The 225,495-nt window shown below is 41.8% G+C and overlaps 8 protein-coding genes, 2 long non-coding RNA genes and 1 pseudogene across 23 annotated transcripts; 8 read left to right on the top strand and 3 right to left on the bottom strand.

Annotated features, from left to right (window-relative positions):
• The first annotated feature begins 2,291 nt into the window (after nt 1-2,291).
• On the top strand, nt 2,292-10,073 carry LOC118360880 (eukaryotic translation initiation factor 4E type 3-like). The gene is made up of 7 exons (XM_035740401.2): nt 2,292-2,592; nt 4,287-4,359; nt 4,539-4,633; nt 4,727-4,787; nt 4,908-4,974; nt 8,411-8,566; nt 8,712-10,073. Exons 1-7 carry the CDS (start codon nt 2,429-2,431, stop codon nt 8,756-8,758), a joined length of 663 nt encoding a protein of 220 aa, XP_035596294.1. The 5' UTR covers nt 2,292-2,428; the 3' UTR covers nt 8,759-10,073.
• Nucleotides 10,074-10,132: 59 nt separating this feature from the next.
• Nucleotides 10,133-27,941, top strand: LOC118360879 (forkhead box protein P1-B-like). 6 transcript variants are annotated; one of them, XM_035740397.2, is made up of 16 exons: nt 10,133-10,189; nt 16,340-16,500; nt 20,412-20,537; nt 20,760-20,849; nt 20,987-21,113; nt 21,280-21,421; nt 21,519-21,626; nt 21,763-21,850; nt 21,964-22,047; nt 22,220-22,439; nt 22,572-22,630; nt 22,743-22,844; nt 22,997-23,124; nt 23,499-23,556; nt 26,869-26,951; nt 27,051-27,941. In XM_035740397.2, the coding sequence occupies exons 2-16, from the start codon at nt 16,354-16,356 to the stop codon at nt 27,205-27,207; spliced, it is 1,719 nt and encodes a 572-aa protein (XP_035596290.1). In that variant the 5' UTR covers nt 10,133-10,189; nt 16,340-16,353; the 3' UTR covers nt 27,208-27,941. The 6 variants fall into 6 exon arrangements, with proteins under 6 accessions (XP_035596290.1, XP_035596291.1, XP_035596292.1 ...); XM_035740398.2 differs by having other exon boundaries at nt 10,144-10,276; nt 20,990-21,113; XM_035740399.2 differs by having other exon boundaries at nt 10,144-10,276; nt 26,872-26,951.
• A 3,442-nt stretch (nt 27,942-31,383) lies between these two features.
• On the top strand, nt 31,384-33,503 carry LOC118360560 (2-epi-5-epi-valiolone synthase-like; annotated as a pseudogene).
• Nucleotides 33,504-41,313: 7,810 nt separating this feature from the next.
• LOC118360878 (microphthalmia-associated transcription factor-like) lies at nt 41,314-78,850 on the bottom strand. 6 transcript variants are annotated; one of them, XM_035740389.2, is made up of 10 exons: nt 78,623-78,850; nt 59,866-60,130; nt 48,439-48,642; nt 48,068-48,163; nt 47,581-47,695; nt 47,287-47,379; nt 46,755-46,811; nt 46,536-46,611; nt 44,730-44,877; nt 41,314-44,515 (listed from the first exon to the last, which is right to left on the bottom strand). In XM_035740389.2, exons 1-10 carry the CDS (start codon nt 78,727-78,729, stop codon nt 44,093-44,095), a joined length of 1,584 nt encoding a protein of 527 aa, XP_035596282.1. In that variant the 5' UTR covers nt 78,730-78,850; the 3' UTR covers nt 41,314-44,092. The 6 variants fall into 6 exon arrangements, with proteins under 6 accessions (XP_035596282.1, XP_035596283.1, XP_052341129.1 ...); XM_035740390.2 differs by having other exon boundaries at nt 46,755-46,808; XM_052485169.1 differs by having other exon boundaries at nt 46,755-46,805.
• A 5,496-nt stretch (nt 78,851-84,346) lies between these two features.
• Nucleotides 84,347-114,329, top strand: LOC118360877 (FERM domain-containing protein 4B-like). 2 transcript variants are annotated; one of them, XM_035740386.2, is made up of 23 exons: nt 84,347-84,580; nt 99,441-99,506; nt 99,649-99,743; nt 101,651-101,746; nt 101,948-102,032; nt 102,316-102,372; nt 102,466-102,488; nt 103,560-103,643; nt 103,846-103,911; nt 104,351-104,408; nt 104,551-104,637; nt 106,547-106,623; nt 106,722-106,860; nt 106,961-107,102; nt 107,281-107,414; nt 107,694-107,810; nt 108,838-109,066; nt 109,177-109,233; nt 109,336-109,606; nt 110,275-111,044; nt 111,290-111,428; nt 112,431-112,555; nt 113,582-114,329. In XM_035740386.2, exons 2-22 carry the CDS (start codon nt 99,441-99,443, stop codon nt 112,531-112,533), a joined length of 2,895 nt encoding a protein of 964 aa, XP_035596279.1. In that variant the 5' UTR covers nt 84,347-84,580; the 3' UTR covers nt 112,534-112,555; nt 113,582-114,329. The 2 variants fall into 2 exon arrangements, with proteins under 2 accessions (XP_035596279.1, XP_035596281.1); XM_035740388.2 differs by lacking the exon at nt 112,431-112,555 and having other exon boundaries at nt 84,349-84,580.
• Nucleotides 114,330-114,855: 526 nt separating this feature from the next.
• On the top strand, nt 114,856-118,877 carry LOC118360875 (leiomodin-3-like). The gene is given in 3 exon segments (XM_035740384.2): nt 114,856-115,353; nt 115,731-116,501; nt 116,503-118,877. Coding segments are annotated over 2 exon segments (798 nt in total). The 5' UTR covers nt 114,856-115,353; nt 115,731-116,118; the 3' UTR covers nt 116,918-118,877.
• Nucleotides 118,878-122,862: 3,985 nt separating this feature from the next.
• LOC118360876 (PRA1 family protein 3-like) lies at nt 122,863-127,184 on the bottom strand. The gene is made up of 3 exons (XM_035740385.2): nt 126,967-127,184; nt 125,847-126,064; nt 122,863-123,999 (listed from the first exon to the last, which is right to left on the bottom strand). Exons 1-3 carry the CDS (start codon nt 127,143-127,145, stop codon nt 123,821-123,823), a joined length of 576 nt encoding a protein of 191 aa, XP_035596278.1. The 5' UTR covers nt 127,146-127,184; the 3' UTR covers nt 122,863-123,820.
• A 111-nt stretch (nt 127,185-127,295) lies between these two features.
• On the top strand, nt 127,296-129,157 carry LOC118360403 (uncharacterized). The gene is made up of 3 exons (XR_004820850.2): nt 127,296-127,398; nt 128,693-128,850; nt 129,040-129,157. It is a non-coding gene; the product is annotated as an uncharacterized LOC118360403 (long non-coding RNA).
• Nucleotides 129,158-130,632: 1,475 nt separating this feature from the next.
• Nucleotides 130,633-135,802, top strand: LOC118360401 (NEDD8-activating enzyme E1 catalytic subunit-like). 2 transcript variants are annotated; one of them, XM_035739664.2, is made up of 8 exons: nt 130,633-132,247; nt 132,373-132,486; nt 132,725-132,778; nt 132,870-132,906; nt 133,009-133,090; nt 133,264-133,364; nt 133,467-133,585; nt 133,671-135,802. In XM_035739664.2, the coding sequence occupies exons 1-8, from the start codon at nt 132,136-132,138 to the stop codon at nt 133,757-133,759; spliced, it is 708 nt and encodes a 235-aa protein (XP_035595557.1). In that variant the 5' UTR covers nt 130,633-132,135; the 3' UTR covers nt 133,760-135,802. The 2 variants fall into 2 exon arrangements, with proteins under 2 accessions (XP_035595557.1, XP_035595558.1); XM_035739665.2 differs by having other exon boundaries at nt 132,142-132,486.
• Nucleotides 135,803-139,647: 3,845 nt separating this feature from the next.
• LOC118360400 (uncharacterized) lies at nt 139,648-146,694 on the top strand. Its single transcript, XR_004820849.2, has 4 exons — nt 139,648-140,194; nt 143,475-143,604; nt 144,277-144,421; nt 144,629-146,694. It is a non-coding gene; the product is annotated as an uncharacterized LOC118360400 (long non-coding RNA).
• Nucleotides 146,695-152,081: 5,387 nt separating this feature from the next.
• Nucleotides 152,082-195,818, bottom strand: LOC118360399 (chemokine-like protein TAFA-1). Of its 2 annotated transcripts, none has more exons than XM_052485167.1 (5): nt 195,374-195,818; nt 193,315-193,465; nt 156,703-156,843; nt 153,106-153,455; nt 152,082-152,961 (listed from the first exon to the last, which is right to left on the bottom strand). In XM_052485167.1, the coding sequence occupies exons 2-4, from the start codon at nt 193,460-193,462 to the stop codon at nt 153,328-153,330; spliced, it is 417 nt and encodes a 138-aa protein (XP_052341127.1). In that variant the 5' UTR covers nt 193,463-193,465; nt 195,374-195,818; the 3' UTR covers nt 152,082-152,961; nt 153,106-153,327. The 2 variants fall into 2 exon arrangements, with proteins under 2 accessions (XP_052341127.1, XP_052341126.1); XM_052485166.1 differs by having other exon boundaries at nt 193,315-193,462.
• Between the last annotated feature and the right edge of the window lie 29,677 nt (nt 195,819-225,495).

Raw genomic sequence — 225,495 nt, 5'->3', positions numbered from 1 at the left:
CTGCAGTTATACTGCACGCTGACTGCACATTTTTTGTAAGGGATTGCCTCCCCGTACTACTAGCATCCCACTCCCTTTTTGCTAAAGATCGAGGCATTTTGCCCGGATCAAGAACTTGTCTTCCCTGCGGACCAGTGGGACCTGAATATCTAGCCCCTCTCTCCTCACTACCACCACTCCCATCCTCTCCAATGAAATAAAATACCATTTCAGAAAATTGTCAAATGCACCGAATACAACAGGTGTATACTTTACAGTGAAATGCTTACTTACAAACCCTTAACCAACTATGCAGTTTTAAGAAAATACCACAAAAAAGTAAGAGACAAGAATAACAAATCATTAAAGAGCAACAGCAAATAACAAAAGCGGGGCTATATACCGGTGTCGAGGTAATTATGTACATGTAGGTAGAGTTATTAAAGTGACTATATGCATAGATAATAACAGAGGCTGTTCAGGAGTCTTATGGCTTGGGGGTAGAAGCTGTTTAGAGGCCTCTTGTACCTCAACTTGATGCTCCGGTACCATTTACCGTGCTGTAACAGAATGAACAGTCTGTGGCTGGAGTTTTTGACCATTTTTAGGGCCTTCCTCTGACACCGCCTGGTATAGAGGTCCTGGATGGCAGCAAGCTTGGCCCCAGTGATGTACTGGGCCGTACGCACTACTTCTGTAGTGCCTTGCGGTCGAAGGCCGAGCAATGACCATACCAGGCAGTGATGCAACCCAGCAGGATTCTCTCGAAGGTGCAGCTGTAAAACCTTTGAGGATCTGAGGACCCATACCAAGTATTTTCAGCCTCCTGGCGGGGAATAGGTTTTGTAATTTCCTCTTCACGACTTGGTCCAAGCATGAACTGTGCTTGGACCATGTTAGTTTGTTGGTGATGTGGATGCCAAGGAACTTGAAGCTCTCAACCTACTCCACTACAGCTCTGTTGATGAGAATGGGGACGTGCACGGTCCTCCTTTTCCTGTAGTCCACAACCATCTCCTTTGTCTTGATCATGTTGAGTAAGAGGTTGTTGTCCTTGCACCTCACAGTTAGGTCTCTGACCTCCTCCCTATAGGCTTTCTGGTCGTTGTCGATGATCAGGCCTACCACTGTTGTGTCATCAGCAAATGATAGTGTTGGAGAAGTGCCTGGCCATGCAGTCATGAGTGAACATGGAGTACAGGAGGGGACTGAGCACGCACCCTTGCATTCTTATAGGTGTTCCTTTTGTCCAGGAGGGAAAGGGCAGTGAGGAGTGCAATAGAGATGACATGACTGTTTCGGTCACGTTGTCGTTTTTGCTTCAGTGGTCGGTTCAATAAGAAGGCATGAACACCTACCACACTGCGCTTTGGTCCGATTCCTCTTCTTCAGACGACGACTCACATGACAAACATGCTGATAGAAATGAGGTAAAACTGATTTAAGTTTCCCTGCATTAAAGTCCCCAGCCACTAGTTTTTTGCTTATGGCGGAATACAGCTCATTGAGCGCGGTCTTTGATCCAGCAACAGAGGTAAGTAGACGACTATGAAAAATATAGATGACAACTCTCTCGGTAGATAGTGTGGTCTACAGCGGATCTTGAGGTACTCTACCTCATGGGAGCAATATCTTGCGACATGATGGGTATTGTGTAGATTGAGGAGGGGGGGACACAATTTGCACTATATATGTACATATCAACTTCCATTTCCTCGTACCCCTACACATCGACTTGGTACTGGTAGCTATCATTGCTCATTGTGTATTTATTCCTTGTGTTAGTTTTTATTGTGTTTTTTTGTTGTATTTTTTTTTGTATTCTGCATTGTTGGGAAAGGACAGTAAGTAAGCATTGTAACTGTTTGTCACATGCTTCCTAAACAAAAGGTGTAGACTATGGAAATGTATTTGATTATAAAGGGCATTTATAATGTTCATTTACACATTCAATTCATCAATCTATTTTATATTGGCAGATGCAATTGTCAGTGAAAATATCACTGTCATGCTTAGATGTTTTAGTCTGAGTACCAGTTTGTTTAGTTTATTCTACTCTTTGCCACTCCTGTCATGATAAACTTTGAGTTCAAGGTGTGGAATGTTAGATTAACAGACTGGTACCCATGCTGGCCATAGATGTTTAAGGTCATGATACTGATTGAATATTATGATCATTCTGGACGATTTAGACATATTTACTTTATTGATGTTTGTGTAATGGACTGTGAAAAGCAGAGAACAAATATATTATATTCTACAGCATCGCGCCTGCCGCTTTTGGCAAGAACGTTTGGTCTGCAGACAGCAATACGTCATTTTACTGTTGTGGCGGCAGAACAGTGAAGCGACGAATGAGTCAGCAGAGTAGGCACTTCCGATACAATCAAAGGGGAAAACGAGATATTTAAAAAAACAATCAAATCGATCATTTTTTACAAGCAAGGAAATGGCAGTTCCTGCTGTCCCGAATCTGCAATTGAACAAAACAGTAAGTCAAAACTCCCCCGAACGTAACATCCATATCGACGAAAGAGAATTGGAGAACATCACGAACAACGATGGAAACGGCACTCTCCCATTACATTCTCCGTGGACTTTTTGGCTTGATAGGTAAGCTCACCATTTTATCATTACGTGGACTTAATGGCGATTCATTCTATGCTTTCATGGGATGAGTTTGTCAACAAAATTGCATTTGCGATAGCTAGAAAGCCTTCTTGCCAAAACAAAGGAGTAGGCCTTGCAATCAGTTATGCGTATAACGCCGCAGAAAGGCAAGATGACTACCATATTCATTATATGATTATTACACTTGACTATAAGTCTGTTTTCGCAATCACGATACATTGTTTCTTATTTCTCTGGTGATTTGATACCTTGCGCACCATTAGAACATGTTCTCAAACTCAGTCTTTGATTTATTTTAAAACTTCAGATCACTGCTTCACTGTATTTGTAAATAGTATTGTATTATGGGAGGTGTACACATGACCTGCAGAAATTGGACTTTGTCTATTTTCATGAACACTGAGTGCTTGTATTGGGGCATAGTCTGTTAAGACCTTGGGTTGGAGAAAGCACTTGGCCCTCTGATTTGTTGTAAACATATATATTTTTAAACATCGGCCTAGTGGTGAAAGTGTTTATTTCCAATCTCAAGACTAAAAGTCAAATCATAGGCTGGTCTGTTTTTGTTTAGGCTATTGCCATCCATTGACACTTTAATGTGGGCAATTTTTCTCTGTCTTGGTTTCAATTTAGATTTTTTTTCTAATAAAAACATGTGCATTGTGATGGATTTCACAATGGCCATAGATTATCATTTTGCATATACAGATATTTCCTTGTTTTTTTATTGAAATTGTATATCCATCAATGTACGTCTCTGAGAGAACGCAGACAATTTAAAGGGGGTCATTCTTGTTTACTGCTGGGCTAGAGTCCAGTGGAAAGGGGATTGACACCTGATCTCCGACCTGGCTGTTTTGAACACAACCTCTTTTGGCTGAGTTATCTAGTAAGGCCTGTTTACAGAGTGGGAGGAAGGCTTGCTATAGGTACAAAACTAAACAGGTTATTTTAGGTCTGATTGCTAGATACATTCGTTTAAATATTGATATTTTTTAGTGCTGAGCGATTCCGAGTTCGGTTTCGTTTTTGGATATTTTTAGGACTGCTAGATAGATCATGCCAGATGCGGAGTTATAAATGTGTTTAAATGTTGATGTTGTGCTGAGTGATTACTAGGTCGTTTTGGAAAAATAGTCCGTTTTCGGTTTCGATAAATTAAAAAAATGCATTATGTGGGTTAAATGCTGTAACAACACAGAATAAACAAAGTGATGGTAATGACTGTCCATTTTACTTTGGCTTATTGGGCTCCTGAGTGGCGCAGCCGTCTAAGGCACTGCATCTAACTTGTTAGATTCATCCAATGTCTGTCATGTTTTTGGAATACGTGATCGCGTCGTCGCTGCTCGCACTGCTTCTTGTGCGCACGGAGTGCTAGTGCGCAGGTGATGGTCTGTACAAATCGGATGCAACCCGGATATAGACGGTTCATGAATCGACGTAGTATAACATGAGTCTCCAGTTTTTATTATTCCACGGTGCTTGGGCCCCACAGGCTTGCTTGGCAAGAACCAACGACAACAAGCAGCTGCATGCGCAATGTATTCTGATCATGTTATGATCATTGTAGATCATAACATGTCTCAGAGATCTCTCTAGAGAAACGCCATCGGTCATCGAAAAACATTTCAGTTAATCGCTCAGCACTAATGTTTTGTTTATCTTTCCTCCAGATCTTTACCAGGAACAACTGCAGCAGAATGTGAATCAGGTCTGAAAAAAATCTACACTGTGCAAACAGTTCAGGTAAGGTTTGCGTGATAGTTTAGTTGGGTGTTTTAAGGTCTGCCATCACATTATTATTATACATACACATGTACTGTACTCTATGTTATGGCTTTGTGTTTTTCAACAATAATGCAGCAATAATATGAATTTGATAATCATGGTAAAGAACCTATTTTCCCTTGCATCTTTTTGAATAGAGCTTTTGGAGTGTGTACAACAATATACCTGGAGTGTCCAGCCTACCACTGAGATGTAGCTATCACCTAATGAGAGGGGAGAGAAGACCACTCTGGTGAGCCTAACTCACCTAATTCGTACATAAACACAAGTCTATGCATAATTATATTATATGACCTTTCATTTACTATTATCTTTTTTTATCCAGGGAAGAAGAGAGTAATGCAAAGGGGGGAGTTTGGAAAATGAAAGTACCCAAAGAAAGCACTGTAAGTACGATACAAGTAATCTGTTATTTTTTAATAATTCATACAAATGTCATTTATCATGTTTGTTGAGTAAATGTGTGTAGTGTTGATTACATACTCAATGTGTCTTCATTTCCCCAGCCTGCTGTATGGAAGGAGTTACTGCTGGCCACTATTGGGGAGCAATTTACTGATTACTGTGCTTCAGGTAAGAGTGTGAAGGGAGAGAGTACATCGTGTGCAGTGTTTTTCAGACTCCAACTGTGGGTTTTGGTTTACATGGTCTGTTGTCAACTTGTACAGTCATGTCTAATGAGTCCGTCAACCATACAGAATAACTCTGTGAAATGCCATGCTCATCCAATGGTTGCTGGGCCTTCGGATGCCATCCTGTTCTACATTCCTCAGATTGTTCAGGTCCCGCGCTATGACAAGATGGGCTATGAGAGAGTACATCCAGTGGGTGGCCCAGAAGTCTCAGCTCTTGGCCTGCTAGTTCATCTGGAACATGAAGACTAACATCTACCTGAATGAGGAGGCACACCACAAAGACCCTGACATCAGGGATAATTTGGGGGAGGTGATTGAGGAGATAATAGGCTCTGTCTGGTGCAGTTAAATACTACCAGAGAGTTTGACTTGTACAAAATCACCAACGTATCTGCCATCAAGCTCACCCCAAAGGGAGATGAGAGGAAGAGGGCATGTCTCAAAGCTGTTTGACAAGGTCTAGCAATGCTGCTACCTGCCCAGTAACCCAGAGGTCATTGTACTGGACATTGACTATGAGTCTAGAACACCCATACAGAGTGCTGCCAAGGCCCTGTACCTGGCTAAGTTTAAAGTGAAGTGTTGTGGGGTCAGTGAGCTGGAGAGGAAAGATCTGCGTTGTCAGACTGACTCCCAGGACATGGAGCTGGGCGAAGACGTAACTTGCAGGATCGTCTGGCAGGTCGCCATCTTTAAAGTAAGATGACTGCAGACAGGATGTGCTGGCTCTCCAGATCATTTGTCTAAGAACATCTTCCAACTGGTGGGACTGGACCTGTTTTTGTTTCCCTACAGAGTGGTGGCTACCGACCCTGGGTGTGGTGTGATCGAGTGTATCCCAGACTGTAAATCCCGTGACCAGATGGGCAGACAGACTTTGGGATGTATGAGTACTTCAGAAACCAGTATGAAGACGAGTCCACTCTAGCCTTCCAGAAGGCGAGGCATAACTTAATCCGTAATATGGCTGCTTACACCCCGCTGCTCTTTCTGCTACAAATCAAAGATGGACACAACAGGAACATCATGCAGGACAGCAAGGGACGGCTTATCCACATCAACTTTGGCTCATGTTTGAGAGTTCTCCTGGTGGTAACCTGGGCTGGGAGCCAGACATCAAGCTGACTGATGAGATGGTGGTGATCATGGGCGGCAAGATGGAGGTCATACCTTTTCAAATGGTTTATGGAGGTGTGTCAGGGTGTACCTGGCTGTCAGGTCCTACATGGATGCAGTGGTGTCTCTAGTCACTCTGATGCTGGACACTGGACTACCATGCTTCAGAGGACAGACCATCAAACTGCCCAAGCAGCAACTCAACCTCATGAGGTTGCTGCTTTCAAGGTCATCCAGATTTGCTTCCTCAGCAGCAGGAGCAAGACCTACGATATGCTTCATTCAGTATTACCAGATCCCATACTAATGACCTGCTGCAGTATTATCACATACTGAAGACCTGAGACCTGTCTGATAGGAGTCCTTATTCTCTATATATGCAGTAACCTCTGCATTAGACTGTCTGTAAAGTCAGAGGATGTCCTATATACAAAGTAATTATCCTCGGCTTGCTGACTATCCAGCAACTTGTGCACTTTATAGATCGTTGTATTTCACCCACCTAATTGGACCCTGATCAAGAGCTGTTATACTAGAGAAATCACACGGACCAATCACACAACCTCTATCTAACTGAACTCTAATACAATCAGAAAATCTCACGGTCATCAATGTATTGACGCAATCACATACTAAGTGTGTGTCCAGTAGTCAAAAGCGATGAGTAGATCTTCTCTCGGGGGACATTTCTAATGGTGGCGCTAGTGACATCTGTCTTGAGTCAATCACATACTGTGTGTGTAGCTGCTCCAATGTAGTTGGGTCCAATTCAGAATAAACCAGTGTTTTGTTTACCTACTAACCTTCTAACTCTGCATGTCTCACAACCAGACCTTCTAGTAGTAATGTCTTGTATGGATTTAGTAGTGGTTTTTAAAAAGATGTGTGATTCTGTTTGGAGACATTCTTTCTGCACAAAGAAATATTTAATTTGCCTTCAACCCTGTACTTCAATCTCCTGGATTTGCTTTTAGTATGAATGGTTGCATCACCGCCAGGTATGGCAACTGCTCGACATTTGACCATAAGGCGCTACAGAGGGTAGTCTGTACGGCCCAGTACATCACTGGGGCCAAGCTTCCTGCCATCCAGGACCTCTGTACTAGGCGGTGTCAGAGGAAGTCCCAAAGAATAGTCAGACTACAGTCACCCAAGTCATAGCCTGTTCTCTCTGCTACTGCACGGCAAGTGGTACCGGAGTGCTAAGTCTAGGACCAAAAGGCTCCTTAACAGCTTCTACCCCCCAAGACATAAGACTGCTGAACAATTAATCAAATGGTCACCCGGACTATTTGATTTAGTGTCTTTACACTGCTGATACTCGCTGTTTATTATCTATGCATAGTCACTTTACCCCTACCTACATGTAAAAATTACCATGACTAACCTGTACCCCCACACATTGATTCAGTACTGTTACGCCCTGGATATAGCCTAGTTATTGTTATTTTATTGTTACTTTTTATTCTTTTTACTTTAGTTTATTTGGTAAATACTTTCTTTAAATCTTTCTTGAACTGCATTGTTGTGGAAGGGCTTGTAAAGTAAGCATTTCACGGTAACACCTGTTGTATTCTGCGCATGTTACAAATAAAGTTTGGTTTGGTGGTAGTGGTGACAAAGACCCCAAAAGCAATTTCTCTAAACCTTGGCACAAACAGAAGGGTAGTATTAAATGACAACTACACTCCTCTGTTATGCTAGATGTTATCATCTTAATGTGTGACAACAACAAATGAGATTGCTGTGAGTTGCGCTTTAGAAACCCTGCTGTTATGCTGTATATCAACTTTCAGGCTTTATGAAGATGCTTTACTTGATTGTTTGTAAAGAGAAGTAATCTTACATCTGTCTATCATTTTATATTAGATGGTATGTATTTTTGTTCTGAATGAATATGTTATTAATAATTATTTTACTTGGATGTATAAGATGAAATACCCTGTATTTATTACAGTGTGTTTGTAATATAATGTAGTCGGCTATTGGTTAAGCGCATTGGGCCAGTAACTAAAAGGTTGCTGGTTCGAATGCCTGAGCTGACTAGGTGAAAAATCTACTGATGTGCCCTTGAGAAAGACATTTATTCTTATCCGGAGTGACTTACAGGAGAAATTAAGGTTCTGCTAAATGACTAAATGTAAAGTTGTAAAAGGTATTAGAGCTTTACAATATTCCATTGTAAAATTGTACTTCAAAATACTGAAGGGTATTGATGTGTTTATCTGAAGAAAAATACATCTCTGGTTATGTTTCAGAGGATGAGGTGGTTGGTGTTAGTGTCAGCGTTCGAGACAGAGAAGATGTTGTTCAAGTCTGGAATGGAAATGCCTTTTTTGCTAATGAAGCAAACATCCTAGGAAGGATCTATGAACTTCTTCCACAGATAACTTTTAAAGCAGTATTTTATAAGCGTGAGTACTTTCAATCTTGTATGACATGATAAAAACAAGAGTAGAGTACGTGCTAGTTCACTCCATCAAAACAACGTTACTCTTCCCTTACAATAAATGAGCCTATTGATAACTCATGAGATTAATGTGTTTGTTTCTATTTCAGCACATGAGGAGCACCATGCCTTCGAAGGAGGTCGCCCAAGACATTAGCAAGCTTTGCACATTTGACACTTTGTTGTTTTTGGTCTTGGAAATTGACTGAATCTTCTGAGCTCTACTGTATTTCATGAATGTGTTATACAATTACTTCAATTTGGGCAGACAAATGTCATAGCTGGGCTTCATTTTAGGATGAATGATACATGTTCCTTAGTGTGAGTTTTTTTTATACAAAGATATTTAGCTAAACCACACTTTATCTCAACAGTGCACTTTTACCAGAGCCTTTTAGTTTTCACAGTTTCCTGATCTTACATTGAATTTACATTGTTCCCTGATTCTAGAATGAATGGAGAGTATTTTCCTCAAGCCAGTATTATTCATACAGTTTTATGTGAAAATTGTTGCACATTCAAATGTTTTATTTATTTGTTTTTTGGGGTTTGTAGTTTATTTTTGGCGGGGGGGATCTTAACTGTTACTGGTTGTTAGTTTTGTTAAATAACACCAACTTTTTTTTACAAACACTAAATCACCACTCTGTGTGTTACCAGATAAATGCTATAGTTTAGTTTACCCTGAGTGTTTTGGTAATCACCAGTGGGTCATTGTACAAACACACTCAATTGTTGTTTCCGAAATGCACAACAGGCCTTTTTAATTTTTACTGTAATGAACAGGATTACTAAGCAAGGAATCTAGACTACGCCTAGATGGGTATCAGTTTTCTGAAGAATATCAATTGCACATGTCAATTGGTTCATTCTAATTTTTTTCTTCACTTTTGTGTTTATTACATTTCTATCATGAATATTGTTCTCATTTAAACTAAAAGAGCCATTTTGAAATTCAAAAAAAAACGATATGATGTATGAACTGTGCTTTGGGTTGAATGAATACTTATCTTTACCAAAGACCTTTCTAACTCTCTCTCTCTCTGTCATGTGTGTGCACAAGCATGCATGTGTGTGTGCATGCTCCTTGCCAAGCTTTTTAAGTTTTGTAACCTGTTGGTTGTAATTGTCATCAGATGCGGTCTCTGTAGTTGATTGATTGAGCTTCCCTGTGACTCAGGTCATCCATGTTCAAACACTAAGCACATTAATTAGGGACGTTTTTGTTGAAAGAAACAAATAATCGGACATAATGTAGCTGGACTTTCTGGCAGTTTTTACTATAGTGCCCAGTCAAGGTGAGATCTCAGCTGATTGTTCATCTTTGGAATGGTGCCTTGTGTTTTCCACGGGTTTCAGTCTTGAAAGTTGTTTATTTTTAACATTGAACCAGTCAAAATGTAAAATCAATATTTTTGCTGAAAGATTTTGAAATGTTGGAAAAATTAAATGCTAAACAATCATGCCTTGTTTATCTATGGTCTCTGGTGCTGTTTTTTGTTTGTCTTTTAATCAGGTGGCTGTGATGTCATCAAATGCACAGTCCAGTGTCAACTGTTTATCTGTGTTTGCTAACGGTGGTTGCTGAGTGAGTGTATTTCAATCGCTTCTTATCTTGCTCAACAAGACGTGCCAAATAGCTAGCTAGTAGCTCAGGCTACACATTGATGCCCCGGTAAGTAAATGGTAGATTGCTCTTATTGGATAGCTGATGCCATTTATTCATCTCGTTAGCTAGCCTAGCCAGCTACTAGCCAACAGGCGGTAAACAACCACACCAACCCGTTTAGCTAAATAACATTCACGTTATACAACGACGAAATGGCTTTTAACAGCGAGTTAACTAAACAATATGTTTGATCTCTTGGATAGCTAGCCAAGGTTAACGAATTCCAATGTTGTTCGGTAACTTGCCTATCTACGACTGCTAGCTGTTCGCTACATTTACTTGCTAGCTAACGTTAGCTTTAATACCAAATATGTATTTATGAATAAACCAAGATAGGCCACAGCCATACGTTAAAAATGGGAAGAAATGAGTCAAAGTGGACAGAACAATAAAGGAGTTGGGCAGAGTCAAGCAACTATTAGTAAGTTCCTATTGGCGCGTTCTAGCATATATTTGCATATATTTGCCTTAGGGAACGCCTACTCTGAAGTGCGCGTGTGCACTCCTCAGCAACGCATTTGTTTATTTTTTTACTTTCGCAAAGGGTAAAGTTTACATACTGTTTGTAACATTATAGTTTTGGCAACAGAAAACTATTGAGTTCAAAAGTTTCAATTAAAAAATGTGCAGAATTTCGGCCAAAATCCATCTTGTTCCCTCTTCTATCACTGCTGGCCACTAAGCTTCCTCTCACTACCAAATTTGGTAGTAAGTGCAACCGCCAAGCGGACGCTTCACATTAATACATCCGGTGTTTTATCCTGTTCGTTGTTCTGTGTTAATACTAGCTAGCTAACGTTAGCTAGAAAAGTACATTTCCATGGTCCGTAGTTATGTTGTAGATATTTTGCCGTCTTTAGCTAGATAACGTTAGCTAAAACAATGCATTTCCCAGTGGTGGAAAAAGTACTACAATTGTCATACTTGAGTAAAAGTGAAGATACCTTAATAGAAATTGACTCAAGTAAAAGTGAAATTTACCCAGTAAATTACAAATTGAGTAAAATTCTAAAAGTATTTGGTTTTACATATACTTAAGTATCAAAAGTAAAAGTATAAATTATTTCTAATTCCTTATATTAAGCAAACCAGACGGCACAATAATATTATTTTTACATTTACGGATAGCCAAGGGCACACTAACACTCAGACATAATTTAGAAACAGCATTTGTGTTTAGTGAGTCTACCAGATCATAGGCAGTAGGGATAACCAGGGATGTTCTCTTGATAAGTGTGTGAATTGGACCATTTTCCTATCCTACTATTCATTCAAAATGTTAAGAGTACTTTTGGGTGTCATGGAAAATGTATGGAGTAAAAAGTAGAATACAATTATTTACGAATGTAGTGAAGTTGCCTAGTTTAATAAAGGTACCAAAAGTAAAAGTTGTCAATATAAATAGTAAAGTACAGCTATCCCCAAAAACAACTTGAGTAGTACTTGAAATCATTTTTACTTAAGTACATTACACCACTGGCATTTCCTTTTTTCTCGCTGTGAAATGCCCCATTTCAACAACACCAGCTAAGAAATTGTAGCCTCTTAAGACCAATTGACTGTCCCTCTTCTGTTCCCATGTGTTTGGCAATCTGATTCATGGATGGATGTGGCCCCCATAAACTGGATGGATGTGGCCCCCATAAACTGGATGAATGTGGCCCCCACACATACTATACCCATAGCGTCTTGTGCCAAAACCGGAGTTTACTTATAATAACTGCAAAGAGTTTTCAGTTGGGCAGGTGTATGTCTGGCAGGTGTGCTGTCATTAAAGCATTCACATTAGATGTAATGCGCTGAAACGTTATCACCCCATGCTGTTTTGTATATTTTTGCAATTTAGTTATTTAGGCTAGAAGTTGCTACAGGATATGTGATTCTCCATACCCTTTACAGGTTTGCTAATGGAAAGCCTCGTACAAGGAATTTTAACTAACCTGTTATTGATGATATTTTCTTAATTCTCAATTCTATGGAGAAAAAAATATATCTTAGAAATGTTCATGTCCAGTTGCAGGTGGTTCTACAAAAAAAACAGCAAAAACTCAAAGATATTAAATCCACATTTTGCACCTAGTGAGGAGTTCCCTTGTCATTTTAATTCCAGACATCTTGCATTTCCCAACATCTTTACAGGAACTTGTTGTATTTTTCATTTTCATTGTTGGACATAAGACTAAAAAACATCAAGTGATTTTAATTTTAAAAATCTGTTCCCAAGTATTCCCACGGATGTAAGCAAGGTTTGAAATGATTATGTTTTAGTCAAACTTTTTCTTTTTCTTTTTTTTATCTGTTTGTGCTTCTTGCGGTCAATTTGCTGTCTACAAATGATTTGTAATTATGTTCCGTCCCCCCAACCATCCACTCAAGAAGAAATCGTCCCACGACTGAATCGAATTGATGATCCCTGGCATACAGCATATTATGATCATGTAGGGACCAGTCAACCTGGCTGACAGAACAGATGCTTAATGTTATACTGCTGCTCAAGCTGATCCATGATAGAGTTTGATGGCTTTGAGTGGATATTCTATTCAGAATCATTATCCTGTGGTGTCTCCCACAGCAACAAAGAAGATGATGATATAGGCCTAGTCTAGCATCATCCACCTTGTTTATGAAAATGGCAATAAAGCTAAACTTCCTGCGGGTCAGCTATGCAAATGTTCAATGAAAACATTTGATTGAATTTCACATTTGCTTATTTCAATTTGCATTATCCGGTAATTGTTCCCCAGAGTGGTAAACTTAGCATGCAAGTGATTGATTAACACATATTCACTTATAAAGGATAGCCTTACAGTATGTAGGGCCCTATAATATCCACGTTGCAGAGAATGCGGACAGAATCACGGAATCCAGACATTAAAATGAAATTCAACAATATTCAAATAGGTTTTGAACTTTGTAGGAAATCAACTAAATGTATTGAACTTATTTGACAATTCATTAATTTGCCCAAATTAATCATGTCATGAACAAAATGCGTCAGTGATTTTTATTTTACTGCAACTTTCTGAAACGTGTGTGGGGGAGTGTGCATGTCTACACTTTGTGTAACTTTTAGCAATTATGCTAATGATTACCTTCTGGTAAAGATGGAAAAGCTTTCCCGATAACCTTCTCAATTAGCCTGTTAGAATGATACCATGATTTTATGCATCAATCCACAGGCCATTTGCTTAACAAACTCTGCAATCACATGAGCACTACAGAAACATCACTAACCAAAGGTCTCTTGCTGGTGCACACTTGCATTAAAGGTTAACTACACCCCAAAATAAAAATGTCTTCTATTTTTCCCAGACTTCCAAAGTGGTCACCTGATGTGGTTTAAACATTGTTGTGGACTTAAAACATCCAATGTTGTTTTTCCCACGCCTATGATTTTATAGTGCCCTACTAATGCTTTGGTGCAGGCATACAATGCCTTTTGTTTGTGGCTCTGAATTATAGTTTTGACTAAAAAAGAGTGACAACTCCCAATGGAAACACAGGGGAAATGTTGATCCCCAAAAAGTAGCAAGGAGCTGAACATTAGACAATGCAATGTGCTTTCAATAAAATGAACAGAATGTAGGTATTCATTGTGTATGCCTGGACAGACAGGAATTGCAGTGGGCATATGGTTTGCCCTTGTTCTATTTGCAGAGTGTTCGTGTTTATGCAAACAGGCGTACTCCTGCATTTTAAACCACAGCACCTGTTCGTGTGTTCACAGTCCACATAGGCTACACACTTCTTACGCTACTGCTTTGAACTCAGTTGAACACCTACAGTGCTGTGCCTTTTCTGCCAAGGTAAGGATGGTGTACTATTGTAAAGATGTGCATAACAGTTGATTTGATATTTTGGCTAGAACCCCAAACTCTCGTTGATGATTGTTCTACTAATTTGACCTTTCTATAGTTTGCTTTGTTATAATTCTTAATGTGATTTTTCTTTCTCATTGATCTGTCTTACAGATCTATGGTAGGCTAGGCTTTATCTAAGTCAGGATTGAAATGCATTGTGGTATAGACTAGGCCTATATTTTCGGTCCTGACTGTTGAAGTAGGTATTCAGAAGATTCCCCTCTACCCTAAAAACCTAATGTTTGTGTTGCTTGTCTGGTTTGCTAGCAGCACTGGATCCGACATTGGAAATGTTGAAGGGCATTAGGATGAAACACTGTTTTGTGTGCAAATACACCCTTGGCTGCTGTAGCCTAAAATAAACAGGAATCAGTTTTTCTGTGGAATGAAAAGGCCAGTAGGTACTGAAGTCAGACTTGATAGGCAATGCAATATTGTATCTAACACTAGGTTAGCCTATGTTTCAGCTTTCTCCAGAAGTCGATAAGTCATAAATACATACATTTGATGAATCTACGTTTTCAGCTGAGGGGACATTTGCTGTTTATTTTAGCTGTGTTGCATTTGAGTCGAACGCTTCCCCAACTGTACACACGACCCTCCCTTTAATGCGGTATTGTGCTACCTGCCAGATCTGTTTATCGCACCACCTGGTTAATGTTAAATTGCTCCAGAAGGACGACATGTTTACTCATAAACACCGAACCAGGGTCCCTTTGTTTACCGTAGCCATGGCAGCAATCAGCTACTCAACAAATATCTCCGGTTTATGTTGACAAGAGGGAAACTGTTGCCTTGATTAGTTAAAGCAGAGTAACATCTTGTCTTTCTCTGATCTGCAACAATATCGAAGATGTTTCTAAGATTGTCTTCAGTAAGAAACCGCATGTGGGCATTTCCATGTAAAAGGAACCATGAGCACTAATGTTAAATGAAAGCCTTCTATAAATTATAGTTAGACATTATTTGCCTTCTTTAAATGTAAGAAACATTGCCTTGTGCCTTGTAATTCTGTTGCCAAAAATCCATATCTTTTAAGTTATTTTCTAATTTCTCTCCCTTATGAGAGAGGATAATGAACATTCACAGAAATAACAAGTAAAGGTAGACCTACCAATTAGTTTTTTTTATTTTTTTTATGAATTATTAAGTGATTAAAACACGTAATTCTGTAACCAAATCAGTCACGTAATTACTACAATTGAATAGGCTACAATTGGAAATCCTATTCACAAACCACAGCTGGGTCACCTGCTACTGTCCTTCCTTCCACTGGCATACTGGTCTTGTCTTGTCTTGTCTTTCAGTTAATGTCACTTCTTCTGACTCTTTCTACCAACTACCCACTTTCCATTTAGTGTAACAAGCATCCTCACCCACTGACCATCGACCGATACCAAAGATCAATGGAAGTTGAAATTTGGTCAGACCGCCCTGGCCGGACCAAATCTGAACCTTTCATAAGCTTCTATATTTCACAAGTTTGGACAAAACAGTACAGAAAAGTAGAGCACACTAGAGTGGAGTACAATATAATGTACTGAACATACCTACCGCACTCTACTGTGCTGTACTGTGACGTCTAAACTTGTAAAACGAAGACGTCTGATTGTTTCAGATGTGGTCTTGTTTGGGGGCGGCGCTCATTACAATAACAGCTAGTGTGAAGCATTATACCCAAATATGCAAAATAAGGATATTGCATATTTCTACTTTTACGTACCTATTCAGGATACATCACCATGAAGTACAGATCAGGATGTAATTCCATTACTGGATGTAAATCCACTTCCCCTACTGTAGTTCAGTAACCAAAATATATTTTCAAATTCAAGGTGTCATGTAGCTGACACCCCATTCTTTCTGCAGACCTCTTTGAATCTTATTTCAGAGCTGATATTTCAGCTTTTTTGGAGAATGTGGTTGAACAAAAAAAAAGGAGGGAGATTTTAACGTAATTCTGTTACCAAACTTTGCATCTACACAGTTTGTTCAGTAAATGTGTTTTTGAAATTTCTGTGTAAATTGTTCAAAGTAGTCCATGTGCATGTAGTTATATGGGCAATCTGAATTCAAGCTTAATTCCGTTATCGTGGAATTGTGCATATGTAATTGTTCCAACAAAAAAAATGTAGCCTAAAATCAGTATTGTGGAAAGTCACTGTGGATTTACATGAGGTTTACAGCAGCTCTCTTGTTCTGTTCTCAGGTCAGTGAGTCCAGATGCATGAGTCTGGGTCAGAACAGACAGCCTGCACCAGTCCAGCCAATCAGACGGAGAATGGGGACAGTGTTGAGAAGGATGATTATCTGAGTGCTAAGCCTCTAACTCCAGAGGGTTCTGGGGCTGACAGTCAGCAGCAAAACCAGGTTACCAAACGTATTTTATAAAGTGCCACATGCTTACTTTCCACAACTAAAGCATATGGGTTCTCAAATTGTCACATTTAGCATCTTTCTTTGTTTGTATGATAGGTAGGATATCTCTCACTGAACTTTGAGCCAACTGTAGTGCTGCAGACAGAGACTGCTGAGACACTTTGTGATTGGTGGAGAAGGATAGATCTGTGTTATTGGTTAGTTTTGTTTATGCACACAAGCACTTTGTCAGACTGCCAGACAGTGTAATGTTGTGCTCGGCTTACTGCTCTGTCTTTCTCCACCCTGCGTCTCTAACTGCCAAAGACGACCACTGTAAATGGAGTTGGTCAGGTTTGTCAGCTTTATTATTGTATTTTGGTCAACTAGCCTATTTCTACATGTAGATAGATAACGCTCTATGTTTACTGGTATATACATTAGTAGAATTTGCTGGATGAAAAGGACTACGTTAAAGTGAAACACTGGTCATCACATATCTGTGTAAACTAACAACCAAGATAGTAATTGTGACTGTGTTAGTTAAAGTGAATTTGCATGTGTCACTACTACCTAACATATTTATAATGTTATTGTACTGTATAATCAAAGGTGATTTACTTAAATCATATGAAAATGTCCTTAGCTCTTTATTGCCTCTTCCAAGCATTTTTCTTACTCTGGTATTGTAGATTATATTCCTTTGTGCATTGATGGTTTGTGTATGTCTCAGTTGAGTTTGGTTACATACGGTTTGTTAAATCTCAGTTCAGGGAGAGATTAAGTATAAGGGTCTGTTATATGAAAAGGGATTATATTTTCTGGGTTTCAGAAAAGGGATGTAACTTGTTTTTGGCAACATTAGTCATAGAGCACATACCTCTCTTTGAGGACTAGCCCAGTGTTTACATTGTCCTTCATGGGTATGTGGGTTTCTGTCACATCAACAATAATAATAACAAAAGATGTTTGGGCTGGTCTGCCCTGACGTCATGGAAACAAGGATTAGGTGCAGGATTAGGTTTTGCTGATATTGTGCATACAAAAGACGAGCCTTTCCCATACCATATACATTACATTTACATTTAAGTCATTTAGCAGACGCTCTTATCCAGAGCGACTTACAAATTGGTGCATTCACCTTATGACATCCAGTGGAACAGCCACTTTACAATAGTGCATCTAAATCTTTTAAGGGGGGGGGTGAGAAGGATTACTTTATCCTATCCTAGGTATTCCTTAAAGAGGTGGGGTTTCATATTTATAATTCATTCATATAATTTATATAGTGACTAACTGGCCCATACCATATACAGTGACTATCTGGCTCTCTGAAGTTTTTTTTCTTCTGTACTGCAGACTTTAAGTCCAGCTGATGCAATTATTTTACCTTCTGCTTTAAGTCATGTAAGCCATGAGTTTATCCTCAGTATCTGCTCCAGGGTATAGGTCTATAAGGATCTTGATGAGCATCAGAGCATGTTTAGTCCGTGTGGGAAAGGGCCATCTCCTTGGCAATCCACTGTTATTGTTAGCCTAGAGTGTATGCGACATCCTCCAGCAGTTTGTTTACTGGATCCCAAACAGAGCCAGCCTTAGTGGGAATTGTTTGTTTGTGGTTCAGACCTTAATTAAGGCCCTATTCCCACTAGGACATATGAAGAAGACTCTAAGGAGCGGGTGGCGAAAGAGAATTCAACTTTTCAATTCACATTACATCCTTGCCTTACCTTTTCGTTGTGGCTGGCCACATGACAATCTTGGTCCGTAGGTCAAATTGACCGTAAATATCACAGCCACTAGCCAGAAAGCACAAACTATTCAACATTGACAAAAGTTTATTCTAAAACATATTACACTGTTGAATAATGCACCCAAACCATATTACACTGCAACAATTCACAAGCATGTATGTGCAGTCAATTTAAATGGTTTATTTTCTCGTCTGTAGGCTACACTCAATACATTTTTAGCTTCAAGACAAAAGCACAAAAAATGTCTTCATCAAGTAACGTTAGCATATCAAAAATGAATGATTTAACCCTCTCATATTATTATAAAGTACAGTAAACTACATTACAACATCACAACAAACCAGGCCTCATTTTTAACAATATCATGAAAATAATTAAATGTGGTAAAAGCGAATTGTGACAGGAAACGTGAGTATAACTGAATTCACCACGACAAGCTGTTTTATATGGAAGTCTATACCCGCCACCAAATTTGTTTTAATAAAAAGACTGATGATTTGTCAACGTGCACAATTAGTCTGTGCTTCAGTCTGACCAACTACAGCCTACTGACGACAACCACAGCTGCAGGTAGCCAGAGAAGCCTATGCACTCTGATCCCATCTTGGTTTGGCCAGGGGAAATGTAATGTCATGTTTTTATAGCCTAAAGTAGGCCCATTTATTTGTGTTCTGAGAAAGTGATTTTATATTCACACTCCGGGTGGCAAGGCAACCTACACTATATATACAAAAGTATATGGACATCCCTTCAAAATAGTGGATTTGGCTATTTCAGCCACACCCGTTGCTGACAGGTGTATAAAATTGAGCACACAGCTATGCAATCTCCATAGTCCAACATTGACTGTAGAATGGCCTTACTGAAGAGCTCAGTGACTTTCAACTTTCATAGGATGTCACCTTTAAGTGCTGTTATTGTGAAGTGGAAACGTCTAGGAGCAACAACGGCTCAGTCGCAAAGTGGTAGGCCACACAAGCTCATAGAACAGGATCTCCGAGTGCCCATGATTTTGGAATGAGATGTTCGACGAGCAGGTGTCCACATACTTTTGGTTATGTAGTGTAGGTCTTTTTAATCCAAAATGATTGACTGGAATGAATGAATCAATACAATAGTGATGACATGCTATATGAGTATCTACACGATGCAACCAGCCATACAGAGAGCTCAGCCCTGATCGTTTTTGTCAAATTTTAAACCATATGACTTAATAAATCTGGTCCCATCATAGCCCATATAAAACAGTTTATGAATGTTTATTTATATTTTTTCTAGCTGATTTATGTCATACACTACAACTAGGGTCCAGAGTTGGTTATATTAGCCTACTATCAGATCAAGAATAACTCTGGACCCCATGAACCCCCAAGTTCCTGCAAGTACGCAAGTTTACATTTGAATATTATGTGTATCCGATGATATTTTTACAAAAAGTATTGTCAGTGTGAGGCTCTAAAATGCAATGTAGTTCTGTTTTTGCTAAACTTGCCATGCATCCCTGGCTTTGTATTCATTTTTTATCTATACTAAACAAAAATATAAACGAAACATGCAACAATTTCAAAGATTTTACTGAGTTACATTTCATATACAGAAATCAGTCAATTGAAATAAATAAATTGGGCCTTAATCTATGGATTTCACATGACTGGGCAGGGGTGCAGCCATGGGTGGGCCTGGGAGGGGATATGCCCACCCAATGTGTAATGATCATGCTGTTTTAATCAGCTTCTTGATATCCCTCACCTGTCAGGTGGATGGATTATCTTGGCAAAGGATAAATGCTCACTAACAGGGATGTAAACACATTTGTGCACCAAATTTGAGAGAAATAATATTTTTGTGTGAATGGAACATTTATGGGATTTTTTTTGTATTTCTGCTCATGACGCATTGGACCAACACTTTACACGTTGCATTTATATTTTTGTGCAGTGAATTTATTTGGCTTTAATTATTATATTTACTGTAAACATCCCCAGAGCTGTGGGTGTTAGGCAGAAAGGGAGGGGTAATTGCTGGATGCCTAGCAAAAGTTGTTCATTTGTTTTGGTTTTAAAATGTAAAAAAAAAACACTTCAATGGTGTTGTTGGCATTTCGTTTTTCTGTTATTTTCCGTCATGGCTATGGCTAATCTGTGCTCATCTGTATTTGTGTGGTGGCAGGTTACAGTTTCAGTGTCTATGATGACCCCTCCGGTGGAGACTCCTCAGCAGACACAGCAGCAGGTCCTCAACCCACAGCAGATCCAGGCCCTGCTCCAGCAGCAGAAAGCACTCATGTTACACCAGGTAACTACATCATATTCACCACACAAATCTACATGTAAATGCTTTATTGTGTTCTGTTGCACAATTGTAATATTAGCAGGAATTTTTGTTAATTTCTCTGTACGTCACCTATTTTTCATGTGGATCTTCCAGTGAGATGCTGATGGCTTGAACGTGACCACTGTATTTCCTCATGACCTTCCATTAACTCAAGGTGTTTTTTTTCTTCTTTTTTTTCTACAGCAACACATACAGGATCTCTGCCAGAAACAGCAGGACCAGTTCAACGCCCAGCTCCTACAGCAGAAGCATGCTGGGAAGTCAGACCAAGAGGTAGGCCGACATGCTTATTTTTTGTCATACATCTGTAGTTTACTGTCATCTAAATGTTCCAAAGCGCTATATAAAATCAATGTATTATTATAGTATTGCTGAGGCCTCATGTGTACCTCTTCCCCACTCCCCTACAGCAGCTAGCTGCTCAGCACTTGGCCATCCAGCAGCAGCTCCTGCAGGTACAACAGCAGCACCTCCTTAGCCTCCAGAGACAGGGTCTCCTGTCTGTCCTGCCCTCCATGAGCCCCTCTGCAGCTCAGGGTAAGTGTCTACCCCCTCAGCCCCAACCCTAATCTAACATACCTTCCCCCATCAAGTATCTGCCCCATGCTTTGTTTGTTGTTGCTGTCCTCCTCCATGGCTGCAAGGCAGCTACATTTGTTTTGGTTGTTGTTGGGCAAGAATATTACTTGTGTATTTCTCCTAGGTTTAATGAAAGGGTGTGAGAATGGCACCAGCCAGCTCTCTGGTGGTGAGAATCCAGCTACTCTTCAGAAGAACCTGCTCCACAGTCAGCATTCCACCACCAATGGGAATCATCCATCACAAATCCTAAAGAAGAAAGACAGGTGATTAGTCATTTCGGAACAGTGTTTATTCATTCTCATCTGTCCAACCACTTCCTGAAGTGTTACATTGATGATATATATGTATGTCTCTCTGCAGTGGGCCTGTGGATAATCACACACAAAACACTCACCCTCTCTATGGACACGGCATGTGCAAATGGTCTGGCTGTGAGGCTGTCTTTGGAGACTTTCAAGTTTTTCTCAAGTGAGTTTCTCCTCATCTATTCAATCTCTCAGAGAGACAAATTAAGGTCAATCTCTCTTACTATAATAGTAACACTGGGTTCTAGTGGCTTCTTCAGTGTTTTCTTGTTTTATAATAGAATGTGTTTTCCCCCCAGGCATCTGAACAGTGAACATACACTGGATGACAAGAGTACAGCACAGTGTCGAGTGCAGATGCAGGTTGTTCAGCAGCTAGAACTGCAGGTACACAGTAGACAAGACATTTGCTTAAATAAAGCCCACTCATTGTACAGTACCTTCTCACTGTAATCAACTTCACATGACATCTTTGTTGTTTTATCTTCTCCTCAATGAAGTTGAAAAAAGACAAAGAGCGTCTGCAAGCCATGATGTCTCACCTCAAATCCTCTGATCAAAAGTCCAAACCAGCAACCCCAACGGTAAGTCTCTGGAGTATTAAAGTGGGCATGTCTTAAATTCAGATCATGTTACTAACAGAGTAAGATGAGAATTAGCCACAATGGTAAAATAATCACCCTTCAAAGTTTGCATTTCCTACAGCTGTGTTCTCTGTGTTGCGTTTTAAATTAATCTTTACTTTTTATTTTCTAGGGGAATCTTGTGCCCAATGTCTCCTTCTCCCAGGTGACATTTCCCAAGGTGCTTCCTTCCATGAGCTTGTCTCAAAATGCCACTGCTCCTTCTACACCCCTGACACCACCCCCAACCTCCTCCTCTATCCTCCCTCCCCACACCCTGCTCACTGTGAGCCCTGGAAGGAGATGGTACTCAGACAGCAAGACCATGAAATACAGCAAGACCATGAATCAAAGTGAGTCAGCAGATTGATGCTGAACCTAATGAGGGTAGTAGGGTACATTTTTTTATGCCTGTGGTAGTTTATCTACTTGAATGGCTTCAATCATTGATTTTAATAAAACACATTTTGTTAATTCCTTAACAGATATTGTTCAGAATAAAGAAGCTAGACCGCCATTTACATATGCAGCCCTAATAAGACAGGTAAGGAGTCTTTTCTTTTATTTCACCCTGGTTTACCCTCCGATGACTAAATGTTAGCTATTCGTAAGGAGTGAGTCTATTGTTTGCTAATTGAATGTTTGCATTTTTCCAGGCAATATTTGAATCCCCCTATAAGCAGCTGACACTAAATGAAATCTACAATTGGTTCACGCGAACATTTGCCTATTTTAGACGCAACGCCGCAACATGGAAGGTATTTCGTTGTCTATTTAAAGGGTAATTTACATGTATATGAATACCCTTGTCCTATGTTTAGTTGCCATGCCATATTCATTACGTTTTTTAGGAATGTTACATGGTATTAGATCAACTTGTATGGAATAATGTTCTTCTTTCTGACTGCAGAATGCAGTGAGACACAACCTCAGCCTCCACAAGTGTTTTGTGCGAGTGGAGAATGTAAAAGGAGCTGTGTGGACAGTTGATGAGATGGAGTTCCAGAGGAGAAGACCCCAGAAGCCTGCTGGTGAAGGGTATGTTTAACATACTCGGTATCTCCAGTAAAGCTCCATGTTTGTCTCTGTTTCTCAACATGTTAAACCTGCATTTTTGTTGGTATTATACTAATACAAACTATGTAACTAAGTTTGGGCATGATCTGATTTTTCTCTAGAAAAACTGCAGAGCAATGTGCACATTGAGTTCACAGAAAAACCCAAACTAAATGGAATTCATATAATTGAATCGACATCGGTCACTCAGTTGTTTAAAAAATAGAAAATAACTGATATTTTGGTTATTCGCATAGCACTAGTAACTAAAATAAAAGTGTCTTGTGAGGATATGTTGTCCCTCTATTTCCCAGTGTGTGTTGAATAGATGAACATGTGTTTATTTGTGACTGCAGGTCTCTCAAGAGGGAGAACACTGAACATGGTCGCTGCTCAGCTTTCCTTACTCCTAAGGTAAATGCTCTTTTGACAACTTTGAGTGCTAAACCCAGGACCGGCGTTAGGGGGCCTGGCCACATACTGTACCTCCTTTCCCGTCCAAATAAAATATTGAAATCTTGATAAATTATTGGGCCGAGAAGCATGCCGACAGAAAGACTCATTCATCTCAGATAAGCATCCGAGTGAAACAGTTCCTCTCTGTCTCCGTATGTGTAAACTGTGTATCTGATGCTGTCTGGACAAAACCAATATGGCATGTCATACTATTTCTGTCCAGACAGCGTCAGATAGATGGTCTACATATAGTAAGACAGAGGAGTGCTGTTTCGCTTGCTCAGATGCTTTCTCCTGTGAGAGTTTCAGCAGAAAGGAAGAGGTGACACGAGGGCTCACTCTCGCCACAAACTCTGTCCAGAATAAGCCCAATGATATTCTGTGTCAGGCTTTCAAGAGCAGCTGTGATTACCTTTAATATTGATCAGCTTTAATATTGCAGATTGTAGCTTCCATCAATGTAATTGTCTGCATCATTTCCAATCGCCCATATATAGAGTTGAAGTCGGAAGTTTACATACACTTAGGAGTCATTAAAACTAGTTTTTTAACCACCACAAATTTCTTGTTAACAAACTATAGTTTTGGCAAGTCGGTTAAGACATCTACTTTGTGCATGAAACAAGTAATTTTTCCAACAATTGTTTACAGACAGAATATTTGACTTATAATTCACTGTATCACAATTCCAGTGGGTCAGAAGTTGACATACACTAAGTACCTTTAAACAGCTTGAAAAATCCAAAAATTATGTCATGGCTTCTGATAGGGTAATTGACATAATTTGAGTCAATTGGAGGTGTACCTGTGGATGTATTTCAAGGCCTACCTTCAAACTCCTTGACATCATGGGAAAATCCAAAGAAATCAGTCAAGATCTCAGAAAATAATGTGTAGTCCTTCACAAGTCTGGTTCATCCTTGGGAGCATTTTCCAAATGCCTGAAGGTACCACGTTCATCTGTACAAACAATATTACGTATGTTTAAACACCATGGGACCACGGAGCCACCATACCGCTCAGGAAGGAGACGCGTTCTGTCTCCTAGAGATGAACGTACTTTGATGCGAAAAGTGCAAATCAATCCTAGAACAACAGAAAAGGACCTTGTGAAGATGCTGGAGGAAACAGGTAGAAAAGTATCTATATCCACAGTAAAAACGAGTCCTATATCGACATAACCTGAAAGACCGCCATTAAAAAGCCACGGTTTGCAACTGCACATAGGGACAAAGATTGTACTTTTTGGAGAAATGTCCTCTGGTCTGATGAAACAAAAATAGAACTGTTTGGCCATAATGACCATCGTTATGTTTGGAGGAAAAAGGGGGAGGCTTGTAAGCTGAAGAACACCATCCCAACCGTGAATCATGGGGCTGGCAGCATCACGTTGTGGGGGTGCTTTGCTGCAGGAGCTTCTGGTGCACTTCACAAAATAGATGGCATCATGAGGCAGAAAAATTATGTGGATATATTGAAGCAACATCTCAAGACATCAGTCAGGAAGTTAAAGCTTGGTCTCAAAGGAGTCTTCCAAAATGCGAGCAAGGCCTACAAACCTGACTCCGTTTCATCAGCTCTGTCAGGAGGAATGGGCCAAAATTCACCCAACTTATTGTGGGAAGCTTGTAGAAGGCTACCCAAAACGTTTGACCCAAGTTCAACAATTTTAAAGGCAATGCTACCAAATACTAATTTAGTGTATGTAAACTTCTTACCCACTGGGAATGTGATGAAAGAAATAAAAGCTGAAATAAATCATTCTCTCGATTATTATTCTGACATTTCACATTCTTAAAATAAGTGGTGATCCTAACTGACCTAAAACAGGGAATTATTACTGGGATTAAATGTCAGGAATTGTGAAAAACTGAGTTTAATGAATTTGGCTAAGGTGTAACTTCTGACTTCAACTGTATGTCACCAGTAGGTCTAGTGAATATACCAGCAATCCCTGTCATTTGGTTACATACATTTCTGTTAATGCATGTAATAATTTGTTGTTTACTATTCTAATTCTGAGTGGAAACATGATTAGCAGGTTGTGAACTCTGCAACACAAGTTTAGGTTTATTTCATAACCATAATTTAAGATTTTTGTCAACTTTTTCATTGTCTTTTATTTGGAGTGCTTCATGTGAGCAATGAGCATGTCTGGTTTCTCTGTCCTGATAACGGTGAGGGAGCACGCGCCTGAGCACGCTAGTAGTAGGCCTGCTGTGTGCAAATGTAGGAAAGTGCCCATTTTGATTTCTGATTGTCTTAACTCACCACGTCCACTACTAATAATAAACTGAGCCTCTCAGTAAACCTTTTTTTTTCCCCTCACACAGTAAGGCAACGAAGCCTACAGCCATTGCAAATGATAGTAGTTCCTCACAGTATTTGAAAAATCTTTCCAACACTCCTGGCCTCGATAATCATCAAGCCTCGGTGTGAAAGAGCAAATATATCATGATCTGGTGACCCCATATATTCAGTGGAAACGTCATTAAAAAAACTGCTGTCTGTACGGTGCTCACTGGTACCAGAAACACTGAGGGCCCCGGAATAGGCAAATTAAATAGAAAGGGAGGCATACAGGTGGAGTAGAGATGAAAATTCAAGTTCTTTCAATCGCATTCATCAGGATGTTTTTAGTTGTCGGCTTTAGGTCTATCTATTTTACTTGGTCGACGATGGAAATTGTAGCCCTACTACTGCATTGGCCTATAGGCTAGTTCCATGCACTAATTTCTTTAGCCGCCAATGGGCCATGGTGTATATATGTGTCCATATGGCAGAGGCTGGTGTTCTTGCATTAGTTGAATTTTAACTTTTAGATTTTTATCATTTTAATTCAGATTTTTATGATTAACCACATAACAATGATTTTGAGAAACGAAAACGTTATCGAAATTAAACTGTTTCATGAACATGCGCATACCGTATATACAAATAATCATAACTAGCATGCAGATAGTTTAGAAATCGTATGATAAATTGTTAGCTTCCCCAAACTTGAAACTCACGAGCTGCCCATGGTCTTTAACACCCATGAAATCAATAATTTGCAAGCGTGTGCGTGCACACATGGGAGGTCCCCTAAATATATATATTTTTTTAAAGGTGCCCCGCCTATGGAGATCAAATGCCCATCCAACTTATTGGTTCTGGTACCGGCCCTTGATAAACCTATGGCGTGTCTTTTCAGGCTGAATGGCTAGAGAGTAGTAATACCTCCATTCAACCCAGCCTCTATAGGAGCTCCCTTTATGTTCTCTGTTCCAGCAGGAGGAGATGAATGCAGCTCTCTGGTATGGGAATGGATCCTACAGTGACAGCAGTGAAGAGCAGTACCCAATTCACCCTCTGTGAGTTCTATCACCATTCAAAACTAGATTTGATAGAGGAGAAATGTTTCATAATTCATTATAAGTACATTTCTTCCTTATCATTACTTTTCTTCTCAGCGTGAAAGAAGAGCTAATGGATGAGGAGGCATATGAGAATGTGCCCCATGACTGTTCAGAGACTGAGAGCTCTGATGAGCACAGCTCAGATGTGGACCAAGACAGCGGTAGCCCAGAGAGACCCAACCTGCAGCTGGCCCATGTGCCTTCACAGTGAAAGGAACTGTTTTCAAACCTGTCACTCTCTACTGCAAGACTCCCACATTGGACAACTATGAAATATACCAAATTAATATAGAACTGCTTCATATCAAGTGGAAAAACACACTATTTCTGTTGAGGAAATAAATTACTATTTTATTTATTGAGGATATTTTGTCCTCGCTGTTGTATTGGGTTTTATCCACCTAGAGCTCACGTTGAAGACAAGAGCTGATGGCGGAACCTTTAACACCCCTTGTCCTCAAATAATGCATCCCTATCGGCTTATTGTGAGGCTGTACAACCAATGACGAAGCCCTATGGGGAGCTGGCTCAGTGATGCAGACATATTTTTACATTTTCTTTCAAGAATGTGTATATCAATAACCAGAGCATTGGCAATATTTATGGACAGCACTTCATGAAGATGAATCTTTGTTTTCTCCCCCTAATTAATTTGTATATGAGAGTACCAGACAACCACCAGATTGTAACAAGTTGTTTTGTTTGACATGATATCCTTGAGAATTGGTTACTTTTAAAAGGGAGCTGTACACTGCCAAAAATATGATTTATGTGTAACCGATCTGTTGGGATATTATTATTTATGTAGCCTAATAATCGTATTTCCCCCCCCCACTATCCCAAACATGGGTTTTTGGACTTATTTAGTGTTGTATCATACATTGCCATAGTTGTGCACTAAATGCTGTCTCTAATACATTCCGTATAAAAAGTGTGTGGCGAATGTCTGGTTTGAAGCATTCATTATTGTGTTTATGTGCAGGTTTTGAGTTATGGCCGGAGTTTGTTTTAACAGTGTGGTAATGGCCATACTTCAGTGGTCAATATAATGTGGTTATCTAATGGATGGCAGGCAATGGGGTTGAAGATGTTGTTTGGCAGGAGAAGGTTCTACTGTAAATATACTCCCTTCATTCAGTTCACATCATCAACATCAACCAGCCTGGATGTGTGCACACTGCAGAGATGAGTAGGTAACCTATAGTGCCATCTATATAGGCTCATACCGTGATAGCCTATCTGACTGAGGTCGTCAGAGTGATAAAATATACTTACAATTGACCAAAACTCATCCTGCCCAAACTTTTTGCGCTGTCTGGTTGGCTATGGCTCGGATCCAGATGGGGGTGTGTCCTGTCCTGCCAGTTTACAGAGCACTGCGATCCAAGCTGCACTTCATCCACACGAGGATCCAGCAGCTTTACAAGGATTGGATGGTTCTGTCCCATTGTGGACAATAAATAATTTTTTCGTTAGCCTTTGTGAAGTTTTGTTTCAGAGAAAGTCAATTTGATTTATAATTAAGAATAAGTATCTTACCATAAATATGCATACGTGAAAGGAATGGAATATGATCTGCAAATATTATATAGGCGCATAGGTTATATTATTAGGTTGCATGGGCATGTGGTAATCTTATCAAACATTTTTAATAACTGAATCTTGAGAGAAAAAGCTTTGTTTTTAAAAATGGGTTATCTTCTATTTTTCTGGTTAGGGTCATCTTTGTATTTACTGGTTAATGGTCGAGCCAAGTATCATAGTGGGGAATTTATCTCCATTGCAAGAGTGCTTAAGCAAATGTGGTCCCATTCTACCTTGCTTGCTGCAGACTTGTATTCTGTAGGGGAGAGTGGGGTAAATTGAGCCAAAATGTTAGTTGAGCCACCCCCTGTTTCATCCATACATGAAATTAATCGTGTCACCAAATATTTAGGAAGAGTTCATCATTTCCTGGAGTCTGAAGGAAGAAACTACATGGAAAAAGTGGTAAGTAATTTGGGTTAAAAAATATATATTTTTCACAAAGGCAAATTCATTTGTGTTCTAGGTTTCATGATGCTTGTATAGTATCTAAACTAAAGTAGATCATTTTAAGATTGTTTTATACATCATTTGGGGTCTCTAAGCTACAATATAAGGTCCTAAAGCAAGCATGAAAGTGCATCCTTGTAGCGGTGTGGACTAATGTAGTCAAAATTGTATAAAACCCCCTTAGATATTAAGTGTCCTTTAAATTTAATTAGATCTACAATTACATTTTATTGATCTACCAGAATTTTTATTTAGAGATTCTGGTAAACTCTTTGTTTCCTTTCATGTGTTCTACCATTTATTATTGAATTATTCACCATGGCAACCACTTGTTAGTATAAAAACTAAATGTATTTCTCAGTTTGGTTGGCTTTCGTGGAGATCGGAACATTTCCATTTGCAGGGATATTTAGCACATGTACGCTTTGTTTCATCATTAAACTCCTAGACTGGGATTCTGTGTCTGTCATCACCCTTTTACCAGAGTGCAGTCCGCTATTTGTTTACTCCTAGTGGCCTATCCACACATTAGAGAGCACCAGACTCTGTTTTAAAAATGTTTACCTTGGGGTAAGTTGAGCCCAATGGCCACCATACCCCATACAAATGACACTGAACAAAAATATAAACGCAACATGTAAAGTGTTGGTCCCTTGTTTCATGAGCTGAAATAAAAGATCCCAGAATGTTCCATGTGCACAAAAAGCGTATTTATCTCAAATTGTGTGTACAAATGTATTTAGATCCCTGTTAGTGAGCGTTTCTCCTTTGCCAAGATAATCTATCCACCTGACAGGTGTGGCATATCAAGAAGCTGATTAAAAGGTTTGATCATTACACAGGTGCACCTTGTGCTGGGGACAATGACAGGCCACTCTAAAATATGCAGTTTTGTCACACAACACAATGCCACGGATGTCTCAAGTTTTGACGACGCATGCAATTGGCATGCTGACTGCAGGAATGTCCTCCAGAGCTGTTGCCACATAATTTAATGTTCATTTCTCTACCATAAGCCGTCGTTTTAGAGAATTTGGCAGTATGTCCAACCAGCCTTACGACCGCAGGGCGAGCGGTTTGCCGATGTCATTGTTATGAACTGAGTGCCACATTCTGGCGGTGGGGATACGGTATGGGCAGGCGTAAGCTACGGGCGACGAACACAATTGCATTTTATTGATGGCATTTTCAATGCACAGAGATACTGTGACGAGATCATGAGGCCCATTGTCGAACCATCAATCTGCCGCCATCACCTCACGTTTCCACATGACAATGCACGGCCCCATGTCACAAGGATCTTTATTTCTGGAAGCTGAAAGTGTCCCAGTTCTTCCATGACCTACATACTCACCAGACATGTCACCCATTGAGCATGTTTTAACTGTATGTAAATTGCTTTAGTATTGCTGGACCCCAACAAGAGTAGTAGTTGCCTTGGCAATAAAATACAAATACAGAAGGAGGTGTAACTGAGTGCACACTACAGGAGAAAAGTGGAGAATTGGGACGCAGTACATATCCTTCCAAAATGACAGAGCCAACTGTGTCCCATTCAGTAAATGAGGGCTTGCACTGACACGACGAGTCTGATAGTGGTACGAGCCAACAAACAGAGTTCAGTCTGTTACAAGTGAACTGGGCATGGAACAGACAGACTGGTGCACAGTCTCAGGAGGGATGGTTGTCAGCTGCTAAAATGTGAGTATCATTTACATGTTGTCTTTTTCTTGTGAAACAAATTGAAGGATTTATCACATCTAGTCATAAGCATGTCAAAATGATGATCTTGCTGAACAGCAGTGTAAAAAAGGGCAGTATACCTCTGTTTCCAAATCTTAGGAAACAATACATTATTTATTACATTTGATTAGTGTTCATTTAAACTACATTTGTTATTTTAGAACAGGGCCTATTTTAATCTTATGAGATGCATCATCTTCTGTTGACTAAATGTGGGTCAGCAGTGTTTTTTGTAGAGCGGTGACTTATTTACTGGAAGACAGAATCTCTTTCTATTTTGGGTGCAGCAGCCATTTCAGCTTGTGGTTCTGTAGGTGTACAGTAGACCAGGATACTGGAAACGCTGTTTAACACTTTCAATTTTGTCTGTACACTTTGCATCCCAACTACTGTTCTTGTTGACGGTGTAATTTTCATAATATTGTTTTCATTATTAAAGATTTGAGATGTTAAGTATTTATAGACAAGCCTGGCAAAAATAGTAAAGCTTTATAAATAAATGGGTTGTAACTGATGGCAATTCTGTTACCATTCAGACGTGCCACTCTCTGACTGTTGTTGTGATCACTTACCATTTCTGCTGGCTCCTCAGCATCCAGAGCATCTCAATATGTCCTGGACAGTGGTCAGCTCCAATGTGTTCACCTACAGAGTGATCCAATGCCACAACCTGCTGGATGATGGGAACGACCCACTGCTGTGTGGTCATATAGAGGAACAGGAGGAGCTCAAAGCCATCAGAAAAAACACCAAGCGCATCAACGACTTCATTGTCATTGATGAGGCAGTCAATCAGCTCTATGGCTCCCAGGTCACCAGGTACTTTGATGCCAGAAATGTTCTCCATAGTATCCTCCCACTGCCCACTACAGAGGAGAACAGGTCCATTAAATGTTCTCTATAGGATCCTCCCGCTGCCCACTACAGAGGAGAACAGGTCCATTAAATGTTCTCTATAGGATCCTCCCACTGCCCACTACAGAGGAGAACAGGTCCATTAAATGTTCTCTATAGGATCCTCCCACTGCCCACTACAGACGAGAACAGGTCCATTAAATGTTCTCTATAGGATCCTCCCACTGCCCACTACAGAGGAGAACAGGTCCATTAAATGTTCTCTATAGGATCCTCCCACTGCCCACTACAGAGGAGAACAAGTCCATGGAGCACGTGACCAGGATTCTGGAGGAGGTCCACAAGTTTGGCATAGACAGGCGCTCTGAGCCCCTCATTGCTATTGGAGCAGGGGTGTGCCTGGATGTGGTGGGCCTGGCTGTTTCTTTCTACCGGAGAACAACCCCCTATATCCGTGTCCCGACCACCCTGCTCTTCTACATTGATGCCAGTGTGGGGGCTAAAACTGGAGTCAACTTTGTCAATGGAATGAACAAACTGGAGAGTTACATCCCCGGTCGATATGTTTTTAGACTGTTCCTCGCAGGCAGGTTTCTATTGGGATGGCAGAAATGTTAAAGGTACTCCTCACAATATGTATGTGGGTTGAATATGTGTCAGCATTACAAACTGAGCATATCATCTTTCTAAAATGACTGAACACTGTTCTGTGCATTTCGAGACCTATCTGGACAACGGGACAAGCATCACTTAACAGCAAAATGTGGCTGTATTTGTCTGCTCTCTATTACATGTCTATTACACTCTTTACTAATCACCATTGCTAATGAACAAACACTTTTTACAAGCCTAAATTGGTAGTGTCTTACCTACATTGTGTTTCCAAACTCTGTATGGAGCTAATACATCAGCTATGTCCATCATCCTTTGTGTTCTAGGTGGCCCTGATGATACACAGGGGCCTGTTTGAACTCCTAGAGACTGAAGGTGGGGACTTGCTGGACTCCAGCTTCCAGTCCTGTGACCAGAAGACCAGTGGCTGCTGTGACATGGAGGATGCTGCCACGACATCCCCACAGATTGCCATAGAAACCATGCTAGAGGAGTTGGCTCCCAACCTGTGGGAAGATGACCTGGACAGACTGGTGGACTTTGGCCACCTAGTCAGCCCTGAGCTACGAATGGTAAAACGTTTATCACTGAGTTAATATGGAAGGGATATGAAAGGATGGAGAAAACGGCATCAGGGAAGGTATGAATGCTCAGATATATTTTTGACAAGTGAAGAGACAATTTGGCAAATATGCATGCAGTATAACTTGACCTTCTTTGCAGAATAGTGCTGACTGTGCTGCTCCACGGGGTGGCGTGAACATCGACATGTCCTTCATGGTGTACGTGGCCCAACAGAAAGGGCTCCAGATGGAAGAAGAGAAGGCCCGAATCAGCCGCTGCATGATGGAGCTGGAGCTGTCTGTGGCACTAGGACTGCACTCTGGCCCTGGTGCAGGAGTCTTTAAAAACTCTGCAAGGTCCCTGAGGATGCCTCTTCATACAGGACTGTGCTGTGCAGGTCTGGACAGCTTTCCTTTAAAGGGGAAAGATATGTACCCATTGATTATTGAAGAAGATAATTTATAAATGCCTCATGAGCTAAGTTTAACTGTCTTACCCCATCAGAACCCAAAATATAAGCTTGTTTTACTACTTTTGTAAACAAAATAAATGTAAACAAACAGCCTCAAAACATGGTTATATCAGTAATTGTAATGTCATCGATGGTCTGTCCTTGCAACAATAGCTTCCTCTTTGAATTTGAGAGTGGTTACATTTCTCCCACCCCATCCCTCAGGTTTTTACCAAAATAGGGGTGGGGAGCCCACTTTGTTATTGTCTCAACTGCTGATTGACGCTTTAAGAACACCATCAAACTGCCTATTTAAATCAGAACATTCCTAGACATTCCATACAGTATGAGTTTTGGAATTTCCAAAACAAGTAAATGTATCTGATGGGGATGTGTGAAACTCAATCCTCAGCCTGAAGTGTTCTGACTTTTGTCACAGAATAGCTAGCTTTTTGCGTGGCCGGACTGGTAAGACACTTCGGGAGTACAGTCCAGTGTGCTAGCAAGACAGGGGTCCTGGGTTCGAGCCTCTGTGTGAGCTGAATCAGTAGGAAGTGGTAATCGCTAAGCAAGCAAAGTGACATCCGTTCCAGATGGTGCCGTGACCTGGATCTGCAGTTGCGCTCAGCTCAACACTGGGGTATCTGTGGAGTAAGTTTGAGGGGTGAATTGTAGCACATGGGGATGTGTGAAACTCACTCTTCGGTCTGAAGTGTCCCCACTTGTGTCCCAGAATAGCTCGCTTTCCCTAGCTTTCCCTGTGGCGCGACTGGTATTACGCTTCAGTGGGGCAGTTAAAAGGCAGAGGTCCTGTGTTTGAGCGAATTAGGAGGAAGTGGTTCTCGCTAAGCAAGCAATGTTACAGTACGTCCGCTACACAAGCACATTTATTGTACAGTCTCATCTCTACAGAAATCTTCCATGACATCGGTGATGACATTCTGTGTCAGGCTTTCAAGAGCAGCTGTGATTACCTTTTGATATTGATCAGATGTAATATTGCAGATAGATTGTAGCTTCCATCAATGTAATTGTCTGCATCAATTCCAATCTCCCATATATTGTTTTGTAACTATATATATACAGTTGAAGTCGGAAGTTTACGTACACTTAGGTTGGAGTCATTAAAACTTGTTTTTCAACCACTCCACAAATTTCTTGTTAACAAACTATAGTTTTGGCAAGTTGGTTAGGACATCTACTTCATGCATGACACAAGTAATTTTTCCAACAATTGTTTACAGATGTCATGGCTTTAGAAGCTTCTGTTAGGCTAATTGACATCATTTGAGTGAATTGGAGGTGTACCTGTGGATGTATTTCAAGGCCTACCTTCAAACTCAGTGCCTCTTTGCTTGACATCATGGGAAAATCAAAAGAAATCTGCCAAGACCTCAGAAAATAAATGTAGACCTTCACAAGTCTGGTTCATCCTTGGGAGCAATTTCCAAATGCCTGAAGGTATCACGTTCATCTGTACAAACAATACTACGCAAGTTTAAACACCATGGGTCCACGCAGCCGACATACCGCTCAGGAAGGAGACGCGTTCTGTCTCCTAGATATGAACGTACTTTGGTGCAAAAAGGGCAAATCAATCCCAGAACAACAGCAAAGGACCTTGTGAAGATACTGGAGGAAATAGTTACAAAAGTATCTATATCCACAGTAAAAACGAGTCCGATATCGACATAACCTGAAAGTCCACTAAGCAAGGAAGAAGACACTGCTCCAAAACCGCCATAAAAAAAAATCCAGACTACAGTTTGCAACTGCACATGGGGACAAAGATCGTACTTTTTGGAGAAATTACCTCTGGTCTGATGAAACAAAAATAGAACTGTTTGACCATATTGACCATCATTAAGTTTGGAGGAAAAAGGCAGATGCTTGCAAGCCGGAGAACACCATCCCAACTGTGAAGCACGGGGCCAGCATCATGTTGTGGGGGTGCTTTGCTGTAGGAGGGACTGGTGAACTTCACAAAATAGATGGCATCATGAGGAAAGAAAATGACGTGGATATATTGAAGCAACATCTCAAGATCTCAAGACATCAGTCAGGAAGTTAAAGCTTGACCTCAATCCTATGAATAATTTGTGGGCAGAACTGAAAAAGCGTGTGCGAGCAAGGACTCCTACAAACCTGACTCAGTTACACCAGCTCTGTCAGGAGGAATGGGCCACAATTCACCCAACTTATTGTGGGAAGCTTGTGGAAGACTACCTGAAACGTTTGACCCAAGTTCAACATTTTAAAGGAAATGCTATCAAATACTAATTGAGTGTATGTAAACTTCTGCCCATTGGGAATGTAATGAAATAAATAAAAGCTGAAATAAAACATTCCCTCTACCATTATTCTGACATTTCACATTCTTAAAATAAAGTGGTGATCCTAACTGACCTAAAACAGGGAATGTTTACAAGTATTAAATGTCAGGAATTGTGAAAAGTTGAGTTTAAATGTATTTGGCTCAGGTGTATGTTAACTTCCGACTTCAACGTGTGTGTGTGTGTGTGTGTGTGTGTGTGTGTGTGTGTGTGTGTGTGTGTGTGTGTGTGTGTGTGTGTGTGTGTGTGTGTGTGTGTGTGTGTGTGTGTGTGTGTGTGTGTGTGTGTGTGTGTGTAATATATATATACAGTGAGGCAAAAAAGTATTTGATCAGCCACCAATTGTACAAGTTCTCCCACTTAAAAATATGAGAGAGGCCTGTAATTTTCATCATAGGTACACTTCAACTATGACAGACAAAATTAGAAAAAAAATCAGAAAATAACATTGTAGAATTTCTAATGAATTTATTTGCAAATGATGGTGGAAAATAAGTATTTGGTCAATAACAAAAGTTTATCTCAATACTTTGTTATATACCCTTTGTTGTCAATGGCAGAGGTCAAACGTTTTCTGTAAGTCTTCACAAGGTTTCACACACTGTTGCTGGTATTTTGGCCCATTCCTCCATGCAGATCTCCTCTAGAGCAATGATGTTTTGGGGCTGTTGCTGGGCAAGACGGACTTTCAACCTCCAAAGATTTTCCATGGGGTTGAGAGCTGGAGACTGGCTAGGCCACTCCAGGACCTTAAAATGCTTCTTACGAAGCCACTCCTTCGTTGCCCGGGCGGTGTGTTTGGGATCATTGTCATGCTGAAATACCCAGCCACGTTTCATCTTCAATGACCTTGCTGATGGAAGGAGGTTTTCACTTAAAATCTCACGATACATGGCCCCATTCATTCTTTCCTTTACACGGATCAGTCGTCCTGGTCCCTTGCAGAAAAACAGCCCCAAAGCATGATGTTTCCACCCCCATGCTTCACAGTAGGTATGGTGTTCTTTGGATGCAACTCAGCATTCTTTGTCCTCCAAACACGACGAGTTGAGTTTTTACCAAAAAGTTATATTTTGGTTTCATCTGACCATTCTCCCAATCTTCTTCTGGATCATCCAAATCCTCTCTAGCAAACTTCAGACGGGCCTGAACATGTACTGGCTCAAGTAGAGGGACATGTCTGGCACTGCAGGATTTGAGTCCCTGGCGGCGTAGTGTGTTACTGATGGTAGGCTTTGTTACTTTGGTCCCAGCTCTCTGCAGGTCATTCACTAGGTCCCCCCGTGTGGTTCTGGGATTTTTTTCTCACCGTTCTTGTGTTCATTTTGACCCCACGGGGTGAGATCTTGCGTGGAGCCCCAGATTGAGGGAGGTCTTGTATGTCTTCCATTTCCTAATAATTGCTCCCACAGTTGATTTCTTCAAACCAAGCTGCTTACCTATTGCAGATTCAGTCTTCCCAGCCTGGTGCAGGTCTACAATTTTGTTTCTGGTGTCCTTTGACAGCTCTTTGATCTTGGCCATAGTGGAGTTTGGAGTGTGACTGTTTGAGGTTGTGGACAGGTGTCTTTTATACTGATAACAAGTTCAAACAGGTGCCATTAATACAGGTAACAAGTGGAGGACAGAGGAGACTCTTAAAGAAGAAGTTACAGGTCTGTAAGAGCCAGAAATCTTGCTTGCTTGTAGGTGACCAAATACTTATTTTCCACCATAATTTGCAAATAAATTAATTCAAAATCCTACAATGTGATTTCCTGGATTTTTTTTCTCATTTTGTCTGTCATAGTTGAAGTGTACCTATGATGAAAATTACAGGCCTCTCTCATCTTTTTAAGTGGGAGAACTTGCATAATTGGTGGCTGACTAAATACTTTTTTGCCCCACTGTATATATTTACATATACAGTACCAATCAAAGGTTTGGACACACATACTCATTCAAGTTTCTTTATTTGTGCTATTTTCTACATTGTACAATAATAGTGAAGACATCAAAACTATGTTGTAACCAAGGAAGTGTTAAACAAATCCAAATATATTTTAGATTTTAGATTCTTGTGGAGGCCGGGTCATCTGGTGCATCACTCCATCCATCTCCGTCTTGGTCAAATAGCCCTTACACAGCCTTGAGGTGTGTTGGGTCATTGTCCTGTTGAAATACAAATGATAGTCCCACTAAGTGCAAACCAGATGGGATGGTGTATCGCTGCAGAATGCTGTGGTAGTCATGCTGTTGGTAGCCAAGTGTGCTTTTGAATTCTAAATAAATCACAGACAGAGTCACCAGCAACACACCCCCACACCATCACACCACCTCTTCCATGCTTCACGGTGGGAACCACACATGCGGCGATCATCCGTTCACCTGCTCTGTGTCTCACAAAGACACGCCGGTTGGAACCAAAAATCTCAAATTTGGACTCATCAGACCAAAGGACAGATCTCCACCGGTCTAATGTCCATTGCTCGTGTTTCTTTGCCCAAGCAAGTCTCTTCTTCTTATTGGTGTCTTTTAGTAATGGTTTCTTTGCAGCAATTTGACCATGAAGACCTGATTCGCGCATTCTCTTCTGAACATTTGATATCGAGATGTGTCTCTGTGAAGCATTTCTTTGGGCTGCATTTTCTGAGGCTGGTAACTCTAATTAACTTATTCTCTGCAGCAGAGGTAATTCTGGGTCTTCCTTTCCTGTGGTGGTCCTCATGACAGCCAGTTTCAGTGCTTGATTGTTTTTGTGGCTGCACTTGAAGAAATTCTTAAAATGTCTGACCTTCATGTCTTAATTGTCTGACCTTCATGTCTTAAAGTAATGATGGACTGTCATGTCTATGCTTATTTAAACTGTTCTTGCCATAATATGGACTTGGTCTTTTACCAAATAGGGCCATCTTCTGTATACCATCCCTACCTTGTCACAACACAACTGATTGGCTCAAACAAAAATAAATAACACAAATGAACTTTTAACAAAGAACACCTGTTAATTGAAATGCATTCCAGGTGAATACCTCATAAAGCTGGTTGAGTGAATGCCAGGCGTTTGCAAAGTTGAAGTATCTCAAATATATTTGGATTTGTTTAACACTTTTTTGGGTTTCTACATGATTCCATATGTGTTATTTCATAGTTTTGATGTCTTCACTATTATTCTACAATGTAGAAAATAGTACAAATAAAGCAAAACCCTTGAATGAGTAGGTGTGTCCAAACTTTTGACTGGTTCTGTATATACAGTGCATTCAAAAGTATTGTGAACCCTTGACTTTTTCCACAATTTGTTACGTTACAGTCTTATTCTGAAATTGATTAAAAAAAAGAATCCTCATCAATCTACACACAACACCCCATAATGACAAAGCGAAAACAGGTTTGTAGAATTGTTAGCAAATTTATTAGAAGTAAAAAACAGAAATACCTTATTTACATAAGCTTACAGACCCTTCACTATGAGACTCGAACTTGATTGGAGTCCACCTGTGGTAAATTAAATTGATTGGACATGATTTGGAAAGGCAGACGCCTGTCTATATAAGGTCCCACAGTTGACAGTGCATTTCAGAGCAAAAACCAAGACATGAGGTCAAAGGAATTGTCCGTAGAGCTCCGAGACAGGATTGTGTCGAGGCACAGATTTGGGGAAGGGTATCAAAAAATGTCTGCAGCATTGAAGGTCTCCAAGAACAAAGTGGCCTCCATAAATCTTAAATGGAAGAAGTTTGGAACCACCAAGACTCTTCCTAGAGCTGGCCTCCTGGCCAAACTGAGCAATCGGGGGAGAAGGGCCTTGGTCAGGGAGCTGACCAAAAACCTGATGGTCACTCTGACAGAGCTGCGGAGTTCCTCTGTGGAGATGGGAGAACCTTCCAGAAGGACAACCATCTCTGCAGCACTCCACCAATCAGGTATTTTTCGTAGAGTGGCCAGACGGAAGCCACTCCTCAGTAATGACAGCCTGCTCGGAGTTTGCCAAAAGGCATCTAAAGGACTCTCAGACCATGAGAAACAAGATTCTCTGGTCTGATGAAACCAAGATTAAACTCTTTGGCCTGAATGTCAAGCGTCACGTCTGGAGGAAACCTGGCACCATACCTATGGTAAAGCATGGTGGTGGCAGCATCATGCTGTGGGGATGTTTTTCAGTGGCAGGGACTGGGAGACTAGTCAGGATCGAGGGGAAAGATGAACGGAGCAAAGTACATCGAGATCCTTGATGAAAACCTGCTCCGGAGCGCTCAGGACCTCAGACTGGGGCGAAGGTTTACCTTCCAATAGGACAACGACCCTAAGCACACAGCCAAGACAACACAGGAGTGGCTTCAGAGCAAGTCTCTGAATGCCCTTGAGTGGTCCAGCCAGAGCCCGGACATGAATGCGGTCGAACATCTCTGTAGAGGCCTGAAAATAGTGGTGCAGCGACACTCCCCATCTAACCTGACAGAACTTGAGAAGAATGGGAGAAACTCCCCAAATACAAGTGTGCCAAGCTTGTAGCGTCATACCCAAAAAGACTTGCTTTAATCACTGCCAACGGTGCTTCAACAAAGTACTGAGTAAAGGGTTTGAATACTTATGCAAATGTGAGATTTCAGTTTTGGATTTTTTATAACAGTTTTTGCTTCGTCATTATGGGGTATTGTGTGTTGTTTGATGAAACAAAGCAATTGAATAAGGCTGTAACGTAACAAAAAATACCAAACATGTGGAAAAATGATTTTGTCAAGGGGTCTGAATACTTCCAAGAAATACGCGTTAATCACTTTTTTTCAGTTTTAATCCAAAATGCACTGCATATTAAAAAAAATCATTAATTTCCTGCGTATCTTAATTCCCATTATTAACAAATAATATGCGTAATAATGTAGGCTGTTCATGCAAATGATTATTACCTATAACCAGGATTGCCATTACAAAAATTATATTTTTGGTAAGCAATTATTATTTTACCACACATTTATTGTGATTCATCCTATATTGTCCCTAACATCATTACCCCCTAGCAACAGATGTGGAATACATACACACACACACATTCATACACACACACTCAACCCCTTTTCCCCATAAACTACCATAAGCTGAGACGCTCAACAGGTGTTCCATCCTTGAGCCCAACTCAAGAAAGGACTTGTTTTACGAATGCATATACAGTTGCAGCTGTTTGAGAAGGCATGAAACATTTAGCTAAAAAAATGAAAAATTAGGAGATTTCATGAACTATTGTTCAGTCCTAGGTGATGGAGATCAGATACACATGGAGATCAGATACACCCCCTTCCTCTGAAACACACACACACACTGGTCTCCCATTGTGACCAATTTCCAAGCAACTCTGTGCAGTCAGACCTTTTGATTATTTTGTGCTACCAGGGCCACAATAATATGCCCCCTCCCCATGGGTTAGTGCAGCTCTTCATGCCAGCGCTGCCACTACCTGGTTGGGGGCACCCCACCGGAATCCCCATCGGCTAGGTAAAAGTTCGTCAAGGTTCAAATTAGCAGCTTTGAGAATTTCCTTGCATATTATCCTCTCCCATCAGGGGGCTTTGACTTTGCAGGACCAACCCTGCCAGGCAGGCTCAGAATCTTGAGAGGCCGGTGCTGCTTTAGTAGGTGTCTGTGTGATGAACTTGGTTCTTGTTGAAGGCTGGTGATAATATCCATGCCCTGATGAGCAGGTGAAGAAGAAATGCTGTGTTTCATATTCAATATGTTTCAGTCAACGCACATTTACTTGGGGCTTTATTTAATATGTTAAACTGAAGTGTTACAGATTCTTGTGATACAAAGGTAAAGGTCATTTTTGATTGAGCCGACATATGCAACATTTACTGTGAATGCAGTCTCTGCTAATGCGGGAACATATCCTTTCAATTTCAACCACGCTGTACAGCTGAACTTCCCCAATGTGGATTGAATAGAGCCCTGGAAGTCTACCAATAAAATATTATCATTCATTATATTGGAGTGTCTGTTGAACATGATCTATTCTCATATTATTTACCCATTATTAGTGTTCAGAGACAATTAGCGAAATACTTTTATTTTTATCAATCATAGAACGAAACATACTCCTGCAATAACACAAGTAAAAATATTTAATTGACTTTAATGTTTGTCAAAAGCTATTTTCCACACTCAGTTCCAATGAATGGCCTTGACATCACTGATCCATCCCTAACCAGTGTATGACCATCACTACCTCCATCTCTCCTGGCAACAGAGTCATTATCACATTACTGTGGCAATCTCGGCAGAGGCGTCTATCTGAAACCATGTGTGAACAAACATGGCTCTTTGAAATGTTAGTGGTATACCCAAACTGTGCCATGGTAACAAGCGGATCGATTCATATGTTTATTTACAAATAATGGGCATCAATCAACTGTCACCATTGCTTTAAATGAAAATGTTAGTTCTATGCATTTTAGTTCTATGGTTGAAAACACCGATCTTGGTGCATAGTGGTTTCATCAACACAAGAGGGTGACATTGTCTAGGGAAATTATATGCTGATCTGGGTTCAGTCAAAGGACAGTGAGTGAATGACAGGCCTGTGTCTAGATATTACCAGACAGACCTGGGTGCAGTTTGACCATGAGGGCCATTCAGCAGTGGATTTGTACTGCAGAGAATTCGCCTTTAAGTACATGGACTACTTTGTGCTTAGCTTTACGTGCAGCCTGATAGCCATTATTCTTAAATTATTGCTCTAGAAATAAAGAAGAAACATCCTTACACAAGTACAACATCAAAAAATAACGTTAATTCCTTCTTTGCATATTTTAGACTTCACTTTGATTTTGGCAACACATTTTGGCAGTCAACACTGAGTTACATTACATTCAGAAAAATAATTGGTCTCAAAAAAGAAGCTGAGAATTCAGTAAAAAGCAATGTTTTGATTATTGCCCTCCGAGTGGAATTCTGACCTCAAAACAGAACTCTAGCATCAAAAACATCCCAAACAAAATGGATGGCCTAGAGAGACATTTGGAGGCCCATAACATGGTTTTCTACTCTCTGACAAAAGGCCCTTCCCTACTGCTTCCCGTAGGGACCTTGCAGCTCAACACTTCATACATGAAGCACCAAACACCAGAAACAACAACAACAAACCAGTATCTAGTAGTCCTCCTAGATCTGTGGAAAACAAAAAACTAACAGTAAGGCACTTCAATGTAAATCATTCTGCTAGGTGCTTCTTACTAATCATTACAACATATTATATGACCAGCCTAATGTGTCTAATGTCTTCTGGGTAAAACAGGCACAACTGTAATCATTGCATAGTTCCACAGACTTGAGGGTGCACTGTAACCATGTTCTCAATACAGTGGTGTAATGTACAGTAGATAGTTATTATCAAAGGCATATTTGAGTACTTTCCTACAGTTGTTAAACAGTATAAATATACATTAACAGTACAGCTTATAGTTTTAACGACAATCAATCATTTGAAAAACCTAAATATAATCGTTAGGAAATATATATTTAAATCAATTTATGGACGTCATTCCAGTGTTTAAATAATTTTCTACACGTACATCTCCTTATATTCCTAGCAATATAAACATTCACATCATTGACAAAAAATATCCTGAATATCTCTTAAACACGAAATGGATGGACAGGCAAATCCTAATAAGTGTACAAAAAAAAAAAAAAAAAAATAGAAAATAGAAAATGGACACATTAAAAACAGAATGTATTTTTCTTCCTTAGAGATCCACTTCTTAGTGAGTATTTGCTGCAATACATTACATACCAAATGTGCCTGTATGGAAATCAATGTTGCATTTCTACCAATATTGATAGACTGACATTATGTTCTGTGCTGTATGTGAAATGTTTACAAATCTCCTGACTAAGACGTTATCTCATTCAAGTTCAAAAGCACAAAATTAATGCACAAACAAAAGAAATCAAAATAATGTATTATCGCTTCTGTCATATTGCGCTGAATAGACATGCTATAAAGGAAGTAGTGTGACTGTGTAAAACCAACAATATATTAAACCACAATTTTTAGTTTTCACTTCGAGGGAATTGCATTTTTTAAAAATTTAAAGCAATAAGCTTATCAATCAGGATTCTATAACTATTATAAGCCTGCCCTATACCATGATGACTTTACACAGGTACAGTATGTGTGAGATGTCGCTCCCTGACTCATTGTCATAAAAGTATTGATAAAATCAGAGCATGATCTATTAAAACAAACTATTAAAAAGTAATTTATAATCAATACACAAGAGAAACTGAACTAAATTCAGTTTGACGGCTTTCAGAACCCAATGATACCATATAATAAACAAAACAAACAAAAAACAATGAAAAATGTCAAATGTGTAAACACCTGAAAACAAACTAACTAACCAGCAGTTGGCTGAAGTTAGCTACTGACGGGAGACGTCTGAGGAGGCCTCAACACAACACAACATAGAACAGGTTGAAGGGGTGGAGATAAAGATGCAGTTGAGTGGAGTGGGCAGCAGTGAGTGCTAACAGCTCTGGTCGTTCTCTTCCATGCTTTTGCTGCCTGAGCAGCTGCTGTCCTTAGAAGCTCCGGGTGAGACAGAGGAAAGCAAGGGGTCTCCCCCTCCCACAGGGGACAAGTTGTCATCCATCAGGATGTCCATCAAGGCCCCCTTAGGATGACTGCCGTAAGGCCCCATGTCACCTGAGACTCCCCTGTGGCCCTTGGTGTAGGGAGCTGCTCCATCGTTGAGCTCCAAGATGGTGTACTGAACCTGGTCTGGAGTGCAGGATGGGTGGTGTTGGTGCCGGGGGTGGACATGGTACAGATCCTGGTGGCAGTCTCCCAGGGCTGGCTCCTGCTTGATGCCTCGGGCTGAGAGCTCAGCTGAGCAGAGGGCAGATGTGTCTGTGGTCAGACCATGGGCACGAGCTTGCATCTCCAACTCCTGAACCCCATCAAGGGATGGAGAAAGAGAAAGGAAAGAGAGTGTTATCAACATTGTCTGTCTGCATGCTGCATATCTGATACCATCCAGAATATAGAAGAGCCTCATCTCAATTCAATCCTACTTTGATTGGCTAATACAGTATGTGACATTTTGAAGGTATGGCTAGTTGCTCCTTATCTCTCCCAGTGCCCCACGGCCTACCATGCTGTACCTGTATCCGCAGCATCAGGTGTCTATTGGCATGCTCCAGCTTCTTCTGTCTGTTCTCCAGCTCTTTGGCCCTCTGCTGCTCCCTCTGTAGCTTCCTGATGTAATCCACCGACGCCTTGAGAATGGTGCCTTTGTTCCATCGCATATCCCTGAGGACCAGAGAGGGGCGCGGCAGGCCAGCAAGGTTTTATCAGCCTGAACTGGTAGCATTCTAGAGTACACTGACAACGTTCTAACTCACACAATTCTCAAGGGTATGGATGCACTGAAAAAAAAAACTGAGGCATTGATCTATAATTATCGTAAACTCTAGCCTGGGGTCAATGTCTGACCCATGATATATACAGTGGGGTCCGGAATTATTGGAACCTTTGATAAAGATGAGCAAAAAAGACTGTATAAAATAAATAATACAAATACTGAGCTATGTTGTATGCTTAAAAAAATGAAAAATTATATTATTTTATGCTAATAGAATTGCTCAGAGAAAGATATATTATTTCATTAACAAGTAATAAAAAAAAAGCTAAAAGATAGAGGTCAGCATTATTGGATCCCCTGTTTTCAATACTCCAGTACCCTCCCTTTGGAAGGATAACAATACTGAGCATTTTTATAAAATGTTTTATGAGATTGGAGAACACTTTGGGAGAGATCTTGGACCATTTCACCATACAGAATCTTTCCAGATCCTCGAAGGTCAAACCCATGACCAAATACCTCTATTTTCATGTCATCTGACCATAGCATCGCCTGGAGTAGGCTAAACATAATTGGCACTTGGTTTGGAACCAGTGCTATGGTCATATGACACGAAAATAGAGGTCCACCCAGCGGTGGGTTTGGCCTTAGAAAGAACAATGCATATGTAGTAAAATACCTCATCACTACTGTTTAATATGGTGGTGGATTGATGATGTTATGGGGCTATTTTGCTTCCACTGGTCTTGGGGTCCGTGTTAAGGTCAATGGCATTATGAACTTTGTCAAGTACCAGGACATGTTAGCCAAAAACCTGGTTGCCTCTGCCAGGAGGCTGAAACTTGGCCGCAAGTGAATATTCCAGCAAAAACCACAAAGAAAAAAACAAAATCAACATTTTGCAATGGCCATCTCAGTGGCCATTGAAAACCTATGCTTTGAATTGAAGAGGGCAATCGATTAGCCCAGACAAAATATATCAAGGATCTGGAAAGATTCTGTATGGAGGAATGGTCTAAGATCCCTCCTAGTGTGTTCCCCAATCCCATACAACATTTTAGAAAAAGGCTCATTGTCAATATCCTTACAAGGGGAGGGGTCGGCAGGTAGCCTAGTGGTTAGAGCCAGTAACCGAAAGGTTGCTGGATTGAATCCCAGAGCTGACAAGGTAAAAATCTGTTGTTCTGCCCCTGAGCAAGGCAGTTAACCCACTGTTCTCCGGTCACTGAAGACGTGGATGTCGATTATGGCAGCTCTGATTCAGAATGGTTGGGTTAAATGCGGAAGACACATTTCAGTTGAATGTATTCAGGTGTATAACTGAATCCCTTTCCCTTACTGGAGCATTGAAAACAGGGTATCCAATCATTTTGACCCGTATCTTTTTGACATTTGTTTTAATTACTTGTTACACAAAATCTCGGTCTTTGAGCAATAGTATTATTATTAAATAATATAAATGTTCTAATTTTTGGAGTATAGAATATAGCTCAGTATTTGTATTACTGATTTTCTGTTATTTCTTTGCTCATCTTTATTAATAATTCCAGACTGCGCTGTATCTGGTAGAAAGACTTCAAATCCAAGTAAACATAACGCAACTTACGGATCATTTGATTTTGGAATCATGGTCCCCAATTCTTTGATCCGGTCGTTGATGTTAAACCTCCGTCTTCTCTCAACTACAGGGAATAGGATGAGAAGAGAACAATAAGAAACAATCAATCATGCAAAATGTAATAATGAAAAGGTAATATCACCGCATATCTAAACAACCCACATGATATTACTAGATAGCTGATAATTACCGTATAGCAAAACTCACTCAAATTATGGTTATCCTTCTTCTGTCGTTCCTTTGCCATTGCCCTGACCTCTGCTTCTGAAACAAAGCAGTTAGCATTAGGAATGGACAATGACTACAGATGTGGGATCTTCATTTGATAACGCTGTTGCAGGAGAACAATGCAGGAAATGTAAAACTTGTAGTGTATTTGAGTTTTAAAATGTGTAATTTCCACTTTGAAATTTCAGATTTTATTTTACCTTACGAAAAATGTATCAACCCCTACAAAAACATCCATTAATTACAATCCATATAATAATTCATATTTCTTGTTGCTGCAGGATTATTTTCAAACTGGATCAGTTTAAGATCCTTCATCTGTAGGACAATGGCAAAACATTGATGTTGACACACAACAAAACAGTTATGCCAGAAATGTTTAGTTAGTTTCGGGAAGAAAATAAATGAAACTGTGCTGAGCACATTATAGGCTAAGCAATATGCACCCGTGTAACCTAACTCAAACTCACAGTTAGCTAAAGTAAATATGAATATGACTATGCAGACATACCTACAGGAAACCCTTCAGGCCTGTGATAGTTCTCAAACTTGCTACACGACCCAGACTTGTCCAGCATGTGCATGATGGCCGGAGATTGGGAAACTATTTGGCACATAAAATGTTCAATGCATTTCACTTTATTTTGAATGACAAAATAACAAAGTTTACAATAATCAAAAACAATATCAATGCAAAGCACATGCATAACATTTCCCTGACCCTTTCAAACATATTGCTCAGTCACAAAGGTCTGGAGAGTATGTTTGAATCTGGATGTTTTCCATGTAATGGGGTCATGCTCACCTGAGTATTCCCTTTTGATGTTGGGCAGGTTGGCAGGGCAGGAGTTGATGGCCAGGCCTGGATGGGGCATGCTCTGGTTACCATAAATGTCCAAGAGGTTAGTGTTGACAGCGATCTGATGAGAAAAGATAACCACAGACAATAGTAATGTTAGCAGGGTCAAATATACCTGGCACATGTGGTGCTTGACACATGAGTAGTTAACCCTTTAAAAATGTGTTGACACTGATCTGGAAGCAAACATTTGCTGTATTCGTAGACACATCTACTATGAATTGTCACATAGGCCTCCACCGGATAGGTGTAGTGAGATGTGTTGCTCTACAGGGTCAGCCATAGTAGTACTGCGCCCCTGGAGCAAATTAGGGTTAAGTGCCTTGCTCAAGGGCACATAGACAGATTTCCCCTTATCAGCTCAGGTATTCAAACCAGCAGCCTTTCGGTTACTGGCCTCATGCAAGCAGACAGTAAATTAAGGCAATCATACCGTATTGGCCATCTGAAGCCCTGGGTCCATTAATCCAAGGATATCGTCGTTATAACTCGATTCCAGACTAATTATGTCATCAATGACATCATCCATCTATAATCAAAAAAACTAAAATTGAATTTGAGATAGAAAATATGTTAACAGACAGTGATTCAGTTGAGGGTTAATCAACAGAAGATCACATTTCCTTATCAATGAATATGTATTATCCAACTCCATGGTGTTACTACCATTCATTACTCAAATACACGTTGCTTTGAAGTATAAGTAATCGAAAATTGGCAGATATTATGGTGTGAAAAGCACACTGAATTTACACACACTGCATTGTAGCTCGGCATCTATGGCCATATTACGTTTTGCATTACCTCTTTCTCACAGTTGATGTTGAGGGTGAGTAAGGCCATGGGGCTGTTGGGGGCACTGTTTCCCGGCCCCAGAGCCATGCCCTTGTGGTCAGAGGACTGGTTGGGGCAGGGCAGGGAGCCAAGCTTGCCCAGGTAGCGCTTCACCTGCTGCTGCTGGGCCTGCTGGATGTGGTACTTGGTGGGGTTCTCCAGGTGAGTCTGCACCTGGAGGAGGTAGGGAGAGATGGAGTGAAAGAGGGAGAGACATAAGTGAGAGTCAGAATCCTCAAGCGCTGTTATGATGGGTTGATGATCATTGGTCATGTTGTAATTGTGCTGTGCACTCAAGAAACAGCTCACATATCTCACTGAATATTAATCTCACTAAAGAAGCAAGAAACAGCTCTCATATCTCACTGAGAAACAGCCTTGAAAATGTTTCCATACATTTATAATAATAAAGAGAACCTGATTACTAATTAATATGAAAATAAAATACCTGTCAGCTCAACTAGTGATAGAGTCCTTGACTTGACCAGAGAAAGTCAAGTATGAATTGAAATGTTAGAAAGTATCAATATTACTAGCAAATCCCAAAGCAGTGCGCCGTAAGCTTATCTTTTCATTTATATTTTTTTCTGTGCTATCTCTTGATAGCTAAATAATCCCGAGATATAAATACATGTATTCACAATTCATGTCACATGTTCCATCTGAATAAATGTTATGTTTATCTTACCATACCCCAAAAGAAAAAGGGGGGAAAATAAAATATATTTCAATCAGCATAATCCTGGACCTACTTGATAATGGTGGTATTCAAGCATCTCCAACATCTCCAGCACAATTTATATTCCAACTACAAATAAGAGATGCTTAAAACCTAATTATATTCCCTTTAAAAGTCTATGCAAGACCAGAGAGGCTGTCTTCCTCTCTTTCATCCGCTGCTTTCAACACTGATAATACAGAGAGGAACACCTCTAGTTCAGCTTATAAAAGGCAGAAAAAAGGCATTAGCTACATGTTAATAAGTCTAAGTGAGACACAATGAACCTTTTTAAAGATTGTGATGCTTTATGTAAAATATGAATTTATGCCTTTATGGTGCTAGTTTGACGTCAGAGTGGGAGTCTTACAAAGAGGCTCTTTCTACAACCAAGACCAGGTCACTCTGTCTACTGACACTTGCCCCAGGCCAGATAACTTCTCATCTCCTCTTTAACCACATGCATGGCTGTTGCACACTGGCTGGTTACTATTCTATTTTTGGATGATAGGCTCACTGAGCTAAAACTATTCTTGTAAACTACATGCTTCATAATATAGTAAAATATATACTGTATTGTTTTGTTTGTCTAAACATCTTAATTGAAACAAAAAATCCATAAAATGATTACGTTGCTAAAGGGTGGCTACTTTATTTATTCTTTACTCAAACCTGAGAGAAAGCAGATTGTAATAAGATGTTTCTAAACATGAGATTTCAGCTACCTGTAACATTATCTCTAATATGAAGTTATTCCTGAATCCTAACAGGACAGTACATCACTGCATTCAAGGGTTCCAACAAGAGCAAAGATAACCAACTGATAAATGACCAATTATAAACCAGTAATGGGAGAGAATTCCTTTTAGAATCGGTTGTACTGAAGCATGTGTTTATCCAACACGTGTGTAAATTGACTGTAGCCAAGCCTGGACAAACTCAGAATGACAGTTGATTTCACTGGTGAGGTGGTTAATGAGCTCAGGATAACCAAGTGTGGATGACAGAGTCTGGTTATTTGGAAAGGCTTGAGGCAGATGGAGCTCCTCACAACCCCATTCACCTCCTGAACTCTTGGCTCAACAACGCAGCAACAGAACCAGACGGTCCCTCCCCCGGGCCCTTATTGGCTGAGGTATTTAACCTTGCAAATAGTATCTACAGTAACAACTGACACCACACTAGCATCAATACAGAATATCATACACTGTTCTACTATAACATGGTAATAAGCATTTACTGGTAGGCCTATTTGTTTTATGCAACAAAAATTAAAAAGGTAATTCAATAGATGTGTATTGCTCAATGTAAATTGGCATTCCCTATTTCTAGTCATTCCATAAGGAATGTATCCTAACTGGCAGGTATATTAATAGCTCTCTGAGGTATTTTGGGAATTCCCCTGGGGAGAGTTGAAAGTTATTTCAGGCATGTTGACCATGTGATAACTGAAGGGGTCAAAGTTGGGAATGCATCCTGACCAATTAGGCAATAAAACCCTCTGGGCCAGCTTTAAATGCCCTTTAAATGCACTGTTCGTCAACAATGAGAGGTGGAGGAATTGTGTAGAATTAGAGGCATCCTAAACAAAGCGAACTGTTCGAATAATATTTTCTAAATGTCAGAGAGGTGTGAGCAATCCCTGATTTGTATCTATATAGTGTTCATGTGCTGTAAATGGGACACCAAATAATCATCCAACAATCCTAGACACGCAATTAGCCTGAGCTGTAATTGAGGAGTAAGTACAAGTTGCACTGTTTGTGTACATGGGTGTTTGATTGTTCATTTAAAAATATATAAATAATTAGCCTGTATGTTTTCTTAGAAAGTGCCACATGCTGAACAATCTGATAACAAGTCTCTTAACGTCTTAATATGCAATTAACGCTACTATTACTACTAATATGACGGTCCCATGCACGACCCCCGACAGTAATACTACATTTCATAATTGTACAGTACTGTGGAAAGGCAAATGTTGCTGCAAAGCTGAAAACACAAGTTAGAATCCATTGACACAATATGTGTTCTGTATATTTCAGAGTTGTACATCTTTCTACTTTCTCACACCAGTCCGACATCCATTTCCATCAGAGAATACCAAGGCATACTTCCTGCCAATTTGCCTCAGTATTTTCTTGACCTGGTCAAATTCCTTCTGCTAATATTGAACATGGAAGGTGTGTAAATACTGCTTTTGTTATGATGAATTGCTTTGAATCGATAGCGACATCTATGTACCAGGGTGTCATTGAGACAACGGAACAAAATCAGCAATTATTTGTTATTTTTTACATTGATTGATTGACATTTAAATTGAAATAATAACATGGATTATAACACTGGATTACCTCAATATAGTGAGCCAAGAAGCACACAAAAAATCTATACTACTTGTACATTGTATAAAATAAGCATTAGAATTGGCCAGAATACAGAATGCAGGCTTTGTCGAATTGATTTCACTCAATACAGATTGAACTTTATGCCTCTAGTAACTGAACTAGAAGTTCTTCCAAACCACACTACATGTTCTTTGCCTTACGGTTCTCATTTGGTGTTTATAACTTCCATGAGAGAAACGCTAGTAACTAGTGTGAAGTCAGAAGATACATGGCTTGAATTTAGTCTTAGCTGAAACTTGATTAATGGGATATTCCTAGGATAAAAGAAACTATAAATAATCTGACTTCCAAAATAAGACAGGCCAACACAGTCCTGAGGCAACAAGCAACTCCTCCTTGATAAAGTCAATTACTATTGTTTTAGCTAGGTTTTTTTAGCCCATTGATTTTGTTGTAATGTTTTAGTCACTCCAATATCACATGGATACACAATACACAATCTAATCCATGAGAGTAAACCTAATGCAATTTTTCCTGATCTATTTATTTCATTATATTATGAAATCTTACAATGTCTAATGTCTCAAAGGTTCAATAATTGTATTTGATGAATTTCTCAAGTTTAACTAAACTGTTTCTTTGTGGCTAAACCAAAGTGACCATCTGTAAACTAGTAAATAAGGAAATGACAGTATGTGACACCCATGGATAATTACAGTTGTAGGATCTTAAATTGATCACTCCTTTGTTTCTGATCATTTTCCTGAACAGCAGGAAATGCAAACTTGTTGTGTTTGAGGTTTAAAAATGCTTCTAAAGTTTGTAATTTCCACTTTAAAATGTCAGACTTGATTTGCCCTAACGAAAAATGTATCAATCCCTACAAAAAATGTCCATTAGAAGTATCAGAACACTAAACACTAATCCTCGACTTTGGCGATGTCATTTACAAAATAGCCTCCAACACTCTACACAACAAATTGGATGCAGTCTATCACAGTGCAATCCGTTTTGTCACCAAAGCCCCATATACTACCCACCATTGCGACCTGTACGCTCTCGTTGGCTGGCCCTTGCTTCATACTCGTCGCCAAACCCACTGGCTCCATGTCATCTACAAGACCCTGCTAGGTAAAGTCCCTCCTTATCTCAGCTCGCTGGTCACCATAGCATCTCCCACCTGTAGCACACGCTCCAGCAGGTATATCTCTCTAGTCACCCCCAAAACCAATTATTTCTTTGGCCGCCTCTCCTTCCAGTTCTCTGCTGCCAATGACAGGAACGAACTACAAAAATCTCTGAAACTGGAAACATGTATCTCCCTCACTAGTTTAAGCACCAACTGTCAGAGCAGCTCACATATTACTGTACCTGTACATAGCCCACCTATAATTTAGCCCAAACAACTACCCCTTTCCCTACTGTATTTAATTAATTTATTTATTTTGCTCCTTTGCACCCCATTATTTTTATTTCTACTTTCCACATTCTTCCATTGCAAATCTACCATTCCAGTGTTTTACTTGCTATATTGTATTTACTTTGCCACCATGGCCTTTTTTTGCCTTTACCTCTCTTATCTCACCTCATTTGCTCACATCGTATATAGACTTGTTTATACTGTATTATTGACTGTATGTTTGTTTTACTCCGTGTGTAACTCTGTGTCGTTGTATGTGTCAAACTGCTTTGCTTTATCTTGGCCAGATCGCAATTGTAAATGAGAACTTGTTCTCAACTTGCCTACCTGGTTAAATAAAGGTGAAATAAAATAAATAAATAAATAAAAGGTAGTTCTAACCTTAAATATGACTGGGAGAAGTGTCAAGAATAAGAAAGCTAAATATTCCATAGTACACTAGAACACAGCAAAACATGGACAACAACAGTCTAAACAAAGCTGAGGGTAAGAGAGCAAAATGTCCACTAGATGACAGCAAATGGACCCATCACGACCCTACAGGAAGAGTGAGAAATCCATATCTTTATTTAAACCAGGGTATTTAGTGGCCTGTAGTTTGTAAATCCAAACACTTTCCCTTTGGTTTAACTGTTTAAGACGGTCCCCTTTTCTAAAAGAGGCTGGAATATGATCAATACCCATAGCTTGTAGGGAGGCAGGGTTGCCATGGTGTAGGGACTTGTAGTGCCTTGCCATGGGGTAGTCTTCATTACCTACCCATATTGCGTACTTGTATTCCGCTATTATATGAAGAGTGCCTTGGTCCTCCTTTTTTTTTGATGACCATGCACAGTGCTTTATTCTTCTCATAATACTGTCACGACTTCCGCCGAAGTCGGTTCCTCTCCTTGTTCAGGCGGCGTTCGGCGGTCGACGTCGCCGGTCTTCTAGCCATCGCCGATCCACCTTTCATTTTCCATTTGTTTTGTCTTGTCTTCCAGCACACCTGGTTCACATCTCCTACTAATTAACATGTGTATTTAACCCTCTGTTCCCTCCATGTCTGTGTGGTGTATTGTTTATTGTCGGGGTTGGCACGCTTCCGGCTGGTTTGCGCCGGGTTTTGTTTTACCCGTGCTTTGTGGCAGCCGGTACTTTATACTTGGGTCTGTACTTTTGCTGCCTCACTTGTTCTGTGGGCATTTGTTTTGTGACGCGGTTGCGTTCTGTATTATTATTGCCTTAGTAAAGTACTTTGTCCATTCATCTCTCCTCTCCTACGCCTGACTTCCATGCACAAGCTACACCCACCGCTGACAAATACGCTAAATTCCTTTTCAATAAATCTAGAAATCATGTTGAACCCTTTTAGGAAATGATCCTAAATACATTTCAAAGCTAGTGTTTTCCCCTTATGCCATGGAATGAAAGCAGTGGGGCTAATTACGAGCATTCTTCGCTGAATTAGAGTTAGGGTGTGTGGTAAGACTGCTTGCCTTTGTCCTGATCCCCAAACTGATCCCGTACATATTCCTCCAAAGGTCAGTGGTCACTTGGTTAATTAAGGGCCGAATCTGTCTTTAGACAAACTCATCTGAGCTTAATGTTTTCACCTTTAAGGTCCAGCAGCCCTGCCTGGTACCCCTAAGCTAATTTTGTGTAGCTTTGCGTGTGGACTGTGCTAATCTAGTCACAGACAGGCTAGCAGGTAAACCCTGCTCTACAGTGCTTAGTGCTAGACAGGAACAGGCCTTTCATTTGGGGGAATTTCAGTCAATGATGAATGCTCGTAAGCTCCAAACCTGAATCACAGAAATGTCTTCCAGCTTGTAGTATTGTACTCTTTTATGGGGTTATCCTAAACCTTTCAAAGAGCTAACAATTTTACAGAGTATAGGATAAGTAATGTTTATGCTGTATGTGGAGGGCAATGGTTTCAATGGTTGGACCCATGCCACACATGTTCAGTATGATGACAAGAGGGGGGCACTATTTATACTACTATCCTACTACTTTATACCATGGAATGGAATTTTATATAATGTAATTAAGACTTTAACTTAAAACATTTCTTCCACATTTTGTTACGTTACAGCCTTATTCTAAAATTGATTAAATAAAACATGTTCCTCGTGAATCTACACACAATAACCAATAATGATTTTTTTTTTTGCACAGGTGCATCCTGTTTCCATTAATCATCCTTGAGATGGTTCTACAACTTGATTGAAGTCCACCTGTGATACATTTAATTGATTGGACATGATTTGGAAAGGCACACACCTGTCTATATGAGGTCCCACAGTTGACGGTGCATGTCAGAGCAAAAACCAAGACATGAGGTCGAAGGAATTGTCCACAGAGCTCCGAGACTGGATTGTGTCAAGGCACAGGTCTGGGGTAGGGTATCAAAAATGTTCTGCAGCATTGAAGGTCCCCAAGAACACAGTGGCCTCCATCATTCTTAAATGGAAGAAGTTTGGAATCACCAAGACTTTTCCTAGAGCTGGCCGCCTCACCAAACTGAGCAATCGGGGGAGAAGGGCCTTGGTCAGCAAGGTGACCATGAACCCGAAGGTCACTCTGACAGAGCTTCAGAGTTCCTCTGTGGAGATGGTTGTCCTTCTGGAAGTTTATCCCATCTCTGCAACACTCCACCAATCAGGCCTTTTTGGTAGAGTGGCCAGACGGAAGCCAATCCTCAGAAAAAGGCACATGACAGCCCGCTTGGAGTTTGCCAAAAGGCACCTAAAGACTCTCAGACCATGATAAACAAGATTCTCTGGTCTGATGAAACCAAGATTAGACTATTTGGTCTGAATGCCAAGCGTCACGTCTGGAGGAAACTTCATCATGCTGTGGAGATGTTTTTCAGCGCCAGGGACTGGGAGACTAGTCAGGATCAAGGGAAAGATGATGGAGCAAAGTACCGAGAGATCCTTGATGAAAACCTGCCCCAGAGCGCTCAGGACCTCAGACTGGGGCGAAGGTTCGCCTTCCAACAGGACAACGACCCTAAGCAGACAGCCGAGAGAATGCAGGAGTGGCTTCGGGACAAGTCTCTTAATGTCTTTGAGTGGGCCGGACTTGAATCCGATTGAACATCTCTGGAGAGACGTGAAAATAGCTGTGCAGCAATACTCCCTATCCACCTGACAGAGCTTGAGAGGATCTGCAGAGACAAATGGGAGAAACTCCCCAAATACAGGTGTGCCAAGCTTATAGCTTCATACCCAAAAATACTAGAGGTTGTCATCGCTGCCAACGGTGCTTCAATAAAGTACTGAGTAAAGGGTCTCTATACTTATGTAAATGTACATTTTCAGTGTATTATTTGTATTAAATTTGCAACAATTTCTAAAAAAGTGTTTTTGCTTTGTCATGGGGTATTGGGGTATTGGATAAGATTGATGAGGGGTTAAAAAAAAGTTTTTTTTAGAATAAGCCTGTAATGTACTGTATCAAAGTGTGGGAAAAGTAAAGGTGTCTGAATATTTCCCGAATGCACTGTAAATATATAATCTGTGTCATATTTCCACAAAAGCTATCAATCAATACAATATTAAACATATTTGCTATAATGAAATATTACATTGATATAGAACACTTGCACACATACAACCTACTTTGCCATCTGGACTACCCAGATGGCAAATTCCTACCAGCGTAAACTTCAATCACAACAATCACACGAATTGCAGTAAAACATGGACTAGGGCTTTTCTACTGCTAAATTACTACAATACTTCTAGTAAATCTGCAGTGAATCTATATGTCCAGAGGGTTCAGAAATAAACAAGTCCTAAAGCAGTCATAATCAGAATTATAAATGACTCAGTCTCGCCTGATCTCCTTAAAATTAGGTTGTGCCCCAGAAAAGTGTGAAAATGTAAAAAAAAGAATGCATACATTGTAAAACATACCTTCGCTGTTTTCTGAATGGGTGGCAGTATGCTCTTAAGAAATGCTTGTCAGGCAGTTCATGCTATGAAACTACCACGTTCTGTATCATTGTGTCATAAAACGGTATCATTGTGTTATTATCTTTATTGTTATGATTCATATTCTCATAATTTTCTTAAGAAATGAAAACATTCAATTTTTTCCAGTGATAACAATCAATTAGAACGTTGCAGTGACAATGTTGGAGACAACAGGAAAATTATCATATTCAAAGGAAAACGCAAAGGGGAAATATCTATCCAGTCATGCTTTAGATACAGTGAGGTGGAAAAAGTATTTGATCCCCTGTTGATTTTGTATGTTTGCCCACTGACAAAGAAATTATCAGTCTATAATTGTAATGGTAGGTTAATTTGAACAGTGAGAGACAGAATAACAACAAAAAAATCCAGAAAAACGCATGTCAAAAATGTTATCAATTGATTTGCATTTTAAAGAAGTATTTGACCCCCTCTCAATCAGAAAGATTTCTGGCTCCCAGGTGTCTTTTATACAGGTAATGAGCTGAGATTAAAAGCAATCAATCAATCAGATTCCAAACTCTCCACCATGGCCAAGACCAAAGAGCTCTCCAAGGATGTCAGGGACAAGATTGTAGACCTACACAAGGCTGGCATGGGCTACAAGACCATCGCCAAGCAGCTTGGCGAGAAGGTGACAACAGTTGGTGCGATTGTTCGCAAATGGAAGAAACACAAAAGAGCCGATCTCCCTCGGCCTGGGGCTCCATGCAAGATCTCACCACGTGGAGTTGGTAACTACACGGGAGGATCTTGTCAATGATCTCAAGGCAGCTGGGACCATAGTCACCAAGAAAACAATTGGTAACACACTACGCCGTGAAGCACTGAAATCCTGCAGCGCCCGCAAGGTCCCCCAGGTCAAGAAAGCACATATACATGCCCGTCTGAAGTTTGCCAATGAACATCTGAATGATTCATAGGACAACTGGGTGAAAGTGTTGTGGTCAGATGAGACCAAAATGGAGCTGTGTCACAAATCCCGTTTCCTGAGTCTGTTTTTTGCCTGTGTTCTGTCCTGGAGTGTTTTTTTCCGGCGTCCTGGAACGCACCCTGTCTGGTTGCCGGGCAATGTAGCCAGTTGGGAGTTCTGATTACCCGCACCTGTATCCCATCAGCTATCTGCACACCTGGTCCTGATCATCATCTCTCCTCTTCATAAGCCCGGACCTGACATCCATTCCCTGCCGGATCGTTAGCCATGAACAGTATGTTGTGCCATAGTATCAGCCTCAAGTTGGATAGAATTTGTTTTGTTGTTTTTTACGCATTGCTTGTCTTAAACTTACCTCCGTTTGTTCTGTCTTCAGTTACTCACCCGGATCATTTACCCCATTCCCGCCTGGTCGTCGGAGGATTCCGCTACCCCCTTGGATCCACCTATTTACTCCCATCAACTCACCACCGCTGCCCGCTACGCCACCTGGATATATCTACCCATTCACATTCACTTGTAAATAAATACTCACCTTCTTCCTACTCTCCTTGTCCTGTTCTGCTTCTGGGTTTGATTTTGAAAGAATGTGACAAGCTGTTTGGCATCAACTCAACTCGCCGTGTTTGGAGGAGGAGGAATGCTGCCTATGACCCCAAGAACACCCTCCCCACTGTCAAACATGGAGGTGGAAACATTATGCTTTGGGGGTGTTTTTCTGCTAAGGGGACAGGACAACTTCACAGCATCAAAGGGACGATGGACGGGGCCATGTACCGTCAAATCTTGGGCGAGAACCTCCTTCCCTCAGCCAGGGCATTGAAAATGGGTCATGGATAGTTATTCAAGCATGACAATGACCCAAAACACACGGCCAAGGCAACAAAGGGGTGGCTCAAGAAGAAGCACATTAAGGTCCTGGAGTGACCTAGCCAGTCTCCAGACCTTAATCCCATAGAAAATCTGTGGAGGGAGCTGAAGGTTCGAGTTGCCAAACATATCAGCCTCAAAACCTTAATGACTTGGAGAAGACCTGAAAAGAGGAATGGGACAAAATCCCTCCTAAGATGTGTGCAAATCTGGTGGCCAACTACAAGAAATGTCTGACCTCTGTGATTGCCAACAAGGGTTTTGCCACCAAGTACTAAGTCATGTTTTGCAGAGGGGTCAAATACTTATTTCCCTCATTAAAATGTAAATCAATTTCTAACATTTTTGACATGCGTTTCTCTGGATTTTGTTGTTGTTATTCTGTCTCTCACTGTTCAAATAAACCTACCATTAAAATTATAGACTGATCATTTTTTTGTCAGTGGGCAAACGTACAAAATCAGCAGGGGATCAAATACTTTTTTCCCTCACTGTATGAAGTTTTGGATACACTTCAACATTTAATCTTTACCTTTTTTTAAATATTATTTTTTATATTTAGTTATACTTTTTCTAAAGAAGGACAAACAAATGTAAAGGAGTTTTTTAAAACTTACCAAATGGTCTTTGTTTTTCTGGATGTACTATAGTATAGTAGTGTGTTGTGGTAGTTATCAATCTGTCTCCCCTAGCTTTCAGAAAATTTGCAACAGTCTCTAGTCACCCAGAGCAGATTAACAATGAATCAAAGCTATGAAAATATATGAATGTAGCTCAGTAAATAGGATTAAACATGGCTAAATCCAAATGGATGGAAGCACAGCATGCATTAAAGAGGAATTCTCAGGAAATTCTCTCATATGCGTTTTAAAACACTTCCCACCTCCACGTGTTTTACACCGTATCGTAAACCGTGCTTGCTCTACTGTCCAGAAGTTGCCAATATAGAGTCATCCAACCCACAGTAACTTCTTAAAACAACATCTGAGTGTGAATGCCTGCATCGAGAGGTGATAGTGAGACCTCTGGAATTGTGTGAGGAGTGGCATGTTTGGAAGACCACAGTGAAGCAGCCAGCCAGAGAGGGGGTGCGTCACCTATGTCATCAGGTGTGAGAACTGTGGACAATACTTATTGCCTACCTTCAGCACCTCCATTGGCAGCTGGGATGCGGGGGGGAGGCTGGGGGGCGCGCTGACGTTGATGGCCGGGGTCTGGGTGTGGATGTGGCCGTCGGTGGTCTGGTGGTGCAGCGAGGTGGAGGAGGCCTGACGTCTCTGCTGCTCCCGCCGCTCCTGCTCCTGGAGCTGCTCTCGCATCAACTGCTGCCGCAGCAGGATTCGTGATGTCATGGCGGAAGAGCCCAACGGGGGCTTGGAAGACGAGCATTGCTGGTCTAACGGATTACTGCAGAACGGAGAGACAAACACCAGGCAGGGCATCAGGAGAGAGGAGGAGGGTAGGGGGCGGGGTTAGGGAGGTGAGAGTGAGCGTTAAGGAGTGAACGAGAGGTCAGGGAAAAGAGAGAGGCATTAGAGCATTAGGATCTACAGTACTGGAATCAGGAAGACGCCACATCACAGTGAGAAAACCTAAAGATTTCTTCTAAATGTCTCCTGCTGGTCTGCTGCAGAATACTGAACACCATCACTGAGGAGGAATCTTAACCCTAACACATCTCCTTCTAGTCTTGTCTGTATAGTGTTTAAATGTAGCCAACATCCCATACTTGGATCAAAACAATGACTCAGAAAGGGGAACTTTTCTTCACTCAGTTTCAGTTCTCCCTATGGTCTCAAATGTAGAAACCTGCTGTTTTCCCAGACATAATCCTGCTGTAGGCCTAAAATATACAGGGTGTGCTGGAGCAGATGAAGCTTTCTGGATGAAGCCTTCCCTGAGTGAGTGATTTGATTAAAAAAAACTCAGCAAAACGTCTTACCAATCAAGCTGTGCAGTAATCGGACTAATTAGCCAGTCTGGTCAAACGCAACCTTGGTCTACAGCCATCCCTCCGCACTGAGCTTTCCCTTTATGTTATAGAAGCTCATGTCAACCCTCTCATAAAATAAAAAAGTGATCTTACGCATCACATTTCTGACAACTGAGATGCATTAAAGATAGGCCTTCCTACACACTTTATGTAACGTTTTTATTGTAATCATACGAACACAACATTTTAGGCCCAAAAATGTTCATAAACTTGAAGAAGCCTGACACCAAATGCCATTTTCCACACTTTAACCACAATGAGAGGGGTTAATATACATCTCTGAGGTCTAGATCATGGACGAAATTCAGTCGATGCCCTTTCCCCATTTTTGCAAACTGATTATGGCTTGTCTGGGGCAAGTGAATCATCTCTTTTGACACACATTGGTTGAGAGACCTGACTTACACAAGACCAAAATGCTTCCTGTGGTGGATCCAAAATCATTTTCATCTTCACTTTACATTTTGTAATCTCCAGATAATATCGATCTGTTGTGCTCCTGTGGCCCTTCATTAAGTTCATCTGTAGGACTTCCCTCAACATGCATTCAAGAGACACAAATGTTGATTCTCAACTCTTGCACTTATGGTATTTACAAAATGCATCTGAAAAAAGTTTCATAACCAGTATACCCTTGTGTATATGGTATACCTTTATCATCTTACATAGGAGAATAAGCAGAACTGTATTGAGGCAGACTCAAGATTACAACCATTGACCACTGTGTGTGTAGGTTCTGCCCTCACTAACACATTGACCGGCTGCCAGATGGCTTTTTGCCCAGTTGTTCCTAAGCAGAATACTGAAACCCATAAAAAGACCTTTTGTCTGGTTCAACTTTCCACTATTGTGTGTGCACACACCTCCTCTCTGTGCATATGTATCAGGAAACACAATGGCTGCACAGTCTCGCATGGCCACACCCCCTGGCCGAGAGGTTTTTAATGTAGAGAGAGAGCTCCTGGACTGAAGGTGGTTCAATGGCTTAGGAGAGGAGGCTGCAGCCCACCCTCACACACCTTAATGACCTGCTGGATAAAGAATGGCTTGGCCTAGTGGGAGAGCCATCAATCTGGCTTCACAATGAACAATGGCACAATAACAGCTCAATAACAATACTAATACCTATAAAAAACAAATAGTGATAATGACAACACAATAAACAATACATGTTATATCGAATCTATGTGCTTTGTATTCTGTCTACAAACATCATAACAATGCTTTTAGACAAAACATTTAAATAAGTATTTCTCTAGTCAACTTTTAATTGTCCTTCAATTTGGCTGAATCTCTTTCACATTTCAACATCTACATATCTGTATAATTACATATGAGTTCCAAACAAAAGGATAATGCACCAAATCTTTACATGCAGTCTGGCTATAGTACTTAGCCCAAATTACACATACATTTCTTGAAATCCAATGCAAAAGCTTCTGACCTATCTGTCCAAAATCAAAACACTGCATTGGCAAGTAAAACTCTGAGCAGTAAACAAACTGCAACCTAAAGTTACTGCCTAGAGAGAGTGCTATTAATAGCCATATAGATGTATTGTATTTATAGTCCAAATGCACGTTTCACTCTGCACACACATAAACCTTCTATCTCACTCTTTCTGACACACGCACATTCAACTCTCAAATATAAACACACATGCATGCACACATAGCAGCATGGAGGTGCAGCTACTCACAGGTGGTTAGTGTAAAAGGAGCAGGGTCTGTGCACTTGGGCTCCTAAGGCCTCCATGTTTGTTCGTTTTTCCTGAAGGTGCATCAGACAGCTGTCCTTGGAGAGCAGTGAAAGTCATGTTGCCAATGCAGCCCTGTAAGTGTGTCACAAGGGGGAGGCTCCAGGGCCAGACCTGGGAACTCCAATCCCTACATAGAGCTACCCAGGGAGGAACAGCCCCGTCCGGTCAACACCAATCCACACACAGTGACACAGAGAGAGAGAGAGAGAGAGAGAGAGAGAGAGAGAGAGAGAGAGAGAGAGAGAGAGAGAGAGAGAGAGAGAGTAAGCTAGAGCACGGGAGCAGTGCTGTGTTGTCTGGAGAGAGAGAGAGAGAGAGAGAGAGAGAGAGAGAGAGAGAGAGAGAGAGAGAGAGAGAGAGAGAGAGAGAGAGAGAGAGCACGGGAGAGCACGGGAGCAGTGCTGTGTTGTCTGTTCAAGACATGATCTATCAAACAGGAGGTGCTGTACACTAACTGAGCTACTTAGATTCCTTACTGCATCAACATCAAGATCCTCAGACCGGAAAGATTGACCCTGGTCAAACAATGAGTAGCCATGTGTGCAGAAGGACAGAAGTAAATACAAGGAGTTATCCTGGCCCTGCCCCTTTCCCCCACCATAAGGTACACTTCTTCCTCTGGGCTCACCTTCACAATCACCTTCTGAGACACACAGTGCCCAGTCCAGTGACTGCAGTTTGCAGGTGTCTTGGTTCCTGGTTGGATCAGGTGTTCCTGACAGCACTACACAGTCTCCCTGCTGGAGGTGGAGTTTGAGCAGCACAACTGCACACTGTTCTGCTCAGAACCTTGACCTACACAACCAACCCCCACTGCTCAGAACCTTGACCTACCCAATCAACCCCCTCTGCTCAGAACATTGCTGCCTGGTGCCGAGAGCATATACAGTTGAAGTCGGAAATTTACATAGGTTGGAGTCATTAAAACTTGTTTTTCAACCACTCCACAAATTTCTTGTTAAGAAACTACAGTTTTGGCAAGTCTAACTGACTTGCCAAAACTGTAGTTTCTTAACAAGAAATGTACTTTGCGCATGACACAATTAATTTTTCCAACAATTGTTTACAGACAGATTATTTCACTTATAATTCACTGTATCACAATTCCAGTGGAAGTTTACATACACTAAATTGACTGTGTCTCTAAAATTCTTGGAAAATTCCAGAAAATAATGTCATGGCTTTAGAAGCTTCTGATAGCCCAATTGACACCATTTGAGTCAATTGGAGGTGTACCTGTGGATGTATTTCAAGGCCTACCTTCAAACTCAGCGCCTCTTTGCTTGACAACATGGGAAAATCAAAATAAATCAGCCAAGACAGAAAAAAAATTGTAGACCTCCACAAGTCTGGTTCATCCTTGGGAGCAATTTCCAAACGCCTGAAGGTACCACATTCATCTGTACAAACAATAGTATGCAAGTTTAAACACTATGGGACCACACAGCCGTCATACCGCTCAGGAAGGAGACACGTTCGGTCTCCTAGAGATGAACGTACTTTGGTGCGAAAAGTGCAAATAAATCCCAGAACAACATCAAAGGACCTTGTGAACATGCTGGAGGAAACAGGTACAAAAGTATCTATATCCACAGTAAAATGATTCCTATATCGACATAACCTGAAAGTCCACTAAGCAAGGAAGAAGACACTGCTCCAAAACCACCATAGAAAAGCCAGACTACAGTTTGCAACTGCACATGGGGACAAAGATCGTACTTTTTGGAGAAATGACCTCTGGTCTGATGAAACAAAAATAGAACTGTTTGGCCATAATGACCATTGTTATGTTTGCAGGAAAAAGGGGGAGACTTGCAAGCCGAAGAACTCCATCCCAAACGTGAAGCACTGGGGTGGCAGCATCATGTTTTGGGGGTGCTTTGCTGTAGAAGGGACTGGTGAACTTCACAAAATAGATGGCATCATGACATCATACTGTATGCCTTGAGATGTTGCTTCAATATATCCACATAATTTTCCATCCTCATGATGCCATCTATTTTGTGAAGTTCACCTATATGGCTTGCAAGTCTCCCCCTTTTTCCTGCAAACATAACAATGGTCATTATGGCCAAGCAGTTCAAATGTATAAACTGGTTAAAAGGTCATGTAAACTAAAACATTGACTACAGTAAGGAAAGAGACACATTAACACAGATAAAACGGACCATGACATAACGGTGAAGAACACTCAAAGTGAGGAAAGGCTCTGTATACAGTGCTCTGGTTAAGTAAGACTGTCACGTTCTGTCCATCGTTCGTATGTGTTTTCCTTGTTTTAGTGTTGGTCAGGACGTGAGCTGGGTGGGCATTCTATGTTGTGTGTCTGGTTTGTCTATTTCTATGTTTGGCCTGATATGGTTCTCAATCAGAGGCAGGTGTTAGTCATTGTCTCTGATTGGGAACCATATTTAGGTAGCCTGTTTTGTGTTGGGTTTTGTGGGTGATTGTTCCTGTCTCTGTGTTTTGCACCAGATAGGGCTATTTTTGGTTTTCCGCGTTTATTGTTTTGTAGTGTTCATGTTTATCCGTTTTTATTAAACATGAGTCAATATAACCACGCTGCGTTTTGGTCCTCCTCTACTTCACCACAGGAAAACCCTGGCAGAATCACCCACCAACCAAGGACCAAGCGGCGTGGTAACGGGCAACGGCAAAAGCAGCAGCAGGAGAAGGAACAGAGGCAGCAGCAACAGGAGCAGCAGCAGTGGGAGATGCTGCACTATTTGGATAAATGGACTTGGAGGGAGATCCTTGACGGAAAAGGACCCTGGGCAGAGCCATGGATGGAATTGGAGCTGTCGGCGAAGCAGAGTGCTGAGTCTGAGAGTGTGGAGGATGTATTGGACAGAGTAGAAAGAAAGCTGTTGGTTTGGCATAGTATGCACGGCATACCAGTGCCAGCACCACGCATCAGGCCTACAGTGCGTCCCGCCTGTCCAGCTCTGTCAGAGCTACCGCCCCTCATGCCAGAGGCGCCAGAGGCCCTCATTCCAGAGGCACCAGTGCTCCTCTGTCCAGCGCTGCCAGAGCCTTTTTCTCCAGTCTGTCCAGCGCCGTCTGAGCTACCTGTCTGCCCAGTGCCGTCTGAGCTACCAGTCTGCCCAGCGCCGCCAGTGCCGCCAGTCTGCCCAGCGCCGCCAGTGCCGCCAGTCTGCCCAGCGCCGTCTGAGCTACCCGTCTGCCCAGCGCCGTCTGAGCTACCCGTCTGCCCAGCCCCGTCTGAGCTACCAGTCTGCCCAGCGCCGCCAGTGCCGCCAGTCTGCCCAGCGCCGTCAGTCTGCCCAGCGCCGCCAGTCTAACCCAGCGCCGCCAGTGCCGCCAGTCAGCCAGGATCTGCCAGAACTACCAGTCGGCCAGGATTTGCCAGTCAGCCAGGATCAGTTAGATCCGCCAGTCAGCCAGGATCCGCCAGTCAGCCAGGATCCGCCAGTCAGCCAGGATCCGCCAGTCAGCCAGGATCCGCCAGAACTGCCAGCCGGCCAGGATCTGCCAGTCAGCCAGGATCTGCCAGTCAGCCAGGATCTGCCAGTCAGCCAGGATCCGCCAGTCGGCCAGGATCTGCCAGTCTGCCAGGATCAGTTAGATCCGCCATTCAGCCAGGATCCGCCAGTGTGCCAGGATCCGCCAGTCTGCCAGGATCCTCCAGTCTGCCAGGATCCTCCAGTCTGCCAGTATCCTCCAGTCTGCCAGGATCCGCCAGAACTGCCAGTCAGCCAGGATCCGCCAGAACTGCCAGTCAGCCAGGATCCGCCAGTCTGCCAGGATCCGCCAGTCTGCCAGGATCCGCCAGAACTGCCAGTCGGCCAGGATCCGCCAGTCTGCCAGGATCCGCCAGTCTGCCAGGATCCGCCAGTCTGCCAGGATCCGCCAGTCTGCCAGCATCCGCCAGTCTGCCAGGATCCGCCAGTCTGCCAGGATCCGCCAGTCTGCCAGGATCCGCCAGTCAGCCAGGATCTGCCAGAACTACCAGTCAGCCAGGATCCGCCAGAACTGCCAGTCAGCCAGGATCCGCCAGTCTACCAGGATCCTCCAGTCAGCCAAGATCCGCCAGGATTTGCCAGTCAGCCAGGATTTGCCAGTCAGCCAGGATCCGCCAGTCGGCCAGGATCTGCCAGTCTGCCAGGATCAGTTAGATCCGCCATTCAGCCAGGATCCGCCAGTGTGCCAGGATCCGCCAGTCAGACAGGATCTGCCAGAACTGCCAGTCAGCCAGGATCCGCCAGAACTGCCAGTCAGCCAGGATCCGCCAGTCAGCCAGGATCCGCCAGAACTGCCAGTCGGCCAGGATCCGCCAGTCGGCCAGGATCCGCCAGTCGGCCGGGATCCGCCAGTCGGCCAGGATCCGCCAGTCGGCCAGGATCCGCCAGTCGGCCAGGATCCGCCAGTCGGCCAGGATCCGCCAGTCAGCCAGGATCCGCCAGAACTGCCAGCCGGCCAGGATCTGCCAGTCAGCCAGGATCTGCCAGTCAGCCAGGATCTGCCAGTCAGCCAGGATCTGCCAGTCAGCCAGGATATGCCAGTCTGCCAGGATCTGCCAGTCTGCCAGGATCTGCCAGTCAGCCAGGATCTGCCAGTCAGCCAGGATATGCCAGTCGGCCAGGATCCGCCATTCAGCCAGGATCCGCCAGTGTGCCAGGATCCGCCAGTCTGCCAGGATCCTCCAGTCTGCCAGGATCCTCCAGTCTGCCAGGATCCTCCAGTCTGCCAGGATCCGCCAGAACTGCCAGTCAGCCAGGATCCGCCAGAACTGCCAGTCAGCCAGGATCCGCCAGTCAGCCAGGATCCGCCAGTCAGCCAGGATCCGCCAGTCTGCCAGGATCCGCCAGAACTGCCAGTCGGCCAGGATCTGCCAGTCGGCCAGGATCTGCCAGTCGGCCAGGATCCGCCAGTCGGCCAGGATCCGCCAGTCGGCCAGGATCCGCCAGTCGGCCAGGATCCGCCAGTCGGCCAGGATCCGCCAGTCTGCCAGGATCCGCCAGTCAGCCAGGATCTGCCAGAACTACCAGTCAGCCAGGATCCGCCAGAACTGCCAGTCAGCCAGGATCCGCCAGTCTACCAGGATCCTCCAGTCAGCCAAGATCCGCCAGGATTTGCCAGTCAGCCAGGATTTGCCAGTCAGCCAGGATCCGCCAGTCGGCCAGGATCTGCCAGTCTGCCAGGATCAGTTAGATCCGCCATTCAGCCAGGATCCGCCAGTGTGCCAGGATCCGCCAGTCAGACAGGATCTGCCAGAACTGCCAGTCAGCCAGGATCCGCCAGAACTGCCAGTCAGCCAGGATCCGCCAGTCAGCCAGGATCCGCCAGTCAGCCAGGATCCGCCAGAACTGCCAGTCGGCCAGGATCCGCCAGTCGGCCAGGATCCGCCAGTCGGCCAGGATCCGCCAGTCGGCCAAGATCCGCCAGTCGGCCAGGATCCGCCAGAACTGCCAGTCGGCCAGGATATGCCAGTCGGCCAGGATCTGCCAGTCGGCCAGGATCTGCCAGTCAGCCAGGATCAGTTAGATCCGCCAGTCTGCCAGGATCCGCCAGTCTGCCAGGTCCGCCAGAACTGCCAGTCGGCCAGGATCTGCCAGTCAGCCAGGATCCGCCAGTCGGCCAGGATCTGCCAGTCTGCCAGGATCAGTTAGATCCGCCATTCAGCCAGGATCCGCCAGTGAGCCAGGATCCGCCAGTGAGCCAGGATCCGCCAGTGAGCCAGGATCCGCCAGTGAGCCAGGATCCGCCAGTCTGCCAGGATCCGCCAGTCAGCCAGGATCTGCCAGAACTACCAGTCAGCCAGGATCCGCCAGAACTGCCAGTCGGCCAGGATCCGCCAGTCGGCCAGGATCCGCCAGTCGGCCAGGATCCGCCAGTCGGCCAGGATCTCCCAGTCAGCCAGGATCAGTGGGCATTCTATGTTGTGTGTCTGGTTTGTCTATTTCTATGTTTGGCCTGATATGGTTCTCAATCAGAGGCAGGTGTTAGTCATTGTCTCTGATTGGGAACCATATTTAGGTAGCCTGTTTTGTGTTGGGTTTTGTGGGTGATTGTTCCTGTCTGTGTTTTGCACCAGATAGGGCTATTTTTGGTTTTCCGCGTTTATTGTTTTGTAGTGTTCATGTTTATCCGTTTTTATTAAACATGAGTCAATATAACCACGCTGCGTTTTGGTCCTCCTCTACTTCACCACAGGAAAACCCTGACAAAGACAAGTTAAGAGCGCTATGGTCACAAATAAATACAATTGATGTATACACTGAGTGCTCCAAACATTAAGAACACCTTTCTAATATTGAGTTGCACCCCTCCTTTTTCCCTCAGAACAGCCTCAATTCGTTGGGGCATGGACTCTACAAGTTATCGAAAGCATCCACAGGGATGCTGGCCCATGTTGACACCAATGCTTCCCACAATTATGTCAAGTTGGCTAGATGTCCTTTGGGTGGTGGACCATTCTTGATACACACAGGAAACTGTTGAGTGTGACACAAACCAGCGCACCTGGCACCTACTAACATACCCTGTTTAAAGGCACTTAAATATTTTGTCTTGCACATTCACCCACTGAATGACACACAGACACAATCCATGTCTCAATTGTCCCAAGGCTTCTTTAACCTGTCTCATCCCCTTAATCTACACTGATTGAAGTGGATTTAACAAGTGACGTCAATAAGGGATCATAGCTTTCACCTGGATTCAACTGGTCAGTCTATGTCATGAAAGAGCAGGTGTTCTTAATGTTTTGTATACTCCGTGTGTGTTATGCAAGGAAAACAAAACTGCAAGTTGCCAACTACCACAACAGATAATGGGGTTCTTTGTTGTTGTAGTTACGGGCAGAGAAGGTCCGGTTGGGATAATTTGAACTTGCCGGGTCCTATTTCTATAATTAGGTTTTATGACTTTCATGAGTCTCTTCACTTGTTTACAGTAGTATGGCCTACTCCAGTCCAGCTCGCCTTCCCCTCTCTGCATGCTATGACTAGGACAGCACTCTGAAGCACATCAAAAAACAACCACACAGATGATCAATGTATTGCAGTAATATTACTGCTGCTGCATACAGAATGGTGGGTGGCTATAATGTGTGATAAGTCGCGCCCTACTACAGGCATGCTCTTCAAATGATCATTGGCAGCATCAACGTGTTCTCTATTTGAAAATACAGTATATATACAAAAGTATGTTGACACCCGTTCAAATTAGTGGATTCTACTATTTCAGCCACAGCCGTTGCTGACTGGTGTATCAAATTGAGCACACAACACTCACTACCGAGATCCAAACCGCATCTGGAAGCAATCGTCAGTACAATAACTGTTTGTCGGGAACTTCATAAAATGGGTTTCCATGGCCGAGCAGCCGCACACAAGCCTAAGATCACCATACAAAATGCCAAGCATCGGCTGGAGTGGTGTAAAGCTTGGATGCCATTGGACTCTGAAGCAGTGGAAACGCGTTCTCTGGAGTGATGAATCACACTTTACCAACTGGCAGTCGAACGGATGAATCTGGGTTTGACGGATGCCAGGAGAACACCACCTGCCCCAATGCATAGGGACAACTGTGGAGTTAGATGGAAGAGGAATAATGGTCTGGATCTGTTTTTCATGGTTCGGGCTAGACCCCTTATTTCCAGTGAAGGGAAATCTTAACGCTACAGCATACAATGACATTCTAGACGATTCTGTGATCCAATTTGTGTGGCAACAGTTTTACTGAATGGAAGCAAGTCCCCACAGCAATGTTCCAACATCTAGAAGAAAGCCTTCCTAGATGAGTGGAGGCTGTTATAGCAGCAAATGGAGTTTCATATTAATACCCATGATTTTGGAATGAGATGTTCGACAAGCAGGTGTCCACATACTCTTGGTAATGTAGTGGCTACCATAATGTTGTTTCTTCCTAGGTTCTGAACTTTCTAGGGAGTTTTTCCTCGCCACCGTGCTTCTACACCTGCATTGTTTGCTGTTTGGGGTTTTAGGCTGGGTTTCTGTACAGCACTTTGTGACATCGGCTAAAGTAAAAACGGCTTTATAAATACATTTGATTGATTGATAAAGAAAATCCTTTGTCAGTCTCACACCGGTTTACTCAGACTGTCAGATCTAACTGGAATTATGGAGAAATGAAATTAACACCATCATGGCCACTGTCCAGTGAATGTGTTTCGAGCCAAAGTGGGAGTAAGGATGCCGTCAGAGTGATTACGTAACCATTGGGTTGTGTAGTGTCTCACTCAACTCTAGCACCTGTATGTGTCACTCAGACCCCATCGGATCCCCATCCTGGATCGGGAGAGGAACACCCTGGTCCTGACCTCCCTCTTTGGTATATGATATGGACTCCCAGAAACAGAACAGGACAGAGCGCTCCCTGAGACTTTTAGTGTCCTTTACAGAGGCCACATTGACACCGGCACTGGATACTGGATGCTCATGTAAAAACACATATCATAATGCAATGCAGTATGTACTTTCTGTGAATACATTTTTACCATATATCTACTTCAATGCCTAGGCCAAGATGTGGCTTGGGAAGAGCATTGAACACAATAAAGACAACCTCTGCTCTTTGATATTCTTTAACTTCTAGGTCAAATGGGGCTTGTAGGGAGTCGATAAAACCAGTTCGGGGGCATGGAGTGCATGGTCACTGGAGGACAACTGGGACATCTCTGCTCCTTAAAAGCGTCATATAGCCACATACTCTACGTAGTGTTTGACTGCATGAATAGTGTATCCTTAACCGCTCAATGAGTCATCATATTACATAAACGGGAAGATCCATAGTGGAAAAAGGAACAAACATTGACTTAGACATTTTCTTTGTTATTTTTTTAATTTAACCTTTATTTATCTAGGCAAAGTCAATTAAGAACAAATTCTTATTTACAATGACGGCCCTATGGGACTCACAAACACGGCCGGTTGTGATACAGCCTGGATTTGAACCAGGGTGTCTGTAGTGACGCCTCTAGCACTGAGATGCAGCGCCAGTCGGGAGCCCATGCCACATGCTTTGACAAGGTTCATGCTACATTGACACTGTGACAGATGAAAGATACAGTATGACAGGTATGTGACCATTGGGCAGTGACGTTACATCATTTTTTAATCATAATGTCATGACATGGAATATCTCTCTAAACTGTATCTACATTTTTGCTTTTAACTATGTCATCACTATTTTAATGTAAATTTCACCATTTAGTGCTGTAGCCCTACAAATGGTGCAGCACATATTTTGACCAATCCAGACTCTGGGCCTACCAGAAGTAAAATATATGAGCTGAGATGTGAAAAAATCCTGTCAAGAGACGTGCAGAATATTGACAGACTAATTAGAATGTGAAGCTGACTCCATGGATTACCTTGCTAAAAAATCCCAGCAACAAACAACGCCAGACTTGCTTTGCATTGGAGGTGACATATCCATTGCTAAATTTACAGAGCTAATTTACACCGCATAGAAGACAAGTTTCACCGTCTGTCTCACGTCTATATTAAGAACACACAGCTCAGGCTCTGACTCTGCAGGGGTTCGTTCGGCTGTCTGTGCCAAAAGCTTTCTGAGACAGCCAGAAAGCGAAGTAACCTCCGTCAGTAAAAACAAGATAATTCATGATGTTATCAACATCATGATTTCAAATGAAGAAAAACTGCATTTTAGACCTATCAGGCTAGTCAATCTATGTCTTATCTTTGGCCTTGCGTTACTGTAGTAGTCCAGGTGTGTAGCATTTGTTCGTTTTTTTTGCATTGTTTGTAACTTGATACCGTCTCTTATGACCGAAAAGAGCTTCTGGACATCAGAACAGCAATTACTCCGCTTGAGCTGGAAGAATAATTTTTCTTTAATGAGTCGGACGAGAAGGATTTACTCCAGACACCCGAACAGGCCCTCATCCTCGTCATTCGCAGGAGAAAGAGACAGGTTTTGCGGAAGGAGATTGGGGTGCCTTGTGAGGATCCGGCGACGAGTGACTAATCTGCCTTTGCCATCGGTACTATTGGCCAACGTACAATCACTTGATAATAAAGTGGACGAACTACAAGCATGTATATCCTACCAACGGGACATTAAAAACTGCAATATCTTATGTTTTATCGAGTCATGGCTGAACAACGACATGAATAACATACAGCTGCCGGGTTATACACTGTATCGGCAGGATAGAACAGCAGCTTCTAAGACAAGGGGTGATGATCTATGTATATTTGTAGAGAACGGCTGATAAGCTGTAGACCACAATATCTACCTACAGAGTTTTCATCTATATTCTTCGTAGCTGTCTATTTACAACCACAAATCGATGCTGGCCATAAGCAAACAGGAAAACGTTTATTCAGAGGCAGCGCTCCTAGTGGCCGGGGACTTTAATGAAGGAAAACTTACATCCATTTTACCTCATTTCTATCAGCATGTTAAATGTGCAACCAGAAGGATAAAACTCTAGACCGCCTTTACTCCACACACAGAGACACAGATGCTAAGCAGATGCTAAGCTACAGGACTGTTTTGCTAGCACAGACTGGAATATGTTCCGTGATTCTTCTGATGGCATTGAGGACTTCAGTCACTGGCTTCATCAATAAGTGCATCGATGACGTCGTCCCCACAGTGACTGTATGTACATACCCCAACCAGAAGCCATGGATTACAGGCAACATCCGCACTGAGCTAAAGGATAGAGCTGTCACATTCAACGAGCGGGACTCTAACCCGGAAGCTTATAAGAACCATCAAACAGGCAAAGCATCAATACAGGACTAAGATCGAATCGTTCTACACCTGTTCTGACGCTCGTCTTATATGGCAGGGTTTGCAAACTATTACAGAGTACAAAGGGAAACACATCAGAGAGCTGCCCAGTGACACAAGCCCACCAGACAAGCTAAATTACTTCTATGCTCACTTCTAGGTAAGCTATCCTGAAACATGCATGGGAGCATCAGCTGTTCTGGACGACTGTGTGATCACGCTCTCCCCAGCCGATGTGAGTAAGACCTTTAAACAGGTCAACATTCACAAGGCCGCAGGGCCAGACGGATGACCAGGACTTGTACTCCGAGCATGCGCTGACCAATTGGCAAGTATCTTCACTGACATTTTCAATCTCACCCCGTCTGAGTCTGTAATACCAACATGTTTCAAGCAGACCACCATAGTCTGTGTCCATGAAGACTAAGGTAACCTGCCTAAATAACTACCGACCCGTAACACTCAAGTCCGGAACCATGAAGTGCTTTGAAAGGCTGGTCATGGCTCACATCAACACCATTATCGCAGAAACCCTAGACCCACTCAATTTGCATACCGCCCCAACAGATCCACAGATGATGCAATCTCTATTGCACGCCACACTGCCCTTTCACACCTGGACAAAAGGAACACTTATGTGTGTCACGTTCTGACCTTAGTTATTTTGTTATGTCTTTGTTTTAGTATGGTCAGGACGTGAGTCGGGTGGGTTCTCTATGTTCGTTTTTCTATGATTTGGTATTTCTGTGTTTAGCCTGGTATGGTTCTCAATCAGAGGCAGCTGTCAATCGTTGTACCTGATTGAGAACCATACTTAGGCAGCCTGTTTTCACCCTTGAGTTGTGGATGATTATTTTCTGTTGAGTGTTTGTATTCTGTACCAGACAGAACTGTTTCGGTTTTGTTCGTTCACTTTGTTCTTTTTGCTCAGTGTTCAATTTTTTTATTAAAAATATGGACGCTTACCATGCTGCGCATTGGTCCTCACCTTCTTCCACCAACAACGGCCGTTACAATGTGAGAATGCTATTCATTGACTACATTTCAGCGTTCAACACCATATTGCCCTCAAAGCTCATCACTAAGCTAAGGACCCTGGGACTAAACACCTCCTTCTGCAACTGGATCCTGGACTTCCTGACGGGCCACCCCAGGTGGTAAGGGTAGGTAACAACACATCCGCCACGCTGATCCTCAGCCCGGGGGTGCGTGCACAGTCCCCTCCTGTACTCCCTGTTCACTCATGACTGCACGGCCAGGCACGACTCCAACACCATCATTAAGTTTGCAGATGACAAAACAGTGGTATGCCTGATCACTGACAATGACGAGACAGTCTATAGAGAAGAGGTCAGAAACCTGACCATGTGGTGCAGTGCAAGGCCAACAAGTGATCAAGACAAAGGAGATGATTGTGGACTACAGGAAAAGGAGGACCGAGCACGCCCCCATTCTCATCAACAGAGGTGTAGTGGAGGTTGAGGTTGAGAGCTTCAAGTTCCTTGGCGTCCACATCAACAACAAACTAACATGGTCCAAGCACACCAAGACAGTCGTGAAGAGGGCACGACAAAATCTATTCCCCTTTAGGAGACTGAAAAGATTTGTCATGAGTCCTCAGATCCTCAAAAGTTTTTACAGCTGCACCATCGAGAGCATCCTGACAGTTTGCATCACTGCCTGGTATGGCACCTGCTTGGCCTCCGACCGCAAGGCACTGGGGCCAAGCTTCCTGACATCCAAGACCTCTATGCCAGGCGGTGTCAGAGGAATGCCCTAAAAATTGTCAGAGACTCCAGCCACCCTAGTCATAGACTGTTCTCTCTGCTACCGCACGGCAAGAGGTACCGGAGCATCAAGTCTACGTCCAAGAGGCTTCTAAACAGCTTCTACCACCAAGCAATAAGACACCTGAACATTTATTCAAATGGCTAGCCAGACTATTTGTATTGACCCCCCCCCCTCTTTTACGCTGCTGCTACTCTCTGTTATTATCTATGCATAGTCACTTTAATAATGCTACCTACATGTACATATTACCTCAATTACCTTGACTAACCGGTGCCCCCGCACATTGACTCGGTACCGGTACCCCCTGTATATAGCTTCGCTATTGTTATTTTACTGCTGCTCTTGAATTATTTGTTACTTTTATTTTTTATTTATTTATTTTTTCTTTCTTAAAACTGCATTGTTGATTAAGCGCTTCTAAGTAAGCATTTCACTGTAAGGTCTACTCCACCTGTTGTATTCAGCGCATGTAAAAAATACAATTTTATTTTATTTTGATCAAACAAATCAACCACAGTGTCATAACCACAAGGGTATATAAGGATAAGCATGGTTAAAACGACTGCACTCAATGTGTGACTTTCTGTCGTGGTTGCAAAGCCATTAGGATGCACTGCTATTAGCGGGGCATTCTCAGGTTCAAGAGGAAAAGCAGAAAAGTGTATTAATTCATGCATGTCAGATAATTTTGGAGACACATAGAAGTCACAATAAAAAATGTAATTAAATCACAACTTCAAGCATCTGCTACAGCAAGCCCATATAGTGTTGATTTAGTATCAATGTAATGAAATGTACTAATGAAGAAAATCGTTTTAAATGATGAATTACGTTAAAGGGCTGCACAAGATGGTGATTGCTTTCTCGTTCTCTCTGACATTTCAATGAAATTTTGTGGAAAATAAAAGCAAGAAACTCCACAGCAATGTGTCATTGCAAAAAATATCAAACAAATTGCTGACAAAATCCCAAATTCCGGAAAGGAAATACATGGCATTGGATTAATGAACCTATACACAAAATAACAATTGATGAATCCATCCGTTCTTTTCCATTTAAACTATTATATAAAATGTTCGCTACAAAAAGAATGCTCAATATATAGGACAGATCCTCTGTCCAGTGTCTGTGTTCTTTTGCCCATCTTAATCTTTTATTTTTATTGGCCAGTCTGAGATATGGCTTTCTCTTTGCAACTCTGCCTAGAAGGCCAGCATCCCGGAGTCGCCGCTTCATTGTTGACGTTGAGACGAGTGTTTTGTGGGTACTATTTAATAAAGTACTATTTCTATTCTGGTTAGGGCCAGTTTGCGCTGTTCTGTAAAGGGAGTAGTACACAGCGTTGTACGAGATCTTCAGTTTCCCCTTTTGACCTCCTCCTTTTCCACAGCAACCAGTGATCCGGGTCACGGCACCAATGTAACAGTACAGCTTCCGTCACTCTCCTCGCCCCAACCTGGGCTCGAACCAGGGACCCTCTGCACACATCAACCACAGTCACTCATGAAGCATCATTACCCATCGCGCCACAAAAGCCGCAGCCCTTGCAGAGCAAGGGGGACAACTACTTCTAGGTCTCAGAGAGAGTGACGTCACCGACTGAAACACTATTAGCGCACCACCGCTAACTTGCTAGCCATTTCACATCGGCCACACTAACATAATTGCAAAAGGGTTTTCTAATCAATTATCCGTTTAAAATTATAAACTTGGATTAGCTAACACAACGTGCCATTGGAACACAGGTGTGATGGATGTTGATGATGGGCCTCTGTACGCCTATCTTCAGTTTAAAAATCTGCCATTTCCAGCTACTATAGTCATTTACAACATTAATAATGACTACACTGTATTTCTGATCAATTTGATGTAATTTTAATGGACAAAATATGTGCTTTTCTTTAAAAAACAAGGACATTTCTAAGTGCCCCCAAACTTTTGAACGGTAGTGTATATAAAATATATATACTAAAAAAGGGGATTAGAAATGATGCAGGTAATGTTATTTGATAGACTTAAATTCTATCTGATCATTTCATAGCTGATCTAGCCCCTAAAAAAAGAGAGGGAAAAAAAGATCCAGAAAGGAAAGACTGATTGGGTCCACCACAAGTATGCTATAGGAAATCTAGACACAGAAGAGCACTGTCATGTTTAGAAAGGTCACATGTCTCCACCACTAAGCACAATAATGAAGTCATACAGACAAAAAGAGACAATATTGCTTTGAACTACTTCCTGGCAATGGGCATGCAGCCAAGCACACAGTATTGACAGGCATTTTAGAGCATTACTCAATGTAACGCTTGTCCCAGTCAATCAAGCTTCACAGTCGGCATCCCCATGAAATACGCAATTACACAGAAGGCAATATTATGGTATAAGGACTTAAATGTATAACAGTGGAGGCTGCTGAGGGGAGGACGGCTCATAATAATGACTGGAATGATCAATGGAATGGTATCAAACACATGGAAAGCCCATCTTTGATGTTTTTGATACCACACCATTGACTCCATTCCAGACATTATTATGAGCCATCTTCCCCTCAGCAGCCCCCACTGATGCATTAGTCTTTAGAATAGAAAAGTCCCAATTATTTGTACATTCTAATCTTACACAGAGAGACATAACCAAAGTGACAATAATTCAGGGGAGGCCTGGACCCCAGGCGGCAGAGGGGTAAAAGGTCATGTCCAGCGAACAGACCTGACTCAGCTCCCTGCTCTTTATTCAGCACTAGGGACAGAGGACACAATATGGATGCAAATAGCTCTCTATTAAGTAATTTGTCAACTGTTTAGGAAAATATCTATACATTTTCCTTTATGTAGTTAAATAAGCTATTTTGGAAAGTAACATGGTTCCTACAATATTTATTTACTTAATTTTAGAATGTATAACGGGCCACCCCAGGTGGTCTCTATCTTACTAGGTCTCTATTGATATAAATAATATTAAGAATTCACTGAGCACTAGGTATATCCCTACAGCAGATGCACAAACTGATGCACCAGTGAAATGTGACACACATTTGATCACATTGAACACATACATTACGACACCATTTAACATGACATTTTTCTTGACATTGTAATGACATTTACAATGCATGAAATATATTTATTTCAAAAGAAAATGCATTTAGACTATACATGTGGAAAATAACTATGGCAACGGAATAAACTGAAGGACGTTCACCATGGAGTGGAGTTTAGCTCGCTATGGTAATCACAGTGAAGAAGACATCATAGTTTACTCCCTGGTATGGCTGATCAAAATCCACAAACAAACTATATTCTTCACAAGCTAATATTTGAGGTTGCATGTTAACAAGACAACACCCAAGTGTTGCATAACTAAATGTGCAATATAGAAGAGACATAAGGAATGGGAAGCAAACAAATCCCTCCTAGAAAGTCCTCAATAGGATAAGACATTTTGATATAGGATAACATCCCTGTGGAATCGCCTTCACTGGAAATAATATAATTATACCCACACAAAAAAAAACATTTCCACAATAATTAAAACTTTTGCAAACATCCCTCGAATATCAAATTCCTCTTTACCGCATTAAATAGCAGTGCACAGTCAAAACACCGACCTGTTTTTTTTCAAGGGCTGACTCTTCAATTCGTAATACGTTTTTGGTTCCTCTTGAAACTCTTCTCCAACCTCGAAGTCGGGAACTATACCCGATTCCGCTTGCATACTTGCGGCTGTCAACTTCTTGGCAATTTCAAATGATAAAGAAACGAACGATGTTATGGCCACCTCTCTAAAACACTCGCTGTAACAGCCACTAAAACGCAAACCCGTCTTGCTCCAAGACCCAGCGCGCAAACAACGCAAATACATATGAAGTTCTGTCGAACAGGGAATGACGCTCGTAGAAATGGGAGTTTGTGGTATGGAAAACTACAAGCACCATAAGCCACACGTTTTGGTGTATTGATCGGTCAATGTCAGCAGCTTTTTCATTGGTCGCAACATCCGATGGGATTTTACCACATTTTACCTTCAAATCTGCTGAGGTAAAATACCATAGCAGGATACATTGTTTCAATGTACAAATATCAGTATTCGTTCTTAAAAAGAATAGCCTTATTAACATCTCCTTCATTTTCACACATACCCTACTTTTCTTTCTATGAAAGGTAGGCAGGCTACAGTGTAACTACAACTATAAGCCTATTGTGCAACATTGTATACCTATAGTGTAATTACATTGGAACTACGATCCAACTACCATGTACAAGTCACATTGCAAACCATCAGATGAGTTGACTATTTCTAAATTTCGTAGACTACATAGCCGTGTTAATAGCATTGACCCAAATATTGATTATGTTTGAAAATATTTCAGGAAATCTCGTGTTTTATGTTTTTTTTTTATGATGGGAGAATAACATTGAGAAAATGTGATGTTAAAATGTGGGTAGGTTATGTATTATGTTTATTAATGTAGGTTATTATTATTATCTGAGCTTGTACCCTACTGCTCTCTAGCAATGGTACTGGAGTCTGAACATGAAGTTTCATTTACAACCAGTTAGGTATTGCGATAGCATAGTGTCACATTACATTACAGGCTGTACCGTGGAAAGGTTAAAAGCAAAAGCCAGATCACCACAGGCGACTCTCCTGTGCCTTGCAATCTGCACTGTCCCGGTTTAAAAGTCCCTTATTCTCCACCGGGCGGCAGTGTAAAGCTCGGACAATCATCATCACCTTTGAGTCTGCAGGTGACAAATAAAATAAAATATTATTTTATTTGTCACATGCTTTATAAACAACAGGTGTAGACGAACAGTGAAATGCTTACTGAGGGGCCCTTCCCAACAATGCATACAGAAAGAAAATATATAAATCATAGAAAAGTAAAACACATAATAATAAAAGTAATAATAAATACACAATGAGTAACAATAACTTGGTTATATACAGTACTGAGTTGATTTGCAGGGGTATGAAGTAAGGTAGATACTGTATGTACATATAACTAGGAATAGAGTGACCGATAATAAACAGTAGCAGCAGCTTATGTGTTGAGACAAAACAAGTTTGTGCAAAAAGGGCCAATGCAGATACTCCGGGTAGCTATTTGATTAACCTGCCTTGACAGAGCATGCAAGACATGCAAGTTCTAAATTTGCGTTTGTGTCATCCTGGTCAACTGGCTCACAGACCTACATTTCACCATGTGAAAAATCAACATACAAGCAAATGAATTCTAGGAATGCAAGAATCCACCGAGAACACCAGTCAAGGCAACAACATTCTTGAACTTGCAGTAGCTGCTCTCAATGACTGTGGTAGGCTACTATAAAAACATCATGCTCCAATGATTTCAGTGTACCCATCCTTTATTGATTCAACCTCTATTGATAGAATGGTTTAAGTAAATACAGTATGGTGTTGATTTTTCCTGTAGTCTTGCCTAGATTGTTACTGAAGAAGGGAATTATCTGGATAAACCCGTGCACAATGTTAACAGGGTGTTCATAGCAGATATGCCAAAAAGAACCTTAACTAAACTGCTTGTTAGCAATTTAACTTACACAATATTATGACAGCAATCCAGTTATATAGTTTATGCATCATAAATATCTAAACCACTCAGATGATTGGTGATGATGTTCTTGGCTGTGAGGAGGAGATATCCAGAGGACAGATGGTTTGGGGGAATCATAATGAGATCCTTATTCATTCATGTCTGATGAAACCCTAGAGCTGGGGGTTGGGGGGTTGGAATGGGGGGAATGAGGGGGTGGTACATTGTTTACAGTAGGCTGGAAGGCTTGACAAATTAATAGGCTACTGTCACGATCGTCGTATGGAGTAGACCAAAGCGCAGCGTGGTGTGAATGAAAAAAAAAACACGAAGTACACTAAACAAACAAACTAACGTGACTGCTATAGAAACACTGTGCTAACCTATAACATAGACAATAACCCACAAACCACAATACAAAACAGGCTACCTAAATATGGTTCCCAATCAGAGACAACGACAAACACCTGCCACTGATTGAGAACCATATCAGGCTAAAACACATAGAAACAGACTAACTAGACATGCAACATAGAATGCCCACTCATATCACACCCTGACCAAACAAAACATAGAAACAAACAACTCAAATAATGGTCAGAGTGTGACAGCTACAGAAAATGTACGTTTTAACCTTTTAAACCTTTTAAAATAAGACAACTGAAGAGTTTCAATCGAAAACGCTTTATGGGTGCTTCTACGGAAGTGGTGCAAATTGCACCCCAAAAAAACTATTTAAAAAAAAGTTTAAGTCTCCATCTTAGGACATTTATTTATATTATGATATTTTCTAATTCAATGGAATGGCTATAAACATATTGTTAAATTTATATAGTACATGGGCTGGGTGGGGTACAGGGGGGAGGAAACTGGAACGGAAAGGTGGAGAGTGATAAGTTTGGCTTGGGAGAGAGGGAAGGAAGGATTTATCTATGTTACAATGTACTTGTATTTATTTTTGTGACTTGCAAACCTGCTGTAAAATGAATTATTCCTTGTTTGCCGCCATTATAGGTAAGATCCCATGGTGGTTATTGGCGAGAGTGGAGAGGGGCTCTTTCCAAGGGATTGGGATGGGGTGGCTGATAGGGCATCAGACACTTCCTTGAAGTGCTGTATGTGTGGTGCCTTCACTCATCTCACTTCAGTCTTTTAACTCTTTTAACTCTTTAACACACATTAAAAGACTGTAGAATGAATGTACCTTAAGCCACACCCCTACAAATATCACCAGCATGGTAACTGGAAAGTATGGAAAGTACCTGGATGTGCATATGTTCCTTAGCCTTTGTACATGCACTCTCCAGCATGGCCAGATGGTGAGTAGTCGGTCTGCAAACATTTTGGAGAAAATGACTGAGCAAGTTGGTAAGTCATCATGTATTTTTGAGAAGTGTCACCACCAAACAATCTAATATATCCATAAATATGTAAAGTATGGTTGTGGGACTAAAATATATGTTTGCTGGGATGTACATCTGTCAAAATGAAAGATAGCTATGGGGATTCTTTAATGTCCAAAATATGTTCAAATTGACCAATAGTCACAACCAAAATAATTGACTACATAGAGTTATATAGAGGTCTCATCTTTGTATCTGTGTCATTATGGCGTTTGTGGCACCACTGGTAGCATGCGTGCCATGCTCTACCAACTGAGCTGCAGAGGACCACCATGTGGGTAGTGGACAAGTGCACACTTCGGGGAAAAAGTGTAGAGTATAGAGATGCATAGCCAGCTGGGGGGTTCCAACCCTCCAAGAGCCCAAACATTGACATCTATTTGGTCCAAACATAGATGTCTATAATGTGCTCTACAGTACTGTAATGTATTGTACTTTACTGTACTGTGCTCTACTGTATTGTGCTCTATTTAAAAAACAATATTTATGGGATTTAGTCATGTGAAAAAATATACATTTTATGAATATCGCTAGCTGCAACATAATACCACCATTTTTATGTCTCTGTGTCCAGTTTGAAAGAAGTTAGAGCTAGTGTCACAAGCCAATGATAACCAGTTCTAGCTGTTCCTGTTCAACCGGATCTGGGGAAGTAGAGAAAAGGCTTCATTGACTAAATCTCTTACTATTCCTTAAATATAGAGGAAATTACAGTCATTGCAACTAAATACAGGTTTTTTTCTGTTAAACACCTTAGTCTCAATGTCAACAGTGAGGTTACTCCAGGATGCTGGCCTTCGAGGCAGAGTTGCAAAGAAAAAGCCATATCTCAGACTGGTCAATAAAAAGAAAAGATTAAGATGGGCAAAAGAACACAGACACTGGACAGAGGAACTCTGCCTAGAAGGCCAGCATCCCGGAGTCGCCTCTTCACTGTTGACGTTGAGACTGGTGTTATGCGGGTGCTATTTAATGAAGCTGCCAGTTGAGGACTTGCATGGTGTCTGTTTCTCAAACTAGACACTCTAATGTACTTGTCCTCTTGCTCAGTTGTGCACCAGGGCCTCACACTCCTCTTTCTATTCTGGTTAGAGCCAGTTTGCGCTGTTCTGTGAAGGGAGTAGTACACGGCGTTGTACGAGATCTTCAGTTTCTTGGCAATTTTTGCATGGAATAGCCTTCATTTCTCAGAACAAGAATAGACTGACGAGTTTACGAAGAAAGTGCTATGTTTCTGGCCATTTTGAACCTGTAATCGAACCCACAAATGCTGATGCTCCAGATACTCAACTAGTCTAAAGAAGGCCAGTTTTATTGCTTCTTTAATCTGAACAAAAGTTTTCAGCTGTGCTAACATAATTGCAAAAGGGTTTTCTAAGGATCAGTTAGCCTTTTATAATGATAAACTTGGGTTAGCTAACACAACGTGCCAGTAGAACACAGGAGTGATGGTTGCTAATGATGGGCCTCTGTACACCTATGTAGATATTAATAGTCATTTACAACATTAACAATGTGCCATACTGTATTTCTGATCAATTTGATGTCTTTTAAAAACCAGAACATTTCTAAGTGACCCCAAACTTTTGAACGGTAGTGTATATATATTGAAACTGTCTAGCAAACGTATTAATTTTAAAATGTTGAAACCCTTTACCTCTCATTATCATTCACTAACATATAATGGAGGGTCCCTGGGTCCCTAATGGTCTTGGTCTTGAGACCACTCAAGACCATATTCATTTGGTTTTTAAATTATCATGGTCTCAACTCACTGTGTCTGGATCTTGGGACCAATGTCCTGGTAGAAATATTGGTCTTGGCTCCTGGATATTATCTTTAGTCTTTGGATACAAACCATAGGCAACCCAAAAAGATGGCAATGATCATTGGCTGATCACTCCCGACAATGAGATTATTTGATCTGGTTCTTCTTGGCAGCATGTTATAAACCACAAATTGCCTCAGGTTGCTTTCATGAGATTTACATTTGAGATGTTCTGAAATATAGAGCAGTTTATGTCACTTTAGTTCAATCCTATTAATTGTTGATGAATAGATTTTTTTTGAAGGCAATGGATGGGTAGGGTTTATGTCACAGCCAACACACAGTATTTTGGACCTGCATTAATTTATACAATGGCCACAATTGGCTACAATAATAATACTTATTTTAAAACCCTGATAGGCATGTAGATAGGTTTGCGATAATACATGGGTAGAAAACAATGGTATTCCGCATGGGTCTGCATCATGTCTAATTCTAAAACATTAACCTTTATTACCAGCAATGAGCATATTGTGACCCATTGTGTACAGTTCAGTACAGCCGCCGTAGCTGAGGACAGCGAGCGCTAAAATCTCCTTTCACGTAAATAACTGCGGGGTGAAGGCGTGGTGAGCGTGGAAGAAAGCAAGCGTGCGCGAGTAGCCCTAAGAGAGAAGGCTACTAATAGTTGACAGCGATACAGTTCACTGACTCTCTCCTCCTTTTGCTGAAAACGTAACAGGGATGCATTGAATGCGTTTCCAATATGCTGGGGGAGACCTATGTTAGATTCAAGAAACCAACCAGCTGAAATTAAAGGAAACGCCCAAAACGAAGGTAAGATTGTCCCATTACAACGTGACAATAAACGATAATGGTGAGAGTATTCTCTGAACTGTGCAGGGAACAAAGTATACCAGGTCATTCATGCATCGGAATGGGATCCCACTCGAAGGATCAATTAATTAACCGGCTTTATCATATCATTGTAGGCTTGGCTATCCTATTGTAATTGTATTATCAATATTGGCATCAGTGTTTTTTCTTTCAACAAAAGAATCATGCCAATTCATATACTTTTATTTAGCTTTTTCTGTAATCAGGGACTCATTTGACTGAAAATAACCATCAATGTACAGTACGTAGTAACCTAGTCATTGTTCCTACCCCATTGTGAAATACGTGTTCCTGTTAGCATACAACGTTTTAATGGGTCATTAGCCTACTGTATACAATTGGTAAATCATTTTCTGGAATAAACTAAAATATGTTTTTGATGATGAGATAAGACACATAATTCATTTGCATTCTGCCTGACACACCTTGCTATCCAGTCTAGTCTGCACTAAACAGCAGTGTATAGAAGGGATCGGTTAGGGACCGATGTGGACCGGGGTTTGGTCAGTGAGGAAGGATACAGTGCAGAAAGAAGGCTTCCTTACAGAAATTGGATTGGGTACATTAATATTAAGGCAATGATTATGTAGCTTTATTTACATAAAGTATATCTTTAGGATTAGGCAGTAAGCGGTAAGCGATTTCAATTCATATATAAGCATCAGAAACGAAGTCCAGTTGATTAATTAGCAACATAATTTTACTCTGCAAGTATACTGTCTATCCGTTTTACCGATCTGTTTTTGTTCATGCGGTGTATGTCCATGCTGTGTATGTCCATGCTGTGTATGTCCATGCTGTGTATGTCCATGCTGTGTATGCTACTTAGGCTACATGTGGATAGTCATAAAGAGTTGTGGATTATTTGCATCCTTTATTTTGCATTGTACGTTGTCAGTGACTGCTCTAAGGCAGCTAGCAGGCCCACTCCATAATTTTCATGAGAAACATGTCACCTGTGTACGAGCAGCCAAAGCAAACAGCAGCATACAGTATAATGTCCTGGTACAGGTGGCAGTGCCAGCTCTGGCCTGATGTTACCGATTGACTACGGAGTGAATTCGTTAAAACTATTTGAAAAAGTAAACTCAATTCTCAAAACTTTTTTTTTTACACTGTACAGATCTTGCAGTGAATAGAACAAAGAAAGAAGAGCAAAACCATCACTGATAGTGATGATAGTGTTGTCACTATTTGTCTACAAATTGTCACTATTTGTCATGTTCTCTGTGAGATTCAGGAAAATAAAGGCTTTTGACGTAGTTTTAGGCAGCCTGCATGGTAAACAGGAATTTCTAGTTTGATGGCTGTTTTTTTTAGAAATGGAAGTGGATGAACTTCACTATCCTGAGATTTATCCCGTTGTGATGGCCCCTGCCGTTGTTGGTCAGGATATCCTGTTGAAAACAGTATGGTGACTAATGCAAAACAGCACCACTGGAGATGGGGGGCATTGTTTAAAACCCATGACATAAAGCAATGACTGACCCCTTGAAACAAGCAACAGGGGTTATAACAAACAAGTGTTGTTTAAGTGGGTAACTAAATATACAGTAAACGGAAATAATACATTGTACCTTTAACAGTAAACATACACCATGTAGTCATATACTTCTGCTAGTTTACTGCCTCTACATATTTTCCTCTTGTGAGTGTACCTCAGTACATGAGAGATGGTTTGTGAGGCTGTTTGATGCTGGTGATGAGCAACACACCCCGACACTCAGTTGGAAGTTTTCCTTTCAGGAACCTTGACGTCTCCTGAGGATTTACATGAAACACTGTCTAAAGAGAGGATTCTTTTTGGAAAGGCTGGTTATCCTGCATTTATTCATAACCTGGAAGAGTTAAATATTGTTACGTTACATAAATACTGTTACAAGTCCATAGGTAGGGAAGTATACACATTCTATGAAACTGCATAAGTGTTATGTCAGTCTTCATCCTCAAGCAGTCATTGGTAATCACACACCTGTTCAACTCTATAACTCTACATACTCCAGATTATCGGCTCTTGCAAGTACATATTATAACTGATGATAGTAAATGCTCATTTTCAATCAAATTAATAGTGCTACATGTTACGATAATATTGTTTTGACAGCCAATGTTATCTTTTGATGATAGCATCTATAAATGCTTTGTGATTCGTAGTTCTGTTACCCACATCAAGCGTTGCAACATCATTAATATCCCAATCTCTACTCTGCTCTCAGTGACTGAGTGCCTCGCTCCTTCCCAAGGGCTCTGCAGAAAGTCACAACAGCTCCAGATAATACAACGTTGCAGTCCCTTTCAGTAGGCATGCAAACCTCTCACTACAGCACCTGCTTCTGACACCCTAAAGACAAACAGCTGTAGTGAAGGGATAGCAACAGTTACGGGTACTACTAATACTCTACTACTAATACTACACTACTACTATTACTCCAACAACCCCAACTAGTACCACAACTACTACTACTACTACTACTACCACTACTACTGCTGCTACTACTATTACTACCACTACTACTACTACTACTGCTACTAATACTACACTACTACTGTTACTCCAACAATTCCAACTAGTACTACAACTATTACTGCTACTACTATTACTACTACTACTACTTATACTACAACTACTACTACCACTACTACTACTACTACTACTACTGCTTATACTACAACTACTACTACCACTACCACTACTACTACTAATACCACTCCCACTCCTACTACTGCTACTACTGCTGCTACTACTGTTACTACCACTACTACTACTGCTACTACTACTACTACCACTACTACTTATAATACAACTACTCCTACCACTACCACCCCTACTACTACTACTACTACTACAACTGCTACTACTGCTGCTACTACTGCTACTACTACTACTATTACTACTACTACTACTACTGTTTATACTACAACTACTACTACCACTACAACTACTAATACCAATAGTATTACTTCTATTACTACTACCACTCCTACTACTACTGCTTCTACCGCTCCTACTACTACTACTACTACTACTACTACTACTACCACCACTACTACTACTACTACTACTACTACTGCTACTACTGCTGCTACTACTTTACTTCTACTCCTACTAGCCTACTATCTCTACTGCTACCTTAACCACTACTTAGTGCTAATACTTCCACTACTTCTGAAAATACTGCTACTACAGCTGTCATGATTAGACAACATAGACAGCATGGTTAGTGTGCAGTGCTGAGTGCTCTTTGATTGCAGTAGTTGCAAAACACCAGTTTCAACGTCAACAGTGAAGAGGCGACTCCGGGATGCTGGCATTCTAGGCAGAGTTGCAAAGAAAAAGCCAAATCTCAGACTGGCCAATAAAAATAAAATATTAAGATGTGCAAAAGAACACAGACACTAGACAGAGGAACACTGCCTAGAAGGCCAGCATCCCGGAGTCGCCTCTTCACTGTTGACGTTAAGACAGGTGTTTTGCGGGTACTATTTAATGAAGCTGCCAATTGAGGACTTGTCTGTTTCTCAAACTAGACACTCTAATGTTGGGCTGGGCTAGACAACCTGGACCCTCTCTTTCTAAAATGATCAGCCGAAATTGTTGCAACCTCTATTACTAGCCTGTTCAACCTCTCTTTTGTATCGTCCCACCGTACCTTTTCCGCCATGCAATCTAGTTTCCGAGCTGGTCATGGGTGCACCTCAGCCATGCTCAAGGTCCTAAACGATAACATAACCGCCATCGATAAAAGACAAATCTGTGCAGCCGTATTCATCGACCTGGCCAAGGCTTTCGACTCTGTCAATCACCACATTCTTATCGGCAGACTCAACAGCCTTCGTTTCTCAAATGACTGCCTCGCCTGGTTCACCAACTACTTCTCAGACAGAGATCAGTGTGTCAAATCGGAGGGCCTGTTGTCAGGACCTCTGGCAGTCTGTATGGGGGTACCACAGGGTTAAATTCTCAGGCCGACTCTTTTCTCTGTATACATCAATGATGTTGCTTTTGATGCTGGTGATTCTCTGATCCACCTCTACGCAGACGACACCATTCTGCATACTTATGGCCCTTCTTTGGACACTGTGTTAACTAACCTCCAGACAAGCTTCAATGTCATACAACTCTCCTTCAGTGGCCTCCAACTGCTCTTAAATACAAGTAAAACTAAATGCATGCTCTTCAACCGATCGCTGCCCACACCTGCCTGCCCGTCCAGCATCACTACTCTGGATGGTTCTGACATAATTTGTGGACAATTACAAATGCCTAGGTGTCTGGTTAGACTGTAAACTCTACTTCCAGACTCACATTAAGAATCTCCAATCCAAAATCAAATCTAGAATCGGCTTCCTATTTCGCAAAAAAAGCATCCTTCACTCATGCTGCCAAACATACCCTCGTAAAACTGACTATCCTACCGATCCTTGACATCGGCGATGTCATTTATAAAATAGCCTCCAACACTCTACTCAGCAAATTGGATGCAGTCTATCACAGTGCCATCCGTTTTGTCACCAAAGCCCCATATACTACCCACCACTGCGACCTGTATGCTCTCGTTGGCTGGCCCTCGCTTCATATTCGTTGCCAAACCCATTGGCTCCAGGTCATCTATAAGTCTTTGCTAAGTAAAGTGCCGCCTTATCTCAGCTCACTGGTCACTATAGCAGCACCCACTTGTAGCACGTGCTCCCACAGGTATACAGTGGGGCAAAAAAGTATTTAGTCAGCCACCAATTGTGCAAGTTCTCCCACTTAAAAAGATGAGAGAGGCCTGTAATTTTCATCATATGTACACTTCAACTATGACAGACAAAATGAGGGAAAAAAATCCAGAAAATCACATTGAAGGATTTTTAAAGAGTTTATTTGCAAATTATCGTGGAAAATAAGTATTTGGTCACCTACAAACATGCAAGATTTCTGTCTCTCACAGACCTGTAACTTCTTCTTTAAGAGGCTCCTCTGTCCTTCACTTGTTACCTGTATTAATGGCACCTGTTTGAACTTGTTATAAATATAAAAGACACCTGTCCACAACCTCAAACAGTCACACTCCAAACTCCACTATGGCCAAGACCAAAGAGCTGTCAAAGGACACCAGAAACCAAATTGTAGACCTGCACCAGGCTGGGAAGACTGAATCTGCAATAGGTAAGCAGCTTGGTTTGAAGAAATCAACTGTGGGAGCAATTATTAGGAAATGGAAGACATACAAGACCACTGATAATCTCCCTCGATCTGGGGCTCCATGCAAGATCTCACCCCGTGGGGTCAAAATGATCACAAGAACGGTGAGCAAAAATCCCAGAACCACACGGGGGGACCTAGTGAATGACCTGCAGAGAGCTACCATCAGTAACACACTACGCCGCCAGGGACTCAAATCCTGCAGTGCCAGACGTGTCCCCCTGCTTAAGCCAGTACATGTCCAGGCCCGTCTGAAGTTTGCTAGAGAGCATTTGGATGAAGAAGAAGAAGAAGATTGGGAGAATGTCATATAGTCAGATGAAACCAAAATATAACTTTTTGGTAAAAACTCAACTCGTCGTGTTTGGAGGACAAAGAATGCTGAGTTGCATCCAAAGAACACCATACCTACTGTTTTTCTGCAAAGGGACTGATAAAGGAAAGAATGAATGGGGCCATGTATCGTGAGATTTTGAGTGAAAACCTCCTTCCATCAGCAAGGGCATTGAAGATGAAACGTGGCTGGGTCTTTCAGCATGACAATGATCCCAAACACAATGAAGGAGTGGCTTCGTAAGAAGCATTTCAAGGTCCTGGAGTGGCCTAGCCAGTCTCCAGATCTCAACCCCATAGAAAATCTTTGGAGGGAGTTGAAAGTCCGTGTTTCCCAGCAACAGCCCCAAAACATCACTGCTCTAGAGGAGATTTGCATGGAGGAATGGGCCAAAATACCAGCAACAGTGTGTGAAAACCTTGTGAAGACTTACAGAAAACGTTTGACCTCTGTCATTGCCAACAAAGGGTATATAACAAAGTATTGAGATAAAAAAAAATGTTTTTGACCAAATACTTATTTTCCACCATAATTTGCAAATAAATTCACTAAAAATCATACAATGTGATTTTCTGGATTGTTTTTCTCATTTTGTCTGTCATAGTTGAAGTCTACCTATGATGAATATTACAGGCCTCTCTCATCTTTTTAAGTGGGAGAACTTGCACAATTGGTGGCTGACTACATACTTTTTTGCCCCACTGTATTTCACTGGTCATCCCCAAAGCCTATTCCTCCTTTGGCCGCCTTTCCTTCCAGGTCTCTACTGACAATGACTGGAACGAACTGCAAAAATCACTGAAGCTGGAGACTCATATCTCCCTCACTAACTTTAAGCATCAGCTGTCAGAGCAGCTCACAGACCACTGCATCTGTACATAGCCCATCTGTAAATAGCCCATCCAACTACCTCATCCCCATACTCCCTCACGACGCCAGGACAGCGGAGTCAATCACCACCTTCCGGAGACACCTGAAACCCCACCTCTTTAAGGAATACCTAGGATAGGATAAGTAATCCTTCTCACCCCCCTCCCCCCCCTAAAAGATTTAGATGCACTATTGTAAAGTGGCTGTTCCACTGGATGTCATAAGGTGAATGCACCAATTTGTAAGTCGCTCTGGATAAGAGCGTCTGCTAAATGACTTAAATGTAATGTAAATGTGAATATTGTTATTTATATTTTGCTCCTTTGCACCCCAGTATCTCTACTTTCACATGCATCTTCTGCACATCTATCACTCCAGTGTTTAATTGCTAAATTGTAATTACGCCTCCAACTCAATCATCAAGTTTGTGGACGACACAACAGTGGTAGGCTTGATTACCAACAACGACGAGACGACGAGACGGCCTACAGGGAGGAGGTGAGGGCCCTCGGAGTGTGGTGTCAGGAAAATAACCTCACACTCAACGTCAACAAAACTAAGGAGATGATTGTGGACTTCAGGAAACAGCAGAGGGAACACCCCCCCTATCCACATCGATGGAACAGTAGTGGAGAGGGTAGTAAGTTTTAAGTTCCTCGGCGTACACATCACAGACAAACTGAATTGGTCCACCCACACAGACAGCACCGTGAAGAAGGCGCAGCAGCGCCTCTTCAACCTCAGGAGGCTGAAGAAATTCGGCTTGTCACCAAAAGCACTCACAAACTTCTACAGATGCACAATCGAGAGCATCCTGTCGGGCTGTATCACCGCCTGGTACGGCAACTGCTCCGCCCACAACCGTAAGGCTCTCCAGAGGGTAGTGAGGTCTGCACAACGCATCACCGGGGGCAAACTACCTGCCCTCCAGGACACCTACACCACCCGATGTCACAGGAAGGCCATAAAGATCATCAAGGACAGCAACCACCCGAGCCACTGCCTGTTCACCTCGCTATCATCCAGAAGGCGAGGTCAGTACAGGTGCATCAAAGCTGGGACCGAGAGACTGAAAAACAGCTTCTATCTCAAGGCCATCAGACTGTTAAACAGCCACCACTAACATTGAGTGGCTGCTGCCAACACACTGACTCAACTCCAGCCACTTCAATAATGGGAATTGATGGGAAATGATGTAAAATATATCACTAGCCACTTTAAACAATGCTACCTAATATAATGTTTACATACCCTACATTATTCATCTCATACAGTATGTATACGTATATACTGTACTCTATATCATCTACTGCATCCTTATGTAATACATGTATCACTAGCCACTTTAACTATGCCACTTTGTTTACATACTCATCTCATATGTATATACTGCACTCAATACCATCTACTGTATCTTGCCTATGCCGCTCTGTACCATCACTCATTCATATATCTTTATGTACATATTCTTTATCCACTTACACTTGTGTCTATAAGGTAGTAGTTTTGGAATTGTTAGCTGGATTACTTGTTGGTTATTACTGCATTGTCGGAACTAGAAGCACAAGCATTTCGCTACACTCACACTAATATCTGCTAACCATGTGTATGTGACAAATAAAATTAGATTTGATTTGATTTCGCCACTATGGCCTATTTATTGCCTTACCTCCGTTATCTTACCTCATTTGCACACAATGTATATAGATTTTTCCCCTATTGTGTTATTGACTGTACGTTTGTTTATTCCATGTGTAACTCTGTGTTGTTGTTTGTGTCACACTGCTTTGCTTTATCTAGGCCAGGTCACAGTTGTAACTGAGAACTTGTTCTCAACTGGCCTTCGTTCAAATAGCCTTCATTTCACAGAACAAGAATAAACTGATGAGTTTCAGAAGAAAGTGCTATGTTTCTAGCCATTTTGAGCTTGTATGTCACATTCTGAGCATAGTTCTTTTGTGTTTTCCTTGTTTTAGTGTTGGTCAGGATGTGAGCTGGGTGGGCATTCTATGTTGGATGTCTAGTTTGTCTTTTCTGTGTTTGGCCTGATATGGTTCTCAATCAGAGGCAGGTGTTAGTCGTTGTCTCTGCCAGTCAGCCAGGATCCTCCAGAGCCGCCAGTCAGCCAGGATCCGCCAGAGCCGCCAGTCCGCTTCTTACGACGATCGTGACACTGTAATCGAACCCACAAATGCTGATGCTCCAGATACTCAACTAGACTAAAGAAGGCCAGTTTTATTGCTTCTTTAATCAGAACAACATTTTCAGCTGCGCTAACATAATTGCAAAAGGGTTTTCTAATGATCAATTAGCCTTTTAAAATCATTAACTTGGATTAGTTAACACAATGTGCCATTGGAACACAGGAGTGATGGTTGCTGATAATGGGCCTCTGAACTCCTATGTAGATATTTCATTTAAAAAATCAGCAGTTTCCAGCTAGATGAAGGCCATGGTCATTATATTTTACCAATGACTAAATTTGGAGAAATCAGATAGTAGAATGATGGTAGAATTCCAAACACCACTCCTATCAACTCACTGCCTCAGGATCCCAGAAGGCGCTAAGCCTGGGGGAACAGGTGTCCCAGCCTCCCCTCAAATACTGCTGCTCTGTGTAGCCTTACCTAGAGGTTAGCTATGGTGCTGGAGGTCATGACCAGTCATCAGCAGAAGTCAAAGATGCAAGTTACAAGTTGCTTTTGGGTCATTTCCTTCCCAAGCAACCAACAAGTGGTCTCGTGTCACAACACCGGAGAGGTTTTGTGGTGCCCTAGCTGAAAAGAGTGTTGTGACTGAATGGAAAACTACTTGATTACATTGAGGTCACCTTGGCTTGATAGAATTGGAGCTGCGTATCCTGTTTAGTAGGCTGTTTACAGACACCTGAAATCACAGGAAGACATTGTTTTGGCTGCTTAAGAGTATTTGGTTTTCTTTTGGAGTGGGAACCCTGATGTTAACCCGTTCAGTTTCTAATGAGTTTTTACTGAACTAAAGTTGTCAAATCCACCCTTGACACATCAAGGCAAATTACCACAAAAACATAGACTAAGACTTATAGATTGCTTTGCAGTATGACTCCAGGAAATGTCAACCTGATCATGGAAATGTGTATCAAGGAATCAAGAGATAATTTAGCCCTGCGTCACAGTACATGTCTAAACCATGTGCAGAGGACAAGTATATAAGTCTAAAGAGCAGACGTGGGCTGGCGTGCGAGACCAGGTTTCATCAATAATGCATGAAGCCAGGAAACCGAGATAAGAGGAGGTGCAGCCAGGCCATGATGACAAAACCAGCCGTTTCATGTGATTTACTGCCGTCACACCTGGTATGTACTTCTAAAACAGGTCTAAATCAAAATGTACAAGCAACCGGAAAAATATGAATGGATTGTTTTTGACCGGAAGACACACCTCTTCCGGTCAAAAACAATCCATACCTTTTTTGGGGGGTTGCTTGTACATTTTTATTTAGACCTTTCTTGGAAGTACATGCTGGTTGTGACAGCAGTAAATGAGGATAGTTGCAGGCATATTTGGTGTGTAAAGAACTTATTTTAACATTATAACGCTTGCAGAGCTGTCTAATGGGAAGATGAATGGAAGCTTTCTGGGCAGAGAGGAGATCTCGTCATAGTCATCGTCACTTTTGCCCAGATACTGGTTCATGCAACAATATGCCTGAATACTTAGCCTGTCATTAAACCTCATCATCATTGTCACGTAGTCTATAATCATTACAAACTGCCATGTGAAAGTGCCATCGTTGATAACGTTATGTGAAGCAAGACATTTATGATGACATATATGCAAGCCAAGCATTATAAGAGGGTAATGTTTAGATCCACTTAACACAGTTGGTATTAGTGCAGAGGGCCAGGGCCAATCCGTAACAGGCCATCCATGACAAGCTCTCCATATCACCCAGGCCCCTATGCCCTATTCCTTATAGTCCCATGCCCATTGCCTGTGGCCCACTTCTCAGACAGCAGTCAGGCTCCAAAAACACAGAAAGCCTTTACACTTCTTTTAACATGTCCCGCTACATCTCTGCCACGTGGGATTAATTGCATGTCTGAAGGCAAGTGGTGTTTTCTTGAGAGCTGTTGAATGTAATGTGTTTGGATGACTAAGCAGTGTCAGTGGTCTTGGATAAACACAACACTGGAAAACTGGAATCAGTATTCCAGTCAATAAATCAATATCATTATCATCTCATGCATTAGCATAAATTGACTTTATGTGGTTATACGTGCAAATATTATTGCTACAGTATGTACAGGCTGAATATCAACGGGACTTGATATGAGGATGGGTTGGCTATAAACATGCTTAAAGAAAAGTAAAAATAGAATTTAGAAGTGACATAGAAGTTAGCGTTTAGCTCCTAGATCTGTGCATCTGGAAAAGCTTGTGGAAAGCTCTGTCCAGAGTGATAAAAATAGATCATGTTGAGAGGATTTTACATTTCCCACTGTCCAAATGTTAAATGTGGGAAAACCAATCACAAAACGCTCATTCAATTAAATTGGCTGATACTCTAAGAACACATTGGAAATGAATCCTCACATCTTCATGCACATGAGGGCCTTAAGTAAGAAACATTTTCTTGACATTTTCTGCCCCACATAGAATACTCACTGTAGTGACAAATCACCATGACACATTTTCAGAATTAGATGGAATAGCTACAACTGTCCGGCTCCTGGCAGCTAGTTCTGCAATCTGCACACATTAAAGCATGATGGCATTGTCATCACAAATACTCTAGACATCCTGCTGCTATAATACTGGCATAACAATGTCAGTGCACTGTGACAAATACTGTAGGTCTCTGTGAGAGACATGCAGTCATGCAGAATTAATTGGATCCAATGAATGTGGATATTTAACATTATATCATATTTTTTTAAATTGATCACATTGTCAGTGTTACAGAGCCTTTAAATCAGACCCCTTAATTGAATGATTGTTAATTGACATAATTAACAGAGGGTGATTTGTTAATTATGACATTCCTATCCGAACTGCTTCAACTCCCAGCCTTTCGTCCAAAGCCAAATAGAGACATTCAATCTCCATCTCTACCATCTCAATTTAAATTAGTTGGTTGTTGGTTTAGCTTTTTAGGCTCTTTGAGATTATTTTATGTAATGAAAAGCGCTATACAAAATGTATTATTAGATTTGTCTGAGACAGAGGCGGTATTACTGTCTGGTATCCAACACCTCGGTTTCCATAATGCTCTATGTTTCATAGAGCATAAATGATTTGGCTACAATAGGAGTCACCTGCACCACGTCTCCTGGCTGACCCATTTTCCCTCAGGCTTAGCAGAAGCAGTGCTCTGAAAGAAAAGTCTGTAGTCTAGCATGTGACCCAGACGTGCCTTACCTCAATGGGTTAGCAGCACATATCAATGATATTGTTACGCAAACCAACCCAGCCAGACTTGGGTTTGGTAGGTATCAGGCGTTGCAGAGCAGGGACAGCCAAGCCAAAGCCCGGCTGGGTGTTAGCTAGCGTGCAGTATGGACCAGCTGTTGGTCAGAGGTGCTCGCTTTGTGCTGGTTGTCAGTGTGTGGATCTTGAGGAAGAAGGGCTACATGCTAGGGATGATGAGCTCTGGACAGGGATGTGTTCAGACGTGTGTCCTCCCAGGGGAACTCTACCAGGTACAGCAGCACTTTATAGATCAGTAGGACTTCATCTGTCATTTACAGTATAGGGCTGTTAAGAGGACAGGGCTGGTGGAGGTGTGTGTCTTTGCCTGCTTTAGTGTTACCTGTAATATGTGATCTTGAGAATGTTTTGCAGCCATTGCAGGTTGTATATTTGATATTTTAGCACTTCATGCCATAATTTGGTGGACACAGATTAGAGTCAGGTGTGGTGTTGATTGTTTTTGGAGTATGTGTATGTATTTTACGTTTTTAAGTGCTACAGAAGGCTTTTGGGGGAAGAGTGGGGTAAGGTGAGCCAAAGGGGTAAGTTGAGCCACCCTTATTTCTATGAAACCATACAAAAAATGTATAATTTGCTCAATATTTAGGTAGATGTCATCATTTCATGGAGTCTGTGAAGGAAGAAATCACATGAAAAAAGTGGTAGAAAGTTAGGTCCAAAAAAATTGATTTTCACCAAGTCAAATGAATTTATTGTGTTAGAGGGTTCATGATGCTTGTATCTAAACCAAAGTAGATAATTTTTAAATGGCTGTAAACCTCAGTTGGGGTTTCTATAAGCTTCAGTATGAAGTTCTAAACCTAGCATGAAAGTGCATCCTTGTAGCTGTGTGGGCTAATATAGTCAAAACGTTTAGGGATAAATTGAGACAATAGCCATGGGGTAAGTTAAGCCAACGAGCCCATGGCAAGTTGAGTGTGTTTTCTTCACAGGCGTAATGCAAGGCATTTTTTCGATTGGATATGAGGCAACAACAGGGCCTGGCCTATGTAAAAAAAAAGTACAGAGTGTTTGATAGTTGTTAAGCCTATGTTAAAAGATGCTTCAAAGGATTAAAAGACAAAAAAAGTGATGATTTAGTGATTTAGTTTAATTGTGTTTTGGAAATAAAGATAGACATGTTTTTTAAAAGGTAGTGCTAATATTTCATTCAGTACTGAAATCTGCTTAAGGATCCGTCCCTTTTTTTCAAATTTTCACCTAAAATGACATACCCAAATCTAACTGCCTATAGCTCAGGACCTGAAGCAAGGATATGGTATTCTTGATATCATTTGAATGGAAACACTTTGACATTTCTGGAAATGTTAAATTAATGTAGGAGAATATAACACATTAGATCTAGTAAAAGATAATACAAACATATTGTTTGTACCATCATCTTTGAAATGCAACAGAAAGGCCATAATGTATTATTTCAGCCCAGGCGCAATTTAGATTTTGACCACGAGAGCAGCAGTGTATGTGCAACGTTTTAGAATGATCCAATGAACCATTGTATTTCTGTTCAACATTTTATATCAAGACTGCCCAAATGTGCCTAATTGGTTTATTAATACATTTTCAAGTTCATAACTGTGCACTCTCCTAAAACAATAGCATGGTATTATTTCACTGTAATATCTACTGTAAATTGGATAGTGAAGTTAGATTAACAAGAATTCAAGCTTTCTGCCAATATCAAATATGTCTATGTCCTTGGAAATGTTATTGTTAATTACAACCTCATGCTAATCACATTAGCCTAGGTTAGCTCAACCGTTCCGCATTGGAGCCACCAATCCTGTAGAGGTTTTAACTTACCCTGACCTGCGGCTCAACTTACCCAAAACCCGGTGTAATTTGTGCCAAGAGACCACTTTTTTTTAGATAAGCTATGTTTTCAAAACTGAAATGTACATGAATTCTGATTAGTTTTAGGGATACACAACATATTGAAATACATGTACATATCTTTGTTGGAAGGAATACTATGTTTCCCTTGATGGAGTGATGCTGAATGTAAAACATCTCAACTTACCCCACTCTCCCCTACAGAATTACTTAAAAACCTTCAGAACAACAAATCCTCTTTGGGTTACTTTAGTGCTAAATCCATGAGACAATGGAGTCCTTGTAATTAAAAACAACATCAGTTATTATTTCCTGAACGTGATTAAGCTCTCTATCCTGTGCATTGACTTTGTTAAAAAGAAAGCCCTGTGCCTCCTGAGTGGTGCAGCAGTCTTAAGGCATTGCACCGCAGTGCGTGAGGCGTCACTACAGACCCGTGTTCGATCCCAGGCAGTGTCGCAGCTGGCTGCGACTGGCAGCTGGCCGCGACTGGGAGACCCATGAAGCGGGGCGTACAATTGGCCCAGCGCTGTCCGGGTTAGGGGAGGGTTTGGCTGGCCGGGATGTCCTTGTCCCATCACACTCTAGAGACTCCTTGTGGCGAGCAGGGTGCACGCACGCTGACTTCAGTTGCCAGCTGTGGCCAATTCCTTTGTAGATGCACTGTGGCCAATTGCTTTGTAGCTGCACTGTGGCCAATTCCTTTGTAGCCGCACATTGGTGCGGCTGGCTTCTGGGTTAAGTGAACAGTGTGTCAAGAAAGAGTGCAGCTTGGCAGGGTCATGTTTCGGAGGACGCATGGCTCTCAACCTTCGCCTCTCTCGAGTCCGTACGGGAGTTGCAGCGATGGGACAAGACTGTAACTACCAATTGGATATCATGAAATTGGGGAGAAAAGGGGTAAATATAAGGTTTTACAAAAAGAAAGAAAGCCTTGGCTGATGTTTGATTATGGTCTATTTGTATTGACTGAGACAAGATTTCTACACAACTGAAATGTCCTACAATTGGCATTAATTGCATTTGCATCTAAGCAGGGTTGGTGTTGATTGACAGTATGAACAAGTCCAATACTCAGCATTTACTTCCTGTACTCCATTGTAGATGACGGAGGGGAGACTCTGCCAGGTTCATCTCCTTGACAACAGGAAACTTGATCTGCTGGTTCAGGTACAATATATTAAATCATTTTATGAGATTATTGTAACAGTACTTTAGTTTCCAATGAATTTCAAATAATTTGGACCAAAAATGATAATGCCCTCAAATAGATAGGCCTAATGCCCTCTTCAAACAATTTCCTATTCCACAGCCCAAGCTGTTGTCCCGTGAACTGCTAGATCTGGTGTCCTCCCATTTTAACCTCAAAGAGAAGGAATATTTCGGCCTAACATTTGTTGATGACAGGTAAGACACTGCTTATTTTGTAAGTATATGGGTGTTAGAGCATACTGTGTGTGTGTGTGTGTGTGTGTGTGTGTGTGTGTGTGTGTGTGTGTGTGTGTGTGTGTGTGTGTGTGTGTGTGTGTGTGTGTGTGTGTGTGTGTGTGTGTGTGTGTGTGTGTGTGTGTGTGTGTGTGTGTTTGCGAGCGCTCAGTGGTGGTCTTGGCTATTTAAGATTAGGGAGGACAATTAAACATTTTATGAGCATATTTCTATTACAGCATATTGGATGACTGTCATTCATATTCCATTCACAATGTAATAACATTGATAGGTTTAGGCTACTACATGATACCGTATTTTTCCCTATACCCATCATGAGGTTGCTACAAACTAGCCTATGAATGAAAGTTCATAACGTAGGTGCACAGGTCGAGAGACAAATTTGAGTAATCAAGGTGACAGACCAAATACCGTCATCTAGCTGATCTAGAGTGTAATCATTAGTCCAACTATCACGGCTCAGGAAAAGACCCAGATGCAGAGTGTTCAAATAACGGACATTTATTATTTAAACAGGGGGCAGGCAAAGGACAGGTTAAGGGCAGGCAGGGGTCGGTAGTCCAGGGCAGAGTCCAAAAGGTACAGAGCGGCAGGCAGACTCGGTAAGGGCAGGCAGAATGATTTAAAAAATGGAAAACTAGAAAACGGGCTCAACGAAACAGGAGTAAGAAAAACACCCTGGTAGGCTTGACAAGACGAACTGGCAACAGACAAACAGAGAACACAGGTATAAATGCACAGGGGATAATGGGGAAGATGGGCGTCACCTGGAGGGGGGTGGAGACAAGCACAAAGACAGCTGAAACTGATCAGGGTGTGACACCAACAGTTGCAAACAAGAGTTTCTATTGGACAAATTCAGGTAGGTTTATCCCCGTTTCGTTCTGTGTGGTTCCTTTTAAGAAAAGTTTTTCGATGGAATGAATCGGTGGAATGAATACACCCTTGATCACTAGAGCTAGAGCATTAAGTTAACTCATTACGATCACACAGTACTGTGTACAGCAAGCAGTTTAGCAGTTACACCGGCGGGCCCGGGTGGCAATAAATTAATAAAATTAATAAAACCGAGCTTACCTTGACCTTGAGTTCTATTGTTGGATAGCCTTAGCTAGCTAACAAAAATAAATGGCAGTCCTCTCTGTTTGAGCCTGGTGTTTGAGTAGGCTAAATTAGCTAGCTGCATTAGCTAGCTAAGTAAGTGAAAGTAAAAGTTTAAAAAAAATACAATGAAATCTCTCTCTCTCTCTCTCTCTCTCTGGTGCTTCCCTTAATTTTTAAAGAAATAAATGAGTTAAAAACTGTTCAACTATTGTCTTTCTCTCTCTTTGAGTCAACTACTAACCACATTTTAGCATTGCAGTGCTAGCTAGCTGTAGATTATGCTTTCATTACTAGATTCATTCTCTGAATCTTTGATTGGGTGGAAAACACGTCAGTTCATGCTGCAAGAGCTCTGATAGGTTGGAGGATGACCTCCGGAAGTCGTCATAATTATTGTGCAAGTCTGTGGAAGGGGGTGAGAACCATGGGCCTCATAGGTTTTGTATTGAAGTCAATGCACACAGAAAATAGCTGTCCCCCGGCTACACCATGGTGCTACCCCAGAGAGTGCTGTTGAGGCTACTGTAACCTTCATTAAAAACAGTGTGTTTTAATTAAAAACAGTGTGTTTTAATCACACGTTAATATATTGCCGAGAATATATTTAGTATATATTTTATCTATTGACATTTTTTGGGAAATTCACTGAGTAGGATGGTCCTTCCCTTCCTCCCATGAGTATCCTCCACTGATAAATGTATGCTGGTATGCTTCTTACCAGTCCTGTTTGTTTACTAAACAATTTTCTTCATTGTCTCTTGTAGTGGCCAGTGTAAATACTTGCAGTTGGACCGAAGAGTTCTAGAACATGACTTTTCTAAGAGGGCTACTGGGCCTATTGCCCTCAACTTCCTGGTCAGGTAGTTATTGCACCAGGTCCATATCTGTACCACATATATCCTGTTATTGGTTTAAGATGATAATGACGGCAGTAGTTTTATTACATTAGGGAATATCTAGTAGTGGGTGATGAGATGTCTTACTGATTATGCATGGAATATGTACTTTAGAATCAAATTTAACAAATAGTCTTTGAAACGTCTTTGTACGTATCCCTGCAGGTTTTACATCGAGAGTATAACACTGCTGAAAGACAACACAACGGTGGAATTATTCTTCCTAAATGCAAAAGTTGCCGTCTACAATGTAAGCTACTTATCTTATTCTGTTGTGTGTTGAGATAAATGGTGATTCACCATTTCATTGTCCCTCTTTATAAACCACCAAACCTCAGTGGCCGTGAGACACTGTTTTGTTGGAATGAGATGAGACAGTCAGAAAGAGTAGATTGCTGTTTAGTCGAAAATAATTATATTTTGATGAATATGTGTTAGTCATAGGAACAGAGCTCAGATACAGACATCTGCAAAGTGTCTCAGCAGCCCATAAGTACATTAACACATTTATGATGATGCTTTATTTCTTACAGGGGGATATAGAGGTGGAAAGTGAGAATGTATTCAAATTAGCAGCAAACGCCTTGCAGGTTAGTTTCTTATTTGCTTGGAATTTGTACTGTATATTAATTGGCCACTCTAAAGCATACATCTTCTGACATGCTGTTTTTATATCAATTCAGGAAGCAAAGGGGAATTACTCAAGGTAAGGACATATATTCCAATGAGTATCGAACACAACAGCTACCTAAGCAACAAGACAACATCACACATTTAGCAAAGACTTTAAATATTGGAGCTGGTTTTCCAGACAAAACAGTAAAATCAATGACAGCGAAGGCAGTTATAAGAGGGAAGGCAGAGATGTTGTGTATTGTGAGACCTGCCACGATGTGTTGAAACCTCACACAGGCCTTCAAATGAGTATCATACCACTGACAGCTCGGCCAAGGCTACTACAGTCTGCAGGGCTGCATTCTAACATCAAAGCTCTACCACTTTTAATAAAGCGTCTATTGCAGGAGCAGCATCCTCTTACTGTCAGGGAGCATTCAATTGGAACCATACTGTAGACAGAGAATTATGGAACACTGTGGATCTTTGTCTGCATTCAAACCTGTCTCATTCCAAATTAACATAAATTACAGTGGTTAGATGGCCAGAGAATGGAGCTTCAGTTAGTTCATTATGAAGAACCTTCCTCTGCATGTGACTGTGCACCTGGAACATGTCTGCCAATGAGGTTTCTGCACCTGTTGGTCAGGTCAGACAGTCTGACTAAATAGGGGTGATATCCTTTAGCAGCTCATTCCAAGTTGTTTGTACTTTAGAAGACCTTATTGCACTGGTTTCTCTACATCATTTCTGTATGGTCATTTGCTTACTGTTATGTACATAATATTATTTAAAGGCCTGGTGCAGGCAAAAACATGATTATGCTGTGTTTTATATACATTTCCACACTATGATATTTTGGTGGGATGGAGTTTTGGCCTACCTGGTGAAATCACCAGGTGATACATTAGAAAGCTAGTTTTCAGTGTTCCCCTCCCCACAGACCACTCCCAGGCAGTCCTAGTAAAAGTCTTGCTTGAGAAATGTTCTTTGCTATGAGGCTATTTTTGTTTCTTTTGGAGAGAAAAAATTATGAAAACAATCACAGTAAGGTACTTAACTGTTACACAGATACTATTTGATATTGAGATAAAAACGGCTGCATTGGGCCGACAGTATATTGTATTTCACTATCCACATTCTGTTTTATCATTATTATCAGTGATGAAACCACCAGAATGGATCTGAAGAAGCTCCCAACTCTTCCCAACAAGGTGCTAAAGGAGCACCCATCACTTACATACTGGTAAAATAACCTTGAATATAATGTGCATCCTTAGCAACGTTTTAGTTTACAAAACTGCTCAATAAAAATTGTTGCAAAAGAAATGTTGTAGCAGACAATGATTTAGGATGTATGATTCATTCCTGAGAGGGAGGAGGGATGCAGCCCATAACTTCGAAGTTGAAGGTGTCATCATCATGCATTTTTACAATGTTTATTATAGTGAGGATCGAGTGATAGAGTACTACAAACAGCTGAAAGGAGTCTCCCGCGGACATGCCATAGTGCAGTGAGTATTGGAAAAACAATGATCCCACACACACTCCTGTTTACCACAAGATTGAAAACATCAGGCCCTGGCTATCTCTCAGTCTCTCTTTTTCTCTTTCTATCTCTTACTCCATTTCTTGCTCTCTGTTTTCTCTCTCAAATACTCACTCGTTACTCTCTTCTCTCTCTTCTCCCTCTCTTTTTTCTTCTCTCCCTTACTCTCTCTCTCTCTCTCTCTCTTTCTCACACTCTCCTTTCTCGCAGCCAAGGTCTGATAAAAATCAATAACCCAGTTCAGTTACTGTCTGGCCAGTGAATCATTGTGATTCACTGTAGGCACCTTTAACATATCATGCTCTCATTGTCCTGTACCATCTATAATATCCCTGGAAACCACCTTTTGGAAGTTAAAGAGTGATTCTGGGATGTTACTGTAACAGAAAATTATTTTATTTCAGGTATTTGACTCTAGTGGAATCCTTACCCACGTATGGTGTTCATTATTATGAAGTAAAGGTAATAATACAGTATATTGCATTATGCACACAACAGCTGTGCATTGTACTTATACATCCTAATAAATACAATTATAAATCAGATTTCTGTAAGGGAATGTGTGTATGCAGTTCAGTCATGAAACTATGCTTTTGCATTACAGGACAAGCAAGGTATCCCATGGTGGCTTGGGATCAGCTACAAAGGAATTGGCCAATATGATTTGCAGGATAAATTGAAACCAAGGAAGGTAAAGTTATTTGTTTGTTCCCATTTGTGTTATTCTCTGCTTACAGTATGGAGGAGTACAGGATTAGTTTTGCATGAGATATTTTATTGGCAGCATACAGTGGTTGTTTTGCAGTATAGCCTTTACAGGTAAATAGGAGATTCATTTTGCAGATAAGATGTCTGCCTGCTACTGTGGCATTATACCTGACAGCGCTAGGAGCTTCAGCAGGCTGTTTGAGGAAAGATGAAAATGTCAGTGATAAAGATACCTCCAGCACGTAGCACTATCATGATTCACTAACCTCTCACACACATTCATCACCTATTCATCTGATCGGGGTTAGGCCCTCAATACAACTGAAGGAGGCCAGACTTGAATATGTAGTTTATAACAACTCTGTGGTCAATCCTTTTAGGTAAACATTACTTTGGAGGCCTGTATTTATAATATTTATGTCTATCACTTATAACAGAGGTATGCCTGCTCAACTTCTACCAGATCAGTTGATACATGTAGATATATTCATCATTCTGAGAGTCCTACATAAAGTGTCAAGTGTGTAACCCACTCTTCTGGTTCAGTGGATGTTTTATAGCTTGCTGTTCTCCTGGACAAACACCAAGCTTTGTGGTCTGCCTCTACATGATCACGGTGTTAAGTTAATGATCTATGTCTGTATGAATTTGAACACGGAGAGAGAAGGAGATCTGGTTGGGCAGACATTTAGTGTTGGGAGGAGGGTGTGTATGTGATGTCAAAGACAGGAAGGCAGGGTACTGGGCGTTACCCTTCAGAGTGCTGAGAGTACCTGAGGAGACATGTTGGAAGCAGAGAAAAGGAGTTGTTTGAGCTTGACAAAAAGGATTAGAGACAGCATTACTATAGAAACAGGATTACTGGACCTCTACTGGTAAGAGATAAAGCAACAGTTTTACATATTGGATGTTGACAATAACATTTTGTTAAATGAAAAACAACTACATAATGATGATATCATGCTTTTTTATGATGTGATTTTTGATGGTAGCACAATTTGGGTTATTGTTTTTTTCTGTCCCTGATATTATGTAAAGGTACAATAGTGTTGGTAAATGTTACAGATAGGCTACAGAACTAGCTATAATAGGAGAGAGAGGGGTGGATTATAAAATCCAACCATTAGTTTGGGTCTGTAACAAGGCTGTAAATGCCTGCCTCGTGTGGCGAACCTAGACATGGTGATGAGTCATGCACCTCTGTGGATTCTTCATATCTTACTGTAAACAGTCAGCACCTGGAGGGGTTACTGAGCAATGCGATGAGCCATGGAAGCTGTTACACATTGTTATTTGTCTTTGTGGTATGCCCCTTTGTAGCAAAATGCTATTTACTCTGGACTAGCACCTGTATAATGATATAATGCTATCATAGACCTGACAGCCCTTGCGAGTTTCATGGTAGTTGAAGTTATAGTTGTGATTTAACTTACTTGATTAAAGGTTGCGGTTTGCTAGTTATTACATCATGGGATTGACTATGTGGGCATGTGTTATGACATAGCCAGGTCAGTATAAGGTCATTGTAATATATCTGTTGTGATTCATCATTACAGATGCTTATTATTTAATCATATACTTTAAATGGGTACATATAAAGGTGTCATATGAATGATTTGAGAGTTAAAGTTCAAGTAAATGTTTCACCAATCATTGGGGCGGCAGGTTAGCCTCATGTTTAGAGCATTGGTCTAGTAACCGAAAGGTTGCAAGTTCGAATCTCCGAGCTGACAAGGTACAAATCTGTCGTTCTGCCCCTGAACAGGCAGTTAACCCACTGTTCCTAGGCCATCATTGAAAATAAGAATTTGTTCTTAACTGACTTGTCTAGTAAAATAAAGGTACAAAAAAAAAAAAAAAAATCAGTTGTTTCTCTGTGTTTACCTGCATAGCTGTATCAGTGGAAGCAACTGGAGAACTTGTATTTTCGGGAGAAGAAATTTGCTGTTGAGGTGAATGACCCTCACAGGTGAGGGCAAGTCAAACTATAAATATTTATCACAACTACATTTCCTAGACAGCTAAAGAAGCTCTTCTTCCTGAGCCTAATGTATTTCCTCTAAACAGGCGGGCAGTGACCAAGCGTACATTCGGCCAGACCGGCTTGGTCATCCACACATGGTACGCCAGCCATTCACTGATCAAAACCATCTGGGTCATGGCCATCAGTCAGCACCAGTTTTACTTGGACAGGAAGCAAAGCAAGGTACCATGTCATATTATCTCTTTTTAGTCCTGACCTAATCAGTGTACCTGTGTTCTGTACCTTCATGTGTCCCTAAATTAATAATACCCTAATCCAACAGGGTAAAATAACTGCAGCGAAAAGTTTGGGTGATATTGCCGTCGATCTAACAGAGCATGGAGGAGGAACCAAGATAAGCAGACTAGGAGATAACCTAAAGCACAACCTCATTATGGCTAGCACTGGTAGCCTGGCGTCAACAGGTAGGTCAGCATTCTGGTTGCTGAAAGTCTATATTTAACTAAGTGTTTTAAAATACCTGTATAAAGGGCTAGGAATAAATATACCCTTATTTGTATGCACTGTGTTAGAAAAAGTACAACCAAAACTAACACATAGGCCTACGGTACATTTATAGTGTAAACAATGTCACCACTACAGGGTCTGCCGATTCAGCAGCGGACGAAGAGCAGAGAAAGGAGAAGATCTCTGAGCTAAAGAAGAAGGAACAAGAGATCCAAGACGTCTTGACCCAGAAAACAAAGGAGCTGAAGAAAATCTGCTTGCTGGAGGCGGTGAAAGGCCCATTTTTCTCTTGGACAATTACTTACATTGATTTCTGGAGGTGCTAGGCTGATACACTTCAGCAATTCATTTCAGTCAGGCAGGGTCAGTCAGTGAAACATCAGTCAAGCTACTGTACAAATTGCTTTAGTTTGGGCAGTTGAGACTATTGGAGTGAAACACTGTGTAACTGTACGAGCCAGTGTGCCACAGAGAGTGTCTGTTTCGTGTTTTCTCACATTGTTTTCTGTAAAGCTAACTGACCTGGATATTTTGTTGTGTGTTTCCAGGAGCTCACGGGCAAACTGCCAAAAGAGTATCCTTTGTTTGCAGGCGAGAGACCTCCTCATGTCAGACGACGCGTTGGAACGACCTTCAAACTGGATGACCTCTTCCCATACAATGAGGTCTGTATTGAAACTGCACTGTTCAGTATATGACATATATTTAGCTAACTAATCTAGGAACCCAGAACCAAATCTCATGTGTAGCACATGGGGATGTTTAAGCCGCGCGTACTGGCGGTAGAGAAGTCAGGCGCAGGAAAGCAAAGACTGTGTTACAACGGCGCAGTTTAATGATAAAAATCACTGTGACAAAACAATATATACAATGGGACAAAACCCCCAGACATAACGTGCACAAGCACTCACAATGAACAATTCCGGACAAGGACATGGGGGGAAACAGAGGGTTAAATACACAACATGTAATTATGTAATTGGAACCACGTGTGGGGAGACAAGACAAAACAAATGGAAAATGAGATCGCCGACCGTCGAACACCGCCCGAATAAGGAGAGGGACCGACTTCGGCGGAAGTCATGACAGGATGTGTGAAATTTACTCCTCAGCCTGAAGTGCCGTCATTTGCGCTGCCGAATTATTAACTTTTCGGTGGTGCCGAACTGGTAATACGCTTCAGGAGGGCGGTCATGCGTGCTAGCAAGGCAGAGGTCCTGTGTTCCAGCCTTTGTAGGAACCCAATCAGGAAGCTGTACCTGCTAAGCAAGCAGTGTGACGTCCGTTGTACATGTTGGCCTTGTTAAGTTTGTAACAGGACTAATATTTTGCAGAATATGACATAACATGAATTCCTCAGGGATTTGAATTTGGGGTTTTAGGATATTACTGTAAGCAGAGAAACACATATACTGTACACTGAAAAAAATAAAAAAAATTGTGTCATGAATGGAATGTGATGAAGTTAGGATCATGTCCTGTCCTGTTTCGTATGGATCACGTGTTGATGAGTTGCCTGATGCTTTTCCCAATACAGGCACAAACTACAAAATATTATGTTGTTGATATCACTACATTCTACTGTAATTTACAATTGGATATTGCATTTAAAGTGCTCAGTGGATATTGAAATGGATCTGCCATTCTCTGATGTAATAATGTCTATAATAATGTCTTTACTCTGATCTTTAGGACCCTTATCTGAGGAACCTGGAGAGCATGTTTGCTCTGCAGCAGAAGATCGTAGAAGCAGCTAAGAAGCTGGCCTCAGAGGCAGAGCTCTGTAAGACTGTGAAGAGGAAGAGGAGGAGGAACTGTCAGGACGCCATGAGGAAACTGCAGCAGGTTGAAGACGAGATGAACCAGTACAGAATCAAGAAAGGCAAGAAGCCTACCCAAAGAGCCTCTGTGATTATCACAGGTACTGGGGATAAAGATCGACAAACACATGCACTCACATTCCACAATATGACTTTATACATTTGTACTTTAATCTGTAGCCTATAATATACTTTCCTTCTTCTTCCCCAGATGAATTTATCCGTTTAGAGACCAGCTCCCTGTCAGATAGTCAGATTCTGGATGACGGTGAGTGGGACACAGAGTTCAGTCATACAGTAGCTACCTGACCTTTGTTGCACAGCTGCTTTACCAATCCCATCTGATCATGAGTTTTGTATTTTGGTCCAGATGACTCTGATGGTGCTCAGAGGCCCCGGTCACGGTCTGTCCAGTGCTCCCCTCAGCTCAGCCCCGCGCACTCCCTAGATCACCACAACAACAAGAGTCTCAACAGGTTAGCATTTGACGGCCAGGATGCTTCACACCACTACCACTCCAGAGAGGTGTCATCCGCACACAGCAGCCCCTACAAAACCTTACCCAGACCTTCACGGGACGCACGCAGCATGCCCTCCACCCCCGTTATGACCCGCAACGCCTACAGCAGCAGCCAGCTCAGGTGAGACCCTCCACCACCCCTCAGACCATGCCTAACCAAACTCTTACCCTCTCACCCCCACCCTGAACATTTATCCTATACTCTCCTACCTTACCTGCATCCCACCGTTTAACAGAAAACAATTGTTTATTTTATTTTACCGTTATTTTACCAGGTAAGTTAACTGAGAACACATTCTCATTTACAGCAACGACCTGGGGAATAGTTACAGGGGGATGAATGAGCTAATTGTAAGCTGGGGATGATTAGGTGACCATGATGGTAAGCGGGACAGCTTGGGAATTTAGCCAGGACACCGGGGTTAACAACATTACTCTTACGATAAGTGCCATGGGATCTTTAATGACCTCAGAGAGTCAGGACACCCATTTAACGTCCCATCCGAAAGACAGCACCCTACACAGAGCAGTGTCCCCAATCACTGCCCTGGGGCATTGGAATATTTTTTTTTTAGACCAGAGGAAAGAATGTGTCCTACTGGCCCTCCAACACCACTTCCAGCAGCATCTGGTCTCCTATCCAGGGACCAACCAGGACCAACCCTGCTTAGCTTCAGAAGCAAGGCAGGGTGGAATGCAGGATGCAGAAAACAATTGTAATTTAGTGTGCTGTACATCTGGATTTCTTAACCATACTATTTGCTTCTTTTGTGTGTGTGACTTTTGCAGGTCGGATGGGAACTCTCAGTCCTTCAGGCACCGCAGTGGGAGTCTGGAGTCACAGCAACGGCTATTAAAGGATACTGACTCAGAGAAGCCAGTGTTTACCCAGTCCCCTGCCCGCAGGAACAACAGCACAGAAGCCCTGGAGGATTGCTCCTCCTACACCAGCCAGTCCAGCTTGGACTACGCAGGCAACCCCCACTACTGCACCCTGGACTCTCGGACCCGCAACCATCAGCTGCACAGGAGGGTGGAGGTCTATGGTAATACAGGCAGTATGCCCAATTTGGTCCAGAACCATATCGGCTTTAGTGATACTTACGAGCCCCAGGCACACTACGCGCCAACTGCTTACTACGTGGCAGGCTACCCCTGTCCAGACATGGAGCCCTACTCCAACGGTGCTTACGTCTATGAGAACGAGATGGAGGGCCACTACAATGTCAACCCCTCCTACCAAGTCCACAATTATGGACACGAGCGATACAGGACCTACAGTAGTGATCGGGCGGACAGTCTTGCTCAGAACCCCTACGCTACCATGAGATTGCCCAGGACCAGACATGGGCCCCGCAATGAGCCCTTACAGAAGAACATGCAAAAGGCCATGGTGGCTGAGCACCTGAGAGGCTGGTACCACCGCAGCGGGGGCCACATAGAGGCAGGTAGAGGTCTGGCTGGGTATGACTACGATAACGGCTCTCAGCTCAGCCTTGGATACCAGACCATGCCAGCCCCCTTCAGCCACTCCAGCCGAACCACCTCCTACTCCTCAGGTAGTAGTTGATCCTGCTTCTCATCATACTGGAACAGGTCACCTCAGAAACCATACTCTGGCTGTTCACCCTCAGTAAACACAGAGGGACATGTTTTTATTTTTTATTAATACAATTCATACATTCCTAACATACTGTATGAAAATATTATTCCGTATTAATTGTTAGGATTAGGGTGTCATTCAATGAGACTCACCTTTATTTTTCTGTCTCTTTAGTGCAACTAAAAAGTGTTCTCTTTCTAGTTTCCTCATCCACCAGCACAGGAAACTGGCGCAGCCAGCTAACTGTGGGTCTTACAGACAATGATAACATGGCAGAGTCACCACAGCACCATCACCCAGGAGCCCATGGCACCTACAACCGGAGCCCCACCCATATCAGGTGAGTACCTACCACAGCCCCACACCTACATGTAGTCATCTATATATCCCACATGATTTTAGAGGAAATAGTAGCATTAATTGTGTGACCTAAACTAAGGGAAATAAATTGTTTCAATCAAGACCAGTCTTATGAGGGTTATTTAGCCAGCAGCATACCATCTTGCAGCCACTGCTGGCTTAAATATAAAGCTAAGCAGGGTTGGTCCCTGGATAGGAGACCAGATGCTGCTGGAAGTGGTGTTAGAGTGCCAGTAGGAGGGACTCTTTTCCCTGGTCAAAATAAAACATCTCAATTCCCAAGGGCAGTGATTGGAGACATTGCACTGTGTAGGGGTGGGATGTTAAACAGGGTTCCTGACTCCCTGTGGTCCCTAAAGATCTCATGGCACCTATCATAAGAGTAGGGGTGTCTTGGATAAATTCCCAATCTGGTCCTCAAACCATCATGGCCACCTAATCATCCCCAGTTTCCAATTGACTCATTCATCTCCCCTATAACTATGCCCAAGATTGAAGCTGTAAATGAGAATGTGTTCTCAGTCAACTTACCAGGTAAAAACATGCTTATATTTTTCTCCTCCCTATGCACAATAGCAGGTATTCTTGTGGATGTCATCTCTGTTGACTCTCTGTGTTTGCCTGTAATGACATTGAAACTCAGGACCATCCTAGCGTTCGTTGTCTCCACTTACCGCTATCCTTCCACCTGCTCTTAATACTCCTGCATCCTCTCCTCTTCTCCACCTTCATCCTGTTCCTCATGATTGGACAGGTCATTTTGGCTGTCAGATAGACTTTAAAATGTTATCCTTATCTATGAACAGTCTTTGATAGTAAGTGACATCAGTGTGTTTGGCCTGTTGGTGTGAAACTAAACCCCAATAACGAAGCAGTCTCTAATGAGTGTGGGTGTGTTCTTTGTGAACTGGTGATCTTTTCACTTTCTTCCCTTCTTTCTCTCCTTTCACGATCTGTCCATCCTCAATCCTCATGTACATAGATTTCCCCCAGAATGCAATGTGTTGAAGAGGTCTGATACGATGCCGGTAGATTCAGTAAAGATGTTTGGTGCTGTGGCCAATAGCGCTGAGGAAGACCATTAGGCAGCCATTCAAACACACAAGGGTGAGATGCAAATAGGCTGTGGTAGTGCTAATCCATTTCCATCAGTGCCACTGTTTTCAGTTTCCATCTGCGTCTCATCATTTGCCATATTGATCAATATAGTGTAGCTCATTTAGTGCCGTGAAAATCAAGGTGAAATCAATATGTAGACCATCCATTAAATGTACAGCCAGAGCAGTGGTAACACATTCTGCCAAGGCCCAATCCAGATACTTCTATCTCTTGGATGACCATGCCTTACCCGCTCGATCAAAGATTTTGCCAAATTATCTTGGTCTATTAGCAGGCTCACAAATTCAGTGTGGCTGCATCCCACTGGGAAGAAACGGATTGAATCAACGTTCTTTCCATGTCATTTCAACAAAATAATTAAATGTGATGTTGAATCATCATGGAAAACTGATTGGATTTTCAAAATGTCATCAATGTAAGGGAATTTAGCATTTTTAACCCAACTTTTAACCTAAATCCAATGACATGATGAAATGGTTTGTTGATTTCACATTGAATTCACATTAGTGGACAACTCAACAATTTAAATCAAAACTAGACGTTGAACTAACGACGTCTGTGCCCAGTGAAATGTGAAGCAAATGGTACATTACATCCTGTAGCTAGAATCCCCACTTTCACATTGTCTACCTTCACATGCACAGTTTACACACCACATCCTGCACATACTGTACCAGTAGTAGAATGTACCTACTTTCGCTTGCCTCTCATTAGTGTAAATTGTGATCTATATTAAGTGTAAAGTTCTAATTTTACATTCCTTATATTATTGCATGGAATGCTTGACAAGACAGTAGGTCATTTGCTTTTGTTAAACATCCTTCTTTTAACATATTTTTTCATGGTGTTTATCCCTGGTTTGTTCTGTTCCATTTCCATGCCTGTACAGTAGATTATAATCACAGCTGTTGCAGCATGCAGGAGGTTTCATGCAGTAATATGCTATCCTAAAGTATGGGAGTCTTTTATATTGACCTTGACTCAAATGTGTATGTTTTCATCTCTTTATTACAGGAGAATATTCATGGCTGGAAATTACATGAGAATCCACTGAAGGTAAGAGGACTGGAATGAAATCTGTCACAATGACCCTGACACTGGAAGCACAGACCTCTGGATGGATGCCAACTAACCAATCTGTATACATACTATGAAGCTTGAGAATGACTCTCCCATGTGCCTTGGATTGGATGGAGATCAATATTATTCAGGAAGACATGGATGTGGTGATGGCACAAAAGTTTTGCTGATCTGGAAAAGCAGCTTCATCATTGTGAATTTCAAACCTTGGGATATCTTTGACCCAAATATATTGAACCAATTGTATTATGCCATTATACATATTGTAAATCAACTTTAATATCTTTGTAAAACATTTAGGTATACATTTTGGAGTTATTATTCACAAAATGTGATAACAAAATAATAAACTAACCCTTCTTTAGTCCCAGGTTGTCAGTCCATGGACTGACACTCTCTCCTCTCCCAAGTATGAATCTGAATGTACATGTTTATAGATTATTATTATTTGTGAATGTGTTATTGTGATGTAAATTGCTTGCATGTGGAGAACATAAACTTTTGATAAGTAGGTTTTTTGTATGATGTAAAAAGATATGTCTGGATAACCCTCAAATAATATTCCTTTATTTGTTTCTCTACATATTTCTATATTGTCCATGTATTGTTTGTCTTCTCCTACTCTGAGTGAATATCTCCCATTTGGATTTGGGACATTAATAAAAAACAGTGTGAGACTTGATTTGTAGTGTGACCTCTTTAGCCCTGTATGTGATAAACAAGACGTTCTCAATTACATGCTACAGGGTGTCATACTGATAACAGGACATTCCCATTGAGTATAGCAACCCACTACATATCAGATATTCTCATTTATATCAGCTGTTCATTGTTGTGCATCACTTTAGGGAGATATTATTACATTTTTCAGGGAACTCTGGGGGATTGGGCGGAGCCCTCTACGCAGTGGACCCTAGGATTCCTCCCCAGGCTTGTAAAAAAACAATCCACCTGTTACTGTCTATCTCCCCCTCTTCCTGTCTCACAATCAACTGCCATGCTGCAAGATCATGAAGTCTGTTGACTCAAGCTGCTGAAAAAGGAATATGTTAGTATGACCCCTGACCCTCTTGCACCAAACATATTTTCCATGTGATCCTATGTGTTAATTATAGACTTTGTCTGAGGTGTGAGCAGGCCATTTACCAGCTAGAGCCAGTAGCACTGTCCACTCAGATCTAGAACTGTTCAGTTATTGTGGATATACTTTTTACCCTTTAGGTTGATTGACAAACAGATTATTTTGTCAAACGACTTCTAGATGGATATGTCCAACCGAAGGGACCTGGGACATGGAGGACATAAATGAGGAAGACATTGATGAAGATGATATCCTGGCTAGCTTGTCTCCTGAGGAGCTTCAAGAACTCCAGAAAGAGATGGATGTTTTAGCTCCAGACGAGAGAGTACCGCTTGGTCAGAGACAGAAGAACCAGAAGAAAGAAAAGCCATCTGCAGACTCTGATGATGAAGACATCGATGAAAATGACATCCTGGCAAACTTGTCTCCTGAGGAGCTGAAAGAGCTCCAGAAAGAGGTGGACGTTATAGCCCCAGATGAGAGGGTACCTGTGGGTCAGAGGCAGAAAAGCCAGACAGAGAAGGTTCGTTTGACCACAGGGGCCTGGTAGATTATCTGTACTGGGAGAAGGAGTCCAAACGCATTCTGGAGGAGGAGAGGATCCCCGTCACTACTGCCCAATAAGGTAAGGGACTACATAATCAATGGTCAATATACCGTAGATATAGCCTTCAAATAGGGTGGCTGGTAGCCTAGCGGTTAGAGCATTGGGCCAGAAATCAAAAGATAGCTGGTTTGAATATCTGAGTCGACAAGGTGAAGAATCTGTTGATGTGCCCTTGAGCAAGGCACTTAACCCTAATTTGCTTCAGGGGTGCCTTACTACTATGGCTGACCCTGTAAAACAATACATTTCACTGCACCTATCTGGTGAAACATCTTAATATATCATACTGTATACCACTTTAATTATTATAACATTATAAACAAACAATTAACTGACTGACTGTATGTTCTACAAGGCTAAGTTTATTAAATGATTGTACTACTTGTCTTCATCAGAAAACCATGGAAGAGGATGCTGAAAAGAAAGAAAATGCCGAACACATGGAAATTGTGTATGAGGTGCAAGAAGAAGTCATTGAGGTGGAAGCTACAGATGGTGTTGAAGGAGAGGAAATTATAGTGGAGGAAGAGGATGAGGATAAAAAGGACCTAAACTATGAAAGGGTCATAGGAAAACATGAACATCCAGTGAATAAACATTTAAATGAGTCATTGGATGACAATAGCACAAACCCTGTATACACTACCAGTCCCTTGCAGCCCCCTCCAGAGTTCACCAACAAGAAAGAGGAGAAAGAGACTGAGAGCAGAGAGCAAAAAAAGAGCACATCACAAATAACTGAGAAAGTAGAAATGAACACCACAGACTCCTGAAGTAACAGAGATGACTCCAGAGGAGAAGAGGGCCTGTTTTGTCCTGGAGAAAGAGGTGAGAGTAATAAACAAGCTAAAAATTCCATCGCTGGCCCTTGGCGAGGGCCTAGGTGGCCTTGATGGGACCAAGAAGACATCAAGACCCTCAAGGAATGAGACAAACCTGGACACCACCCTGGATAAGATCTGCAACAACAACCCCACTATCACAGATGTAAACCTGAACAACATCGAAAACATTCCCAAAGAAATGCTTATAGAATACGTCAATGCCTTGAAGAAGAACAAACACGTAAAAACCTTTAGCATAGCCAACACCGGTGCAGACGAAAACATTGCCTTCACCCTGGCCATCATGCTGAGAGAGAACCGTTTCATCACCACACTGAACATAGTCTAATTTCATAACAGGGAAGGGCATCATCGCCATTATCCGCTGCCTACAGTTCAACGAGACGCTCACTGAGCTCCGCTTCCACAACCAGAGACACATGCTGGGCCACCACGCGGAGATGGAGGTGTCGCGCCTGCTCAAGGCCAACAATACCCTACTGAAGATGGGCTACCACTTTGAGCAGGCAGGGCCTAGGATGGTGGTGACTAACCTACTGACCAGGAACCTGGACCGCCAGAGACAACAGAGGAACGAGGAGCAGAGCAAACAGCAGAAGCAGGAGCAGAAGGAGGTGTTTGAGATGTATGAACGGACTCTGAACCTGCCCCCGGGGCTGCTGGCGATGCTTGGCTACGTCCCTCCCGAAATCCCGCCCTCATGCCGCAGCTGCCCAAGGGTCCACAGAGTCCCATAGAACCCAAACCAGAGCCCTCCTCCCGAGTCAAGCAGTCCAACACTTCTCCACAGTATCAACACAAGCAGATTTACCACACTCCACAGTGCAACCCCATTCCACAACAACCCCCCAGCATGGACTCGTCTGGTAAATCTCTAAGAGACATCCAGCTGAAGAGGACCCCCAAAAAGCTTGACCCTTTTCTGGATCTGGACCCAAGGGACGACAGGAGAGAAGAGAGGCTGAATGTCCAGCCCAGGAAGACAACAGGAAAACAGAGGGGTACCAGCATTGATGAGATGGTAGAACTGAAGGCCACTCTGAAAGATGTGATGAAGACATTAAAGCCTGTTCCTCGAAGGCGGCAGCCACTCAAGGTGGATGTGACACCCCATGATGAACTGCTTAACGAGATCAAAAAGAGCAATGTGGCCTATCTCAAAGCCGTGAGTTCAACTGATGATTCTCAGATTAGCACAGGGTCACTAACAGACACATTGTTATCGAACTTGATCTGACCAGCCTTCACAGTGTTTAGTCAGACGTCAGAAGTTGTCTGATTACTGCTTAAAACATTTTTTTGTAATATAAACTCAGCAAAAAAAGAAACTTCCCTTTTTCAGGACCCTGTATTTCAAAGATAATTCGTAAAGATCCAAATAACTTAACAGATCTTCATTGTAAAGGGTTTGAACACTGTTTCCCATGCTTGTTCAATGAACCATAAACAATTAATGAACATGCACCTGTGGAACGGACATTAAGACAGACAGTAGACAGACAGCTTACAGACAGTAGGCAATTAAGGTCACAGTTATGAAGATTTTGGACTAAAGAGGCCTTTCTACTGACTCTGAAAAACACCCAAAGAAAGATGCCCAGGGTCCCTGCTCATCTGCGTGAATGTGCCCTGGGCATGCTGCAAGGAGGCATGAGGACTCTCTCTCTCTTTTCAACCTCTCTTTCGTGTCGTCTGAGATTCCCAAAGATTGGAAAGCAGCTGCGGTCATCCCCCTCTTCAAAGGGGGGGACACTCTTGACCCAAACTGCTACAGACCTATATCTATCCTATCATGCCTTTCTAAGGCCTTCGAAAGCCAAGTCAACAAACAGATTACCGACCATTTTGAATCTCACCATACCTTCTCTGCTATGCAATCTGGTTTCAGAGCTGGTCATGGGTGCACCTCAGTCACGCTCAAGGTCCTAAACGATATCTTAACCGCCATCGATAAGAAACATTACTGTGCAGCCGTATTTATTGATCTGGCCAAGGCTTTCGACTCTGTCAATCACCACATCCTCATCGGCAGACTCGACAGCCTTGGTTTCTCAAATGATTGCCTCGCCTGGTTCACCAACTACTTCTCTGATAGAGTTCAGTGTGTCAAATCCGAGGGTCTGCTGTCCGGACCTCTGGCAGTCTCTATGGGGGTGCCACAGGGTTCAATTCTTGGACCGACTCTCTTCTCTGTATACATCAATGATCAGCTCTTGCTGCTGGTGAGTCTCTGATCCACCTCTACGCAGATGACACCATTCTGTATACTTCCGGCCCTTCTTTGGACACTGTGTTAACAACCCTCCAGGCAAGCTTCAATGCCATACAACTCTCCTTCCGTGGCCTCCAATTGCTCTTAAATACAAGTAAAACTAAATGCATACTCTTCAACCGATCGCTACCTGCACCTACCCGCCTGTCCAACATCACTACTCTGGACGGCTCTGACTTAGAATACGTGGACAACTACAAATACTTAGGTGTCTGGTTAGACTGTAAACTCTCTTTCCAGACCCATATACTACCCACCATTGCGACCTGTACGCTCTCGTTGGCTGGCCCTCGCTTCATACTCGTCGCCAAACCCACTGGCTCCATGTCATCTACAAGACCCTGCTAGGTAAAGTCCCCCCTTATCTCAGCTCGCTGGTCACCATAGCATCTCCCACCTGTAGCACACGCTCCAGCAGGTATATCTCTCTAGTCACCCCCAAAACCAATTCTTTCTTTCTCCTTCCAGTTCTCTGCTGCCAATGACTGGAACGAACTACAAAAATCTCTGAAACTGGAAACACAATCTCCTCACTAGCTTTAAGCACCAACTCTCAGAGCATCTTACAGATTACTGCACCTGTACATAGCCCACCTATAATTTAGCCCAAACAACTACCTCTTTCCCAACTGTATTTAATTAATTAATTGATTTTGCTCCTTTGCACCCCATTATTTTTATTTCTACTTTGCACATTATTCCATTGCAAAACTACCATTCCAGTGTTTTACTTGCTATATTGTATTTACTTTGCCACCATGGCCTTTTTTGCCTTTACCTCCCTTCTCACCTCATTTGCTCACATTGTATATAGACTTGTTTATACTGTATTATTGACTGTATGTTTGTTTTACTCCATGTGTAACTCTGTGTCGTTGTATCTGTCGAACTGCTTTGCTTTATCTTGGCCAGGTCGCAATTGTAAATGAGAACTTGTTCTCAACTAGCCGACCTGGTTAAATAAAGGTGAAATAAATAAAAGGACTGCAGATGTGCCCCAGGGCAATAAATTGCAATGTCCGTACTGTGAGATGCCAGCGCTACAGGGAGACAGGACGGACAGCTGATCGTCCTCTCAGTGGCAGACCAAGTGTAACAACACCTGCACAAGATCGGTACATCCGAACATCACACCTGCGGGACAGGAACAGGATGGCAACAACAACTGCCCTTGTTACACCAGGAACGCACAATCCCTCCATCAGTGCTCAGACTGTCCGCAGTAGGCTGAGAGAGGCTGGACTGAGGGCTTGTAGGCCTGTTGTAAGGCAGGTCCTCACCAGACTTCACCGGCAACAACTTCGCCTATAGGCACAAAACCCACGGTCACTGGACCAGACAGGACGGGCAAAAAGTGCTCTTCACTGATGAGTCGTGGTTTTGTCTCACCGGGGTGATGGTCGGATTCGCGTTTATCGTCGAAGGAATGAGCTTTTCACCGAGGCCTGTACTCTGGAGCGGGATCGATTTTGAGGTGGAGGGTCTGTCATGGTCTGGGGCGGTGTGTCACAGCATCATCGGACTGAGCTTGTTGTCATTGCAGGCAATCTCAATGCTGTGCTTTACAGGGAAGACATCCTCCTCCCTCATGTGGTACCCTTCCTGCAGGCTCATCCTGACATGACCCTCCAGCATGACAATGGCACCAGCCACACTGCTCGTTCTGTGGGTGATTTCCTGCAAGACAGGAATGTCAGAGTTCTGCCATGGCCAGCAAAGAGCCCGGATCTCAATCCCATTGAGCACGTCTGGGACCTGTTGGATCAGAGGGTGAGGGCTATGGCCATTCCCCACAGAAATGTCTGGGATCTTGCAGGTGCCTTGGTGGAAGAGTGGGGTAACATCTCACAGCAAGAATTGGCAAATCTGGTGCAGTCCATGAGGAGGAGATGCACTGCAGTACTTAATGCAGCTGGTGGCCACACCAGATACTACTGACTGTCGCTTTTGATTTTGACACACCCTTTGTTCAGGGACACATTATTCCATTTATGTTCGTCACATGTCTGTGGAACTTGTTCAGTTTATGTCTCAGCTGTTGAATCTTATGTTCATACAAATATTTACACATGTTACGTTTGCTGAAACTAAACACAGTTGACAGTGAGAGGATGTTTATCTTTTTGCTGAGTTTATGTATTGTGGAACACTCTTGAACTGGAGAAACTTAGTCCAATCAAACTTGTTCGCTTTAACCCATATTAGACACACGCTAGCAAATATGTACACCAGATTTATAGTGTGAAATTCAAATGATGTGATATATCTGTGTATCCTCCACTGCCAATCAAAGCTTTCTCACAGCTGTTTCTTTGCGTAACGTATTACTCCTACAGGTGCCGCTCCCCAAAGAATTGGAATCAAGAGAAACCAGTCTCTTCTTCAATCTCTGAGGAATTTACAACATCAGGCTGTGTTTGTTCAACATGATGTGTTTAATGTCTTCCACTTGTAACAATAGTCTGCCTCAGTTCTCATGGTCAGGCAGAACAAGTTTTGTTCTTTGAGGTTTGGAAGAACTTTTATGGTATTTGGATATGAGTCTACAGCTGGAAAATGCACCATAGAATGTGCCTCATAGGTATAAGTAGACTCAATGAAGACTGTCTAAGAAAAAAATAATTATATTTGTTTGTGTAAAATTCCATGACTTTGTACAGCCCCAAAACCATAGTACATCCTCTACTGATGACTTGGATCTTTCATATATGGGTTTTTAAAACCACTATGGTGTCTAACTGCCCTTTTCAATATAGATACAGCTGAACACCATATACAGAATATACAGTATACGGAGGCACCATGGATTCAATCCGTATTACAAAAGATCTACGTCAAAATGTAAAGGTAATTTCCGATTGAGCCGACATATGCAGCCTTCACTGTGAATGCAGTCTCACAAGAACATTGCCTTTCTGGGCTCTCCTCAATCTGTATTGCTGAAGTTCAGCATTACAGCATGATTGAAATTTAAAGGCAATGTTCCCGTGTTAGCAGAGACTGCATTCATGGTAAACGCTGCATGTGTCAGCTCAATAGTAAATTACCTTAACATTTTGATTGCGCAATCTGTAACGCTTTAGCAATACAGATTGAATCAACCCCTAAATTTCAATGAGCTATAATGTGGATCTTCCGTGATACTTTAGCGATACGGATTGAATCCAGCCAGTCTTTTACTGTGTAAAACATTGTGGATCAGTCGTTCAGGGACTGGAATAATAACTGTATTGACATAAAAAATCTGTGTACATACAAAATGTTTCAGATGTCAATCTTTCCTTCATTAACATACATTTGTATGATCTTCGGGTTGTGTCATTCCCTATTTCTTCTAAGTTGAAATAGAAAATAACTCTCCACACCTTGTTATTGGATTTTCAACATTTCAGAACCAATTTTATTTTTGTAAAATGTTTTTAAAAAATGTAATTAAAAAAATAAAGACAAATGGCATGGACACATTTATTGGCAACCCAGAGCTAGTACTTGGTTGCACCGCCTTTGGCCAAGATAACTGCCAACAAATGCTTCTTGTAGCCATCGATGAGCTTGCTGCACCTTTCTACTGGCAATTTGTCCCACTCTTCAGCAGCAAACTGTTCTAATTATTCAATGTTAGACGGGTTCCCTCCACCAACGGCTGTTTTCAGATCTTGCCATTGGTTATGGATGTGATTCAGATCTAGTCTCTTCGCTGGCCACCCCAGAACAGTTCAGTGTTTCTTCTTAAACCACTCTTTTGATGTGTGTTTTGGGTCGTTGTTTTTCTGGAAGACCCACAACGTTCAACAGAAACAGTTTTTGGACACTGGGTTGAACATTGGACTACAAAACACCTTGATAGCCTGGTGATTTTATGATGTCTTGCACACATTCAAGGCCCCCAGTACAGGAGGCAGCAAAGCAACCCCACAGCAGGACAACAACCCCAAACACACGTCAAAAAGCACCCAGGAATGATTCAATAAGAGATGCTGGACTGTTCTGGAGTGGCCAGCTAAGAGTACAGATCTGAATCCCATCCAAAACGCATAGCGAGATCTGAAAGCAACAGTTGGGGGAGGGCATGAGGGCATCCCTGAAACACACATATTTACACACGTTAAGTTTGCTGAAAATAAACACAGTTGACAGTGAGAGGACGTTTCTTTTTTTGCTGAGGTTATGTATAAAACACAGGAAATCATGTTTTTAACTGCACTGGGTATTTAATTCTGGGATCTGAACAGCGTCTTAAAATCTATTTAATCGTTTTATATGAATTACCAATGGTGATCCCTGGAATTGGATAAAATGGATTGGCATTTTAATATGACAAAAAAAAATCTCCAAACATCTGGGAAATACAGGAAAATACAATCAGAATCCCTATTTTCAAATACACAACAGAAATACACCAAACATTCATAATGTGTGTAATATTTAATAGTACAGAGGTAACATTCTTGCACTAATATTTTTTTCCATCAATACTTTGGTGCCTTACCCTGTCCTTTTTGTAATGCAAACATTTGTTTTCTGCATGCTTTATGCTGAATACACAAGTACAGAAGATTTGGCGATAAATGAAAGCACAACTTTAACATATACAACATGACTTATTCAATTAATAAAGCTGCATTTGCCATTCATTTTCCCATATTGCATAACTATGATCTGATAATGTTCATCTCAAGCCCAACCCACAGGGTCTGAAGTAACAAGAGGGACATTATTGCTACTTGTCAATAAGCAGTCACTGGTCCAGTGAATATAAGGGGGAGCCCAGCGACACCAGTTCAGCTTAAGAGAAAATACAGCGATGATTATTTTTCTGAGGTAGCAAATAAATTGGTTCTGATTGATTAAATTCTTTGATCTAAAAAATAAAAAAAGATCATTAAAAATGCTACGCTACTGAACACAATTGGTTTAACATGCAATAGTTGCATTCTGGCATGCAGCTTTTTTTGTTGTTGACATTGTACACGCACGCTCAAAAGTCAAATGTGCCTGGATACATATTGCAATTACATAACGACATGTGTATTGTGTATTTATTTGAATGTACACACAACATACACAGGAATGCTCATGCCTCATTTCATTGTGCCAAGTGCCTTTCCCCCAACATCTGATCCATACACGACAGTACAAATCTTTCTGAAATGCTCCAAAGAAAATCAGGGACTGTGACACAAAATGTACAAAGGTGTTTCAATATAACAAAACAAATGGAGTGAGAATGATAAATAGGGGGAATGCGACAACACTGATATTATATGGGGTACAAATCAACACACTTGAATTTGGTGTTAAAGGAAAAAGCAAACCATGTTGAATTTAATCAGAATGAGGTTGCGGGTGCCATTTTGGCTCTCTCCCCTCAATCCTTGTTTAGCTTTGACTCCAGGAAGTCCTGGATCTTGTTGATCTTCTCCTCCTGTTGGTCTAACAGATCCAGGATGATGCCCATCGGGGACTTTTTCATGCCCACTCCCTCCATCTTATTCTCCAGTCTGTTCTTCATGTTGCGCAGCCTCAGAGACGCATGAACCAGGATCACTATAGGGAAGAAAGGCAGGATTAGTTTCCTACCCATTCAGGATATGCTATCCTCAATGGAGATTCCCATGGTAACATGTTCCCATTCTGTCAGCTGGAAACATGTTGTAAAAGTGCACAGGTGTGCCTTACTCTTATGCAGCTTCAACTGAGAAGGATCATTATTTTCCAGGTATGTTATGAAAAACAATTGACTAACAGGTTAAGGAGAGGCATCTTTACTTCCCTCGCCAGATGCTGACTGCATGATGTAAGCCAGTAAATGTAGTGGAGTCTATAGTACAGACAGTACAGAGCAACCACGTCGGCAGCCACAGGACAGCCCTCTTGGGTTAGCCTGTGTCACATACTGACTGCCTCCTGTTTTTCCACCACAATGTTAGTTGTTGCCTGTACTTTTCTCAGAACCACCAATTGCCCTAAACATTGTGTTCTGTAATGTGTATTTCAGAATGTAGCAGTTTGTCTAGGCCAGCACTTCACATCTCCAGTCTACTCCAACACCATACACTTTTGTTGTAGCTCTGGACAAACTCACCCGATTCAACTTAACAAGGTCTTGATGATTAGTTGATAAGTTGAATAAGGTGTGCTCGTCCAGGGCTACAAATAAAATGTGTACTGTTTGGGGTACTCGAGGACTGGAATTGGGAAACACTGGTCTAGGCTATTTCTTTTCAAAACAGTGGCACAAGCATTCTCCATATTAAACCCATACAATTAGAGAGTGTAGTTAAATAAAGGTTCAATAAAAAAAATCTAAATACAATCTGTTTGCTCCATCTTCTGGGACTCATCCCCCATGTTTGCACCTACCCCATTCATAGACGCTAACTGCTTTAGCATCTATTGACGATAGTATCTAGTGACCAGGGGACTTATGTTAAGAGCCCAGACTCTTGCTCTAAACATTAACACGCATCTCTTGCGTTGCGGCATCTTTCATATCAGCCAGAACATTTTTTACAAAAAAAAGATTCAATTACTACACAAAAACAAACAAAAAGGTAGGGGCGTGGATCTGGTGCGACCATTTGCCTCATGCAGCGCGACACATTTCCTTCTCATAGAGTTGATCAGGCTGTTGATTGTGGACTGTGGAATGTTGTCCCACTTCTTTTCAATGGCTGTGCGAAGTTGCTGAATATTGATGGGAACTGGAACACGCTATCGTACACTTGGATCCAGAGCATCCCAAGCTTGCTCAATGGTTGACATATCTGATGAGTATGCTTGTTGCATTCATATTTTTGTCCAGTGTATATTAACTCCATGTTTTGTATGAGATATGCCTCTTGCATCTGTGTGGGCGTGTTGCATTGAAATGAATAGTTCCTGCAAAGATGCTGGGAAGTGCTAGATGTGCGGCAGCTAAGATGGTGAGGAACAAAACATGGATTTCATATTTTTGAGGGGGTTCCGTTGATTTTTGTAGAACCACCTGCAACTGGGAACTGACATTTCTAAGATACTTCTTACACCAAATCGAAAATTAAGAAAGTATCATCAAGGACAGGTTAGTTGAAAAATCTATGGTGGCAGTTTGTATGGGGCTTTCCTGTAACAGCCAGTAATGGACACCAAAAATCTTTGGTTATATCACATTATCTTGCATACAATATGTAGCTAGTTTGCACCATATTCCAATGGAGTTACCATTGGAAAAGGCCTGGAAGCTAGGATAAATCTGCATGCTAGTTACTGTGTGCATACTTGTGCATTGTGTGATTATCAGGATTCTGACCCTATGGGCTGAATTCCCAGACACAGATAAAGCCTAGTCTTGTACAATGATCTTAATCTGTGTCCAAAAAGCTGGCCCTATGAGTGTAGAATTTGAGACTCACACAGCAAGGGAAAGGTAATTCCGAAAATGAAGACCATCACTCCACCACACAGTGACAGCAGGAAGTAGCTCGTTCCCATAACAGCGATGACAAACAAAGTGGGGTTCTTCTTCTTGAAGTTCTTGATGAAATTCTTGTTCTCTCCTGCCCACACCGAGCACGTGAAGACCAGAGAGACCACCGCACCGCCCAGAAACATGCCAAGAGGGTTCAGAAACCTACACAACAGAAGGGAAACACAGATTACACAACCTCTAAATCCACTCAAACGCTATACATGGCAATGCGAAACAACAATTGGGGCTCTAAAACACAATACATGTAATGATGAGCACAACCTGGTGGCTGGAATAAGATGAACACCTTTACATTATTTATTTGTTTTTATCTGAGCCATTTTCTAAAATAATATAACTTTCAAGCTACAATTTAGTAATTAGGACGCATACAAATATGTTCCTCAGGTATCTTATCAATTGTATTAATAGCATACTTTGACATGGATCAGTGTGTGGCTGAGATAAGGACCCAACAGCTGGGACAACTTGCAGCATCCACGTGTTGTCATTGTCAGGTCGACTCAAGAGTCTATTAATAGAAAATAAATGTGACAGGAAACTCATCTCTGACTAATTTTACAGAGTTCAGTTTCGTACTTGAGTACCTTTTTATATTTAGAGTACCATTTATGTTAATTTCAAAAGAGAAAAAAGGTACTCAAGTACTCAAATGAAAATTAGACTATAGAGAAATTGGTTACTATTAGCCTAAGGCCTACACTACCTTGTAATTACTATGTTCATCATGGCTCCCATGATTTAAAAAAAATGTCACACAGTTGCTGGCAGCTGATTCAGGAAAAGTGGTGCAATGACATTTGTTTTTAGCAGGCCAACTACAGTAGCTAATGCCAGACTCCATTCCAATTCCATGACTGGATCTCTTATTTTGTCGTTGCAGTAATATGAAAAGGTATATAGGGACTGCGCATTGCTATGAATAAATGCCCACGACTGGCGCGTGGATCGGATGGCAGGCTAATCAAAGAAACTAGTTATCTGGCTAGCTATAGCAGCTGGGTAGATAATGCTAGGAAGCTCGCGCTGTCATGATGACTTACCCCACAATCAGGAAAACCACTATGGCCACGGCGAAATAATTGGTCTGATAGTATAACAAGTTGCTGATCACCCTGTTGTTCCATTTAGCTAAATCTCCGAAGTCGGGTTTTGCAAATCGATCAGCTCCTGGAAAGAAGTCATCCCATGGTCTAAGTGGTGCAAGCTCCATACTCGCCATCTCTTGAGTTTCACTGCGCGAGTATTTTGACTGATCAGCTGATCAAATCAGTTATCGTTCTTAGCAGTTCAGCTTCTCGCGAGAGTAGGACACGCGCAGTAATGTTGATGGGAATCAAAATTACGTTGCGCTTCACCCTAACAGTCTATGGCTTCACCTTATGCCGCGTTTAATACAAACGGGAACTCAGAAATCTCCGACTTCCAAGCATTAACGAACTCGGAAAAAACGAAATAGTTTTTACATACAAAAGGTATATGTTCAAAATCAGAATCAAGAAGTATTCGCATAAATAACATTGTCACTGTGGTAGAACGTTACTTTTTATTTGCGGATTTCTGTATTTATCGAAAGTTCCTTCAGTAGCCTGATTTCAAATGTGTCCATGTAAAAAGGATAATTAGGGAAATCATTCTTCTTGCAAAGCATGTCAACTTTTTAAACAAACTATTATATTGCCGTGACTATCCACAATAATCGCAGTAGGCTAGGTTGCCTACTGACTACAATACATGTGTATGTCACCATACAGCAATGCTGTATTCAACTGCACCCGTGATCCATGCAGTGCAAAAAAACAAAAACATGTTTTAAGTTTAAATGTTACAATTTATTGCTACGTTTTTGTTATTTAGAGTTAAGTACTTTTTTGATTAGGGTCGCCGCATATTATGCATAGCAGCAAAGGCTGTACAAATATGATTTATATTTCTTTGTTTTAATATGTAACAATTCTGTATACATAATTCTATGTACATAAGTGGACATTTTATAAAGGGATTTTTTTCTGATAAAACAATGGCCAGTTTGCGTCCCAGTTTAACGTTTAAAAAATGTGTTGTAAAAATAAGTAGGCTATATCTGACCCGCAAATTCGTAGTTTATTTCAATATGTCCCGTGCACTGATTGAGTTTGACACCCTTGGGCTAGCGTATTTATTTAGCAAGCTAAAAACACAGGGCCCATCGTTAGTTAGCTAGCTAGCTGCTAGGAGGATATCATGTCATTGAACGAGTGTGTCAGTGACCGACTTTTTCCCCTGGTCGTTTTTCTGTGGCTACAGCGAGAGATGCAGCTGTCATTTGGTTAGCTAGCAAGAAATGTGAATGTGAATTATTTAAACCAAATTGAACATGTTTCATTATTTATTTGAGGCTAAATTGATTTTATTGATGTATTATATTAAGTTAAAATAAGTGTTCATTCAGTATTGTTGTAATTGTCATTATTACAAATACATTTAAAAAATCGTAAGATTAATCGGTATTGGCTTTTTTGGTCCTCCAATAATCGGTATCGGCGTTGAAAAATCCTAATCGGTCGACCTCTACTGTAGGTCAATTTTATCTTTTAGACCCGATTTATCTGGTTTTATTCATTTAAGTTCAGTGTTTTTCCATCCAGATTTTAATATATTAATTTTAAAAACTGTTTGGATTTAGGCGTCCCGAAAAAACGCTGAGGCAGTCCGCCCAAGGATTTCAATGGCAGAAAAATCCTTGTATGTAAAATGTCAGTTCTAACTAATTGAAGACCCCATTTACAGATATCTCTCCTGAGCTATGAGTATATGGTGTTCTGGACCCCAGTTCCATCATCCCCCTCAATGACGGAGGGACGGAGGGTTTCAAAGACAATGCTCGGGTCATTCTGCCTGGCATGACTGCATGCATCGACTGCAGCCTAGAGCTCTACCCACCACAGGTGCTCCAAGTTCTCTCAGACCTGCCAATTTTTTTGTGTACTACTTCAGTAGCCCACTTCTATGTTAAGTTGGACTTTGATTTGTGTTCTGCAGCCATTTTGTGTTATCAGTGACGCAAAATTAACTTGTGTGTGTTAAATTGTATGTGTGTTGTATAGCCTAATTTGATGTATTCTTTTGGTCCACAGATTAATTTCCCCATGTGCACCATTGCGTCTATGCCGCGGTTGCCAGAGCACTGCATTGAATATGTCAGAATGCTACAGTGGCCCAAAGACAAGCCTTTTGGAGGTACAACCACGAATAACACTACTCTATTCATTGTCACATCACCTCTTGATTGCAATCAAAAAGGTCAGAAAATAATTATGCTGTATCGCCCAATATAAAACCTCCATAACACTATCATAAAGATTGTCATAGTCATAATACCTCCACAGCTGATATAATCTTTTTTCTTTTTGACCCTTTTATCGCCCCAATTTCGTGGTATCCAATTGGTAGTTACAGTCCTGTCTCATCGCTGCAACTCCCGTACGAACTCGGGAGAGGCGAAGGCTGAGAGCCGTGCGTCTTCCGAAACACAACCCAGCCTCTTGACACAATGCCCAGTTAACCCAGAAGCCAGCCGCACCAATGTGTTGGAGGAAACACCATACACCTGGTGATTGTGTCAGCGTGCACTGCGCCCAACCCGCCACAGGAGTCGCTACTGCGCGATGTGACAAGGACATCCCTGCCGGCCAAACACTCCCCTAACCCGGACGATGCTGGGCCAATTGTGCTCCGCCTTATGGGTCTCCCGGTCACGGCCGGCTGCGACGTCATGGCCGGCTGGACTCGATCCCAGAATCTGTAGTGGCACAGCTAGCACTGCGATGCAGTGCCTTAGACCACTGTGCCACTCGAGAGACCCTGTAATATGACTATCTGACGGTACAGTTTGCAATACAGTATTGTTTTTTGGCTGTTTCTGCCCTTGCTGATTGCATTAGGAAAGAGCAGTAACAGCCAGGAATTATTTATTTTTTTCCACAAGGGAGTAGATCAGCTTTAATATGGCAGATATATTGTGGCTTCTACCAATGTAATTATCTGCATCATTTCCAATCCCCCATATATACTAAACAAATAAAAGATCCCAGAAATTATCCATATGCACAAAAAGCTTATTTCTCTCAAATTCTGTGCACAAATTTAGTTACATCCCTGTTCGTGAGCATTTCTCCTTTGCCAAGATAATATCTCAAGAAGCTGATTTAAACAGCATGATCATTACACAGGTGTACCGTGTGCTGGGGGACAATAAAAGGCCACTTTAAAATGTTCAGTTTTGTCACACGACACAATGTCACATGTCTCATGTTTTGAGGGAGTGGCATGCTGACTGCAGGAATGTCCACCAGAGCTGTTGCCAGAGAATTTCTTGTTCATTTCTCACAACCGCTGACAACGTGTAACCATTCCATGACCTCATCTGGCTTCTTCACCTGCGGGATTGTCTGAGACCAGCCACCCAGATAGCTGATGAAACTGAGGAGTATTTCCTTCTGTAATAAAGCCCTTATGTGGGGAAACACTCATTCTGATTGGGTGGTCCTGGCTCCCTAGTGGGTGGTCCTGGCTCCCAAGTGGGTGGACCTATGTCCCCTTAGGCCCTTAACCATAGATTAGGTCCTAATTCATGTGTTTTAATTGACTGATTTCCTTATATCCTTCCTGTTTGGCCCTGTCCGGGGGTGTCCTCGGATGGGGCCACAGTGTCTCCTGTCCCCTCCTGTCTCATCCTCCAGTATTTATGCTGCAGTAGTTTGTGTCGGGGGGCTAGGGTCAGTTTGTTATATCTGGAGTACTTCTCCTGTCCTATTCGGTGTCCTGTGTGAATCTAAGTGTGCGTTCTCTAATTCTCTCCTTCTTTCTTTCTCTCTCTCAGAGGACCTGAGCCCTAGGACCATGCCCCAGGACTACCTGACATGATGACTCCTTGCTGTCCCCAGTCCACCTGGCCATGCTGCTGCTCCAGTTTCAACTGTTCTGCCTTACTATTATTCGACCATGCTGGTCATTTATGAACATTTGAACATCTTGGCCATGTTCTGTTATAATCTCCACCCGGCACAGCCAGAAGAGGACGGGCCACCCCACATAGCCTGGTTCCTCTCTAGGTTTCTTCCTAGGTTTTGGCCTTTCTAGGGAGTTTTTCCTAGCCACCGTGCTTCTACACCTGCATTGCTTGCTGTTTGGGGTTTTAGGCTGGGTTTCTGTACAGCACTTTGAGATATCAGCTGATGTACGAAGGGCTATATAAATAAATTTGATTTGATTTGATATGAACTGTAACTCAGTAAAATCGTTAATTGTTGCATGTTGCGTTTAAGTAATAAGGCACAAGGAGGTGTGGTATATGGCCAATATACCATGGCTCTGTTCATGTGCGCAACGCAGAGTGCCTGGATACAGCCCTTAGCCGTGATATGTTGGCCATATACCACAAACACCTGAGGTGCCTTATTGCTAATATAACCTGGTTACCAACATAATTAGAGCAGTAGAAATACATGTTTTGTCATACCCGTGGTATACTGATATACCACGGCTGTCAGCGAATCAGCATTCAGGGCTCAAATTACACAATTTATCATTATATTTTGTGTGTGTAAACATACACATACATACATACACACCCACCCACCCGTAAAACATCAGTCTCACACCCACCCACCCGTAAAACATCAGTCTCAATGTCAACAGTGAAGAGGCGACTCTGCGATTCTGACCTTCTAGGCAGAGTTGCAAAAAAAAAAGAAGCCATATTTCAGACTGGCCAATAAAAAATTAAGATGGGCAAAAGAACACAGACACTGGACAGAGGAACTGCCTAGAAGGCCAGCATCCTGGAGTCTTCTCTTCACTGTTGACGTTGAGACTGGTGTTTTGAGGGTACTATTTAATGAAGCTGATAATGGGCCTCTGTACGCCTATGTAGATGTTCCATAAAAAAAACAGCCGTTTACAGCTACAGTCATTCACAACATTAACAATGTCTACACTGTATTTCTGATCAATTTAATGTTATTTAAATGGACAACAAAAATTTGCTTTTCTTTCAAAAACAAGGACATTTCTAAGTGACTTTTGTGTGTGTGTGTATATATCTATAACCCTACCTCATTGGAGTAAACTAAATATATATTATATTATAATGTGTTATATTGTTATTTTCCCGTAAACCTACCACCCTCCCCTGATTAGAGTAAATTAATGGACAACAATACAGCTTATACATGCTATGTACATTTGCTGGACAGTATGTTTTACATGAGTTATATTTTTGTTTGTTTTTAGTCCCAGCCTTCAGCTACCCTCAACCTCTCCCACCCACCCCTCCCCAAACTGGTATTGCACAATGTGCCATTTGGTGGTCATAATTCCTTTATAACACTATCATAAAGATCAACATAATACCCATTTATAACAGATAATGGCAGCTAATGACAGTCTGGCTCTTGTCTGTCCCTCAGATGGTGTTGGTTTGGATGGGGATAACCCTGAGCACATCCATTGGGTGTTTCAGAGGGCCCAGGAGAGAGCTGTTGACTACAGCATCACAGGAGTCACATACAGACTCACACAAGGTGAGGAGAACCATACTGTAACACCCTGTCCTGGAGATTATAAAACTCATGTTTTACCAGCTTTCAGCCATACATTCTGTATAGGACAAACAATTTGCTATCAATTCCATTTTCAATTAGAATTTTAAAAAATAAATAATTGAAGTTGTATTGACACCAACTCCCTTGCTTACAAGTATTGGTTGCTGAAATCTGAACAGTGGAGTTAAAGATTTATTTTGACATTGTTTTGCCTCAGGTGTCGTGAAAAGGATCATCCCTGCTGTGGCGTCAACTAATGCTGTAATAGCTGGTAGGAAACCTTTAATGACTGTCATTGGGTTTTATCTTGAAGAATCCTAAAGTAAAGTGTAACATATTTCACCATTTGTGTTGCTTTGTAGCTGCCTGCTCCACTGAAGTTTTTAAAATAGCTTCAAGGTTAGTACTATGACTCATCCCTTTGTCACATGATGGACTCACTGGAGAGTAGGTCAATTCCATACTAGGTATCATTCATATTACCTTTCTTTGACTTTGCAGCACTTATATTCCACTGAATAATTATCTGGTATTTAATATTGTGGACGGACTGTACACCTACACCTTTGAGGCAGAGCGAAAGGTTAGTACTGTTTTTGATGTAACCAGATGAGTGTCCTTAATGGAAATATATTGCCCATTTTATTTAGGAGAACTGTATTAATGTAACTGACGGTGCTAATGACACACAAAGCTATAAGGGTGTGGCATGGTTTCAGGCTACTTGTGCCTTCATGCTCTTGTTTGGTCTGACAGGAGAACTGCTCAGCTTGTAGCCAGGTGCCCCAGGATCTACAGTTCCCACCCTCTGCCAAGCTACAGGAGGTCCTGGAGTACTTGACAGAGAACGCCTCCCTGTGAGTACATCTCCTAGTAACCAGATCGACTGATATTGATGTCTGCCATGTCTTCACACAGAAGAGGCTGTTTGTTAACTTTAAAAAGTTATTGTTTACCAGACAAATGAAATCCCCAGCCATCACAGCAACCCTGGACGGGAAAAATAAGACACTGTATTTACAGACTATAGCTTCAATTGAAGAAAGAACTAGACCAAACCTTTGCAAAACCTTGAAAGGTAAGATGCGTGTGTGTGTGGTAGATCATATAAAGCTATGTGTTTATTTCAGCCATCTTGTAAATGTAATGTTGTGTTGTTGCAGAACTGGGATTGTCCGATGGACAGGAACTAGCAGTGGCGGATGTCACCACACCTCAGGCTGTCCTCTTCAAGTTGAAACTCACCTCTTAAAGGGCTAGTGCAGTCATAAATGTGATTTTTCGTATGTTTTATCTATTTTTCTACACTGAGGTTGGAATAATTCTGTGAAATTGTGAAAATTATGATAATATCCTTTTAGTGTAAGCGTTGTTTGAAGAGAACGCCTGAAATTTCAGGTAATTTTGCATGGGTGGAGTTTTGGCCTGCCTGGCGACATTACCGGGCGGTGTTAATAGACCAATAACAGAGAGTTCCAAACTTCTGCCAATAACAGCTAGTTTTCAGGTTACATATCCCTTCCATTAAGCTTCTCCAATTAGCTACCACTCCGAGACAGTCCTAATGAAATTATTGCTTGAGAAATAGCTTTTTGCCAAGAAGCTATTTTTGTTTCTTTTTTTTTACCATTGTTTTCAATTAAAATCACAGTAAGGTACTTAATTGTTGCCCAGAAATAATTTGATATTGAGATAAAACACGACTGCATTGGACCTTTTTTTAAATGCAGAATCTGTCGACATTTGACAACCTTTGGGGAGAAAGTAGCAAGTGATACAGGGTGGCATGGTTTTAATATATTTTAGTCTGATAATGTATATAAGATCATTTTCTCTGTCGTATTGGCCCATTGTGGGAGGTAGCTGATGGCCATCAACCTTCTATATCACTATATGTGGAATCAGTCTATGAAAATGTTTCTTAATGTTTTACTGCTAAATGTTTGCTCCAAATGTCTGTCTTCTTTCCCTCACTCAAAAGAGCAGTAGTTTATATAGGGTACCAGTCAAAAGTTTGGACACACCTACTCATTCCAGGGTTTTTTCCCCTTTCTTTTCTTCTACATTGTAGAATAACAGTGAAGACATCAAAACTATGAAATAATACACATGGAATCATGTAGTAACCAAAAAAGTGTTAAACATATCAAAATATATTTTTAGGTTCTTCAAAGTAGCCACCCTTTGCCTTGATGACAGTTTTGCAACCAGCTTCACATGGAATGCTTTTCCAACAGTCTTGAAGGAGTTCCCACATATGCTGAGCACTTCTTGGCTGCTTTTCCTTCACACTGCGGTCCAACTCATCCCAAACCATCTGTTGGGTTGAGGTTGGGTGATTATGGAGGCTATGTCATCTGATGCAGCACCCCATCACTCTCCTTCTTGGTCAAAGTGTGTTTGGGTCATTGTCCTGTTGAAAAACAAATGATAGTCCGACTAAGCGCAAACCAGATGGGATGGTGTATCGCTGTAGAATGCTTTGGTAGCCTTGCTGGTTAAGTTTCTTGGCCCAAGCTAGTCTCTTCTTATTGGTGTCCTTTAGTAGTAGATTCTTTGCAGCAATTTGACCATGAAGGCCGGATTCACAGTCTCCTTTTAACAGTTGATGTTGAGATGTGTGAACTCTGAAGCATTTATTTGGGCTGCAACTTCTGAGGCTGGTAACTCTAATGAACTTTTCCTCTGCAGCAGAGGTAACTGGGTCTTCCATTCCTGTGGCGGTCCTCATGAGAGCCAGTTTCATCTGCACTTGAAGAAACTTTCAAAGTTCTTGAAAATTTTCAGATCACTGACCTACATGTCTTAAACTAATGATGGACTGTCATTTCTCTTTGCTCATTTGAGCTGTTCTTGCCATAATATGGACTTGGTCTTTTACCAAATAGGGCTGTCTTCTGTATACCACCCCTACCTTGTCACGTCACAACACTACTGATTGCCTCAAACACATCAAGAAGGAAAGAAATGACACAAATGAACATTTAACAAGGCACACCCGTTAATTGAAATGCATTCCAGATGACTACCTCATGAAGCTGGTTGAGAGAATGCCAAGAGTGTGCAAAGATTTCATCAAGGCAAAGGGTGGCTACTTTGAAGAATCTGAAATATATTTTAATTTGTTTACCACTTTTGGTTACTACATGATTCGTAATGTTATTTCATAGTTTTGATGTCTTCACTATTATTCTACAATGTAGAAAATAGGAAAAAATAAATGAGTAGGTGTGTCCAAATGTTTAGCTGGTACTGTTTGTAATTATGACAAACTGTGCTGCAATAAAGTGTTTTGTTAATGAAAGTTGTCGCAAAGAGGGTTTCCTTCGTCTGCACTAGATCGACGCTATACACCTAACACACCACTGACATAGCATGATTTGATTAGAGGTGGTTTAACGTTTTAGGATATTGATCATTAGATTTTTTTTTATATGGTTTAGTAGTTCCTGGACTCTATGGCTAAACTTCATAGTCATAGACTGTAGCCTAGATTATAATTAAATACATTGTAAATGGGGCATTTTGTAGTCGACTTAAAGAAATTACGAGTTGACACCTATTTTACTAAGCACAATCGGAGGACTAGTACCATGGTCTGCACATGAGGTTAGTGGCTATAAAATACTTCAATGGTGCATTCAGGTTTGCTACATACAGAGTTTGGTTCCCAAGTTTCTAAATCATACTAAACTATCTTTGGTATAGTGTCACCATAATATTTGAATTGAGGAAGTGTGATATTTCATGTCCTAAATGTCCGCATTCTTCAGATGTAAGATAAATGGTGCACTTGAGAACAGTGGGTTAAGTGCCTTGTTCAGGGGCAGAAGGACAGGTTTTTACCTTGTCAGCTAGGGGATTCGATCCTGCAACCTTTCCGTTATTAGTCTAACGTTCTAACCACTAGGTGGTTAGATTAAATCGGCACAATATGTTTTACTGATACATTTCACAATATTAAATTAATTCGCACAAAACATATGAACAAAAGTATTCACTGTGAAAGTTGCTACATGTAGGCCATTCATATATTGGCTATGCGCAGCACTTTGTTCAATTTATCTAAGCAATTATTGTTTTCTTGCTTAAACCGTGAGCATCACATCAAATCAAATTGTATTTGTCACATACACATGGTTAGCAGATGTTAATGCGAGTGTAGCGAAATGCTTATGCTTCTAGTTCCGACAATGCAGTAATAACCAACGAGTAATCTAGCTAACAATTCCAAAACTACTACCTTATACACACAAATGTAAAGGGATAAAGAATATGTACATAAAGATATATGAATGAGTGATGGTACAGAGCGGCATAGGCAAGATGCAGTAGATGGTATCGAGTGCAGTATATACATATGAGATGAGTATGTAAACAAAGTGGCATAGTTTAAAGTGGCTAGTGATACATGTATTACATAAAGATGCAGTAGATGATATAGAGTACAGTATATACGTATACATATGAGATGAATAATGGGTATGTAAACATTATATTAAGTAGCATTGTTTAAAGTGGCTAGTGATATATTTTACATCAATTGCCATCAATTCCCATTATTAAAGTGGCTGGAGTTGAGTCAGTGTGTTGGCAGCAGCCACTCAATGTTAGTGGTTGCTGTTTAACAGTCTGATGGCCTTGAGATAGAAGCTGTTTTTCAGTCTCTCGGTCCCAGCTTTGATGCACCTGTACTGACCTCGCCTTCTGGATGATAGCGGGGTGAACAGGCAGTGGCTCGGGTGGTTGTTGTCCTTGATGATCTTTTTGGCCTTCCTGTGACATCGGGTGGTGTAGGTGTCCTGGAGGGCAGGTAGTTTGCCCCCGGTGATGCGTTGTGCAGACCTCACTACCCTCTGGAGAGCCTTACGGTTGTGGGCGGAGCAGTTGGCGTACCAGGCGGTGATACAGCCCAACAGGATGCTCTCGATTGTGCATCTGTAGAAGTTTGTGAGTGCTTTTGGTGACAAGCCGAATTTCCTCAGCCTCCTGAGGTTGAAGAGGCGCTGTTGCGCCTTCTTCACAATGCTGTCTGTGTGGGTGGACCAATTCAGTTTGTCTGTGATGTGTACGCCGAGGAACTTAAAACTTAATACCCTCTCCACTACTGTTCCATCGATGTGGATAGGAGGGTGTTCCCTCTGCTGTTTCCTGAAGTCCACAATCATCTCCTTAGATTTGTTGATGTTGAGTGTGAGGTTATTTTCCTGACAACACACTCCGAGGGCCCTCACCTCCTCCCTGTAGGCTGTCTCGTCGTTGTTGGTAATCAAGCCTACCACTGTTGTGTCATCTGCAAACTTGATGATTGAGTTGGAGGCGGTCGTGGGTGAACAGGGAGTACAGGAGAGGGCTCAGAACGCACCCTAGTGGGGCCCCCGTGTTGAGGATCAGCGGGATGGAGATGTTGTTACCTACCCTCACTACCTGGGGGCGGCCCGTCAGGAGGTCCAGTACCCAGTTGCACAGGGCGGGGTCGAGACCCAGGGTTTCGAGCTTGATGACGAGCTTGGAGGGCACTATGGTGGTTGAGATTGCATCGTCTGTGGACCTATTTGGGCGGTAAGCAAATTGGAGTGGGTCAAACTCAGACATTTCTCTCAAAACACAGAGATGGTAATTCACACAGGACTTGTATTATCAGAGGATATTGGAGTTCGCCAAAAAACTAGGTTATTCTGGCTGATATACTCCTGCCATGTAAATATTACTGCCATGGCAGATTCGGACAGGAGTAAAATTACAGATGTGGTGTTTTGTGCTCATGCACATAATTACATTACCCAACATCCCCCAGTAAAACTTATCCTGTCCAAATAGGGCAATAGACTATACACAGTAATTATGACAAATTCCGGAGGACCTCGTCCAACCTATCAGAGCTCTTCCAGTATGAACTGTCATGTTGTCCACCCAATCAAAGGATCAGAGAATGAATCTAGTAATGAAAGCAGAAGCTACAGCTAGCGCTGTAGTGCATAAAATGTGGAGAGTAGTTGACAAAGAGAAAGACAATAGTTTCAATTAATTTCTTAAAAAATGAATGAGAAGCGAGAGAGATGGCTATATTTTTTTCACTTCCACTTACTTACCTAGTGAATGCAGCTAGCTAACACCCAGCTCAAACAGAGGGTTGCTATGTTACTTAGCTGGCTATGGCTATCCAACACCGGAACTCTTCCAAGTAAGCTTTTGGTACCCACCGGTAACTGCTAAACTGCTTGATAACTGTACACTGTATTCCATGATTGTAGCGGGTTTACTAACACGTTAGTTCTAGTAGCTATGTTGACTTGACATTAGCTAACATGGTGACAACGATGTAGGCTGTGTGTAGCGGTTATGATATTTAGGTTTGACTAGGAAATGTTTTTTCGTCTGGTCACAGACCACTGTTGTGTTCTGCACTTTAGTTTAGAAGCTATGGGAAAAGGTGAGAGGAGGAGAGTGCGTAGATGCGAGAAATAATTATCCAACGATCAAAGGGATCATGCTGTTTATATGTGGCTGCTATGATTTTAGTATCAGGTAGTAGCCTAAACCTATCACTGTTACTTTGAGCTGGGTGAATGGAATATGAATGACAGTCATCCAATATGCTGTAATAGAAATAAGGCCATGCTCATAAAAAAATATAATCATTCTCCCTCATCTTAAATGCACTGACCGCCACTGGTTTGCTCCCATTTGATGGTGTGGGTTGGCTTGAAGCAATGAGTGATGTATTTAAAGGACAGTGGTCATGTGGTCGTTCCCCAACCCATCCCCGTTTTCAACTTGTCTTTCAGTACAGCACCATTTCCGTTCAATTACTGAATGCAGCCCTGGTACAGGATTCATACCCAGCAGTGAGTGAGCTGATCAAATGTACCCACACTATCACTGTGTTCAATCAGCATAAGCTCCTTAGTCCGTACTATCTTATTGAATGAGGTTTGGTGTGGTATGGAGACATTTGGTTTTCTTGATTAAGTTATTTAATGATGAGAAAACCTCATGGCATGCTAAACAGTCAGTATCATGTGAAAACTGGTGTGTTGTGCCCTCATGTAGTCATTTAGCTCTGGGGAAGTTCATCATACCCATTCACACGTTTTGCCCCAGTAGCGACTGCATGACGATATGATACCTGTAAGTTTCCAAATTAGTCCATCAATGATGAGAGGATAGCTCTGAAGCATGGGCCGGAATATATTTCAACAGCAGTGAGAGATATTTCTCTCTAACCCTTATATTTTTCTGCCTCGGACTGTATCCTGTTCAACGTTAATAGTCTGAATTGGAGTGATTTATCACGCGGTTTCGTCTCCGTTTTCAGATCAAATGTGAGGCGGCTACTGAACAGAAACAAACTCAAGGAAATCAATCATTATTGAGGAGGGGACTGTTTCAACCATTATTCCCAGCATTATTTCTAGCCGATTGCGCATTGGTGTGGACAACATTTTTTGACGTAGGAACCACGGTTTTTAGGGGTTAATACGAAATTAGCTCTGTAAAAGGCAAAGAAAGATACGAACAGAGTGAAGTGTAGGCATACTTTATCATGCATGAGAATGTTTTCCTCTCAATAGTGAGTGCATTCTTGGACCGATAAACTGTCTGGTTGATGGACGGCAACTTCAAGAAACAATCAGGAAAGTAGCCTAGGTGCTAGCTGTCACCACAATGATATATGGCTCTATAGGTAAGTGAGTATATCTAAATTGAATCTATTGTTTCATGAATGTGATTAAATACTATCATGATCAGAAAATGACAGACTGCTTTATCTGCAAACAAGTGTCAGTCAAATCATCTGAAGCTGCAGCATTGTTCATTAAATTCTAAACACCTTGGAAAGTATATGGTTTTATGCACCCTACCGTTCAAAAGTTTGGGGTCACTTAGAAATGTCCTTGTTTTTGAAAGAAAATGTTTTTTCGTCCATTAAAAAACATCAGATTGTTCAGAAATACAGTGTAGACATTGTTAATGTTATAAATTACTATTGTAGCTGGAAACGGCAGATTTGTAATGGAATTATAACGGCTCTAGACGAAAGGAGTGGACCAAAGCGCAGCGTGGAAAGTGTTCATGATTTTTATTTTCAAAACAAAATAACCAAAGCGAAAACGAACGCGCACAGTTCTGTCAGGTACAGACACGAAACAGAAAACAAGATCCCACAAAACCCAAGGAAAATAACAACTTATATGTGATCCCCATTCAGAGACAGCGATAGACAGCTGTCTATCTGATTGGGAACACACTCGGCCAAAATAAAGAAATAGAGAACATAGATTGTCACACCCTGACCTAACTAAACCAAACATAGAGAATAATAAGGATATCTAAGGTCAGGGTGTGACATGGATATCTACAGTCGTGGCCAAAAGTTTGAGAATGACACAAATATTAATTTTCACAGTCTGCTGCCTCAGTGTCTTTAGATTTTTTTGTCACATGTTACTATGGAATACTGAAGTATAATAACAAGTGTCAAAGGATTTTATTGACAATTACATGAAGTTGATGCAAAGAGTCAATATTTGAAGTGTTGACCCTTCTTTTTCAAGACCTCTGCAATCCGCCCTGACATGCTGTCAATTAACTTCTGTGCCACACCCTGACTGATGGCAGCCCATTCTTGCATAATCAATGCTTGGAGTTTGTCAGAGCCTCTTGAGGATTGACCACAAATTCTCAATGGGATTAAGGTCTGGGGAGTTTCCTGGCCATGGACCCAAAATATCGATGTTTTGTTCCCCGAGCCACATAGTTATCACTTTTGCCTTATGGCAAGGTGCTCCATCATGCTGGAAAATGAATTGTTCGTCACCAAACTGTTCCTGGATGGTTGGGAGAAGTTGCTCTCGGAGGATGTGTTGGTACCATTCTTTATTCATGGCTGTGTTATTAGGCAAAATTGTGAGTGAGCCCACTCCTTTGGCTGAGAAGCAACCCCACACATGAATGGTCTCAGGATGCTCTACTGTTGGCATGACACAGGACTGATGGTAGGGCTCACCTTGTCTTCTCCGGACAAGCTTTTTTCCGGATGCCCCAAACAATCGGAAAGATTGAAATTCTATATGATTCTGTGTGTCCAACTTTGTGGCAACAGTTTGGGGAAGGCCCTTTCCTGTTTCGTAATGACAATGTCCCCGTGCACAAAGCAAAGTCCAAACAGAAATGGTTTGTCGAGATTGATGTGGAAGAACTTGACGGGCCTAAACAAAGTCCTGACCTCAACCCCATCGGACACTTTTGGGATGAATTGGAATGCCGACTGCGAACCAGGCCTAATCCGCCAACATTAGTGCCCAACCTCACCAATGCTTTTGTGGCTGAATGGAAGCAGGTCCCAGCAGCAATGTTCCAACATCTAGGGGAAAGCCTTCCCCTTCCAACTCCATATTAATGCCAATGATTTTGGAATCAGATGTTTGATGAGAATATGTCCACATACTTTTGGTCATGTAGCATAACTCTATTTCCACCAGTGTTGAAGAACACACTCTTTTAGATTCTGTAGGCCTAATATCAAAGGAGATTTTCTCTTTAATATTGAGTTTGACAGGTGGCCGAGACTGTTTTTTTATACAATATATATATATATGCCATTTAGCAGACGCTTTTATCCAAAGCGACTTACAGTCATGTGTGCATACATTCTACGTATGGGTGGTCCCGGGGATCGAACCCACTACCCTGGCGTTACAAGCGCCATGCTCTACCAACTGAGCTACAGAAGGACCACACAAAGGTAGCAGATACACTATGGACCAAGGGGGAAATAATTATTCGTTTTGGTTGCCATGAATCCACATGAATTCAAACGCATTCTTGTCTATCTAATGCTAGTCTTGTCCATCTGGTCACAGATTGGTAATGTGATAACCTGCCTGATCACTGTGGTGTTTGTTACAGAATGTGATCACCTTAGTAGTTTGCATCACTGAGGTAGGCTACCTACTGCATACAGACACAGTGATGGGTTTAAGACCTTGTTGAAGAACAGATGCTGGTTAAAAATACAGTAGTATTAATACTCCTGATATCCTTCTTCTGGGAGAATCTCTGAGCAACAGCGGTACGTTTTTCTTCCAATGGTCTCTGTATTATTCATCACTGTAATTAAATGTAAAAGAAGAAATCCTTGTCCTAGTTCTTCTGGGACGACTTGGTTGTGTTGGAATACTTGCGGTTATCTGGGGTATTGTTGTGGACTGGGTGAGGGGGGTTGTGAGGTAAACGTTCTCAGAGAGTTGTGAAAGGGTGGTATGGCCTAGGTTATTGGGTAAGGAAATCCTTACATACTGTATACAGATATATATTAAAGTTTAAAACTTGTGTAACATAGGGTGTTTGAATGTGGAATCACTTTAAAATGCCCTATATATCAACGAGAGAGACAACGGAATTGGCTACAGAGCAGGCCATCAGACATCAAAAGTTCAAGGACCTGCAGCGCCGAATGGGCCTATACTATGGCAGCACTGTAAACACTATACCAATTGGTGGCTCAGTCTGACCGTTGGTGGTCTCAGCAAGCTGGGTCTAACACCACTCATGGGTGCAGTCAGATAGTAGGAGGGTATGACACCATTTTCTTCCACAGGCTAACTGTTGATTGAATACAAATGTTTGATCCATGCCCCTCATGAGTTTAGCCCTTCTCAACTTTTGTCCCAAGAAATGTTTTTTTTAACCACTGGGTGGCAGTAATTGTATGTCGTATTGTATGTCTTTCATCATGCTTTCATAAAACTTCATGATGGAATGTAGACACAATATGTAGATATAAAAGTGTTAAACCCACATTTTTCTATTTTAAGAAATCAAATATTTGAAGTAGCTGTACGCAAAGTATTTGAACTAATACTGAATATTCTAACAGAGGTTTCAGACCTCATCCCCCATACTGTGCGATGGCTGATGTATCATATCTTCCCACTAACTACGTATTTCTCTGTTGTTGCTAGGCTGACGGAATGAAGGTTATTAGCTGGGAGATGGCGTGGCCGGTACACTGGAGCGGCCTCCTGCTCTGCATAGTGATCCTCTACTGCCAACCAGTGTGCACCGTCAACCACAGCCCCTTGGGGCAGTCTGGTATGTACCAGAGCCAGCCCACAACGGCCCCTCCCCTGGCCCCCAAAAGACTCATTATGGCTCCTAGCCACCAGTATGCCTAGCTCTACTGGGAACTGAGCACGGCCAATACTAATGAGTTGAAAAGAGGTGTTTGGTCTGGTCTGCATGGTAGAATTTAAACACAGCATATGCTGATGCTACAATTAATGTAGTCTCTTGCCAGACTCATCAAATCAAATGTATTTATATAGCCCTTCGTACATCAGCTGATATCTCAAAGTGCTGTACAGAAACCCAGCCTAAAACCCCAAACAGCAAGCAATGCAGGTGTGGAAGCACGGTGGCTAGGAAAAACTCCCTAGAAAGGCCAAAACTCATGGTTCTCCTACAGCGACTGTGGGAAGAGACTTCAAAATACTACAATAATCAGCTACACATTCATAAATAACAAACAGGTCATTGTCAGTAATTTATTCTCTTCCCATTAATGACCAAGTGTTCAAATACACTACAAGAAAATGCTCAACAACAAAAGAGTGATCAAATGAAGATCCTACATCTGTATGTGAAGGCAGGGATGTGCACAAAAAACTTCACCTCTTTTTGGCAGATTTCATTTTTTCATCCATGTCTATGCATGCTAGTCAGGTTACCACCTTTCCTAAACCCTTTGTCTCATGTTCATCACAGGTAAAGACAGGTACCTGTGAAGTGGTGGATGCCCATCACTGCTGCAATAAGAACAAGATTGAGGAGCGCTCTCAAACTGTCAAGTGTTCCTGCTTCCCTGGCCAGGTCACTGGGAAAACAAGAGCAATGCCCTCTTGTGTTGAAGGTAGGATGCTTCATATAAGATGGTAGAGTTTCAGTACTTCAAGGGTTTTTATTACACCAACATATTGTCAATGTTACAGTTATCTTGCCTGTTTTTCCAGGCGGAAATCAGTGTTTATTGAAGTGCTCTCCAAACAACACGCTGCAACTCATCTCATTTCAAGTGACTGACTGCCCACTGTGCTGTGTTCTCTCCTGTTCGTTTCAGCATCCATCATGCTTCAGAAGTGGTGGTGCCAGATGCAGCCCTGTCTTAAAGGCAGAGGAGTGTAAAGTACTGCCGGATCTCAATGGCTGGTCCTGTAGCTCTGGAAACAAAGTCAAGACCACCAAGGTGAGTTTATGTGAAGGGACAGCAAAGGAAATTAAATGAAGGACCTTATATTCATGCATTATTACAGTACAGTTGGAAGGCAATGAAACCAACCTATTCAGAAAACAATCATTAAATGACAAGCAGACGATACATCTGTTTCAACTAGTATTACATCAAGGAAATGGCACCAATGATACATGCTTCAAAGTGGTCCCTGTGTAAAGATGATGATAAATAACCTAATGAAATTATTGATTGTTTTGATAAAAGTAAGAAGGAATGTAAGCGCGCTCTCTCTCTCTCTCTCTCTCCCCCTCACCCCTCCCCATGAAGCTTAATTATGTTTGCACATCTAGCTAATGCAAAGATTGAATGACAGCATTTGTGCAGAATCATCACACGTGTTTACAGTACTTGCAATAAGCCTTGCTTTAATTATAAAATATCCCACAATCTGACATGATTACTGCTCCCAGTCAGTCACAGAGGGCTAAGCAAGCTTCATTGGGTAATTCTGTGGAAGATGGGGCCAAAAGGACAAACATGAAATGAGACCTTTTTATACATGTAAACCAGCTGATACAGAGATCTAAATGGGATGTAATTCAATCTGACAGCCTTTCATGCTAGTGGACAAACTGCTGCCTTTAGGAATGTGCAAATCTATGATGTCTTGCCTTTTATCAGCTTGAAATATATATGCAGTAGGGAAACCTATCATGAGTCAACTTGAAGAGAATAGAATAACAGCTGAACATATACTGCATAAAGTAATGAATTAATAAAAACCGAAACAAACATTCCAACATGAATCTTTCTGGATAGGTATATCTGTTATAGTTGCCTCAGGAAGAAACTCTGTTCTGCCATTTCCCTGTCCACTACATACAGTATGTCTAAGTTTTGGATCAGGCAGTAGAAATAATGATTTCTAGTGAAGGCTGTTGGTACAGGGTCACCCAGCATTTAATAGACCTTTCAGAAGTTCTTAGATTGCACCCTGTTGCAGGATGTGTTGTTGTTGCTTTAAGTGTATTTGAAGTTTAAAAAGGCTTCTGCAGTTTGTAAATTCCAATTAAAAATGTCAGTCTTTAATTTTTCTTATGAAAAATGTATCAACCCTTACAAAAATGTCCACTAATTAGAATCCACACAATTAACTTTTCCTGTTGTAGCAAACTGGCTCTAATTAAGATTCTACATCTGTACTACTTCTACCTTTTCCATGTAGCGCGGTAGCAAAAACCCATCTCAGCCAATCGACTGAGACCCTGAATGTGCCCTGGCCTACAGTAAATCTCACTAGTTTTTTTCATTGAACAATTTGAAGATCTCGTTCAGTTCCTGGGATACAATTAGGAATACACGCAAATGAGCAGCTCTACCAGATAAATAAAGTGACTGGTGTGAATGAAAAGGAGAACTCGAGGAATTCAAGGAGCCTGTGCAATAAAGTATGTATCCTTACTCCCCTGCCTGTGTCCTCTGAGAGACAGAGATGGGGGGGCAGATAAAAAAATAAATATTGCTTCGCACATCTCTCAGTTGGATTCCATATTGTGTTCTGTCAGAGGGACATTGTCTTTCAGTGAGAGATAAATGCTGAGCTGGTGATTGCTGTATGTATTGTCTGTTTGGATGAGTCACACCCAGAGAGACAACTGGACATTTTAAATAGATTGTGAACTTGGACCAATGACTGTATGAACAGAGGCTCTTGTCTTGACTGTCTCAGTGAAGCAATGTACCCTGCTATTGATGAATGGAAGCACATTTTAATTTGGGCATTCTTATCAATATGTTTTGTGGAGAGACGCTGTCTTCATTTGTTTTGGGTATTCTTATCGATACTTTTTGTGTAGAGACACTGTCATTTGATTTGTCCTGTCCAACGTTTTGGAGGAAAGGGTTGGATATACCTGCGCTATTCCTCGAGCTACTCCAGATTCACACACACACACACACACACACACACACACACACACACACACACACACACACACACACACACACACACACACACACACACACACACACACACATGCAAGGATGTGATGGCATGGAAATGAACATGGAACTCGGATGCAAAACAACGGCTGTTTGAAATGCTAATCACTAGGAGAGGAGGAGAGCGAGAAAAGGGGCTTCAATGGCGACAGTATTTACATCACGCATTTGTTTGTCTTTCTAACTGCTGTCTCCTGTTGAGAGGACCTCTGTTATAGTAATGATGTGAAATGGTGCAGAATTGCCCGTGCCTTCAAGCAAATTGTGGCTACAAGCAAAATAGAACATTCACTCTACTGTCATTTACTTTCCTCAGTTTCTGTCCTCTCAACACTTTTTGTACATCTATGCTTACTCATAATTGCCATTCTTTTGTTCATTCTTTTAAAGTAGTTTGAGAAAGCAGAAGAGTTTTTACAGTTTAACATGACAATGCAGAAATGTTACAGAGCTTCACTGATAAAAACCTACTTATTCCCAAAACAACATCCCATCAGAACATGCCATTCAAATTCAGCTTGTCAAACCTAACATAAGAGGTGTTTGCTCACCTCCGCCAAAATTATTACCCTGTAAAATGATTTGGCAATTATATCTTCTGAGCTGTCACAAAGGATCAGATGTAATGTTGTGTTTATGACATAATAAGTAATGCTGGTGCACATGATGCCTAACCTACAGTTTTACTCAACACAAATATTGATCTTCCTAATTTATTCAGCACAAGTTTCTCTTAATGACCTAGAGAGGACACAGCTAATTAATAAAGTGTGAACATGATAAATACAAACAATTATTACGCTGTGTGTGTGCATGCATATGGGTGTGCGTGTTTTGCCTGGGGAGACAAGAATTAAAATCCAACTGGTTTTAAAATGCCTTCAACTTACTCAGTGCGATAGACTGAGTGTAATTTGGTTATGGCTCAAAGATATGTTCCATGTGTCTTGTCATGTGCTTGATGTCTAGAATTGAAATTGCATTTAACATAATTAGAGAGTTGAACAATTATATTTTAATGAATATAATATTAATTGGAATAACAATGTTGGTTCATCTGCCTGTATTTAATTAATATATAGTGCGTACATAGCCATGCGTCATAGTTGTACTGTAGGCAGATTGATGCATACTGTAGCTACTTGTAATCAAATACATGAAACCATAGTTTAGTATCTCCTTGTTTTCATTGTGCTGTGATGTTAATGATATCTTATGTTAACTATGACATTCTCTGCAGTTAACAACGGTATAAATTATTTAATATTTAAAATGCATGATGTAAAATACACTTGGACTTATATAGCAACCGTCCTATTAGTACAGCCTAATTTCCTGAAATATTTTCAAAGTATCTTGCATGTGGAATATTGTAATTTACTGTCACACTCTTTTAAAGTAAACATGTTGAGCTCACAACAGAGGAAATAAAATAACCTCACAGCAAGACACAACAGATAGGGAGAGCACACAAAGACTCAGGCACTGCCTGTTTTCATGAGTAATATTGGTGTAACGTTGTTATGTCCTAAACATGAGTATGCTATCCACAGAAAAATGTATCTTCTCCAGAAAATCCCTCAACATGCATTTTACAGTTAATCAATTATTAACCTTTGTCTTCTGTGGGTTTACTTTACAAGGGGAAAACTGTGCGTTTAAACGTTTTACCTCGTGAACATCAGCGGGGTAATGTTGATGTAAGGTATACTGAGTTTACAAGGTAAATAAGACAGGCCCACAACATACTAGCCCCGTTAATACCTGGATCTAACATGCATCCTTTGTCTTGATTTTATCCACATTCTGAATGTGCCCACATTTTTAGACAAGTGTAGACGACCACCTCCAGAGGTTGTCAGGGACCATTTGTATCTGGATATCAATCAATTTTAAACATATCTGGATGATCTAACCATTTAAATCATAATTACTGTATACTGGTCTCTAAAATCATTGACAGGTAGCACCATTGACTTATGGCATCAATAATTGTCTTAAAGTAAATAAATGCATATTATTTTGAAAGGATATGTGTTAAATAATCTGCATACAGTGTGGCCCCAGGAAATCTGGTCACAATGCGGATACAGTGGACGGATAAGAGACCATTTTTAAAATGATATCTTTTAACCCCTTTTTCGTGATTACGATCTTGTCTCATTGCTGCAACTCCCCAACGGACTAGGGAGATGAAGGTTGAGTCATGCATCCCCTGAAACATGACTCTCCAAACGGTGTTTCTTAACACCCACTCGCTTAACCCGGAAGCCAGCTGCACCAATGTGTCAGAGGAAACACTGTTTGATTGATGACCGAAGTCAGCCTGCAGGTGCCTGGCCTGCCACAAGGAGTCACTAAAGCGTGATGAGCAATGTAAAGCCCCCCGGCCAAACCCTCCCCTAGCCCGGACGACGCTGGGCCAATTGTGACATAGCCTGGGATCGAACCTCAGGCTGTAGTGACGCCGCAACACTGCGATGCAGTGCCATAGACCACTGTGTCACTCGGGAGGCCAAGAGACACATTTTAATACCATGTGTAGATGCAACAGCTACAATGTGGGTACAATCAGAATGTGGATAAGATCAGGACAAATGACTCATGTTAGAACTAGGTATAAGTGAGGTTATAGTCAGTCAGTTTCAACACATATCAAAGCAGGTCACCACTGACACACTACTAACCCTGTAGATTTATCACTGTTTGTAAATGTGTTATTGTTTTTGTTTGCCTGATCAAGTCTTTAATCATTGATGGAGCCCAAATGGTTTGGCGGCACCGGCATTCTCAGCATTAATGATTTAGATGAACGCTGGAGGAGCCTGGAGAGGAACCTGATGTCAACTTTAATTAGAATCGAGTTTGGTCCGCATTACCTTGACTTTGAAATCCCTGCATCCCACAGGGAGACAGTGCCTGGTTTGAGAGGATGTGATTAGACTTGGTAATATCTTGGTGGCTGGCTGCTGCCTGTTGTACTTGGGGAGAATGGCAAACACTAGAGCAGTTTGTTTTACTCTACTGTAGGCTATGTACGGGGTCCGTGCTTAATTTTCTTGCCAGTTGTCCATATAAACTACTGTACATTGCACAACCACCTGATGTAGTGGTGGCTGAAGTGGTGGTACACACTTATTAAGTGACTCGATCTTGGTACAATCATTGACTTAATATCTGACACTACTCATCATGATATTGAATTTGACTGACTTACAAAATGTGTAAATAGGTTGGTGCAGGTGTTGAGTGTGAGCACTGTCAGTGCCACCCAGTTTGAATATGTTTATATCTAGAATATCCCATGGGGATCCAGCACTGAGGTGTAATAAGAACTGGAGACTGCATCCAAGATGTTGAACTATTGTTTTCAAGGTAATCTCCTCATGCTCGTAGACGTCGATTCATGGACCGTCTACATCCGGTTTATACCGACCAACATCACATGTGCACTAGCGCACATGGAGCAGCGCGAGTAGCGACGACATCATCACATCATCCAAAAACAAGGCAGACATTGGATGAATATAATTTGTTAATATCATTGGCTGTGAGTGATGTGAAAAAAAATCTGCATTTGTGCATGAAGGTGATGACTAAAGTGTCTTATTAGGAATTTTCAAATCTGACTTTTCTATGTGGCCGTTTATGGAAATTGTCTTTCTGGGGCGGGCATCAGTTAAACTGCAGTACTGAAGCAAAACTGTAGGAGTAGTCAAAACTGCTTCCAGACCAGAACCCTGGCCCCTTGGGATCCAGCAGAGAAGGGGTCCTATGGGTACCTCACTGTTGTCCCCTGATGCCTCACTTACGTCCTGACAGAAAGTCAAGGTGGATCAACGTCAGTTGTCACGTATTTGTCACAGTTCTGCACCACAATGTGAGCCATCAGGCCCCGCGGGAGCAGCCTGGAGTGTGTCTGATTTTTATGGAGCTGGTGCTTCTTCAGAATCTCCTGCAGTTAGCTAACATTAAATTATCATTAGTGTCATAGTGTTTGGTAGTGTGATGGAGGATCTGTTTTACTGTCAAACAAACGACTTTAGTTAGAAACAGAATATGGCTGAATGTCAGATTCTGGGTAAGAGGGAGAGGAGAGCTGAATGAGACAATTGGAAGCTGCGGTTGAGTAGCCATTGGTAGGATGAGCAGCCATGTTGGGAATCTATCCAGGCCAGGGCACCGAGGTTATCACCCCTGTTCTAGCCACAAGATTTTTAATGACCACTGAGTCAAGACCTCAGTTTCAACAGCTCCTCCACAGATAATTGAAGATGATAACTTTTCAGAGTGCTTCAATTTAGCCGACGATTCCCTCCATGAGGCACAGTGCTGCATACTGTGGTTTCACCTTCAACTACTGTTCACCTCTGTCTCATTTATCTTTTTCACAGAATCCCAGTAGCCCAGTCCCACCAGTTTAATCATTTCATCTGCAGCATGATTGTAAAGGGAGCCTTTAAAGGAAGCACCACCTCCATTAAACAGTGTTTTAGTCATTCATTTGCTTTCTTAGGCTGTGTGCTTACACTGGTACTGTATGCACACTAGCAGTTCATCAATAGTTGTTCAGATTGGAATACACTTTAGAACAGATTTCAGAATACAGTTAGGATACAGTGCCTTTACTTGCATGTTACTTTCTGCTGTCACTAGCCTTGCCTGCCGCTGGTGCGATGTGATTTCACTGTGTGTCTATATGCTGTGTTTGACCCACAAGCACAGATGGAGATTCCAGACAACATGTGCCAGAGAGCAACACTCAGAAGATCCCTTCAGGGTGTCTGGTGGTTTTACATCTGCCTGCTGACTGCTTGGTTGCTGGTGCTTTGTAATATAAAAACATTTTCTATAATCTGCTTCGTGCTCCATTGGGCATTCTTTGTTGAGCGGAAGACTTCAGAGTAAATCTGTTTTTTTATTGACTGTCCTTATTCATCAAGTTAATTTCTTCTTTACAATGTGAGCAGAACACTTCAAAACCCCAGTCTGTTAGGGTAGAATTCCCAGAGTGCTGTAGTTCTGTAGCTACTGTTTTATGGATTCAACTGGTCAAGTAGGCTACCCAATACAAAAGATGCATGTACACGGGTGAAAGTAGGCCGGTACGGTCCATTAAAGCGTCCCGGCAAAATAAACGATGGGGGTACGCTATACCGGTAAAACTTGAGTCTATCACAATAATTTACACAAAATGCCAATAAAACCTATAGGCTATTAAACCATTATTTAACATTACCACAGTGGTGTAGTGGAGGATAAACAATGCAGCTTACCCACATTTTTAGGGGGCTGGACAGTTTACCCACCTTTTGCAGAAAAATGTGGAGGTAATTATTATCCAGATTTCATCACTTATGATAAGCTGATTTTGTTGATACTTCAAGCAGCCAATGCTAAATAGATATTTAATTTCATAACACACCATAGTTTAATTTAATATTTATGCACAAAGCAATGGTAGACTTTTAATATGTTGTTGAAGAATTTGACACACATAAGGCATCTAAAGAAGTAAAAAACAACAAAATAGGCCTACTGTGTTTTTTGGTAAACGTTTGATGGATAAATGAACTATAAAATGAAGCAACAGAGATGACCTAAGGAATTCAAGTACAAAAACGGTTTTGATAAAAGAAACATGTCTTGTTATTGGCCAAATGATTCCAATGTACAGTTGCATCCTCACATGATCTACACCTATAGGTTATTGTATGTTTAAGAAACACTAGACCTTTGGCTGTGGTCTGGAATCTGGAACACATGGACAAGAACAGAACAGATCAGAGTTTGGAATCATTTACATCTCACCACCATCATACTGTAGACAATGTTCTTGTTCACATGAAGATACTGAAACATGGTATATACAGAATCCTGAGGCCCCACGGCAAGTTTTCCTCAAAGTAACCCAGAAATGTCTCTCTTTCGCCGAGTCTGTCTGAGTTTGCTGATACCAGAGAGCGAAGAGCTGGGACAGTGGCGGCAGTAGATACTCAGACGAATATCAGACACAGTTCAGATGTGCTGTACATCCAAATGCAGTGTTCCATCAAACAACATTGTGAAATCACTGGGTTCCCCATTGCTATGCTTCAGCTGCATCATTCCTCAGTGCCCTGGAGCAGCAGTTTCTTTGAGAATTCACACCTTTCTATACAGGGATGTTCACACGTATAACTGTAAGGTAAGCTGAATGTCTGGGTCCTTGGATTGATCTGAAACAAACAAAAGGGAGTGCACTCAGATATTGTGATACAGTGTATTACAGTGCAGATATAATTGTATTGATTATTAGATGGTTTATGGTAAGATGGTATACATTAACAGCTCCATGGAAGATGGAACATGTCAAAGCTGACCTTTGCAGTTGGCCCATCTAAAGTTAGAGGTATTCTTTGCTTGCAGGTTGTTGGGTGTTCTAAAAAAGAAGAGAGACCATTTTCTCATATTCTTGAGTCAATACCTTGTGCCTTTGTCTGTCAATATAAAACTCTGTATTGGTCTGTTGGTGCAAATCTCCCATGACTGTACCTATCCCTCCTCCAATATAACTCTGATTCAAATTGTAATGAGAGGTTATCTTACCCGGTGGTTTTGATCTTGTTCCCAGCGTAACACATCCAGCCTGAGTTGTCAGGCAGCGTCTTGCACTCTTCATCCTCCAGGCAGGGCTCCATCTCGCACCACCACTTACCAATCACTATGGATGCTGCAGGCAACAAAACCATAAGGCGACCTGAGTATGTCTTACCCAGTGGAAACGGAGGCAATATGAGAGAGCAGTATATGACTTGAAGATGGATTGGTGGCTAGCACTGAAGCAACCTTAGGTGTATTTACAGTGGCTTGCGAAAGTATTCACCCCCCTTTGGCATTTTTACTATTTTATTGCCTTACAACCTGGAATAAAACATATTTTTGGGGGGCGTTGTATCAATTGATTTACACAACATGCCTACCACTTTGAAGATGCAAAATATTTTTGTAAACACACAAAAAAAGACAAAAAAAGGAACTTGAGCATGCATAACTATTCACCCCTGCAAAGTCAATACTTTATAGAGCCACCTTTTGCAGCAATGTCACACCCTGACCACAGAGAGCCTTTTTATTCTCTATTTTGTTTAGGTCGAGGTGTGACTAGGGTGGGTAATCTAGGTTGTTTTATTTCTGTGTTGGCCTGGTATGGTTTCCAATCAGAGGCAGCTGTTTATCGTTGTCTCTGATTGGGGATCATATTTAGGCAACCTTTTCCCCACTGTGTTTTGTGGGATCTTGTTTTTGTGTTGTTGCCTTTGAGCACTTTATTTGACATGACTTTTCGTTGTTTCTTTATTTGGTCTTGTTCAAAGTTTCACGTCAATAAACATGTGGAACCCAGATCCCGCTGCGCTTTGGTCCGAGTATGCTTCCAACGACGATCATGACAAGCAATTACAGCTGTAAGTCTCTTGTGGTATGTATCTATAAGCTTGGCACATCTAGCCACTGGGATTTTTGCCCATTCTTCAAGGCAAAACTTCTCCAGCTCCTTCAAGTTGGATGTGTCCCGCTAGGGGTACAGCAATCTTTAAGTTATACCACAGATTCTCAATTGGATTGAGATCTGGGCTTTGACTAGGCCATTCCAAGACATTTAAATGTTTCCCCTTAAACCACTCAAGTGTTGCTTTAGCAGGGTCATTGCCCTATGCTTAGGGTCATTGCCCTGCTGGAAGGTGAACCTCCATCCCAGTCTCAAATCTCTGGAAGACTGAAACAGGTTTCCCTCAAGAAGTTCCCTGTATTTAGCGCCATCCATCATTCCTTCAATTCTGACCAGTTTCCCAGTCCCTGCCGATGGAAACCTCCCCACAGCATGATGCTGCCACCACCATGCTGGTTGGTGTTCTCAGGGTGATGAGAGGTGTTGGGTTTGCGCCAGACATTACGTTTTTCTTGATGGCCAAAAAGCTAAATTTTAGTCTCGTCTGCCCAGAGTACCTTTTTCCATATGTTTGGGGAGTCTCCCACATGCCTTTTGGCGAACACCAAACATTTTTGCTTATTCCGTTCTTTAAGCATGGGCTTTTTTTCTGTCCACTCTTCCGTAAAGCCCAGCTCTGTGGAGTGTGCAGCTTAAAGTGGCCCCATAGACATATCTCCGCTGTGGATCTTTGCAGCTCCTTCAGGGTTATCGTTGGTCTCTGTTGCCTCTCTGATTAATGCTCTTCTTGCCTGGTCTGTGAGTTTTGGTGGGTGGCCCTCTCTTGGCAGGTTTGTTGTGGTGCCATATTCTTTCAATTTTTTTAATAATGGATTTAATGGTGCTCTGTGGGATGTTCAAGGTTTCTGATATTTTCTTATAACCCAAACCTGATCTGTATTTCTCCACAACTTTGTCCCGGACCTGTTTGGCGGGCTCCTTGGTCTTCATGGTGCCGCTTGTTTGGTGGTGCCCCTTGCTTAATTATGTTGCAGACTCTGAGGCCTTTCAGAATATATATATATATATATATATATATATATATATATATATATATATATATATACTGAGATTGTGTCAGATCATGTGACACTTAGATTGCACACAGGTGGACTTTATTTAACTGATTATGTGACTTTAGAAGGTAATTGGCTGCACCAGATCTTATTTAGGGGCTTCATAGCAAAGGGGGTGAATACATATGTACAAACCACTTTTCCGTTTCACTTTTTTCATTTCACTTCACCAATTTGGACTATTTTGTGTATGTCCATTACATGAAATCCATTTAAATTACAGGTTGTAATGCAACAAAATAGGAAAAACGCCAAGGGGGATGAATACTTTTGCAAGGCACTGTAAAGCATTTCTTACATGCATTTCAAATCAAAGAGAAAGCCAGACGTCTAGACATGTTAATTGAAAGAGGGGGCATAGCTGTAACTAATGCAGGACATATTCTTGCTCTGGAAAGAGAAAATTGCCTTAAATACAGGGTAAATGTCCAACACATCTTGGACGTCTGACAGAGAAAAATACCCTGTCAGTCCTGACAGACAAAAGAGACCTCAAATTCCCTCCCTCTGTCTGTGTACTCTGCTCAGTAATTGTGGAAACATTTCCTAATGGTTAGAATCTAAAGAAGCATGCAAGCAGGTGAGAAGTGATGCTTGCTGTCAGGGCCGGCCCCAGGCATAAGCGACATAAGTGACCGCAAAAAAAATGTAAAACAGTGGTCAAAACATTAAGGACACCTTCCTAATATTGACTTGCCTCAGTAATATAGGCTACTACTGTCTTCTATTGGATCTTTACTAGAGATGCTAAAATTGTGTCTCATCTGTCAAAAAAACAATACCTACAATTCATAAAGCAACAGTACATTTCCACATTACAAAATTAGGTAGTTGAGTATGACCACAACTTCAGTAAAAGTTTTGTCTGAGTGTTCTTGGCTGTCCTAGTCTAAGTGGTGTTCCTTACGGTGAAGAGGGTCACCGTGGTTTTTTTGCCAGGAGTCTGATCGAACCAAGTTTATGGTGCATCTATTAAACAACTCCTTAGGCTGCTCTGTCTTAGACCTGGCACGAATCAATACAGGATGCATAATACACAAAGAACCATTGCAACTTCTCTAGGGAATGTACTGTATGCCATTGATGAATGCATGTGTTCTATATACATTCTAGACATTCTCTCAGGTTAATACTTCTGCAGTGAGCTAATCAAAAGAAAGGGATGGTGCGTCTCCGTCTCTACAGGCCACCTGCTGTGAGAAATGCCATCCCAGATCTATTGGGAAAGGCTGAAGCATTATATACCATTCAAGTTTTATATTGTACTACTTTAATGCAACCCTGATAAAAAAATATTCAAGAACTGGTTCTATAAGAAGCATCTGTGTGTGCGAGTCCAATCAGTGATAGGGCACACACTTCCCTTGCACCTGCAATACCAATGGGGGTTGGGATGCTAGTCTTACTCTACTCACCATCAACACAGGAGGGTCTGTTCCTGGTGGTCCCTGCCACCTTCCCGGGTAGGCAGGAACACTTGACCGTCTGGGACCGCTCCTCAATCTTGTTCTTATTACAACATCTGTGAGCCGCAATCACTTCACACGTTCCTCCTTCTAGGAAAAGATAAACAAAAGCAAACAAGTAAAAACTGTTCAAAATAACTTCTTAGGTTAGTCAATGGCAAAGTTAGCACAATCAACAATGATTTATGTAGCTACTGTATGTTGGTAGGCCCGTTGTTGGCCTGTTAAATTCCTGTGTATGTTCTAGGCTTTATCTCAATATCAACATACTGTAGATGGTATTTCTTTATGCAAGATATCACAAGTGTATTACATGTGAGTAATGTCTGTCGTGCGTTTTGCGCATTGATTGAGTGAGGCCCCAGAGGTCCCTAGCTTGTGTGAGAGACTAGATAAAGACATCATCATGATGAGAAGGCCTCCAGGGTCCCTCCCTCCATCTTAGTCTGAATAATGTCCCTTCAAGTAATTATCAGGAGGTTGGTTCACTTTGCCTACAGGACACCGTCCCCCGCCATCCCCCTCATCAGGCTGGCTGTCTTATTCTGCCTATGGAACTTCTCCCTATCAGGATGCCCCCCCTATAACTAACAATAACAACACAACAAGTATGACCAATCCAATAATTAGGCCTGTCTGTCGACCAAAGACAAGGAAAGTTTATATGTGAATCAGGAGGCAAATATGAAATGTTCCCCATTCGGTGGTGTTTTTAGGGAGAAACGTATATGCCATTACGTTTTCAAAATGTGTTACGACTAGAGAATGTAATTGCAGAGCAGCAGTGGATATCACCAGCTGATGAAAGTAATACCATGGAACAGATAACCCATGAGACTGGGTTGAATAATACTGCTATCACCTTACCCTGTGCAATATCCAAAGATTAGTCAAATACAGCCAATTGACTTTTTCCCAACTAGATAGAAATGTAGATTTGTCTTCTAACATATAAGATTTCAAGTGAGACCCATATTCAGAGGCAAAACCCAGATAGACATTTAAAAGAGTTTAAATTCAGGTTGGAGAAGAGGTCGGTGTCAGCTTCATGCTATAATTCAGCGATCATGTTAAAGCCTGGAGAGATGATCTAACACGACCTCTCCTGAACCCTGGATGACCTCCTGACCCCTGATTGAAAGGAGACCACACAGCCCATTCTCCTCTACCAATGACTGACTCAATCATTCCACCACCTCATCTCATTAGCAAGAGGATTTAGTTTAAACATTTTCAATACAACATGGAAAGCATTGTGGAGACTGCCAAATGTTACCATTATGTGTTGGGGTTTAATTAGGATTTTTCATATACTTCACCCATACACAGCCTTTTTGCATAACATTGTGTTTTTCAGAGTGTGCATTGTACATCACCCTGTCAGTTATCTGAAGTGTTGTTTCAGCCTAGCTTGACTGAGAAGTGACTGCAAATAACAGCAATAGAGATTGGAAGCTCTGTTGGAGACAGCCTAGAGGTTTAATTGGCAGAAATAATTGTAATAGAATAATTAAACAATGGTAATTGACTAAGTTTAATTGAATGGGAGGAAACAAATTAAAGACCTTCGCTTTCCAAATCTCTCTGTCTGACCAGATTTCTCAATAATACCGTGTGGTTTCAGTGGGATTTTCGTGACTCAAGGCTGGTGGTTGAGAACAGCCTTTGGCAGGAGTTGAGGAGAGACATAAAGTTTATCTCTGAACCTGGATGACAACGGGGCATGTTTGCACAATGATAATCCTGATTTTATTTAGCAGTGGAAGCAGTAGGCCATCAGCTAAAACAACAACAGCCCACAGGGGTTTGTTCTCTTTAATGCATCTTCTTAATTGCATAAGACAAGACCCAGATTAATCCTTTGATCCATTAAAAACCACACTACTCAACAGAATCCACTTTGTTCGTTGCTTACGTTGCTTGTTGAGAGGAGCAGCAACGAGAACAGGAGAAGTTTGAGTCTGGATATACTCTATATTTGGAAATCGTCACCTCTGAAGAATATATTAAAATCAAATAAAAATGCAAATAGGCTTGGTTATTTCCAGCTGGTAGGTGTTTTCGGTGGCTTTAAACAAAAGTAATGTGAAACTGATGAGCGTTCTTTAAGCTCAGTCAGTGTGGCTCAGTTTGTGACTGCCACACTCTTAATGCTCCGAGACTCCATCTCTACGCACACACGCTGCATGCTCAGAGACCACATCTCTGCATCGTGAATATATCAGGGGGAGATGGAGAATAACATGGCTGGAGATGAATAGTGTCTCATCAGGTGATGGCTGCTGGAGCCATGCCAGGATATAATTGTTTTCTGTATTTCCATTCCCTCTTCCATTATCAATCACTGAGAACAAAGTCAGCTGCCCTAATGACAAATGGCTTCAGAACTTGTGTGTGCGTGTTTGTGTAGTTATGTGTCTCATGGAAGCTGTGATATTGTATAAAGGTTGGGTGGGATGGTGTGCTTTCTGAAAAGCACAAAATATCCCATCTCTCCCTGAAAAGCACATTATGTTAAGCAGGTCATGAGCCAGTTCCTGATCTCTTTCTTTATTGTTTCTCCCACTATTGTGTTGACTGGCAGAGAACAGGAATCCTGCTGAGACAGTCGTTCCAGGGGGTAGAGGGGTAATGCAGGCAGGAACAGGAGGGGCTCTGTTAGTAACGCACTATTTTAGTTGCCATACCATTTCATGTTTCTGCCAATGCCCTCTTCCTGTCTTGTACAGTAATCTAAACATTGGGTTTGTCAGAACACAGGTACCACACAACCTGCAACCCGATAGGTCTGGGTCACATTTATTTATTTAGCTAGAGACATTGACCTTTTGAAAGCGCCTGCAAGTTTGCTGAGGTTATAAACTATTTTTCATTGCATTTTGAGGAAAGATAAGGTACTGTCCTGATATTTGACAATTTACTTTCTGTGGCATTCAGGGGAGATGGTTGTAACACTTCAAACCAGAGTAAAACGGCTTGGGAGGCCTGGTTCGTGGGGCCTGCAGAAAAAGACATTTGTGTGAGCTCTTAATATTTTAGGAACCCATGATTTGGACAGGTCACAACACCTGGTGTCCACAATAAATCCGTTTCTAAGGAGTAAAAGAGGAGTAAATCAGTTTCTGAGGGGTAACAGAGGAGTAAATCAGTTTCTGAGGTGTAACAGAGGAGTAAATCAGTTTCTGAGGTGTAACAGAGGAGTACATCAGTTTCTGAGGAGTAACAGAGGAGTAAATCAGTTTCTTTGGAGTCTGGAAAGCGATGAAAGCCAGGAGAAATGGGGAATTAGGACTTATTACCCCTGCAATAGAGGTTCCTACTGTAGTGTCAACCCATGTATGACAATTACACACAACATTGACATTCTATAATTGCGTGGATCTAAGATTCTCTGTGCCTAATGGATGTGAACAGGGGCCATATGGGACCAATAAATGGCTATTCACCAGTGATGAAGCTGCTATTGCTTAGACGCAAATGTTCTCTACATCTCACTAGAAATGTGCCATAAGCATGCCAAGACTTGCTGTCTACTGTAATAAACACGTGTGAAGTAGTCTCCAGAGGATTTGACCGCATGTATTCTATCTCAATCGGTAGTGGGTACACTCTTTCCCTCTCAAGCAATGTGTGTGTGTGTGTGTGTGTGCGTGTGCTGTGCTGTGCTAGTCTAAAACAAAATATGAAACTGCAATTGAATGTACTGTGTTCTCTTTGCTGTGTTTCACACTGCCATCCACTTGGAAAGCCTTAGACGCTCAATTTAGCAGGTAACATGGCTCTTTTCCGAGGTTCTGTGGATGCACACATACTACGTTGTGAATGGTTCTTTCCCATATACACACACATCTCCACAAGTTCTGGCAAACCATAGTCCATGTTTGGAATGGAAGTAGCCAGCCTCTCACCATTAAATAGAAGATTCGCTCAAGGTGACCTGTAATAGGCCGCGCTCACAGTTCATTCTCTGTGTCCATGCCAGCAGGCTATCACAGCCCTGTCACTGGCAGGAAATGAGACAACCAGATTAGAGAATGTCAAATTAATGCAGATGGAAGACAGTGAGAGTCACAAAACACAAGCCGGCATGGTGTCAAATTGAAAGACTAGGTTTTCCCACACAGTAAAGTCCTTGCAGGGCTGTTGTTATTCTGGTCTCAAATGCTTGGGAAAAACATGGAGAGAACTATTGCATGATAAATTGTGTGCCAATCATGACAAATTTGTTTCTGCAAAAAAGAAAAACGGATGATAACATGATATGATGCCAATCATAAGTTTGTCTTTTGCAATTCAAAAGACAAAATTACATCTAGATGAATTGTGTGAGTCATGGGAGAGAAAACAAAAACGGAATAGCTGAATGTTATGAACAATGTAAGATCAATGTTTTCTTTTCTCTCTTAGAGCAAATAACATGGCTTTGAAAAGCACTAAGAAGTCCTAATAATGCACTGGTCAAGAAAGCTAAATCGGGATTTGACAGTCCCTTGAGTGTGTGTGGTGTGTAAGTGCATGTGTGTGTGTGTTTACATTTACCCTCCCAGACCAGAAATAATTACTCTCCCCCTCTGAATTGGATTCAGCAAAGTACTTTTTCATAGCAAGCACAATTTACACATGGCTGTAGAAAAAAATAAATTGCTACTCAGAAAAAGTACGGCCCATGAGAAAATTAATATAAGCCAGGACATTTATGAAATATATGACTGGCAGCACTGTCACTGTCACTTACAGCAGTAGCATCTCCCTCCTCTTAGTAGTTATTTTGCATTTCAATAAAGTATTGTCCATTCTCAGAGCCCCGTTGCACCTGACCATATCTTTAACCCCAATGTGTTAAAGATGCATGGAACAAAGGAACCAGAGAGGTAGGGAGGAGAGGAACCAGAGAGGAAGGGAGGAGAAGAACCAGAGACAGCGGAAGGGAGGAGAGGAACCAGAGAGAGAGGAAGGGAGGAGAGGAACCAGAGAGAGAGGAAGGGAGGAGAGGAACCAGAGAGGGAGGGAGGAGAGGAACCAGAGAGGAAGGGAGGAGAGGAACCAGAGAGAGCGGAAGGGAGGAGAGGAACCAGAGAGGAAGGGAGGAGAGGAACCAGAGAGGAAGGGAGGAGAGGAACCAGAGAGGAAGTGAGGAGGGGAACCAGAGAGAAAGTGAGGAGGGGAACCAGAGAGAAAGTGAGGAGGGGAACCAGAGAGAAAGGGAGGAGAGGAACCAGAGAGGAAGGAAGGAGAAGAACCAGAGAGAAATGGAGGAGAGGAACCAGAGAGAGAATGGGAGGAGAGGAACCAGAGAGGAAGGGAGGAGAAGAACCAGAGAGAAAGGGAGGAGTGGAACCAGAGAGGAAGGGAGGAGTGGAACCAGAGAGGAAGGGAGGAGTGGAACCAGAGAGGAAGGGAGGAGAGGAACCAGATAGGAAGGGAGAAGAGGAACCAGAGAGAAATGGAGGAGAGGAACCAGAAAGGAAGGAAGGAGAGGAACCAGAAAGGAAGGAAGGAGAGGAACCAGAGAGAATGGGAGGAGTGGAACCGGAGAGGAAGGGAGAAGAGGAACCGGAGAGGAAGGGAGAAGAGGAACCGGAGAGAAAGGGAGGAGAGGAACTAGAGAGGAAGGGATGAGAGGAACCAGAGAGAGGAAGGGAGGAGGGGGAACCAGCGAGAAATGGAGGAGAGGAACCAGAGAGGGAACGGTAGGAGAGGAACCAGAGAGAGAGCCTCAACCTGTCTCCACAGCTGTCACACAGGGACGCAAAGGCTGCTGTAAAACTGGTATTGATCAAGGGCATAAAATCATATTCTCAGTCTTGAGGAGGAGGATCCTTATGTGACAAAATGCCCATGGTGATTTTGTTTTGCTATGGATATACTATATGTGTTGTTGGGTGTGACAACAAACTACAGCAGAAATCATGCAATGAAACAAAAACGTTCCATTTGGTCAAAATAGGACAAAAAACATGGAACATGAGTCTCTATTCTTCTTGATTCTTTTTCCAAAAATGTAATGCTTTGTCTGCCTATCTTTCCATCTTTCCCTAGCTCTCGCTGCCTTCTACATTTCCAGGTATTCAATATCAGTATATAGCCTTCCCAGATGAAACACTTCCAGTCTGCATTAAAAAAAAGACATTTTAAAAAAGAGGAAAGATGAAAGGTGGGCACTATTCAAAGAGTTGTCAGTGGAAAGCTGCTGAGCTTGTATCTGTGGCTACAATCTTAGAAAAACAGGTCCCTAAAGGGTTCTTCTTCTGTTCCCCTTTTTGGTTGCAGGGAAATCCTTTTGGGTTCCATGTAGAACCCTCTATGGAAAGGGTTCTACATTGAACGCAAACAAGTTCTTCAAAGGGTTCTCATATAGGCGCAGTCGAAGAACCATTTTAGATTCTAGATATCACTTTTTTAGTTTGACTGTCGGTCCTCTCCTCTCAGGGTTGAACGGACGGACGCTGCAGTAGTCTGGTACAGGGTACGAGTGTGTCTGGCTGCCCTGTAAATGCACTCTTCTGCAACATTTGCTCTGTATAAATAATGTACAACACAATAGAATGCTTAAATTACCTGTCATACAATAAGACATGTACTCTCCTGGGTTGGGTAGTAAGGATTTACCTAAGTTTTGCAGGGTGACAGGGCTGGTAATGGGAGTTGAAGGAAATGGTTAATTACTAATCCAATATGCTGGTGTTGTGCAGAGATGTCTTAGGTAATAATCACTTTCAATGATCTTTATTGTGCATTTTGAATAGACTAGATATGTGGGTGTCGGTGACGTATGCAGCCTATTGTATGAAAGTACAATAATTGCACTCTTTATGCTTGCTATTAGTATACCACTTGGTTACTGTGAGGGGACGACAGTACACCAGTTATCATCTTTATTAACATTGTGTAGGTGTTTTCTTATCACATGTCCCATGTGAGAACAACACACACTACTCATTCTCTGCCCCAATTGATGCTCTCCAGGCGAACTCCATCACTCATCCTATGGTAGGGTTCTCATTATTGCAACAGAGCAGTCGTTTCTATCATACCACACCACTCTACCTCAATGTCGTGTCTTTACTGTCATTAACTGAAGGCTGGTAGTTTTTATCAAAGATTCTCTGTAATTAGTTACTATGCGATCAACTGATTAATCACGTAGCTAATTAACTAGGAAGTCAGGGCACCAAGGAAAAATATTCAGATTATAAAGTTATCATTTCCTAAAAGAACTTTTCAGATATTTTATTTGATCAATTAGTCTTCGAATTAATTAATTATTTACTTTACCTCATGTTAGTCTCATTCCAAATGTCGTAAATGGTTGGTTATCTGCACGAACCCAGTCTTCACTATGAGTCATCCATACATCAATTGTCTTAAATAATGTATTTATTACCAACTAAGTAATTCACAGAAATGCATAAACAAACAAACAAACAAACAAGGTAAATGTGGTGATAGGAGGATGTGCTCTAGTGGGCTAAACCGGCATGGCGGCTTGTTAGACAAAAGGGAAGTGGGGGTCAACTAAGAAGTCACTACAGAGTTAATAATTATAACAATTGAAATGCTAATCCTTTACACATGAACGCTCACTCATTCTGGAACAATTGCAATCAATATATATATTTACGCTTAGTGTGTCGTCTTGATCGCTGGTGAAAAGTTAGTGTCTTTTGTAGAATTGTCCGTCTCTCTCCCTCTCTCTCTCTCTCAGTTCAGAGTGACATTCGTTATAGAATGGATGTTTCAGCGATTGTCGTTCTTTGTGTTCAATGATACCGAATTCCTAGCTGCAGACCAGTAATTCATATCAAAGAACTTCCGCACTCAACCCGGTCGCATTCCGCTTCGCTCCACAGGTAGTATCACATTTTCATTTCATTTCATTACAGCACAACGGTTTGATTTGTTTGATCGTAGCTAGCTACATAGCCATCTTTGTATCAAAGATAATTGTGTAGTCTAGAGCGATTTTCTAGGTTAGCTAGCCAGCTATTGTCGTTCTTTTAACGCAACGTAACGTAATCAACACTGCTAGCTAGCCAGCTAGCCCCCGAATAGCAGCACTGTAGAAACTATTACACTCAACGGAACGACTTGATTAGTGTAGTGTCAACAACGCAGCCACTGCCAGCTAGCCTACAAAGTCAACAACGCAGCCACTGCCAGCTAGCCTACTTCAGCAGTACTGTATCATTTTAATCATTTTAGTCAATAAGATTCTTGCTACGTAAGCTTAACTTTCTGAACATTCGAGACGTGTAGTCCACTTGTCATTCCAATCTGCTTGCATTAGCGTAGCCTCTTCTGTAGCCTGTCAACTATGTGTCTGTCTATCCCTGTTCTCTCCTCTCTGCACAGACCATACAAACGCTCCACACCGCGTGGCCGCGGCCACCCTAATCTGGTGGTCCCAGCGCTCACGACCCACGTGGAGTTCCAGTTCTCCGGTAGCCTCTGGAACTGCCGATCTGCGGCCAACAAGGCAGAGTTCATCTCAGCCTATGCCTCCCTCCAGTCCCTCGACTTCTTGGCACTGACGGAAACATGGATCACCACAGATAACACTGCTACTCCTACTGCTCTCTCTTCGTCCGCCCACGTGTTCTCGCACACCCCGAGAGCTTCTGGTCAGCGGGGTGGTGGCACCGGGATCCTCATCTCTCCCAAATGGTCATTCTCTCTTTCTCCCCTTACCCATCTGTCTATCGCCTCCTTTGAATTCCATGCTGTCACAGTTGCCAGCCCTTTCAAGCTTAACATCCTTATCATTTATCGCCCCCCAGGTTCCCTCGGAGAGTTCATCAATGAGCTTGATGCCTTGATAAGCTCCTTTCCTGAGGACGGCTCACCTCTCACAGTTCTGGGCGACTTTAACCTCCTAACCCCCACGTCTACCTTTGACTCATTCCTCTCTGCCTCCTTCTTTCCACTCCTCTCCTCTTTTGACCTCACCCTCTCACCTTCCCCCCCTACTCACAAGGCAGGCAATACGCTCGACCTCATCTTTACTAGATGCTGTTCTTCCACTATCCTCATTGCAACTCCCCTCCAAGTCTCCGACCACTACCTTGTATCCTTTTCCCTCTCGCTCTCATCCAACACTTCCCACACTGCCCCTACTCGGATGGTATCGCGCCGTCCCAACCTTCGCTCTCTCTCCCCCGCTACTCTCTCCTCTTCCATCCTATCATCTCTTCCCTCTGCTCAAACCTTCTCCAACCTATCTCCTGATTCTGCCTCCTCAACCCTCCTCTCCTCCCTTTCTGCATCCTTTGACTCTCTATGTCCCCTATCCTCCAGGCCGGCTCGGTCCTCCCCTCCCGCTCCGTGGCTCGACGACTCATTGCGAGCTCACAGAACAGGGCTCCGGGCAGCCGAGCGGAAATGGAGGAAAACTCGCCTCCCTGCGGACCTGGCATCCTTTCACTCCCTCCTCTCTACATTTTCCTCCTCTGTCTCTGCTGCTAAAGCCACTTTCTACCACTCTAAATTCCAAGCATCTGCCTCTAACCCTAGGAAGCTCTTTGCCACCTTCTCCTCCCTCCTGAATCCTCCTCCCCCTCCTCCCTCTCTGCAGATGACTTCGTCAACCATTTTGAAAAGAAGGTCGACGACATCCGATCCTCGTTTGCTAAGTCAAACGACACCGCTGGTTCTGCTCACACTGCCCTACCCTGTGCTCTGACCTCTTTCTCCCCTCTCTCTCCAGATGAAATCTCGCGTCTTGTGACGGCCGGCCGCCCAACAACCTGCCCGCTTGACCCTATCCCCTCCTCTCTTCTCCAGACCATTTCCAGAGACCTTCTCCCTTACCTCACCTCGCTCATCAACTCATCCCTGACCGCTGGCTACGTCCCTTCCGTCTTCAAGAGAGTGAGAGTTGCACCCCTTCTGAAAAAACCTACACTCGATCCCTCCGATGTCAACAACTACAGACCAGTATCCCTTCTTTCTTTTCTCTCCAAAACTCTTGAACATGCCGTCCTTGGCCAGCTCTCCCGCTATCTCTCTCAGAATGACCTTCTTGATCCAAATCAGTCAAGTTTCAAGACTAGTTATTCAACTGAGAATGCTCTTCTCTGTATCACGGAGGCGCTCCGCACTGCTAAAGCTAACTCTCTCTCCTCTGCTCTCATCCTTCTAGACCTATCGGCTGCCTTCGATACTGTGAACCATCAGATCCTCCTCTCCACCCTCTCCGAGTTGGGCATCTCCGGCGCGGCCCACGCTTTGATTGCGTCCTACCTGACAGGCCGCTCCTACCAGGTGGCGTGGTCTCCTCACCACGCGCTCTCACCACTGGTGTCCCCCAGGGCTCTGTTCTAGGCCCTCTCCTATTCTCGCTATACACCAAGTCACTTGGCTCTGTCATAACCTCACATGGTCTCTCCTATCATTGCTATGCAGACGACACACAATTAATCTTCTCCTTTCCCCCTTCTGATGACCAGGTGGCGAATCGCATCTCTGCATGTCTGGCAGACATATCAGTGTGGATGACGGATCACCACCTCAAGCTGAACCTCGGCAAGACGGAGCTGCTCTTCCTCCCGGGGAAGGACTGCCCGTTCCATGATCTCGCCATCACGGTTGACAACTCCATTGTGTCCTCCTCCCAGAGCGCTAAGAACCTTGGCGTGATCCTGGACAACACCCTGTCGTTCTCAACTAACATCAAGGCGGTGGCCCGTTCCTGTAGGTTCATGCGCTACAACATCCGCAGAGTACGACCCTGCCTCACACAGGAAGCGGCGCAGGTCCTAATCCAGGCACTTGTCATCTCCCGTCTGGATTACTGCAACTCGCTGTTGGCTGGGCTCCCTGCCTGTGCCATTAAACCCCTACAACTCATCCAGAACGCCGCAGCCCGTCTGGTGTTCAACCTTCCCAAGTTCTCTCACGTCACCCCGCTCCTCCGCTCTCTCCACTGGCTTCCAGTTGAAGCTCGCATCCGCTACAAGACCATGGTGCTTGCCTACAGAGCTGTGAGGGGAACGGCACCTCAGTACCTCCAGGCTCTGATCAGGCCCTACACCCAAACAAGGGAACTGCGTTCATCCACCTCTGGCCTGCTCGCTTCCCTACCACTGAGGAAGTACAGTTCCCGCTCAGCCCAGTCAAAACTGTTCGCTGCTCTGGCCCCCCAATGGTGGAACAAACTCCCTCACGACGCCAGGACAGCGGAGTCAATCACCACCTTCCGGAGACACCTGAAACCCCACCTCTTTAAGGAATACCTAGGATAGGATAAAGTAATCCTTCTCACCCCCCTTAAAAGATTTAGATGCACTATTGTAAAGTGGCTGTTCCACTGGATGTCATAAGGTGAATGCACCAATTTGTAAGTCGCTCTGGATAAGAGCGTCTGCTAAATGACTTAAATGTAAATGTAAATGTTCTCATTCTGTCGGTATCGATAGTCTAAGAGTTTAACCATGTGGTATGGTTAAAAGATTCAGCAATGGTCTACAACCTTTGTACTCCCGTGATTGAGAGAAACATGGTCTGGTGATAATTTCTCAAAATTGGGTTTTTATTCAGAATGGCAGAAAAGGGCTGTCCCAGGATGTCTGACCCTAACTGGGCTCAGGGGCGGTCCTCTGATTTAGTTCAAATCCAATTCCCTTTTTGACTTTTCCTTCATTAAACAGTCCAAAATCACATTGTAAAATTGTGTAAACAGTATCATACTCACTCATTCATCTTATACAACAATTAGATGTAAACCTTATATCTGGGGCTATTATATAAACAGCGTTATGGTAATGTGGCCACACCGTCTCCCATGAGCTTCACAAGTTGTAACAAACGGACCAGTTCATAGCTGGATTCTTCAACGATATTTTACACTTTCTCCGGAACATGAAATTTGTTCGTACCTCAAGTTCTTTGTCCTCTATGAAAGTTTACCCTCTCTCTACTATGAGGCAGGGTCTTCTCAGGAATTTACGACCTCTGACCACAGCAGCCTAGTTGAAGGAGGAAAGGGGGGGTGCTATACCCAAAGAGGCCAACGTCATGACATCGGCATGCTGCATGCTTATCACCAACTCTGAACCTGCTGTAATTGGATCTGTTGTTTAAATATGTAAAGTGATTTGTGGCAAACCAAGGAGGTATTAGAGGCATAAGAAGCTGAAATCTGCAATAGAGCCTGATACTCACAGTATTAATTACCTTGCTTATTTATAATACCAACTCTCCCCCTTGGACCCAATTAGGAATTCAAGATGCTATTTTACTAGCTAATGAGGTTTAAGTCATGATAATGAATTGAAAATCCCTGTCGGGCATTTGAAATAAGTAAGAATGAAGGGTAACAACTCAGTAAGGGATCATCCTGCAGAAGTACTGTAGGTGTACTGGACATATAGTTTCCCTTATTGACAAGTCATTCCTTTTTATGTAAGGGTTAGTGTTATTGGGCGCCCAAGTGGCCCAGCGCCATCCGGGTTTGGCCGGGGTAGGCCTTCATTGTAAATTAAAATTTGTCCTTAACTGACTTGCCTGGTTAAATAAATAAAAATATATATTTCTAGGGTTAGGGTTGAACCAGGATGTGGACATGAAGCTAGGGTTAGGGTTGAACCAGGATGTGGACATGAAGCTAGGGTTAGGGTACAACATAACCTTCACTCCAAATCAAACCTCTAAACCCACAACCTGATTTTGGACAAAATTACTTTGAAGGATTCCTACTACCAAAGAGTATTATTTCCAAGATCTATACAGCAAATGCTCCGGCAAACAAACAACCACTAAAAGAAGCACAAGAACCCTGAAAATACCATCCAACCTAGAACTGAGTGAGTAATGTTAGTCTGAAGCTAGTTTTAAAGCTAAGAAGAAAAATAAATTACAATGATATATATTACTTGATAAGGACAGAATGCTAAGTTAAGGGCAGCACAGATCTGGCTGCAACTTCGATTAGCACTGAGGTGTGAAGTGAGAGATGTCAAAGCCCTTGAGCCCAACAATGGCAGGAGAGTTTCACAGCCTCTCCCACCCAAATGCAGAGGTCTTTCCGCTCAGCCCAGTCAAAACTGTTCGCTGCTCTGGCCCCCCAATGGTGGAACAAACTCCCTCACGACGCCAGGACAGCGGAGTCAATCACCACCTTCCGGAGACACCTGAAACCCCACCTCTTTAAGGAATACCTAGGATAGGATAAGTAATCCTTCTCACCCCCCCCCCCTAAAAGATTTAGATGCACTATTGTAAAGTGGCTGTTCCACTGGATGTCATAAGGTGAATGCACCAATTTGTAAGTCGCTAAATGACTTAAATGTAAATGTTAAATGTCTTTGAAGCCCCCCCATTGGTGCAGAGGTCGTTACAATACAGTACCCCCTGGATTCATCTCTATTTTGAAATGATATGCAGCAATGACACTTCAATTGTAAATTACCTCAATAAGAAACAATATTGTGGCTTTGATCACATCAGAAGATCTACTCCTCACAAACTCCAAAATACAACAGCCACAGGACAACTTTGTTTTGATGTCGTAAAGGACCATTTGCCAAAACTGAAGAGATATAGGATAGGGTAAGTAAGGGTAAGTAATCCTTCTCCTTAAGTAATCCTTCTCACCCCCCTTCTCACCCCCCCCAACAAGATTTAGATGCAAGTGGCTGTTCCACTGGTTGTCATAAGGTGTATGCACCAATTTGTAAGTCGCTCTGGATAAGAGCGTCTGCTAAATGACTTAAATGTAAATGTAAATGTAAATATAGCCAACTAATGACCTCCTTTTCCATGTGGGAAAAAATGGTGGACAGAGACTTGATAGCTACGTTAGGCTAGCTAGCTGGGATATTCTACAAGGAATCTGCCTCCCGAAAAAGCTTCTCCCAAGTGGGTGTGACACCTACTCCCGTTGCCTGCTGCACTGCTGCTTGGATTCCACCTGGCGATCTGTTCACCGTCTACCCTGTCCTGTCTCCCCCTGTCTGTTACAGGTACCCCCACCCCTCTCCGCTCTGTTGGGGCGAGTGACTCTGTTCAATGGCTAGCCCCAAGTTGTTAAAACCTCTACCGGATTGGTGGGTCCCCCACGGGACGGTTGAGCTAACGTAGGCTAATGTGATTAGCATGAGGTTGTAAGTAACAAAAAAAAGATTTCAGGACATAGACATATCTGATATTGGCAGAAAGCTGAAATTATTGTTAATCAAACTGCACTGTCCACTTTACAGTAGCTATTACAGTAAAATAATACCATGCTATTGTTTGAGGAGAGTGCACAGTTATGAACTTGGCATAATACATTAGGGCCTTTCTCTTGCATTTCAAAGATGATGGTACAATCTTTTTTAAACGCATGTTTTTTTCTTTTTATTATCTTTTTTAGATCTAATGTGTTATATTATCCTACATTAATTTAACATTTCAACACAAACTTCAAAGTGTTTCCTTTCAAATGGTATCAAGAATATGCATTTTTTTTTCACCTTTATTTAACCAGATAGGCTAGTTGAGAACAAGTTCTCATTTGCACCTGCAACCTGGGGGGCAATCAATTCACAAATGGTGTCCAGGGCACAGCTGGGAGCTGAGGGGGGTCGGTAGCAGGCGGCAACAGTGAGAGACTTATTTCTGGAGAGACTAATTTTCAGAATTAGTAGTTCGAACTGTTTGGGTATGGACCTGGAAAGTATGACATTACTTTGCAGGCTATCTCTGCAGTAGACTGCAACTCCTCCCCCTTTGGCAGTTCTATCTTGACGGAAGATGTTATAGTTGGGTATGGAAATCTCTGATTTTTTGGTGGCCTTCCTGAGCCAGGATTCAGACACGGCAAGGACATCAGGGTTAGCAGAGTGTGCTAAAGCAGTGAGTAAAACAAACTTAGGGAGGAGGCTTCTGATGTTGACATGCATGAAACCAAGGCTTTTTCGATCACAGAAGTCAACAAATGAGGGTGCCTGGGGACATGCAGGGCCTGGGTTTACCTCCACATCACCCGCGGAACAGAGAAGGAGTAGTATGAGGGTGCGGCTAAAGGCTATCAAAACTGGTCGCCTAGAGCGTTGGGGACAGAGAATAAGAGGAGCAGGTTTCTGGGCATGGTAGAATATATTCAGGGCATAATGCGCAGACAGGGGTGTGGTGGGGTGCGGGTACGGCGGAGGTAAGCCCAGGCACTGGGTGATGATGAGAGAGGTTTTATCTCTGGACATGCTGGTTGTAATGGGTGAGGTCACCGCATATGTGGGAGGTGGGACAACGGAGGTATCAGGGGTATGAGGAGTGGGACTAGGGGCTCCATTGTGAACTAAAACAATGATAACTAACCTGAGCAACCGTATACAAGGCATATTGACATTTGAGAGAGACATACAGCGAGGCATACAGTAATCACAGGTGTTGAATTGGGAAAGCTAGCTAAAACAGTGGGTGAGACAACAGCTAATCAGCTAGCATAACAACAGCAGGTAAAATGGCATTGACTCTGCAACGGGGCCGACAGATAAAACAAACAAGCAGAATGGAGTACCGTGATTAATGGACAGTCCAGCGTGCATCAGCTATGTAGCCAAGTGATCAGAGTCCAGGGGGCAGCGGTGGATGGGGCAGGGGGGCTGGACTGGCGAGTGTTATCCAGGTTAAAAAAAACTAACAATGACTAAATAGCTTGTAGCTAGTTAGCTGGTTAGCTTCTGGAGGTTCTTGTGTGTGTTCTAAAAATTAAAAATAATAGCGATTCCGTATCACATTGGGTGAGGCAGGTTTCCGGAAGGTATAAACAAATTTTTAAAAATCGGGAAGAGATAGAAAGTACATATGGGCCACTGCGTGTTTGGGACGCGGCGATGCAGACGGTTAGCATGCCTGTGCTAACAAGCTAACAGATTAGCAGGCCGGGGTAAACAAGGTAGTAGTTAGCGGACCTGGGCTAAACAAGCTTGCAGTTGGCATGCCGAATTAGCATGCAAGGAGATAGCGAGGGCTCAAGAGTTAGCCTTTGGGGGACGTCGCGATGGGGTGAGTCTGTTTATTCCTCTTCATGCTGTGACATCGATAGACCGGTCGTGGGTCCGGGTATTGTAGCCCAGGAGTATGCTACGGTGGCAGCACAGGAGCTCTGGCCGGGCTAGCTTCAAGCTACGTGGGTGGAAACGCTAGCCAGGAGTAATCAACCAGGGTTGCGGTTTAGCTCGATAGCTAGTTGTGAAGATCCAGCTGAAAAATGTTCTGTTTGCGGTGGGAATCCGTGGATAAAAAATAAATAGGTCCGTTATGCTCTGGTTAGCGTTGCGTTGTTCGAACTGGCGAGAGCTTTCCGAGCTAAAGGTTAGCTGATGACCGGTTAGCTGAAGACCGCTAGCATAGCTGGTGATTAGCTGGCTAGCTTCAGTTGAGGGGTTCCGGTTCCGAAGTAAATATAAATGCTTTAGGAAAAGTAGCTACATTGGGTGAGGCGGGTTGCAGGAGAGTATTTGGAAGCTTAGGTTTAGCAAAATGTTTTTAAAGATATGCGAAGAAAAATATCTAAAACGAAAAAGAGACGATATATACAGAGAGACGATACGACAGGACGACTTACTGCTACTCAATCTTGGGGAAAAAATTTTAAAAAAAGATCCTTGCTTCAGGTCCTGAGCTACAGGCAGTTAGATTTGGGTATGACATATGACATTTAGGTGAAAATTGAAAAAAGGGACGGATCCGATACTACACATCCCGGATCCGGGAGCGTAATCATTGACTGACACTAATTAGCATAACGCAACGGACATAAATATTACTAGAAAATATTCCTATTCATAAAAATCACAAGTGAAATATATTGAAACACAGCTTAGCCATTTGTTAATCACCCTGTCATCTCAGATTTTCAAAATATGCTTTACAGCCAAAGCAAGACAAGCATTTGTGTAAGTTTATCGATAGCCTAGCATTATGTCCAGCTAGCAGCAGGTAACTTGGTCACGAAAATCAGAAAAGCAATCAAATTAAATCGTTTACCTTTGATGAGCTTCAGATGTTTTCACTCACGAGGCTCCCAGTTAGATAGCAAATGTTCCTTTTTTCCCAAAAATATTATTTTTGTAGGCGAAATAGCTCTGTTTGTTCTTCACGTTTGGCTGAGAAATCGACCGGCATGTTTCCCGTTTCTCCCGTTCTCAAATGTTTGTTTTCTAGTCTTCCTGGTTATAACCATTCTTCCTGCCACTTTTGTTATTTTAAATATTCTGAGAATCAAACTATCCACCTCTTGTGTCTGCATCTGAGTATTATCCTTATGATAGGACTCCAGACCTTGGCGGAATGCCAAGATCACACTTTCAATACATTGCTGGAGCAATTCCGCAGATTATCTAATAGGCAGCAAGTCACGACGGTAACCCCCCAGACTCTCAGTAACCTTGCTACCTGCGGCGCTTCTCCCTAGCCTACCCCGGCTTCCAGAGAACCCTACTTAACCCCTCCGGAATGCTAAGTTGGAGATCCAGGAACCTGCCTGGCGTTTCTCTCCCAATGCTCCCTCATCTTCGAGTTGCAGCCCTCTTCGTTTCCCTCAGATCGCTCAAAGATAGCGTAACTGATAACGCTGCTGTCCGGGAGGGCACTCTCCTAGGCTACGGAGGTGTGGGACCAACAATCCACCATTTGCCACCATTTGAGTTCATTGCGGAGGTTAGAAGGGTATCCAATTCTCTGTTTTCCAGGAGAGAGGCTGCTCGGAAGCTACTTCAACTGTGTCAAGAGTCAAGTAGTGTGGCAGAATACGCAGTGGATTTTCGCACTTTGACCGCCGAGAGTGGCTGGAATCCGGAGTCTCTGTTTGACATTTTCGTTAATGGATTATCAAAGGTGGTTAAAGAGAATCCGATGTCACCCGAGTTCCCTTGGGAGTCAACGAGGGCTGTCAACTTGCCTTCTCCGGAGCCGATGCAACTGGGCAGGGCTAGATTGTCTCCTGTTGAACGTTTACGCAGACCGTGCGCCAAGAGCTGTCTGTATTGTGAAACTACAGGTCATTACATATCTACCTGTCCATTAAAAGACCAGGCTCATCAGTAGCTAAGAGTACGCTGGTGAGCCATACAGGGTGTTTCCAATCCTCCATTACTCGTACCCTTCTCCATGTCATCCTGTTGTGTAAATAGCCAAATCCACTAATTTGAAGGTGTGTCCACATACTTTTGTATATATAGTGTATGTACATATCACTAGGAATAAAGTGAGATAATAAACAGTAGAAGAAGTGTATGATGAGTCATAAAAGTTAGTGCAAAAAAGGTCAATGCAGAATGCTAAATAGTTCACCAATAGCTACACAGATGAATTATTTAGTAGTTTTGGGGATAGAAGCTGTTAAAGGGTCCTGTTGGTTCCAGACTTGGTGCATGGATACCGCTTTCCGTGCAGTAGCAGAGAGAACAGTCTATGACTTGGGTAGCTGGAGTCTTTGACAGTTTTAGGGACACCGCCTGGTATAGAGATCATGGATGGCAGGGAGCTTAGCCTCAGTGATGTACTGGGCCGCATGCACTACCTTCTGTTGTGCTTTGTGGTCAAATGTCAAGCGGCTGCCATACCAAGTGGTGATGCAGCCAGTCAAGATGCTCTCAATGGTGCAGCTGTATAATGTTTTGAGGATCTTTTCAGCCTCCTGAGGGGGAAGAGGGGTTGCTGTGCCCTTTTCATGATTGTCTTGGTTTGTTTGGACCATGATAGATAGTTAGTGATGTGGACACCGAGGAACTTGAAGCTCTTGACCCGCTCCCCTACAACCCTGTTGATGTGAATGGGGGCATGCTCGGCCCTTCATTTTCTGTTCCCCACAATCATTTTATTTCTCTTGCTGATGTTGAGGGAGAGGTTGTTCTCCTGACACCACACTGCCACGTCTCTGACCTCCTCCCTATAGACTGTCTCATCGTCATCGGTGATCAGGCCTACCACTGTTGTGTCATCTGCAAACTTAATGATTAAGTTGGAGACGTGCATGGCCACACAGTCATGGGTGAACATGGAGTACACGAGGGAACTAAGCACACACCCTTGTGCTCATGTTGAGCATCAGTATAGTGGAAGTGTTGTTGCCTACCTTCACCACCTGAGGTTTACCCGTCTGGAGGTCCAGGACCCAGTTGCACAGGGCGGGGTTCAGACTCAGGGCCCCGAGCTTAGTGATGAGCTTGGAGGGAACTATGGTGTTGAAGGCTAAGCTGTAGTCAATGAACAGCATTCTTACATAGGTAATCCTTTTGTCCAGATGGGAAAGGGCAGTGTGCAGTGCAATGGCGATTACATCATCCGTGGATCTGTTGGGGCGATATGCAGGCTGTATCACAGCCGGCCATGATTGGGAGTACCATAGGGAGGCACACAATTTGCCCAACATCGTTCGGTTTGGCCGGTGTCATGACGCTAGCCCTTTCAGTGAATTGGCTAGCAGAAATGTGAAATCTTGTCTCCCTGACCATGCTGTATGAGAGAGAGAGAGAGGGTCACAGTAGAACAAAGGAACTTTCCCGCCAAATTCTACTTGAGAATTGAACAATATTCCTATTTTGGAGAATGTGTAAACGTTCGGTGGAGAAGCCAGCTATGACCTGGTCTGTTTTGTTTCATGTTTGTGACCTCATGAAAGACAATACAGCCACATTACCCTAACTCTGTTTACATAGGTTCCTCAGTTGTGAGGCTTGCATCTAATTCTTGTATAAAATTAATGAGTAAAGATGAAACTATTTGCGAAATTATGTAATGTGATGTTAACCTTTAAAATGAGAGAATTGGCCTCCAATGTAAAGTTTAACTAAGTCAGTAGCAACACCCAAGTGAATAGACATTGGTTAGAAATGATGAACCAACCCCTTTTCTACTCTTGAATAAAAGCCTCCGTGACGAAAACTCAGTTCCAAATAACGGGAGGACTTGTCCTCCACTTTGAAAAGGGCTAATTTCAACTCTACAGGCCAGGAAACGAGAGTGCTTGCTCCACATGTGAAATGGTATGAACTGTGAACTATTGATCACTCAAGAAGAAGTGAGTCCCAGATGACAGCCTAACAGACTGCAGATGGAAAGGTAGCAAATCTAGTACGAGAACACTGACCGAACCGGAAGAATCTCAACAGTTAGATGAACCTTTCAGACCACGTGAACCTCTCACATGACAACGCGGAAGAATCTACAAAGGAAAATGGCGACATCGACTGGGCAAACCAGCGCCTCACATCACCAGCTCAACTATTGAAGCCAGCGTCACGTAAATACGATACATTATTTTCTGAATGAGCGATCGTTAGTGGCATATGTATTTACGTGAGAATAGCTTCCCAGGTCCAATAGAGACCCATGTTCCTTAGTCTTCCTTCCAAAACCCCTTTCTCTTCTCTCTGAATCTATAGTGTTATAACCAAGCTGTTTTTGTTTAGTCTACTATGGATGGTATTTACTGTATGTTATTATGTATTCTAGCTAATTCAATTTACATGATTAGTTTATCACGTAATAATAATTACAGATAATTGATTTGATAAAATAACAGTCTTCACATTTAATGATAAGTCAGAGACACAACACCGCCCGTCATTGAAAATAAGGGATGCCTAGGGATGTCTGGTCCAGCCGCCTTGCGAGGGTTAATACGCTTAAATGTCATACTCATAGCGGCCATGGAAAACAAGAGCTCAGACTCCTTGTGAGTGGCAGCGACCCGCATCGGAAGGCACTGTTTTCCTTGAAGCAGGCAAAGAAGGTTTTAAACTTGTTCGGGAGCAAAGCATCGGTGTCTGTGACGTGGCTGGTTTTCCCTCTGTAATCCGTGATTGTCTGGAGTCCCTGCCACATACGTCTAGTGTCTGAGCCGTTGAATTGCGGCTTTGTTTCTGTACTTACGTTTTGCCTGTTTGATTGCCTTACGGAGGATATAGCTGGACTGTTTGCACTTGTCCATGTTCCCTTATTTTTGTTGGCAAAAAACTACCTATATACTTCCATTCATTTGTATGGGTTACTTGAGACGAGTCCCGTGACACTTGCGGGGGCCATAGAGCAAAATGGAGAACACCATGGTGTTCGTGAGAGTCTTGCCTTTCCACGGTGAGAAGGTGACAGACACACAAATGTTACAGACAAACAGACATGCTAACCTCTCACCATTATAGTAATGGGGGAGGTTAGCATTTGTTTTGGGGTAATGTATTTATACTTCTGTAACTTTCTCTATCATCATTATACACGATTCATTCAGGATTATCCGTAATCATGATAACATCCACATTAATGTAGAACTCTTTACAAACACATTCTATTCTTATTTACAATAAAAGTGACTCAAATGACACAATATGTTATTTTCCATGAAGTTCTATTGGGCACAAAATAATCTCAAACACAACCAAAACAAACAGCAAATGCATCAACCAAATTTGTAGAGTAACAAGCTTGATCTTATCATTGTGTGCTAGGAATATGGGACCAAATACTAAACTTCTGACTAATTTAAAACAAATAAATGAATTTCTCCTAATACTCTTGGTCCCTTAAAATAGGGGTGACTAAGTACAAAAAGTGCTGTAATTTCTAAACGGTTCATCCGATATGAATAATCTGTACTTTAACCTAAACAAAATGTGCCTCAGTTCCAATACTTTTGGAGCTTACTGTAGGTGTCCCTCTTGTCCAGGTGGGAGAGGGCAGTGTGGAGTCCAATTGAGAGTACATCATCTGTGAATCTGTTGGGGTGGTGTGCGAATTGGAGTGAGTCTAGGGTGTCTGGGATGATGGTGTTGATGTGAGCCATGACCAGTCTTTCATGGCTACAGATGTGAGTGCTATGGGGAAATAGTCATTTAGACAGGTAACCTTGGCGTTCTTGGATACAGGGACTATGGTGGTCTGCTTGAAACATGTACATGAAGGTATTACAGACTGGGTCAGGGAGAGGTTGAAAATGTCAGCTGGTCAGCATATTTTCTGAGTATGCGTCTTGGTAATCCATCTGGCCCTGCGTCCTTGTGAATGTTAACTTGTTTAAAGGTTTTTCTCCCATTGGAGCCGGTTTAGTAGGAGTCGATCTTAGTCCTGTATTGACGCTTTGTCCGTTTGATGGTTCGTCGGAGGGCGTAGCGAGATTTCTTATACGCGTTCGGATTAGTGTCTCATCCTTGAAAGCGGCAGCTCAAGCCTTTAACTCAGTGCGATTATTGCCTGTAATCCATGGCTTCTGGTTTGGATATGTACGGTACCAGTACCAGTGAGCGCGTCACTGGTACTGGAATCAGGAGGATAGAGTTATAGTCAGATTTCCCAAATGGAGGACAAGGGAGAGCTTTATATGCCCTTCTGTGTGTGGAGTAAAGGTGATATTTTTGCCTCTAGTTGCACAGGAGACATGCTGGTAGAAATGAGGCAAACTGATTTGAATTTCCCTGCATTAAAATCACCTGCAGCTAGGAGTGACGCCTCTGCATGAGCATTTCATTTTCTTGTCTGCTTATGGCCCTATACAGCTCATTGAGTGCTGTCTTAGTGCTAGTATCGGTTTGTGATGGTAAATAGACAACTATAAAAAAAATATAGCTGAAAAGTCTCTTTGTAAATAGTTTGGTCTATAGCTCATCATTAGGTATTTCTAACTCAGGCGAGCAGAAACCCAAGACGTCCTTAATATCAGAGATCGCACAACAGCTGTTGTTAACAAGAGACACACACCTCCCCCTTGAGATTACCCAACGCAGACGTTCTGTTCTGCCAATGCATAGAAAAAACAACTAGATGTATGTTATCCATGTTCTTGTTCCGCCTCTGAGAAACATAGGAGTTTACAGTTCTTCTGCTGGATTGCCTCCATTTTATTTATTTTTAATTGAACCTTTATTTAACTAGGGATGTCAGTTAAGAAGAACATTTTATTTACAATGATGGCCTACACCGACCAAACCCAGATCACACTGGGCCAATTGTGCGCCACCCTATGGGACTTCCAATCACGGGCGGTTGTGATACAGCCTATATTCGAACCAGGGTGTCTGTAGTGACACGTCAAGCACTGAGATGCAGTGCCTTAGACCGCTGCGCCACTCAGGAGCCTGAGTGCATGGTTGGCCCTGGTCAATCCCTGGATGGGAGACTAGATGTAGCTGGAAGTGAGGGAAAAACATGTGAAGGGAAAAACATAAAAAATTATATAACGTGAAACTTCACACGTGTCTGAAAACCACATCTGACTTGTGAAAATGTAAATATGTTTGATATATGGTCACATGTGTTTTTTTTGTGATTTTTTTGTTGGTGCAAGGGCTGCATTCTTTTTATTCAATCACATCAACCACTGTGTACTGAATTTGCTATAGCTTGTTGTTGTTGACATGTCATGTGGATGTTGTGGCTAATGGATCAGTCATTGAGGCATGATCAATTCAATGGAAGGATTATCACTTTACTCTGTTTCAGAATCAGATCTTATCCAAGGTTAGGATGAACAGTATTCTTCTGCCCGACATCCTCACACAGTATGTTGTGGAGAAGAAATTGTGAAAAGTGAATAGAAAATGATCAAATTGAATGTGGGGGCTGTTTGACACATTGTTGATGGATTGCTATTCTCTGCGGCTGGTGGCCTTGACTCCAACATGCAAAACAAAACAATTCCCCTCCACTCTACACTATTTATGTGTGTGTTTGTGAATGTATGTGTGTGATTGTGTATGTGTGCAAGTGTGTGTGTATGTTCTTGGAGAACTCCCTGTGCCAGCAGCCACTGAGCCTGGCGGGAGTGATGTAGCATGGTTATTAATGCATGAGGATCCTCATACAGAGTATCTAAGGCTGATAACAGCTGGCAGAGTCAGAGGAGAGTCAGTGCTGTGTAATTAATTAAGCTTTAGGCCTCCTTCATTTTGCACACACAAAACCATAGCCCATTGCACAATGCTGCTGCATGTACGTTTTCTATAAACATGCTGTATAAACCAATATCTACAAGCACTAAGTACATGTGGGTCTCGTGAATGGAATTATCAATGGAGTCCAAGAGAGAACATGTAGTATTTAGTGTTATAAAATCCAATATCACACCAATTCTGAACATAATCAGGCATGTGCAAGGTGTTGTATCAAAATATGATTACTGCTCACACAAAATAACTGACAAAATGTGGCCCAGATCCAAAATCCAAAACTGGCACATTAGTTCTCCCCTGAAAGAGACCTCGATGTCTTGTCAGAAACCCATTATTCTTTAAAAGTGCTTTCCTCACCATGTTAAATGAGCATGCCCCATTAAAAACATTTAGAACCAGGAACAGATATAGCCTTTGGTTCACTCCAGACCTGACTGCCCTTGACCAGCACAAAAACATCCTGTGGCGTACTGCATTAGCATCGAATAGCCCCCGCGATATGCAACTTTTCAGGGAAGTTAGGAACCAATATACACAGGCAGTTAGGAAAGCAAAGGCTAGCTTTTTCAAACAGAAATTTGCATCCTGTAGCACAAACTCCAAAAAGTTATGGGACACTGTAAAGTCCATGGAGAATATTAGCACCTCCTCCCAGCCGCCCACTGCACTGAGTCTAGGAAACACTGTCACCACCGATAAATCCGTGATAATTGAGAATTTCAATAAGCATTTTCTATGGCTGGCCATGCTTTCCAGCTGGGTACCCCTACCCCGGTCAACAGCCCTGTACCCCCCACAGCAACTTGCCCAAGCCTCCCTTTGATTTACGTTTGATACTTAAGTATATTTAAAACCAAATACTTTTACTCAAGTAGTATTTTACTGGGTGACTTTCACCTTTCTCAGCCTCCAGTATTTATGCTGCAATAGTTTATGTGTCGGGGGGCTGTTATATCTGGAGTATTTCTCCTGTCTTATCTGGTGTCTGTATGCTCCCTCTAATTCTCTCTTTTTCTCTTTTTCTCTTTCTTCTCTCGGAGGACCTGAGTCCTAGGACCATGCCTCAGGACTACCTGGCCTGAAGTCTCCTTGCTGTCCCCAGTCCACCTGGTCATGCTGCTGCTCCAGTTTCAACTGTTCTGCCTGCGGCTATGGAACCCTGACCTGTTCACCGGACGTGCTACCTTGTCCCGGACCTGCTGCTTTTGACTCTCTCTCTCTACCGCACCTGCTGTCTCTAACTCTGAATAATCGGCTATGAAAAGCCAACTGACATTTACTCCTGACATGCTGACCTGTTGCACCCTCTACAACCACTGTGATTATTATTATTTGACCCTGCTGGTCATCTATGAACGTTTGAACATCTTGGCAATGTACTGTTATAATCTCCACCCCTCAGAGCCTGGTTCCTCTCTAGGTTTCTTCCTAGGTTCCTGCCTTTCTAAGGAGTTTTTCCTAGCCACCGTGCTTCTACATCTGCATTGCTTGCTGTTTGGGGTTTTAGGCTGGGTTTCTGTATAGCACTTTGTGACATCGGCTGATGTAAAAAGGGCTTTATAAATATCAAATCAAATCAAATTTATTTATATAGCCCTTCATACATCAGTTGATATCTCAAAGTGCTGTACAGAAACCCAGCCTAAAACCCCAAACAGCAAGCAATGCAGGTGTAGAAGCACGGTGGCTAGGAAAAACTCCCTAGAAAGGCCAAAACCTAGGAAGAAACCTAGAGAGGAACCAGGATATAAATACATTTGATTGATTTATTGATTGATTGACTTCAGTCATTTTCTATGAAGATATCTTTAATTTGACTCCAGTATGACAATTGAGTACTTTTTCCACCACTGCATAATGGAATTGTATGGAGTGTTGGTCCCCTGGGGTCACACTGGCATGTATGGAGAATATTGGGACAAAGTGGGCCATGCCACTTTCCATAGACACTGCAGGTAGGCTGGGATGAGACCTAGTGAAGGCATGGCTTCCTGGCTCAAAGGCAGACCTGGGTTCAAATAATATTGGATTTTTTTTTTCAAATATTGTACCTGTGCTTGATTAACCTTTCCTGTTGGAATGCACAGTCTCAAAAGTGCAAACCTATAACACCTGGCGCTCCATGCAGACTGAATCAAACGCTCAAAGTATATGACAGATTTCAAATAGTATTTGAACCCAAGCCTCCTTTAGAGGAGGTCTGAGGGGAGGGTGAGCGACATGTAAGTCAAAAGAATGTGCCTGCAAGAGGCATTATATAAGGCTATTAAACTGTCACTGTCTAGAAGGATGCAACCTTTGTTTGCGACCGCTGAAAATCAATTTTTCATGTTTGTTTCTGGCGAGGAAGTAGCACTGTACTACTGTCTCTCCTTTGTTAGAGAGCATGGGGAAATGTTTTTGCTCCTTTTTTTCTCTCGCTCTCTTTTACAGAAAGATACACAATGAAAAACATGTAGCTTGCAAGCAACATTAAAATGGAATAGCCTACGTATAACCACTGCCCCTTACCTATATATTGTGTGTGTCTGATTTCTATATCATTTGTGGTGTAATGTTTGGGTGTCTGTCAATTTAAGTACTTATTTGCACTGAGAATTCAAATGAACATACTGGGACTCGAGAACACAAACCCAATGTTGATGTTTTTTCAGGCCAATTGGGAAAAAAACATTCAGCCGAGTTCAATCCAGTATTGTCTGAGTTCAAACCCTGCCAGTCGTAGTGTAGATGAGAGGGAGTAGACGAGTGAGACCACCTCAGGCTTCTGTGTCCTCCTAATTCTTATTTGTTGTCTCTCTGTGGACACCCAGTGCCGCTTCTAGCCTTTTGGGGGCCCCAAGCGAGATTTGGCCGGGGCTAGCAATTACCTAGCAATCCCCACAAAATGTAGCTGCCATGGGCTAATTGAGGGACTGACATAACAAGTGGAAAACTGCTGATGCACTACCAAATTTCGAAATTACACCTCGTGTATTCTACTTTTCTAACTCTCAACAGTAAGTTGAGACCTTGACTGAGTTATTTTTTTTGTGTGTGGGGGGTTGGGCCCCCCTAGAGTGTGTGGGGCCCTACACGCAGCGCCTAGTCTGCTTATAGGAAGAGGCAGCTCTGTTGACACCTTCAGATGGAACTGAGATTCAGGCCAACCACTCAATAGAATTCTTACCATTTAAAAACAATTATTTCCTCCTATTTGAAGATAGTACAACATTACAATAAAATCACTGCAGATTCTTTTAAGATAGCATTATGTTTCCCTCTTCTCTATATACATTACTCTTAAGTGCACACACACCACATGGGAAAATGGACTGTCTGACAGATAGCATTAAGCATTTAAAAGTCCCTGTCAACACACCCCTTTCATACACTTAAATACTATATAACCTTATCATTTATATAACCATATCACTACAGATTAATTGTAGGTGGCATTGCTTGTTTGTTTTGAGCAATATGGTTCAGTTTGTAAAGTAAGTTCAAACCATGGGACAAAGGCTTATGTATGAGTTAAAGTGTATGAGTTCTAGAGATAATGTGTGATCAGAAAAACACAATACAACTTTGTAACAGTGGCAAGAGTGCTTTACGTTTGAGTGCTCTAGTGTGTTTCCTGTGATCCCTGTTGGGGGTGGATGGTGGCATGTCAACTCAGGACCCTAAAAACAATGCCGACGCCCCTTTTGCATGCACGACAACCACAATCTGTTCCTGCTGCTGTTCACGCTCATTGCACGGAATAAATACGGCACCTTGTGAATCATGCAACCCGTGGCTCGCACGTCTGAGAGTGAAGCTCCGGCTGCTGCTGCATCCTATAAGTACAGCTGAAGGGTGGAGAGGAGTACACTACCTCCTCCTGATTCACTGGACATAAATAATCATCTATTCAGGAATCCTACCTCCAGCTAGAGTTAGTGCGTGCTGGGCCTGGGACACTGGAACCCTTGGGATGCTTTTTGTTGTTTTTGCAATACATTTAAAATTGGCTCAAGGCAATTATACACATAGACCTACCTTTGTTCAAGGCTTTCAAAATCAATGTCTGTTGTTTGGAATAAGGCGTTGTTCGTGTTCATATTGGACCATGTGAGTTGCATTTAGCCGTAATCAGCATATTAAAACCTTTCATTGCACTATGCCTACCATTTATCCTGCTTAGAGAACCTGTTTACCTCTACATACCAACACTTTTCATTGGCAAGGAAAAAACTGATCTCCAGCCCCTTGTGATCTCAATTTCCTGTGGTAGTACCAGTCACTGAGAATTTAAGACATGTCACCGGCTTCAATGATTGGCCCAACGGTCCACAGCCAATGTCCTTCCTGCCACCAATTCATGACCCGTCAACCCCAATACTGCTACCAATCCAACAGCCACACAACACACAACGCAGAACAAATGCCCTGATGTCACTGTCAATCCAGGCATCCCATTCTGCTCTCATAACACTGGTATCCCATTTATCCTGGCATGAGGACAAGACAAATTATGGTATTCAGGAATAACAAGGTTTTTACTCTTTCCCCTGATCCAGAAAATTAATGATGGTATGCTTTCTACAAGATTAACTAACCACTATTCATATTTTTGGTTGAATTTGAAATCTCTCTCAAATCCTTGTCGGAAATGTGTGTTTGTCGAGTGTATTGTCTTTACAGCTGTATGCCAACATCCCAAGTGATTGATTCTTCAGAGGGAGAATGTAATTATGGTCTGTACCATCACAAAGCTCATAGAACAGCAGCACTGATGTCTCAGAGGAGATTTCTTAAGGCCATTACTCGATAGCTGGGAATCTCAAGCTCAGAAAACATGTTCCCCTTCATTGTTGTTTAGAAATGTTTATGGGACAGACACACAACTGAAACATTCAGAATTACAGTCCTATATTAGTCCCATCTAATGTGTGTATCTATTTTTAAACAATTTTTTATTTCACCTTTATTTAACCAGGTAGGCAAGTTGAGAACAAGTTCTCATTTACAATTGCGACCTGGCCAAGATAAAGCAAAGCAGTTCGATACATACAACAACATAGAGTTACACATGGAGTAAAACAAACATACAGTCAATAATACAGTAGAAAAAGAAGTCTATGCATTGTGTATCTGTGTACAAGGCCATCACATTAAATTGGGTTTTGTGTAGTTTTAAATAACACTCTCTGTAGTTTTAAATGGCTTCTGTATAGTTTTAATGGTGCCCTGTTTAGTTTTAAATGGTGCTCTGTGTAGGTTTAAATGGTGCCCTGTTTAGTTTTAAATGGTGCTCTGTGTAGTTTTTAATGGTGCCCTGTTTAGTTTTAAATGGAGCTCTGTGTATGTTTAAATGGTGCCCTGTTTCGTTTTAAATGGTGCTCGGTGTAGTTTTAAATGGTGCCATGTTTAGTTTTAAATGACACTCCGTGTAGGTTTAAATGACACTCTGTGTAGGTTTAAATGGTGCTCTGTGTAGGTTTAAATGGCACTCTGTGTAGGTTTAAATGGCACTCTGTGTATGTTTAAATGGCGCTCTGTATTTGTTTTAAATGGTGCAGTGATTAGTTTTATATGGCACCCTGTGTAGTTTTAAGTGGCGTTCTGTTTAGTTTTTCTCTCAAGGACTAGAGCTACAGTGCCTTGCAAAAGTATTCATCCCCCTTGGCGTTCTTCCTATTTTGTTGCATTACAACCTGTAATTTAAATTGATTTTTATTTGGATTGCATGTAATGGACATACACAAAATAGTCAAAATTGGTGAAGTGAAATGAAAAAAAATAACTTAAAAAAAAAAAAGCTGAAAAGTGGTGCGTGCATATGTATTCACCCCTGTTCTGAAAGGCCCCAGAATCTGCAACACCACTAAGCAAGGGGCAGCATCAAGCAAGCGGCACCATGAAGACCAAGGAGCTCTCCAAACAGGTCAGGGACAAAGTTGTAGAGAAGTACAGATCAGGGTTGGGTTATAAAAAATTATCAGGAACTTTGAACATCCTACGGAGCACCATTAAATCCATTATAAAATAATCGAAAGAATATGGCACCACAACAAACCTCCCAAGAGAGGGCCACCCACCAAAACTCATGGACCAGGCAAGGAGGGCATTAATCAGAGAGGCAACAAAGAGACCAAAGATAATCCTGAAGGCGCTGCAAAGCTCCGTAGCGGAGATTTGAGTATCTGTCCATAGGACCGTTTTAAGCAGTACACTCCACAGAGCTAGACTTTACGGAAGAGTGGCCCGAAAAAAACATTGATTAGAGAAAAAATAAGCAAACATGTTTGGTGTTAGCCAAAAGGCATGTGGGAGACTCCCCAAACATATGAAAGAAGGTACTCTGGTCAGATGAGACTAAAATTTCGCTTTTTGGCCGTCAAGGAAAACACTGGCGCAAACCCAACACCACCCATCAACACGAGAACACCATCCCCACAGTGAAGCATGGTGGTGGCAGCATCATGCTGTGGGGATGTTTCTCATCAGCAGGGACTGGGAAACTGGTCAGAATTGAAGGAATGATGGAGGGTGCTAAATACAGGAAAATTATTGAGGGAAACCTGTTTCAGTCTTCCAGAGATTTGAGACTGAGACGGAGGTTCACCTTCCAGCAGGACAATGACCCTAAGCATACTGCTAAAGTAACACTCGAGTGGTTTAAGGGGAAACATTTAAATGTCTTGGAATGTCCTGGTCAAAGCCCAGACCGTAATCCAATTAAGAATCTGTGGTATGACTTAAAGATTGCTGTACACCAGCGGAACCCATCCAACTTGAAGGAGCTGGAGCAGTTTTGCCTTGAAGAATGGGCAAAAATCCCAGTGGCTAGATGTGCCAAGCTTATAGAGACATACCACAAGAGACTTGCAGCTGTAATTGCTGCAAAAGACAGCTCAACAAAGTATTGACTTTGGGGTGGTGAATAGTTATGCACATTGAAGTTTTCCGTTTTTTTGTCTTATTTCTTGCTTGTTTCAGATGTTTTGCATCTTCAAAGTGGTAGGCATGTTGTGTAAATCAAATGATACAAACCTCCAAAAAATGCATTTTAATTCCAGGTTGTAAGGCAACAAATTAGGAAATATACCAAGGGGGATGAATACCTTCGCAAGCCACTGTACTAACATGACATCCATGTTGGGTTACTCCTCCGTCATTGCTTTATGATTGGACCAGCTAGGCCAGTTAGCTGCTTTCAGTACCGGCGCAATCAATCTTTCCAGGAAAGCCTATGATCAGGGACGTCTAAACAACAAAGACTCACGAGAGAGCAGTAACTCCAATCAGGCTCACAGCTTTCTCCAAATAAATCTCACTAAAGTGGAGATTTGACATGGAAAAGAACAGAACCCAATAAGCATTTAGTCTACTGTATGTTGTGCTGACATTACATTCACCAAAGAAAACATATAATTAACACGCAAAATGTACTTTTAGTAGTCTAAAAATACAGTAGGAGCATGTACTGTATAAAACCTTTGAAATTGTGCATTCGAGGCTATATTGTGACAGTGTTTTTTGAACCTGTCATTATTGCTGCCTCAATAGCCTCTGTAGACATCAGGACACAAACATGGAATCTTCTAATACCCTGGGATTGGTTGGGCTGCAGTTGTCCACATGTTATAAGGCCCTGGCATTTGGTTGGGCTGCATTTGTCCACATGTTATAAGGCCCTGGCATTTGGTTGGTCTGCATTTGTCCACATGTTATAAGGCCCTGGCATTTGGTTGGGCTGCATTTGTCCACATGTTATAAGGCCCTGGCATTTGGTTGGGCTGCATTTGTCCACATGTTATAATGCCCTGGCATTTGGTTGGGCTGCATTTGTCCACATGTTATAAGGCCCTGGCATTTGGTTGGGCTGCATTTGTCCACATGTTATAATGCCCTGGCATTTGGTTGGGCTGCATTTGTCCACATGTTATAATGCCCTGGCATTTGGTTGGGCTGCATTTGTCCACATGTTATAATGCCCTGGCATTTGGTTGGGCTGCATTTGTCCACATGTTATAATACCCTGGCATTTGGTTGGGCTGCATTTGTCCACATGTTATAAGGCCCTGGCATTTGGTTGGGCTGCATTTGTCCACATGTTATAATGCCCTGGCATTTGGTTGGGCTGCATTTGTCCACATGTTATATACCCTGGCATTTGGTTGGGCTGCATTTGTCCACATGTTATAATGGGCCCTTTGGCATTTGGTTGGTCTGCATTTGTCCACATGTTATAATACCCTGGCATTTGGTTGGGCTGCATTTGTCCACATGTTATAATGCCCTGGCATTTGGTTGGGCTGCATTTGTCCACATGTTATTATATTTGGTTGGGCTGCTGGGTTTTGGTTGGGCTGAATTTGTCCACATGTTATTATACCCTGGCATTTGGTTGGGCTGCATTTGTCCACATGTTATTATACCCTGGGTTTTGGTTGGGCTGCATTTGTCCACATGTTATTATACCCTGGGTTTTGGTTGGGCTGAATTTGTCCACATGTTATTATACCCTGTTGCATTTGTCCACATGTTATTATACCCTGGGTTTTGGTTGGGCTGCATTTGTCCACATGTTATAAGGCCCTGGCATTTGGTTGGGCTGCATTTGTCCACATGTTATTATACCCTGGCATTTGGTTGGGCTGCATTTGTCCACATGTTATAAGGCCCTGGCATTTGGTTGGGCTGAATTTGTCCACATGTTATAATGCCCTGGCATTTGGTTGGGTTGCATTTGTCCACATGTTATTATACCCTGGCATTTGGTTGGGCTGCATTTGTCCACATGTTATAAGGCCCTGGCATTTGGTTGGTCTGCATTTGTCCACATGTTATAATACCCTGGGATTGGTTGGGCTGCATTTGTCCACATGTTATAAGGCCCTGGCATTTGGTTGGGCTGCATTTGTCCACATGTTATTATACCCTGGGTTTTGGTTGGGCTGAATTTGTCCACATGTTATTATACCCTGGCATTTGGTTGGGCTGCATTTGTCCACATGTTATAATGCCCTGGCATTTGGTTGGGCTGCATTTGTCCACGTGTTATAATGCCCTGGCATTTGGTTGGGCTGCATTTGTCCACATGTTATAATACCCTGGCATTTGGTTGGGCTGCATTTGTCCACATGTTATAAGGCCCTGGCATTTGGTTGGGCTGCATTTGTCCACATGTTATTATACCCTGGGTTTTGGTTGGGCTGCATTTGTCCACATGTTATCTTGTTAGGGCAGTGGTCCCGTGGTGGGAACATATATCAGCGGAAATTTCAAGTATGCCACGTATAGTTTTTGATAAAACTCAAACGTTCATTAAAATGCACATACAATATACTGAATTAAAGCTACACTCGTTGTGAATCTAGTTACCGAGTCAGATTTGTAAAATGCTTTTCGACGAAAGCATGAGAAGCTATTATCTGATAGCATGTATCCCCCAAATACTGCACCGTCACCTAACGACAGATTTTGCGATAGCCGGGGGCTACTCAGAACGCAGAAATAAAATATAAAACATTCATTACCTTTGACGAGCTTCTTTCTTGGCACTCCTAGATGTCCCATAAACATAATTTTGGGTCTTTTTTTGATTAAATCGGTCCATATATAGCCTAGATATCGATCTATGAACACTGTGTGAACAACGGAAAAAAATAGCGTTTTAGAACGTAACGTCATTTTTTTAAATTAAAAAAGTCGACGATAAACTTTCACAAAACACTTCGAAATACTTTTGTAATGCAACTTTAGGTATTAGTACACGTTAATAAGTGATACAATTGATCACGAGGCGATGTCAATTCTATAGGTGTCCTTATTGAAATACTGTCCTGAGAAATCTCAACCAAAACATCCGGTCGGAGACCGGAGGGAATCGGTTCCCTTGATTCGGTTTGACCAAGAAACAAAGCCCAGGCAAATGACAAGACTCTAGACAACGTGTGGAAGCTGTAGGTACTGCAACCTCAGCCCTATTTAATCCGGTTCACCTATAACAATTCCTGGAAGTCGCGCATGGATATTGTTTTCCATTTTCAGTGATCAGATTTTCCTGCACTTTTCGATGAAACGCACGTTCTGTTATAGTCACAGCCGTGATTTAACCAGTTTTAGAAACGTCTGAGTGTTTTCTATCCACACATACTAATCATATGCATATACTATATTCCTGGCATGAATAGCAGGGCGCTGAAATGTTGCGCGATTTTTAACTAAAAGCTGCTTAAATTCTCGACATCCTAACATTATTATACCCTGGGTTTTGGTTGGGCTGCATTTGTCCACATGTTATTATACCCTGGCATTTGGTTGGGCTGAATTTGTCCACATGTTATTATACCCTGGCATTTGGTTGGGCTGAATTTGTCCACATGTTATTATACCCTGGCATTTGGTTGGGCTGCATTTGTCCACATGTTATTATATCCTGGGTTTTGGTTGGGCTGCATTTGTCCACATGTTATTATACCCTGGCATTTGGTTGGGCTGAATTTGTCCACATGTTATTATACCCTGGCATTTGGTTGGGCTGCATTTGTCCACATGTTATTATACCCTGGGTTTTGGTTGGGCTGCATTTGTCCACATGTTATTATACCCTGGGTTTTGGTTGGGCTGCATTTGTCCACATGTTATTATACCCTGGCATTTGGTTGGGCTGCATTTGTCCACATGTTATTATACCCTGGCATTTGGTTGGGCTGCATTTGTCCACATGTTATTATACCCTGGGTTTTGGTTGGGCTGCATTTGTCCACATGTTATTATACCCTGGCATTTGGTTGGGCTGCATTTGTCCACATGATATTATACCCTGGCATTTGGTTGGGCTGCATTTGTCCACATGTTATAATACCCTGGCATTTCTGCATTTGTCCACATGTTATTATACCCTGGGTTTTGGTTGGGCTGCATTTGTCCACATGTTATTATACCCTGGGTTTTGGTTGGGCTGCATTTGTCCACATGTTATTATACCCTGGGTTTTGGTTGGGCTGCATTTGTCCAGAAGTTATTATACCCTGGAATATGTTTGGGCTGTATTTGTCCACATATGATAGCATATACTATATTATACTCGCGTGTGACTGAGCGATGAAACAAAGGTGCTGTAGCGAGAATTACTGTCCTGACACTGACATCAAATGTTGAATACAAGAAGCAGTTGACCTGCTTTACCACTACTCAGGCGTTGGAAATAGAACAGCCACTGAGGAGTGCTGCACGCTCAGTTAAAAGCACGGGCACAGCTCTCTTTGCAAAGCCTTGACAAGATTCACTATGCAGCTTTTGAATGATTCTCTCCTATGTATACTTCCATTCACAATATCCATAACTTAGGCTTCCTGAAAACAAAAGTACCGCTGGTCCAATTTCAATTCAGCACAATTTCATAGAGATTGTAATCACCCGAACCAAAAGGAGGAGAATCGTTTGTTGGTAAATTAACTCATATATCAGCATGAGAGTTATTGTGGCTGAGGTGGACCCAAGAGTAAATATTTCCGCCAGATCCTGCAAACTGTAGCTCAAAATGAATAAACACACAGTCTTGCCATGTTGGTTTAGAATTTTGAAGAAAACCCTCTGTACACAAAAGACAAATGTAACACAGTGCAATGTGTATGCTAGATAGCTAATGGGTGATTAGTCCTAGCTAATTAGCCTGTCATCCATTAGAAAATAATGGCTTTGTCAAAAGAAGCCCCCAGTGACACCACACACACCACACCTTTTCTAAAGTGGTTAACAGGTTGAAGTTTATTGGGATGTCTTGTCCTGGAGGCAGAACGTAGCGACTTCAGCTAGATGGGCCAGCTGCAAAGTGAAAATTGGCTAAATTGTAAGAATGTATGACAACAGAAGTTCACTTTTTGGCCTTAATTTAAGGTCAGGGTTAGGTATTAGCAATGTGTTTAAGGTTAGGGTTAAAGTTAGGGTTAAAGTTAGGTTTAAAATCAGATTGTATGACTTAGTGGCTATGTTAGCGAGTGACCACTCTGCAGAGCTGTCACGACTCCTACCAAAGGTGGCTCCCCTTCCTGTTCGGGTGGCGCTCGGCGGTCGTCGTCACCGGCCTACTAGCTGCCACTGATCCTTTTTTCCTCCTTGTCTGTTTATTAGTTACACCTGTGTTTAATTAGGTTTATTGGTGGGGCTTTATTATCCAGCCTGCGCGCCTACTGGGTGTGCTGGATTATTCTCTGTGTACTATTGTGCACGACTGTAGGTCACGGTTGTCCGTGGATGTGTGTATTTTCTGGACTGTTTAGTTTCCTGTGTTTTGGGGCATTTGTTTGGCTTGGCGTCGGTTTCACCTGTGTGGTGAATTAAAAGTACTGCTACCCTGAATTCTCTGTTTCCTGCGCCTGACTTCTTCCTCCACTCCACTCCGGGCATTACAAGAGCTGCCTCTAGAACAAGATTCATGACGAAATACATGAACCTGCAAGAGGTTAGGGAAAGTTGGTCATTTTTTCAGTGACTATTTACAAAGAACAAAGTTCTACATAGAATATACGTATATTGCCCAAGCCCTCCTCCCTATCTTGTTTTGTTCCAGTAAACAACCATTACTCTGTACCGCAATTATCCATACAAAGGCTATAAAAAGGGACAAAACCTTTTGCAATGTTCCATTGGACCTACATTTACACAACTCAAAAGTGGAACAAAGCAGAGGTAGAAGTGGAGGAGGGTGTTGTTGATGACTCACCAATCATGTGAATGGAAGTCCTTCCAGGCCGTGTCACATGGTGCGGCTGTAGCTGTATGGTCTCATAGAAGGTGGCCTGGCAGAGCTGGATGGCTGTCCCACTGACCCAGAGGACCAGGCAAAGCAGCCAGGACATGACAGCACACATCTGCTATAGCGGGGGGGGGGGGCACAGTCAAAGGTCATCATGTCACACACGCAAGCACAGATGCCTTCATGACCAAATGAAAGCACACACGTGCGCATGCACACACACAGAAGCACACAAAACCATGTCCTGGCACATTGACCCAATGAACTTCCACATAAACCTCATAATAAACAGTGTATCATTCAGCGTGATAATCAACTGCTCGTTTGTGATCTTTTTATTCCTGCCCTATTTTGTCCCTGAGCCACAGCGCAGCAGCAAATGTGGAATGGTCCCTGGAGACTTATTCCATGCAGCTGAGATTTCCCCTGACAGGCTGAATCCCCCTCTTCAACCTGACTATCTCTTCTTGCTTGCCTTTAAACCAAAATTAGAAATAAAAAAGAAGATTTCTCTCCTGGTTCGCAGGCAGTTAGCTGCCATCTCTTTTCTATGGGTGTCTTTTGGATGTCACAAGGCTGTGAAAGTGATAGAACCATAATGGGAATCAACAGTCATGTAATGTATCTCACAAAGCTGTTTAGATAAGGGGGCTTCAAGACACATACAGATCCCAGGTTAAGGTTAGGTTTGGGTTGAGAATGATTCAATTTTGTAAATAATTGCCTCTGTAAAAATATATTGGCATCAACAAACGTGGTGATAGCATTACATTGTGATTGTATTCGACAGATTACAAATGTTTTCATTTTTAGTGAAGCTTGTGAAAGAGAAAATAGCTTTTGGGCAGGTGCCTTTGTCATGTAGTACGATTTTTTATTGTGTTGTTTTTTTCTCAGTTATAATCTAAATAATTACCACTGTCAACATATCTTTACATCAACAAACTAGAGGTGTTGCCTGCAAGCAGTGTTTCGGTTCAACACATTACAAAATGAGATTTTTTTTCGGGGAGCATATCAAAGTAAAATCTGCTTTTATGCAGGTGTCTTTAATAGGTAATGAGATTTTGTATTGGATTAGGTTTTAGATTTTTTTTTGAATGTAGCCTACTGTGTCTGTGCTTCCGCCTTGGATTGGCTTTCAATGATAGTGCTTCAGAGAAAAAATGTTGCTGGCCTTTTGCTATTCATTCCACATATTCTACAGTATAGATATAGGATCTTCATTTGAGCCAGTTTGCTACAGCAATAAAACCTTCCTGCAGTAACAGGAAATTGAATTATTATGTGGATTATAATTAATTAACATTTTTGTTGGGGTTGATACATTTTTTTTAAGTGAAAATCAACTGACTGAAATGTCCAAATCCAAATTAAAAACTTCATAAGCCTTTTTAAAGCTTAAATACATTACAAGTGTTACATTTCCTTACATTGCAGGAGAAACAACAGGGTGATCACATTAAGATCCTATCGTAGTTCAGCCTAGATATTAAAGTCTCTGTTTTCCCTGTTTAAAGGACCTTACATCTGTAAAAAGGTGGCATAGTCTGCAAAACACATGACATGTATTTTCTTTCTTATGCACTATCGATGTTCTCATATGTGTTCATGTACAGTAAAGTACTGTACATAACATAATTGGCCCAGAACATTTCCAAAAACTGTCAGTACATTTGATAGTTCAAACATTATGTATTTCAACAGACTGGATGTAACCTTTGGAATAAATCAGCCTTGGAATAAAAGAGGAACATGAAATCCACAAGATTATGCAAACAGTAAATATTGTAAAAGTAATGTTACTACAAATTGCAAGCAAATGTATGTCATAAAAACAGAGCACAGTACTTTTAAGGAATTTTCTTAATGCATAACTACGTACAAACTCACTTAAATCTAAGTGATGCAGATTTTATGAAACGGTCTCCATATTTGTTCATGTAAAGTCCCTTGGGTACAGTTTTATTTATACTTCCATCGAACCACTAAACATCTCTCCTCCTTTATACAGTAAATATCCTACCTGAGTAAAGATCCTGGTAATCCTGGTAGAGTTAATTATTATTCTATCACATTATCTTAAATCCATCCATCCCGAAGCTGATGTGAATCCCCCCACAACTTTATCCTTGATTTAGGTGTCGAGACTCCCAAACTCCTCTGACACTTCACGGCTTGCCCTCCTTCACTTTGTCTGAGGACGACCAACAATGAGCACAGAGACTGAAACAGATTTAGAGCCTTGCCATTTCCTCCTTTGAAATATCACTGTATTCCCTCGAGGAGACCCTGGCACTGACACAGAATAGATTTGCCTCTTTGCGTTTACAGGCACATACAGAGTGATCCTTAATTAACTGCTGTAGAATCTCCCTTCTCGCTCTCTCTTTCTCTCTTTCGCTTTCTCTCTCGCTCTGTCCGTCTGCATCCTCCTCCCATTGACAGGCAGTCTCTGAGCACACGTTCTAGCTCTGTCCCCCTCAGCGAGCACTAAGTAATGACTGTTCCTCTACAGCCTGCCTGAGTGTAAAGACTATCAGGTCTTAAAGCAAGATTTCCCCAGTATCACACTGAAACTGCAAGGTACCTTATGGTCAGTCCTGATTATCAGCCTCTTACCATTGGAAATCAACACAGGTGGTCTCACATAGGAACATCCACTTAAGAACACCTATAGACAATTACATAGATTATATTTACCTAGTACATCTTACACGCATTTTTTGATGCACTTCTCCCCACAGCATAACATGGTAATATGACACGCAAGTGGGTGCAATCAAACCAGGCTACATTTCATGTAGGGCAATTCCATGCAAAGAGAGTGTTGCTGAGACTCCGATTTTCACTTTAAAATGTATGTTAAAACAAAAGTAAAACAATGATTGAAAAGTTAAACAAACAATAAAACTCTATGCACATGCGCTACTTTTGACAATTTCCACTGAATATTTTACCAAAACACATTTACTTGAAGAACGGTGCAGATGCAAGGTTGTGCTGTGCCAGTTTGTGCTGTTGTTGTGCCGTCATTTTGGCACCAAACTTTGCATCTGCATAGTTGGCTGTTTTGTCTAACTTTGTAATCATTGGTTTTTGTTTGGCATTCATTTTGTGAAAAATCTAAATCTCAGTATCACTCTGTTACCATCTAATTGCCCTGTACATTTCATATGCTTGATCCTCTTCATGGTGACTGCAGATAATATATATTCATAACCAAATCGCCACTCATTAGTAATAAGAGGTTTAAAGAAGAGAGCTGAAATCAACCTTCTGGTGAAGGATCATTAACCCTAGGCTGTTCATAAACTGGACGGCGGAGAGGGATATTCAAATAGTCAAGTTCATCAGTCAAGTGATGGTTTAATGGCTACCATAGGAAATAAGGGAGAGGTAAGTGCCATTACAAGGAGTAAGTCAGCCCTGATCAGTATGTGTGGAAGACAATAAGGCTGAGAGAGCCTGTCCTCCCTCCTCTATACCCACGGTATGACTGAAAGCCAGCTCCACTCCTCCACGGCATTGTTTCGAATCTTTATCACTGGTATACAGAACACGCCCCCGGCCCTGAAATCACACTGCTCTAAAAGTGGTGAAAACATTTTCGGCTTGATTGGAAAGGTGAGGTTCATTCCCATGGAGGCCAAGGAGTGAATAAAAACATGGAGCAAGAGGAGAAAGTGTGACACACTCCTCTCAGGGGTTATGGGCATAATGTCACTTTGAATGAGCGTCTCTGCTGCGAGGCTATGTAATAATCAACACTCTGATGGGGATGGAGGAGACACGATGTGAAGAAGAGGATAACAGAGAAACAAACAGAGACAACTTAAATATCTTGGAGCAGAATCAGAGTTAGACAATCATTCCCAGCCTCAGCCATCTTCAGCATGCAGCCCACAACAGGGCTCTTTTAACATTGAATGAATGAGATTTGTCTTTGACAGCGTTAGGAGCGAGCGATATGCTTCAAAGCTCCGTTGGATTAAGCTACTTTGTCAAAGCAGTGCAAAAAATGCAAGGATCTCATTGAAAAACAATAAGTCCTGGCATCAACCAAGCACACGTTAAGTTTCTGCAGATCTGAATGCTCAGTCTCCAGGCTAGTAAATTCTCTAGTCTCCGAGGGGCTATTATTTTTCTTTATTGTGACTATATGACTTATATGACTATATCTTTATGACATACAGGTAACTTCCAAAATAAAGGAAACACCAACATAAAATGCCAGAACAGCTTAAATGCATCTTGGCATAGATTTGACAAGGGTCTGGAACTCTATTGGAGGGATGTGACACCCCTCTTCCATAATTTGGGGGTGGTAAACAGTCTCAGGCGCCACTGCAGAATTTCTCATAAGTGTTGAATTGGGTTGAGATCTGGTGACTGAGACACACACACACATTTTAAACCCCCTATGCGCCTATGAGACCCCTCTTGCAAAGTCACTGAGATCTCTTCTTCTAGCCATGATAGCCAAAATAATGGGAAACTGGACATTTTTATACATTCCATTAAGCATTATGGGATGTTAATTGCTTAATTAACTCAGGAACCACACCCGTGTGGAAGCACCTGCTTTAATTATACTTTGTGTCCCTCATTTACTCAAGTGTTTCCATTATTTTGGCAGTTACCTCTATCTCAAAACCTCTCCGTGAGATGGTGGCAGTAATGCACGTGGGTCTAAAGTGAACAGTGCATATACAGTGATGCAATTGTGAGTTGCAGGAATGTCTACTGCTGTCGTGAGTGACCAAAATTCTGAAAGGTTTTGGTGTTCCAAAAACCGCACATGACATTTGGAAATGATATTAATTCTGACATTGACATTTACTCCTGAAGGCTCATTGTTTGAAGACTTCATGGAGTGTGTCAAAATTCTTAATTATACCAGTATTGTTGTTCATTCAGAACAATACAACATGTCGAACCTATTACAAAGAGTTCATAGTAGGAAAGCTTGATATCTTTACACTGAAATAAACACTTTCACGTTTGTAAATCTTCTAACCATTAAATGTATTGCTATTCCACATGTGTAGCTCAGTGAGGGGTATAGCCGTGACTGAACAGCTCCAGTTTCAGCACCATAGACAGGTCTACTCACTACAGCATTATCAAGATGCTCTAGTTTAGTTCCATGGACAGCTCTGTTCACTGCATCACAGTGACGAAACCCAATTTCAGCAACCTGGACAGCTACAGCCCCAATCACTAAAGTCCCTCTATGTAGGTTCCTCAGAAGGATAACTTATTTTAACACTTCCGGAGAAGCCAAGACGCTGCCTTAGTAAGGCAAGCCAAACGGGTAGGATCTTCAACCACCACTTGCCTGAGGGCTCTGTGAACTTGTTTTTTTTAGTCTTGGTTGTGTGCTTTACTCATTGTCACCTGTGTATTCGGGCACACCCAACTTTTCCCAACCTCATGGTGTGTGTTTTGTTTTTGCAACAGGAATGGGCATTCATTTCTCTGTCTTTCCCAAGACAGGTGGAGGGGGTTCGATTAACACTGCCCCGGGTACCCGTGTAGGCGCGTTTGCATCAGCTGAAAGTTGATTGCATTCGATTTGGAACCGGGCTGCCTCCCATGTGTGAAACAGGTGCCCAAGGTGAAGTCAGCTCAAAACAGAAGTGATGCAATTAAGTACGGTTAGGATTCAATGTTTTCCCATGCAAAATGCTCTATCTGCCTTCCCAATGTAAAATATAGTTTAACATAAGACATTTTAAAAAATTAACATTTATTTTATGGAAAAGAGATGTTTCTGGACGATGCACCATACTGCCTTATAGACAAAATGTCAGATTGCTGTTCCATTTGAGAAGGGAGCTCCACCCTCCCTGCTTTCGCCCAATGATGTAACGGGCCATAGGCCGGTTCCCCGCGGCTTAGCATAATCGAATCTGCCCATGGAGACAGACATGTTTGCAGTCTTGAGCTGTGAATGTGCCGGCCACCTTACCAGGCTCTGCTATTCATAATCTAATTATCATTTCCTCAACTGACATTAATAAAGAGTATCATTTAAAAGCTATTTTAATGTTGAAAACACAATACTTTTTAAAGAGGGGGAAAAGCCTTTCCTTTATTGTTTGATCTAAATGCATTTCCTCAGAGGCATATCAATCACCAGTGCCAATAAACCACAAGACAGCATGAGACGATGAGTGATTCTTTTCAACTTCCAATCATTAGCATTTTCATTGAGAGATGTTTTAAGCAGCAATCGTGGCTTGTTTCTTAGGTCAATGGCAAACAGTTAGGGGCTGGTCCATCTACATGAGCCCTCTTGCGGGTTCAGCCAAGTAAGAAATATGATTATCTTTAAAGGGAGACCTAGTCTGAAAGCCAAGGCCTTGTATCTTATATTGTGGTGTGCTAATGTTGGGTAGGATCCCATCAAACCACTATTAGAATAATGTTGGTCTCGATCTGAGGAAGCTGTGTATTTTTAATTGTATTGCCTTCTCGTGTTTAATGGAAATTGAGTGTGGCCACATTTTACACCTGATGATCTTAACATTTAATAGATTTTTGTTATGGATGACAGTGAGACACAGATGTAATCTGTGACAAACGTCACTATTCTTACCCTGACGTTATTTCAGTTGAAAACTGAGACACAGATGTTTAAAGGGGAACTGCACCTGCTGATTTGGCCTTGTTTTTTGGCTTTACTCCCAAGAAATGCTGGTGGCCACGACAGAAACCAAACGTGAGTTGGCTTGGAGGTGATATGATGTGGGTGTTTCTTGGGTGTGTCCTTGCCACCACCAAGACATACCCATCTGTCAGAACTTTGCCCGCAGCTGTTTTTCCGCACTCAATCACAACAAACAAACCTCCTGCAGGTTGAGTTCAATTGCTACAGGCAGATAGATGTATGGTGAGATGCCGGAGGAAGCTTTGAATAGGTCAGTAGCCTACAGAGTAATATGAGATTGCTGAATTTATTTAGATATTCTAAACTAAGTGTTTTGATAAATGTCAAATGTAGTAACAGATCCTTATTGTAACGGCTGTTGAATGAAGAAGGAGTGGACCAAAGCGCAGCGTGGTATGTGTTCATGATGTTTATTAAAATCTGAACACTAGAACAAAAATAACAAAGTTGAACAAAACGAAACAGTTCTGTCTGGTGGAGACACAAAACAGAAAACAACAGTGGGAAAAGGCTACCTAAGTATGGTTCCCAATCAGAGACAACGATAGACAGCTGTCCCTGATTGAGAACCACACCCGGCCAAAACAAAGAAATACAAAATATAGAAAAATGAACATAGAATGCCCACCCAAATCACACCCTGACCAAACCAAAATAGAGACATAAAAAGCTCTCTAAGGTCAGGGCATGACACATGTAGAATAAACAACCCTTTACATAATACCATAGCATCAGTGTTCTGCTAATGTAACAACGTGCACCTTTCACCTTTCATTGTCATTCCTAGCCGATACAGATACTGTGCATATCAATATTTTGTCTGGTGGTAATGGGGCTACACTGGCAAACATGTTAGAGTGGTCATACCTTCCTGTGTAGTGTCCTGTATACAACAGGAGTTCCCTGATTCTGGTGCAGAATACACAGGGTTTCCCACTCCCCATATTGACTGGCACCATTGAATTCAATAATAAAAAAATACAATTTAAGTAAAAGTTCTGTCAAGTAAAATTGGAATGCCACGTGCTCGGTCGCTCACAAATTTAGAGATATCAATATCAAGCCTGTCAGTCTGGAGTTCATCACAGCATCTTGCAAGTCTCCAAATGCTGGCTCCATAGATGCATCTGTGAGCACATACACAGTCAATGTTCAATTACCAATGGAAGTTAGGATAGGTGATATCTGACAAACAATCATATACTAGGTTTAAGTTTGAACAAGTCAGCCATAACCTACCTAATTCTGGTCTCCCTATCGACGACCTTGGTGAGAAGGCAAGAGGTGAGGCTGAAGGTAAGGTCTTTGCCAGTGCCCCATTTATAGGCAGGACAGCAAAGATCAGCTCATGGCCCCTCATCAAAGATACTGGTAGGTCACACACACAGAGCACTGATTGTGGTCCTTCTGTAGCTCAGTTGGTAGAGCATGGCGCTTGTAACACCAGGGTAGTGGGTTCGATTCCCGGGACCACCCATACGTAGAATGTATGCACACATGACTGTAAGTCGCTTTGGGTAAAAGCGTCTGCTAAATGGCATATACTATTATTATTATATTACATTATCAATGATGGTTATGATTAGCATGGTGGAACCAACCTGATCGCTGTATTCACCTTTCTAGTTCAGTTCAGATATCGTGATATGTGAAGTGAAATATAATGGTAAACGCAGAAATCAGTCTGGTAAATCCAGGCTAGGTTATGAAGGTGAATTGGGACAAAAGTCAAAACTTTTTTGACCTTTGACTAGGTTAAATGTCACCAACCTGATTAAAGTGTCCTCCCTGCTCAATATATAGGAATGATCACAGCGAGGGCATGTCTGTGTGATGCAGAGGGTCTTCTTGCTGGTCTTCTCTATGTTGCATGTTTGGCTGCAAACTGGACATCTCTCAAACAACTGCAGCAGGCAATCCTTATAAATAACATATTCCCTCATCTTAAATGTTTCTGAGTCATATTGATGCCGTTTTCAAAGGGATTAGTTGTTTTATAGGGGGAGTCGCTCTTTAAGATGTTTACATAATATACGCTCTGGTTTTTGGTTTCTAGTAGGGCCCAGGTCTATAAAAAGACTGAGCAATATGCAAAGCCTCTCTGTATAAGTAATCTTTTTGAGATCATTGCGGGTCAATTTCCCCCATTTTTACACCTTTACCCTTTTACACCTAAGTATTTACATCAATGCATGCACATGCAATTTTGAAAGGGATTAATACAGTAGTGCAATCTTAGGCAGAAAATAAAGGACATACAGATGCATTTGTTCATAACTCACCATTCTTTTATCCCAAACTGCTGATGACAGTCTCTTGGGAGAGCAGATGCTTTGCCTTCTGGCCCAGGGCCTCAACGTTCCATCTCAGTAAGTGCCTCTGCTTCTCCCCAGATCTGCTATAACAACTCTCTATTATTCTCTTCCTGCAACCAGGTGCGGAAAATATTCAATTATACAGTATATTATTTTCTTGCTTTTAACAGTAGCTTTGTTGGCCTAACTTTTTTATAGATAACTTTGAGACCTTTAAGAAACAGAAGATGATCTACAGGAATGCAAATTACATCAAAATCAGCTTGACTCCTGGACCCTGTCCTGCATTGCAAGGCTGCATTGAGACAATGGCTTATCAGTGACCCAAGCCCTGCTCAGTAAATCTCTACCATTGTGTTGCTGAGTTGTCGTAGTGCTGCTGCAAATGTACATTGCCCTAGGGGCGTTGGCAGTCACAATGTAAGTAACCTAATTTATGTCCCTCTAACTCCTCTGAATGCCTCTGTCAATCCTACAGCTATTGCATGTATCAGACCTCAGGATAAGATCCAGATGCAGACAGTTCGAAGTAACAAAAGTTTATTACAAAACAGGGGGCAGGCAAATGACAGATCAAGGTCAGTAATCCAAAGCAGAGTCTGAATGGTACAGAACGGTAGGCAGACTCAGGACAGGCAGAGGTCAATAATCCAGGGCAGTGTCACAAGGTACAGAACGGTAGGCAAGCTCAGTGCAGGCAGAATGATCAAAACTGGGGAAACAGGGACTAGACAAAAAAACAGGATTATGGGAAAAACACTGGTAGACGAGACAAGACGAACTGGCAACAAACAGAGAACACAGGTATAAATACATAGGGGATAATGGGGCAAATGAGCGACACCTGGAGAGGGGTAGAGACAAGCACAAAGACAGGTCAAACAGATCAGGGTGTGACAGTATGCAGTAATCATGTGCCCATGAACCTGAATTACATTGATAGCACTGAGGAAGTTGGCCCTACTAGGAAGTCCACTGAGTGCAGCTCACCCTGCACTGTCAGCTCAAACATAAATATCACTGTCATGTCTTCCTCTGTCAAATGCTGTTGAAGTAATATGGCAACAGGTTCACTTGCCACACCTAAAGGCCATTCTTGTCCGAAGCTGCTATAGACCACCAAGTGCTAACAGTGAGTATCTGGATAATATGTGTGAAATGCATGATATGGTACAGTGCCTTGCAAAAGTATTCATCCCCCTGGGCTTTCTTCCTATTTTGTTGCATTACAACCTGTAATCTGACTGGATTTTTATTTAGATTTCATGTAATGGACATACACAAAATAGTCCAAATTGGTGAAGGGTAATAAAATAAATATTCAATGAAAAAGTGGTGTGTGCATATGTATTCACCGCCTTTGCTATGAAGCCCCTAAATAAGATCCGGTGAAACCAATTACCTTCAGAATTCACATAATTATTTAAATAAATTCCACCTAGAGTGGGGCAAAAAATAATTTAGTCAGCCACCAATTGTGCAAGTTCTCCCACTTAAAAAGACGAGAGAGGCCTGTAATTTTCATCGTATATACACTTCAACTATGACAGACAAAATGAGGGAAAAAAATCCAGAAAATCACATTGAAGGATTTTTAATGAATTTACATGCAAATTATGGTGGAAAATAAGTATTTGGTCACCTACAAACAAGCAAGATTTCTTCTTTAAGAGGCTCCTCTGTCCTCCACTCGTTACCTGTATTAATGGCACCTGTTTGAACTTGTTATCAGTATAAAAGACACCTGTCCACAACCTCAAACAGTCACACTCCAAACTCCACTATGGCCAAGACCAAAGAGCTGTCAAAGTACACCAGAAACAACATTGTAGACCTGCACCAGGCTGGGAAGACTGAATCTGCAATAGGTAAGCGGCTTGGTTTGAAGAAATCAACTGTGGGAGCAATTATTAGGAAATGGAAGACATACAAGACCACTGATAACTCCCTCGATCTGGGGCTCCACGCAAGATCTCACCCGTGGGGTCAAAATGATCACAAGAACGGTGAGCAAAAATCCCAGAACCACACAGGGGGACCTAGTGAATGACCTGCAGAGAGCTGGGACCAAAGTAACAAAGCCTACCATCAGTAACACACTACGCTGCCAGGGACTCAAATCCTGCAGTGCCAGACGTGTCCCCCTGCTTAAGCCAGTACATGTCCAGGCTCGTCTGAATTTTGCTAGAGAGCATTTGGATGATCCAGAAGAAGATTGGGAGAATGTCATATGGTCAGATGAAACCAAAATATAACTTTTTGGTAAAAGCTCAACTCGTCGTGTTTGGAGGACAAAGAATGCTGAGTTGCATCCAAAGAACACCGCACCTACTGTGAAGCATGGGGGTGGAAATATCATGCTTTGGGGCTGTTTTTCTGCAAAGGGACCAGGACGACTGATCCGTGTAAAGGAAAGTATTAATGGGGCCATGTATCGTGAGATTTTGAGTGAAAACCTCCTTCCATCAGCAAGGGCATTGAGGATGAAACGTGGCTGGGTCTTTCAGCATGACAATGATCCCAAACACACCGCCCGGGCAACGAAGGAGTTTCTTCGTAAGAATCATTTCAAGGTCCTGGAGTGGACTAGCCAGTCTCCAGATCTCAAACCCATAGAAAATCTTTGGAGGGAGTTGAAAGTCTGTGTTGCCCAGCAACAGCCCCAAAACATCACTGCTCTAGAGGAGATCTGCATAGAGGAATGGGCCAAAATACCAGCAACAGTGTGTGAAAACCTTGTGAAGACTTGCAGAAAATGTTTGACCTCTGTCATTGCCAACAAAGGGTATATAACAAAGTATTGAGATAAACTTTTGTTATTGACCAAATACTTGTTTTCCACCATAATTTGCAAATAAATTCATAAAAAATCCTACAATTTGATTTTCTAATTTTGTCTGTCATAGTGGAAGTGTACCTATGATGAAAATGACAGGCCTCTCATCTTTTTAAGTGGGAGAACTTGCACAATTGGTGGCTGACTAAATACTTTTTTGCCCCACTGTATGTGACATCTAAGTGTCACATGATCTCAGTATATATATATACACCTGTTCTGAAAGGCCCCAGAGTCTGCAGCACCAATAAGAAAGGGGCACCACCATGCAAGCAGCACCATGAAGACCAAGGAGCTCTCCAAACAGGTCAGGGACAAAGTTGTGGAGAAGTGCAGATCAGGTTTGGGTTATGAAAAAATATCTGAATCTTTAAAACATCCCACGGAGCACCATTAAATCCATTATTTTCAAAAATGGAAAGAATATGGCACCACAACAAACCTGCCAAGTGAGGTCCGCCCACCAAAACTCACGGACCAGACATGGAGGGCATTAATCAGAGAGGCAACAAAGAGACCAAAGATAACCGTGAAGGAGCTGCAAAGCTCCACAGCTGAGATTGGAGTATCTGTCCATAGGACCACTTTGAGCCGTACACTCCACCGAGCTGGGCTTTACGGAAGAGTGGCCAGAAAAAAAAAACATTGCTTGAAGAAAAAAATAAGCAAACACGTTTGGTGTTTGCCAAAAGTCATGTGGGAGACTCTCCAAATGTTACGTTCCCCAATTCTTGTGTTGTAATTTGTGTATTTGAATGTGTTTCAGGAGATGGCTTCCTGAAATCCCCCAGCAGCTGATTGGTCAACTCCACGATTAATTGTAGAGCTGACCCCGTCCCTTGTCAGGACGCAGCTGTCTCCAATTTCCAATGCCTTCTGAAGCTATAAAAGCCAGTGTTCTGTTGTTGAGGGGAGAGATTGAATGTGATATAGATCATTGCTGAGAGAGGTGGTTGATGGCTCAGGTTTATAGTATGTTGGTCGTTGGTATGTACTGTGTTAGTTGTTTCTGGGAGCAGTTGGTATGTTCTGTGTGAGTTTGTTGCTCAGATAGAGCTTATTGGATGTCGTTTGTTTGAGAAATTGTTTGTTCTCCTGTTTAATTTGTTCCCAGGGGGAGGGGAAGACACCTAGGGAGTGCTTAGGCAAGAGGCCTGCGGGCATACATATACCCGTAGTATATTCACTGTCTAGGCACACTAGGTAAGACCTGGGCGGACCACCCCCTTGTATTTTGGTTAGGGCAGCAGGTGGTGCTAAATTAGGTAAGTAGTGGTTAGACAGGTAAGATAGGAGAGAGGGCTTTGATATTTACTTTCTTTGCTTTGGTTCCGTCCAGCCCCTTTTCTCCATATTTCCGTGTGAAGGAATAAATTCCTTGTAAACGGTACCACATTCTGCCTTTTGTCATCCTTACTCGCACCTACAGTTCATAGCGCTTTCACTTCACGGGGAGTTGAGTTGTAGCAGGGTGTTGCGTTCCCTCTTCACAGAGGTGTGCGTAACACCAAACATATGGAAGAAGGTACTCTGGTCAGATGAGACTAAAATGTAGCTTTTTGGTCGTCAAGGAAAACACTGGCGCAAACCCAACACCACCCATCACCACGAGAACACCATCCCCACAGTGAAGCATGGTGGTGGCAGCATCATGCTGTGGGGATGTTTCTCATCAGCAGGGACTGGGAAACTGGTCAGAATTTAAGGAATGATGGATGCTGCTAAATACAGAAATTCTTGAGGGAAACCTGTTTCAGTCTTCCAGAGATTTGAGACTGGGACGGAGGTTCACCTTCCAGCAGGACAATGACCCTAAGCATACTGCTAAAGCAACACTCGAGTGGTTTAAGGGGAACATTTAAATGTCTTGGAATGGCCTAGTCAAAGCCCAGACAGTAATCCAATTAAGAATCTGTAGTATGACTTAAAGATTGCTGTACACCAGCAGAACCCATCCAACTTGAAGGATCCTTGAAGAATGGGCAAAAATCCCAGTGGCTAGATGTGCCAAGCTTATAGAGACATACCCCAAGAGACTTGCAGCTGTAATTGCTGCAAAAGGTGGCTCTACAAAGTATTGACTTTGCGGGGGTGAATAGTCATGCACGCTCAATATTTTGCATCTTCAAAGTGGTAGGCATGTGGTGTAAATCAAATGATACAAACATCCAAAAAGTGAATTTTAAGGCAACAAAAAGGCAACAAAAAGGAAAAATGCCAAGGGGGGTGAATACTTTCGCAAGCCACTATATGTGCTATCAACAGAGACATATCTTTTCTGGCTGACATAAATACTGACTGAAAGCCAGTCAGTATTTATGTCAGCCAGAAAATATTAAAAACTTCCTCAGGATCGGTGTCCTGTCCGCAGGACTGTTGAGCTAACATAGGCTAATGCGATCAGCATGAGGTTGTAAGAAACAAAAAATATTCCCAGGACATAGACATATATAGGCAGAACGCTTAAATTCTTGTTAATCTAACTGCACTGCCCAATTTACAGTAGCTATTAGAGTGAAAGAATGCCATGCTATTGTTTGAGGAGAGTGCACAAGTATGAACTTGAAAATGTATGAATAAACCAATTGGGCACATTTGGGCAGTCTTGATACAACATTTTGAATAGATGTGCAAGATTTCAAATACAGTTCTGCCATTAGTGGCCAATGTCTAAATTGCGCCTGGGCTAGAATAACCCATTATGTCCTTACTCTTCCATTGTAAAGATGATGGTACAAAAAAAATACAAAAGAAATGTAGTTTGTTTTCTTTGTACTATCTTCTACCAGATCTAATGTGTTATATTGTCCTACATTCCTTTCAGATTTCCACAAACATCAAAGTGTTTCCTTTTAAATGGTATTAAGAATATGCATATCCTTGCTTCAGGGCCTGAGCTACAGGCAGGTATATTTGGGTATGTCATTTTAGGCAAAAATTGAAAAAAGGGACAATCTATAACTTGTGCCTGCAACCTGGTTCAGGTTATCAGTCAACCTACGAGGGTATTTGTAAACAGCACAGGAATGACATCATCCACACGTATTGATCACATGTTTACTAATGCTGCAGAAATCTCCTCTTAAGCAGTATCCAAATCCATTGGATGTAGTGATCATAATATAGTAGCCATACCTAGGAAATCCAAAGTTCCAAAGGCTGTGCTTATTATAGTGTATAAGAGCTGATAGAATATGTTTTGTAGTTCGTCCTATGTTGAAGATGTAAAGAATATTTGCTGGTCTGTGGTGTGTAATGAGGAGCAACCAGATGCTGCACTTAACACATTTATGAGATTGTTTATTCCAGTTACTAATAAACATTCACCCAGTACGAAAACAACTGTAAAAACTGTTAAATCCCTGGAGATTGAGGAGGAATTTCAAAGTTGTGTGGTTGAAAGGGATGAGGAAAAGGGAATGGGATATACGTCTGGCTGAACAGCGGATTGGCAAACGTACTATAAATTGACAAATCTTGTGACAAAACTGAACAAAATGAATTGTACTATGTACTATGAAACAAAGATGAATGATAGTAAAAAGCTTTGGAGCACCTTAAATGAAATGATTTGGCTCCTTCATCACAAAACTCACTGATATTGCCAACTACTTTAATGCTTTTTTCATTGGCAAGATTAGCAAATTTAGGCATGACATGCCAGCAACAAATTCTGAACCGACACATCCATGCATAACTGACCAAATTATGTGACATGGGGCGGCAGGGTAGCCTAGTGGTTAGAGCGTTGGACTAAAAATCAGTCGTTCTTTCAAATCAAATCAAATCAAATGTTATTTGTCACATACACATGGTTAGCAGATGTTAATGCGAGTGTAGCGAAATGCTTGTGCTTCTAGTTCCGACAATGCAGTAATAACCAACAAGTAATCTAACTTTCAATTCCAAAACTACTGTCTTATACACAGTGTAAGGGGATAAAGAATATGTACATAAAGATATATGAATGAGTGATGGTACAGAGCAGCATAGGCAAGATACAGTAGATGGTATCGAGTACAATATATACATATGAGATGAGTATGTAAACAAAGTGGCATAGTGGCATAGTTAAAGTGATACATGTATTACGTAAGGATGCAGTAGATGATATAAAGTACAATATATACGTATGCATATGAGATTAATAATGTAGGGTATGTAACATTATATTAGGTAGCATTGTTTAAAGTGGCTAGTGATATATTTTACATAATTTCCCATCAATTCCCATTATTAAAGTGGCTGGAGTTGAGTCAGTGTCAGTGTGTTGGCAGCAGCCACTCAATGTTAGTGGTGGCTGTTTAACAGTCTGATGGCCTTGAGATAGAAGCTGTTTTTCAGTCTCTCGGTCCCAGCTTTGATGCACCTGTACTGACCTCGCCTTCTGGATGATAGCGGGGTGAACAGGCAGTGGCTCGGGTGGTTGTTGTCCGATTCATGATCTTTATGGCCTTCCTGTAACATCGGGTGGTGTAGGTGTCCTGGAGGGCAGGTAGTTTGCCCCCTGGTGATGCGTTGTGCAGACCTCACTACCCTCTGGAGAGCCTTACGATTGTGGGCGGAGCAGTTACCGTACCAGGCGGTGATACAGCCCGCCAGGATGCTCTCGATTGTGTATCTGTAGAAGTTTGTGAGTGCTTTTGGTGACAAGCCAAATTTCTTCAGCCTCCTGAGGTTGAAGAGGCGCTGCTGTGCCTTCTTCACGATGCTGTCTGTGTGAGTGGACCAATTCAGTTTGTCTGTGATGTGTATGCCGAGGAACTTAAAACTTACTACCCTCTCCACTACTGTTCCATCGATGTGGATAGGGGGGTGTTCCCTCTGCTGTTTCCTGAAGTCCACAATCATCTCCGAGGGCCCTCACCTCCTCCCTGTAGGCCGTCTCACGTCTGTAGCCATGAAGTGCTTTAAAAGGCTGGTCATGGCTCACATCAACACCATTATCCCAGAAACCCTAGACCCACTCCAATTTGCATACCGCCCCAACAGATCCACAGATGATGCAATCTCTATTGCACTCCACACTTCCCTTTCCCACCTGGACAAAAGAAACACCTATGTGAGAATGCTATTAATTGACTACAACTCAGAGTTCAACACCATAGTGCCCTCAAAGCTCATCAATAAGCTAAGGACCCTGGGACTAAACACCCACCTCTGCAACTGGATCCTGGACTTCCTGACGGGCCGCCTCCAGGTGGTAAGAGTAGATAACAACATATCCGCCATGCTGATCCTCAACACAGGGGCCCCTCAGGGGGTGTGCTCAGTCCCCTCCTGTACTCCCTGTTCACTCATGACTGCACAGCCAGGCACGACTCCAACACCATCATTAAGTTTGCAGATGACACAACAGTGGTAGGCCTGATCACCGACAATGACAAGACATCCTATAGGGAGGAGGTAAGAGACCTGGCCGTGTGGTGCCAGGACAACAACCTCTCCCTCAACAATGATCAAGACAAAGGAGATGATTGTGGACTACAGGAAAAAGAGTACCGAGCACGCCCCCATTCTCATCGACGGGGCTGTAGTGGATCAGGTTGAGAGCTTCAAGTTCCTTGGTGTCCACATCACCAACAAACTAACATGGTCCAAGCACACCAAGACAGTTGTGAAGAGGGCACGACAAAACCTATTCCCCCTCATGAGACAACATATTTGGCATGGGTCCTCCGATCCTCAAAAGGTTCTACTTCTGCACCATCGAGAGCATCACTGCCTGGTATGGCAAATGCTCGGCCTCCAACCGCAAGGCACTACAGAGGATAGTCAATACGGCCCAGTACAAGACTCCTGAACATCTAATCAAATGGCTACCCAGACCATTTGCATTGGCACCTCCCCCTCCTTTACACCGCTGCTACTCTCTGTTGTTATCATCCATGCATAGTCACTTTAATAACTCCACCTACATGTCCATATTACCTCAACTAACCGGTGCCCCCGCACATTGACTCTGTACCTGTACCCCCCTGTGTATAGCCTCGCCATTGTTATTTTACTGCTGCTCTTTAATTACTTGTTACTTTTATTTCTTGTTCTTTCTCTTATTATTTTGACTTGTTTTTTTAAACTGCAGTTGGTTAGGGGCTTGTAAGTAAGCATTTTACTATCGGTGCATGTGACTAATACATTTTGATTTGACAAACATAGGGTAGGTAATCAGTGAAGTGATGGAGTACAAGAGTATCTCATGATGAGGCGCAGGTGCTCGTAACGATAGTGCCAGGTGTGCGTAGTCCGAGCCTGTGATAAGTAAATCGGTGACGTCGATCACTGGAGAGGGGGAGCGGGAGTAGACGTGACTTGATATACATCACAGAGACTGAAAAATATCAAAACTGTTTGACATAGAAACACCAGATTTTCTGCTGTTTTTTAAAATCATCTTTATTAATTATGAAATGAAGAAAATATAAGGCTACCAAGTCATTTTACTGCAGGAAAGGGCTGCACCCTAAACCTCAATTAAATATTGTAATCAATAATGGTATTCTTTCACTGCAATAGCTACTGTAAATTGGATACTGCAGCTAGATTAACAATAATTGAAGCTTTTTGCCAATATCAGATATGGCTTTGTCCTGAAATTTTGTTGTTACTTACAACCTCATGCTAATCACATTAGCCTACATTAGCTCAACCGTCCCGCGGGGGACCCACCGATCCTGTAGAGGTTTTAAAGTACTAGCACACAGCTGAGACACCCATACATACTACACAAAACAATGCCACCAGGTCTCTTCAGTCCCCAAATCCAGAACAGACTATGGGAGGTGCACAGTACTACATGGAACTTTATTCCACATCAAGTAACTCATGCAAGCAGTAAAATTATATCTTAAAAAACAGATTAAAATACACCTTATGGAACAGCGGGGACTGTGAATAGACACACGCAGGCATGATAACATACACACTATACACATACAGACTTTGTGTTATAGATATGTGATTATTATTATAATTATATTATTATTATTATTATTATTATTATTATTATTATTATTATTATATGTGGTAGTACACTAATGGCCTGAGGGCACACAATGTGTTGTGAAATCTGTTGTGTAATGTAATGTTCTTTTATTGTATATAACTGCCTTCATTTTGCTGGACCCCAGAAAGATAGGGACCAATACAATGTAAATACAAACATCCCAGCTCTGCAGATTTTTCTGCGAAGAGACAGAATCATTAGATCACTTATTTTGGTACTTCCAATACAGTGGGGAGAACAAGTACTTGATACACTGCCGATTTTGCAGGTTTTCCTACTGCAAATGAATTACTTAAAAATTATACAATGTGATTTTCTGGATTTTTGTTTTAGATTCCATCTCTCACAGTTGAAGTGTACCTGTGATAAAAATGACAGACTTCTACATGCTTTGTAAGTGGGAAAACATGCAAAATCGGCAGTGTATCAAATACTTGTTCTCCCCACTGTATCTCTAAAACTTAGCACTGCTGGGTGACTTGAAAAGTCATAGTCAACCGATCAATAATATGATAATAATCTTTGTAAAAATGTAATCTTTCAATTACAATCCGTAGAAACTATGAGAAGAGAAAGGTTCAGAACTTTTGTGAAACATCACTGCAGAGTTGAAAAAATATGATAATTAGAAAAACAAAACTGGATGGTCTTCAGAGATAGGTGGGAAGAGTTGAGTGTAGCTGAATTATAAAAAAAGAAGATAACTAATGTAAAATATACTGTGTCCTTAAAATGTACAGTGGGTCAAAAAAGTATTTAGTCAGCCACCAATTGTGCAAGTTCTCCCATTTAAAAAGACGAGAGAGACCTGTAATTGTCATCATAGGTACACTTCAACTATGACAGACAAAATGAGAAAAAAAATCCAGAAAATCACATTGTAGGATTTTTTGTGAATTTATTTGCAAATTATGGTGGAAAATAAGTATTTGGTCAATTACAAAAGTTTATCTCAATACTTTGTTATACACCCTTTGTTGGCAATGACAGAGGTCAAACATTTTCTGTAAGTCTTCACAAGGTTTTCACACACTGTTAATGGTATTTTGGCCCATTCCTCCATGCAGATCTCCTCTAGAGCAGTGATGTTTTGGGGCTGTTGCTGGGCAACACAGACTTTCAACTCCCTCCAAAGATTTTCTATGGGGTTGAGATCTGGAGACTGGCTAGGCCACTCCAGGACCTTGAAATGCTTCTTACAAAGCCACTCCTTTGTTGCCCAGGTGGTGTGTTTGGGATCATTGTCATGCTGAAAGACCCAGCCATGTTTCATCTTCAATGCCCTTGCTGGTGGAAGGAGGTTTTCACTCAAAATCTCACGATACATGGCCCCATTCATTCTTTCCTTTATACGGAGCAGTCATCCTGGTCTCTTTGCAGAAAAACAGCTCCAAAGCATGATGTTTCCACCCCCATGCTTCACAGTATGTATGGTGTTCTTTGGATGCAACTCGGCATTCTTTGTCCTCCAAACACGACGAGTTGAGTTTTTACCAAAAAGTTATATTTTGGTTTCATCTGACCATATGACATTCTCCCAATCTTCTTCTGGATCATCCAAATGCTCTCTAGCAAAATTCAGACGGGCCTGGACATGCACTGGCTTAAGCAGGGGGACACATCTGGCACTGCAGGATTTGAGTCCCTGGCAGCGTAGTGTGTTACTGATTGTAGGCTTTGTTACTTTGGTCCCAGCTCTCTGCAGGTCATTCACTAGGTCCCCCCGTGTGGTTCTGGGATTTTTGCTCACCGTTCTTGTGATCATTTTGACCCCACGGGGTGAGATCTTGCGTGGAGCCCCAGATCGAGGGAGATTATCAGTGGTCTTGAATTACTTCCATCTCCTAATAATTGCTCCCACAGTTGATTTCTTCAAACCAAGCTGCTCACCTATTGCAGATGCAGTCTTCCCAGCCTGGTGCAGGTCTACAATTTTGTTTCTGGTGTCCTTTGACAGCTCTTTGGTCTTGGCCATAGTGGAGTTCGGAGTGTGACTGTTTGAGGTTGTGGACAGGTGTCTTTTATACTGATAACAAGTTCAAACAGGTGCCATTAATACAGGTAACAAGTGGAGGACAGAGGAGCCACTGAAAGAAGATGTTACAGGTCTGTGAGAGCCAGAAATCTTGCTTGTTTGTAGGTGACCAAATAGTTATTTTCCACCATAATTTGCAAATAAATTCATAAAAAACCCTACAATGTGATTTTCTGGATTTATTTTCTCATTTTGTCTGTCATAGTTGAAGTGTACCTATGATGGAAATTACAGGCCTCTCTCATCTTTACAGGCCTCTCTCAGTGGGAGAACTTGCACAATTGGTGGCTGACTAAATACTTTTTTGCCCCACTGTATATAGTATGTATAAACTGGAAGTAAAAGCCTGCATATTGCTGTCCATTAATTTACTCAAATGATGGGGATTGGAAATTATGCAGACAACTACATTGATAGAACCCACAATGTATCTGCTGTAATAAAGCTGATCTACCCATAAATAACAAAATACCATTTGAAAACACACAATTAACAATATATACAAACGTACACATATATGGGTATTTGTTTGCTTGAAAGAGCAGCATCCATTTTTCCTGACAGGACTAAAAAGAAAACCTTCAAAACAGCTGAAAAGGAAATTAAACAGCATGCTTTGTATCTAGCTGGACTGCGGGAACATGTGAAGTATTTGTAAAAAGAGAGACCCCTTTGGAGGGGGACCTTTCTTTTGCCGCCAATGGAGGACTGAGCAAGGTTCAATACTTTAGGAAGAGTGGTCTTTATTCCCTGTGAAGAATCATTATTAGTGTCCTGAAAATGTATTGGTGGGTCCTAGAGACACCACACTGTAATTTCTTTAGCTGTGCCATGCGTTGTTGATAGGTCTATGGTCTTATCATCCATTGTGCTCCATTGCTATAGCTCACTACTCTAGCAGCAAACAGCAGAGGGCTTTTTAGAGACACGTTTGAGTCTCTGCTCTGGTCTCTAAGACATTCCTAGACTAACTTGTCTAACTGTTAATCAAGAACTCTCAAACATACTATTAAAATTATTACGTCAAACATTTTCCTGTATTCAAAATTAATTTTGAAAAAGACACTCAACAGCAATACTAAAGGGTACATTACAGTTGTAGCTGCAGGTTGATTCTTGTTGGGATGAGTCTTGGCAGAACTGAGCGATTTCCACTAGATAGGCCAGCTCAGCTGCAAAAGTAAAAATGTGCATTAGGGTTAGCAGTGTGGTTGAGGTTAAGGTTATGGCTGTGGCATCTAGTGATAACCCTGCAGAGCTGCCTCCAGAACAAGATTCATGATGAAAAACACTAACCTGTCTTGTAACTGCCATAATATTGTTATTATCCCAATTCTGGTCTTTTTACCAATTATTGGCAAATGAGCAGATCTGATTGGTCATAAGACCAATTTGTGAAAAAATCATCAGAATTAGATTGCAGCCTATGAGCTCTGGATCATTATGTCACATATTTCATAAAATAATTATGTATCCATTTTTCCACTACAAATACTTCTCCAGCCTCCAACTGTACACTTGGAGAAAGAGAGCCGTAAAGCTTTTCAACTTTGTCCTTAACCACTGTCTTACATTCAGGGTTTTGGGTTCATGTGGCTGTTAATATAACTGACAAAGAGGAATACTATAATTGGAGACAGAATGTCAGAATGAGTCGGGTGACCAATAAGAATATGAATCCATTGTAGTAACTGTATCATACACTGGGGACGAGTGATTTATTTTCTGAGCTGAACCTAATAGAGTAATAGGCTTGTTCATTATATGCCACCTCCTCCTCCTTTACACAACACACCCACACTGAGTGTACAAAACATTAGGAACACCTGCTTTTTCCATAACAAAGACTGACCAGGTGAAACAAGGTGAAAGCTACGATCCCTTATTGATGTCACTTGTTAAATCCACTTCAATCAGTGTAGATGAAGGGGAGGAGACAGGTTAAATAAAGATTTTTAAGCCTTGAAACAATTGAGACAAGGATTGTGTATGTGTGCCATTCAGAGGGTGAATGGGCAAGACAAAAGATTGAAGTGCCTGGTTTGAGTGTGTCAAAAACTGCAACGCTGCTGGGTTTTTCATGCTCAACAGTTTTCCGTGTGTATCAAGGATGGTTCACCACGCAAAGGACATCCAGCCAACTTGACAAAATTCTGCAAAGCATTGGAGTCAACATGGGCCAGCATCCCTGTGGAATGCTTTTGACACCTTGTGTAGTCCATGACCCGGCAAATTGAGGCTGTTCTGAGGGCAAAAAGGGGTGCAACTCAACATTAAGAAGGTGTCCCTAATGTTTGGTACACTCCATGTATAAGACTAATATCCTTAGAAGGATTGTCATAAGTTATAATCCTAGCTTTCATCAGCTAACAGTCTGTAACAAATGCTTTGAGAAGGCAACAGCTGCATCCGCATGGCTCCATGGTAGAGCCAGCCCTGGAGGCAAAACTGAGTGGTTTCCACTAGATAGGCCAGCTGCAAAGTCTAAATTGAAACAAACATGTGCTTTTTTGTCTTAATTTAAGGTTAGGGTAAGGCATTAGGGTTAGCACTGTGGTTCTGGTTGGGTTTAAAATCAGATCGTATGACTGTGACTGTGCCAGCTAGTGACCACTCTGCAGAGCTGTCTCCAGTACATGAGTCATCTCAATAGATGTCAACTTGCGTAGAGCCATTTCCCATTCTGACAACAGCTCTTGAACAAGAGATGAAGAGTACGAGATTATGGAGCATTTGTTTTATCGTCTAAGGGTGCCTCCATTACCTTGTAGAGCTATTAGTAGATGGATGGTAGTAATTTGTTCCTAATTAGCCAATTACAGTGCCTTCAGAAAGTATTCACACCCCTTGACATTTTGTTGTGTTACAGCCTTAATTTCAAATGTATTTAGATGTTTCGGTCCCTAGCTTACCCACGATACCGCATAATGTCAAATAGGACTTATGGTTTTTGGACATTTTTACAAATGAATAAATAATGAACATTTGCTTAACAAGTCGCATAATGAGTTGCATGGACTCTGTGTGCAATAACAATGTTAAACATGATTTTTGAATGATTACCTCATCTCTGTACCCCACACATACAAATACCTGTAAGGTCCCTCCAGTCGAGCAGTGAATTTCAAACACAAAGACCAGGGAGGTTTTCCAATGCCTCGCAAAGAAGGGCACTTATTGGTAGATGGGTAAAAAATAATAATCTGACATTGATTGAATATCCCTTTGAGCATGGGGAATAACACAATCACACAATCATACACCCAGTCACTACAAAGATACAGTTGTCCATCCTAACTCAGTTGCCGGAGAGGAAGGAAACTGCTCAGGGATTTCACCATCAGGCCAATTGTGACTTTAAAATAGTTACAGTTTAATGGCTGTGATAGGAGAAAACTGAGGATGGATCAACAACATTGTAGTTACTCCACAATACTAACTTAATGGACAGAGTGAAAAGAAGGAAGCCTGTACAGAATACAAATATTCCAAAACATGCATCCTGTAAGACTGTCGTGTCACTAAAGCAAAACTGCAAAAATGTGGATACAACATAATTTTATGTCCTGAATACAAAGCGTTATGTTTGAAGCAAATCCAACACAACATATCACTGAGTACCACTTTTCATATTTTCAAGCATGATGGTAGCTGCATCATGTTCTGGGTATGCTTGTGATCAGCAAGGACTAGGGAGTTTTTAGCATAAAAATAAATGGAATAAAGCTAAGCACAGGTAAAATTTATTTAGACAGCTTTATTCTTTATTCAGCTTTATTCTGTCTGCTTTCCAACAGGTCATGGGAGACAAATTCACCATTCAGCAGGACAATTACCTAAAACACAAGGCCAAATATACACTGGAGTTGCTTACCAAGACAAGATTGAATGTTTCTGAGTGGCCTAATTATAGTTTTGACTTAAATCTGTTTGAAAATCTATGGCAAGGCTTAAAATGGCTGTCTAGCAATCATCAACAACCACCTTGACAAAGCTTGAAGAATTAAAAAAATATATATTCCAGGTGTGCAAGGCTTTTAGATTTACCAGAAAGGTAGTTCTAACATATTGTCTCAGGTGGTTGAATACTTATAACACAACAAAATGTGGGGAAAAATCAAGCGGCGTGAATACTTTCTGAAGGCAGTGTATGTGAGGGGATAATTAGATTGTCAGATTGTGAAAAGCTTGATAAGTGCAAGGATGCCGATTCAAAACCATTGACGGCTACAACCATTGTACTAATGAAGTTCTCCTAGTCTCCAGACTCTCCTTACTGTGGCTTGACTATTTTCACCGGTTTACTGGAGTGAGTATATCCTAAGCTAGAACATGAACAACATCTCCAGTGTACTCCAGTGTGGGAGTGTACTCTTTTTTTATTTTGTCAGAATGAGAATGAGTAGGCAATGGAGGGTCTTCCCACCTTCATCATTATTTTGCTCCACTGCAACACTCCCCAGGCCATTGTTGCAAATGAGAATGGCTTTTCAATAAACACACTGCACTGGGTAAAATGAATAGGTAGCAGAATATATCTGAGTGGTTGGTGAATTCAACACACACACTCACACACACACACACACGCGCGCACACACATGCACAGGCACGTACACACACCCTTGCTCACTCTGTGTGTGTGTGTGTGTGTGTGTGTGTGTGTGTGTGTGTGTGTGTGTGTGTGTGTTCTGACTCACTGTCAGGTGTGGGATAAGTCCTCCCAGGCTGTTCAGGGTTGCTCACACCAGGTTCAGCCCCACCCACATGTGTGTGATAATCTGTTCTCTCTCTTACCCAAGCTTCTCGCTCTAAAGGACCTTTCAAATCTGCTGTAATCATCCTATTGAGACAGCTGAACAGAGTGCTTTGTGTAATAGGGTTCTTTGCTAGATTTGTATTGCCAAAGCCTGCAATTATTACCTGAAACGATAAGGTGGATTTTGATGTTTGCAGTTGTCTGATTTGTTCTTTGAGTTGGTTTGCATCAGCTGTCTATACTTACTATCATGTATATTTTACCTAAGTCATTACTTACTACACTACCCGTATGTAACACTTACATTTCAAAGTTAGTGATGCCGTATTTCAGGAAGGACCCATGTTTTTCCTGGAAAGAATGTCTTCACAATATTGTACAACTTTATCAGAGAGATTGATCAAAACAAAGAGGAAACTAAAAAAAACTAAACAGATGCCCTTTTCATGGCTCATTGGCTTCTTAGATAAGATCCTTTTCAGTCAGAATAATTTCTTTACTACTGACCCACCTTTAGAATACATTACAATAAATTACATTTGATTGGCTGTGTGGAGTCATGAAGGGATATGTGTGGTTTGTATTCAGTGCTAGTTTGTTGCATCAAGTCCCTGAGATGATTATGCATACTATTCTGTGGTAATAGGAACTTTTGCTCATTTCAAAATGGCAGCTTGAGTCTACTGCAAATGCTTGCATGAAATTCATTGATTTTAAGTGGAGTGGAAAGATAGTCTTCTCAAAAATAGTTTAAATTATGCTAAACTAAGCCCTCGAGCCGGGAATGTAAAGTTGCACATTTGTTGAGTGATTAGAAAATATCCTATCACCTTGGGATTGGGAAAAGTGAGCAGGTATAAAGAGCATTATTGTACAGTAACGACATAAATAAGTGTGCAATTCTTCATTTTTTATTATTTGTCAAGTCTTCATTATAAATGTATATCTCCATATAAATGTATAAACGTAATTTATTTTAGTACATTTTTACCCACAAACCTTTCCCATTCCAGTAGTATGACATAAATCTGAACGATACAGTCCATTTTCAGGAGATGAGGATCCTCTTCTACTCAATATGGTTGACTACCACACAATGTTTGAAATAAAAATAATATATATGATAATAAACATATACCCTTTGTAGAGGCATGCCTATATAGTGAGAGTGCACACCAGAGAGTAATATTTCCTAACAAACTCTGAAGCATAACGGCCATTTGCACGAGAGAAGCTCTCCCACTACATCAGTAATACAGTCATATTTAAAGATAGCAGTGAGGTTTTTGGTTGTTGAAGCAGGCTGAAACCAAAGCTGCTGGGTCTGTGAGTACACTATTCCCTATATAATGCACTACATTTGACCATAGCACTATGGGCCCTGGTGAAAAGTGTGCCATTTGGGACAGACAGAGGCTTTCTCCAGGGCAGGGCCTCACACCGAGACATCCCTGCTAATGATCTCCATATACCATCTACTGTATGTATGCCTCAGCCTTGCCTCCAGCTTTGATGAATCCTTTATGATGAGAGATTGTTTGTTAGATTAAGACACAAATACTTCTTCAGTGATGTACTGGATATTGTATGTGGAAGGCAAGATGCATGTACTGTACCATGGCTGTACTGTTTTTCCCCCCTTTCTCCTCTCGAAATTGTTTTGCTAATGTATGAATCACAAAAATGCTTTTAAATGTCAAGCTAACAGAAATGCAACACTGCACAAACACACATTCCTGTGAGGGAACGCAGCTTCAAGTATCGTCGTCAAGGGCCTCGGGAACGGTCTGTAGGGACAGACCAGCCAACTTCTCCAAGAGGCGATGAAGACGTTTTATTGTCTTGGCCATATGGCTTGTGTTCATGTGTTCTAGAAAATGTGTTGCTTCTCCTTGGGAGGAGAATAAGAGTCTTAATCACACATCTATATAGCAGCCAAGCCTTAAAAGGCAGCTGTCACCATTAGGAACCTCATGATGCCTGTCATAGAGAGACACACTGCCCTTGAAACTGAAAGAACCACTGAGTGTTGATCCGCTTTGAGTAACTTCACCAGACCATTGCTAGCCGACCTATATAGACACACTTTTTGTTTACATTCAGATTAGGAGTCTTGTTTTTGAACACTATGTCCACGTAAACTGTACCTGAGGTGTCAGTGGAAAGGAAAGTTGCAACAGAGACCCATCTAGAGTATGACGTATTTACAGTGGGTACCATAAGTAGTTTTGTTGCGTTACATAGTTGGATTTAAATAGATTTAAATCTACACAAGATACTCCATAATGCCAAAGTATTTTTTTTAAATTAAAATTAATACAAATTAAATATCCTAGTGGCTAAAGCGTTGGACTAGTAACCGGAAGGTTGCTAGATCAAATCCCCGAGCTGACAAGGTAAAAATCTGTTGTTCTACCCCTGAACAAGGCAGTTAACCCACTCTTCCTAGGCCGTTATTGTAAATAAGAATTTGTTCTTAACTGACTTGCCTAGATAAATAAAGGTTAAAAAAAGACTAAAATATAGTGTTTGCATAAGTACAATATTCACCCCCTTTATTTAGGCAAGCTTAAATGAGTTCAGGAGTAGAATTTGACTTAACAAATAACATAATACATTTCATGGACTCATGCTGTGTGAAATAATATGGGATGAGTCCTTCAGTTAAGTATTTCAAGCACAGATTCGGGGAGTTTTTCAAAAGCCTCATAAAGAAGGTCAGTAGATGGGAAACAATAACAAATCCGACATTGAACATCTCTTTAAGCATAGTCAAGTTAATAATTATGATGTGGATGATGTACAAAACAACAAAACACATCAAAGATAGTGTACATCAGTCCTTCTAAAGTGAGCTGCAGGACAGGAAGGACATTGCTCAGGGATGTCACCATTAGGCCATTGGTGATTTGAATACAGCAAAAATGGCTGTGATAGTTCAATGGAAAGAGAAAACTGAGGATGGATCAACAACATTGTAGTTACTTCACAATAATGACCTAAATGATGAGTGAAAAGAATTTTCAAAATACAGAATAAAAATATACAGAACATGAAACAAGGCACTAAAGTAATACTGAAGAAAAACTACACGGCAAAGAAATACACTTCTGAACATGGAATGAAAAGCCTTATGTTTGGAGCAAATTCAACACAACACGTCACTGAGTAATTGCCTCCTTATTTTCAAGCATGGTGATGGCTGAATCATGGTTTTATTTGAGTGTTTTATATTAGTGTTTATTTTTCATTAATCTTTAAAAAATGTTGGAATATTTCTTCCACTTTGACATTAGAGTATTTTGTACAGATCGTTGACAAAAAAAATGACAATTTATTCATTTTAATCGCAGCTTGTAACAAAATAAAATGTGAATAAATCTAACAGGGGTGAATACTTATAATACACACTGTATCCATCAGAATTGGGGTTTACACGTAATCTGATTACAAAAATATTTCATTTCATTTAAGTCATTTAAGTCATTTAGCAGACGCTCTTATCCAGAGCGACTTACAAATTGGTGCATTCAAATATTAACTGTTATCAGCTACATTACCAGCTAAAATATTGTAATCAAATTACAGATACGTTTGAAAACTTGATGGTTACTTCTTGGATTACTTTTAAATTCAGAAAGGATGTTTTGGAAAAAATACTATTTCTGTTTTCTCAATTCTCAATTCAGCATTGAAAAAAGGAGCAAGTTTAAGTTTGTTCCACCTGAGTGAGTCTGACCACAAGTCAGAGACCACTATGATGAAACATCAAATACGTTTGACGGATCCTTTTTGTCTTCTAATGTTTCTTAAAGGGAAAGTAATCCAAAAGTAACTGAGTGTAATCAGATTACCTTACTGAGTTTGGGTAATCCAAAAGTTGTGTTACTGATTACAATTTTGGACAGGTAAATAGTAACTAACGGATTACATTTAGAAAGTAACCTACCCAACCCTGGTATCCATCATATATTTCCAAATAGTGTATCCACTGGCACGTTGACTCATCACAACGGATAAACTGGTCCACAATTCAGAGACCATGTATATGTCAGAATGGACCAGCAGCAGTCCAGACATTACAATGTTTCTTGATATGTAATGACACAGATGTTAGGTCTGAGATTGGTGTATGGAGCTCATCATGCCTCATCCTGCTTTTCACTTTGGGGCAAGGACAAACCGTCATGCCTCAGTTGTTCTGGTAATTATTTCTGCTCCTCTCCCTTTTCCATGCCCAATCCCAACCCTCCACGTCATGTGTCTCAAACAGCACCCAATTCCCTATATAGTGCACTTCTTTTTTACTAAAGCCCTATGGGCCCTGGTGAAAAGTAGAGCACTTTAAAGGGAATAGACAATGGTAGCTCAGGCCTGCTTCTCTCCCAGAGGACATGACACTGGAACAGCTATATAGCTATATCTGTGTAAATGGGGATTGGGAACTACCGTGTATATAGGTATAATATTTCTTCTTGCATTACAAAGAATATTTGTTTAATTTTTCATTCATCTTTAAAAAAGTAATTCCTCTTCCACTTTGACAGAGTATTTTGTGTTGATTGTTGACAAAAAAAAGACATTTCAATCAATTTTAATCGCATTTTGTAACAAAATAAAACGTGAAGTAGTACAAGAGGCCTGAATACTTATAATACCCACTGTATCCATCAAAGTTGGATTTTACATGTAATCTGATTACAAAAAAACAAACTGAAATCAGGTACACAACCAACATAGATATGGTAATCAGATTACAGATACTTTTGAATAAATAGATGATTACATCTTGGATTACTTTTAAATTCAGAAAGAATGTTAGCGAGATGAAAAATAAATGATGAATCCTTTCTTTTTTCTCAATGACATTCAATTCAGCATTGGAAAAAGGTGCAAGTTTAAGTTTGTTCCACCTGAGTGAGTCTGACCACAAGTAAGAGACCACTATGATTGCACACCAAATGCATTTAATGGATCTGTTTTGTCTTCTAATGCTTCTTAAGGGAAAGGTAATCTAAAAGTAACAGAGTAATCAGATTATGTTACCGAGTTTGGGTAATCCCAAAGTTACATTACTGATTACAATTGTGGACAAGTAACTAGTAACTGTAACGGATTACATTTAGAAAGTAACCTACCCAACCCTGGTATCCATCATATATTTCCAAATAGTGTATCCACTGGCACGTTGACTCATCACAACGGATAAACTGGTCCACAATTCAGAGACCATGTATATGTCAGAATGGACCAGCAGCAGTCCAGACATTACAATGTTTCTTGATATGTAATGACACAGATGTTAGGTCTGAGATTGGTGTATGGAGCTCATCGTGCCTTATCCTGCTTTTCACTTTGGGGCAAGGACAAACCGTCATGCCTCAGTTGTTCTGGTAATTATTTCTGCTCCTCTCCCTTTTCCATGCCCAATCCCAACCCTCCACGTCATGTGTCCCAAACGACACCCAATTCCCTATATAGTGCACTTCTTTTTTACTAAAGCCCTATGGCCCCTGGTGAAAAGTAGAGCACTTTAAAGGGAATAGACAATGGTAGCTCAGGCCTGCTTCTTTCTCCCAGAGGACATTACACTGGAACAGCTATATCTGTGAAAATGGGGATTGGGAACTACCATCTTAGATTGGATACAATTTCTCCAAATTAAGAGTAACAAATTGAATGAAATAGTACAATGTTATCTCTCAGGTCAAATTGCCCCTCACGATTGTGTTCCCCTGATAAAGGTGATGGCGCGTCTCCTACAGTAGTTGGACCATGCTATGTTTCAGATTAGATCTCCCTCTCTCCATTATCTCTCTCTACTCTCTAGTTTGTTTGTGAGAGAGAGAAAGAGTAAGAGGGAGGAATATAAACTCAACAAGAAATAAATGTCCTCTCACTGTCAACTGTGTTTATTTTCAGCAAACTTAACATGTGTAAATATTTGTATGAACATAACAAGATTCAACAACTGAGACATAAACTGAACAAGTTCCACAGATATGTGACTAACAGAAATGGAAAAATGTGTCCATGAACAAAGGGGGGGTCAAAATCACAAGTAACCGTCAGTATCTGGTGTGGCCATTAGCTGCATTAAGTACTGCAGTGCATCTCCTCCTCATGGACTGCACCAGATTTGCCAGTTCTTGCTGTGAAATGTTACCCCACTCTTCCACCAAGGCACCTGCATGTTCCCGGAAATTTCTGGGGGGAATGGCACTAGCCCTCACCCTCCGATCCAACAGGTCCCAGACGTGCTCGATGGGATTGGGATTTTTGCCAGTCCTGTCTGGTCCAGCGACGGTGGGTTTGTGCCCATAGGCAACGTTGTTGCCTGTGATGTCTGGTGAGGACCTGCCTTACAAAAGGCCTACAAGTCCTCAGTCCAGCCTCTCTCAGCCTATTGCAGACAGTCTGAGCACTGATGGAGTGATTGTGCGTTCCTGGTGTAACTCGGGCAGTTGTTGTTTCCATCCTGTACCTGTCCCACAGGTGTGATGTTCTGATGTACCGATCCTGGG

Source organism: Oncorhynchus keta, chromosome 28, assembly GCF_023373465.1.
Source record: "Oncorhynchus keta strain PuntledgeMale-10-30-2019 chromosome 28, Oket_V2, whole genome shotgun sequence".
Lineage (NCBI taxonomy): Eukaryota > Metazoa > Chordata > Actinopteri > Salmoniformes > Salmonidae > Oncorhynchus > Oncorhynchus keta.
This window is presented reverse-complemented; position numbering and strand designations above follow the sequence as displayed.

Coding starts and splice junctions, on each gene's coding strand:
- LOC118360880 (XM_035740401.2), top strand. CDS start 2,429: ATGGCAGTTCCTGCTGTCCCGAATCTGCAATTGAACAAAACAGTAAGT. Junction 2,593..4,286: donor TGGACTTTTTGGCTTGATAG/GTAAGCTCACCA, acceptor TCTTTCCTCCAG/ATCTTTACCAGGAACAACTG. Junction 8,567..8,711: donor TAAAGCAGTATTTTATAAGC/GTGAGTACTTTC, acceptor TTTCTATTTCAG/CACATGAGGAGCACCATGCC.
- LOC118360879 (XM_035740397.2), top strand. CDS start 16,354: ATGCATGAGTCTGGGTCAGAACAGACAGCCTGCACCAGTCCAGCCAAT. Junction 16,501..20,411: donor ACAGTCAGCAGCAAAACCAG/GTTACCAAACGT, acceptor GTGTGGTGGCAG/GTTACAGTTTCAGTGTCTAT. Junction 21,422..21,518: donor ATCCTAAAGAAGAAAGACAG/GTGATTAGTCAT, acceptor GTCTCTCTGCAG/TGGGCCTGTGGATAATCACA.
- LOC118360878 (XM_035740389.2), bottom strand. CDS start 78,729: ATGCAAGCGGAATCGGGTATAGTTCCCGACTTCGAGGTTGGAGAAGAG. Junction 48,164..48,438: donor ACATCAACTGTGAGAAAGAG/GTAATGCAAAAC, acceptor TTTTGATTATAG/ATGGATGATGTCATTGATGA. Junction 46,812..47,286: donor GCCTGAAGGGTTTCCTGTAG/GTATGTCTGCAT, acceptor GCTTTGTTTCAG/AAGCAGAGGTCAGGGCAATG.
- LOC118360877 (XM_035740386.2), top strand. CDS start 99,441: ATGACGGAGGGGAGACTCTGCCAGGTTCATCTCCTTGACAACAGGAAA. Junction 106,861..106,960: donor TGGACAGGAAGCAAAGCAAG/GTACCATGTCAT, acceptor CTAATCCAACAG/GGTAAAATAACTGCAGCGAA. Junction 109,607..110,274: donor TACAGCAGCAGCCAGCTCAG/GTGAGACCCTCC, acceptor TGACTTTTGCAG/GTCGGATGGGAACTCTCAGT.
- LOC118360876 (XM_035740385.2), bottom strand. CDS start 127,145: ATGGCGAGTATGGAGCTTGCACCACTTAGACCATGGGATGACTTCTTT. Junction 126,065..126,966: donor GTGGTTTTCCTGATTGTGGG/GTAAGTCATCAT, acceptor TCTGTTGTGTAG/GTTTCTGAACCCTCTTGGCA. Junction 124,000..125,846: donor AATTACCTTTCCCTTGCTGT/GTGAGTCTCAAA, acceptor TCTTCCCTATAG/TGATCCTGGTTCATGCGTCT.
- LOC118360401 (XM_035739664.2), top strand. CDS start 132,136: ATGCTATGTACATTTGCTGGACAGTATGTTTTACATGAGTTATATTTT. Junction 132,907..133,008: donor GTTTTTAAAATAGCTTCAAG/GTTAGTACTATG, acceptor TTGACTTTGCAG/CACTTATATTCCACTGAATA. Junction 133,091..133,263: donor CCTTTGAGGCAGAGCGAAAG/GTTAGTACTGTT, acceptor TTGGTCTGACAG/GAGAACTGCTCAGCTTGTAG.
- LOC118360399 (XM_052485167.1), bottom strand. CDS start 193,462: ATGTGTGCTGTCATGTCCTGGCTGCTTTGCCTGGTCCTCTGGGTCAGT. Junction 156,844..193,314: donor GACTTCCATTCACATGATTG/GTGAGTCATCAA, acceptor ATCTTTTCCTAG/AAGGAGGAACGTGTGAAGTG. Junction 153,456..156,702: donor CAGACCCTCCTGTGTTGATG/GTGAGTAGAGTA, acceptor TGTTGCCTGCAG/CATCCATAGTGATTGGTAAG.